Consider the following 222079-nt stretch of genomic DNA (forward strand, 5'->3'; position numbering starts at 1 on the left):
AACTTCCATTGGAGTCACTGGCAGTTAGGCTCCTAAGTACATTTGAGGATCTGGGCCTTAGTCTCTGTGGGCCTCAGTTCCCCCATTTGTACAATGGGGATAATAGCGCATCCCTCCTTCACAGGGGTAGTGTGGAGATAAATACGTTTAAAGATAGTGTCAATGACGGGGCCCTGCGTAAAATGCATCAGTAACTGGACTAAGATTCCATTCCACGTGGGTGCTTGCTAGGATGCCAGTTTGTACTTGACCTGTCACAAGTTTTAAAATCCGGGTCCCTAAAATTCTCTACAAAGAGAGACACTCGGCTGCTGTCAGGTGTATGAAAAGAATCTGTAAGAACTTCAGCCTAACACAAGAGGGGAAGGTGTGCGCGGCACTTCTACCAGGGCTGTTTTAGACTCAGACTTACAGACCAAGGCCAAAAGGGACCATGATCATCTAGTCCAGTGGTTTTCAGCCTTTTTTTTCCCCATAGGCAGACCCCTAAAACATTTCATATGAGATGCAGACCCCTTTGGAAATCTTCTACATAGTCTGCGGACACCCAGGGGCCCGTGGACCACAGGTTGAAAACCACTGATCCACTCTGACCTCCTGCACATCATAGGCCACAGAACCTCACCCGCCCACCCTCCCACTCCTGTTACAGACCCATAACCTCTGGCTGACTTTTGGAAGTCCTCAAATCATGGTTTGAACACTTCACATTACAGGGGACCCACCATTATCCTTCGTCGTTCAGCCGGCCAGAAGGCGTCAAGGGTGTTTGAAACAAGGACTGATCTCTCAGATCTGCCCAGTTTGCTCATGAGGAGCGAGACCCCCATTCACTCAGCATTAAAGGAACACTATTCGCTCGCTCTTGGGTGAAAAATTAGCCGCACATATTCCCAGACATTCTGCTTTTAAATTTAAGGTCAAATAAAGTGTCCCCACCGTTTTTAAGCCATGCCAAACAAATCCCTGCCTTGATTGTAACCCAGATCCTGCAGAGACAGGCTAGTGCACAAGCCCCTGACTTGTCTAGACTCGTGGTCCAAGCAATAACACAATAAGGCGACACAGTGAAAAGCAAGGCAGATTTACATGTCCCACTCATCTGCTGCATTGGAGTGACTTTGTGCTGCTTCACTGGACAGCTGCATTGCGAAAGCTGGTGCAGCCTGGCCTAGGTGCATCGCCCAGTATAAGGGGGTGGATCTTCTGGAGGCACAAAGCTGGCATATGATGCCAGTCCCACCACTGCAGTCAACATAAGAGGTGTGGCTGGGCTATCCCTGCTCCCCAGCTCTTTCCAGCTTCCACCTAAGCCCCTTGGACTCTTAACCAGAGCAAGGAAAAGGCTGCTATAATTCCTGCTGCAGGCGTGGAGAGAGGGAGTGCAACTCACCGCACACCCTTGGAGTGATGCTGAACGCCCCTCGGGAATCAGGGACTGGGGCTGCATTCCCCAGCGTTATGAAGCTCTGTGTCACCGGTGGCGCCGGTAAAGCTGGGTGATGGAAACACGCCGATGTTGCAGGCGAAAACTGATTCAGGCAAGTTTTCAGTGTCTCCTCCATGATGGAGAAGGATTTTGCTGCATATATGAGCGAGTCATTGAAAAAACAAACCAAGCAGAAGCGAGCGGATGAGAAACACCGAGTCTCTCATTCAGATCCGGCCTGTTTGGATTCCTAGGGTGTTTTCTGCCTGCCCAGCACCCCACACTGCACAAGTGAACCCCCGCCTTCACCTCCTCTGTGGTTTATCTGTTTGAGACGCTCCTCAGTCATGAGCAGACACCGCAGGATCTGCCCTGACGTTTATTTCTCATCCTATACATTACTATCCTGGTTACCAATCACACAGCTCCTGCAACGCCTGAGCTTTCCTTGGCCGGAGAAAGCACAGCTCGTTACTGGCTTACGCTACCAAAAATGTGGTTTAATTCAATTTCTGGTGTTCTTGGGAGGAGGAGGGCTGCCGTGTGTGTAAGTAATTCAGATCTGGCTCCATGCTCTGCTTGCCACAGGGCAGATTTTGATCTTAGCTGCAAAAGTACACCACTTTAGTTGGGGAGAGGGCAGGTATGGAAATCAGACAGACAGTCTTTAAACTTCACGTGTCCAGGGATGGATTAAAACTCAGCAGAACCAGTTACCAGCAAAAACACCGCCAGACACATCTTCCAACCTAGCCCTTTGCTTAACACAGGCTGCCTCTCTCACACTGACTATTCCTCCTCCTAGATAGATGCTTGACCCTCTTGCCTGCTTGAATCTTTGATCTTCCTCCTAAGCAAAGCAGCCCTGTCACACTCCAGCAGGCAAGGAGCCAGCGGCCATCAGCTGTACACAGTACAGACTCCTGCTGCTTGCTCTCCTATTTATATCTGAAGCAACAGAGCAAAAGATCATGACAATCCACCCCTTGGCATTTTAAATTTAAGATCCCAGGTTCTGTTGCTACACAATATCCTCGTCCTCACATGAGGTTCCTCCATTAATTGGCTTCTAGAACTGGGTGAAAATTTTTCATCAAAGCTTTTTCGTCTCCCTCCCCTTTTGGCAAAACCCATTTTCATTATTTTTGGGCAGTTTTCACTGCTTGGGGGCGGGGGGAGCCAAACAAAAGTTTCCATTTGCAAAAATGGAGAAAACAAATTTTCTGGACAAAATCAGCAAACATTCGGTTCCTTCATCCCTCTCCTTTCCCCCGGAAAACAAACTCTGCTCTGTTGGCTTCCCTTGGCATTTCTCTGTGGGGGGCTCACGACAAATCAAGCAAAGATCTGGTAGTTCTGAGGTCTTGCAGGTCTCCTCCTGGAGCTACTACATCAGCAGCAACGGGAAGCTCTGTGATTGAGCAGCTGCAGGAAAAATGTGATGCATGTGGGCCTGCAACTAGTGGAGCCAGCTAAGACCTGGCCCTGGAGCTAGTGCCAGGCACCAGGATTGCTAAAACCAAACGGTGGGGGGGGGGGTGTGTGTGTGTGTGTGTGTGGGGGGGGGGGGGGGGGGGAGGACGACGACGACACTGAAAAGCAGCAGCACGTACAAAACCAAATGCAAGGGCGGCTTGATGACTCTGCTCTAGACAGCATACTTCTGAGACTTGTTCTTTTGCACCATTGGAGTGGGAGAAATAGAAATTTAGGGCCTGATCCTGCAGTCCTTACTCAGGTCAGACTCCCACTGCAGTTCCAGAGATGGAGAAGAGTTACATTCTCTAGCCTTGTTGCACTGATACATGGACTGACATGGATTTCTGGGCGGAGAAGAAGTCACATCTCTACCCGCTGCACATTTTACCCCAGATTTGCTGTCACCTTGTGTTCTCTTATAAAGAAAGAGAAGAGAGCTGAACAATCCATTCCACCAGAACTGAGCCTACACAGTGCTCCTTACAAGGGAATATTTGGTGTCACGGCTCAGTTCTCCCTAATGACTTTACATAGTGAGTATTGCGGTAAAAGGAGAATTATTCTCCCCCTATGCACAGGAAAACAAGCATACAAAATTCTGTTTGGTTTACAAACAAAGCATTAAAACGTACATAGACTCTGATCTCAGAAAACTTCAAAATAATGCACTGTCTTCCCTGCATCACCTAGTACCACTAATGGCCTGATTGTCAAAGGGGCCCAACTTGATGCTCCTTAGAGCAGTGTTTCTCACCCTTTTTGATACCAGGGACTCGCTTCCTATACCGTGTCAGGGAGATCTCAGGGACCGGTGCCAGTCCACGGACTGGCCATTGAGACACACTGCCTTAGAGGGACCTCATTTTCAAAGACCACATTCTGAAAATCAGGGTCTTTTAAAGCGTCTCCAATGAATAACTCCAAAAGTTAAAGCATCCAAAAGTCACAAGGCACTTTTGAAAAATTTGGCCTAGATAAAAATCAACTTTTTTTGTTTGTTTTGATAACAAGTTCTCCACCCCTACTTCCCCCCATGGGACTTTTAAAAAATGGGATTGTTTTAAAACAAAAATGCAGAACATTTGTGCTGGAAGTTGCAAATGCATCTTTCTTGGCTGGCTCCTACCTCTCTTGGCTCCCACAGCCCAAGAAACACAGCTGAGGTCGAGAGAATTGTTTGAAGAGTTTGCAATGAGATCCGAGAGCAGAGAAGGAATTTAGATGGTTTTGGTGAGTAAACAAAAATCCCATGCCTTTCCCCCATCATAAATGGCGAGGAAACGCCTCGCCTGGGCAACTCTGATCTTTGCAGAGCTGCCTTGGGCTGTGAGTATTTAATGATCTAAAAGCTGCAATGCAAAGCCTTGCCCACCTAAAAGAAAATAAACGCCAATCAGCCTGACATCATCTCCATGCTACAATTTGGAACAGGCTCATCCAAACAATTCCATGTTCTGCAGGGAAGAGGTAGCCAGAGGTCACTGCAAAGCCCATGAGTGAAATCCTGGCCCTGGTGAGATCAGCGGCAAAACTCCCATTGACTTTAATGGGGCCGGGATTCATCTTTTTAGATGAAATTATTGGGGATGAAATGCTGGCTTCCCAGGTCTGGAGATCTAATTCCCTTGTACACCACAACACTGGTGCATTTCCTCCACTAGAGGGCGCCAGCCCTGAACTGACAGAGGAGAGGTTATTCAGTGTCTATGGTGTTCTCATCCAATAATTACTTTTTCCCTGTTCAAATCAAAGACATCACCAGTCCCCCGCACTAGCCACCCTGGGCAGGAGGAGAGCTTAGAGCGCTAGCCTGGGCTTCAGTCCCTGCTCCTCCACTTGGTGACCTTGGGCAAGTCTTTCTGTGTTATGTGCTTTTTAGGCCCAAATCCTCAAAAGCTTGTCTCTCTGTGCCTCAGTTTCCCCATCTATACAAGGGGGCTGATATTTCATTTCTGCTAGCTGTCATTGGGCTTGTTTATTTAGACTAAGTTCTCCAGGTTAGGGACTCGGGCTAGAAGCTGTGCAAATGCATAACAAAACGGGGCACAGATCCTAGTCTGGGCCCTCAGCGCTACCATTATACAAATAACCACCTGAGAAAGGCAGGTTAATCTAGTCCCAGTGGGTTAGTCGGAGAACACCAGGCGCTCACGGGATTTTAATGCTGTTTTAGCCGTTGTGTTTGATAAGGATTTTTAAGGCACTGTAGATTCCCCTGGAGCAGACTGGGAGGGTCATTTAGTCAAAACAAGAGAAGGCCCCTCTGTCTGCTTAGCCTCACTCAGTCACTGAGTCTGGGATTATATCGAGAACTCCGAAGCACCGACCGTTTCTGCTCCAGCGGAGCCCAGCAGGCCCCCAGACGTGCCTGGGAAACGGCAGGAGCTCCACCGCTCAAGTCACTGCAAACTAGACTGGAGGGACCACTCCTGCATCACCCCGCGAGGCGGCCAAGGGGACCTCAACTCTCCAATGCTGAGTTATGATATGCAAAACAAACCTTCCACAGAGGAAGGAAGCACCCCTGAAAAACCAACTGTTACTTTTCTGAGCTCCAAGTTCGACGTTTACCTGAGCGAGTTCCTCTCCGCTACCAAGATGTGTCATCGCATCAGACCACAAAACCCATGGCTAGGAAAAGGAACCTCTCCCCTGCCCCCCTCCCCAGCCATGGGACTAAAATCCACTTTTTAAAATTCAAAGCTGAGATTCTCACATAGTAACATGACCCCAGAAGCTGAGTCTTTAAGGAAATATCAAATATCATCAGAGTTGACAATGGTTATGTTCCCCCCCCCCGGCATACACAGTTGGGGGAAAAACATTTGCACCCTTCCAACAGAACACTGCTTTCTCTTTCCGCATTTAGAAGTTCACACACACCAGTTACAGAGAGGCACAAAGCAGGCTGCTGTCAAAGGCAGAAAGGTACAACTCAAGCCATCTCTGGCTCTGGACTGATCACACTTTTGAAGACCCGGATCACACACTTCCCTACAGAGCCCCTTTGCCTGCAAGCAGGACCAGGAAAACTCACACAACGCAAAGTAATAGCTTGTAATGTTAACACAATTTTCAATACACAGCACCCCAAGAGGTGCCCAACTTTGAGCTCAGAGCACTGCCAACAGCAAACAAGCTGTGACTCCTCTCTGCTCATGGGACAACACAGGCTCCATCAGGGAAATGTTTAGAAAGGGTTCAGCGGTCCCAGAATGAAAGGTTCTGTGCGGGCTCAGAGATCACCAACTCCTTGGCAGAAGCGATGGTGACAGACTTCGTTTCTAAAGCACGTTTCTGCTAGGCCTGTAGCTTAATCCTGCCCAGACTGATGGAGATAAGACGCCAGTGCGGTTTTCCAGTGTGAGTGGAAGGGAAATCTATTACACACGACGTATACGTCACCCTACCGGCGACCTCAGCTGTGTAAAGTCTGGCCCAGCCCAGCACTCCTCAAGGGTGCGGAAAGCTTCTGGCACCTGTGCAGCTCTAGGCTATTAATGTTTTTCCCCCACTTGCCAGAGCATAGGAAAGGGATTGTATTATTCTGCTCGCAAGTCTCAGTTCAAAGACTGAGTGGGAGCAACTAAAAGAAGTGAGAGAGAATTCCACTGGGCTGATCCCACAGTCATGCCATGGAAATATCCAATCCAAAAAGCCAGTGAAATCAATGGAAAAGCTTCCAGGTGGGTTGGATCTGCACTTTACTGCACAGATCTGGATTTCTTTGTCTGTCTTGTCTATTTAGATTGTAAACTCTACAGGGATATGCCTGACTCTTTAGATACGTCTACACTGCAGCTGAAGGAGTAATTTCTTCAGAATTGGATTAAGGTAAACTGCAAGCAGGCATTTTTTAGGGTCTACGTCTACACTGCACACTTCTTTCGGCAGTGTGTAGTGTGCACACACGGCTCTCCCCCCAGCACACACAAAGAACAGCGTAGATGGGGAGGCATGACTTAGGCAGGTAAAGACGCATCTCAAGGGCATGGGTACCTCCCCAGTACATACCTTACATGGTTCTCTCCTCACCTAAGCCATGCCACCGCGTCTACACTGTTATTTGGACCATGTAGTGTTCTCCGCCTCCACTCACCAGAGCCTTCCACTGACACACGTAGCTACCCACTGCAGTGGGTGGGCCCAGCTTACTTTTTACTATGGCATGTAGCTACAAATACTCTGCATGCCGCTGCCAGGGGCGCGTAGTGTAGACCCAACCTTGGATTACACACAGCTGCAGAGGGAAGATGCGGCCGATACTGAAGGAAGGGATTTCTCTTTCAGAAGAGGAACGCCACCTCCTGGAATGATGTTAGTTACATTGACAGAAGCACTCGTCCATCAACGGAGCTGTGTCTCACTGGGAAGTTTGTTGGCAGAGCTGTGTCAGTCAGGGGTGTGGTTCTTCCACGTGAATCAAGCCTTAGTGCAGAATAAGGCTATGTCTAGACTGCAGCATTAATTCGAATGAGCTTAATTCGACTTTCAGAAACCAATTTATAGAAATTGCAGCAGACTGTCCACACTACGGCGTTTGTACTGGTTTCTTGCGTCCCCACTGGCCAGCCTTAATTCGAATTACAAAGCAGTGCAATGTGGGTTGCCATCCCACAGTGCAACTAGCCACACGGTGGCTCTTGGGACGAGTGTCTTCGTCCCGTGATGCAACGCTGCTTCCCCTACCCTGTCCCCCCAAACAAACAGGAAAAGGATTTCCGCGCCGTTTTTTTACTCCCCCCGATCACCATTGCTGCAGAGACATGGAGCCAGCTGAACTCTGCTCTCCAATTGTGAGCGTGACAAATACATCGCGGCTTATCCTGGATTACTTTACAACTAGAGCAAGAATGCGAAGAAGATTGATCTAAGCCTCCACGGCTGCTGTGCTAGAAGACATGGAGCAGAACAATTCCAGATTGCTGCAGGTTGTAACGCGTCATCTGCAGTCCGTGGAGTGCAGGTTCTGGTGCAGGGGAACAAGCACAGACTGGTGGGACCGCATCGTTATGCAGCTGTGGGATGATGATCAGTGGTTGCAAAACTTTCATATGCAAAAGGCAACTTTCCTGGAACTGTGCTCGGAGCTGGCACCGTCCCTGAAGTGCATGAACATTCGCTTGAGAGAAGCTATGAAGGTGGAGAAGAGAGTCGCCATCGACCTCTGGAAGCTGGCAATCCCCGACTGTTACCGCTCAGTTGCGAATCAATTTGGAGTCGGTAAATCTACAGTGGGAGCTGCCGTGATTCAAGTGTGCACGGCCATCAATAGACTGCTGCTACGAAGGGTAGTGACTTTGGGAAATGTGCAGGACGTAGTGGAGGGGTTTGCCACGAGGGGCTTCCCAAAATGTGGGGGTACCATTGATGGGACGCACATCCCTATCTCAGCTCCTGCACACCTGGCGACCGAACACATAAACCGCAAGGGGTACTTTTCCATGGTCCTGCAGGGGCTTGTGGATCACAGGGGTCATTTCACAGACACCAGTGTGGGGAAGGTGCATGACGCTCCTGTATTTCATAACTCAGGGCTGTTCTCTAAGATGCAGGGGGACACTTTCTTCCCCGACCAAAAAATTCACGAGTGTGGAAATGGCCATAGTGATCCTGGGGGATCCTGCTTACCCCTTGCTCCCTTGGTTAATGAAGCCATACACCGGGCACCTTGACAGTGACAAGGAGTGTTTTAATAAGAGGTTAAGCAGTTACAGAATGGTTACGGAATGTGCCTTTGGGCGTTTAAAGGGTAGATGGAGAAGTCTCCTGACTAGGCTGGACCTCAGTGAGAAGAACGCCCCATCTGTGATATCTGCGTGCTGTGTTCTTCATGGGTGTGTGTGAAGCCAAGGGGAAAATGTTCCCCCAGGGTTGGGCTGCGGAGGCAGAAAGACTGGCCGCCAATTATGAGCAGCCAGATGCCAGCACTACGCGGAGAGCTAACCCCGGAGCGCTTTGCACTAGGGAAGCTTTGAAAACCCGGTTCTGCAATGAGATGCAGGACTGATTTCTGTTCCTGTATGTTGTTTGCCTTTCATGCTCCAATCCCCCTACTCCATATATTGCTTGTCTTTCATTTTTCCCTCCACCAAACCAATCCCCCCCATATGCTGTTTGCCTTTAATGATCATCCCACCCCCTGTATATTGCTTGCCTTTTATTATTCCCTCCACCAACCCCCCCACACTGTATGTTGTTTGCCTTTAGTAATCACTCCACCCTCCAACCCCCTTCGAGATCTGTGCCCGAGAATTCCCTCCTGACCTAGATATGATTTAATAAAGAAACGTTGTGGAATGATGCAAACCTTTATTTCTTAACATTCAAGTAATGGGGGAAGGGGAAGGGAGGGTTCATTCACTGTCTACAGGGGTAGGGTGGTAGCTTTCTGGCCAGCACTCAGCGTGGCTGCTGCGGCTTTCTGTTCACCTATTGGGGTCTGGGGAGGGGGAAGGCGGCATAGCCCTCTGTTGAGGAGCATTATTGAGGGGCTGCAGCAGGACTCTGTCCACGAGACGCCGTAGAATGTCTGCCTGGTCCCGCATGTCATCTCTGCTTCCCCCCCCCCCTTTTTCTAATCTGAGACAGTCTGTCAGCAGCACTTCGTAAGGGTCGGTCCACTGCCGAGGTGTCTGTAGAATGAAAGATAAATAACGAGAGACCCACAGTTAGCATATTAAGAAAGTGATCCAAATGTTTCCATTTCAGTGCTGAAAACCATGATAAAATGTATTCACTGTGCTGCATGTGGATAAACTCTTTAAAAAGTATCAATTTCCATAATTAGCCCATGATACAATGTAGCAAATTGTTTCCTCTCCCTGCTGGCATTTAAAACCCATTCACCATGTGGTGAGCCGGGGGGATGCTGGCTGGCTTGCTTTCAGAGAAGAATCCTGCCCTGGAGTGAGGGACAAGGCAGCCCTCCCCTGAAAACTTTTTTCAAGTGAGGGAGGGGTAACAGATTACATATATTAAATTTTCAATGTGATATCAACAGATGATAAACATACTGTTTTTCAAACACAGAAAAAAATAGAGCCCTGGGTAAGCACCCATGAGAGTCCCCTCGCCCATCTCCCAACCAATGTGCAAGGACAGAAATGCTTATAAGAAAGAACTCACCAGATGTGCCTTCCACGGGTTCATTTGTGCTGTCCTGTGCGCTGGTGGACTGATCTGGGGTCAGGAATAACTCCTGACTTTGTGGGAGAACGGACACCCCGCTGTCCTGCGCCCTACTATCCACAGCTCCCTCTTCCTCCTCCTCGTCCACGGAGTCTTCATCATAGATCATGGACTGTGAACTAGCGGAGGTATCAATGGTGCGTGGAGGTGCTGTGGTGCGATCACCACCTAGAATTGCATGCACCTCATCATAGAGCCTGCATGTTTTGGGAGAGGACCCAGATCGGCTGTTAGCATCCCTGGCTTTCTGATAACTCTGCCGAAGTTCCTTTATCTTCACTCTGCATTGCTGAGCATCCCTTTTGTGTCCCTTCTCCAGCATGTCCTGGGATATCTTCCCATAAATGTCCAGATTCCTTTTGCTGGATCTGAGCTGAGCAAGAACTGACTCCTCTTCCCACAGCCCGATGAAGTCTAAGACCTCATTTCGACTCCATGCTGGAGCACGTTTCGGCTTTGCAGTAGCCATGATGAGAACAGTGGGAAAGCTTTCTCCACACTGGCAGCAAACACAGGAAATGAAGATTCAGATCTTCCCAGGGCTGCTTGAGGGGAGGGGACTTTGAAATGGGGCATTATGGGATAGCTTTCGGAGGTCAATTAATTTGAATTCAGTCCTATTGCATCTACACTGGCACTAATTTGAATGAACAAATTTGAATTAGGCGCTACGCCACTTGCAGAGGTGGTCTTATTAATTTGATTTTACAGGTACCTTAATTCGAATTAACAGCAGCGTCAGTGTAGATGCGGGTGTAATTAATTCGAATTAAGGGTCCTTAAGTCGACCTAAGTCGCCAGTGTAGACCAGGCCTTATAAGAGTGTCCATGTTGGGAGCTAGTGCTGAATAGCTACTGCACTTTAAATACACACCCTAGCTTATTTTTCAATTGCTTCTCCATGGAAACAAGCCAAAACTGACCTAAGCTAAACTGAAGAAAGCCTGGTTTAGATGACAAATGTCCACACAGCCTTTTGCACCAATTTAATGAAATCAGCTTTAAAAAAATAAATAAATCACATCTTAAGTTAAACTGGTGCAGCTTTGCATTTAGACAACCCTTTTAATAATGCACTAATTTACTTGAGAAGACGGAAAATAAAGTGCAGTAAGGACGTATAGAATTCAATTTCAAGTGTGGAGCCCTACTAATAATACCTAGCTCTTGTATAGCATTTTCCACCCATAGATCTCAAAGCAAGGAGGTCAGTATTGTTATCTCCCAGATGGGGAAACTGAGGCAGAGAGGCAACATGATCAGCAGGCCTGTGACTGGACCAAGAATAGAACCCAGGTCTCCTGAGCCCCAGTCCAGTGCTCTATCCATTGGACCTCACTGCTGCTGCAGCTTCACTGTTTGGGACCTGAGTTAGCTAGATTAACGCTGTCAGGCATGTCTACGGAGCTGCAATCATACGCAGCAATTGGAATATGGATGCACCCTTTGAATCTCTGCAACTCGCAAGGCTTGATTCACACATATGCCAACATACGCAATTGTTTGTATCAAGATCATAATGGAGCAGGTCAAACCCCCTTTCTTCCCCCCGGTAAAGCGACTCACTCCCAGCAGTTCCGTTCGCTACCGCCACTTACAGAAGTTGGGAGATTTTCCTGCTGTGTTGGCAGTCGAGTGGGGTCAGTGTTTAGTTTTGTTGGCCTCTGTCTTCCTGGTGGTCCTGCTAACGGGTGGATGGGCAAGGAGCTAAAATGGGAACTGAGTTTGCCAGATTGCGGTTCTCCCTGTAAACGGAGATTAGTAACCTCTTGTTAACATTTCCTGTTAACTTGGACACATTAAAAGGTTCCCCAGGCTAACAACATCTCTGCCTACGGTTCTGATCAAACTCAGCGGTTAACCTATTGAGTCAAACTATTCTTCTCTGGCTAGTTTCCAGCAATTCAAACCTCCCTTTATGCTTTCCATATTCCAGCCTGTTTTCTATTTGTTGAATTTTGAGGTTGTGAGAACTAAGATGTGCCCAGTGGATTAGGCCATTCGTCTGGGTCAGCTTTGGCAGGGGCCTTTTAGTCAAGTGCTTTTGGTAAAACATGAATTCAAGAGAGAAACAAAGCAAAGGCCAAATCCTGCAGTCCTTACGCATGGACTTCAAACCCAGGAGCAGAAAGATGGTCCAGTGATTATTGCACTAGCACAGCATTCCAGAGACAGGAATTCATTTTTCTGCTCTGCCACGGGCCTCCTGCATGACTCTGGGGTAGAGGTTGACTAGTCTCTGTGCCTCAGTTCCCCCATCTGTGAAGTGGGATTCCAGCATTGCCCTATGTCACAGTGAGAATAAGGACATTGAAGATTGTGAGCTCCTCAGATACTACGGTAATGGGGCCATATCTCAGCTAGACAGAGAAATTAACTTCAGCGGGGGTTCTGGAGAGCACAGACTGCAGAATTTGGCTCTAGATTTATAAAATGTCTTTGTAGAGAATGACCGATTTTCATTTCGCCAAATTTGGCAAGGGCTCCTCTTTGCTTTCAGACACGTTAGCTCTTGTCAACATGCAGAGTAGCTATTCCAGGCTGTTTCCCCCACTAACTCCCCGTGTGAACACTTTCATTCCGCACCAAGTGCTTTTGCCCCGTTTAGCTTAAGCCAACTTCAGAAGCGGGTTGAGGCACTGCAAAAAGCTATTCAGGGCTTGTCTGCACATGCAAGGTAATCTAGACTCAATTTAAAGAAGATAAACTACTCCTGATTAGGAGTAAACTAATTCAGAATAAGGCACTCGTATTCCAAAATAAGAAAGTCCACACATGGAATTAATTAGGATTTCCCATTCTGGAATAACTTGTCATGTAGAGAAGCACGTTGTGCAATATAATAGGTGTGTCCACACGAGTAGTTGGTGCTGAATAGCTACTGAACTTCAAAATTCAAACCGTAGTTTATTTTACAATAACTTCCCCATGTAGACAAGTCATTTGTCTAATGCGTGCTCTGCCTGTGAACCCATATCAGTGTCTGGAACTGTTGAAGCCTGTTCTTCCCCCACATGAATCCCAGTAAGACAGAAGAGGCTCGTGTATCATTGATAAGATTCAGCCTAAGAGAAAACCAATCCAGCTCTTTCTGTTGGATGGCCCTGGGGCCTGTCTTTGTGAGTGCAAATATTTTGAGGGTCACTGTGGGATAATGGCTTTCAATCACCACTGGCATATTTAGTATTCCCTTGACATGGATGTTTATAGCATTTTGTTCAGATGCAGGGGTAACCATGAATGAATCTTCCTGTTCTAAAACCTTCTGGTGACAGAGGATACTGTGAACACGGACTGAAAAGGGAATTAAAATCAGCAAAGGGCCAAGCAGAGGTTTATTATTTGGGTCCAGTCTCTGACTCAGTAAGTCTGTAGGACTGGGCTGGGAACCACAAGAACGTGTTCTCTCCCAAAGACCCAGGTACTTCTGTTTCCTCTCTTGGCTAGGAAGGTTGAAAGAAGAGTCTCCTCTGGAGTATTTCGCACTGCTGATCCTACTCAAAACCCAGCAGTGCGACTTGCATGATGGGAAACCCCCGCTTAGCCAAACACTTCAGAGCCTCAGGGAAAGCTCCAGGTTTGTTTTTATTCAGCAAGCTGCAGACAGAGGCCTGAGCTGAGCAACAGGGAAAAGGGCTATTTCATCATCTACAGATGCTTGTAGGGAGCCCTAGTGGAAAAACAAAGCAAAAACACACACACACACACACACACACACACACACGAAAAGCTAACACATCCCTGAGATGGCCTTCATGACCAATATTCCCTCCTGCTACGGCCACTGTAAATACACAGTCTTGGTCCTCGCAGCTGATAATGAGAAACACATGGTACTGGCCCTTGAACCTATAAACATTTGCTGCAGAAAATCAGAGAGACTCATATTGTGTTGTTATGGCAGGGGTCACCAGATGGTCCTGGGACATCTAGTCCTACAAGTTCAAGAGAGAGAGATTGTGTCTTTCAAAGAATGCTGTTGGGATGGTGCTGAATTAGTATATATCACTGCGGTTGACAGAAATCCACTAGAGGATTCTGGGAGCAGTGCCTCTTAGTACTAGACGGATTGTATGAAAAAACCCACTGAGAATACCGAGCTTGCACTTGGTGCTGACTTGAGCCATGAATATTTGACCAGGAGCCCTGTACGTGTAGCTATGCCGATGTGGCAGACCAATGGTCATGGTCGGCCAACGGCCAATTCGCCTAGTGTGCACACGTGGAGGTGCGTGATGGTGAATCTGGGACTAAATGACCTGGGGGTCAACTGACCCTGTAGAACAGCAAGACATCAGGTGCCCGAGTGAATGTCTGACAAATGACCATGTCAGCTGATCCTCCCCCCCAAATTAGGAAATATTCATGATAGGCTAAATAAGTGCTAGCAAAGCATCTTTTGGGGACATGCGACTCTTTTGAAAAAAGGTGTAAGTACTGGAAAATATCACATGCCCCGGGCACCCCAACTAACATCTGAAAAGGGACTTTGGAAGCAGAGGGTTTCGGGGTAGCCCACACCCTGCAGTGACCAGACCATTAAGCAGACCTAGTACTTGGAAGAAGAAGAGTAGCAGTCTCCACCAAGAGCTGGGAGCTGTACCTGCTTTGTTCGCCAATCAGGATAATGTGTCGGTCCAGAATAGTTACTGAGGGTTTGTGCTTGTGGAACTGAGGCTTATTAAGAAGAGGCATTGTATAACCTTTTGCTGCTGGTCTGTGATGCCGGGCTTTAAATAAATCGCTTTGCATTGGACAAACTGAATCTGAGTTTTCACTGGCACTGACGTTGTATGTTGCACCCTAGCTGTGGGTGTGTGTAAATCTCTGGTCCTTCAGCTACGTTGTTAGCTGTGTGAGGCAGGTTCTTTCCAGGAGGAGAGGAAGCTGTGGCCAGCAGCAAGGGAGATTGGCTGCTTCAATCTCTCTAAGTAGAGACAATCTGTGGGGCAGAGCTGCTCTGGGAACTAGGCTTTGGACTGAGATCCCTGTGTGCTGTGTTCCAGGCCTGGTGTATATAATGTACAGCAAACAACTTACACTAAGAATATACCCAGTATCTGTGCCATCCATTTATCCTCCATGAGGAAACAGACCTGCCTGGCCCCAGTATCAGCTACTGCTCAGCAGAGGAGCCACTGTCACCACACATGCCCTGTTGTGTATTTCTGTATGTTTAGTTCAGGATCTTTTGGGGGCTTTGGTAAAAGAAAGTACCGTCTACTGACTGGAGCACATGACCCAAGGAGAAAGGGGCCAAGGTTTATCCTCTGTTCCTTCCCGGGACCACCTTGGGCCATTAAATTAACTTGACCCATCTTTAGAATGGCACAAATCCTCAACGGGAAGGCTTAATTGTTTGCAAAGCACCTCAAGACCCTTTGGTGAAAAGCATCATGCTGTGTCCTGGGCTTGAGAGAAGCACCCCATAATCATCTGCAAATGCCCCACCTTCTAAAACATTCACATTTTCCTTTCATTTGTTCCCATGAGCTAGACAGAGAAATCCCAGGGAATTTGTATTTCCAGTCTTCAGATGGAAACAGGACGGCGTTTTGTATCAGTAGAGCCAAAAATACCTCTAGTGATTAGCAGCCAGAGCAGAGCTTTTCTTGGTCATTATCTCTGATGCCTTCCATTTACAAAGGACACCCTTTCAAACCTTGCCAGTTTTGCCTCTGACAACGTGATAAAGTTACTTCCATATTTGGAGCATTACCAAGTTTCCTCCGCTCGCTATAGGGACTGTTGAGATATTTAAAGAACTAGCAAACTTTTAAAGGGGACTGATCACTGTATTTCTTTTTCAAATAAACTGCAATACTCTTGTGGTGGTGATCTCTTTCCAACCACCTATGCACACAGAAAGCTCCTCAGAGCAGTAATTGCAACCTGGATGGAGCCAAAGAGATTGACACCAGCTGAGCATCTGGTTCTGCATCCTTATTGTGTGTCTGTCGGGCACACAGCACACTTCGGGATGCCCAGTGAGAAAGGCACCCATTCTGTGGGAGACTTTGCTGCTCTGCCCGTGTTCCAGCTCTGCTCCAACTGACTGCAGTGGAAAGTTGTGACCCTGAGATTTAAAAGGGAGCCAGGGCAGGCTGTTGCATCCTAAAGGGTTTAGGTCCCACAATTGGATCCACATGGGTGCAGAAGGCTTCCCTCCACAGATCTGGGCATTAAACATGCCCTATTTGAGAGCTGCTCCATACTCAGCGTGACCTCTCTGGATCAAGTCATTCACCATAGGAGCTAAAGGAGGATCTCTAGAGGGTAGAGGGTTTTTGAGGATGCTAAGGGGGTGGCTCTCACACAGCATGGTTCACCTGATAGCTCACAGCCAGCCGCCACCTTCCCAGCCAGCCACCACCTTCCTTGAGCGCATCGCTCCTGGAGTGCTAGAATTCCGGCTGACCCCTGCGCACAGAGAAAGGGGTGGGTTGCCAGGACCCTGTCTCCCTCCCGACTAGTACCGGCCCACCGAATCCTGCTCTTGGACCCATGTCCTATTAGCGTGAAACCTTCCAAGCAGGTCACACTGCAGCTAAAAGCCTTGTAAGTTTTCTAACCACACATGGGCTGAGTTTTGAGCTCATAACTACGCTCCAAACTAGGCAAATCTCACCTGAGTCGCCCAAATGTTTTGCCCCATTTCAACAGCAATCGAAAGAAAGCACTGCCATTGATCTTAAATGGACTGGTCTTCCTGAGTGAGGCAAGCAGGATTTGATTGCATATGCTAGCATGCAGGTTCCTATTTGCATTACCAATAGCACCTAGCTGCCCCAGCTGAGGTCAGGGCTCCATTGTGCTAGTGCTGTACGTGTGTACGTACACGTACACACACACACACACACACACAAGTAAGAGGAATAGTCTCTGTCCCTGGCAACTTGGAAATTAAAGATACAAGACAGAGAGAGGAAAGATCACCCAAATTTTACAGATAGGGACACTGGGGCACAGAGAGGCTTGCTGAAGGACCCATAGAACATCTGCAGCAGATCTGAAAATGGAACCTGAGTCTCCTAAGTCCCAGCCCACTGCTTTACCCATAAGACATGTTTTCTCACCTGCACTTATAAGGTGAAATTTGCAGCGGATCAGCAAAATGCCTATACATGGGAATGGGATTTGAGTAACATACGGGCCATTTGCTGGCAGCAGTGGAAAAAGTGGCCAGTCAGACAGTGCTGGCTCCCTTCGCTTCCTGCTGCTACATAGCATTAGAGACACCTAAAAATACATTCAATACTTGGCTACTATTTTTCCACCTCAGCCATTGCTATAGCTACCGGAGAAACATTCCGCCACTGTGAACAGAGGGGTTAGGTAATTCACACGGCCGCGCAAGGGGCCACAAGATAGCACCCTTCTTAATTTGTTCGTCTTCTTTTGTTAATAAACTTGCTTTACTTTTTAAATCTAAACCCAACCAGTGTTGTGCTTAAACCGAACTGTTTGGTAACTCCAGTTACAGGAGCAAACTGTTGCATATTGACTCTGTACAGAAGCAATGCACCTTTAATATCTGAACTGTCGTGAGAGGGCTGGACGGCGCGGAACTCATATTCTTGGGCAAATGCAGGACTGGAAGTACGTGGGGGTCACTCGGCAAGTAGTAGCCAAGACTGGGGGAAGCAGAGGATGACTGGAGTGTTGCTGACAGGCTGCTGGGATGAGGGTTACTGAATCGGGGCTGTAGCTATACACTGGCACTCAGCATGCGACCTGCATGTTGGTGGTGAGCAACTCATGTTGGGAGCGACAACCGCAAAACACTGCAAGGCCCCCAAGGTTGTGGGGCAGGCAGTGACACAACCCCTCACTGGTCTGGATTGCACCCTGGAATGTCCAAGTACATGGGTAACCACAGGGCCAACGGCGATTGCCAGTAGCAAAAATCCCCAATGGCCGGAGACGGAACACTAGATGGGGCGGACGCTGAGTTACTACAGAGAATTTTTTCCCAGGGGTCTGCCTGGTGGGTGGTGCCCACAGGTTCAGGGTCTAACCGATCACCAGATTTGGCTTGGGAAGGAATTTCTCCGTGGGTCAGATTGGCAGAGACCCTGGCGTTATTTTTTTGCCTTCCTCTGCAGCACGGGGCACAGAACACTTGCAGCTTTAAACTACTGCAGGTGATGGATTCTCTGTCCCCTGACATCTTTAAACCATGATTTGAGGATTACAGGAGGGGCTGGGTGAAGTTCTGTGGCCTGCATTGTGCAGGAGGTCAGACTAGATGATCAGAATGGTTCCTTCTGACCTTAAAGTCTGAGTATCGGGGCCTAATTGCGCAGTCAGGAAGGATTCTTTTATTTATTTAGATATAAAATAATAAAAAGACACTTATTCAAGGCTCTATGAGCCTTAACACCTCATTAACACCACAGTAAATACAGCAAAACCCTGGCAGCATTAGAGAGAGAAGTTACTCTAATTAAAAGAGCCCACGGCTCATGACCACTGCGGGGAAATATACCAGCCCACTTTGCTGAGAAGCAGTTGGTTGCTGTTTGTCCTGAGCATGACAGCTCTTCAAAAGTTCGAATTCTAACTTACTAGAGGCACTTCTGGAGCCAAGAGGACACATCTTCTCAGAGCATTTCTCTCATTTTTAAAAATACTTGTTTAAATGTAAAGGTTTGTCCACATTGGGAAAACGAGTATCATAGCTAAAGCAGAAAAATTATTCCCCCAAAGTGATGATGCGTGTTTTCCCCATGTAGAGAAGCCCTTATACACAGCACAACTAGCAAGACATCTCAATTGATTCAGCAATCACAGTCACCGACATCAGGATAAAGGAATGCAAACATGCAAGTGTGTTGCTCTGTGCTTTTTGCTTTCCAAGAAAGTCTCCAACTAGGAGCCGAAATGTCATAACCAAAACCAGATCTCATGTTATTTCATCTCCCTGAAGTAATACGGAGACAACACAAATAAATAAATAAATAAAAACCACATAATGCATGCACTAAAAACTGTTGGGCCTGATCCTGCAAACTGCTGAACTGTTAAATGCCTTACACTCACACTGACAGAAAGGGTCAGGCCCTCAGAACAGAGATGTTATAGAGAGTCTGAATGTGTATAAATAGTGGAACATAAAATCCTTCTAGTCTATTAGGAGTTGAAGTTATGCCATGCGTTATGTTCCTTTCCCTGAACTTCTGTGTGCCGTATTGTCTCTATCTGTAGAATGGGTAAACGATACCCCAAAGCATCTGTGGGAGCTACAGTAAGTAAGTAATCTCTAAAAAGCACTGATAATTCCTGCTCAGGGTAGGACATGCTTAGTTTATGAGATCTTTTCAAATCACAGGCCAAGACAGCACCATATGTACTGCAGCTTCAGATCTACAATCATCATACAAACATCTTTAGAATTAACTGGAAATTATCAGCCTCACAGCAGAGTCTTGAATAAAGAGGATCCCGACCCCCTCTTTATGATTAAATTAATTTGGACAGCTGGCAGCATCAAGTTCTGATTAGATCAGACTTTGCTCTTCTTCAAGTTATATATACATACACACACAATATATATATATATACACACACACACACACAAATATATATAATAAAAATATCACACACTGCTGGGAAAAACTGCTTCCAATTTTCAGTCACAACAGAATTTCTTTAGCAGTGGGAACCTTTTCTAATTGTCATTACATTATCTTCCAGTGCAGTTTTTTGTTTCTTTAAAAAGGGCATTAGCACAACTTAAAACTCCTCAGTCTTAAACAAAAAACAAACAAACTCTGAACATATTTTGATTCCAACTACAGACTTTCATACTACAAGAGCTGTGAATATATAACTTAGCATGTCTCTCTCTTTGCAGACTGTGCACATGCTATATTAGAATTAGGAAAAATCATTGTTTGCTGCCCAGGGTAGAATTCATCAGTTCTTGAGGTCAGAGTCAAATATCCTGGAGGGTTTTTAAGAGGGGGAATAATATTAATGACCTGGGACAACTCTCATAACTATGCCTCCAAAGCAAAGACATGAAACCAAACATCCCTGATGTTAGAAGGTGGGGGTGTTCAAATGACATAGCTCAGGCTATCTCCAGACAATTCACATGCTAAGATACACGTAAACAGCTCTCAGGCTCCTGACTAGAAAGGCATTAGGAAGGAATGATTCCCCTTTGCACCCACATAGCAATCACTGTGCGGCTGTCCACGGGCCTCACCCTGCAGTCGTGGGCTATTAACCACAGTGGGCTTTAGTTCGTGCATGCACACTGACAGGGTGTGTGTGTGTGTGTGTGTGTGTGTGTGTGTGTGTGTGTGTGGGGGGGGGGGGATCGGGTCTGTGTTTTGCCTTTCTGCATGGCCCCTGCTAAAGGCAGAAGCTTGACTCAAAGAAGGGATGGTTTCAAGTGGAGAGCTACTAACACAAGAGGCAATGGCTCCATACTGTCCCCTCCTCTAGGATCTTGAAGAAACAGCCTCCTCAGACTGTAATCTCAGCTGCTCTGAGAAGTTAGGAAAGACACATTAGGCAACTAGGAAAGATACCGTATGAATGGGACTCACCGCTCACATGCCTTCCTTCAGACAGGCCTTCTGTCCTCGACATCAGCTCCAAGCAGGAGACCATCTCTTTCTCTGTGTTAGCGTCTTTGCACCTCCAGCTGTTGGGGGTTGGCAGGCTGACATTCCCAGCTGAAAGGCAAAACCCTGCACTGAACTACTCTGCCGATCCCTCACCCAGCCCAGAGCTGTTTAACCTGGAGAAAGACAGCCACTATCTGCTCTCCTGCAACTTTCAGGCTCACAGCGTAGCAGTAAGGCACAGCACCAGGCCTCGCTACTGGACAGAGCCAAGCCCAGCTGGGACTAATTGAGAGGCACAGGTGAGCAATCAGCACTGGTTACCAAGAAGCCAAGCTCACAAAGCACAGGAGCCTGCTCAAAGCTTTTAAAAGCAACTAGGGTGGGTGGTGTTTCAAAAGTATTGAGGCTCCTGACTTCCACTGAAATCCCAAACGTTTTGGGGAACCTGAGGTGAGGTATTTTTAAGAGGCCTGATTCATAGGCAGTTCTCTGAGAATCAGCCCCTCTTTTAAGGTGTTGCAGCTTTAAAACCCCCAAATTGCTAGTCACACAGGGTCCTGGGAATGAAGTTGCTTGGAGGCAGGTCAGGGCAGGACACAGCTCTAAGGCAGAGGAGGAGGGGGTGGAATTCACAGGAGACTGTGCAGTTTGTAATTTTGTTTCCTGCCCTCTTGTTTCTCGTGCACGCCCCAGCTATTGGCTGGATGCTCCGTGCAGAGAGCATAAAAGCCCTGAGTTACAGTCAGAGCTAAGCAAGTTTGAATAGTGTGCTAAACTTTGCTAAATTGGAGGCTGGGGCTAAGGTCTATCTTTGATAACCTTTTCTCCGAGACAAGGACATCTTGTAATGGTGCTGTCCTGTGTTGCAGGGGGGAAGGGTTATGACTGTCTATTGTCTTTCCCTGGACAAGCCACACAAAGAAGGATCTTTGCTCTGAGTCTGTAGAGCAAGACACCTCAAGCACGCTGACTCTCTTCCCATTTCCTTACCTTGCAGTCATTAGGGACAACATAAGTAAATCAACAGCATTGGTCCTAAGCCTGCAGTGTTTAATATGCTGCAGGGGGCTGGATTAGGCCATAGAAGACCAGCTAGGAAGCCATAGGGCCCACGTTTCCACAGATGGCTACTGATTTTTGGCTGGTCTGTTTTTGAGTCCCTAAGGCCTGATTTCTAGCATGGCTGATAATGGGTGTTGATTTCAGTGAGAGCAATAGGTCCTTAGCACCTGACCAAACCAGGTCTTCGGTGGCTCAGGTGGGGAACCCCAAACCAAAGGACCCCAGAAAGATGGGCTGTCGGATGCCAGTATCTTGGGGGTGTGTACTCGGCGCTGTACAGGACACAACATAGAGAGAATTCTTACCCTAAAGAATTGACCATCAGAAAGGCTAGCTGTATTGATAGAGGATGCACTGGTAAACTTGGAGGAGCTTTTAGTTCGTTGTTGTAGGCCCTGTGGAGAGAGTGAATCTTTTGGAGGATACGAATGGCAGGTGGGTTGGAAAGCTGGGTCAGGCAGATAGTCTGCAATGAGATGCAGCACACAATCTGGAGCATTACACCCTGCTGTGTGGATTAATGGCTGAGAGGAGAAGAACATTTGTATTTTCCCAGCAAATTCAATGCTGGCAACAAGATAGACTGAGAGACCGATCTGGCAAAGAACGTTGTGCCGTGTCAATTTGCAAGCTCCCCTTCACACACTGTGTGCAAGGGCTGCAATTCAGCAAAACACCTCAAACTATTGCTTAAGTGCCATTGGGTGGGTCTACAGGGCAAGTGGAGGTCTGAGTGTAGCACAGGTAAGCACACCTGTGCTAGCTTTCATCTAACTAGGGTGGGTGACATTTGTACCAGAGACCCAGTGTGAATGGGCTTTAGCACGTTAGTGGCCTGAACGCAAGCCCGCCAGAGACGCTGGGTATGTACATGGGTTGCCAGCCCATGCTGAAGTCTGTACTAGCATGTCTGCACTGCCATTGTTACCCATGCTATCTAGATTAAAGCTAGAATCATAGACGATGAGGGTTGGAAGGCCCCTCAGGAGGTCATCTAGTCTAGCTTCCTGCTCAAAGCGGGACCAACCCCAGCTAAATCATCCCAGCCAGAGCTTTGTCAAGTGGATAGGCAATCCTGACTTCATTTGCAGTGTAGATATACTCACTGAGGTCAACAGGACTACAGCACTTCCTTCAATTAAAACCTGTGCTTAAGTGCTTTGCTGACTTCGGGCCTTGGTCATGCTGCTCATGCTTCCATTTTCCTCAATCTCCCTTCATTTCCTCCATGGAAGGAATGATTCTGCCCATCTCCAAATCCATGTGGGTTAATGCTGGTGAAATGAGTAGAATGAACTCCAAAAGGAAGGAACAGTGATTAGCAAATGCAGTCTGACATGTTATTGTTGGGTTGGTATCTGCAGAGAAACCCCTGCATGGTTACACAACAGCTGCTCCACATAATAATCACTATTAGAAACCCACAATACTAGAACACAGGTATATTACACTAATGAAAGGGCAGTTTTACAGGGAGCATGTTCTCCTGCTTCTCCCCTCGTGTGTTTACTTTTCTCTAGTAAATAATAAATAAATGGTTTGCTCTTTTCTAGTAAATAAAACATACAGAAACAGGCCTGAATTAGTGTAGTTCTTTAATAATATCAAGATTAGCAAGAGTAATGACAGCATTTAGCAAATGACATGTGCAACAAACACAGGGAGTAAAACATCATCACTTAACCCTGGCTGAGCTGTCTTCTTCCAACCACTCCTGGGATATCAAAACTTAAGTCAATATCAAAATATAAAGCACATTTCCTTTCCACTGCTGTATCATCACCAGCTATTAGCAGCATTCGTGACTCAAACACTGCTACAGTTCTCAAAGAAACTAGTCATTCCCCCACTTCCCCTATCTAAATGACAGAACGTGCTTTGACACAACATGGACTAGTGAGAGAATTTGGAAGATCACAAGGCTAATTTGAACAAAGACTTCAAATTACAGCCAGCAGCGGCTTCTAACTTTTCAGTAGTGACAATTTTCTTGTCCAATGCTACTGCTTATTCCTTTCAGGCTGTTGGACACAGATTGCTATACAGCATTGAATATAAAAAAATGTACGTGACTAAAGAATAATATACGTCCATAGTCTGAGTGTCCAATTCAGAGCAAATCACTCAGAGCTGTTTGTTGCTATCAAGACCAATTCTATCACCGCATTTGTGCAAGTGGTAAAAATGATACAAAAATGAAACCCTTATTCCTGTAGAAACTGCAGAGCAGATGTATCACCATTCAGTTCCTTCCTTTCTTTTCTTTTGTTCTGTAATGAACATTCGCCTACATGTGGCTAGTTTGGAATGACAGCCTTGTAATGTATACAACAGGAAAGTTCTATAGAGAGAGAGGATACGTAGGGTACCATATCTCTGCATATAGCACACCAGCTAATTCAACCTCATTTGCATAGCATTAATTGTCAGTGGAAGGCAATGTAAAATTATGGCCAATGTTGTCAGACCTGGTTGCCTAAAGTCTCATAAGCCTGGTCAACACTAAAAAGTTAGGTGCCTTTCTCTGCTAGGCTCCTAACTCCATATTTAGGCATCTCAATAAAAGGAGTCTTTTTTTTTTTCCTTTCCAAAAGTCCTCAGCTCTTGCAGCTCCCCTTGATTTCAGTGAGGTTTGTGGGGGCTCAGCACCTTGGAAACTCAGCTCACGTCTATTGAGATGCCCAAATATAAACAGGGAAACCTAACTTCAGGCACACAAGTTCACTAGTTTTGGGGCCCAAGCCTCAGCTGCTGTCAATCACCATAGCTCCAATGAAGTCAGCTGGGGAGATGATTCACACTAGCTGAGGGTATGTCCTTTTGGTCTTAATTTCCATTCAGACTCTGGTTTTGGCAAAGGTTCCTTCACTGTCCCTCCCCTCTACTCTCTCTCAACCTCCTCCACCCCAGTTATTTTCTTCTCTCTCTTCATATTCATGCAATACAATGAAATTTAGAGAGGAGCACAACAGCCCCTGTGGTTCCGCACGTCCTGATCTTTTGTAGATTCATTGGTGCTAAAGCCAGAAGGGAGCTTTCAAATCATCTCGTCTGGCCTCCTACATAACATAGGCAACGGAATTTCACTCAATAACTTCTGCGTCAAGCCCATCATTTCTGGTGGAGCTAAAGACATCCCATCTTGCTTTAGAGAATTCTAGTGATGGAGAACACACCATATCCCTAAGTAAACTGTTCCGATGGTAAATTACCTTCACTGTTAAAAATATACACTTTATTTCTGGTCTGAATTGGTCTACTTTCAGCTTCCTGCCACTGGATCTTGCTATGCCTTTGTCTGCTAGATTATGTTTCATGTGCCACATGCCGGACAATATATAACAGGACTCCATGCTTGTAAAACTAAACTGGCCCTTTATTAAGAGAACTGTTCACAGAGATGCTGAAACTGCAGCTAGCGTTCCAGCCAGGTGCACACAGACTGACTTTCTGATGCCTTCTCTAAATGCTTCCTTCCCACGGCCTGTGCTCTGGCCTCAAAGTTCCAGGCAGGTTGCTACAGATTAAAGAGTCTGCTGCTATCAGAAATCTTCTCCCCTTTGGCAAAATTCATTACAGAACTTTGCGGTTTAGGACCATCTCTTTGGAAAGTTAGGGCCCCACATTTGAAGGAGCATGTGTCTGCAAAGAGAGTGCACCATGATGTTTCGCATCTGCCAAAAACCACTTCAGAACACACATGTAGGCATCTGCAGGCATGCACGTAGGTCAGGGTTTGCCCCATGCACTTTTTAATGCACCTACTGCATCCCCAGAAAATGTGGCTGTGATCCTGTCCTGTTGAAGTCAACTGCAGAACACCCATTGACTTCAGTGGGTTAGGATCAGGCCCCAAACCTGCACAATTATGCACGCATAGGTTGATTTGAAATACCACACTGGAGGCACATTCTGCTAGCCAACATCTGCTCTGGTTTTGCTGAATACATGTTAGATGGTCAGGGTCTAATAAAACAAGTAACTTAGATTACCTATGAGCACTCTGATTCTATGTCCAGTTAATAACCTGCATGTTCAATGTCTAGTAAATAGCTGGTCAATGATCAGTTAATGATTGTGTTCAGTTAGTAAAAAAATAGTCATTTGCTTATCACTACGTGTTTCTAGATATACCCTCTGCAGTATGGCCAAATGCTACCCTGGATCTATGTACATGATTCCTATGCAATGGAGCGAGGGGAGTAGATAGTCCATAGTGCCTGTGGTTCAATTAATGCTATGTAAAGCAGGTACTCGTCACTACAGGAAATATTTGTACATTTATAAAAAGCAATACACACATAAAGAACAAAAATACAACAAGCACAGCTTGATACAATAACATGCCATGAAATATCAGTGGCTTTATAATAATTTACTACAACTTGAAAAATGTTCTTTTATCCACACTGGATAGGAAATGCTTCCATCTAACACATGGTAAGCATGCAATAACAATATATACAACAACAATTTGGAGTTTGTTTTTTACTCATGAGAAGGGTTGGAGTACAGGGATATATTAAAGTTATTTTTTTTCAGGCCTGATTGCGCTTTTCTGTTATTCCTTTTAAGTTAGGATTGGGGTTTTTCCCCCTCTTAAATTGCAGTAAAGAATTTTTTTAATAGGAATCTCCAAACACTACTTTTGGTCCTAGAGTATGAAACTCATTTATTTTCCCCCAGCAGTTGTTCTGATTTACTGGTTGACCCTAAAAAAACATATTCTTAACATTGTTTGGTTAAAAAAATAATTTTCTTTCCAAACTTTTTCATAACGTTGAGGATCTGGTAAGAAATATACCTAGCAATCCTGCAGGACATTATTACACTATTCCCAGTTATTACACTTTCCATCGTCAGCGATTTAACTAGATGGCATCCATACAAGGGGAAGTCCACCCGAAACCTTTGTCAGGACTTTCAATGATTTCCAGTCCCACCTGACAATCATAAAGTCATCTTGTTGAACCGACCGCGACTTATACCTGCCACGGTTTGAGTAGCATCTGACCCAGTGAATGTCAAAAGTGTCGTGTCTGCTCTTAGACGGGGCTGCTCTGTGCTGCCTTCAGACAAAAGAGTTGTGATGGTGGAGCCAACAGCTCTTTAACAGAACAGCCTGCACATGGCTGCAGAATGAGACCTCAGAGCCATTGTGATCCCCGTAGGAAGTTGTTCATTCCATATAACATAAGACACGCTGGCCAAAGGGTGAGTGAGGTTGGTGAGTGCCAACTGGGCTGAATCTGAGCCTGATAGAAAAAGACTATTAAAAAAGGTCCCTGCCAAGAGATATATCCCAGTTCATTTCTTGACCAGGTCTTTAAATCTGCTCTGTTCCTCTTTCTTGTATAGCCTTTTCCCCTAGAAAAGCAACATTTTGAACAGCACTGGAGTAACTACTTGGCAAAGCATATCTCTATCTGGTCGAAACCAACTACTTTATATAAGTATGAAAACCCTTAGCTATTCATAGAACTGTAGCTACAAAGATGATTTTTCTTTATGACTTGGCAATTTCCAGGGAGATATTCATTTCATGAGAGCTGATTGTTAAAGTAAACTAGGGAGGCGGAGGTTTGACTTTAATGCTGAAAGATCTTGTCTATTTCTAGCACTGTGTTACAAAGGCAGGTGCTCAGGAAGTTTACTATAGGTTAAAACATGTACATACGCAGTGTTGTAAACTATGGCAGGGGTCCCACTGGAAAAAAAAAAAAAGAGAAAATATGGAGAAATGCAGCCAGTGCATTTCTTGGAAGACTGATTCCCACCTCAGGCAACTTCGTGCATGACTTTGCCTTGGCCAACAACTGATAATGGAAGTGACAAAAGGAAGATGTAGCCATACTGTGTCCTTTTGACAAAGTGTATGGAAGGCATCCGCTGCTTATTCAGGAAAGGAAAACAAAAATCAATGCAGAGAAGTTGGTAGTGCAGAAGAAGGCAATTTACAAAATAAAAAGAGCATCTGTGAGATGACATGAAACTGATAATTACAGAATTTAAGGAGTCTAAGGGGATTGCAATTTTTTAAAGAATTAATAGAACCAACCACTTGTTCATACTTCAGCTGTTTCAGAAACCTTTGTTTTAAAATTACACTGAATTTCACGGCTGTTCTGATCAGACAGGCACCATTAGCCTAAAAATAGTGTACTGACTCCTCTTTCAACCTTCTCTTCCACAGGTTCCTTTGCTCAGTGGTCTCCTGCCCCCTTCTGCCTGCTGGGAACTTTGAAGGCTGATCTTTCATTAACTCTTCTTCCTCTTCGGGTGTGGGGTTGGAGCCCTCCTGTGTCTTTTTTGGTTTTTATTTCAATTTTACATGTAATTCATTTTTCCAGTGGTGCTTCAGCCTCATTCACCCACACTTCCACATAACAACATACGCAAATCCATACATCAGACACCTATTCCAACACCCTTCTGGGAACTAAAGGATGATAGCCCCGTTCATTCTCCAAAACAAAGTCCATTGGGATGGCTGCTTTTTTTTTTTTTTCAGATTAAAAATCAAGGGTTTAACACTCATCATTATTATTCTGCTGTTTGCAGGTGAGTGAGAAATAATCAGCTTTCCATATTATTCTGAAGCCCTGCAACAAGAAGAGAACTCATGCAGCCGTTGCAAAGCAGCCAATTGTGATGTTCACATGCTCTGTAAGAAGCTTTGAGCTATGTCCTTCATCGTGGAGGATTGCCCTGCAGTCTCTGAATTTTGTAAGAGTTAGTTCTAATTTCCAATTTCTTCAGGATCACTTTGGTAAACCGCAGAGGATTGGAGGGGACAAGAACCTCACTTGAAGCGAACGTGAGTGATTTACATTTCTGCAGTCCCTCTGGATTTCCCCTCCTTGCTGGTTTGGTGACACTGATGCATTGTGGGATGATAGATAGATAGATAGATAGATAAAGTGGTTTGTTCTATTGTCACCCATTTCAGAATGTAGAGGCCTCCTAAAACGCCCCCTCCCCCCAAGACAGGTTGGTTACAGTACTACTGAAAGAGCCCTCCAAATGCTTGTGGAAGAGAGATGGACAGGACTGAGCCCCTAGACAGAAGGGCGAGGTGGGGGCCTGGAGGGGGGAGGGGCTCGGTTGGGGGCCGGAGCTTGCGGAGGTGGGGGCAGTGGAGGGAGCGTGGACGTCGGGGAGGGGGTGGGAGGTGTGGGTGAACTGGGGGGTGGTGGGGTATAGATCGGGGAAGGCGATGGAGGGTTGTAGATGGGGGCAGGAGGTGGAGAGGAGGGCAGGTAGCCATGGTTGAGTGGGTATTTTGGCAACGCCTCGGCATTCTTCACTCGGGTGAAATTGATACAGCGGCCCTAAAAGAGAAACAAAAAGGTGAATGAGCGTGGCAATGATGTCGCCGCCGAGGGCCACGCTGGCAGACGCAGCAGTATTCCTACTCAAAACCCGCCGTCTCACATTTATTTTCCTGGGTGCACAGTCAGCGTCAAGTCCCCTTTATGGGCTGGATTCTCAACCCAATCCTTGCGTGGCTGCTCTGAGAAACCGCCAAGCATTCGCTCCTGGAGTGAACCATGCAGTGACAAACGCAAGATGACTAATCCTGGGTGGACCAGCTCCGCTCCCGTGACTCAAACTCCCGTGGCGTTGTGGAAGTGCACACAGAGCCACGGCTCACTGATTCTACTGGAGCCAGCATGTGCCTGTGGCCAGCGATGTAAGATCCTGTGAAGTGACACGAATGTCAGCCGGGGCTAAGGCACCGGTGGTTAGAATGCCGAGATGGCGAAGGAGTACTACGGCTTTATATTGGAGGAGGATGAACTGTTCCTTCCCACAACACCCACCCCATGGCCACAGAGGTTGGCAAGACCAACCTGGATAGAGAGAGATGATTATGGCTGGATATCTAGATGAACATATCTCAAGGCGTATCTGCTAACCTGGAGGGGTGTCTGCAGGCTCCTTATAATCAGCTCAGTCCACTCATGGGACTTCTACTTCTGTGCTAACAATGGTGCATTCTAGCTGTCCAGGTGAGTGTACAGCCACGCTCATAGCATTTCACTGCCCTCCATGAACATGGATCCAGCCCTATTAAAATACTACACAGATGTCGCTATAGTTTCATCCCAGACATTTACTTATGAGTTCAGGCATGCTGTTTCCCAACACATCCAAAGGGTGGGAAATAATCAGCACAAGTTCTCAGCAGTGGACCAATAACTCCAGTAAGAATTCTCCTACAGTGTGATCCAGAGGGAAGACAGCTGTGAGAGTAAAAGCCAGATTCAATTGACAGACCTTGCTAGAAATGTATCCATCCCCCACCATGTCTGTAAATACAGCTGCTTCAGGCAATGAATGGCAAATCTCTGAGATTAGACTTTAATTAACAATCTGTGCCATCGTGTGATGAGATAGATTTTGCACATTCTCTCTCATTTTAGCAGAGTTAGGCAAAATTCTCCCCTCCAGGGTTTGTCTTTGGAGCATATTCTGCCTACAGATCTGCCACGGGTGACAATGGAACGTACTGACCCTGCTGCAGAATACAAGGGATACCCAGAGTGCACTGACCCCACAGAGACAGGTGCAGGAGAAGAAACGGGCCGAAAAACTAAATCACAGATGCAGCAATATGGCCTGACCCAGGCACGAGTCAGCTGCCCAAAAACAGGAGATAGCTTCAAAATCACGAGTGGGATACATTTGTGGGTGTTTTAATTTGTCTTCTGCTTTCTGAGCCTTCAGGATATGTTGAAGGGTCACAATTTTCAAGGTTTTATCCGCAGCCAGGAGGCTAGAAACCAACTTTTTCTAAATGAAAAGCGGAGATTCTCATGCCATCACCTGGCTCCAGCAGCTGGGACTTTAAGAAAAACACCAAATATCACAAGACTTATAATAAAATCTCAAGAGCTGGCAATAATGGTTCATGCCTGCCCTTTCCCCCTGGTGCCAGAATTCTGGGTGAAATTTCACCAATGTCCTCCCTACTTTTGGCTGATACAAAACTTCAGAGCCAAACCCCCACACGCTTGAAATCTGGATTTTGCATCTTGCCTCTATATCAAATATTCTTCACTCATGTCCTGCTTTTAGCCATTTACCAACTGGACAAGAGAGGGAGTTTTATTTACCCAAGCTAATTGCTTGTACCGTATCCGTCCTGAAAGAGACAAACTGTTAATTGGAATGTCTCCAGAGCCTGCGGCGCATGTGAAGCCAAAAACTGCTTTTTTAGCTCTTCTATAAAAACGGTGCTAAGTTACAGTTTGTTATGCATTTTAAACAAAACCTTTGCCCTCTAAACTGTTTAGCTTTTTCTAATAATTTCCACCTGTGAAAGATCCCACAATAAATTCTCTACTGTCACAATCCAACTTATTGTATTACAGGCTTATTCTTCCAAATATGAACTCAGACAAAGAGACATTGGAGGCTTTCTGAGCCCATAGTTTGTTTTCCGTTCTGGGTGTTGGTGTGTGGGAAGGGGGAGATCTGGGACATGAGGGGGCCATGGGGTGTTTTGCTTTTCTGTGTTTTTCTCTTTCCTTTTTAAAAGCAAATTTTAGTGCTGGTGAAAAAATGCCAAACAGAAGAACGACCCCTGGCAGATGGGTAAATTATTAGACGTCCTCAGGAGGCTGTAGAAGCTTCTTCACTGGAGGTTGTCAGAAGGAGGCTGGTTAGCCATCTGTTTTGGAGGGTTTAGACACAACAAATCCTGCATCTTGGCAGGAGGTTAGAATAGATGACCCTTGCGGTCCCTTCTAATCTTATGATTCTATGGGGGGTAGTTCTAATGCACAGGGATGTGGTGTGATTTCGGGCAACTACATTAGGAGCTTTGAGCCCTCTCGGTACCATGGGATAGTCTTATTGTGCCCATTTTATGGACGAGTAATCTGGAGAAGGATTATAAGAAACTGATAAAGTGAGATTAGAAAGATAAAGTGAGTCTATAAATCTATAGAAGAGGGATTATAAATCTCTAAACGCTGCATCCCAAAAACAAAATGCAAGAAAGCTATGTGGAAGTTTTGCATCAAACGTCCCCTCACCCCAGACACTTTGCATTCTGTAAATACTAATGGCCTATTTTTCCAAAGTGCTGAGCATCTGCAGCTGGGTCTCATATCCTGGTGCCCTGCGCCTTTTGCAGTCATTTACATAAGGGTTCAGTGGCTGTGAATGCTACCAAATGAGAATGGGGTATACCACCACACATGGTGCCAGGTTGCCACTGGGGATAGGCTGGTCCAATGGGAGGAGCGGGTGCTTAGCACCTTTGGAAATCAATCCAGCGCTTTTAATTCAGTGGTAATTGTTTGATTCATTGCACTGGCATAGGCAGCCAGACAGTGCGTCTTTATTTCAACTTCGGGGTTTGTCTAACTCTAATTTCGATGCCTTCTAATGGGTAGCTGGATACACATGTACAAACAATAAATCAGAAATAAAATGTTCCATCTCCTTTCTCCTCCTGCTCCAGTGGTGGTAGGGTGGAAAAACTCCGAGATAGGATTTGGTGACAGGTGGGGGCTGATGTGAAAATAGTTTCAGACCGCTTCTGTTCAAGTGCACTGCCAACGATATCATTCTGTGTGGATGTTAAGAAACCTCTGTCTGAACCTTAGATGTGCAGCAGAGGAAAGTGGATTCTGCTCTTAGATTATAAAATACACTGCACAGACTGCAGCTGAGGACATCCTGCTTTGTGTAAACAGAGGTCATCTGAGGAAAGCGGGGTTGCAGAAACACTGTCTTGCACATCTATAGTGCACACCTCAGGGCTGCTCTAAACTATATCCCAGGGTCCGTCTGCTGATTAGAGATTGGTGGAGCCTGAAAGGCTTTGGCAGAATCCCTAGTTTCCTGTTGCAGTCAACTATGTGGTCTCTGCTCCACTTGAACGGTGGGTCTGTGGACCGAGCCATCAAGACACAGTAAGTGTTTTAAACCAGTTCCCACTACCATGCCTGTATTAATGCCCGTTCTCAAATGCCGCCCTGTTTAGATTTGCTCTGCAGCATTATAGTATGCACGGAGCCCTCTTTTCCCACTGCCTTGCCCCATGCGTTGTCATTGAGGCTACATTTACGCTATGAGCTAGGGGGGCGATTCCCAGCTCACCTACACATGCTCGTGCTGGCACTCAGCGAGCTAGCAGGCTAAAAATAGTAGCTTAGCCCCGAGCCCAGACCCATCCGAGACACTAGACGCATTCTCAGAGGAGCTGGTCCCTCCCGCTGTCATGGGTAACGTTCTATTTTGAGCACGCTCGCTTGATCACAGCTAGGATGCGACCGTCTCCTCAGGCTGGAATTTATGCCCCCAGCTTGAAATGTAGCGATACCCTCACACCTGCGCCACAATGGTGTGAGACACTGATGTTCTGATCTCGTGGCGTTTGTACGGGGGCAAATGAGGGCGTGAGGTTTAGGGCAACGGAGAATCAGGCCCGATATTTATAAGAGCTGCCCAGGATATAAGTAAACCTGGGATATTACTTTGAAATATTGCACTCTCTTTTGCAAAGAGTGTGGCTGCATCTGTAACACTGGCCAACAAGGGGGCACCATATGATAAAACAGCAGAAGCATCTGAATTGAGGATGCCAAGCACGCCTGTCTTAACTCATAGTGCCCTTGGTTTTATTTTCTCTCTGTGGGTTGGTGTCTCAGCTGTAACACTGTTTTAATGCACTTTGCTGCAATTTTAAAGTAAATATTGTGGGGCAGGCCTGCTGAGTGGGTGAAAGTCAGAACCCAAGATTAACCAATTTTATTCAGGGAAAAATAACCCAACCCATAAGAATGTTTTCCTTGTGCTGTCTTCTGCAATGTAATGTTAGTGGCTTCAGACTATCATTGCGTGGTCTTTGTTTATTTTCTTTATTTATGTTGAAGTATTTATTTGAAAAAAATGAGAAACTGGGCCAGAAAATAACAGGTCATGATAATTTTGCCTGAGGAGTTGCCTAAGTCTGGCGAGGTTTCGTGGATCCGACCGGAACTCACATCACGGTCTGGATCAGGACACGCCTGGGATCAGATTTACGCTTTTGGATCAGTGGGGTCATGTCCAGACCCAGAGCTTGGGTCCAAAAAGCCCTTGTGTTTCTTTGCCAGCTCAGCACTAGATGGTCATTCTCTAGAGGTACTCCAAGGAATAATTCAAATACCTCACACCTCAGAGAAGCATGATTTCCTCCCTCATTCCTCCATGCTCTTGGAGGTGAGGGAAGTAAACTGACTCATGGCCTACATTAGTCAGAAATTACTTTCTCCTCTGTGCTATCTGGTGCCTTGGTTTGGTGGACTCATGGTTCCACCCACTCTCTGCTTGTATACTCTGGGGAACAGGAGGCCTCCAGCAGCTGCTTGAACCTAAGGTCTGGGGAGGCTGCCCAGAGACCCCGGGAAAGTTCTTACTTCCCCTTGGGTCCCATGTGGGTGTGTCCAAACAATAATTGAAGCCTGATTACCCTTGCAATTATAGCCGGCTGAAAAACAGATGAACATTTTCACACAAATTTCATCCTGGTTTTTTTCCCAGCTGAGAGTTTGAATTTTGAACACTTCCGCTCAGCTTTATTTGCATCGGAGTCTCCCATGAGAGGTGAGCAGCTCCTCTTGCTCCAAAACACGCGTTAGGAGGCCAAATTCACAGGCAACGTGGCATCAGTTGACTCTCTTATGTCCGCTTACTGATATGGGAGGAATAATTTAGTGTAACATGGTCCTTAAAAATCCACAGCGCTTTTCATAACTGTAGGGAAGCTAACCGCAACATGCTAGCAAAGTTCCAACAAGGTCCTGATATCTGGCCTAGTTAACGTCTCTCTGAAGTCTCAGTCAGGTGTGGGCTGCTTCTTCCTTTGTGTCCTAAACGACTGCCCTATACTGTTGCACAGATGACGCATGGAACTCCCCTGGGGTGCCTGCCATTCCTCGGAGAAGGAAGGCATCTCGACATTTTGCCCTTGCCTACCTCAGAAGCACTTAGTGGTTTGGAAGGTGCTTCAGGCTCTTCGAATGAAAGTTGCTAGAGCAGTACCAGGTATTATAATAGCAGCAGCAGCAAATTAGGACACAGTAAACGGGACTTTCAAAATCTTCCTGCGCTGGCCTAGGAGTTTTATTGACTTCATTTGGGAGCAGATAGGCCAATGGTGATCCCTTCTGAGCACCCCTGCCCCTGTGCCTTTCAGTGCAGAGTTTGCTCTGGGTAGCAATGCCACAGTACAAGGTCTAACTTCTCTTGAGTCATGATTTTGGGGCGGGGAGGGTTGGGGTGGCTCTCATGCCAGTTTCTGATTGGTTACCCCAGTGTAAATATGGAGTAACTCCAGTGACGTCCCTGGACTTACTCTGGATTTGCACTGGCATAAAGGAGATCAGAAGCTAACTTTCAGGCTGCCGCTGAGTGGGCTTTCATTTGGTGACACAGCACTGCAGCCATGTTCTCCATGTAGACTGATGCCTCCTGAATTCAGGAATGAAGGCAGAATGTGCTGTGTGAGCCTTCAGCTGTGTAAACAAAACAACAATAAATGCTTCGGCTTTGCAAAAATATATGAAAAGGAGCTAAGTCAGCAGAAACTGCCCCCTCCCCATGAGCATAGCAGGAGGTGGAAGGAAAACAGCAACAGACGCTGATGTCATTTATGCATCTGAATATAAGTGAGTCTGTAAGCTGCTGTTTCCTGTCTAACGGGCGTTTCTAAGTACGTACAAAAAGGAGGGGGACTTGCGGCTAGATCTGCTACTCACGTTGATATTCTATTCATGCAGGCATCAAAATTCATGAATGTTGAGATTGTTTTTAAAAGATGAGACTTTTCCTTATGCCAGAGTCACTTCATATTTCTAGATCTTATTTCTCATGCAGATTTGGAGCTTTTTATTCAGAGATAATCCCAACACAATGGATCAGATTAATCCCTGGTGTTATTCAACTGACTTCAGTGGAAGGGTTTGCGTGGGTGTCTGACCAATGTGACCCCACCTAGACTTTCAAAATGTAATTAAAATGCAAATTTAACCCCAGTGGAGATTATTTCAAGAAACGGACTCTGTTATTAATAATGTTCTGCATTTCTATTGCATTTTGGATTTACAGAGCAATGATAAAATGCAGTCATCTCTAGGGGGGAGGGCAGCAACCTGCCAGTCCACAACATGCTGAATGATAGCTAATGGATGGGGAAAGACAATTTCAACCAATGATCTCTGACAGAAAGTATCAGGGGGTATTTATGGCCTGATTTCAGAAGTTGGATGTGGGAACTCACCACCACTGAAGATCAGGCTATGCAAAGCTCAGTTGACTGCATCCATTTACACTGGGTGAAATGGACAACCTTATGCTGTCCTACTATTTCCTTTGCTACTTGAATCAGCAGTTCTCTGTGTAATTAATTGTGTGCTGACTGGCCACACTTACTGGTACCATATTGTGGATAATACTGTTCATGGAGGGCAGAAATAAATCCCAGGCTTTCTCCTTATCCAAAGTGAATTAACAGGCTGAGGGAGTTCTTGTGTTTGAGTTTTCATCCCAGAATGGACTTCGGCTATTTTGCTGCTACATAGAAGGTGGAGAAGTCAACATCTCCTAGGGAAGGAACTGTCCTAGGAGAAGTCTGGGAAGAATTACCATACTATTTCACAAGAGAGCTGGAGAATGTTTTAGCAGAGCTCTGAGCAAACAGGAAAAGCTGACAAGGGGGGAAAAGGCTGCTTTGACCACATGGCAGAATGTTAAAATAAACAGGGCTTTCACTTTGCATTTAACGATCTGATAACGGACACAGAAGCGCTGAGATTTGTGCTTGCCCAAGTGGGACCCTAACCAAAGCCAGGAGTTATTTAATCCTATAGCTCTGGAAGGCATGGCTGCCTCCAATGGAATGACAGGAGCAGCAACATACAAACACCCATTAGCACCTAGCACAGTGGGTCCTGGTCCGTGACTGGGTGCTGCCATAATACAAATAAATCAATAATGCCAATATTCAGTGAATTGTCCCTTAGTCATTTCAACTGGTAAATTGTTTGGATGAAGATCTATCGATCTATGTATTTACACTGGTGTCCATCACCATAATATCTGAGTGCCTCCCACAAGTGAAAACCACAATATGAGGCAGTACAATTCTACCATATTCATTATGGTTATTTATTTTCTGTATTACGATGGTGGGTCTCGCCCACGTGCTCAGGGTCTGATCACCATACTTGGGGTTGGGAAGGAATTTTCCCCCGGTCAGATTGGCAGACCCTGGGTTTTTTTAGCCTTCCTCCGTCGCATGGAGCACGAGTCACTTGCTGGTTTGAACTAGAGTAAACTGTGGATTCTCTGTAACTTGAAGTCTTTAAATAAAGATTTAAGGACTCCAGTAACTCAGCCAGAGGTTAAGGGCCTATTACAGGAGTGGGTGGGTGAGGTTCTGTGGCCTGGGATGTGCAGGATGATCATGATGGTCCCTTCTGGCCTTAAAGTCTATTAATCTTTGGTTTGAATATGAAATCAAACCCTATTTTCCCCTCCAGATATCTCCTTGACAGGCAGCTCCCCCACCCAGGGCAAAGCACAGCCCTCAGGAGGACCAGCCACTCTGTATTACCGAGTTCTTTATTTTTTTTTATTTGTACTGCAGTAGCATGTAGGAGTCTATAAGTCTATGCTGTCTAGAGGCACCCAACTGAAACCAGTGCCCCTTTGTGCTAGGCACTGTACATACACACAGTAAGCAACAGCCCCTGCCCTGAAGAGCATAAAATGTAAATAGAGTAGACACACAAAGGATGGGAGAAAGGGAGTATTATTATTCCCTTTTTACGAACGGCGGACAGAGGCACAGAGATTAAATGTTTGTACAGCACCTAGCACACTGGGGTCCTAGTCCGTTACTACGGCTCCTAGGCACTACGGTAATATAAATCATAAAAATAAGCGACTTGTTCAAGACTACAGTGGGAGTCTTTGGCAGAGACAGGAATTTAGCCCATATCTCCTGAGCCCCACACCAGGGCCTCAAACACAAGACTGCCTTTCATCACACCAGGAAAAACTCACAGCTACATCAGCAACATGGCTTTGAGTATAAGAGGAGCAAATTCTACCTGCATTTCTACCAGGGAAACAGTAGTTAGACTAGCATAGTTTATGAACCTAGATAACAAGCCTTGAGTTAAAGGGTTATACTTTTCAACTACTTTGCTATGTTTTATTTCCCTTCCTGCAGCCTCAATGCTTCAGGTGACAGAATCACAGCTGAACCTAAGAACAGACAAGTGAAACAATGGGGATACATTATTAGATGGGAAATTTAGTCAGGTCAGCAGAAATGGAGTTGGTAATTCACTCTAGTGTTTTATTGTTTTTCTAAACAGCATTGCTTTCAGGCACAGGGCAGAATGAATTCCTCTGCTTGCAGCATTCCTGCTCCTGTGCCTTTTTCTGCTCGGTGTTTTGGCATTGAACCAGCCAGCACTACACCAGAATAGCAAAGCACTCAGATGGTCCCGTAGAGACCTCGGAGGTCGCATTTTAAGAGACAGCTAACTGTGGGCCCCACCCCATAAACCCGCAGCATGCAGAATGCTTTGGTCAAAAGGTCTCAAAGCTCTGGGCAACTTTGGACACATCACTTGATCTCTCTGTTGCTCTGTTGACCCCTCCCCCCCCCCAGCCTATTTGGACTCTAAGCCTATGACCCCTCCCAGCCTATTTGGACTCTAAGTTTACGGGGTCAGCGACTGTCATTTATTCTGTGTATATACAGCAGCTGGCAGAATGGGACCCTGCTCCTTGTTGACCCTTCCAGGCACTCCTCTAATAAAAATAGTAATATTAGTTTCTACCTCCACACCCTTATCATAAATGCTACACTCTGCGGCCCTGATCTTGCAATCTAAGCTGCGTAGTCAGATTCTTACTCCCATGTGGTATCTCGTTGGATGGGGCTCTGCGTAGACATCTGTGTGAATTAGCATGGGGCCTTCTGGAATATTGACTTTAAACATCAGTGTTTACAACAGCATGGTTTGGGTCATTACTCTGGAATGCTGGAGTACTTTTCTCTCCTCTCTATCCTACCCTATTGGCTCCCATCACCAGAGCATCAGAGCACTTCCATTTGGGTTGTCACCTTTTTCTTTTTTAGTATCTGCCTTGCTATCTATTATTCCAGCTGGTTTGGGTGATGTTCATACAGCTGCACAAATAGAAAGTTAATTTGGGGAAGGGAAGTAGCCTGAAAGCATGTTAAGTTATATGCTTTCCATAGTAATAACCGAATAAGGTACAAGAGCAAGATAAAGAGAAAGATAAAATAAATTTTTCTTAAGTAGAGATTAAATGTGTTTCTCTATTTGTCCTGGTTTTATATCAACCTGGAAATAACACCTGGAAAAACATCAGGCTCTTAAAATCATAACATTCTGGGACTAGCGTCTGTTTCCTGAGTTTTTGAAGAGATATTTGAACAAATTTGACCATAATGCCATTTTGCAAGAGTTATTAGTTATTAAAACTTTTCATAAACAATGTTTCCTGTTACACTGTCATATGGATGAAAGAAAGAAAGAAAGAAAGAAAGATTTCAGAACTGTGATTTGATTTCTGGTTTCAAAGCCAAGCACAAAAAGTTGTTGCAACTACTGGTCATGCAATGAACACAGGCAGGCGTTAAATAGATGCAGCTCCTATTGCTGGTTTCTGGAAACAGATGATTGACTAGGATGTAGCTAACATTAATAGCTAGGCACAAACATAGGAAGGATGGGGGAATCCAAGACTAAATTCTATGGGCAAACTCTTTCCCTGGATCCACACTATGGATCTCTGTTGTTTGATTTGAACTCAGTCCACGTGTGGAACTTCCACACACATCTGTGGGAGTGATGCATGGGGACGGCACAGAACACAGTCGAGATTCGAGTGGATCCAAAGCAGCACAGGGTCTCCAGACCCTAGGGTGGCCAATAGGCATTTTGCTTGGCTACCAGACCTGTAAGGAGAAATCCTGCCACCTTCTCTGCAGCTGGAGAGGGCCTTACCTGCAGCAAATCTGTGCAATTCTGCTGCATAGGGATGGGAGTCACAAAGCTGGGAACCTTTGCAGACGGGGCTCAACGGAGCCCCTCTCTAAAGATGCACTGGAGTGGGCGTACTGGGCGTGGAGTGCAGTGGTGGCGGGGCTTACAGATCCACTAATGGACGGCTGCACTGGCCAGAGAGCACGACCACAGAGGATGCTGTTACAGCAGAGGCCACCACTCCGCAGCCCGGTGGGAGCCTGGAAGGAAGGATTGCTGAGGTTTTGGGTTCATGGAGTCTCTTTGCTCCAAGCCCCAGTGCCGCGGGCGACACCTAACTCTGTTCAGGAGCTAGCCTGGCTCCTGGCGCACGACCGGACTCCGAGTGCTCGAAACACGCCCAGTTCACTGATGTGCGCAGGCAGCGCTGCACTCCGAAATCACAGCAGGGCATCCGGAGACTGTTTTAGGAAACTAGCTTCTAGGACTTGTGAGCCAGCCTTTCAAAGTGAGTTCGATTTCTGTCCTGAGGGTGCTCGGTAATGCCAGCAAGTACAGTAATTACATGGCTACCTCCATGTCTCCTGGTCAGCAGGCAACTATTACAACTGTTTTATTTCATGATAAACTATCGCGGCTCTGAAACCACCTCCATCTGGCTCTCATTACAGCATACAGGGCCTTGTATTAAGAGTCATTTATAAGAACCTGGAACACATTTTCTGTGGCATTCCATTCACCTTGGGCATTCGATAAATGATATATTAAAAGTCTGATCCAAAGCACCTTTGAAGCAAAAGTTAAGATTTCCATCTCCGTTGGCTTGGGATCAGGTTCCAAATCAGGTTCAAATTACCTGCATTTCTAGCACTAGTAAAAGGTGCACTTCAAATTTGGGATGAGCCTGAAGCAAAACCCTCAATCAGAAAATCTCCAGACTTTTGGGATCCAAACTTTTCAGCTTAGGTTCATGCCTGCTTCAATACTGGGAGGACCAGGTGGGTGAGGTGGCATCTTTTATTGGACTAACTTCTGTTGGTGAAGAGACAAGTTTTGAGCTCCACAGACCTCTCCCTCTCCTTCAGGTCTGGGAAAGGTCATCAGAGTGTCACAGCTAAATACAAGGTGGGACAGGTCTTCAAGCTTAAGGAATTAACACCAGTTGCAAGAAACCATTCCAAATGAAGGGGGCAATTAACATTGCAGTCATAGGACAAAGGAGAGTTAGTGGGTTACTGATTGTTGTAATGAGGCATAAAACCAGGGCCTCTTCTGAGTTCATGATTTTTGGTACCTAATAGAGTTATGAATTTAAGCTCTCAGGCTTGTCTTTTGAAGGTGTTATGCCAGTTTTCTTTGAGGATGAGGAGTAAGAGGTCAGATGTGAAGTGATCATTTTGTGAAAAGTGTCTGCCCATGGATGATAGGGTATTTTTGTCTTTTATCATTTTTACATGCAAGCTCAAGACGTCAATAGGGGAAGGCGTGGTAGATCCAACTTGCTTCCTTCCATTGGGAAGAGTGGGCCTTCACCTGGTGTAAACTGACACACTTCCACTGCAGGCAATAGAGCTACATCAGTTTACCCCAGTGGAGGTGATAAGCACAGTATTCAACTCTGTGACAAGTGAACCTAAACGGGAAGATGATTAGTGCATTACAGATGGAGGGGAGAAGGGATCAGGGTAAGAGGTTTCCTCCATTGCTGATCAGCATCCATCTAAAATGTTGGCAGAAAAGAAGGAAAAAAGGATAAAAAGTTAACTAAACTTTTTGATGTCCCAGAAAAGGTTTGGTTTGGAGTCAGTTCAAATGCAAGGTAATGGTTTGGATTTGTACTTATTTTATCCTGCTTGGTTCAAGCAAACTTAAAACCAAGACAGCTAGGGGGAGAGAGTTTCCTCTATCGCTTTGCAATGGACGTTTTTGTTGACACAAGACACTTATGGAAAATAAATGGCCGATTTAAAATAACTACTTTTAAGTCATTAAAATAATGTGGTTTCTTAGACTTTTCATGGGCTTCTGAGAAAGCAAAAGGTTGTAAGGAAACTAGCTTAGTTACGTTGGTTTGCTGAACAGTGAGTCCAAGGATATACATAGTGGTAGTGTCTTTGTATACAGCACCTTTCACCCTGAGAGACCCCAGAGCACTTTGGTTTAGGCCCATCCAGTGTAAACTCCATGATACAAAAACTTTTTGTTGTGTTTGTACAACGCCTAGCGCTAGGGAGGTTCTGATCTCTAACTGGGGTTCCTAGCCGCTACCACAGTACAAATAATAAATACATAATGCTTTATGTATTAGAGATGGGTCTGAACCAAAACCCTTCATTCACACACTGCCAGACTCTGGAATGGTTGATATCTGGGTCTAAATTTTGCAGCTTTAACCCAGCTGGGAATATACCACTGTTAGCATGAAAAGAAAACATTGGCGAAGGACAGCAGAGCAAACTCCATTGCTTATGAAAAGTGAAACAGCATGTCACAGGCTGCCATGTAGCCAAATCCAAGCTTGGGAATAAATCCTGCTTCTCAGCTATTGGCCAGAGCCAGTATAATTGGGGTGAAATGGCTCATCTAGTGTGTAAACAGGCCTGATTGCTTTCACAGCACCGAGATTTGGCTGATCATCATAGCATCACTGGTGTCACTTCCAGGAAGATCTAGTCTTCGATTCCCACTGTCTTACTGGAAAGATGCAGCTACTCTTAGAGAAACACCAGAGGATGTAAAAAAGGAGCTTTCAGACTGGTGTGGGATGTTGAGTTTTAAACCACAGCGTGTGCAACAAAGCATAACAAACTCTACTGGTTGGAAGGTGAAGGTAGAAAAATTCAAACTGTAAATAAGTTGCAATTTTTAAAATGATGGTGATTAATTATTGGAGTAATTATGGGGTAAAGTAAATTCCCCCTTACTGGGAAGTTTTAAATCAAGCTGGATGTCTTTCTGAAAGATCCATTCTAATTTAACCATGAATTAGGGACTTGTTGCAGGAATTACTGGGTGAAATTCTATGACCTCTGTTATGCAAGAGATTGGACATCTCAGGGCCGGATGTCTCAATTGCATGGAAGTCAATGGTGATTGATTTGCTGATTTACACCAGCTGAGGATCTGGCCCTGAGAGCTGCGTTGATGGAGTCCAGTGGTATTACTGTATTTAAATACAAAGTGGGTGACTATGCAATAAGTCAAAGGGGTTTTAGTTGTCTTTTTGCTTGTGAATAGGCAGTCACCCCTTCTGGAGCAGGAGGAAATATTTTAAGATCAAGCTTCCTGCCACCAAAAATATTGTGGGTTTGGCCCCGCAGACTTGGAAGAAAATGTAAAAGTCCGTAGGAAATGACAGAGCATCAAATTGCTCCAGTCATGAAGGGCTTGGCGCTGCCTTTGGTCTCACGTGACTAAGGAACCATCTGAGAAAAGAGGCACAAATCTGCCTTTGGAAAAGATGAAAGCATTCGGAATCACCTACTGCAGGACTCGTTCAGCCAGGGCTGTTCTCCTTCTGCTCTCTTTGGGTGCAATTTGCCTCTGGCCAGAGGGTTACATACATCACTTAAGCCCTTTTTAGGACTTGTGCAATGCATAGGTCCTGTGCTGGCCCTCTGCCCGGGGATGAATTGCATCCTCTTTGCAATGCAGCTGCCGTTAATAGGGGCTACAGAGACACTGCTGAACGAGGTCTAGAATGGACCAACAGCTCTGATGGGTTTTATTTGGACAAAAAGGAGTACTTCCCTCCAGGTTAATGCTTGTTTAGCAAAGGAGGAGAAATTTGCTTCTAACACAGTAGATGAAATCCTGGGGATAGGACTGAGGTAGTCTTTTTGGTGCTTAGTATTTCATTACACTCCGTGACCAGCTCCTGTATAGACTGAAATGGGAGCATTCAGCACAAATAGACTCCTACATAAACATGCTGTGGGACGATAACTGCTGGATACCAAACGTAAATCTGTGTGTTTACATTCGGTTGATCCCTTGATGTTTGCATGGGATCGAAGCTCCTAAAAGGTCATGAACCTTTTTAATTAACGTTAATGCCAGGGGCATAAAAAGGCAGAACCTGCTTTGGTCTGTAGCCCCATTCAACCATTTCGTTACACTGCGGCTGCACAAGCAGAAGGAAGATTCAGATAATGACAAGAGGAAGTGGGCAGCTCATGGATCCAGATGTTTGCCAATAAACCAATTCAGGACGCCTCTGCTAGTCACACACACTTGACCTTTAGCTCATTACACTGTTCTAAAAACACTAAAGAAAGTGGCTCTTGTGTTAGGACATGGTCCAACAGACACAGGGAAAGAAGATACAGTTTGATGCTTGGGGAACTCCTGGCCCGATGATGATGAGGAGGAGAGGGCTTACTGTGGTTTTTACAGAAGTGACCATGTTTGCCTCTACTAGTCTAACTTGACTGATTTAGCTAAACCAGTTTATGAAATGGTCTTCTTTCAGTCTAATAATAGCTTATTCATCAGGAGATTTCAAGTCACTCTACAAAGGAGATGAGGATCATTATACCCATTTTGCAGATGGGGAAACTGAGGCAATGAGAAAGGAAGCGACTTGCGCAAGGCCGCTCAGCAACAGAGCTAGATCTCCTGAGTCCCAGTACAGTGCTCTAGCCACTAGGCCGCAAGGCTTGCAGATTTACCTTAAGTTTCATGCCCCTTTCTGCTACCAGAGTGGTGTAAAGGGGACATAATGTGAATGGGAGTCAGGCCCTTAAGGTTATTGCAGGATAGCTAATTTAGTCAGTCATTCCCACTCTCCTTCAATCTAAACCTGTTTAGGGTGTAAATTATACACTAGCCGTGCCAACTTCTCAGAGGGCCCTTGTCACAAAGCACCTTCTCCATCTCTGGAGAGAGCCCCTTAACTTTCTTCCACTGCTCCCCTGTTAAAGGAGTCACAGGTCCCAATCCCACAAGCCCTTTGTCTGCAGGACTCCCACTGGCTTTAAAGGGAGTTCAGTGCATCCAGAGCTTGAAGGAGCGAGCTCCTAGCTCTGTCTGGTTAGAATGGTCCCTAGGGCTGGGTTGGCATGTTTTATGAGCTGGCCATGCTTCCCTCTTCAGGGATATGGATCAAGCAGGGGAGGATTCAAGAACACAAGGCCAGCTCCGACAACTGTGTGGTGTAAGAGAATCCAACAGATCACGACTGAAGGAGAAAAAGACAGAGAGGTCGACCCAGGAAGGAATGGTGGGAAGTCATAAAGGAAGACATGTTAACATGTGGTGTGATCAAGGGTCTGGCCCTGAACAGAGCACTTTGCAGGGAACGGCCCTAGAGAGCAGACCCCATTTGACGGGATTTATGCAAGGAGGAAGAAAAGTGAAAGACTAATTCTTCATGCCTTTACGCCTTGCTGATTTCAATCGGACCACTCGAGGAGGAAGGTGTTACTCAGTGTAAGTGTGGCAGAATCTGTCCCTAAATCTTCTATACTACTAGCAAATAGTGCTTTCAGGATCTTTGTAATTGGATCCAGGCACTTCAGATAAAGGCTGCTGCTAACTGCTACATTCCTTCTGCATTTCTTGATGTAGCACTAATAATGTGTCCTCACAATGTAAAGAAGTACTCTGGTGTGCCGGCAATATTCAATGGGCTTTACGTTTCCTGGTGAACCCGCTAGAAACCAAGTTTGTGGCAAGTGAATAATGGCTGAAAACTAGTAGTGGGTGGTTCACGTTGAAACACATTGCTCTACATTCCCCAGAAAGACATTTCCCCCTTATTAAATCACAGATTATTAGTCACCTGGGAGGCCACCTTTCAGCAGAAAAGATATGCAGATGTGGATGGGGTGGAGGGCAGCTCTGAGGCAGGAACTCTTTGCACGTGGTAGCCCTATCCTGTTCCCAATGAGAGTTTTGCCATTGCTTACTTGCCTGCCTGCCTCTGTCGATGGGTTTTGTATCTGCTCAGGACCACAGTGTCTAAGTGTATGGAGGGAGATGGAGTTTTGTTCTGTATTTTTAGTTACATTGGAATAAGACAGAATGTGTGTGGATATACACTGTATATATGGGCAACTAGAGCACCTTGCGGCAGTAGTGTTACATGGTCATGCACAAAGCCAGGTGGAGTTATTCCAGCCACTCAAGAAGTGCAATAATTGCCCTGAAGGGCACGCTCTGCGCTGTCTTTATTGCTGCTATGAAACTCCATTTATATATAAGGAATTTGTAATGTATATTAAAAAAAATTGGAAAGCAGGCCCAGGCAATTACTGGGCATTGCAGACGTCTGTCGTCACTGACCACCAATCAGAAAAGTCCAGTTCGGTTTAATACTTCTGTTATATGACCAAAAATCCCATACCCTGGTATGATGTAAGTGGCCTGACTAGATTTGCATGGGCTTACAAGGTGCCCAGTGTGAAATGAAGCCTGTAAATGGATGCAGAGCAAATACGTTACCATTAACCACCTAACAATCTGACCTGCTCAACCCAAGCCTTTTCCTTGAAGTTGGGTTCTGGCACTAAGCAGCTCCCCTGAGTTTTCCTGCCAAGGGATACATGAGCTGCTAGTGAAACAGCTGGGCCCTCCTCAGGTATATGCAGAGTCAATGGAAGCTACTACCCATTTGCCTTTACTTGACTCATGGGAACATGATTCTTGTGGTTTGTTGTCTTTGGCTTTCAGGACTATTGATCAGATTATTTTCCTGTCTCAGCTTCGCAGGGACATTTACAAGAATTTATGTTATTTTATGCCACAGGTTCCATCCTAACCCAACAATCAGAAACAATTAATTCTTTGTGTGTAACACAAAGATTCCAACACAGAAAGGCCCAAACCAAAATCCCAAAGGCCAAACGCTTCATGAACTCTGTGGCAGAGGCTTAGAAAGTTTAGAAGCTGCATCCACACTTTCCAGTTTGGGCTCATGCGTATTTCTGGAAATGTGCACCAGTCCTACGGGAACCAATGGCCTCTCTTTCCCTGCATGGTAATGTAGGCAAGTTCCTCCTTTTCCCAGCTGCAGTAAAGATGTGTCATACAGCAGTCCTACCTGGGGTGAAATCCTGGCCTCAGTGAAGTCAATGAGAGTTTTGCCATTGACTCGAGTGGATCTAGGTCATATTTTGTCATGTCTGCAGTGCTGTAAATCATTTTTAGAATCTTTCCTAACAACAAAGGAAGGATGGCCAATAGTCAGGGCAGTAGCCTAGGACCCTGGATCCATTCTCTTACCCAGCTACCATCTTCCTGTGTAATCTCGAGCAGATCATTTAGTCTCTGTGTGCCGCTGTTCTCTGTCTGTAAAATAAGGATGCCCTACCACACAGGCTGTGGTGGGGATAAATGTGTTAAAGATTACGAGGCACTCAGATACTGTGGTAAGGGGAGGCAGATAAATAGCCATGACAGATGCACCCTAAAGTCACTGGGAGATTGTTCTGAATAAGTAGGGCAGGACTGGGACTATATGGCACATCCCTGAGGTAGAGCTGAACATAAATTTTCATTCAAACCATCACTGACAAAAACGGCCTTTTTCCAAAGGAAACTTTAAATTTATTTTGAAATTATCCAATTTGTTTGTTGTTGGTTTTGCTACAAAAAAAAAAGTTTCATTTCTGGAAAAGCTAAAAAATTGTCAGTGCCTGTTTTTTTCAATCAAAAAATCCAGAACGTTTTGTGGATTTTTCTTTTTTAAATGAACATTTAAAAAAAAAAGTTCCAAAAATTTGTCCCTGAAAATACTTCCTGTCTTCTGACTGGCTCCACCCTGAGAATTTACACCCAGCCTTTAGTCTATTCAGAAAGTTGCTGCAGAACTACTTACTCGACATGAAGGAAAGTTTGACCAGAACATTCCATTGGCTGGTTTTGCCTTCTGCACTTAAAAAAACCCAACCTTTTATACTTTTCAGTTTGTTTTATGAACCTGCTCCATTCCCTGGTGTTCAGAGACATCACTCCTTTCCCTGGGCTCCACTGAGAAATGTAGAAACCTTCCCAGACTAAGAAATTTGCCTAATAACTCACTACACTGGAAATTTCACCGTTAAATGCACAGATGGGGCAATTTCTTGCTTCAGTTAAAATCACACCTAAGTTAGCTGGTGTAATGATTTTGGTGCTGTAAAAAAATACCGTGGCTGGCCTTTATACGATGACTCAGACGTGCAAGCTGCAGGTTTGGGGCGGGAGTGGAAATGTATGTGCCTGCAGCCAGACTGAGGACATGTCTACACTGCAGTCCAGGGGTGTGACTGTAGCATGTGCAGAATATTAAAGCTAGCATGCCTCTACGTGCTGGATTGCAATGTAAACATACCCTGAGGGGGACATGTTAGAGAAGGCACAAGCCCATCATATCCTCCCCGTTGTGGCTGCTTCTATATATATCTGTTCATCTGATGACCCCAAAGCGCTCTACAGACTTTGCACACTAATTTACACACTCTGTGGACCACTCCTGTCTCACCTAGGAGGATTCCACACAGGGTAGGTTGTGTTAATGTAACCGTGTGTGTTACAGGTCCCCCTCTGTGCCTGATCCAGAGAGGATATGATTCTGTTACAGGGATCTGTAATGCACACTTATGGGTGGGTGACATTACATTCCAGCCAAGGCTCAGAACAAGCCCCACTGGCAGAAGCTGCATGGGAAAGGCAGTGAAGAGAGGTTGATGTAGACAGGAAGGATGTTCTTATAATTAAGGCATTGGATTGGGACTCAGGAGAGTTGGTTTCCATTTCACGTTCTGCCACAGACTTCCTGTCTGAGATTGGGTAAAACTCCTAGGAAAGGGAGGCACGGAGACACTATTTGTACAATGGGGATGCTGATATACAATGTTTTAGCATGTCTCTGGGGCTTGGCTGGTAAGTGGTGTGTAAATCCAAAAAGAAGTAGGATAGAGAGAAGGAATCTGTCCCAACTACCAAAAGCCACTGATACTTGTATCCTCTTCTGATTTCCTTCTGCCTCTACCATGATGGTAGGCACCTCAGAAATAACCATGACTCTTATATATTATTATTATTAACTTTATCTGTATTGGAGTCGTGCCTAGGAGATCCCATTGTACACACATAACAGATGGTCCCTGCTCCCCCAAAAGTGTACAATCTAAGGGTAGTGCTTTTTATCTGTGTATCTCAAAATGCTTTAAAAAGGAAGGGACAGATCATTAGCCCCATTTTGCTGATGGGGAAATGGAGATCCAGAGAGATGAAACAACTTGCCCAGGGTCACACAGGGACAAAGTCTACTGTCTCACAGCCTAGTGTTCTGCCCAACTGGACACACTATCTCCTTAAACACGTCAGAGAGGTGGATGGAATAGAGCCTGCTCTCATAGATGGTTGTCCCGCTGACTTCTGCTGTACTGCCCTAATAACCCTCGCACCTGATTCACATCCCACTGAGCTCAGTGCAAAGACTCCCATTGACAGTCACTGCCTGAAGCCACCCTTGGAACAAATTAAACGTTGGGGTAAAGCACCACAACTCCACTGAAGCCAGCTGTTAACAGCAATGGTAAAATTTGAACCCTGGCCTCTCAAAGCACAATTAGAAGTAAATCTGAAGTGGAGCATAGTGCAAGGCTATGGACCTTGGGTCCCATCCTGAAATTGCTCCTAGAGCAGGAATCAGTCCCCAAATCTGCTTACACTGCCTATATTTGAAATCTAGGTTCAACTCCACCTGGAGGCTCGAACACAAGGGGGGAAGGGGGGACTTGGAGATGGCACAGAGGCAGTGTGTGAAGAGTGCATTAGACTGATGGGTAGGGATTTAATTTATACTTCGCTCCAGCTCCTACTGACTTCAGCGGGCTTTGGGTCAAGCCCTTAATCTCCTATCAACATAACCATTCTGCCTTCCCCAGTCTTTTTTCCTCTTACAGGTTAGCTCCTACATACCCTTACGCACAAGTTCACTGAAGCCACAGAGATCAACTGCCCTCCTCCATTTGCTATTACATGGATGCATCTGCTTTGAATGCATCCCGCTGCATATTTTTCACCAAGCTATTAGAGGCTGAGCGCTTACTGAATGATTTATTTTTCTGGCAGGAATTGATCTAAGACTGTATTTATATAGTTGTTTGGACAGACTGACCTGTCATGTGTTGCACAGAGGCACTTTCACTGAATTATTATTATAAGGAGAGCTGGCAGTTTTTCAAGGAGACAATATTAAATGCACATCTGCCAACTATTCCGATGCGTAGGAAAGATAGGAAGAACAGTAAGAGGCCAAGTTGACTCCATCAGGAGCTCTTTAATAACCTGAAAATCAAAAAGTAATCCTACAAAAAGTGGAAATATGCACAAATTGCTAAGGAGGAGTACAAAAGAATAGCACAGAAATGTCGGACAAAATCAGAAAGGCTAAGGCACAAAATGAGTTACACTTAGCAAGGGACATGAAAGACAATAAGAAGAGGATTTTCAAATACATTAGGAGCAAGAGAAAGACACAAGAAAGTGTAGGTCTTCTGCTCAGCAGGGGAAGAGAGCAAATAACTAATGACATCATGAAGACTGAGGTGTTTAATGCCTATTTCACTTCAGTCTTCACTATAAAAGGTTAATGGTGACCAGATACTCAACACAATTAATATTAACAACAACAGGGAAGGAACGCAAGCTAAACTAGGGAAAGAACAGGTTAAAAATATTTAGATAAATTAGATGTATTAAAATTGGCAGGGTCTGATGAAATTAATCCTAGGGAATATAAAGAACTCAAAATCCTTCAAGAATTCATGGAGGATGGGTGAAGTCCCAGAGTCCTGGAGAAGGGCAAACACAGTACCTATTTTTAAAAAGGGGAACACAGAGGACCCAGGGAATTACAGACCAGTCAGCCTAACTTTGATACCTAGAAAGATATTGTAACAAATGATCAAACAATCCATTTGTAAGCACCAAGGTCACACAATGAGTCAGTCTCACTCAGAGCTGAGAGTCGAATGCAGGCCCCCAGATTCCCAGTCTAATTCCCTAACCAGTAGATCATGCCCCTGCCACATGAAAACAGTCTGCACAAATTAATTAGACATGTTCGAGATCTCTCGTTATAGTAGCTACAATGCAAATTAAAAGGACTATCAGTTCCTGGGCTTCAGGGCCTCAGCTGGTCACCAGAAGGGGGAATTTAGGCCCTGATTCAGTTAAACATGTAAGCATGTTCCTAAGTACCAGTTCATTCAATAAGACTTGAGCACATACATAAAGTTCAGCATGTTCAAGTGCTTTACAGAATCAGGGCCCTAAAAGGAATGCCCCATTGTTAGATGGACAGTGGATCTATTCCAGTGTGGCAAATCTTATTTCTGAGGCCGTATGAAACATTCAGAGTGAAACCTGAAATCATTCAACTTTGAGGTTTTGGCATTTCATTGTAACTTAAAGAAAGAACCTGATTGGGGGATGGGAAGGATTTTGCTGGAAAATGGGGCTTTTTGATAGTGAAAATTGGTGCATTTTGGCTCTAAACAGGGTACTATTTCACATTTTGGAAACTGTTCACATCCAGATCAATTTTGCATGTCCACACACACACAATCAATTTCTGCATGTTTCATTGTAAAATCATACTTGTGATTTTTTTTAAAGGAAAATTTTCCCCGTATTTCAGAGCCCCATCCTTGTCAGCTAATTAATCACAGTTTGTACCGTAGATGTTTTGTTGATATCTAACAAGATACTAGCCCAAGTGACTTCTCTGGAGAATTTGCAAACAGAGTGTTCATCTGAAAAATACTTCTCCCTGTATGTTTAGGGTAACTCATGTGGCCTCTTTATTTATACATAATTATGCATGGTCGTTATGCTTTTTCCTCCGCCTACATGCACAATTAATGTGAAAGTAATGCACATGAAATTACAAATAAAAATATAAACATAATTTGCTCCCAGCTTGAGACTTCACAGGCCACTTTTGAGCTTCAAACACATTTTTACAATCAACTTCTAAATTCCTGGAGAATAGTGTTTACCATGGAAACACAACTGGCAACTTTAGTCAGTGCCACTAGCGGGCGCCTGTCTAATTACTAGAGTCCTTTGCACTAATGAGAACTTGCCTCCAGAATGATAAAAGAGCTCAAGTTTAAAAAACAACCCATCTGATGATGTTTTGACTATAAAAATAACTTCATTAATACAGACAAAAATGCAAACCTAGTCTCTCTGGAATGTGAGAAGACCACAGGAATCCCACGTTATCCTGACTTCCTAGCCTTATGAGAAACAGCTGTGTCTGCTGGTAACCTCAGCCCATTTCCAGGTTTGATGCTGAGGAAAGAATTTCACAACCTCTTTGTGCATCTCAGCTTCTCTGAGTGATTTCAAAACAGGTCTTGCTTGACCCCCTCTTTTCCTTTTGCTTTGCAATGAAAAACACACTTTAAAAAGACCCCTGCTATTGTAAACAAGGGCTTGCTGTACATTTCCTTCTCACAGATACAAAGGGGGATGTGTGACCTGTCAAAGCAGAGGTAAACATGGATTGGATCCTCAATTGATGTCAATTGGCAGAGCCTCATTGGCCCCTAGACAAAAAGACAGTTTCTAGAAATACTGAGCTCTGATAATCACATGATATTTATGCACATCGTAGTAATGCTGAGCCCTTCCATAGTTCTCCAGTGCCTTCCATCGAACGTTAGCTCTTCAAAACCCCTGTACAGCTGCTGACTAGCCCTGTAGCGTGCCTAAAGTTCCTTGGCACCTACCTATCTGCCAGTGGGCATGACAAAGCCATCGGGAGGATTCACAAACTAGGTGTTTCCTCGCTTATCTTGGCTGCAGGGTCCATTCCGGTAGGTGCTCTCAGAGCACACCCAACCCATAAAAAGTAAGGAGCAAGTGGTCTCCCCATACCTCCTTTCACAATAGCCAGAGCACTCAAGTAGGCGGTAGAAGGTGTGGGCCCAAGTCCCTTCTCTGACTCAGACAAAGGGGGGTGTTTGAACCTAGGTCTCCCACATCTCCGTTGTCCGTGGGTATAAGGGTGGCATCTCCTTTTTATCAGAAAGGGCTGACGTGGCTGAGTTGCCTAACTCTAGGAAAGGGTCATGCTTGTCAATCCTGAGCAGAGACAGGCTCCTTCCTCCGGCCTGGAGTCAGGCACCTAACTCCCTTTGAGTGGTGGTGTTAGCACAGTCTAAAGAGAATGAATAAAATCTCCAGGGTGTTGAGCTGACAGTGGGAGGAGGCGGCTGGGTTTGGGTTAGACTGATAGTTTGACCAGAATTAAGATGCTTGCTTTGTATCTACGTTAACTGATAGATTGTTGTTAAGTTACTAGCAATGAATGATTGTTAAGGCTACTGAATTACTTGGCTATAAAACAGCACGTGGTCTCAGGATTGAAGGAAGTGATACAAAGAACTGGAAGAAATTTAAAAAAGGAACCTAGTGAAAAATAGTTTGAGTGGAATAAGATGGATCAGTTAGGAGTTCCGATGTTCCTGAAAACATAGAGAAATGCTGCAGAAAACTGGAAAAGGTTTAAAGCAGCATTTGATTCATTTGTGAGGGCATCAGGATCCACTCTTAAGGAAGATGAACAAAAGACGGCCATCTTTTTTAACATTGCTGAAGGCACTGAAGCAACTTCATGCTATAATCCATTTGAGCTTAATGTTAGAGAACTCGCCGCTCAGCATGCTGGCTTCTCAGAACGCCATTCTTAGGTGCCTAACTCTCCCCAGGCGTCGTATCCGGAGCCTGGGCACCTCATCTGGGGCAGCTGGCACCAGGGCGTCTCGATGGTAGGCATTGCAATGCTGAGCCTAAGTCCCCTCTGGGGTTCCAGGCATAAGTGACTCACTGCCTGACCTGATTTCCGTATGGACCTCTGTCACTTTGCTTCCAGGGGCCCTGACAGGGAGAGACAGGGCAGAACTGGGAGGAGAGCCCAGGTGCTCCTGTCTCCCAGCCCCCCAGGACACTTCCTTCACACTGTGTATCTACATGTTCCCTGGCCATATTTAAATCCCTCTACTGCCACGTTGCTTACGGTTCGCACAGAAGCCACTTTAACCAGCAGGATTTGTGGTTTGTATTACAGAAGCACTAGGAGACCTGAGCCAAGATGTGGGCTCTGTTGTGTAAGGCCGTGTACAAACACATATCCTAGGCTGGCATTGCCAAAGAAAGGTGGGGTTTTTACACTGAGATTGCTAACTGGAGACAGATCTCAGCATAAAATCCTGGTGGAGACAAAGCATAGGTAGTTTATGCCTAGATGTAGCTGGTCTAGGGAAACCCTAGATGGAGATATAAATTACCCGTGCCTTGTCTCCCGAAGGATTCTACTCTAAGATAGCCATCACTAGCCAGCTATCCCGATATACAAACCATACCTTTTCTGCAGTGAAGAAGCCATAGCCCTAGCATGAAACAGTCCCTGCCCCCAGTAGTTTATAATCTAAGTAGAAAAAGAATAGGGAAGGGAAAAAGAGGCACAGAGGGACTTGCCCACAGACACACAGAGCAGATCAGTAACAGAAGTAGGCATACAACCCAGGTCTCCAGTGGACTATATAGCCTCCCATTAATGGAGCTGACTTGCACACCTCTTGCCTACTTGTTCTCTTTCTTCTAACCTGTGTCTACTTGTCACAGCCGTATGCGGTGAGCTTCCTGGGGCAGGGACCAGTCCTTTCTGCATGTCTACCTGCCCCACTGCAGGAGCCACTGTACATAAACAGCCATAATGATGCGAATCAATGCTGAAGCAAGAGCCAGGAGGCACTCTGCTAAACAGCCCAGCTCACGGGCTGGCAGTACTTAAAGGAACTGATCTCTTCAAGGGATTGCTTTATGAAAGTGGTGTCATCCTGGGATCTAGTCCACTTCCTTTGCAGACTCCAAAGAAAACAGAGATTCCTTTCAGTTTCTTTGCATCTTGCTTTATTTGTTTAGCTTTATACTTTGACGCTGCCCAAGTGGGTATATTAATGTGCCCCTGTAGCTACACCGAGGGGTTGGACATCAACTCTTTTTTGGGAGGGGGAGAAAATGGAGAGAAATAAGATGTGAATTGCTTTCTCAACCGCCCCCTTGTAGCTCTTAGAAATAACACATGTTCAAGGGTTCCCGTCTGCAAATGTCAAGTGACACTTTACAAACCATTCCTTCTGCCTGCAAAGCTCCAAATACTTATCTAAGCCTTTCCTCAGAATACACAGTGCAGCATTTCTCCTGGTAGAGAGAAGACAGGGCTCAGTGGCAATGACTATAAAACGGATTCATTTTGAGGCTACTGACTGCAGAAGAGACCCTGGTTTCTCATTATTTCTGGTTATCTCACTCCCAGACAGACTGACTGAGCCTAAGCTGCCTAGGGTCATTGCACAGGGCCTGAACTGGACAGCAATGAAAGGGACTACTGACTCGTGGCGTGGCAGATGAAAATATGCAGCAGTGCTCTGAGAATCAGCCCGTGCAGAGGGGGGAGAGAGTGTGCCATTGCTATTGCTTTCATTTTGTGGTAGCAGGAGATTGCAGACCAATGAAAATAATTAGAGACGGGGCCAGTCTCAGATTTGTCTCAGCATTGGAATTCTTCCCACAACTGGGAGAGTTTGAATTTGGGGGATCTGCTCAGTTATGAGGATCAGACCTGGACCCCAGCATCCACACCCACTGTTCTGCTTGGCGTCCAGCTCTAGGAAGTAGTACAGTTACAGCGAAAGCTGCTGACGGGAACTTCGCGTCCGGGGGCACTCCGTCGATGGGGCTGCATGGGAATTGTGTCTACGCACTGCAACGTGCAAATCCCAGGTGTGGTTAGAGTGAGCTTCTGCCTGGAGACATGATGGACAAAGTAACTGCGCTGGAAAAGGGTGGCGCCATGCTCACCTACAGCCGCTCAGTTGATTACCTGTAATAGTGTGTGTGGGGAGCGGTGGGGGGGGGGGGTGTTGGAGGAGGGTTGGAGGGGCCAGGAGAGAATTTCTAAGCCAGCGACTGACCTGCCCCATGCAGCAATAACGTTTTAAGCTCTCAGAGTTTGACTGCCTGAAGTTTCTTGACTTCTGAAGCTGGGAAGGCCCAGCGTTCGCACATGGCTCCAGTGCATCCGGGCTGCTGTTTCAAAGCAGCTGTGACTCTGCTTTTAAAATCACAAGGATCCCCTGGAATTGTGGACACCAGCAGCCTGGGCCTGTTTACTGACCTGCTGGCGGGAGCATTCGGGTACCTGCCCCTTCTGTAAGCACTAAGGACAAAAACAGGATCAAAAACAAATCCATCATCTAGATCTCTGTGAAATACCGCATGATTGCAAATCACCACGCCATGCCAAAGATTTCATAACCCGGTCAGAAAAAACTCCTTGCTGCTGCCGGCTGCCACTGCATGGGCTGGTCCAAGTGTCTTATTCAGAATCACATGCCACAACCAAAGGTATTTACAGCCCAACTTGCTCATGCCAGGAAGAATCTCTCAACCGTGCCCTGCTGGCTAATACTGCTGGCAAACCCTGAGCAAGAAACAGGTGACTATGTGAGAGTGTGGGGGCGAATGTGGGCTGTCTGTGTGGGGAATTGTGTGGCGGGTGACTGCGTGGAGAAGTATACGGGGGTAGATGCATGCGCAGCCATGTGAGTGGCTCTGTGCTCACATATGGTGCCTGAAACAATGGCCTCGGCGGAAATGATGATTTCACGCAAAATGCCAAATAGAATATTAGACAGGATGTGCCATCTTCCCCGTCCACCTCTGAAGGGGAAGTATCCCTGATGTAACGACTGTGATTCAAAGGAAGAAAGCAGATCAAAGCTCTCCAGCCAGACTCCAGACCACAGAACTGTCCTGCCTTCCTGACCACGGGACTCTTGCTGGATGGTTTGTTTACATCGATGGAAACTTCACGTCATCGTGATGCAAGATGTGTTGCAAAGGAAACCCATCGTTAAAGGATTAACACTGACCCTGGGGTGTCTGTGTTTAGGTATCTGTGAGCCACAGACAGCTGCAGTCTGGATTGGTGGCTGTTTCCACACTGCCGTCCCAAGCACAATCCTTTGTGCTGGATTTCTCTTCAGTGTGGGGTGCCAATCACACCAAAGCGGGAATGTCTTTTACGAGCTAGTGTTTGATGAGCGCTGGCCCACGAAAAGAAGCTCACCCTTAAGGTAACCTAGACTATGCTGGGTTTATAACCTCAGCCTTGGCCATACGCTTCCACTTCCTCCACCGGAAATGTGACCCAGAGAACAACAGAGGGAGTTTAAGGAGCTCTCAAAAGATCATTTTATTCATTGGCCTTAATTAATTCGTTAGATATAGTTTTTAGTTACATGCATTTAAAATTTAATTTAACTGGCACCTCGTTGCGCTGTCTGAGCCCCTCACACACGAGTGCATTTAGCCTCACAGGGAGGGGTAGCGATCATCAATTCCACTTTACACGGGGAAGGCAAAGAGATGTTAAGGGATTTGCCCAAAGTCACACAGGAAGTCTCTGCCAGAAATACAAGGCTGGTTTTAAGACTCCCAGGTCAGTTCTTTAACCATCCTTTCTCCTAAGTTCAAAACATAACAATCCTTTCAGGACTTTTTGTCTGAGGATCTCATATTCACACCGTTCCTATAGGTAACTAAGTGTTATGGTCCTCCTAATTTTGCTGATGGAGGAAACTGAAGAGCAGAGAGGGTAAACAACTTGCTCTAGACCACTTAGTGAGTGTATGTGAAGGCCAAAAGTATAACTGGTTCAAAAAAGAATTAGATAAGTTCACAGGGTTCAATGGAGATAAGTTCAATGGCTATTAGCTAACATAGCCAGGGACATAACCCCATGCTGGGGTGTCCCTAAACCTCCATCTGCAAGAAGCTGAGACTGGATAACAGGGGATGGATCACTTGATAATTGCCCTGTTCTGTTCATTCCCTCTGAAGCACCTGCACTGGCCACTGTGGGAAGACAGGATACTGGGCTAGATGGACCACGGGTCTGACCCAGTCTAGCCGTTCTTATGATCATATGCACATGGAAGGCTAGACACTGCTCTCAATTATAATAATGTAGATTGCTACTAACTCCACTGCCTTCAGGGAAGTTACTCTGGATTTTCCCGGGTGTAATTAAGGACAGAATCTTTCAAATAGTGTATGCTTAGCTCATCAGCGTAAGAGATCAATCCATATAAGAAAAGAGCATCACTTGAACTCAGATCTCCTTGGGGAAAGTTCACACAAATTGCCTGGCATTAGCAATTTGTGGAGTGTGAACTCCTCCCAGAGATGGGTATCAGACAGCTAAGCCGTTTTTGCAAATTTTCCCCTTGAAGGCAGAAAGTATTTATATTTTTATTCACAAACCCCACTTTCATTGGTCAGCCAATGGAAAACTATACAGAAAGCCACATATTACAGAATTATGGATCTCTCCCCAAAATATTACATCGTTGTTAGCACTCTTTCTTGTCCAGCTCAGTTTCCTGAAATCTTCTGAATGCTACACACCAACATGAACAAACTAAGCCAAATATGTTCCTGATGTAACACTTCTGCACTCAGCTGATTTATACCACAGATAAATTTGGCCCTCTGTCTACTAACTGTGTACATAATTAGTACAATTCATAGATGACTCAATTCTGTCAATCTAACTATAAATAGACATATAATTATGTGGGTGTTTGTATACAAATACACATATAAGGATATACACATAAACTATGATAGTGCATTGATAATGTTGCACATTTGCATAATTAAAGTCACAAGAAGTCAGGAAATGCAAAACTTATGGTCCATACAGTTTTGTCACCTCACCCATGTCGCCTCCTCTTCTATGTACTCTGATATGTATTTTAGAACATAAACTACATATATTTATCTACATGTTAAAGAAGAAGAAAAATAGGAATATAAAACACTTTATAGGTGAAATGCAACAGTTAATATTGCTGTTGGTGTCTCAACTTGTACCATTCTTTCTTTCATCTCCACTTAGGAGACACACATCCATTGACTTTCATGGGTTCTACGATTCATTTCTCAGATGATGTGTGTAATCATAAGCACACCTGAATATATGCAGACATGCTATCTTTGCTTCTTCCTTCTACTCTGTGCTAATCATTATTCATGAAGCTGTGGGCCCAGGATCTACCGTAGACTGCACAAACATGAAAACAGATGCTTGACCTCACTGCATTTTACACCTATCCCCTTCTGTTATGGAGGGGGTTTTCACCTGCTAGAAATTAATACTGGAGACTCACCAGCTTTATAAAGTTCCAAATTAAGACACACAAAACACTCTGGATTTCAACCTGCAATCCCTGAACAGGAAAAACTCCAATCGACTAAAAATTACGGCGTGAAATCCTAGCCCCACTGCAGTCAATGGGAGTGAATGAGATCAGGATTTCACTCCAGGAGTGTAGGACAGAGCATTAGGACACTGAGCAATGAGAAATGCACGCGTATTTTTCTCACAAATCCAAGGCTCTCGCTAATTGAAAGTGACCATAAAATTGTAACAGCAAAACTGTATCAAGTTGATAGTTTCTGTGTAGATGGACAATTGCTATTGCGAGGTGATCTATGTATGTTTTGTTTCTGAGATGGCATGTTGGTATATGACAATAGGGACAGACATCTTCAGTCTACGCGACGATTCAGTCCCACTAGAGAAGGGACCTGGAAAGTTTGTGGGTTTGGGTGAGGTTTTTTTTAAGCACAATAAATGTTATAAAAGGACAGTACCTGGTCTCCAGGCTGGGGACGCATCACAGACACACGATCATAACCTTTCCGCAGAAGGACCCAGAGAGCATCCAACTTGCCCTGCAATTACAAGAAACACAGTGAATTATTTTCGATACAAACCACAACTGTTCAGTGAATAGCACTGTTCCAGGGTAACACAGCTTGGATCTCTATTTGATTAAATTGAATGCCATGCTTGTGAAAGGTGCTGGATCGTCAGTCATGGAGCGTGATGTCCTCTCTCCTCAAAAGCTCTATCAACACTTCCCGTAGATTCAAAAGGTGAGGTTTTCAAAAGCACCTGAGTCCTGTTGAAAATCAATGGAAGCTGGGTGCCTAATTTCTATTTATACATTTGAAAATCTCCCTCAAAGCTTACAGGCAACTTCAATACCTGAAAGGGTGTTTAAAGCATGAGCAGCTCTAGTGTACACTTCCCACACTGCCCCCAGCCTTAACTCTCAGCTAGATGGGCCCTACACTGGGTTGAGAAGGTCTCCATTGTCCATTCAGTCTCTGGAATATTGCTGAGGCTGCTGGTAAAAATGCTCTATACATACAAGAAACAGATTGGGTGCATTTATACATGATGTTCCCTGACAGTTCCTCTTTCTCTTCATTAACTGGGATGGAGTAATGGGTTTGTAAGTAGGATGGCTTTCCTATTAGTAGTACCAGCTTGGTCTTAACTGCTTTCACTCTGCTTACAAATCAGTCCGATGGCTGCATTTTTATATGTGTGAAAATCAGCTGCTTTGGATTCATTAATGGAGCAGAGAATGAAAAACTATCTGTCCAACCATCCATCCTCCCCAAGACAGCTTGGTCACGGCACTGTGCTACATAGAAACCCTTTTCATCTTTCATTTGAACAACACAGACTGATAACAGAATATGGCGTTACTGAACCTCACGTACTCGTGTCTCTCTAGCTCTGTCTCTTCTGCCAAGTAAGCGTCTGTGACTTCTCCCAATGCTCACCAACGCCCTTCAAAACTTTCTTTTCCTATGTGCTCAGTGTCAGTTTTCCTGCAGCTATCAGCCTCATGGTCCAGTCTTGTTTGTGCCAAGCAATTAACCTGAACGTGGGATCTTTCTTTGACCTTAGAGGAAAGGCTGACACACCCTCAGAAATCTTATGTGCCATTGTAATTTCACATCTAGCAGAAGGATTTCAACAAGGGAATGGTCTCTTGGCTTATATGTCATTAAAGAGAGAATAAAATATGTAATTAGTTAGGAATAGAGCTAGTTGGAAAATGGATTTTTTTTCCTGCAGAAAATGTCAAATTTTAATTGAAAAAACAGCTGAAAATGGAAAAGTTTTCAGACTTGGGTCTTTCAGTTTTCTGACAAAAAGTCAAAATTTTCCATGGAAAGCAGAGACTTTGTGCACAAAAAAATAAATAAAATAAAAATCATTTTGTCAAAAACCCAATTATCTGTCAAAAACAGTTTCAACAGACACTTTCGAGCAGTCCTCAGTTAAAAGCAACAGATTGACATGTGGGATCTCCTGCCTTTGTAGCACTTCTGTGCAATCCCAATAAAGGATTTCTTAATTTCTGACTGGAATTAGGCAGTGAGAAAATATGCAAATACTCTGGTTGTTTTCCACATGAGTTTAACTAGGTCAGAAAAAGTATACAGCTGTGCACTGCACCATGTGCTCAGAAACATATTCACTGCCCAGGGATTCCCTGCTCTGTTGTAATTTTTTTCCTGCCCCTTCTATAATGGGACACTCCATTGGCCACCTCCAAAAAGGAATCTGCTTCCCTGAGATCTGAAGAAGGGTTTTCTTGAGCACAGCATGTTGGAATTTTTCATTTCCGGCTGAATGGAAGAGCACAGATGTGTAACATGCTACATAGCATATTTATCAAACACTCTGCATTTCTGCCAATTGAACCTCTCTAGGCTGAATGCATGATACTCCGTTTTTTGAGGATGTTTGAAGACATTTCTAGTACAATTAGGATAAATCCTGAATGCTGCTTGGGATTTGACTGAAGAGCTGCTAGCAATACCACACCTTTACCAGTTATACCCAGTATGTTTTATCTCTACATCAGGCAATGTACTTCCAGGGGAACCAATTACCTCTGAGAATGATTAAAGCCATCCCAGTCTTTTTACCAGTTGCAAATGGACAAAGAATAAGAAGCATGGGAAAGGTTCTTATATTTTCCAGATTGGTTTGTCCATTTCCTTAATAGGTCTTGTCTATACAGGGAAGTTTTTTCAGTGTTATCTAAGATGTAAATTAAAACTGCTATAACTCCTGTGTAGCACCCCTATTCGAGTATAATAGAGCCTTGTTTCAGTTTAGCTTATATCACTTGGAAAAGGGTATAAACTAAACAGAAAAATGCCCTTATACCACAATAAGAGTGTCCTCACAGGGGGTTATACTGGTAGAATTATATCAGTATAACTTGTAAAACTTTCCCATGCAGACAAGGCCATAGAAACCTGCATCCTCTAGACCGGGTTCTCTTTTGCAATGCACATTGAGGCCTGAGTCTCATTTACACTAAGGCTAGTTTACACTACTCTGGTCTCTCGCTGATCAGCCATGCACACACAGAGAACTAGCATTCACCTCCATGTAGTGTACAAGGAATGCAACTTCAGGGCCTGATTCTCATTTACACCAAGGGCCTTTTACATAAGAACATAAGGACGGCCATACTGGTTCAGACAAATGGTCCAGCTAGCCCACTATCCTGTATTCTGACAATGGTCAATGCCAGGTGCTTCAGAGGGAATGAACAGAACAGGGCAATTATTGCATCCCCTGGCGCTCATTCCCAGCATCTGGCAAACAGAGGTTAGGGACACTTCAGAGCATGGTTTTGCTTCCCTGCCCATGCTGGCTAATAGCCATTGATGGATCTATCCTTAATGAATGTATCTAGTTCTTTTTTTAACCCTGTTAATGTCTTGGCCTTCACAACATCCTCTGACAAAGATTTCCACAGAATGAGTGTGTGTTGTGTAAAAAAATACTTTCTTTTGTTTGTTTTAAACCTGCTGCCTATTAATTTCATTTGGTGACCCCTAGTTCTTGTGTTATGAGAAGGAGTAAACAACACTTCTTTATTTATTATCTCCATCCAGTCCTGCTTTTATAGACTTCCATCATATGCCCCCTTATTTGTGTCTTTTCCAAGCTGAAAAGTCCCAGTCTTATTAATCTCTCTTCATATGGAAGATGTTTCATACCCCTAATCATTTTTGTTGCCGTTTTCTGAACCTTTTCCAATTCCAACATATCTTTTTTGAGATGGGGTGACCAGATCTGTATGCAGTATTCAAGATGTGAGCATACCATGGATTTATAAAGAGGCAATGTATTTTCTGTCTTATTATCTATTCCTTTCTTAATGATTCCCAACATTCTGTTAGCTTTTTTGACTACTGATGTTTTCAGATAACCATCCACAATGACTCCAAGATCTCTTTCCTGAGTGGTAACAGCTAATTTAGACCCCATCATTGTATAACATATTGTTGGGATTATGTTTTCCATTGTGCATTACTCTGTATTTATCAACACTGAATTTCATCTGCTATTTTGTTGCCCAGTCACCCACTTTTGTGAGAGCTGTTTGTCTTTGCGTCTGCTTTGAACTTAACTATCTTGAGTAGTTTTGTATCATCTGCAAATTTTGCCACCTCACTGTTTACCCCCTTTTCCAGATCATTCATGAATATGTTGAACATGTTCTTAATTATTTTCTGCACCAGGCTATTTATTAAGTAAGAGCAGGGGATAGGTTCTCCTCTCTCTCTGCACTTAGGGAATGGAAGATCAGCCTTCATAGACTTTTTGGGGGCTTCAGGCTGGTTAGGGGAGAAAGCACTTTCAAAGGGTTAGTTACACCACTGCAAGAGTCCAGGGCCCCATTCCTCAAGTGCCTTCTGGCTGCTCCACACCACTCCAAAGCACCCTTAAAGCCAGCTTAACCAGATGCTTGAGGATCTCCCCTGCGTAATGGAATACTTGGGCGGTGGAGAGATGCTGCAGTGGTTTCTACACTGAAGGTTGCATGGAGGGAGGAAAGAAGCATGGCTGGGTCTCCTTTACACCTAACAACCCCTTGAGGCCAGGGATATCCGGTGCAAGTTAGAAAAACCTTTGGATGGACTCACAGATCTGGTCTTGGAACTGGGAACTCAACCCAAAGTCACTCTCACTGCTGTAACCTTTGCACGTGAAAACTCTTCATCAGGCTGTATGAGTGTTTAACTAGGTATCAACTAGAACACACCATGTAACTGCATATGACCTACCTTGATGGGCGTGTACCACTTCCGGGGAGAAGAGGACCTGCGCATGCTGTTCCCAACATTTCTGGGTTCTGGAAATTCATATTCTTGCTCTGGCATCTTCACTCTGGCATTCTTGGCTTTCTCTAGCTTAGCCCCTTCTTCTGTGGAGCCCTTTTCTCCCCAGCGAACCTAAGAAGAAAAACATTGGTGGCATCATAAAGTAGCATCTGCTGTTGAAAGTAGAGCTGCAACATTTAGATCTGGATCTAGATTTCCCCATTATCCAGACTCACTGGTGAGAAAGGGACAAACTGTAAAGTCTGGGTCTAGACTGGGGCTTTAGGCGCTGGTATCTGGGGTTTTGGTTCAGTCCCATCTCTCCTGATCACAGCCGCAAGGAGTTCCCACTCTGAGCATTTTGGCATATGTAGATACTAGGTTTTCTAGAAATAGAGATGGTCACTTGCCAAAGAGAAGACAATTGTCGTACAGAATCTAGATGCCTTTCCTTACTTAAAACCTGATTCTGAAACCATCAATCAAGCAGAAAGTCCTCATTCATGCATGCAGTCCCATTGGAGTCAACAGGACCAGTCGCTTGAGGTGGGGTTGGTAGAAGCAGCAGAAAATGGCCTTTCAAAGGCTAGCTACACCCCTGCAAGAGTCCAAGTTCACACTCCTTAAGTATATTCTGTTTGGCCCTGCACTGCTCCAATGGAACAATGGTTACGAAACCATTGGAACACCTCACCATCTTTTGGTTGAAAAAATATCTTGCTGAAAATGGAAAGCCATTTTGGGCTGAAAAAGTTCTGACCACACCTAATGAACAGAAACTAGCCATTGGTAGAGTTAAGCAGCCAACAAAACCCAGCAGAACAAACCAAAGCATTCATAGAGCCCATTGAAGAAGACAAAAGGCTTAAAACCAACATTTTCAAACATGGGTGTCTAAAGTTAGGCACCTAACAGAAGCCTAACTCCTGCTGAATTTGAATGGGATTTAGATACTTAATTCCTAAATAAATGGCCTGGTTTTCAAAGGTTCTATGTACGCACATCGAGCTCAGTGAAGTTACTTCAAATTAACACTGGTCTATCTGAGAGAGGGATCACACCTACTCTTTGTTTCCCTCTGGGAGAATGGCAGAAGGGTCTTGTGGTTTAGTTTACAAGGGAGTTTTCCTGGTACATAAGAAAATGTTTATTTACCTCCATCCTTTTAATGCCACCGACGCCTCGCCCACCATAATAAGAAGCATCTACTGTTGGCCACTTCTTCTTAGGAAGGCCATCATCGTCTTCTTCCTATGAAACAGAAAGGAGATAGATACATTATAGGGTTGCACTGTCAGTGCGCACAAATAAAATGCACATGGAAATGGATGTCTAAGTAAAGTGCAACCATCGACTATAAGACCCCTTTACAGGTTATGGTGAGCTGGCAAAAGCTGTGCATGGTTTAGCTTATTGAAGCTAGCTTGAATCCAGCTAGCGCTGGTAGCAATAGCAGTGAAGACAGTGGAGCATGGGCTTCAGTGCAGGTAGTGTAAGGCCGGCATGGAGCCCCGGTATGTATTCGGCTCACTAGCCTGCACTATGTTGTTTTCACTGTTATGTTGCCTGCTAGCTGGACTCAAGCTAGCTCGGGTCGGCTAGTCCACGTTCACTTTTTGCCATGTAGATACGCCCTTAAAATGGTAGAGAGGTGTAAAGATCTTTTAGGCACTATTTTTCAGGGGGCTCCTGGTAAGAAGATATTGTCTGGACTATGAAATAACAGCACTTGAGAGAGGAAGTCCTGCCCCAGCAAAACAACTTGTTTTGTTTTGAAGTCAGAATCTATCTTTCATCATCACCGAATTCTGAGAAGTAAGATTGATCCCAAAATGTTTTCAAGTTGCAAAATCATTGCTTGAAATTTGGTTGAGAACTCCGTAAAACAGAAGAGGGGAAAATACTGAACCAGATCCTGAGCTATGACCAAAAAGCACTCAACACAGCTCAGGAAGGAAGCATGAAGGTGTCTTTCAAAAATCTTTGCACTCCCCCAATCCTGGGGTCTTCTGGGTGCTGCTCTGGGCCCCTATGCTGGCTCTTGCTGGCAACAAGAAGCCATTCGGGCAGCAGCAGATATGGGGGTCTTTATTTAAATTCTGGTGACATCTTTCTGCAGCCAGATAAGTTTGTTTAGGATTGGTTTGCATGGCTGGAACAGTGCAAAGGTATATATAGCAGAATGGCCCATTGTGCACATTCAATACCAGGAAAGTGTCAGCAAACTAAGGTTCTCAGAGAACACAGGGGATAAAAAACTCATTGATAGGCAAGAGGGATTCGCTCGTCTTGGGGATTCAAACAAATTGTTTGTCCAAACAAAAATAAAAGAGGCCCTGCTAACTACCGGAGTATAAATACCAAGGATGGAGAAGAATGCTCTAAAGTGGTTCAGGATGACATTACCAAGAAGAACAGGATGCAAGTGAGCAAAGGAAAATGTAGGCTGAATATTAGAAGACAGTCCTAACAATGACCTTCGACTTGTGTAATCTACTTGGGAGGCTGCCCTCTAAAGATAGATACAAACATTCTGCTGGTATGACCTCAATGACTTTTTACTGGATTTATGCCAGCAGAGAATTTGGCCCACTGGGTAAAAATGGAGATCCCGATCCGGCAAAAGCTAAGCATGTGTTTAGCTTTACACACAGTGAGTAGTTCCATTGAAATCACTGGGACTATTCCCTGTTCATAAAAGTGAAACACACACAGGATCAAGGTCTAAGTAAAGGCATAAGGATTTGGCCCAGTGTATTCTACTAAAGCATGGTATATTCCCCCTGAAGGTAACTGACTGAGACTCTGTTGCCTCAGTTATTTAAAACTGAACTGGAGAAAGCAGTAATGAAAATGCACGAGATGACAATTCTGCACTGGTCCCAGGGCAATGCACTATCTGACCCTCCTGGCTTATGATTTCCATGATTCTCAAATTGGGCTGTGAATTGGCAAAGCAGAAAAGCAGAGCTGGTTAGAAAAGGGGATATATTTTCCATGAAAAAATTTAGAAAGAAATATAATTTTTTCTTTCTTTTATTTCTAAATTGTGCACAGGAATTTTCCAGGTTTTTGATCAAAAAGCAAAAACTTTTCAGCTTTCGAAAATCAAAAACAACCAAAAACCATTTTTTTAACTAACCCCTCCCTCCCCTCACATTTTTAGTTTTTGGTTGAAAAACCTGAACATTTCAAAGAAAAATAATTTTTTCATTTCCAAACAAAGGCACTCTATTGTCATTTTTTTTTCCCACCTGGAAAATTTTGACCTGTTCTAAAGAAAAGTTAAAGATTAACAAATGTAAGTTTCTTCTTTGCTGAAACATAACTTAATATGAAGTTTTCCATGAGGGTTTTTTTTTTTTTTTTTTTTAAATTGGGATCAAAACCATCCAAATATTTTCCTTCGGCATTTTTTTTTTCTCTCTCTCTCTCTCCTCCTTTTGTTCGACACTGGACTTCTCACAACAGGAAATGCCAAGACTTAAGAAATCTTCCCCACAAGCCTTTGTAAACTCTGCGAGTCATTTCAGTCCTTAAAAGGAGGCGTGTCTGCCAAAGCAACAACAACAAAGACAGCACTGTCCTCACCCCAAAATGGCTACTGCACAGGCTTGGAAAGCAAGAAAGTCTCAAGCCCACAGCAGGACAGGGCTGTTTACATGATTTGTAGGCACAGGCGATTTTGCAAGAGAAACACGGAAAACATCCATGATGTGCTTCAGATTTGGCCGGACATTCAATAGGACATATGAGTAGCTAAAACAAAGGAAGCACAAATATATTGAGAAAGGCAGATGGGTCACTGGTCTGGGCCCATTAGTATCACTATCCCCACCTTACAATCTGAGACACAGAGGGGTAAAGTGACTTTCATAGAGCCACAGGTCAGAAATGGACCATTGTGATTATCTAGTCTGACCTCCTGTGTAACACAGGCCATAAACAAAGTCAGACAGCAAAGTCACAAACAGAACCCAACTCTCAGCAGTCCCAGTGTGGTGCTTTAGCTCCCAAACCATCCTTTCTCTCAGTTAATAATGTGAGGCCAAGCTCTGAAGTCCTTGCTCAATCATTGCTCAGTCAGTCTTTGCTCAGACCACCCTTCCATTGACGATAATGGGAATTTTTCTTGCATAAGAACTGAGTCAGAGCTGAGTAAGGACTTCAGGCCCAACAAAGGAAAAGAGGACCCTAAAAATCCCAGTGTGTTTCAGGAAGTTGGGAATTGACTGTATAAAAATTGGCATCTTTCTACCCAAAATATCTGCTTTAGATGGAACTACAGTTAAATTAAAAAAAAAAAAAAAAAAAAAAAAAAACCCAAACACGCCGACAGAGACATTTTTGGAGCCAGAGATCCAGCTTCATAAACTGCTGGCTGACAAAAAAACGAAGATCTTTGTTTATCTCATTTTGTACTGAGCTCCACCTTCTTCAACCCTGACCTGAGGGAACCTTATTTGTGGTTAACATGAGGATAATTCAAGATCCCCTAAGGGCATCTGAACCACTTAGGGTAAGAATTAAAACTGAATTTGAACAGATATGAAAGAGCTTGGACATCCTCCCCTTTTCTGCCTTAATAATTATTTTCACCGTTGCTTCTGCACTGCTGGAACCCCACCAGAATAACATTTATGCAGCTCTTTCCATGCTCAAAGCACTGTACAGCCACTGACAGCTTTTCACAGCACCCCTGAAGGCCGGGCATTATTATCCTCATTTTACAGCAGAGGAAACTGAGGCACGGAGTAGTGAAATATGATTAGCAGAAGGCCAATGGGGGAACCTGGATGAGCACTCACTATCTCCTCCCTTCCTAACGTCTCCCAGTCACGCTGCCTCTTTTCTGTCAAAGCACCAAAAGGCTTGAGAAAGGCTGCTGTCATGGGAGCGTTGATGTGACCAGAAGAGGGCAGCCGTACCAATCAGACAGTCTGTTCTCAAGAGACATTTTGCTCAATTGTGCAGTTGGCATAAGATTTTCATCAGACTGCAAGCCCTGTGTGGGTGGAGTTCCCACCGGTTTTGAGAGTAGTTCTGCAGGCAGAGGCTCCCATACTCTTGCATTACCTGGCCCTACAGTTCCTCCGCAAGTGCCCCACATAGAGGACATGGTAGAAGCCTTGTAGGGCAGAGGCACGTATGAGTATTCTCATGCACTGACTATTCCCCATTTGCCACAAGTCCCCTAGAAATGTTGCCTTAGCCCGTGTCAAACTGGAGTCCAGCTACCTCAAAGTGGGTAAAGCACAAGCCCAGCGCTGGGATGAATCTCCTGAGGTTCAAACCTCACTAGTATTCAGGTCTCGCTCTTTGCCATCCCTGCTCTGGTTGCTAAGAAGCCAGCCAGCTTATGTCACACAGATGGTGTCTTTCAACTCCATCACTTGCTGCCCACTGTAGTTTCCTGTGCATGACCATAATTGCTGTCTGGAAACAGAGAATTTCTCCTAAGCTAATTCTGCAAATTCAGAATTTTTTTTTTTACAGCAAATGAAACAAAAATCCTGAATTCCAGAATTAGCTCAGGAGAAGTTCTTTGTCGGCAATACTATATATTTCTCCTAGGCAGGCTGGTCGTGGACAAATAGATGTATGTTGCTGAGAACACAAAGAAGCATGCCTGTAACATGCGGTGCCTATTAACTGAGCTGGATACCTCATTTCTCAGCCACTTGCTGGACATTGCCCATACTGCTATTGTTATTCGATCTAGCTCGATCAAAGCCAGCTCAGGTACGTCTACGCATGCCTACGGTCACCCCTCTGATTGCAGGGTAGGCAGGCCCCTCATATTATTATTTGTATTTGCAGTGTTAGAGTAAAACCTAGAGACCCTGACTGAGATCAGGACCTCATGGTGCTAGGCGCTGCACAAACACACAGTAGGAAGAGACAGTACCTGATCTGAACAGATAACACAGGCATAGGAAATGCTATTATCCACATTTGACAGATGGTAGAGAGAGATTAAATGACTTGCCCAAGGTCATGTAGGTAATTCTGTGGCAGAGCCAGAAATTGAACCCAATCACCGCTCCACAATTCTGCCTATACATTTCAAATTCAAATTTGACTATTTAAATCCTCACCTTCCACACATCAAACCCACTTCTCCTGTGTTCCTAATGACAGCCAATCTATTTTCTTTTACATGTCTTTCTTCCTTCTCTCTCCTGGAAAGTTCCTTTCCCCCCACTCTGCAATCCTTGGCTACTAGAGAGGGGGCAGAGCGAAATATGCTGGCGCACAACCGCAAACTGGCTTTTTTCAGGAATACATTTCCTGCTTGGGTGTCTGCAATATATGGTCAGAGCAGACTTGCACCCTGGGGTTTATTTTACTATCTCCCAACAAGCCCTTTCAGGAAGAGAGAGGAAAACGCACTGATAAACGGCGGTGCTGACGGCTTTTCAAAGTGGATGAGCCGCTGCCAGCTATTCTCTGGCTCCATGAAGATGCAAGCGTATGCCTGGGGAAAAGAGGCTCTTGTGGCCTGGGGGAAGAGCAACGCGGTTCATAGTTGAGAGATGACCAGAAGCTTTCATCTGATGGCTCAACAGTCACCTCCATGTGGGGAGTTAAATTCCTCCAAGAAGAGGACATAGGAGTCTGTATGGTTTAGCAAGCAGACTTCCCTTGACAGTGATAATGATCACCTTCAGCCTGTCATAAATGTGCTGCTGAATGCTCCTTTCTTCCCAGGACTTTCTTGTGTGTGTTTGTTTTGGTGTATGCGGCTAAGAAAACAACAGACATAAGCATTATCCAATTACAGGCTGGCTGGTGGCTTGGCCCTGGTGCCATGCTGGGAACGACCTTACGGTTCGGGTGAAAAGGCTGATACAGTCTGGAGAGAACAGGTCGGAGTTCTCGGGAGAGAGTGTGCGCTCTGGCAGTCTGTCTGGATCTCTCTCCTGGATATTGTAATGAAAGTGCCAGGCCCTTGTGCCCCTGAATGTCTTGGGGAGAGAAGGTGTCACAGTGATGGAGAAAAGTTGGCTCCAAAATCAAATACCAGCAGTAAATCATAACACCTCCTTCCCCACCTCCAGCACAGATTTTGGCGGTGTCTAAGAGGCGCAATGTCTCTTGGGGTTACTGCTTACACTCCATCCCTTGCTCTGTGGCGGCAGACAGAATCGAGCCGTAGATGGATCGCAGCGCATTGGGTCTGGTAGTGAATGGAGACCCGCTGGGTGTTACAAAGCACCGGCAGGACACCTTCTCTTTGGTTTGTCCCATGTAGGAGACAGACTGCCATGCTGTGTGCCAGCGTCAACTCCTTGGTGAATTTCTTGTCCGGTCTGAATCAGGAGTTGCAGTAAGTCCAACATATAAACGATGGCAGCCAGGCGTTCATCCAACAGGAATAGCTGGAGCCGTGTTACCGGCTGGAGGTGGACGCCCGTGTGTTTTTGATCCACCTGGGCCAGTCTGCCTGTGTGAGTGCGTTCTGTCTTCACTGCTGAAGGGCACATACTCCAATCTGAGGGCAACCGGATGCTCACTAGCTCTTCAAGTCATTTACCTCTTCTGATTGGCATTACTTAGACCTTTTCTGGGTGTAATTTAAACCGTCTGTCCTTCACCCAGGCTCCCCTGTGCTCTGTGTTATCTGTGGGACAGCATTTGTGATCTGGAGGTTAATCAATCAGAAATCTTCAGCTAATAAAAGCCTTCCTTCGCCAACAGCGAGTATGTCTCCAACCTGTCTCAGACGTCCTTTCAAATAAAACCTTGGGCAGACTTCTGAAGGCAATGCTGCTAGTTCTTCATTGTCACAGAATAATGCATTCTCCTTGCAATGCTCAGCCATATGGCCTCAGCTTTTAAATCTGCTGATGCAAGAATTCCTCTTGTCTTATTTTTGCCAAGAGTTTGGGGGAAAAAATTCTTACTGTAAATGTCATGCTGCTGCTTAAGGGATTAGCACTGCTTCATGCTGGAGACGAGTGGTTACCTGGTTTTCTATAGGGGAGAGAGCTATCGACAGCATGCTAAAAGCACCAGATTTCAGTAGACTGAGTCCATCTTCCATTTATTTTTAGAAAAATGGAGAGAGTGGGGCCCAATCCTCTCTGTGTGCAATGTGTTGCTTCCCTTGGCAGTCCCCTTTCAGGGCTGGACTCTACAATGGGAACAGAGTCCAATGACATATACTTTGGCAGAACATCTGCCTTCTTTTCTGGGCCTGATCCTGAGCTTTAAAAGGTTTATGTCAATTATATCCCAAGATAAAAGCCACTGATTCTCTTTAACATTAAGGCAACGCCACACCACTCTGGCGGTGTCAAAGGGGCCCAAGGTGGGAGGAAATTATATGTAAGGCTGCTTTATGCTGCTCAAGTGATGTAAAGAGGCCTTAGGGTAAATGAGAAGCAGGTTTACAGAATTCTCAGTTCTGGAGGAAAGTGCTGTCAGATCAAAGGTGTTTTCCAACACAAGAGTGATGCTCACAATATTGACATTCCCTTCTAAATCCCAAAACCCCAGCACCTGAACATTTATGTCCCATGTGACTTGCCCTAGAGCCATAGAGTTTGGTTCTGTCTAGCACACGTCTGTCTATCCACGCTGGGAGGCATGCTCCCAGCTGCTGTGTGGGCATATTGGTTAAGGCCAGAAGGGATCACTAGATCATCCCAGGGTAAATTGTGGCAGAGCCAAGAATAAACCCTAGGAGTCAGATCCTCCATTTGTGTAGAGTAATGGAGCTGCTCCAGGTTACACCCGCTGAGGATCTGGCCCCTGGAGTCTTTGATTCCCAGAACGCTGCTGTAGACCGCAACTCAGATCAAATCTCCATCGTTCATCACAGCTCCCAGCACAACAGTGCCTCATGCACTTGCATAAATAAAATAAAAGGTATGGAAAACGCACTGTTTTCTGATACATCTCTTTGTCTCATGCACATACCCAGACAGTGTTTTCATTAACTGTATCTTTGCATTTAAGATGATTGCTGGATTTCAAACACCAACCCTCAGAATGTCTTTCTTCTTAATCTCAGCAGCTCTTTGAAGTCGCTGAGGAGTTGTGTTGCATGCTTCTCTGCCAGAGGACGTCAAGAGATGCTGTATGTACAATGGACATTATGTGCCCTTCAGAGCAGCAACCCAAAATTCACATTAGCAAAATTAAAACACATCCAACTCTCTCACTACCTGTTGGGTCCCACCAACAACTCAACCATGTGAGACTATACCCTCTCCATTGACAATGCACTGACTTGTGGGGAGAAATCAGGTTACTTTCCTCTGGACGATACTGATCTCAGGGTTTCAAATTCTGTAATTATGTCTCCTAGCCAGCTCTGTATTTTAACCAGAGAGCTACTGCTTTGAAAGCTTTGGCTGACACTGAAAGCATCCCTCGGGTTCTCTTCGATTTGGGATGGTTGAAAGCATGACGGATTGACGATATCCTGAACAAACCATATGAAATTAAGATAAACATTACCGAATGATGTTAAACCTTATTCAATTAGGATTAGCACCTTTGGTGTTCATCGTATTACAAATGCAAATGTTTATGAACTACTGTGAGATGGTATGGAACTGCGTTAGCAGAAAGACAAGATGAATGCAATCTCTGCAAGGTCAGAGGACGTTCAAAGGTCTTTTGGTGTGAAGTGGATTTCCTTCGGAAATACCTTGAAGTGAGGGGAACACAAATTCTCCCCCTCCAAAGCCAACGTTTTGGAGATACTCCCTGGGGAGAGAGATCCCTTGTATACTAACTACCTGGTTTGGGAAACTCCAGTTCGAAGACCCCTGAAAGGGAACAGAATGTGTTATGAGGGTGCTTGTTCAGAGCTGAACCTCTGAGGAACTTGTAATCACAAGGGTCCCCCTGAGGTGGAGCACTAATTGCACTTGCCAGAGCCCATGGGAGAGCTGGGATGAACCTCCGGTGGGTGTCATTAACGTGTGTGTGGGTTCCTTTGTTGTTTGCAATATTTGTTTCTCTGTCATGTTTTTTACCTTAAGTGTAAAGTAGGCTTGCTTAGAAGGAACTGTGTGGTAACTCCTATCTGTAGCCATCACAGTGTTGTTCGTCTCTGAAGAGAGAGAAAGCAAGCAGGCAAGCTGTCTGTGCTGGGAATGACAAAGTGAAGGCAGAGAACTCTTCTGCTCGGGAATACTACGGTCAGAAGGGAGAGAGATGTATGTCTCTGCTCAAGATGGGCAACAGCTGGGGAGCGGAAAGCCAAGCGTTGCAGAACCACTGAGGGGAAACACAGCCGCAGTTGGCCTGAACCGTGACAGAAAGTTCATTGGACACGTATCCTCCTCAATGATTCTCTTCCGTGGTGACAGCTGTTCATGCCTCTAGCTATGGACATAGTGTATGACTCCTGTTGTGTCAGTCGGAAAACAGATAAACTGCAGATACAGGTTTAGGTAACAACAGGAGCACATCAGGCACAAAGCAACGCCCTGCCCCTGACTGGGTTATCAGCAGTAGCCTGGGACCTCTGGAAGTAAAAGGATGAGACTTACTCCCGGTGCTAAAAGACCCTTCTCAACTAAGCAATGATGTAGCAAACTCATCAGCCTCTACAGTGTGTGTAGAGTTACAAGGATGTGTGTGAGTTACAGTGCAGTGTGTGTGAGTTACAAGTATGTGTGTGAGTTACAGTGCAGTGTGTTTGAGTTACAAGTATGCAGCGTACCTTGAAATATGCAGTTTACCTTGAATGGTCCCTTACAATAGGCGCTAATTATTTATGCTAAACAATCTGCATTGTGCTGTGACGCTGCGAGTTCCTTTCCCAGACCTGAAGAAGAGCTCTGTATGGCTCTGTGAAAGTTTGTCTCTCTCCCCAACACAAGTTGGTCCAATAAAAGATAGATTACCTCACCCTCCTGTCTTTCTGTGACTTACAAAGACAGTCACAATGGAAGAGACTCCAAGCCCAGGTCCTCAAAGGTATGAATAGGATCGAGGCACCTGAATGTCTTTGTGGATCTGGGCCTCCCGGAATAGAGCATGGTGACCCAGAAGAAACTGCCTGTGTAATCACAGAGCTGTTGTGAAGCACACCGGTAGGTGGCAGAGGGGCCAGGTTCCCAAAGAGACAGACACCCCACGTGCTATGAACAATTTCACTGCACCTCCCAAGGTGCTGACAGTTCCAGGCTGGCTTAACAGAAGTGAACAGCAAAAACATCACTAGAAGAAAAAAAAATCTCCAGTGCAAATAACAGCAGAATGAAAAACTCTCCTTCCAAAGGGCCTCAATCATGCAGGCCCTCCTCCATGTTTGCTCTGTGCATGGAGGGCCAGGAAAAATATGATCAGGGCTAAAGAAATATGTAACACAGAGGAAAAGCATGTTCACGACAGTTTAATTAAACTCTTGTTCTTTAATTTAGCTTCTGCCAAAACAGACTGGCCAATACAACCAAGCAGAACCTGAAGCAAATGCTGCTTTGTCCGCGAACACTGCCAGGATTACCAGAACGCCTCCTTGAGCGTGAGACATACATTCCCCCACAACACCAAGCCGTAACTTCCCTTCCCAGTCCTTGGACCATGAGCTAGCATTCCAGCCTGATGTATTTTAATTGATTTCAGCTATTGAATCCCTTGACTTGAAGGCATGTGCAGAGCAGAGCAGATCAGCCATGTGCAGTTTCAAGTTAATATGGTTTTCCTTTCCTTCTGAAGCTGGAAACTGACAACAGTGCTGGATTTATTGAGGGCCCAGCAATAGACATCGCTGATTAGGAAAGTATGTCAGATGGCTGCAGAGAGAGGCTCGGATTGAAAACATCGTTATTAGAGATGGGCGTTCTTATCTGGAGGCGGATCCAAATCCAAATTTTCCTGGACTTCGGGAGCATTACGAATTGGGTTTCTGCTTCCATGCTGTAATGTCTCGGGTTCCATTCCTGGCTTGGGCTCCGCTGATGGGAAGCTCACTGGCTTTACCATGGGTATGACACAGGCAGAAGCTGAGCAGGATTCCACTCTGCTAATGCGTCTCAGTCCTGAACTTCAACAGCCCTGCCTTAGAGCAGAGAGTGCTCTTTAGGCCAGACTTCCTGGGGAGTGGGGGAAGGCTCAGTCCAGCAAATGCATTTTCACTGGATGAGAGTCCAGAATGTGTCGCCGGTGGCAAACGGCAAGGGAACAAACCCACTGCACCACTCTGTTCCTGGGTGTGAGTCTCCTCTCACTTCCCCCGGTAAGGCTCCCACTGACTTCAGTGGGTGTGGGACAAGGCCCAGTAACGGAAGTGCAAAGCAGTAGAAGGGAGAGAAGAATCTCTCTCGTTGCTAGTCGAAAGCAGGAGTATGTGGGATATGGCTGTCACACTGTCTGAACGAGGGGGGCCCTTGGGGAGCTCCGATTGCTCCCGTCTACACCAGTCTCGCGTTGGGGGTGTCGTGCTGGTTCGACTGGGGGGGGCATTTAACATATGGGTTAACATCAATATGTCAAAGTCATAATAATTCATGTGAGATATGCCATGTCAGGTACTGTTAGAAAGGTTACAATATGCTAAGTCAGATGATAATACTTATGTTCATGTGAAATATGCAAAATGGAAGTTATAGATGTATTTGAGATATCTGTATTTCAAATTGTGCTGCCTCGGCAACACCCCAGACAGGATGGCGGCAGGACAATAGCCTGCTTAATGGCCCATTAAGACACTCACGGATGCAAGGGGCCCAGGAAGAAACTAAAGGCAGATCTGAAGAGTTACCAGGATTGGCCCATGTGACTCTGGACTCCAGTTTAGTTCTTGTAACATTCCACAAGACAGCCTGGCCAAGGCCAGACGGTACATAAGGCCAAGCCACAGAATCCATTTTGTCTTTGTTCCTGTCCAGCTGCAGATACACACCTGCCTCTGGATCAATTCATTGTGCAACTGAACCGAAGGACTTAGACCCATCCAGGTATTGGATGTGCACCAGAGGGACTGTACAAGCCTGCAACTCCACAATTCTTCTAGAGACCCGATATATATGGACTTTCAATCATTTGTATGTATCTGATTTGCTTTGACCCTTTAACATTTCTCTCATGGTTTCTTTCTTTCTTTTTACAATAAACCTTTAGTTTTAGTTTACAGGGAGGAATCTGTCCCAAGAAAGCAACAGTGACCCAGATATAATTATCACACATTATTGGATTTGTATAGAAGAATAAGTGGGGCGTAAGCTTAAGATTTTCCCATGTGAGTTTTCCTGTTGCTTTTCTGTCTCTTTGAATAAAACATCTGGGCTCAGTTCTTTGCCGGTTCTTTGAAGTCAATGGAATTGCACCAATTTACACCATCTTATAATTTGGCCTTTGGGCTTCAGACCTAATTTGCTAGAAAGAAACATTAAGGACTAGAGCAGCGGTTCTCAACCTTTCCAGACTACTGGACCCCTGTCAGGAGTCTGATTTGTCTTGTGTACCCCAAGTTTCACCTCACTTAAAAACGACTTGCTTACAAAGATCAGACACAAAAACACAAAAGTGTCACAGCACACTGTTACTGAAAAATTGCTTTTTTTCTCATTTTTACCATATAATTATAAAATAAATCAATTGGAATATAAATATTGTATTGTACTTACATTTCAAAGTATATAGAGGGGTATAAACAAGTCATTGTCTGTGTGAAATTTTAGTTTGTACTGACTTCACTGGTGCTTTTTGTGTAGCCCGTTGTAAAACTAGGTGAATATCTCAATGAGTTGATGGACCTCCCCCTGGAAGACCTCTGTGTACCCCAAGAGGTATGTGTACCCCTGGTTGAGAATCACCGGACTAGAGCACACAGCCTTTATTCACACTAGTGAAGTGGTGTGTTTTAGTGTTCCCTGACTGCCTGGGTGACATAGTCCAGTCCTAACTCGTTAAGGTCCCAGTTCAGGAAGGCAGCTAAGCATGTGTTTAAGTCCTACTGAGTTAAAAGTTAAGCATGTGCTGAATTGTTGTCCTGAACAGGGCTGATTTTCTACACTGCTCTTCTACTCGAAGCCGAGGACAGACTCTCTCCCTCCTTTCCTCTCCCCGTACGGGCCCAGCTCTGACTGGCTCAATCACTCTGTGGAAATAAAGTGGCTGATCCCGACCGGAATGAAACATGCACTGAAAACATTACCCAGAAAGCAGAGTGCGCCCAAAACCACGCATGTAGCTAAAAAGCCTCTGTTTGCCTGTTGGGTGCAAGAGCAGAGGAGGTGAATGCAAAATGCTAACTCCAATCTGCTGCCCTGTTCTCCATGCTATCTGCCCTGAAAGCCAGACACAGAGAAGAGCTGGAAATACCAATGGCACTTACCTCACTGTCCTCTTCAGGCGGTGGAGGGGGCTCTTTGATAATCTGGAAGGAACAAACAGAAACAGACAGCCTTAAATCCACACTTTGTTCTTCAACATGATGCAAAAGTCACTTTAATGAAGGATTTGTCCCTGCCAGATCCTCTGATCATGGCTGTGATGCGTGTAAGGTTACATGGCTCCTTCGTGTGCCAGTGCTGTCGGGATAACCAGGGGGATTCCTAATGAGTGACTGTACAACCTTCCCATGCAGTCGTTTCATAATGATAGTTCCCCATTTTATTTCATATCACCAATGGCTATTTATGTGATCTCTGCCACTTGTGACATCAAGGTGCACCCAGCCAGTCTTGTAAGTGACACTCCAGCTTTCTGATCTCGGAGCAATATTCAGCGCAGCTCAAAAAAAAAAACCCCAAAAAACTAGTTGCATAATAACGGGCCAGCCTAGAAAATTACATCGACCCAACGGTGTCGCTCAGGGATGTGAATAATCCCCACCTCTGAGCGACACAGGTAAATCGAGCTGAGCTCCTGTGTGGAGAGCGCTAGGTCGAGGGAGGAATTCATCCGTCAACCTACGTACCACCTCTTGGGGAGGTGGATTAACTGCAGCGATGGGAGAACCGCTCCCATCACTGTAGTAAATGTCTACACTGAAGCAGTGCAGCTGTGCCACTGTAGCATTTTAAGTGTAGACATAGCCAATACTACATATTATTGTATCACCTAAAGGCCTCAACTGAGATCAGCATCCCCATGCGCTAAGCACTATACATAGACAGTAAGAGACGTCCCTGCCCTCAAGAGCTCACAAGGCAGAGTGGAGAAACAGAGGCATAGAGAAATGACTTGTTTAGAGGTCACACGCCAGATGGGTGGCAGAAACAGAGTCCAGATGTCTGGCAGCCCAGTGCAATGCCCTGTCCACCAGCCCACGTTGCCTTCTCATGTTCTATGCAAACTAGACGGGAAGGGAAGCAGTTATGGCTTTTCATCCTTCATGTTGTTGGGCTAAGAAAGGAATCTCTCAGGAGTTTTTTAATAATTACATCATAATAATAATAAATAAAACACTATATAAATTGGAGGCTCTCCCAGCATTTCTAACTAATAAAGCAATCTGGATGAGGTTTTGGGCTGATTTGGTAAATTCTCAATAGAAACAATTGAAGTTTATGTCGGAGGGAGGCTATTATTTCATGCGTGAAGTCCGTATCTAGGACTCAACAAGTGTCTGGCTATTCTTATAGTTCTCCACTCCAAGTGCAACAGAAAGCCATCCAAAGGGACAGCTCTTACATGCAGGCATGTCAAATATATCTCCCTAGCTCCAAATTCATCCCTGGGGCCTGGCTATTGAAGCCAGTGGGCTAAATCCAACCTTGGGGTAAGCCCAGTGACGTCAATGCAATTACATCAGGGATTCATTTTGTCCCCTGGCCACACATTTATCTTTCTGTAAACTGCACTCAAAGGGCCACACGGTGCGGCTTGCCTCTTGCAAGGTGGCAAATGTTCCACTGACTTCAACACGTCGCATTGGGCCTGGGGGCGTGTCAGCTGCTTGAGGCTTGCTGCAGATATCCTTGGGCCCTGGACTTAGAATCATGTTTAAAAGTGAGGCTCAACGAACAACTCGACTGTTTAAACAGAAAGGGAGGGGAGAAACGGCTGCTGCCCGAGAGTCCTGAAGACACAAATATTTATGAAAATCCCTCTCGCTCCCTGTTTTTCTTCTCTGATGAGCTCACTGTTTTTATTGTCTTTTGCAAGCCCCAAGTCATGCAATGCGGCCGCTAATGAGCAGCATGTGCCCTTGTGGAAGGATGGTGAAAGGGCCTGGCTGGGGGCCAGGGTTATCCCCTTGTTTATGGCTTGACTCGGAGCCGGGGTGTCCCTGCGTCATGGTAGCTACCCGTCCCTGGGCAGAGTGGTGGCCATTTCTTTACTTTGCCATTGTAGGCTTCTCTGGAAGAGCTTGTGTGTGTGCACGGAAACAAACCAACCCTTTGTTTTTGTGTTGGGAAGCAAAAAGCACGTTTGGAAGGAAGCAATGCCATTTGAAGAGGATTAAAAGGAAGCACCTGCCACTCCTGGCAACACTCACGCTGACCCAGCAAACCCAAGGGCCGGGCTGAGAAGTTGCTGTCCACATTACAGGGGAGGGTGCATAAGGAGGACTCCCTGGAGGAATTTTGGCTGGCTTACAGGCTGGAGCAAGCAAAGATTGAAAGGGTGCAGCAGGTATAAGATGGTGGTTAGCACGTGTCATGGTGTCCCCGATCCAAGGAGGAACTTAATCTGTTATGGCCCCAGCTGGGGAGCCTTGTCTCTTTAGCTCACGCCTTCCGCTCTGGAGGTCTCCAATTCAATCTCTGGTGTAACAGCCAAGAAAGCAGCTGTCACACAAACCCAAGCTCAGGCACGTGCCGACATCACGTGGCATCAGTAGGGACTGAACCAAGGTCCCCCACCAAAAAATAGTGGATTCTGGTGGGCCAGCTAGAGAACAATCGTGGCAGTGACTGGCTCACGGTAGCGGGAACCATTGGTGCTCTTATGCCAGCAATCTCAGCCCACATCGGCACGGAGTGAGATCACTCAGATCTGATTGCTGAGCAGGGTTGAAAGGTTCAGGATTAGCAAGATTATAAATTCACTCAGTTATCCTGAACAACAAGGCAGATTTTTGTGAGCACAAGTACACATAAATCGTCAGGGTGTGCATGGAAGGCAACAAGAAAAAATCCTGGAAAATTTCTTGGAAGAGAACCTGATGAAATGATCTATTGGAACCAAATATGCAGTAAAGCTGTTGCTTGAAGCACCGTTTAGAATTGCCTGTGCTATGAATATAACTGGGCCGGGGAGCGAGGTTACAGCACTGAGTCTGTCACTGAGGCACAAGACTCCCCTGAATTCAGTCCCCTCCCTTCCCATCTTCCTAAGCCCCTTCTGTGCACAATAACATGCCTTCCTTCGACGCAGCCTCACACTCCGGCACTCCTCTGCTCCCATCTTGCCGATGGTTCTTCTTTCTCCCTGCAGCCCCTCATGCACGTTCCCCTTCTAGCAGCATTAGGAGTTAGGTTATGTAGGAAGTGGCGAGTCTTTCCAGGAATCCTGCCCTGTCCTGTGGCCAGGAACTTTCCCCTCAACCTCCCTGATCCCTGTAAGGAATGTCAATCAATGTGGCTCCATAGAAATTGAATGAAGAATGAGATCCCCTTTCTGTAGGTTTTTGTGAGCCATGTTGGAAAACCACTGAGGGCCAGATTTGTAAAGGTATTTGGGACCCTAACTCCAACTGAATTCCATGGGACTTAGGGGTGTAAATACTTTTACAAATCTGGGCCGTAGGTCCTGATTCTCATTTACACGGAGATCCCTTTGCACCACTCTGGCAACATGCAAAGGGGCCTCAAAGTAACCATAAATGAACCAGGCTCATTTGGCTTCCTGTATCTCAGTTTCCCCATTTGTAAAATGGGAGAGATAATGCTTCCCTACTTCACAAGGGCGTTGAGCATCAATCATGATGAGATACAGCAGTGATGGGAACCATGTGAGGAAATGGATCAATTTGTCAGTAAAAGTGCAAAGTGTGATCACGTATTATTGTTCTGTGTATCATGGTAGGACTTAGGTGTCATAGCCATGGTCAGGAACCCATTGTGCTAGCCTCTGTAAAAACACATAATGAGAGACTGTCCCTGCCATTCCGAAATTATAATCTAAATACAGAAGATGGGCAAAAGGTCAGAGGGAGAAAAAAAGACAAAAACATCTAACCTCACAACCTACCACTCCAGCTGCCAAGTGCACTCCTTAAATTTGCTTTCTCTAACAAACACACACACACACACACACTCCTCCAAAACAAAGCTCTAGCAAAACAAATCATTCCACTACACAAACAATTCTCCCCCTTGGGAGAGGATGAGAGAAAGAAAGAATGAACTGTCATAACATATGGAAATCACATCACTTAATGCACAACTGGAAGGTGCTCAGGTACTATGGTGATGAGGATGGTATAAGAACCTGTATAGATAAGACTAGAATAGGCGATTGTTTTCCCCCAGGGCAGTGACAGCTGGGAATATAGCTCAACTCCTCTGAGTACCTATCAACTGTCCAATCCACTTGACCCGATGACTTTTATTTGTATTTATTAATTTAGACTTGCTATTTTTATTAGAAGCCCAACTCAAGGAGAGTGGGTTCTTCCCTTTATTATTTCCCCTACTGCTCATAAAACACCCCCAGAGTGTAGGAATTTTCAGGCTTGCTAACTGCCTGAGGGAGGATGAAGAGAAAGAACAAACACACAGATTTCCAATCCCAGAAGGGATCCAAAGCACAAAGGCACAAGATCGCAGAGGAGATTGCTTGCGTAACCTGAGTGTATTTATCCTCTGGAATGTTTAGGGCCACAGGTTCCATTATTCAGCACTTTCTAATGCCTCAGACACACAGGCTTTGAGCATATCCCAGGGCACCGGCGTAGTCAGCTAAGGGGGTTAAATCAACATAGTGCCTTGGTGAAGGAGTCCAGCTTTGGGTGGGTGAGAAGGGCCCCACATCAAACAGAGCCTTGCTTTCTGGAGCTGAAATTATGGTTTAAGCAAGATGGTTTATTCAAAGTGGTGCTCTTTGTTTTAAGAACGTGGAGAAAACAAGACCACGGGAACATGGCTCTTAACACAACGAACGCTGACTGTGCACATAGAAATTCCAAAGTCCACAGCGTTGGCTTTTCTAGCCCTGTTATCAGAAATGTTTGGGGTTTCTGGCCACAGTGGTGAGTGAAGCACCAAAGCAGAGCCGTGCCTGACCCAAAACCCCAGATCCAACCTGTGGAAGTTCAGACCAGGATCCAAAATTTTCAGCTTTTCATGACCACTAAAGGATGCCTCATGGTTCTCTCACGCATTGTTTATACTGTATAAGCCCATTGAGTTCAGGGGAGTTTCTCTTGATTTGCACTAGTGTAAAGTGTGAGGACAATCAGGACCAGGAGGTTTGGTCCAGCTAAGTATCCAAATATTCATCTGCATAGCTGAAGTTATGGGAAATTGTTGGGACTTCAGATTGGGCTGGAAATCCAGAGAGATGGGTTTGAGCTATATGTGGTATCTCTCTCACTCTCACTCACTCACTCACTCACTCACTCACTCACTCACACACACACACACACACACACACACACACACACACACAGGGTTTAAAGTGGTACCAGATCAGAAGTGTGGTGTTTTACACCTGCTCACTTTGCACAAGCATAAAATGACTACATGGTACAAAGGAGAAACAGGGTTCAAGTGAAGTTGATGGCTGCGAATCCTGTGTTGGGACAGGAGGATCGAGCCTGCTGTGTTTTGTACAGGGCTGTGAAGTGTCGCTCCCTCTCTCTCTGTCAGGGGATGCTACATGGACCTGCAGAATGCAACCAGCTGGGAGAGTACATGGCCAACCAAAATGCTCAGCCAAGTTTAGCTTGGCACAGCTGAAGTGTTTGTTCATGTGTGTTGTAATTGTTTTTATAACCCCAGGCTATTTCTTCTTTCTTGGTGTCACTTGCTGCTATGGCTCTCTCTCTTGCCCCTGAGTCTAAAGGGGAGAAATGGCCATTGTTCATTGGCCCTATTAACTAGTTAGCTTGTGGCCACTTGAGGGCTTCTGCTTCATCATCATCTTATGAAAATGCTTCCTTACGGCTGTTTTGTTTTAAAGGTAGCAATGGCTGGTGGAGAGTGTGGTCATTGGCTTTTCTTGGCACAGGAAGAAACTTTGGGATTTGCTGTCAGCACTTTTGCACATTTAGCTGTGAAAATTGAGGACAATAAACTAATTCTTCGCATTTATACCACCTTTCACTAAAAGATCTCAACATGCTTGTAATTGACGGATGTAGGAAACTAGAATGATACTACCTGAGATAGAATGTGACCCTTATTCATATGAAAATTATAGAAAGAGTTATACATAGTCAGCAGTCTAAAAACCTTAATTTTTATTATTGTTTTTGCTGACACACCAGGATTTCAGGTGCTAGCACCATACACAGAGATGCAGTTATTTCTGCTGACCTACTATCTGTTAGAGCAGGCGAGCATGGTCAGTTACAACCTAGATGTATAAAAGAGCTTGAAGGCCTGATTCCCTCCTGCCGAGGGGGAGTGGGTGTAAAATCCTACTAAATCCACATTTTACACCAATTCTGCATAAGTGTAAATGGCCCCAACAAGATGGTGAATCAGGCCCTGAGTTTCTGAGGCAGAGAGAACCAGGACAAGGACAGAGGAGGTCCTGCAGGGAAAAAACACCCCACTACAATTAGCCAAGCTGCAGAAGAGATATCATTGTTATTTTGGTTAGCGATAAAGGCAACCTCCAGGAAGTGGGGGTAAATCTGAATCCTATTCAACATGTCTTCACAGTGTTAGAAGCTGAGGGGATGTCTACCTGCTTGCAGTGCTGTGCAAACATTAGCTCTTACAGCCCTGTGCGATAAATAAGTGAGATGGAGGCATCCCGTCATTTGCCAGCAAAGCACAGCTGCCTCTTGGGCAGAACACAACAGCTATTTCATAGTGAATGGCAACACTGCACAACAGTTCAAGGCAGGAAGTGGAGAATACTATCGAACTGAAAGCACAGGAGTAATTTAGGAACGGAGAATGATACTGTCCGAGATAGAATTTGACCCTTATTTATCTGAAAGTTATAGAACACTCATACATTGTTGCCACTGTAAAAACCCTAATTTGTATTATTATTTTCAAACTGGTGGAAACCCAGTGGTTTAAGTCTTTAGACAGGACAAAACACTAGAGAATAGACTCCAGGGATCAATCTGCACGGGTGGGTTAGAGGAGATGGATTGTGAGTCAGGACCTCGTTGGTGTGTTTCAGTTCTAATTTCTATGCTCAGATGTTTTCAGCATGGATGTTCCTTAATTTTTGGGCATCCAACCAAAGACATGTTAAGGGGCCTGACACTGGGTGCTGAGTTCTTTCTTTGAGATGTCTTAAATGGGAGACCCAAAAACTGGGGTACTAAGAATCACTACACACTTTTGAAAATCGGGGCTGTGGTTCTAAGGTTCCAATCAGAGCAGAAGCCGCCGGTTTAGAAATCTGCCCCACCCCCTTACCTTAACTAGAACCCCTTGTTCTCCAAACTCTCAGGGAGGGGAAAAAACAATTGTGCCTTACTGAGAATTAATCTCAGCCAGGAAGCCAGTTAGTCCACATTTAAATCTGACCAATTCCATGAGGATGGATGGCAGATCCAGGCATCTTAATCTGAAAGCATTTAAAATTTGGGATGGGAAGCAGTGGCTCTTTTCAGACGTGAGACTGAGTGTCTGGCTTTTATTTGCACGCTGAAGTGCAAAAATATACATGTGGCTAACTGTATTTAACATTAATTGTGGTTCATGCCAAACTCCTCCATGTGTTTATTGGAGACTAGACCCCACATATTAGAAACCAAACCCCTCCATTAATTAACCCCATCTTGGCTTGTGATGCAGTTGGCAGATGAATGCAGCTGACATGCAATTCCACAAGGAATGCACATGACATTCCAGCATCTGCAAAGGTCAGTCACTCCCTTTTCCTAGGCTGTTTCTCTGAGCAATTAGGCAGATAAATTGGGCCAGATTCAATGGGTGTTGCCCCCAAATGTCTAACCCATTTTCTTCAGAATGAATATCTAGAAGAAATCCATTTGCAAAAACTAACAAACAAAAAAAATTCATCTCTAGTAGTCAGATCCAGCAAGCCTTGCTATGATCCAGCTGCCTAAGGACCCACTTCTAAAGCAATATTTCTCCTTAGACTGGGAGAGCCAACATCCTCCTGTAGATGTGAGAGATGATGCAGTTGCAAAAAAGGCTGATATCATTCTGGGGTGTATTCACAAAAATGTCGTATGTAAGACACAGGAGATAATCGATCCACTCTACTCGGCCCTGGTGAGGCCTCAGCTGGAGTACTGTGTCCAGTTCTGGGTGCCGCACGTTAGGAAAGACGTGGACAAACTGGAGAGAATCCAGAGGACAGCAACAAAAAATGACTAAAGGTTTAGAAAACCAGTCCTATGAGGAAAAGTTTAAAAAACTGGGCAGGCTCAGTCTTGAGAAAAGAAGATGGGGGGAACCTGGTAACAGTCTTCAAAAATGTTCAGAACTCTTATAAAGATGACTGTGATCAATTGTTCTCCATGTCTAATGATGGTAGGACAAGAACTAAGGGTCTTAATCTGCAGTAAGGGAGATTTAGGTTAGATATTAGGAAAAGCTTTCATTAAGGGTAGTTAAGCTCTGCAGTAGGGTTCCAAGAGAACTTGTGGAATCTCAATCACTTGAGGTTTTAAGGACAGGTTGGACAAACACCTGTCAGGGATGGGCTAGGTTTACTTGGTCCTGCCTCAGTGCAGGGGGATGGACTTGATAACTTCTTGAGGTCCCTTCTAGCCCTACATTTGATGATTCTATGACCAAAGAAAAGATAAGGGGGGAGAATTTTTCAGTTTACCTGAGGCAAAAAAAGCATGATGCCTCCACTATTCAGTCAGTTACAGAGTGGTTGAGGGAACTGGGAGTCAGGACTCTGGGACCTAAATTTTCAGTGATTTAGGGCAATTCCATTTTTGGGTGCCCAACTGAAGGTAAGTCATAAGGGTCTGATTTTCAGAGGACACAGATGCTCAGCATTTTCTGAAAACCAGGCCCCCTATAAGGTGTGTCAAAATTGGACAGCCAAAAATGAACAGGCATATTTGATAATTTAGCCTTAGCCTCTCTGCGTGTTTGGTTAATGTCCGTAAAGTGCTGTGGGAGTCCTAGAGGAAAGGTGGCTGCTATATAAAATAACTTGGTTTAACTTCCCTCACCATTCAGTACATATTATTTTATATCCCCTAGCAGGAATGCAGAGACTGCAACAAGGAAACAAGCTGAAGGAATATGTTTTCTCTGGTTCTCACCACCTTTGCTCCCCCAGGGCCAGACTCCATTCTCATTTATATTGGTATAAATCTGGAGTAACTCCATTAACTCTAGTGGAATTACTCCAGACTCACTCTGGTATAACCAAGAACAGAATGTGGCCTACTTCAAACAGTGCATTATTCCTGGCTATTATTTCCATGACTAGCTGCCTGTTTGACTCAAACTGAAATGAGAAGGAAATTCCGCCAATTTAGGGATTGTGTATGTGCTGTGTGTTTCATTGCCTCAACACACACCCTTGCAGCCATCTCTGCTGCGCAAAGAATGTGTGTAATTTCATTGTCCCTGTCTTGACTAGGAAAAGAAGTGAAGTTTAGCTTGGGTTTAGCTAACATGATCTAAACGCCACCTTTTTCCACGTAGAGTTGCAAAGTTACATCTGTGGCTTGATATTAGCTGGTTGGGCTGTAGTCTAGGCTCCTGCCTAAGTGTTAGGACTAGTGAGGGTACAACTCAACCAGCTACGAAGTGTTACCCAGAACTCCTAGTAGAAAAGAGGAGATAGGTTGGATTTAGCAACCTTAAGTAAGCTTGATCTAATCTGGAGCACGTCTCCTAGTGAAGTCAAGGCTGGTTTTCCCCATGGAAGATTACAGTGCTTTGTAACTTTATTGTCCCTGAGGGAGAAGAAAAGCCTGAGATGCTGGAATCAGTCAAAGGAAGCAATTGTCATTATTGAGTCCTTTAAGATCTTCTACAGGGAAGCAAGGATGGAAACTTAGGGCCAGATCCTGCATTTCCTCCTCATTATTATGGTGTTTGGTCTTCTGAGCATGTTTTTGCGGAGTGGGAATGGTGGGCTCTGTTGGAAGTGACTGTGCCGTGCGCTCCATGTAATTTCCCGGTATGGATGTGTTTGTTGCCGTAGGTACGCTCGGGGACGTCTGTTGCCCAGGCTGTATCGGTGCCATACAACTTGTCGGCGCTGAGGTCTTAGTCGGTGCCGCTGTGCGGCCTGTTTCCTTAGACTGTACTGTGCTGCTTCTCGGTGCTGAGGTGCGAGTCGGTGCCACGGTTGAGGCGGTTACAGCCATTGTGCGGACCGTAGCTTTAGGTGGTACCGTCTCGGTACAGGGCTGTTTGTTTTTTCTCTCAGCTCCTTAGAGGAGCGATGAGAGTCTCTCCTTGTCGATGAGGTCATAGTACCAGAGGAACCTATAGCCTTTTTGATACCAAAATCTTTGTCCTTTTCGGGTGACCTCCTTTTCTTGGCATGCTCTGTTGTGGATGGAGTAGAATGCCTTTTTCTGATATTTTCTTGTGGGGAGACATCACTCTGCTCAGGGTCTGAGGTCTCAGTGACCGTTCCATGAGAGTTAGTTTCAGGCGGAGGTCCCTGTCACACAAGGCTCTGACTTTGAGGTTTGTTCAATGGATGCATTTCTGGGCAATGTGTCCTTCACCCAGGCATCTGAGGCACTCGGTCTGTCCATGTGAAGCGGGCATAGCATCTCTGCAAGAGGTGCTGCGTTTGAAGCCGGGGGAACCTGGCATAAAGCTATCTATAACTAAAGGGTAAGTCTGAGGGAATTTTGTTTTTTTTTAAATGGGGAAGGATTAAGGTAAGGTATGGTACAGTAAGGTATGGTAAGGTAAGGTACACTAAACTATGGGTAAACTAAGTTACTTTAGGAAAATAGAAAAGACTTATCGAAGATTTCTAGCAGCCTATGAAGAACAGCTGGGAGCTCCGTCTTGGACTGCGGACAGTTGAGAAGGAACTGAGGGGTCTGCATCCCGCGCGCCGAAAAGGGCACCAACAGCGCCGCGAGACGGGGATTGTACATGCACAACCCGGACGGGCACTGCTGGCAAAATCTCCGATCCAAGACGCGAGGACACGCCAACACCTGGCGTGGAGCACCCACAGGAACACTGCTCGACAAAGAAATGTCGATTCAGCAGCGCCCTCCTGAGCTAGTTTCATTCATCTCTGAACCTGCTCTTGAATACATTGCTTGAAATCCTTTCCTTTATTACTCACCATGTAGCCTTCACACACCCATAACTCCCACTGATGCCGAGGGGAGTTGTGCCTATACTGTAAATCCATGACCTATTTACTGTCCTGATGCACTGAGTGACCTTTGCATCCACTGTAAATAGAGTGATGAATTGCAGACTTCTTCCCATAATACTTTGGAGACCAATAAACATGGATACATTTGGAAACAATGTTGCTTTTATATGGCTGGATGCCAAAGGAGAATCTGGGCCAGATGAATCCCTGGAATAAATCCCCTGATTTCAGTGGCTGTACTCCAGGGATGAATTTGGCTTGACATGTTGCCTGGGTCATTCCTATTTAATTTAAAAATATGCCAAAATGAACTTTAGTGTTTAGAAAGGAGCTTGTCACTTAGAAAAACATTTATTCCTGGTAATAAAAAGCCTCCCCTCTCTGCCTCAGATGCACTCTAAATTATCACTGGGCTGGAATCCAATGCAGCGCCTCTTGGTTTGCAGTTTGATTATCAGAAGCTACTGCTTGTCAGCCTTCTATGTCTGTTGTACATGCCAGCGCCTATGCCGTGATTTCACTCCAAGCCCCTGTCAGCCCTGGAATCCTCGATGCACCGTTACCAACGGAACAGGTAAATGTTGGCCCCTTCCCAAAAAAACCAGTAAAAAAAGATACTCTGCTACAACTTCAGCTTTACTTTGACTTTCATGATTCCTTTGGTAAGCAGTGAGCGATCAGTCATCTTTTCCTGGTTACTATTTACCTAAATATATTGCACTGGTGCCTGGAGAAGTGATTGAGAGAGGATAAGGTATTGTATAGACTCCAGTGGCAAAATATTTCAGGCAAATCAGGGGATGTGTTTTACATTGGAAATACCAATTTTTTAATCCACACTCTGGGGGAGGAGGTAGCTGAATAGTTTGATATTTAGGTAAGAGAGGGGGGCAGTGGATAATGGAGGGGTAGCTTTGATCCAAATTGAAAGCTTTACGTGCATAAAGTTATATCTGGAAAATGTCAAGCTTTAAGTGTAATGTGTGTACAATCCCTGTTTTCCCGTCTTTGTTACACCTCACTTGGTCAGCTGAACTGTATTTCCTTATCCTTAAAGAAGCACCATTACATCACCACTACACACACATTGTTCCACCTGATCTCTGTTCAGGGCCCAGTTCAAAACGACCCTCCTCATTTTTAAAACTCTGTGTATCACTTGCTCCAGACCCTGCCTCTCGTTACACACACCCCTACTCACTCTCACCTCATCTCTGTCCCGTTACAGAATCTCCCTACAGTTGGCACAAGGGACTTCTTCTATGCAGCACCTGCAATCAGGAAGAACCTTCTTGTGTCTCAGTTGAAAACATATTATTCTGAATTCCCTATAAATTTCAGTGGAGTTACGCCAACAAAGAAGGTTGCTTTCAATTCTTGTTTCAAGTCTCAGTTGAAAACATCTTCTCCAGGTGTATCTCCACTGATCCTGGTCATCTTCTCCAGTAGTGGGTCAATAGGAAAAAAATAACCTTCCATCTTGTTTCAAGTCTCCGTTGAAAACATATTATTCTGAATTCCCTATTGGTGTATCTCCACTGACTATGCATCTCTCAATGTCAGACCTTACATTTTGTAACAGTACATTTGCACTGAATAAGGGATTTAAATAATGGTTTTGACCCAAAAAATTCAGCCAGTTTAGACAAGCATCCAAAATATCCACACCAAACCCAGACTCCAAAGCTGCTGGTGTATGTGTATCACTAATTACTAGTGTATATTTATATTAGATTGGTGTGTACAGGCCCCAGACTGAGATCAGGGCTCCATAGCACTAGATACTACATAAACACATGACAGATAAGCTGTCATGTTCTCAACAGAAAATTTAGGGGAAGACCAGTGGCAGGATCATACAGCAAGTCAGTGGCACACCAGGAATACAACCCTCTGTCTCTTGTCATCTCCCTTTCTTGCCTTTTCCTGTTAATTTATGTCTGCCTCTATTATTTATTAACCCTGCAGCTGCATTATTGAACTCTGCAAAGCATTTTGTGAAACAGAGAGTATGAAAGCTGTCACTCAAGATGATAATAATTACATTTATATCGGAACTTTCATCGGAGTATCTCCAAGTGTTTTATAGAGCTGGCTAATTAGCATTATCTCAGTTTTACAGATGGAGAAACTGAGGCACAGGGCAGTAAAGTGACATGCTTGAATGAGTGGCAGAGTCACCAGGAAACTCCACATCTCTTGATGCCCAGTCCTGTGCTTTACCCACTAGACAACATTGCCTTCTATCATTAATTTCTTTGTGGATGAAATTGAATTGCAGCACTGGGATGATTATTTCTGTTCCACATTTACAGAAAACAAAACAGCTATGTTAAAACCAAACCAAACCTCTGTGCAAGGGAATGACTAGGACCAAAACACTAGACAATGTGCTGCAGGGAGCAATCCATAGCTAACTGCCAGGAGAGGGACTGCAGGAGTTAACAGGCCTTTTCCCATCTCCAGGGTCTATGACTCTCTGCAGCCCATCTGTCAGAATGGCATCGTGAGGGATTCTCTTTCAGCGCGCAGTATGGTCCTTTCCAAACCGAGGGGACTATGTTACAATGCAGACAGATTGGGGTGCAGACTGGCGGGACTTACCACTGTACAGCAGAGAGGCCAGAACCACCAGAGCAGAGCCAGCATCAGGAGAAGGAAGAGGATCAGCAAGGCAATGGCCAGGATGGTCCCATCAGACTGCAAGGGGAGGCAAAGAGAATATGAGCTGCAGCAAATTCCTCCCTCCCCAGCACCTACAACGCACCTGCATTCGTGTGTGAGCACATGGTCCTTTGCACCCAGTAATTACCCTGATAGGCACTTGCACATTCGGTTTATTTTTACTTACAAGGCATAAATTCCCAGGCACCCATTCACACCTCCCTCACATCATCACTTAATCACCTCAGTGCTAGTGACAGCTGTCACTCTGCAGCACATCATGGCCACTGGGACTTCATTGGCAGGACTGGGAATAGAACTCAGATCCTCCTGCTCCAAAAGGTGATGCTAAAGGTGAAACTCACTCTCTCTTCTTTTCTGTTCCATATAGGTCCTTAGACAGTGCCCATCCGCACAGTATCTCAGCACCCTCCACTGCTATTAGCAGTGTGGGGACAAGGACACAGAGTGGGGCAGTTCTGATACCAATCAGTAGACGGCAATGATGCCGTACAATGATGTCATAATAGCCCCACTGGGTTTCCCATCTTTTCCATATCCGAACCCTATCTCCCCCATAAGGATTCCCCTCCCCTCTAGCTGGGACCCCTCTCATATTTAGCAGTATGGCAAGAACAGGGTAATTGCAGCCCCCGGACACCTGTTTGCAAATCCCACATTGAAAACTTCTGCACTAGCCAACTCACTGCTGTGATCGAAACTGAACATGAAATGTGTCTCATTGCTTCCAGATTTAACCTGAGGTATATGCTCTTAGCTTCCTGAGACAAGCCAGGGTTTCTATGCCATTCCTCACTGGTATTAGCTGGCTTTGGGATCAGCAAGCAGGCAATTAGCGTTGGCTGGGGTCCAGTTGAGATGTTTTTGGTCTAAGAGTCGGACAGTTTTTTAAAGAAGACCAAGATTACAAATTCTCCGCCTCTTGTGACATCAGATTGAACTGGAAGGTTCAGGAGGCTCTGTTATCCAGGTGTTTATTTAAGTAGCTGTCATTCACTGACTGGCTGATCTCTATGTTATTGGCAGCAATGTGAGCTCAACTAATGAAAAATCAGGTCAGGAAGGCTTCTCAAACCCATCTGGACTTCAGAAATAATTGTTAGAAAACGAGAATTGAGCCAACCCAATCCCTCAAACACAGAGAGATGGAGAGAGACAGCTCAGGCATAAAAATATTAATATAAGAACATAAGAATGGCCCTTCTGGGTCAGACCAATGGTCCATCTAGCCCAGTGTCCTATCTTCTGACAGTGGCCAATGCCAGGTGCTTCAGAGGGAATGAATAGAAAAGGTCATCATCAAATGATCCATCCCATCGGCCATTCCCAGCCCCCGGCAAACAGCAATCCCTGCCTGTCCTGGTTAATAGCCATTGACAGCCCTCTCCTCTATGAACTTATCTAGTTCTTTTTGAAATCTCGTTATAATTTTGGCCTTCACAACATCCTCTGGCAGGGAGTTCCACAGGTTGAGTGTGCGTTGCGTGAAGAAATACTTCCTTTTGTTCGTTTTAAATCTGCTGCCTTTTGATTTCATTGGCTGACCCTTAGTTTTTGTGTTATGAGAAGGAGTAAACAACACTTCCTTATTTACTTTCTCCACACCAGTCATCATTTTATACACCTCTATCATATCCCCCCTTAGTTGTCTCTTTTCCAAGCTGAAAAGTCCCAGTCTTATTAATGTCTCATATGGAAGCTTTTCCATATCCCTAATCATTTTAGTAGTCCTTTTCTGTAACTTTTCCAATTCTGGTACATCTTTTTTGAGATGAGGTGACCAGATCTGCATGCAAAAGATGAATCCTTCCAAAGCTTTCACTGAAACATAAACTGGACCCAAACCAAACTATCTAAGACAGGCTGGGGTTCTCCAGCCCCTGCAGGAGCCCAGGATCATAAGGGCACAAAGTTGGTTTAAAGCCACCATGTCGCCCCCCCTCCCCTCCACTTCCTAGCCTTCTCGTGTTCATCTCTAGAAGCATAGCATAGAATGTCACCCACTGTGCTCTTACTGGGAGCTGCTGGGTGATGAGCACCCCAGAAAATGTCACGCACCCCTCTCCCTATTGTATTTGTTATCACAGAAGCACGGAAAAACAGACTCAGGAAATCTTTAGGCTCTCTCTGCTCCATCTTTGCTGCCTGTAGCTCACAAAAAACATCTTTTCATTAACAATAGTCTAAAATCTGGTTGTTACAAAACAAAGAAAGATCAAAGAGCTTTTTATAATTGCCTGTTAACCACAAATTATTTTTAGATTTTTCTCTTGCAGTTGCCTGCAAATATCCTTCTACATGACTTGAACGCATCTGGTTTTGTGCTAGGCATCTTATATTGCCAGATGTTATACTGTATCTCAAAGCAATGAATCAGCCTGGCAGATTTGGAAGGATTCTGTATGCCAGATCCTTACTCAGGCAATTACTCTTACTGAAGTTCAGTTTTGTTTCAGGAAGGATTGCAGGATTTGACCGGATATATCCACCAAAAATGCTACCTTGAAAAATGTTTGTTTTAATTTTTACAGACGTCAAAAGATTTAATCTATACTTTGTGACTACAACTTTTAAAATATATAACGTTTTATTTTACCAATTTACTGATATTCTCAGCCTACATATACCATAGACGGTGTACTCCAACACAAAACGTATTAAAAATAAGAGTGATCCAGCTTGTGTCTCACACTGCATCAGACCTGAGTGATTGAACGAATCCAGACTGCTGAAACAGTGGTAAAAAACCTCTGCCAAACACTAGCCTAGGTGTAAAACTTGGATAATTTACTCCTTGACAACTGTTTAGATGCACAACTATGCCTTGAGTGGTCTTTTATTTTTAAATGGCTTGCTACGATACCAAATAATGTTAAAAAAAAAAATTAGCCTCTAATGTGCTGCAGATTTTTCATGGTAGGACTCTGACGTCCAGACTTTGAAACAAATATGTTGGTAGAGAGAGCAAGGCAGCTGTGGGATGAAACCTTATTTTCACTGCCAAAAAGTCCAGCAAAGCCAGAAAGCGCTGCAGTGTTGTTGGCAGTTGAAGGATAATGAAAACAAACACTGGAATATACTGTAAAACATAAATTTGCTCTCTTAATAGGAAATCTTATAGAAAACACATTGGAGGCATTTCCTAGTAGATTCCTTCCTTCCCCCCGCCCCTGAAAAGAAATCATAATAAAATCCAAGAATTCTTGGCTTAGCAACATCAGTACTTGAAAGAATGCACTTTACAGTAAAGCGCACACATGTTAAAAACATATGGCAGGATCCATAGATGCAGGGGAGCTGGGGGAACTTTTTCCATACGGGAAATTTTTCACTCAAGTTTCATTTTGGAATTCTATTCTGCACCAGCACGCCCATCTGGTGTTACTGGGAGCTGTGCCACTGGAGGTGTCCATCTGTCAGATGAGAAGTAAAACTGAGATCCCAACCACTTCTTAATATTTGTATTATCGTCATGCCTACCAGCCCCAGTCAGGGACCTGGACTCTATTGTGCTAGGTGCAGTACAAACAAAAAACAAAAAGATTGTCCCTGCACCAAAGAGCTTACAATCTAAGTACTTGTCCCGGGGCACTTAGGTGCGTTCTCAAGAGAGGAACCTTGGATCGCTTCACACTCAAATTTGGGTCTAAGAGTGGATTGAAAAATTCAGTTCCATATTCAGCTGTTGTGTCTCACCTCAAACTCTTCACAATACCTTAGAGAGATGAGCCTTAGCAGTGTTTTGGAGAGAGAGAGAAAACTGAGGTTACAGGAACAATAGCTGTGAAGCTGCAATAGCCTGGGGACGGCCACTCAAGGCCATACCTAAGTTCCCAAGTGGGGTTTGTACTGCCCATGCTTCTCTGATCCTGTTATTTAAGCTAGCTAGATCAAAGCTAGCACAGGTAAGTCCACATGTGCTTCAGTCACGCCTCTGACTGCAGCCCAGACATGCCCGTAGCCACCAAGGGGGATTTCCTCAAGCACTTGGCGTTGGTCTAACCCCTACACTCATCAAAGTCCATGGGAGTTTAACCCTCTGAGCAGAGTTAGGACAGTGTTTCTGAAAATCCCACTCACAGCTTTGAATGAGCATCCATAGTTTTCCTCTGGAGAAAAGGGAGAAACTTCTCTTGTTTAAATTTCCTTTTCTGATCTATAGGGGAAGGGGAAATAATGGGTGATCCTTCTTCTCACCACAGATTTGGACAGCTCTTAATGTGAAGCTCTATCTCTGTCTGATTCCACTGGGGACAGCTTTCATTATGGCAGTGAAAACTGATGTCCATCGTTCATCTTCTCACATATGTATTAACTTTTGTTTTTAATATAACTGAAACAATCTGGTCCAATAAAAAGGAAATGAAAACTCACTGAATGTGCTCTTTTTAGATTCCAGTTTGCTTTGATCACATGCTATGTGCATTTTCTTGAGTGGCAGCCAACTCCGGGGGTACATGACCATAAAATACCTGCTCTAGGCTCACCCAGTGTATGTAATCTAAAGGCCTTTTCTATCAAATTTACCTTGTTATGAAGTGATAAGCCCTATGGGGAAAAAAAAACCCAATTGAATTTCAAAGATGAGAACCTTTGTATGGGGCTTTTGGAGCAGCCTATGTTATTGGTATTATGGGAGTGATACAGGAACAGCTGAAATCAAGACCATGTTGTGCTAGGTGCTGTACAAAAATATAGTACGAGACAAATGGGGAACTGAGGTCAAAGAGGAGGATGCTCTAATCCTGCAAATACTTACACATGCTTAATTTTTACTTCAATGAGACTGCCCACAAGCTTCAAATTAATTGTGTGCTTAACCTTTTGCAAGATTGGGGCTTAAGTGATTTCCCAAGGGCATACAGGGAGTCTGTGGAAGAGTCAGGAGGTGCACCGGGGGGGGGGGGGGGGGGGGGACGACAAACAGGGACATGCCCCCCCCCCCCCAATGGTCGTTGTGGACACAGAACTCCTCCAGCCCCAGTGGCAGGGAGGAAGCTCCTGCTGGGGTGGTGGTGAGGAGTGAAGAGCAAGCGCCTTTGGGGCCATGGCCCTGGGGAGGAGGACAGCAAGCTCCTCCTGGAGCCAGGGGAGGCGAGGGGAGAAGAGTGAGTTCTTCCCGGGGCAAAGGAGGGGGGCACAGAAATGCCCCTCCAAAAGGGGTGAAAGTTAAATTTTTGGGCACACCGGTGGGAAGAGCTAAGGGTGGAATCCAGATCTACTGAGCCATGCGGAATCAGGACCAGAGCTGGTCAAAATACTTGTGACAGAAAATGCAGTTTTCTCAAAATTAAAACATTTTCTGGGACTGTGTCGATTGCAAGAAAAATGTAGATGGGGCGAAATTTCAAAACGAATCATTTCGACTTTCTTGTTTTGTTTTGATCATGTTGAAACATTTTATTTCCATCCGGTAACAAGGTTTTGTTTTGATTTGATCGTGTCCATTAATTTTGTTTTAACTTTTAAAAGTAATATTTTAATACCATGTAATAATAATACATTTAATATTATATGTATGTATTACATTTCATATTTTATGTTTCAACATTGTTGAAATGAAATTATTCAGCATCATGGAGACAAGATGTTTCAGTGTTTCTGGACCAATTTGGGAGAGGGGGGGAGGATATCTGTTCCAGGAAAAATCTGAACTTTTTATTCTGATTCAGACCAGCTCTAATCAGGACGTTCGCTTGTAAGTGCCTCAGGGCGTGAGCCTGCTATCTGTGGAGTACCTAGCACACTTAGAGGTGCTAATAAAATAATCCATCTAGCAATGTTAGTGTGCAGAACTATTTCTGCAATAGAACTGTATTAGTAGAGAAGTTCAATGTAAATTATATTTGCAGCATAAAGTCATCAAGAGCAATTTATTTTAAAAACAAATCTGAGAGCATATGCCCTGCACTTCCAACAAAGCACTCCTTCAACTAGTAATGTACAGGACAAAGGCCTAGGAAAATGCTCACTAACTGTAGCTTGCATTTCACAAGGCTTCTATTGATACAATAGTGCAGTGCATCTTGATAGCCTGTAAACCCAGGAACACCGATAATTGGCAAAGCCTTTGTTCTACACAACGGAACAGAGTCAGAATTGAAAAACTCATTTAGAAATGAACTGTCTTGAAGAAAATAATCCTGGAGTGAAAGGGGCCCATTGTTTTTATAACAGTCTGCAGTGCCTTTTAGATTCACATGGGGTTTTTTGTTTTGTTTTGTTTAAAGATCAAATCCACCCACTGTTGCTTAACATTTGAAAATGGTTTAAGTTTCTTCTGTCTACCAAATGACCACAAAACCTATTTGAATGATGAGGTGCATCAAAGAGTCCTTTTTCCTCCCAGTCTTACTTCTAAAATTGAGAGGAGATTAACAGGCCCATTCTCCCTTCCTGCAGATTTCAGTGGGAGGGGAGAACTGGAACTTAAGTGTGCTTCTCATGTTTTCTGAAGTGGTTGGCCCATCCCACATCTTAAATTGCCTGGGATGTTTGGTGAGATGTATTACGAGTCACCCGTCACCTCCAGTGCAGTGCGACGAATGCCTCATTCAAGGCAAGTGTCTAATCTAGAAGGTCTTCCATCTTCCCCAAGTTGGCATCAGCTGCAGTGACTCCCAGGCACCCATGTAAACCAAGACAGAGTTCCAAGGAGTCCTGAATTCCACAGCAAGGATTGACTTGGCTCAGCTGCTCCAACAATTCCTGTACTGCACAGTTTTCTGAATCTGAAACGCTGCCCAGGACTGTCAGCTGCTATGAAGGTGTTCGCTTGCTGGCTGCGCATTAGATTACTCCATGATTTTCCTCTCAAAGAGCCATTCGCACCTCCGGAGTCTCAAGCAGCGTAATGAGGAGGGGGTTGTTTTAGCTGTCTTAGAGTCTGCTGCTGGCATTCTCTCACATAATGCATACAGAGCTGCCTGCTGATATGCCATCTACAAAGCAGATCTTTCAAAACCTTTTCCATTTGGGAATGAGATATTTAACTATCAGCAACTGTTAAATATACGGTTGCAAAAGACCTCAATGCAAACAGCTGCAGTGCATGTTCTGCATTTATTCATGTTTTTCTGGGCATCTTGAACTTAAAGCAGCACTAAACCATATTCGTACCATTGACACTGTCACGTTGCATGCAATTGGCAAAGAGCTTCGATCCATATCAAAGGAGGGTAAAATGATCCCGTAAGGCCTGATCCTGAAATTTGGTGAGGTGCTCACTTTACATTATCTGGGCCACAAAGAAGGATTATTAAAGTGCTCCACAATGCCTAACTCTGCTCCCATTAAAGTCAATGATTAAACTCCCATTGGCTTCAACAGGAGCAGAATTAGGCCACTTTTGAAAACCACACTGTTAATTACTATCTGTCACAAGATGTAGCCTCTGGGCTGCCTGACTAAAGGTGGAGAATGTGGAGCAGTATGAGGATATTTGTAGCATAAATATCAGCTGTCAAGTTCCAGACTTCTGGGCCTGGAGGCTACATGGACACTTATTTTCCATCTCAAATAAAAGAATATACTTCTTATGCAGTCATGTTAAAATGCCCTGGGTAAGCTCAGTGTTAAATGCAGGAGGGAGGGAGTTGGTAATAGTCACAGGAATGGGAAATCACAGTTTTTCTTGGTCTATGAAAATACTCTAAGCCATTTGTATATTTAAAAGTTATCCCTAAGTATGTCCTGCTATCTCTTCAATCCAAATTGTAAATCCTTAGGGTTTGACTGAGCCAGAGGATACTTCGGTTTCTCTCAGCACAAAGACCTTGGTAGCAGAGAACAAAGGAATCTCCTAAAAGCAAAAAGACCCACCCTGGAAGACATGTGCCTTTCTAGGACACTGGAAAACAGACAGGCTGACAGCAGCTGACTGAGACTAGGAACAATTTTAATATGTCAGAATACTATTCATCGTCCAAATTATTAGACAGTCAGTTCTTTGGGGCAAAGACTGTCTTTTTGTTCTGTGTTAGTACAGTGCCTAGCACCAAGGGACATGGTCCATGCTTGGAGCTTCTAGGTGCTACTGCAATACAAAGAAATAATAATACATTCATAATAAATGCTGAAGAAAGCTGGAGGTTCCTTCCTACTCCCCTGGTCCCCCTGGGTCTGGGTTGAGACACATTCCAGGAGCAGTGTAGAAGACATTGGTTATTAAATAGTATTTATACGACAGAAGCGCCTACTGATCTATCAGAGATGAAGGCCCCAATGGGCTGTGCAGACATACGGCGAGAAGCAGTCCTTGCCCTAACAACTTATAGCGTAAATAGACAAGACGGACAAAAGGAAGGAGAAAGGAAGCTCTTTAGAGCAGGAATCATCCTTTTGCTCTTTGTTTGTTCAGTGCCTAGCGAAATGGGGCACTGGTCCATGACTAGAACTTCAAGGTGCTATGGTGGTAAAAATAATAATTATCCCCATTTTCCAGATAGAGAACTGAAGCAGAAAGAGATAAAGTGACTTGTCCACGGTCACACAGGGACCTGTGTAAGAGCTGGGATCGAGCCCAGATCTCCTGAGTCCAAGTTTAGTGCCCTAACCACAAGGATCTCCCTTCTTTTTACCCTGGCTCATGCTATTCCTGTTTTTTGTCTAAGCAGAGGATTTAATTCTCAGGGCTGTATGTTTGGCACCTTTCACCAGCACTAAATTCGCCCCATATTGGCTGTCTTTGTCCCTGTGTTATTGTGTTTCCTTTTCCTTCAGGTAATGCACTAAAAACACAGGTTCAGAATCAACCATAGAGATGGGGAAGATTCTTTCTCCTGCTCTCTATGTGGGGACAGGAAATTTTCAAATGAAAGAAAAACAGAGCTTTCTTTTTTAAAAGGTAAAAGTACAGAAAAGGCAACTTTAAAAAACTTCCAAGACAAACAAATTCATCAGATATTTCCAACCAGCTGAGCCTTGTCATACTTGAGATCCTGGCATCTTATCCCACAACTAAGTGTATAAACAGCACTCTGCCTCTGGGACCAGTGCTCTCACGCCAACCGTTCCCTTTTCTGATGGGGTAGCTGCCAATGATCATGCGGTCTGAGCCAAATGACACCCTCATCACTTAAACCCATACCCCACCCTACTCAACTTGAATGGGGTTGCATGACAGTAAGTGGGGGCAGAACTTGGCTCTTTGTCCATAACCCCCTGCTTTACGCAGTAACTTCTCTGTGCTACTGAAATAAAGCCAACTTTCTAATGCTTGTCATCACAAGCCAAAATGCAGCCAACCACAGCTTTGGCTTGAGGCTAGCAGAGCCTTGAAGGGAAAAAGAAATATGGGTTTGACCTGCGAAAATTGAGTAGAAACTTAATTATTTAAAAAGACAGAATCTTCCCCCAGCAGTCCCAGTGCCCTCTCACAACGGTGCCAGATTACTGCAAGACTGGGTACTGCAGTAACAGCGTATTGGAAACTGAAGGTTTTCATCTGCTTTCCTTAACTGGACTGGAAATCAGGAGTACATTTTTAACAGGGAGGGTAATTAACCATTGGAACATTTTACCAAGGGTGGGGGTGGATTCTCCATCACTGGCAATTTTTGAATCAAGACTGGACGTTTTTCTGAAAGCCTGCTCTAGTTCAAACAGGGATTAATCCAGGGAAGTCCTGTGGCCTGCATTATGCAAGAGGTCAGACTAGAGGATTGCAGCGGACCCTTCCGGTTTCATGGTCTATGAAAATGCCCGACTGCAATGTTTATGTTTGTATTGTATTTGATAGAGGAGCTGAGATGGAGATGTGGGCTGACCTCACAGCAGTAAAAACCTCTCTACACCCTGAAGTTACAGGGAGAAGTTGGTTGCTGGTCATGCTTTATAAAATCATGGAAATGTAGGCCTGGAAGGGACCTTGAGACATCATCTAGTCCATCCCCATACACTAAGGCAGGACCAAGCAGACCTAGACTATCCCTGACTCTGGACTTTGCCAGCTGCATTTGGCTCTTTGGTCCTGCGATGAGCACACCTGGAAGATGAGGAGATAGGAACAGAATACAGGCATTCCTGGAAAGTCTCATTTTCCCCAGCCAAATTCTGCCATCACTTCCCTCTGCTCTGCCCACCCGTGGGATCTGCCAGAATGTGCTCTCTCTCTAACCAGTTTAGGGTAGGTGTTGACTAGTTAATTAGGTCAGGCTCACTTTATAACCCGGCAAGCATTGGATACGATATTCCTGGCCCCTCTGCAGGACACGCTGATTTTCCGTTGCTGGCAGATGGAATTTTGTTCTTAGGTTTAATGATCTTGCAGGTGTGTGGCATGGCCCAGCCAGGTTTTCTCTTATAGACTTCAGCTTTCAAGTATTGGAATAGCAAGAAGATATTAAGACACAACACAAACCTAATCTGTGAAAGAGTAATATTGAGGATATAGGGTATTTAATTTAAAATCACTACAATAATGAGGTTCAGAGGGAAATCTCTCCTTAAATATCTCCAGTTCTAACTTGTTATTGCAAATTATGATCCTGAATTAGAGCTAGAGAGAGTTCAAGAGCTCTGAACCTTGGGAAAGTTTGGATCCAGATTTCACAGCTTGCCCTTAACTCTATTAAGGACCAAACTGAAATACTGTATCAGCTCTCTCTCTCACTCTAACTTTGTGGAAGTTCAGATCTCAACTTTGTAGGTTGGGCCCGTGTATCACTGGGACACATGCTGATCTGACACAGAGTATGTCAAAGATCGAGTTCTGCTCAGAGTGAGAGCAATGGTTCAGATAAAATACAGACAGACCCAAATCAATCTTCACTCAAAACTTGAACCTAAACATTTACTGGGGCTAAAACCTTCCCTTTGCACTGCTGCATTTCCTGCATCAGTCCAGAAATGAAAGTACTGAAATTCCACATGAAACACAACTCCTGCTTTACACCAGTATAAAATTTGGCCTACAACTTTTCCTTATATCTGATTTCTCTCTGTGCTAAAGTGAGACTTGATTCTGTAAAAGCGACCCATGGAATTCCATATAAATCTCCCATTGACTCCAGAAGGATATGCTCAAATGACAAATGAACTTCCCTGCTCAGGAGATCTGAAAGTCAAGCTGGGTTCTTCCTCACTCCTACATCCTCACCAGTCCTGCATTTGGAACTTGGTTTATTTTGCTAATGGATGTGCACATCTCTACTTAGCATGAGGCATTTAAAAGGGCTTCATGTATATAACTAACTTCTGTGTCTGTAAGAATTCCTTCAGAAAATCAATTCTGTGATTTAAGATGTAAGAAGGAAAAATAAAATCTTAAACCACAGATTCCTACAAATTTTTTCACATCTCAAGCTTGGAAATAGCCAATTGAAACCAATTTTATTTTTTTAATGTAGACTTCGTATGCCAAGACGCAGTCCAGATCACGTTTTTTTGTTTTGTTTCTAGGTTATTACGTTTTTTCCAAAAACATACTTTATTATGGAAACACTGACAGACCCTCAACTGCAAATGATTCTCTTTGGAAAAAAATACATTTTATTCATTTTTTAAATGTTTTACTAAGTAAGCCATGCTTATCCACTGATAGAAAATGCTATGTTAAGAACTGGGTATATTATTATCATCATTTCTTCTGAGAGACAGAGAGCATTCTTGTGGACTGTAAGCAAAGCATGGAAGTAAAATTTCCTAAGTGACTTAGGAGCCTTTGTTCCATTTTTTGTTGCTTTTGAAAATGGGATTTAGGCACTTTTTAAAATTTTGCCCTCAGTTTTGGTTTTGTTACTGACTTAGGTCCTCGTTCAGGAAAGCACTTCCATTCAGGAAGAGAGCTGAACTTCAAGCATATTTTAAGTCCCATTAAGTGCAGTCCTGAACTGAGGCCTAACTGTCTGACTGTGAGCAAGCCACTAAGGGCTTGTCTACATGGAGACATAGTGAATGGCAAACTGGGATGTGAATCTACAGCACTCAGGCCTGCCATACGCTCCGCGGCCACGTGGATCCTGCTAGCGTGCAGTAAATGTTCTGCAGGGTACGGAATGTTTAGTGCATAGGGTTCAGGAGGTCCATAGGTTTAGGTTTAGTGCATAGTCCATAGGTTCAGGAGGTCTGCACTACAATAGCTACAGTGGCACGGCTGGGGCACTGCAGTTATGTCGCCGTAGCCAAGCCCCTTACTCCATCTACGGAAGGGTTTTTTCCATTGCTGTAGTAAATCCACCCACAGTGTCTACGCTGGAGCTTAGGTAAGTATTGATTATCACTGTGGACAGGCCTCGACCTAAATCCCAGATTTGAGCATCCCTCCAGTTTTGCAACATTATCCCATCTCCGACACATAAGTGAGTAAGTTTGTACAATTTCTTGAGTGCTTTTGGAAAGCAGAATCAACAGAGTCAGTCCTGGTGACAAGATTCCACTGTATATGTTTGCACATGCATGTGCAGAGATCTTTTCCCCCCAGGTGCCTAGTTTTGAACACACAGCCTGCAGCTTTGGAGGTTGTTTCAGCTCTGTAATATAATGGCTCTCTGTTGTCATGATTTAAAAACAACCTGGTTATAACTGATCTGGGACTGACAGGTATTTGACAAGCACTGTTCCTCAATCCTGGAAATGAGATCTATTTTGGGCCTTCCTAAGGGGCTGGGAATTGGAAACAAGTTAGCCATCACATATGCTTCTTACTCCTCATCTTCAGAACATTTTCCTCATTTTCTACTCCCTGAAACGTTGCAGCAGATTTCACATTTCCAGTGGAAAAATGCAAGGGTGGCTGATGTTAGACTCTGTGCGCTCATATAAAATTCTGCCTATGCTCAGAGGTAGTCTGTGGAGCTGCAGCAGTTTACGCTAGCTGAGGATCTGGCCCTTTATTTCAATGATCACTGCACACCGAGCCTCAAAACCGCACGTACGCTGCTAGCCTGTCTCCCAAGGCCAAGAGAGAGTCGCACCATGCCAGAAGTCTGGTTCAAGTCCCTTTTACTGAGGACTTCAGCTTTGTATCTTCCACATCAAATTCATACAGCACATCCATCATCCTCTCCTCGCTAACCTGGGGATTTTGCAAGGGCTTGTCTGTTCCCGACGGGTTTCTACTCTACACAAAACACTTGCCTGAAAATCATGCTGTGTTCCTGAGCCTCCCACAGGAGCTGTTCTGCTTCCTGAAGCTCTCCCTCCTTGACCCACAGGCTTCTGGCTGCAGCCTCCCTGCTCCTACCAGCTCTTGCACTGTTCCTCCTACAGACCATCTGCTTGGGAGCCATCCAACCGAGCTACTGGGTGGCTTTTACAATCACCTGATCCCTAGCGGATCAGTCTCAGCTGGGAGGTAAAGGGTCAGCACCTCCCCCTACCCCCCCGGCCTTCCATGACACAGAGAAATTCCCAAATAAAAGACATACACAGAAGTAAAATCTCCACCTTGCAAGGACCCAGTGCATTCAACATTTCAATACCAAGGCAGGTCAGAACTGCCTCTAATTGGCATTCTCACGATGTTCTTTGCTTACCGAAGAGTCTTTCCTACCTTTGGAAGCACCAGGTGAGTCCTTGGTAAGGAGCAGGCTTTCCCCCTAGGCTACTTCAAACATTCCAGAAAGCACAGAAAAAAACCCAGATTATGAGCATTATTGCTACGCGAGTTCTTGCGATGCCGCCTTTGGTTCCAGCTGCCTATTTTGAATCCAAAAAGGATGTCTTTCATTTGTCATGCAGGGTTGTTACCACCTACTGCTAGAAACAGTGAGGGTGGGAAGGTCCCAGGCAATGGATGCCCATCCCTCCCCTGGAATTGCAGATAACGGATCAATCCTCACTATTGGACCTAATTCACCATTGCCCGGCATGAGTGAAAAGCACTATCAGATCCAAATGGTGGTGTTTTACACCCCTTTTGCTCTAGTATAAATAAACATTGGTTATGGTAAAGCCAGCTGTGAGTGCCTGCTCCTAAAGAACACAATGGGAGTTCTACCACGGACTTCAACCGGCGCCAGATCAGACGCTAACAACATGTCCTGGGTAGTAAACACGTTGGTGAGCAAAGGTAACATGAGAAAGGTATAACAAGAACCCATAGCAGGAAGTTGAAGCCAGACAAATTCAAAATAAGATTCAAATTTTTTAACAGTGCCAATGATTATCCATTGGAACAACCAACCAAGGGCAGTGGTGGATTCTCCATCTTTTGGAGTCTTTGGATGAGGACTCTGATACCTTTTTGGAAGATATGCTTTAGTCAAACACAGGTTGCTGGTAACCAGGTGAAAGGCTATATTCTGTGTTATACAGGAGGTTGGACTAGATGATTTAATGACCCCTTCTGGCCTTAAACATCAATTTTTTAACGTGATGTAACAAAGCAAATAAACAGAACTCCCTGCACCTCTGTGAGCTCCTGTGCAGTCATGCTGAATATGTTGCCTCAAGGGCTGCTGAGGTTTGGTTGTGCTGCCAACACTTCACTGGAAATTGGTTTGGCTTGGATTTTTCAACATCACTTACGACTCCTTACTAGGAATGTCAAAATTTTCCACTCTTGCAAAAACTGAGTCTGAGTCTATTACAAAAAGAGGGTTTTTTTCCTTTTGAACTAAGTATTTTAAGGATAAGTTTATTAGGGTTTCTGTTTTCTTTGTAGGATCAGATAAAATCAGAAAGGAAGCATTGGTTACATTTTTCTTTCCTTGAAGAGTGAAAGAATAGAACCAACTCAAACAAAAACGAGGCAAATTAATCTAAACCTATGCCATTATACTAGCTAGGCAAGGAGCTGGCAGGCTTTACGGATATAGTTGCTATCTTTTTATTGTTTATTTACATTTAAAGACACAATTCACACACACACACACACACACACACACACACACACACACTGTCACCATGGCAGCAAAGAGAATTTGAACTGAAATATCAAATCCAGCTGAAATAAAAGCCCCTCTCTCAAGGCATAAAGATGCCTTTGTCAGCTCCAGAGAAATAAGGCTTCATCTAAGCTCTGAAAGCTGATGTGTTAATGGTGTCAACAATGCTGGTATCTCCAGACAATCTTGTCACTGTTGAGAAAGATTAAATGAGATAGGAAATATTTTTCCCCGGAGCCTGTGCACCAACGGTCATGGACCACAACTAAATTGTCTTGGTATGTGGACATTACATAGCGTGGCCTTTCATTAGCTCCACATAGAAACATGATGCAATTTTGTTTGTGGATTTGAAGGAGGCAGCGCAGGACACCTGCCATAAAAGTCTTCAAGTCAAATCCTGCAGTCCTTCCTGCAGGGAAGTTTTGCCTAAATACTGACTGCAGGAGTTGGTCCTTTCTGTGAAATTTATAACAGTGCAGAAAGCCAGCACAAGACTTAAGCAGGGCATAGGCTTTGTGCTGCTCTCTCTGAACAGGGATGAAGTTCACCCTAGTGAAGAAAGCCAGATGTCAACACATCTTTGCATGAAGAATGAAGTTTTAAACAGCATCAGTACAGGTGTCGATAAGTGATGCCTGGAGATCCCCGGCTAGACCCCACAAGATTCTGAGTATCTCTTGCTAGGTGCTGAGGGTCACAACTCCCACAAGATCCCTTGTAGGATTGTGCCCTATTATTGACACCTTACCTCAATGAAGCAGCTTATTTCAAAGCAATAGTATTTAAAACAGAACCCTCTTTTTACTGACTTTATCCCACACAGGTCAGTCAAAAGGCTCGACGAAACAAATAAATCTCACATGCTATGTACATGGGTCCCAATCCCACATTCCCTATTCAGTCAGAACTCCCAGGTTCTTCTGAAATTCCTGGTATTTTCTGCTTCTGTTCAGGCTGGAAAGATCATGAACACAAAGGAAATAGTTCCCAAACCTCCTCCGTTATCCTCACTACTGTGAGCCCTCCCTTCCCAGTGGTCATACTTTAGCAGAGGTAAAATCCCCATCAAGACAATGATGTTATTAACTGTAAGCGGTTACTTTCCTTTACTCCGGCTGCTGCAAGAGGCTTATGAGAACAGTGACTGAGGCACTGCTAGCAAAGAAGCAGATGGGGTCAGTACAGGCTGTGGACTTCCATAGAGCAACCTAAAGTTCTAGGGCGATCTTATCAAAGGATCTGTTTGCCACTGCTATGCACCTTGTGTCATCAGCTGCACCTTTGCAAAGTGGGTATAAAGAGCTCCCACTGGTATGAGTGGACAGTTCTGATCAGCTGGTGCAATTTACATTCACTGTGCAAGGACCAAAGCGGTGGAGAACCAGGCCCTGACACCTCTGCTATATCTCAAAACCACTTCCACATCTCCCATGCATGCTGTATCTCAGACCAAGTATGAGTTGCTTGCTCCAAACCCATGTAAAGTGCACCCCCCCCGGGGAACAATAGTACATCAGGGCCATGCACAGGTACTCACCTTTAAGGCAGAGAGCTGGCGCCTTAGCATAACACACACCCAAGCCCGAAGCACCAGTACTAAAACAGCTTATACGTGGTCTGGAACCCTTGCGCTACTGAATGGTTTTATGCACATAAGTTGAAACTTACACAGTGTGTGCTAGAGATGATGACAGAGCTCGAGATGAAACTGAGGCCGTCATTCATGCTGACCTGAAGAGCTGCTTCCCTGGAAAAAAAAACAAAAAACAGGATAGCCATTTGCCATGCTGCATCAGACACGTAGCCCCCTTGAATGTGGGATCCTGCTGTCAGGCAGTGGTCAGTACCTGAGGTTTCAAACATAGGCTAGTTCCCATCCTCACTCCTCCATATTCCCATCTTGTAATGCACCTAACCAACTATGCAATGGTTTACATGGAAGAAAATTTGGCACTGCTGAGAAAAGGAGGGGGCAAAATGGCTTCATGCCACTTTTTAAGTCCCTTAGTCCTAGGCCCAGGCTAGCCCCAACACAATTTAGAGCAGCTCCAGGGCTGCTCTATATTTTCCTTTACTGCTTGTGTTATCTGCTGTCTCTATTATCTGCTTCCAGGTTTACTAGGATCCTACCTGCTACTGACAAGTCTGCCTTGTTCTCCTTAATCTCATCAGTCATTAAGTGTTTGCATCTTTGGGTTAACAATTGTCTGTTTCCCTGTCTTTATTAGGGTCAGAACATGCATATAAACTCCCTCTCCAGCATAATTACAGAGTATTGCCCCTGCCCCCTCATCAAGAACTGTTTTCCCTATATTACACAATTGGGAACAGCAAAACACCGACCCTCTCGTGTGAATAGAGCTCAGTTCATCTGGTGAGAGGAAGTCACGAATATGTCAAGCACTGCTGAGTACAGATCACAAAGCCCTAAATAAGGCACATGAGAGCTGGGGACAAAGCATTCTCTAGTGAAGGGCACCAGCTGTGGAATGAATTTCCATAGGAGTAAATCTAGAATCTTCCTGTCTTTAGGGAATGCTGCAAAAATCTTCCTCGGACACCATAACGCATTTCCACCATAACATAATGATGTTTACAGCACTGACCCCCCCCCCTGTTTTCTCCCCATCCAAAATGAAAAAAAAAAAAAAGCCTTCTCCAAGCAGAATTCCTATAACCCAAAAGGAAAAGGAATGAGAGACTCCATGAATTCCACTAGGGACCTTGCTATTGACAATCCAATGCATGTGAAAGGAGATCAGATACCTTGGTGACGGGCAGCAGTACAAAACCTTTGGATACAGTGAAAAGCTCGGAATGCACCTGCCTGCCTTATCACTATGGTGATGTTATTATGGGAGAGGCACTGGGAAGAGACAATGGGACAAAAAAGGCAACACACATTTTAAAAAATTTTTATGAGCTCTTAAACCTGCTAACAGGCAAGATTTACAGAGTCTGCAGATGATTACTGATTTCTCGCGGCTGCAGCTGCAATGCTTCACGATAGCGTTCTTCCGTATAACATCATGCGGGAGAACGGAGCAGCTGCAGCGACTGGTGTTAATTAATAAAGTTTTCTCTTAAAACTGAAGAATAATGACGCAATGCAGGACTTCTAGCGCTGTGCAGTATGGGCAGTGAGAGACAAACTAATTCAGCATTGTTTCCCATACCTTGAGCCTAAACATGTCCTTCCTCATGTAAGTGCGAGAAGAGTTAATGGTAACTGATTCAAAGCCCATTCAAATTAGTTGCCTTGAATGGCTCTGGAACAGACCCTAAGTGAGAAAAGGTTGCAGGATTGGGCCCTTCTGTCTTATGACCTGTTCTCTCTCTCTCTCTTTAACCATCTCCCAATTCCCCAAGATCAGCAAATTTTCAGAAACCTCTTCGTTAGGATCATATCTTGCGTCAGTACACCACTGTCCAGCTTAAGGTTACTGAGATAATTTCAGAGAGAGATGCTAAGGCTCCTGTTTTACAATTAAAACAAGATCTAGCCAGTTGTGATACAGATACAACAGCCATGTCCATACATGACCAGCAGACTGTGGTTCAGTTTTCTTGTGTGGAATTTCTGGGCTAGGAACTGTGGCCCAGTTTAATAGTGAATACAGGGATGTATGTTAGTCAAAAATCAGGCAAATCAATTCTTTTTCCCCAGGCAATAAGTGGGATCAGCCAATTTCCAATGCTGGTGTGTATCTCTAAGAACTTACATGCCAACTTCTTGTAATACAGGTGCTGGGCAGAGCAAATAGGTATCTTCTACTACGAAAGGTTTCTCATCTGGAAAAAGAAAGAGAGAAAGTGGTATGATGTGTGATGAGCTTGGTAATGCAGCATTTGCAAGTTAGGATTACCTTACCAGTTTAATTCTCTCTTATGTCATATAAATAGGTTTAGAAGGATTAGATTTTTATCTGAAAATGTCAGTAAATGTCTATTTCATTTTACACACACAAACTGATGAAAAAATACTTCCACTTATAACTGAAATGTAGATTAGACAAAGTAAGAAATATGGTGCTTGAGAACTTCTCAGAGTTTAATTTAAGGATATTTACTTTGTATAGTTTGGCATGTGATGTTGACAATTTGTGTTTGAATGGCTATCAAGCTTTAATTGTTTGAATCTCAGCATCAAACTGTCATTAAATAATTATTGCCTGACCCTCCTGTGGGATACTCCATTAATTTTCCACAACTGTGAAAATTTAAACAGATATAAATAAAGGAAAGATTAAAAATATGTCTGTCAAAATTATTTAAAAAAAAAAAAAAAAAAATCAAATTCCACCAAATCTACATATGAACACATGAGGATGGAGAGTGGGGGTGGAAATCTAACAGTCAGACTGCATCAAAGATCCTTGGGCTCTATTACTGGTTCCCTGCTGACTCTGTGAGGACATGAAGCAAATCTATTTACATCTCTGTGCTTCAGTTTATCTATCTGTGTAATGGGGATAATAATACTTACCCATCTTTGGGGTGTTGTAAGGCTTATTTTAATTAAGAGGAGCCCTATGCATACATGCCTATGTGCATTTCTTATGGTGCTCTCTCTGCTGCCACTGTTGTGTTATACAATTACTAGAACAGGGTGAAATTTTTCAACCAAAATTTTTTCAGCGAAAAATGTAGATATGGCAAAGCTGAAACATTTCATCAATTTGGGTCAGTTCCATTGAATTGGTTGTTTTGACCAACAAATCATTACATTCAGAAAAAGTCGATATTTTCAAAACATTTCAATCTTTCTGTTTGAAATTACTTTTTCTTTCGAAATTTATTTCAGTTTTCTTAAAAAGAATTCAAAAATGTTAAAAATGCTCAAACTTGAAATGAAATATTTCATAATTTTGGGTCAAACAAAACATTTTGTTCAAAACAATTTTTTTTTTTTAACTTTATGAGTAACTAAAAAATAGTTATTCTCTAGCTATAGAGGTTGCCGCCCATCGTGTATTGTCGGTCTTTAAACTGCACCATAATTAGAGACATGCAAACCTCAAAATGTTCAGAGGTGCTTATGCCAACCACTTTGGCTTGGAAAATCTCACCAAAACTAGGCTCGAAACCTTGACATTCCAGGTGCTTCCTTGGTTTTAGCTGGACCAGAAATACTGCAAGTGTAGGTCTTCTTGAAATACTGAATTAGATGTTTTAGTAAATGTTTAATCAATTGCTAGAGAATCCTAACGACACAATAGGTTGCTTATAACTAGAAGTGGTTGGAAAAGAAAACGTCCATTTCACAGGAAATTTCACTCAGCCTGACACCATTTATAGCCTGAATCCTACACAAGTGAATGCTCCTCTCATTGCTAGAACATGAAAATTATATTCACAGCCCAGGACTGGACAATATGGGCTACATTCCCTCCCCCTGTTCTGGCCACAGGCAGTGCAAAGTGATGGAATCTGTCCCTAGATGGCTAGTTGAGAATGCCCCAGTTCAGAATGCTCTCAATTAACATAAATATACATTGACAAAGACAGTCCTATGCTCACTACTCTATCCCGGCATAGAGGGGACATGATGAGGAAGGGACAGGGTGGATCTCAGCAAAGGTGAGAATCTGGGCCTCTCTCTCCGTGTGTTGCTGGTTTCTTCTCAGTCATGGCAATTTATCATTCAAAATTTACAACAAACTGGCTGGCTTTCTTTTACAACAAACTGCACATCAGAGAGCTCCTTTAAATGAAGTAGGAGGGCCACTAACTGAATGATTTAAGTGGCCTTTCCATTCCTTTAAGTGACGTTTGGACTGGAGATAGATGTTCTGCCCTCTTGTGTTATCTAATGAAAGGAAAGCAAAACAGCGAGATTCTGTAATCCAGGAGGGCTTCTCTTGATTACTCTTCAGTGCAGTTAATTTATTTCCCAGCACACATGTAATACTAATACTTGGGGGTCAGAGTCTAGCAAGCGGTTAGCATCTAACAGCTCCTATTAATAATACCTAGTGCTTTTCATCGGTAGAGCTTAAAGTGCTCTCCAAAGGAGATCAGTAACTTTATCCCCATCTGTAAGTAGGCCAGTGGCCAGCGACTTGTTCAAGGTCACCCCAGCAGGGATGGGAACTGAATCCAGGGCTCCTGAGGCCCAGTCCAGTGCTTTACCCTCTAGGCCACACCACCTCTCACAAAAAGAGCAACAGCAGATGTGGAACATCCCTTAAAAATATGTCGGATCTTAAGTAGAAGTTGAGCTCTTTTGAAAATCTGGCCCCTCTGTTTTTAGGGAATATTGGGCCAGCTGGAATTCCATATTAACTATCACTATTGGTTATTTGTAAGGCTGTAGCTCCTTGGAGCCCTAGTCATGGACCAGGACCCCCTCTCTTTTTCCCCATTACGCTAGGCGCTGCACAAACACAGTAGCAAAACATGGCTCCTACCCCAAAGAACTAGCGTGCCAGCATCAGAAAGAAGGAAACTTTGAAGCTGTACAAAGTGCTGTGAACTTCCAGGAAAGATTTTCTTCAGCAGCTTCTGACCTTGTTTAAACTTTCATTGGTCACTCTGCAGCTGTTTCCCCAGTGCAGGCCAACCCACAGCAACAGCAGAGCCCTCAGTAGAATCATGGCCTTTTCCTCAGCGGTAAGCTGAGCAGCGCTCACTTGGAAACGATGCAAAAGAGCATACTTTGCTGCAATCCCATGAGGTTCTGAGGAGGTGAGGCAGACACTGATCACAGGGTTTTTATGGCCCTGCAGATAGCAACAAAAAACACTCCAGGGGCTGGAAGCAAATAGCAGAAGAGACTTCTCTCCTTGACATTTCTATGGCAGCTTTTCTTATTGAAGATAAATACATATTATTTTGCATAGCAGTATTGTTCCATTGTACCCTCCCGGTACATATGACACGCTGGTGCTATGGCAGCAGTTTGAAAGAGGATTTTCCAAAGCCGGTTGGAAAATGGTTTTTTTTATTCCCATTGAAAATTTCAACAATAATGGGGGGGAAAAAGATTATTTTTCACCAACATTTTTCTTAAGAAGTTCTCATGTTTTCATTAAAAACAAACAAACAAACAAAAAACCCTCCCCCAAAAAAACAAAACAAAGGGGCGCGGGGAGGGGAGTCTGGCTTTCTACAACCCAAAACCAAAAAAAAAAAAAGTTGGGGGATTCTTTTTCTTTATAAAAATGTTTGTCAAAATTGGACATTTCCCACAAATTTCCTTTTTTTGTCAAAAAATAAGTTGTGAAAGAAAAATGTTTATTGGTCAGTCTTTTATTCTCTTTTATGTTCATTGGTCAGTCAGATCTTGGAATCTGGCTTTTGTGCACGTGGCTTAGCTGACGAGAATAGGTTTTAAGCCACTGTTACTCTCCCCTGATCCTGTGCCCACCGGCTATCACTCTTGCTCTGCCCATGGCCCCCAGGACATTGCCAGGGTTTAGGGAGATACATGGATAACTTCTTGCAGTAGGGGAGGCTGGCTTTACAGCACCAGGGATTCCTCAACACTAGCTACAGACCCTTTAAACCCTGCATAAAGCAAGAGGAGATCAGAGTTGAACCGCAGGCTGTATGCAGTCTATGGGTCTGAATCTCTATTGCCGTACATCTCACGTAGCCATTCACGTCATTGCACAGCGAGTGAGCGATGCTACCAAATCACAGCGGTGACCTTTCACATCCACCTCACACACAGACATAAAACGGGACCCACAAGATGCAATATCCTGGGGAGCCTGACTGTGTTCTCACTTATACTGGTGTAAATCAGGAGTAACTCCAGTGACGTTAATGAGTCACATCAATGCACGTGACAGCAGAATGTCCCATGTCTCAGTCAGATGGACCATTGCCTTCTTCTAGAACAGCAAGTTAAAAGGCAAAGAACACGCGCTTTCCAATACTGAAAACACTAAAAGCAGCTTTTGTTTTCCCAGGCCTTCGGCAGAGAATATTTCACAAGCATTTTGTTTCTCTCCTCCCGACTCCACTTCTTCTCCCCAAATTAAATCTACTTTCCTCTAGAAAGTTTATCGGTCTTGTAGTCCGCAGGGACTACTCTAGCTCGGAGTTGGCAGGTTAAGCTATGGAGAGGGATTGTTTTGTTTGGAGAATGTTTTTGTTTCACCACAGAAATGAATAGCTTTAACTCTCCCCCCACCACCCCCCCCCCCCAAACAAAAGAAGATCCATTTGGTTTGCATAACTCCAGTCATCTGACTCCTTCCTGGAAAACTGCATTGGGAAACAAAACAAGAATGCCTTTCATCTGCTGTTCAGTCTGTATTTGCAGGATGCATTTGAAACGATGCTGCTCCTCTCTGCAGCCTCTGCAGCAAGAGACCGGCCCAAACAGTCAGAAACTTTGAACTTTGTGGCTCGGACCCGTCTCAGTTCACAACATACAGGGAAGAACCGTTGATGGCAGAGTGGTCAGGTAGTCAGGGCACTGGATGGGCGACAAGAGACTTGAATTCTATGCCTGGCTCTGCCACTGACCAGCTGTGGGACCTTGGGAAAGTCACTTCACCTCTCTGAGCCTCCATCTCATTGATTTAGAATAGATCGCAAGCTCTTGTGGTCAGGAATGCTCTCTTATTACAGTACTGCCTAAGGCCCCACTGAGCTAGATGCTTTATATACATATAATAAGAGAGAGTTCCAGACCGTAAGAGCTTACAAATCTAAACAGGAATCAGTGCAATGGTTCACGATGTCCGTGTTGGCAGTCTCAGAAGAGAAAACAGGGTGAAATGGATATATGGGCATGAATTAACCGTTTAACTGAGGGGTACATTTTCAGGACAGTGTGGAAGCTTGACTTGCTGCAGCTCATACAAACCTGTTCTGTGCATAGAGGTCCTCATGCAATAAGGAACCTTCCACCAGTGCTAAAACTCATGCAATTTACACTTCTCTGGCTCAAAGAATATTTACAATCTGTAAAACTCACTGATCCCCACTCTAGACAATTACTTTCTGCTACTGACCGGGGTGAGCTTCTGCCAACTGACTTCCACTGAGCCAACCCTCTTCTCAATCTATAACCTTAGGATGAAAAAAACCCCAAACAGACTCTGGATTTCACAGGAAACTCAGAATGGATGTTTTGATGGAACATAAAAGAGCAACTGACCCAAGCAGCACCACCAAGAAAGGTAGAACTATTTTCATATAACCAGACAGTGCAAAAGCAGGCCAGCTTTTGACTAAAACTTAACTCCTTAAAGACAAGCGGAGGACAGACTGAATGGGGACTGCATGAAGACGTAGGTTATGTCTACACTGCAGAGCTTACAGCTGCTAGCACAGACACTGTACGCTGATGGGAGAGAGCTCGCCTGTCAACCTAATTACTCCAGCCCCCGCCAGGCGCTTAGGTTATTCTAACTTACGTCGCTAAGAGGAGTGGCTTATTCATACCCCTGAATGACATAATTTATACCGACAAACTATGTTGTGCACATAGCCTAAAACAAAGATTTTAAAAACTGACCAGTGATTATTACAATTTATTATTTGCATTGCAGTAGCGCCTAGGAGCCCCAGTCGCAGACCCGGACCCCATTGTGCTAGGTGCTGTACAATCATAGAACAAAAACACAATCCCTGCCTCAAAGAACGTATGCCCTCTAACGATTTGGGGTTTCTCTATTTCTGAGTGGTCCCAACTGAGACACAATTCAAAAGGGCCTATCTATCAGAAGCCGAGTGCTTAGCACTTCCTGAAAATCAGATCTCTTTACTGTGCCACAACTCCCAAATTACTCATTAGTGTTTTATCTTGGCCTTAGTGCTTGAGTCTTCGTTGATTTCATTTGCCTAAAGCGTATCTTCCAGAAAAGCTTCCAGTCTTGAGGTGACCCATTGTTTACTTGTTTGACAATTGGATTTTTTGGGGCAGGGATCATCTTTTTGTCATGTGTTTGCATTGTATTTGCACTATTTGTATAGTGGTATAGTGTATACTATTTGTATAGTGCCTCACACAATGGTGCCGGGGCTACCAAAATACAACGTCTAATAATAGTCATTGCAGTGACTCCTGAAGCAACGGGCTCCCCCAGGAACATCTACTGTATGCTGCATCCTAGATGCTTCTTCGGGAAGTGTTTTAGACTAGCCCATCTTGATCTTTTTAACTCTTCAGTTGTTCATTAGACACCAGGCAGAGACAAAAAAGGAGATCAAGAAAATACCTTGGAAATCTTCACACCATCTACCAAACAGTAATCTTTGTTTATCCTGGCTGATTTTTTCCTCCCACTCTAGTGCTTATGATATCCATCCCAGAAAAGATCCTTCTTTGACCTGAAACCCATTCGTGGGGAGGTAAGAATGCAGAAAGAGAGACACTGGTGTGTCTTGGAGCTAGAGAAATCGCCTTTTAAGAGACCCCATAAATAAGAAATGAATGTTTTGCTAATGCTGTAATGAAAACCAGGCTGAAATCATGCTATAATTTTCCTGCTTTGTGTAACAAGCCACGCTTTCTGAAAGCCAAAGCCATCTAGAGGAGATTTTGGGGATGTTTGTGGGGGGAATGGGTAAAGTATAGAGCTGTGATGTCACATTCAGAATGATTTGTAGCTAGAGTGAAAGGATCTGGCTGGAATCTGTTTTCTCTGACTGGTTCATCTTTTGTGCTTGGGATTTTATTTTAAATGACAACACATGTTTTAAGAAGGCTGCTAATGAAATTTGGCAGGCCTTGTATTACCACTGGGCTAATTTCTTTCACTAACGGCTGATGGCTAAGGAGAGCAGTACATGCCCGATATAAGAGAGTCATTCCTTAGAAGAAAGCTTTAAGGCATATCCAAACCCAGAACTCCAGAGTGCCACATTCCCATGATGGCACCTCCATATCTATTGCTGTTGTTATTAACATGGATACTGCACAAACACATAGTCTGAGACAGTTCCTGCCCTACAGAGCTTACACAGACAGAATAGAAACATAGAGAGAGGAACTAATTTGCCCAAAGTCACACTGCAGATTAACCAAAATGACTAGTCTTCACAAAGACTTAGGAGAGGAAGGATAATTTAACAACAATAAGATGCTAGATTGGGACTCTGGAACCCTGGGTTCTAGTCCCAGCTCTGCCAGTGGCCTGCTGGATGACCTTGGGCAAATCACTTAGTCTCTCTATGCCTCAGTTCCCCATCTGTGAAATGGGGATAAAAGCACTACCCTGTCTTAGAGAGGGTTGTGAGGACAAATATCACCTCACAGCCTCTGGATGGGCTCCTACCCCAGGGGATTTTTCCAGTAATAGGAACTATACAAGTATGACTGACAGATAGCTATGTAAGTAGACAAATGGGACATCTCCCAGGAACGGGCAAAGTGTTTAAGAAAACCAAAACACTAACTTCAAAAGAGACCACTGGCTAGGATAACAGACTATGAGTCAGGACACATGGGTTCTTTTCCTAGTTCTGCTACTGGCTCAGTTGAAGCAAGTCCTCGCTGTGCCTTAGTTTCCCCATCTCTAAAGTAGGGGTAGCGAAGCTTCTATGAGGTGTTTTGATCATTTTAGATGAAAAGTGCCAAAATGTTACCCGTATTTAAAAAAAAATTCAAGCCCAAACTACAAAATCACATCAAGATAGGGGCCATATTTTGAATTGCCCTGTAGTACTGATCCAGGGCTCTTGTTCTTGGTCCCAGCTCTTGAAGCAGAAGGTTACATCCAAACAGAAACTTACGAACTGAGGCCAAAAATTTTCTTTAAAAACCTGATGTCCCTTCAACCATCACACGAGTCAGGGAAAAAGAGAAGCAGGGACATACATGTCAACACTGTCTCACCTTCTCTCGATATACTGGATCTTCTTGTGGAAGCTAGATGGCGTGGAACGGGTAATGCTATAGCTAACTCAGGACAGCTGAACTGGCTCATATAAACTAGACAATATCTGGACTTTCATCCAAAACTTTTTGAGAGTTAAAAGTTCTCTCCCCCAACCACACACACTCTTCGGCCCATTATTATTCTGGATTTTCTTGGTCCTGGCCCTCACACTTACTGACTAATGATGGGATCAAGCCATAAAACTTGGAATTGGTCACAGGTTATGCACACTCCAAATTCTGGAGGCAGGGCTTGGATCCCTAGTTGTAGTTCAGACCCAGCACTGATAAGCGTTCAGAATCTACAACACATCAAGGATGCTGTCCCCTCCACCATGGAATGAGAGGGAAAAACAAGATTACAAAAACAGTCTCTTGCTCTTGCCAATACTCAAGTTCACAGTTTCCCTTACTAAACAGGTCTACTCAGGGCTGATCCAGAGCTCACTGAAGTCAATAGCAGAGCTATCTGGGAAACGGTTTTCCTGTCCTGCAAGAGATTTGAAAAGGTTTTGCAGTCCTGGATCATGACAAAAAATCAAAATCTCAAAAGGTTTTGTGAACCAATAACCCCAAAAATATTTCCGATAGGGACAATTGAAACATTTCATTTCGATACTTTTGAAACATTTTATTTCAGTGTCAACCTTTTAATTTTTTTAAAGTACAAATTAGCTAAAATTTCAAAACAATATGTTGTTTTGAACTGAAAAAAGAAAACCCTAAACTTTTCATTTTGAAAATATCAAACCAGGACATTCCAACAATTTCAAAACTTCCTTTTCTTTTTAAAAATGTTTTCGAATCAGGAGATTAGTTAAAACTGACCCATTTCTGTAAACAGTTCTGGCTTTGACAAATTAGCATTTTCAAAACCTTTTGTCAGAAAGTCCCCAACTGACTCTATGCTTTGGATCAGGTTCATAGTTTTGCATCTCTCCTTTCAAAACTCCATATTTTCTTCCTACTCTTCCCACAAAAACAACTCACCCACTCACCAACACAGAGAGGCTTTTTTAGCTTTTTTAGCTTTCAAGACAGAAGCTATGCATGAACTCATTGTAACACTATAACTTTTGCTGCTCTTCTGGCTCAGTTAAATACTTTCAAGGTTGGTCAAGGCCTACGGGTGGGAGTCAGATGACCAAGTCTGACCCTCAGCTCTTCCACAGATATTAGGGATGTCACTGAAGGACATAGATGGCTAATCCTCCACTGTGCCAGAGATGTACAATTAAAGTTGCAGTGTGTGCACTGTCTGCTTTGTTGTTTTAAAGGCTGTCCCATCTCCATTGACCACCATACTCAGAAGACTGCCCCTCCTCCTCCAACAACGAGCCTGGCTTGCAATTAGGAGACCAAATATAAATCAGGCCTCTTCCTGAGAGCCCCAGTTGCCTTCAGGTTTCTCAGCCAATTCTTTTTAGTCAACGCCGCTTCCATTCAGAACCATAGCTCTAGCACAGGACATGGTTTACAATGAAACAGCTGCATTGTAAGAAAATTGCTCCACTTGTTTCATCATATTTCATACAATTCCGTAGAGCCACAAATGGCACTAGGGTATAATTTAAAAGCCAGTCCAATCCTTAACCCACACACACACTTCGCGAATCCTCCCCTGTGGTCCCAAAATTAGAATGCTGCTGAACATGTTCACATGACTATTCCTCTAGAAGTCAAAGGGCGTTGAGGACTTGGGCCTCTCAAAAGGCTCGCAGGCCAGAAGGATGCTCTGGAATGGGACTCTATACTCCGTTTCTATACAAACAGAAAAACTGTAAAAGTGTAGAAAATTTTCATGTTTTCATTGAAAAGAAAACCCAGAAAACTGAAATAATTTTCAGTTTTCAGCAACCAAAACCTGATTTTCTTTGGCTTTATATTTACTTTTTAAAAAAATACTTTTTAATAAAAACCCAAACAAGACTCAAGGAAAATGTTCCACAAAATATGAAAGCAAAGATTTATTTTCCTTTAAATTAGAATGGGAAAAAGTAATTTACCTTCCCAGTTCTAGAATAGAGCTAAGTGACTCTTTATGACAGAGAGGGGCCCAAGTGAAACCCTTAATCTAAACTCCCCTGAGCTTTGGAGAATTTCAGATCTGGACAGGAAACTTTGTGGCTGAGTCCCATCATTTATGTAGAAGCCAGACAAAGCTCTGTACTTTAATGTGGCCATGATCCAGAGCCCCAGATTTTCAGAGAAGTGTCAGTTTTATTTTGGAGATTCATAAAGGAAAGCAAGCATCTGAGAGTGGGCTCTGCAGTTCTTCCTCTTGAAACCCACTTCTCCCCTGCGGCACCCAGTATGCAGCTGCAGCTTCCGTCGCTGACTGGTTGGCACAGCTCACGCTGATAACGGTGTGCTGACCAAGCCACCTCTTCAAGAAGCCCAACTCACCCTTTTTGCTTGCCTCTCCTTCCGCACCCTACTGTTCCAGCTTTCCACTGACCGTGCGCCCCGAGCCTTAATACTTCCCTGCCTACTATCTGAATACCCAGGGGAAAGAAATCCGGGCTGGAAAGGATGAACCTATGAGCAACTAAATATTCTGCTTATGACCAAGCGATAGAACACTGGAAAATCAGGAACTTTGCCTTCTATGAGCATCTGGCAGACCAGTACACACAAGTTACATTCCCTAAGCCTCAGACACACAAGCATACCTGTCTTGACCTCTTAGCTACAGTTTTTGAAAGGCAGACAGCCAAGGCAAGCTACTCTTGGGCTTTCACTAGCAAATTACACAGACATCCAAAGAGAGAAGTGGGATATTCAAGGGCAGCATGTTCCTAGATGAGATCTGCATGCAAGTGTTTGATGTTAATTTCCTCTGAATCGGCCAAGTAGCTGAACACCACTCAGCGCCATCATCAACACTCGGGTTATTACAAGGATCAGGAAACCTCAGCTGGAGGGAAAGCCATCCAGCTTGATGCAGCTTTGACAAACAGGAGTGAGCAAGTCCAGCGCTGGGCCATTTGACTTTGATGTACCGTAAGAATGTGTTTTTATTCTTTGAAGAGACAAGCCCTGTTCTCAAACTATCAGTTTTTGTGTTGGTTCCACACTTATAGAAGACGAATTGTCCCCTCCCTAATGGTGTTGGAGATGAGCTATGCTGTTTGGTTTTCAAACCCTGGTTGGCTCACAGGAATACCAGAGCAGACAGAAAATAAAAATATCTTACAGCTCAATAGCTTATTTCACCCAGGTGAAGCCCAAAGCACTGACTGCTTGTTACATACTGGGCTTAACTCTCTCTCCTAATAGCGTAAGGTAAGAGTCAACCACTGAGACCAATGGAGTTACACTGGTACAAGGCAGGTCTAGGATTGTAAACTCTTTGAGGCAGGGACTGTCTGTTTGTACAGCACCTCGCACAATGGGGCCCTAATCCATGACTAGGCCTTCTAGCCATACAAATAATAAAAAGCGAGAGGAGAAACAGATCTGCTCTATACTCACACTTCCCACGATATTTATGCACACGCTATTGACACAGGAACCCACATATACATACATAAGGGTATCTTTTCCCCTGCCATTCAAGTGTCTCCATTCAGATACTCACTGTCACAGGTCTAATACATGTTAAGTCCAGTGTTTTGCCTGTGATATGAATGTCATCTCTTAGTGATGGAACTTCTGAAAGTGGATCAAATCTTCCATGTGAGCTCAGGCATGGGTCAGGGTCCTATTTCCATTTTCCTGACTAATGTTGCTGCTTGGCATAATCTGTTTAACTTTTAAACCAATAGGCTGTCTTTGTCTTTTGCCCATATTGGACATGGCAGCACCACAAATGGTGCTGAACTATTCAGTGCATCTGGGGTCAGTTTATGCAGTTCTTTGCTGTTAGCTATAAAATCCACTTAGGGCCAGCTCTGTTCCACCCATGTGAGATGCAGCAAAGACTGCCCCAGTTGCAAAGAAAACTTAGATCTGTTTTTATTTGGGGTACAGCATTCTGCATTCACACCGTCTGTCCACCAAACCGTGTTAGGTCTCTAATTTGTGTGTACCTCGCTGCTTGTTAATACCTCACTAACCCATACGCATGGACTGGCTTTCCTTCCGTTCACTGCAGCACAGACACTAACCCTTAGCTGCGATATCCTACATGCAAGAGCTCTCCCTCTCAGGATTATCACCCCTCAGAGGAACTAAACCGTCAAAGTCTTTTGGAGGAAAAAGAGCCACCAGTGAAGGGATAAGAACAAACTACTCACTGACAGTAACCGTTTCATTAATCCTGAAGCTGCAGAGCACTTGATCCACATTCCGGGCGTGTCGGAAACCATTCCCTCTGACGACGACTTGGAACGACTCTGAAGCAAAGATGAAATGGGTTATTTGCCTTGCGTCAGTAGTAACGGGGGTCAATTAGAGCTCGTCAGGCAATGGACATTTTCCCCCTGGAAGAAATTTGTAATGGAAAGTCTTGGGTCACATCCACTCTACAGAGTTAGGTTGACCTAACGCGTGTCAGCACACAGCCACCGCATGTATTAAATTGCTGGTGTGCGTGCGCACGCTTGGCTCCTTGTGTTGGCGGTGCGCATCCTCATCAGGAGCACTTGCATCGATTGTACTGTCAGTGTGGGGCACCACTGCATCGACCTCACTTCATCGGCTGTGAATCTATACTGCTCGGAGAGGTGGTGTTACTAAATTGGCATAGAGAGGCGCTTATGGTGGCGGGAGCCAAATTTAAGTGAAGACACTTCCGCAGCTAGGTCAATGCAAGGCAGCTTACGTCAAGCTAAGCCTGAAGTGTTTGAAATTTTTCAGTCCAAAGTTTTAAGTTTTCTCCTGTTTCAAATTGATTTAAAAATGAAACAATGTTTTCCCGTTGAATCGACATTTCTAAATGGAGTGAACATTTTTGTTCTGTTTCAAATTAAAGTGGTTTTTTTTTTTTTTAAAAGAACTAAAAATCAGAAATGAAACGTTTTAAGTTGACTTGAGACACAAATTTTCATTTCAATATCTTCCGCAAGAAGAAATCAAAAAGTTTTCATCTGAGCCGACATTTTCCTGTGAAAAATTTGTTTTGATGAAACCACATTTTTCAGAGGAAGGAAAATTTTCCATGTGGCAACTTTTGAGCATTTTCCTAGAAATCTGCAAAACTATCCCAGTTTCCACAAGTATGGCGCACACGTTACAAGACTAGTGTGCAAGATGGACACAAATGCTTAGCTAGAGAAAGTCTCTACTCCTGCACCGATGGGGAATCACAAGCTGCCTTCCAGCTCTAGCGTGCCTGGACATGTACATTTTTCCATGTACATTACAGAAGTCACCGTATCTAATCATCTTGAGGGACTCCTGCACTGAAGCTGTCAGAATAGCATATTCGCTCTGGAATCTGGGCTGTGTTCCAGGTCTCATTTTCTTACAGCCAGGAAGGGGTAAGCTGCAGACAATCCCAGCACATCTATCCACGCAGGCTGCCTTTTAATGCCACTGTGTATTCATTCAGGAAGAACCGGGGGGCAGTGCTGAGCTCTGGAGGGATGTGAAATTCTTAGGCGCAATCATGGAAATGGTCTGGGATGGGATTCCATGTACGGTACTTCAGAGCACCGAGGCCTGTGTGATCACGTGTCCAGTCTGGAACGGTAATCAAACAGTCCCAGTGATGACCATCCCATTTCTAGATTGATGCAAAACAAACAAGTATGGAGACTAACTTTGCAGAATGGGGAGCTGCTCCTGATCACTGCCCCAGGCTAGGGTGTGTGGTATTAGAGACTGTGCCTTGAAGAGCTGGACCGCCCAGAATGAATGTCTGGGCGTGGCGCTGCGAAGTCCTTGGAAGTGGACACAGAATAAAGCATCACTCTTGCAAGCCCCGTGAGCACCGAGTGGTCACTGAACGCCACAAGGCAGGCCACTCACACCCCAGTGCTTGGAGCCAGCGGGCCAGCCTCAGGCTATGTCTGCAGTGCAGTCAGAGAGGGGACTACGGCACGCATAGACATCACTAGATCCAACTAGCTGGAGTAGTAATGACAGTGGAGCCGAGGCAGCATGGGCAGAGGCCTCTCCAACCTGTTCCCAGGCCGGTGGGGCAAAGCCATTGCAGCCGTCCAGGCTGCTGCAGCGTCACGGCTATTATTCCTTGAGCTAGCCTTCATCTAACGAGCTCGGTGCAGACCTGCCCTAAAACAGAATGCCTCCAGGGCCCCCGAGAGAGGGTAAGAAGGTGTAGCCAGCCCTCCTCACGGTGAAGCTATCCTGACACATACAGGGTCTGGGCATCCTGGCCCCATCTAGTCTAGACCCTTTCTTGGCCCCCACCTGGCACTCCCCAGGCCTGTAGCCAAATTACAGCCACTTCCTACATAAGCACTCTAGGGAAATAGTGCCGCCTCCTCACACAGCCCATCAGAGCTTCAGATGCCATAATTTGTCCCTTGGTAGAATCATAGAATATTAGAGTTGGCAGGGACCTCAGGAGGTCATCTAGTCCAACCCCCAGCTCAAAGCAGGACTAACCTCAACTAAATCATCCCAGCCAGGGCTTTGTCAAACCTCTAAAGATGGAGATAAACACCACCTTCCTGGGTAACCCATTCCAGTGCTTCACCACCCTCCTCGTGAAAAACTTTTTCCTAATTCTCAGAGGAACTAGTTCAATTATGATTTATACATTTTTTTGTATTTTTACTAGCTATGGGCTCATCCTTGAAATCCTCATTCCGGGGAAAACTCCCACTGCACTTTAAACTCAACGGAGTTTTTGTCTGAACACAGGCTTCAGGCTTTGGGTCCCATTTCACCCACCAAGCAGTAATGACTTGCTGCTCAAATTAGCGATGCTGGCACATGGTTTTATTACTGAGTCAGTACCTAGCATGCAAGAGGTACCATACTGTGTAAGATGCTATCTTTCCAATAAGAAATAACACTGTGGTCTTGGGTGAGTAACCGTGGTCAGTAAAACGTCTCTTGGCAGTTTTCAGGGTTAACGTCACTCAACTTGTGGCATTCTGGCCAAATTCTAACTTGGGTGATTACATAATGTCTTCCTATATTTTCCCTCTGTTGTTTCAGTTGGACACAGTATTCAGTCACATTAAGGCTGCTCCATTTATAAATGGTTTGCCTATGGTTAATAGATGTTACAAGCATGTTAGTGACATGATTTATACATATAGTGCTATAGATACTTCTAAGCACATAAAAGGTGTTATAGATGATTATAAGCCATGAATATAAGTACTTGTACTTACTATAAGTAATTGTAGACTTGTGGAACTCTATAACCACCTATTGCAATTGATGAACCAGTTAATAAATTGTCTGTTAAGTATTTATTAACCTTTTATAATCTATGTATAAATGCAATATAAAATGAGACCTAGTACTCTTCCTCATTTCTTTCCCAAAACTTTTATGCATTATTACTGTGCTCTGCCAAGGCTTCTATCGTGTCCAGCCCAGAATCAACTGCATTTCAGTGGTGGATAGAGAGTTTCCTATATTTCATTTGTACAGCATTTTTAAAATTGCTCTGTTGTCCTTTTGGATGAATGGTTCTCTGTAAATGCAAGAGGTCATGACTGATGTAGTCCAGATTTTCAGCAAGAATGCTTTAAATGGACAGAAGAGGGAAAGAGGAATGGTTGATCTGAGTTTTTTTGTCTAATGCTTATTATTTTACTAAGTCTCGACATAAACGAATACCAAAAACTATAGCAAGGATAACGGAATGTGAACGTTATCTGCATTTTTTTTTCAGTGCTTTGGCTTTGCTATTAAAACACGACTGGTTTATTAAATTCGACCTATGGCCAATTTGTTGCTAGCAATGCAGATGCACAGTCACTCCAACAGTGGGAAACTCACAAAGGATGATTCAAACAAATGCTTCTGAACTGAAAACACAAAGAACTAGTTATAACTTACTTCCCTATTTGGGCCACAGAACTATGAAATGCAATGTTTTTGGCAGAGCTCACCATTGAATCGTTGCGTGCTCTGCTCACTTTGGCTTTGGTCCTGGTCCCTTTATTTAGTGGACCTTTCTGCATTAAACAAACAATTGGGATCCACTTTGCAAAATTAGCAAAATTCATGGGAAGAGGCTGGATCTGGAATCATATGGAAAGCAGCTGGAAAATGCTAAGAGCATCTCTCAAGTTCCAGTCTGAGAGGGTTGAATTTTGGATGCAGTGTCGTAGCTGTGTCGATCCCACAATATTTGAGAGACAAGAGGGGTGAAGTAACCCCTCACCTTTATTGGACCAACTTCTATTGGTGAGAGAGAGAAGCTTTCAAGCTTACAGAGAGCTCTTCTTCAGGTCTGGGAGACTTAGAGTGTCACAGCTAAATACAAGATGGAACAGATTGGGGTTGGATTTTGCTGAACACAGAAATACTTCCCAGGGACTTTTAATCCACAAAATAAATGGCGTAATTGTATTAGAATGAGCATTGCAAAAGGGATCAGCACAATTCAATGTCACTCAAGTGTATGGTGTCTTCACTGGCCACTTAAAATCATTCTCAGGAGTCCAACAAATTTTTGTACAACCTTTAATTCAAGGCCCACCCCTGCTAGGGAGTCTTAACATTCACATTAATGGGAGCAGGGTTAGACTAACCCTGAGTGCTTTGGAAGAATGATTTATATTCTTGACAATGTATGAAGCTAGGCTAACCTAGAGGGGTATGCTGCTTGCCAGTGTGTATTGTTTATAATAAGGCAGACGGTAAGAAATATTCACAATGAAATCTGAAAACCTCTGAATTGGTCTCCGCACAAAGATGATCTGATTTTGCGATTTGACTTAGAAATTGCACAGCATTGTTGCTTAAAGGTTAGCACCGTTTGGTGAAAATGGGCTGCTTTGAGTTAAAGTCACAGTTTAGATCAACCAAAGATTAGTTTTCAGAACTTAGCATGATTGTTCCAAAATTTTCAATTTCTTTCATTTTGAGGGGGGGAAAAAAAAACTCTCACTTTGTGAAAATTTCACAAAAGTAACAAAATATTTTAGAAATTAACTCCAGTTAACGCAATTGTTCTGGGCTCCTTAGGGATCGGGGATGGGTGGACAGAGGCAATTGCATGGGTAAACATTGATGCTTGGGACATCCCATTTTAAACTTACCTCCCGCACATATACTGGAAGGCTCTGCTGCAAGAATCTCAATGCATGATTTCTTCAAAATCTAAAAGCCAAGAAAGAAAGAAAGAAAGAAAAGTGTGATAAAATATCCCAGAGGCCATTTAATGTAGGAATTCTACTTCCTTGAGAAACGGTAGCCAAGTCAATGGAAGCATTCTTCTGTCAACCTGTCCATGTCTACACCGGGGATTAAGTCTGCATAGCTACAGCACTAAAGGGGTGCAATTTTTCACCCCCCCACAAGCGACATGGCTTTGCTGATCTAACTTTTAAGTGTAGGCCAGGCATAACTCTTGGCTCAAAGGGCCTTTGTTCTCATTTACCTTAATGTCCCTTTACGCTGAAAATCACACCCATTTACACTGCCAGAATGGTGCAAATGAGAATCTAGCCCCCTAAGATTACAGTCTAAGGCCTGGTCCTCACTTAAAATTCAATCAACCTAGTTACGTTGCTCACAGCTGTGAAAAATGTTGCACCCTGAGCGCCTTAGTTAGGTCAACCTAACATCCAGCATAGAGATGGATAGATTGAAGGAAGAATTCTTCCGTCAACCTAACTACCGCCTCTCAGAGAGGTAGATTGACTGTATTATTGGGAAACCCCTTTCTGTCTGTGGAGGAAACGACTACGCTACAGGGGCACAGTGGCAGCGCCGTTGCTGTGCCGCTGTTGCAGATGCAGTGTAGACCTACCTTGAATCTAATGGCTTGTCCACATGCAGATTTGCATCGATTTGACATAAGACTTGGTTTTAAACCAATGGATCTGTGGGTGCTCTTATTTCAGTTTAGCTTCAGTTTGTGTGTAGACAGTCCCTACACTGCAATGAGAAAACCATGGCTGGCCAAAGCCAGCTGACTGTGGCTCCTGGGGCTGTTTAATTGCAATGTAGACACTCGGTCAGGGGCTGCAGCCCAAGCTCTGGGACGCTCCCACCTCGCAGAGTCCTAGAGCCTGGCTCCAGCCTGAGCCCAAATATCTATACTGCAATTAAACATCCCCGCAAGCCTGAGTCAGCTGGCATGGGCCAGCTGTGAGTTTTTAACTGCAGTGCAGACATACTCCGTAAGGCCACAGGTTCAGTTTCAAGCCATGCATACCTTTGGAAAGTTGGGCTGAGCACATCTTCAGCCAGGCACTGGGTTGGGAGTCTGACTATTCCAATACCGTGTTAGAGCCGATCCAGCTGGTCTTTGCAAAGGACTGCCCTGAGGCCGCAAAGCCTAATATGCATGCTTCACTGGATGCACGGCGAGTAGTCCCACAATCACATGTGCAAGTCTTTGCAGGACTGGGGGCCGTAACAAGGATTTGTGAGTGCTCAGTCCCATTCTGGAACGGAACCGCAGAGAGGCAGCACATAAGATGATCAAATTTTAGCCAGCTCTGATAGGCCAGAAAATGTCAGCCAAGCACCACAACTCCATCCAGCAGCAAAAAATTTTCCCAACCCTAAACTGAAACATCTGTAAGAAACAAACTACAGCTAATATGACAAATTACATTAAGAAAATAGACAATCCAGGATTTCACTGTAATTAAGGCTCCATGCGTCAGAAATACCTGCTTGCAAAAGTTGCAGATATAGTTATGGGTTTGTTTGGGTTTATTTGAAGGGCTTATTAGTCACTCAGAATCAGTGATGCCAGAATCTTCTGGGATACCAGGGACCGAAGAGAACCAGATCCTTCTGAGCTGCTGACAGATTGACAGTGCATGAAGAAAAGGAGAAGCTTTGGAGGAACAACAAGGCCAGTGAGATGGAACTGCCAGGAAGAAACAAAGCGAGAAAGAGAGAGAAACAGCAGTTATACAGTCGAGAGCATAAGCAACAAGCAAAAGAAGGATTTGAAAGCAAAATCAGAGGAAGGACCCTTAAGATTAGAGATAGATAAGTGTTGTCATATGCCGCCTGCTAGATACCTTGCAGGTCCTGTTTAGCCATACCTAAAACCAGATCTTGATGCCTTTTATTGGTACCAGCTCACTCCACAAGTGGCCACACCGACCATTCGTGGGGGAAATACTAGTCAATGTAACAGAGCTGGTTGACATTTTTCAGAGGAAAAAAATTCTTTTTATTGACAAATGGCTTGATTTCAAAAAGGGAAACTTTTCACACACTTTTTCCTAATCTTCTTAAGTTTTGCCTTTTTTTTCAATGGAACCCCAAACCAAAATTCTTTTGATTTTTATTCTCTTTGGTTTTCAATTTTTCCTTTCCCTACCTCACCTTTTTAGCAGCAAAACGGAAACATGGGTTGTGGGGAAGGAGAGGAGGAGAAGAGGTGAAAAAGGAGGGGGGGGGGGGGAGAAAAAAACCTAATAACTTGGTAAACACTTTAACCACAACATTTAAATTAAAAAAAAAAATTGCTCCCTTTGGAAACCTGCAGAATAAATATTATTTTGTACTCTGTAGTATCCATTATTTGCCAAATTTCATGTTTTAGCCACCTCTGATCTGGTCTTTAGGGCTTTATGGAATACCTATGATAATATTTGTTTGCATTTATTTAGATTTAAAAATAATAAAAAGTCAAGGATTTGTGACTCTATGCACCCTAATGTCATTAATAAAGACAATGAAGTCCCAGCAGCAGTAACTAATCATTTCAACGGGAACCTTGTCCGACCCTTCCATCATTATGAGAAGCAATGGTATCAAAGGACGTCACATGGAAATAACTTACTGACTCCTGACTTATGACGAGAGGCTGAGGGAACTAGGCTTGTTTAGTCTGCAAAAGAGAAGAATGAGGGGGGATTTGATAGCGGCCTTTAACTACCTGAAAGGGGGCTCCAGGCAGGATGGAGCGAGGCTGTTCTCAGTGGTGGCAGATGGCAGAACAAGGAGCAATGGTCTCAAGTTGCAGTGGGGAAGGCCTAGGTTGGATATTAGGAAAAAGTTTTTCACGAGGAGGGTGGTGAAGCACTGGAATGGGTTACCTAGGGAGGTGGTGGAATCTCCATCTTTAGAGGTTTTTAAGCTGAGGCTTGACAAAGCCCCGGCTGGGATGATTTAGGTTGATGACGTTAGTCCTGCTTTGAGCAGGGGGTTGGACTAGATGACCTCCTGAGGGTCCCTGCCAACTCTAATATTCTATGATAATAGGCTTCATGAGGTCTATTGCTTTCCTCCCTTCCAGGGTGATGGAAGGCGCTTGCTCGGATTGTATGTACACTGCCAGTTGGATTAGGTAAACTGGCTCAACCAAGCAAATGAAATAGTGTGGGACAGCGTTCAATCAGTAGCCGGGCAGAAGGCCTATAAATCACTCTTACTGTGTGCTCAGTACCACTGACCTAGTACTGAATCCTAGCCTAGGATCTGATTGGCGAAACCCTGAGCTCCAGTCCTGGCTCATTCAATCATGACTTGCTGTGTGGCCTTCGGGAGAGTTGCCGAGGCCTCCGTTTAGGGAAGCCCATGCTTAAGTTCGTCCCTCCTCAGGAAAAAGATGTGCTTACTGACTTCAATGGCATGTGCTAAGAATTAAACACGCGCTTAAGTGCTTTACTGAATAAGGAAGCTTAGCCATCACGGCCTCACTTTCCCAGTGTATTCCATGGGGATAATAAGCACGTCTCTACCTCCCAGAGGTTCTTTAGTTAACGGTTGTCAAGAACTTTGAAAATGCAAATGCTAAGTATAGTGTGTTCTCGTGGAAGATTGATACTGAAGTACTTTTCATGGTTTGCTCATATCACAGGGTAGAATGACCCTTTAAGGGACACGGGCTTAGCCCTATCTGTGACTAATCCACAGCCTCCCAGGTGATGGGTCAGAGGCAGGGATCAGATGATAGCCTGTCCTGGTCCTTAGACCAAAGCCAACAAACAACTCAGTCGGGAGGGAGATTTGAAGGAGACCCTGGTTCAGGGAAAAGGAACTGGCTGACTTGTGTTGGACTGTTTTGTTTTGTGGAATAAACCAATCCCTGAAGAAAGGGACTGAGATTCAGATGCTGTTGGGAGCTTTATTTGATGCACTGGCTGGTGTGTTGGCCCAGCACTTTATACCTAGGCTTCTTCAATGCAGCAGCTGGAGGCCGTTTTCTATTACTGGGGTTTTTAATTGAATTTGGGCTTTTAATGAGCAAACAGGATGTGGAAGTTTAGAAGAAGGCTACTGAATATCTGTGTTAGTGTGACTAACCTGTAGTCTGAGTCTAGGTACCGATTACCCAAGCTTTGGTGAATCATCGCAAAACAAAGTCTGTTGCCAATTACAAAACAGTCATTTAATTTTACTTATACAGTACTTCCTTTCCAGCATCGCTAGCATTTGCTACATCAAAAAACAACATGCTTCAGAGATGATTTGGGGGAAGAAGTGACAGCTGTGACCGCACATCATGCTGAAAATCAACTGTAAACATTAAACGTCTCATAATGCACAATATACACATTTGGTCCAAATTTTCATACTGGCTTCTAAATCGTGCACACCCCAAATTTTACATGTTCAGAACATGTGAGTTGCAAACTAGGTAACTGTCTTTCACTACCATTATGTGTGCATGCTCACCTGACTTGTAGATGCTGGTGAATGCACAAGAAACATTTGCATGTATAGTTTTAGAGGCCCATTTGAAAAGCTGGCCATAAAAGCACATTCGGACCCCATAAAAGATAATGGTGATTTGGCAAAGGACAAACAATTTGGCAAAGGACAAACAATTTGGCTCTTCAGATACACGTGAGATTCTCACTGAACTCAATGGATTCTGGGATAATATTTCTCCTTTTGAGTATACCGATTTTCATACAGGAGCTCAGACATCTGTGTAACACACAGCACTTGGAGATGCAATTTTCCATGTTACAACTTTTTATGACAAATGTATATAAAACACTCACAGAACAAACTTAAGGGTTAAGATACAAAAAGAGATTGTGAATGCAGTAGAAAGCAATAAATCCGATGCTGGTATAAAGCCGAAATGTAATGAACAAGCAAGGTATTAAGTTAAACCGGGGGAATAAATTATACTAGGGAACCAATCAATTAGGAATATGGATGATTGGATTCTCCTCTAGATACAATGAAAGATAAAAGCAAGTCTAATATAATTCTGCCTCTACTTTTTTTTTTTTTTTTTTGGTGTGTGCAGTCATGAATGGTTAGTTCTTTGAATAACAATATTTCATCCTAATTTGAGATAGACTAGAAAACAAACCCAACCTTGGAAGCTACTGAGCACCTTCAGCTCCCTTTGACTTCGATGGCAAGTGAGGACAGGTGTCATGACTGAGCCCTGGTCTCCACAGACAGAGTCAGAATGGCATAAGGCAGCTTACGTTGACCTAACCCTGTAAGCGTCCATCTTAAAACGTAGTTCTCCCCGATGCAACTTGCCCATTATGCCGACTTAATAACTCCACCGTCGTGAGACGCATAGTGCTTAGGTCGATGGAGTTAGGTCAACGCAGTGCCAGTGCAGACACTGCATTGCTTATGTTGACTAATGCTGCCTTTCAGAAGCCGTCCCACTCAGACAGTTAAAATCAGTGCAATTGCTCCTGGTGAGGACGCACGCCGCCAACACAACGAGCATAGTGTGGAGTTGCAAAAGCGATTTCATTTCTGTGGTGGCTGTGTGTCAACGTAACTTAGGCCATTTCTACACTAGCGAGCTTCCAGTGGGATGGCTGTACTGATGCAGCTGCTCTGCTGTAAGATCTCTCATGTTGCCGCTCTATGTCAACAGGAGAGAGCTCTCCTGGTGACATAATTAAACCACCCCCAAGGAGCCGCAGTAGCTATGGCAGTGACAGAATCTCTCCCACTGACATAGCACTGTTCACACCACTGCTTATGTCAGTGTAACTTATGTCGCTCAGGGGTGTGTTTTTCACACCCCTGAGCACTGTACATTATGCCGACATAAGTGGCAGTGTAGACTTGGCCTTAATTTTAGAGGGCAGAGTTGCCCTGAGCTTATACTGAGGGCTGGTCTACACTGAAAACTTACATCAGCATGGCTACATCTCTCAGGGGCGTGAAAAATCCACTGTTAGTTAAGCTGACCTAAGCCCCTGTGTAGAAAGCCCTGGGCCGATGGAAGAACTCTCCCATGGCCTAGCTACCGCCTCTTGGGGAAGTGGATTCACTACAGTGATGGCAGAACGCCCCCCCCCCCCATCGCTCTGAAGCACTACAGCTTCAGTGTGTATCTGAATTTGCAGCATGTGTCAAAGTGGATCCCAAAGCCCAGCCTGAATAGATTTGCAGTGCTCTGGGGAGCAACGCAGGGGATGGGTCAATAATCTTCCCCAAAATGTCACTGGGCAGCAACAGAGACTTCTTCACAGATACCATCACAGCCTCAGGGCCGCATTAACTCCCATGCATGGCTGCTGCAGGCTAGCTCCATGGAGGACAAAGGTACAGAGTGTCACCCTCAAATCCTGGCCCACCCACTCAACCCTCCCCACCCCCAGACAGGGGCCACCCTAATTCCACTGCATCTAGGGATCAGTGTGTGTGTGTGCAGGAAAGGGAAAAGTTTCTCTCCGCAGTGCAGAAAGAAGCATGCGTGCAGAGTTCTTAGGAAAGACTCTGTGTAAACTCCTCCCAGCAACGCTTCTAACAAATCCCTTGGTGAGTGACACATAAAGGGGAAGGGTTGAAAGACGGTTCATGAGACACTACCGGCCCAAAGCGTCACTTGAGATTTGAAGACACACTGAAACCCACTTCTGAGGTTTGGGAAAAAAAACAAAAAAAATTCTGATGCATTGTCCCTCCCCAGCCACAGTTTTTCATTTGTCTCTGTTGTTCAGAGCTGGCCCCTGAACCAATCCCTCTGGGCAGTGCTAGGTGTCCCGGCTGGGGTGCCAGAGGTACACCCTTTCGGCTGTGAGCAAAGCCAAGTTTCAGCCCACCTATCAAAAATGCCAAAAGTCTCACATATTCACAGATGCCTTATTTGCTTGATTTACCCTGAAGCATTCTGCTCTGCAATGGAAAAGCCTTTATGTTCTACACAGCAGTAAGAATCCAAAGCTAGTCTTCAAACTATCAGTCGTCTCATTGCTTTGTAGGGATGTAACCCTTCTGTTTGAATTTTTCCAGGCTCTAAAATTCTTATGCTGCTACTTCCCCCTCTCCACCTTCCATGCTGCTGCTGTTCTGTTGCTGCCCCATTAAAAGTGATGAATAACCAGGGTATTCGGTGTACTTGGAAGCATTTGTGGTGCGTTCTGGTTACACTGTAGGAGTCACCAGAAAGAAAAATCACCTGGCAGTAGGGTGACCATGATGATGTCATGATTTTATAGGGTCAGTCCCGATATTCAGGGCTTTGTCTTATACAGGCACCTATTCCCCCTCCCCATCCCGATTTTTCACACTTGCTGTCTGATCACCGTACCTGGCAAGAAATTTCCCATGGTATTGTATACAGACCGTCATTGTCGGTTCACAGTCCCACACAAACTTGCTGCAGCAGTTCTACTTTCTGGTGTAGCTGGTAAATGGAGCAGCAGTTAACTAAATTAGCTCTGAATTAGGCTCCCAAGGCTGAAATCTTGTTTTATCACAGACAGCCATAGCGAGACAGACAGAGAGAGAGACAGAGAGACAGAGAGCCACCTCTGGATTTCATTAAAGACAGCTGCAAAGGGAATGCCAGGCAGAGAACCAAGACTTTAAGAAGACACACAACACCTGATCGTCCAAAGGAAAATTTGGGGAAGCAGCTCCACGTTTGCAAAATGTCAGGAAAACCAGTAATAGCTATGGGATCATATTCCTTCAGCAAGACCAATAGCTGGGGAAACAGAGCTTGTCTTGGAAGGAAAATTTTTTGCTTGATACCATGTGGTCAGGATAGCATGTAACTACTGTAAACACAGAATCCTAGATCCCTTTTATGAAGCTGACTTTCCTGGCTTGGAGCAGAACACAGCCTATTTGCTCTGGGTTTTATCAACAAATGGACAGTATACCTAATGGACACACACTTAAAAGGATTTCCTTCTCCCCACCCCCACCCCCAGCACTGTAGCCGTGGGAAACTCAATATAGTTAGAATAGGGTGTTTTTTGACCAGCTCAGATGAGAAAATACCAGATACTTGCAAAATGGTAATATTAGTGCAAACAATAGAATCAGGTTTGCCCTCCAGCTAAACCAGAGAAAGCTTAACAAAGTAATATAATAGCGATTACCTGCCACTAGAGTATGGCAGAAAGGTTCCCCCAGACGTTGCACTCATGCATTACACATTCAGCCAAGATTAATACTCACAGAGTCTATGATCCCCTGCAAGGCTTCAAAGCCGTCATTCACAGGAAAGACGTGATCCTTGCTGTCAGCGATTCGAGCCAGCTGACAGAACAGCAAATAAATAAATAAATGAGGAAAGCAAACAATGGGATAAATTAGCCAGGTGCCAGAAAATTAAAAGGAGTTCTTCAAATGCATCCACTTACAAATAAAAATAAATACTTTCAATACTCAATGGAGTGTGGATTGCTAATATGCTGTAGCTCTTTGGAAATTAGCTAAGAGTTGACACCATGGGCCTGGTTCATTTTAAGGGCACTGTGCTGGGAATCAGAGAAGGGTTCCTGAAGTTATGAGGCAGGACGGGACAGGGCTCCTGCTAGGAGTTAGCGCCCATTGCTGGAAACCATCCCCTTGCCATGTAAGCTTCTTGGGGCAGGGACTGACAATTGGGAGGGAGAAAGGGGCCAACTGTATCAGGGTTCCAAGACCAGGGAGGCCCCCAGAACATCTGTAACTGGGGTAAAATGGGAGGGGATGGGGCCCCAGCAAACATGAGGTACCAGGGCCCCAAATTTCTCTCGACAGGCCTGCACCTAGCACAATGATGTCCTGATTTAGTTGAACCCACTGCATGCTCCTGTTATAAAGCACTGATTCAGCAAAGCACTGAAGCTGATGCATAACTTTAAGAATGTGAGTAATCCCCTTGCAGTCAAAGGGACGTGCACGTGTTCAAAGTTCTATGCATGTGTCTGTGCTTTTCTGTGCTGAAGTCTACAAACAATAAATCCCCCTCAGGAGATCCAGGCTTAACCCAACTCAGTCATCAGGACTGGATCCAGTTTACAGATTATAGCTGGATCCAAGCAATTCTACATATAATCAGAATTAAAATACCCACTTATAGATGACTCTTAAAAACAAACACAAACACACACGGCCTCCAGGTTTGTGCCCACAGGGAACAACCCAGGCCATTTACTCCCACCCACTATGAAGCAGAGTAATTAAGTTGTTTACCGATCATAGCAGTTTTAGTCAATGGGTGGATGTTTATAGTTTCCTGAGTTCATTCTCTATGGTCTTTCTTGCTGGAAGCTTCTAGGGTTTCAAATAACAGTGGAGCTTTATCATCAAGCTTGAGTTAACCTCTCCAAGGCCTTGATGACATCAAGCTGTGCCCATCTTGATGGCTGGTCCTCTTTCCTCCCTTTGCCTTTTTGTAGAGCTGGTCTATACTGGATATTTTTGCACCCATAGTAAGTGGGTTCTTCACTTGTGTAAAAAGTGTCATGTACCACTGCAGCTCTACCCTGCCGTGGGGCACAATACACTGGTGCAAAAATCCTCAGTGTAGACAAGACCATAGAGAGGGAATCTAATCTCTCTCCACTTCCCCCATACCACAATGCTCTTGTTTTCTTGCCTCATCTTATATCAGGGATGAGACCTGAACCACAGCCCTGGACCCAAATACAACCACAGCCACATTTTAAGTTCGGATTTCAATCTTCATTGCATACCAGACCATCTCTGGATTTTGCTCACAGGAGTTTTCTTTGTTTTTCTTTTGTGCAAGGGTGATATGAGGTTTAAACCCCCTTGAAGGGAACCTCATTTGAGGTTCAAATGAACTGCCAAAGACTCAGACTTGAAAGCTGCAATAACCAGCATGTTTTTCCTTGTCTATAACAAAACAATGAAGCCCTCACTTATCCCCCATTAACTCAATCCTGAGCCCAGGTTCACGGGAAACAATCAGGCTCTCCACTGAGCCTTCCAGCAAGTCTAGCCTGAGTCTGTAGCTAAATCCAAGATCAGATGCATTTGATAAGTTTCTCTTTCTTCATTAGTGAGATTCATTTTTATTGTTCAGGAGAGACAGAGTGCGGGTGTTTTGGATTGGGGACTATGTGAAGTCCTAAAGGAAGCAGAACTCTAGAAAGACTCATGGTAACTAGGGGGCGTCAAGGTTATCTGAGTTTAAAACATGTTAATAATTCAATTAAGATCCCAGAAGGGATATTTATGGGCCAGATCTCAGCTGGCATAAATAGGAATAGTTTCGTTGTCTCCTATGGCATTATGTCAATGTATGCTAGTTGAAGGTCTGACTCTAGTATGGACAAGCACCTGAAGTTACCCTAGGCAGGCTCAAATGAACGGTCCATTCACAGCTGCTGTATGTGAACTGACAGCGTATAGTCCATCTTCACCAACATGCTAAATGAATGGAAAGAATGACCCATTTACCTGCGTTTCATTGAAATCTTTCACCCCAACACAGTACACTGTGGCTCCCAGGTCACGAGATCGGTTAGCCTGGAACCAGAGTGCAAACACTTTTCAATAAAGATGTACATGTTACAGATTCAGATTTCTGTACATTTGTAAATGTATTTTTAGCATCTCCGTCCTGCTGTTATTCTGAGAGTGGAACGCTCCTCAAAATCAAGGATTTGGGGCATGATAAGAAATAGAATTAGAACTCCGAGAGTTAAAATTCTGCTCTCAGATCTGGATTCGACTCTACCATTCTGCTCTCCTGCAGATGCAGAAGTTTGTCTCTTCCTGTAGGAGCTACTTGCATGGTAAACAAAAACATTTATCCATTCATTTACCCAATAAATCCAATTTGTAGCCGTTTCAACTTAACAATATTTGCCCATTGAAAGTTTGCCATATAAAACAAATGGAAGATTCAGCCCTCAAAGTTTACATAATTTCCAAAGATAATGGAAGAGCCCTGAAAAATTTGGTATGTACTGCTCCTGGAATCTATGATAACCATGGTATCTCCTTATACTTAGTACAGGAGGTATATCAGTGCAAAAGCTATTGCAGAGCTGTAGCACTTGGTTATGTACAGTATCATTAAAAGGCAAGGTGAAGAATTTGCACCAAAACCATTCTTTTCTTTTGAATTTTCTTTTTAAACTATTTATTTATAAGTATTCTGGTATTCAAAGTCCATTAGGAATTAGTCCTTCTCTTGCAAGCCCTTGTTACTGAATTGGTGACTTTTGGGGCCAGCTCTTCAAAAAAGCTCAGAGCCAGATTTTCAAGTACGGAGCAGCAAAAATTGGGGCCAAATTTTCCAAAAGAGCCCCGCTTCCGTTTAGGCACCTACATAACATGACCACGTTTTCCAAAGTGCTCAGCACTCAGCAGCTCCCACTGTGACACTTGCAGACAGATTTTCAGAAGCGATCAGCACTCAAAGTATATTTTTTAAAACTTTTAAACTTTTAAAACTTGGGGTCTAAAAGCCTTGCAGAGATCTTGCTTCCATTAGCAGTTCTCCCTACAAGCACATACATCCTTAGTATAAATATCTTGTTTGGGCAGCAATGACCGAAACTCTGGTACTGCTGTCCCAAGAGCTTGGACCATAAGGATCTGTCAACACTGCAATCACAGGGTGAGATTGAAGCACAGATGTATCCAATCTAGCTTTAATCTAGCTAGTTCAGATACTGACAGCAGTGAAGCTGTAGCATCCCAGACTTTGGCACAGGCTGCATAACCCTGGGTAAATCGCTCGGGCGGCTATCCCATGGTGAAAGACGTGCTGCTACAGCTTCTTTCCTCCAGCACCCGAGCGAGCTCGATTAAAACTAGCTTGTCTATGTCTGCACAATGCTCAACGACACCCTGTGATTGCGGGACAGACCATATCCTAAATCTCTCACCTCTCGCTCAGCGTAAAAGAAGAGGTCCTCGTGGAGCTCGCCATCTGTCAGCGCAATTATGACACTTGCAGTTCTGTAACCTAGATACATTAAACAAAACGTCTTTCACAAAAAGGGTTCATAGGACAAAAGCGGTGCACCAAACCCAGAGCCAGTCAGCCGTTCGTGGGCTGAACGGGTCAGAAGCGATATACTTCAAGCTTGATATCTTTCACCTCTCCTTACCACCCTAGACAGACAAAGCCCCAAGTTTCAATGGAATTTTTTGACCACTTTTAACAAAAACAACATCTGAATACTATATCTATCGGTCTTCTAGGGATTTATATCATGCTCCTCACAGTTTAAATCACTCTAAACGGACGGCTCAGTTCACAAATATTTCTATATTTCAGACAGATTTGCCATTTGCAAATTTCTTCAAAATATTTCCAGTTATTTCCTGGTTTTATGCATGCCGTCTATCAATCCTCTAAACCCACAGAGCTTTCCAGTTTTTTGTTATGTCTTCTATAGCTGAACTAGGCTTTAATGAGACTTTGAAAGGAAAATGATTAAAAAGCTTGATTCATCTTCATCCTTTCAACCATATTTATTGACAATGGAGTTGTAACAAGAAATCTGCAATCTTTCTTTCTAACATTGATTGTAGCCCAGGTTTTTATGGGCTTCTTTCTGTATAAATTTACAGCAACACTGAATTTCTGGCAACAGACACTTGGAATAAATCCAAAGGAGCTCTGAAGTCATGTACTACACGTGAACATGGATATTTTACTTTAGTAAAAGCTAAATATAAATTTCATGGCTTGTGTCTGAAAAAGTGAAAATCTGGCTAATTAACAGCGTTTTTAAAGATCCTAAGTCATCAGGAGGATTTTCCTGCAGTTATGAACAGCTATGTATTTAATGATCTGTACTGATGAAGAGAAAAAAAAAAAAAACAAAAAAAAAACCACTTTTGCTCGGACTATCTGGTTTGTGTCCATTTGCTTTTGCAAACAGGCACAAACTTTCCTTCTGCTTCTGGGACCACACTATCACAGCCTGTGCCAGAGTTCCTGATCTTGGGGAATTATAAATATAGAAGGAAGAGCCTGGGCCCATGGGACATTGAATGTCCTTGTAGAAATGAATGAGGATGTCATTTGGCAGGGCTGTGAATTTCAAAGGGACTTGCAGGAAATCAAATACCCAACTCCTGCTGAAATTCAATGGGATTTGGGCACATATCACCCTTATTCTCCTTTTAAAATCCCAGTCTCGATAATCAAAAGGTTATTTCACAAAATCATCCAGCAGTAAAAGAGAAATGACTTGATGAAAAACAATGGACAATACAATAAGTGCAGTGAAAACAGAATGCCAGGTTGCATGAAAATACAAAATGCACTGGATTATATTTGCAGAATGGTGGGTCTGAGTCTCCACTGCTTTGCACCCTGTGTTGTCATTTGTATCTCTGTAGAGAGTTAGGTGTGTGAAAGAGCAAGCGAATGAGAAACACATTGCCAAACTGGAATGGTATAGTGGGAGGTGGGGGGGAAGAAGGAAGAGGGAGAGAAATTAATGGGATTGCTCACATGCATAAAGTTAAGCATGGGCATGAGTCTTTGCAGGATCAGGACCTTACTTTGCACTGAAAAAGGTGCAAGGCATTGGAGAACCAGGGTCTGTTTACCAAAGCTGCACGTAATTGGTCTGTGGTAACCTTAGACCCATGTGTCTTATGTAGCAACTAAGGAGCTTGTGTTTTAAAGAGGACTGCCTACACCTCAGCCCAGATCAACACTCAGATCCTAAAATCTCCCAGACTGGGATTGCTAGAAAGGTGGATCTTGATCTGAATTGTGTGGCTTGAATTTATCATCTACCCTACACTGCCCCCACTCAGGGTATGTATGTCTATGCTTTGAGCTGCAGATGTCAATTGAACTAATGTGTTAAAAATAGCGTGTAGCCACAGAGATGCAAGTGGCGTGAGGGGCTAGCCGCCATGAAGGCATGCCTAGTGCCTCAGACAGGATCATACTTGGGGTAGCTGGCCCCTCTCACTAGTGCAGCTACCCTTCTGTCTTTAGCCCACTAACTCAAATTTGCACGCCAACTTGAAGTATAGATATACCCTCAGCATGCGGGCCCAGGGTACGACCCTTGACTCTCTATGTGATTCCACAGGTCTATGGAAAAGTTTGTATTTCCTAATTACTTAGAGCGGGTTGAAATATTTTCTACCAAAACATTATTTTCCCCCAAATGAAAAATGACTTGAGACCACAACAATTTTTCAATGTTTAGTTAGTTTTCCATTAGGAAAAAAAAAAAAAAAAAACCAATTGGAAAAGGGAATTTGGGGGGGAAGGGGAGGAGAAATTAAAATGTTTCAAAGCTGTTTATGAAAAATAATAGGCAATTTTTGACCAGCTGAACTAATGTCTCTTGGCTTCCTGATTCCTGTGTGTACATGGAGGGGGAGAAGCTCATCAGGGGCCTCACAAACAAGGGGAGATAAATAGAGTCAGGCACCTGTTTGCTTTTAAAAATCTCACTGGGTGTGTCTGGTATTCGGGGACTGTGCCTATAAGGACTGAGCTTCCCAGACAGAGTCTGAGAGTGGTGTGGTGAAGTTTTGTTGTTATGCACAGACACTTGGAACCAGACACCAAATCAAGCACCTCAAGCATGAGGGATCACCAAACACCACACCACCTGTCTACCTCTTTACACAACTGGCCCTCAATCCTCACTATGAAATCTATTCAAAGTCCTTTACTGCTCTTCAGTGCAAACTGCACTGAATAATACTGTATTCCTGCAAAAAGGAACAGGCAGACCTTTGTCCTGGAGTAAGTTTAGGCTCCAGGACTGAAGTCAACCACACAGACAAAAAGTGAAGGGAGCAGGGAAAACACTTGGTGAATACACAAATTCTCTCTTACCTTGAACATTTTCATAGTAAATCTGTTCACTTGCCTGAAATTAAATCCAAACAGCAGCATTAGCGATAATTGAATCATACTTAATGATTGCTCCGAACATGCACAGACTGACCTGCTAACAACTTGTAAGTGGCAACAAAGATATCAAATTTGGAGACTGCATTTTATCACTGGTGACATTCATTCTGAAATTAATGTCCCTTTTAAATTCTGTAACCTCAGGCAAAAAACTTTTGCTGTACAATTTTGTTTTCAATTTTACATTTCCCTCTGCTTAGGCTCAGTTCTAAGAGCCAGGGGTTCACGCTGCATGTATCCTGCCATGGTTTTGTACCTGTGTTCCCTGTGACAACCAGTGAGATTATACATTATAGCATACTTCATCATTTACTTAGAGTGTCACACTCAAATTCATCCCAGGTTCATCACCATTGACTGTAATGAATTCAGGAGCCCCCAGCCTAGTGCCGGGGTTAATTCTAGTGTGCCCTTAATATTATGTCTATTGCTGTAGCACATAAAAGACCGGGGCCCCATTGTGCTAGGTGCTGTACACATAAAGAACAACCCTGCCCCCGAAGAGCTTACAGTCTAAGGATAACACAAGAGGCGGAGGGAGACACACAGCCAGACAGGGGAGCACAAGGAAACCATGTGTGCCCTACACTTTAATTCAGCTCGTCCAAACAGGGTGAGCTAGTAGGAGCTGTGTTAAACTTATCTCAGGTGAAAATTCCTCTGTCTGTATCTTATGCTTTACAGATGAAAAAGCAGATTTTGCAAGACAGAGGTGAAATATTTCTGTGTGTATCAGAGACTGGAATTAGGAGATGGATCTGAAGCTGGGCTTTGAATTGCTCTTTCAAACTGGGATTCTGGTTGCTGAATTTGGATACGGCTTTGGATTTGAGCACCCATTGCAAGGTTTGGGGGTGTTTGGGTTTTGGAGTTTTATTCAGGCTTGTCTCTGGCTAGAACTGAGTCTCAAATCTTGGCCAGCTCTCCTTGCAGCCTGGAATGCACTGTAATATTCCCATGTGCTGGATTACAGGAATGCAATTCATCTCCATCAGGAGGGCATAATCACTTCCACAAACCTCTAAAATACATGTTTAGAGGAGGTGGGAGACAGGGAAAAAGAAATCCTGTGCGGTTTATGTGCCAATGTCTGAGCTAATCAAGTCTGCAGCAGGGCAGGCCAAGACCCAGGGGACTGTAAATTGGTGTGGCTTGATAATCCCATGGAACGGCTGGGCGGCCAGCCCTCAAACCTAGCAGACCACCTGCAGAATTCACTCAAAGTGAAGGCCACCCACACAAGGGCCCCTGATGGCTTCAGAATGTCCTGCAGCTTGCCCCTCCCCCAGTTAGCAGCACGGTTCCAAATGAAGCTGCGTGGACAGGGTATAGACGTCCCTTCCATCTCTCTCCTGAAAAGGACACTCCCAACACTGAAGGCAGGGACACAGAAAGATAAGATAGCCAGAGGCTATACTATTCCAGCCTAAACTCTGCAGGGTGAGTGATGTATGGCCCCCCCATCCCTCACATAGCCCAGTTCCTCAATCTTTCTGCCTTCAGGGGCCCATCTGTTAAGACATGGATAATACCACTTACCTCCCCAGGGGCTGTTCTATGGCTTCACTAATTAATTAGTGTTTGCAAAGCACTCTGAGCCCCCCTGTTGAAAGACATTGTAGAAGCACTTCAAGATTTGTTTATTCACCCTTTCAAATCCTTCGTGCATGTACGTGTCACCTCCTGGCAGAACTTTCTGCAGCTCTTCCAGGCCCTGACGTATCTGATCCCTGAAACATTAAGACACACACTTGCTTAGATCTGTTACCAACTGTCAGGATCTCACATGCAGGTGGACAGGTGGAAGGGAATGGGTACATGCAGGAAGGAAAGTTAGGTTATAGTCTACACTACCGTCTATATCGGTAAAACTTATGTCGCTCTGGGGTGTGAATATTCCACCACCCCAGTGACGTAAGTTACACCGACATAAGTGCCGGTTTGCACAGCATTATGTCGGCAGGAGAGCTTCTCCTGCCAACATGGCTTATGCTGCTCATGGGGGTGGTTTTTCTATGCTAGTGGGAGAGCTCTAGATATGTGTAGACATGGCCTAGCCAGTTCAGGTCCTGCAATGGATTGCAGCACCCAGCCTCTCAGGAAGCTCTATTGACTTCAGAGCGCATCCCACTTCTAACAAGACATTTAAGGCTGGAATGGTCAAAGGAACCTAAGGAAGCTGAATTTGGGCATCTAAGCCCCTGCCTTAAAGGCAGGTATTCGAGAAAGAAAACTGCTATGTTCAGGAATGCTCCTAGTTCCCATCTCTCTGCTGTGTATGCTACTGTAAAGAAAGAGCAAAGAAAGTGCTAACGTTTTCTTCCATTGGCTACATAATGGCAGGTCAGGCAGTACAAACTTTGGCCTAAATCTTGGTAATCTAAGAATTAAAGGGTTTCATTTTTAAGAGGTAAGAGGGGAACACTTGGCTGCCTCTCTCTCGAGGGGTGTGAAAACTAGACCAGATTCGATTTTCATTGCTATTCCCACAGCCTGGAGAAAGCATCATAACAGAAACATCTTCTCTCATCTGATATGCTGGCACACGTACTCCTCCACACTCATACTCCCTTTACAACCCAGTGTATCTTGTGGCTAGACAAGCGGAGCTGCTGATTTACATCTGGCCTGGTGATGACACAAGCTGAATCAAACAGCCATGAATGTGATATCGATCATCTAAAACCATCCTGCAGGCTCCAGTACATTTGGATATGACAATTTACACACCCAGCCAAACCCAGCTTCAAGATTAATGAGCTAATGGAAAAGTCTTTAAGATCCAGGGTGTCCTGTTTAATCTTTTGGAAACACAGGAATGCTGATTGATCAATCAGAAGCAAAGCAGGGTGGGCCCCATGTTTCCCTGAATGTGTAGAAGCCGAGTTCAGTTCAGAAGTTTTTATAAAGCCAAGATGAAGCCTTAGTGTGTAGGGTCTCTCTGAATGAACTAATGCTATCTTTATGGGAACTAGATAAATCAATTTGTATGTAGGACCACACTAACTGTGCAGGCCTGAATGCCAGAGATTTTTACCCACATGGCTCTCAATCTCTTTTGCCATATGGGTCCAGGATTCTTCCAGGAACGGAAGAACCAAAAAAGGATTTAGGGATGAAATTTCCATGCTTATCCAAACTGTAATATCTGAGCCTTCAAATCTGAGCAGCAATTCTCTGGGAAACGAGCTCACTGCTGGAAATACAGACTTTTTCATGAGTTTTAGTGTATAGTGAATTGCTCAAATAGGATAAAGTGAGGCTGGCAATTTCAAAAAACAAACAGTCTCAGAATACTTGGACCCTTTTACTGCTGGATCTCAAAAGGAACAAAATATAGAAAAATGAAAAACAAGATCTACTAAATACACTAAAAAACTAAGTTTGGCTTTAGATATACTGGGCCAAATCTCTCTCTTGTAACTCCATTTATTTCAAAGGAGTTAGTTCAAGGATGAGCTTGTCTCAACATTGATAGGCACTTTAGAAATAGGATAGGATGAGATGGAATATTCCAGGATGTCAGGTTTTATTCTATCTGAACTGGATTCCCCATCCTTTAATAAACAAACAAGTTTTCCTAAAGGAAAATTTTCAGAATGATTCTTGCAAGCACCAGGTATTCATGTTTTCATCTACAAAGTTTTTTTGTTTTTTGGTGATAACATACTGTGGTTGATAAACCCCATGTAATTAAGGCGTCTTTGATTTGTAATATACATTGCATTGCCTGGCCCTGATCCTGCAATTAGATCTACACTGGCTAACCTATGCAGAGCACCAGTGGGGTGGTACAGGGAATCTGCCCTTGTGGAACAGATTGCAGGACTGGAGCCAGAATGAGTGACTGCCACCTGTGACACTGAAGGCAAAGGTACACATGGCATTATAGAATGCGGCTGGGTGAGGATGGAGCAGGGGGAGATTTTCTCATTGAAACTAACAACAAAACCAAGGGATAGCATGCTGATCAAAATATTTTCTGCATTAATACCATCAGCAATTTTTCAGTTTGGAATGACAATACTGAAATCCATAGGCCAAGGTTCCTCTGACCTGGCGTGTACTGTCGGTTCATGCTCTTTGTTAACAGCTCACTCCTACAAGAGGCTGAATGCCTCCCAAAAGTGCCGGTCACCTCCAGATGCCTTCGGACACTGATGAGGCCGAGCACTCAGCAGGAAGCTGAGCATGTGCTTTAGAGGTGTCCTGAATCAGAACCTGAGCACTTTGCAAACGGAGCTTCAATGCTGCATCCTCTTTTTCTGCTGGAGAGCTCTCCTACACTGGCAGCTTCCCTTTTTCAAACTGGCTCAACCAAACTATCATCCAAAGATGCTTTTTTAAAGAATCCAAATAAAAGAAAAGGCCATTCTCTAATTAAATCCTTTGCACACAACTATACATCGGGAAGGCCGAATTAATAGCACGAAGCATGCCAACAAATCCACATCATACCTGTTAGTCCTCCAGTTGAAACAGAAGACCTACAATTGCCAGTGTGCTGGATTTGGGTGAGTGCCACACAACTATCCTACCTGAAATCAACAACATTTCTAGGTCTGTGGGGAAAGTTTATATATTCCCATACGGAAACAAAGGTTTCATGTACATACGTAGCAGGCCTTCTTATGTATGTAACATGCAGCCTTGCTAGGATGACAAGATGTCCCGATTTTATAGGGACAGTCCCAATATTTGGGGCTTTTTCTTATACAGGCGCCATTACCCGCAACCCACTGTCCTGATTTTTCTCACCTGCTATCTGGTTGCCCTACGCCTTGCAAAAGTCTCCTTGCTCAGTCAGTAGGGGCTTGGGTTTTTGTCTGATAATTGAGTTAAATACCATTCATTTTCTCATTGTCCTCCATTGTTATGGTAGGTAGCAGAGGGGTAGATTTTATGCCTCGACTGGCCAATTTTAATAGCATTTTTAGGTTGGTATGCATGTAGACTATACTATAGAAAAATGGCCAGTTTCCTATTAGTTGGTAAACAGGAGCTATGCCGGTATGCAATCTCGAGAAGTCCAATATGTAAAACATATGCTACTCATATAGCATTCACATGTGTTACACATATTTTTTTTCCACGTGGCAATGAAGTTAACAGAGGAAACTATACTGATTAAGGGAGCTTGATCCAACTTCCATTGCAGTAATGAAGAGACTGTCATTGATTTTATAAGAGGGAACAATAGGAATACTTTCCAAAAGTGTTATGCTTATAAACTGGCCCAGTCAAAAAACACCCAACCCACCTAGATTGTCTGCTTGCCTGCTTTATAGCTCCTTGTTCCTTTCAAAAGCTTCTCATTAATCTTAACATTCATCACAAATAGCTCTGAGTAATTACACAGAACAGTCAATTTCAACCCCTCATCCACTTCAAGGCACTTCCCATAATAGTATAGGAACCCTAAACAAAGTGACTGGAAAGAGGTGAACTGGAGATCGAAAAAATAATGTTCAGAAAAGCACTGGGCTACTCTGCAGTGGCGGTAAACGCAACCTCTCTCCTGCCCTTCCAGCATGGAGAAAAGGCAAAGAAATCAAAGGATAGGCCTAAAAAGCGGGAGCAACGTCTTGTTCTGGTTTCTCTCTTCCCCAAACAACCAGCATGTGTACTTCAGACAGATCAGAACTGGCACATATTCAGCTGTACAAATCTAGCACACAGGTGCTTCTCTAGTTTTAGGTAGTTGTGAAACCTGCTGCCAGGGTGTTTTGGTTAATGGCAGGGGGAGAGAGATTATTTGGGGGGAGCGAGGGGATGTTCCTTTTCTTTGAATGGCAATTATTAAAAATCAGTTATGCAGTGCTGAAAGTTTACACAATGCTTTATAAAACTGGAGTGAGACCTCTTCTCTGCTCTGAAGACTCTGCAGTCTCAGATAGACGGGAAAAGCAGGGACAAGACAAGATTTAAGAAGCATCCCCCTCTACTAACTGGTCCCCATAAAAGAGAATAGCCTACTACTGCTGCCAGCTAATGGAGTTACTCCTTTTTACTCAAGTGGCAGAGGTCTGTGCTTTGGTGCTCAATGTCCTAGGTGCTGAGAAGCCATGGCAGGGATCATTACAAAGACATGGGAGAACAGTTCAAGTAAAGGAAGGTGTGGGGAGGATAGTCAATGAGGCAACCCAAGTACTGCGGTTTCCTAGAAGAAGTAGATTTAAGGAGGGGGACTTCACTAGGTTGCCAAGTAGAGGGGAAACAGTTTCAAGAGCCAGTAGCAGCATAATTAATGGTGCAAAGCTGAGGGTAGGAGCAAGAGAGGAACAAAATGGTAGGAATTGGGAACAAGGCGGGGAACAGGGGAAAATTAAAGCAGAAGGGTAGATTATGGGGAGACAATACAAGACTTTGAAGAAGAGGACAAAGAGCATGAATTTGATGCAGCAAGAGAAAGGAAAGGATTCACTGGGACTCAATGGCAGGGGTGGGAGGATTACTGGGTTCCCCTTCTTCACCAGGCATCCATCTCCATGGCCCATTGAAACCTTTGCCTCTGTACTGAAACACTAAGGAAAGACCAGGTTTTATGACACAGAGCTGGACAGAAAACGAGTGTAGGGGAAGAGTGTTTCCACAGAAAATTTCAAGTTTCTGTCAAAACAAACCAACAACTTCTTCAGGTTTCAACTGAAAATTCTGAGGTTTCAATTTTCTTTTCTGATGAAAAGAATTAAGAATTTTCAAGGAAAGCAGACGCTATCTTGGGAAAAATTTGTTTAGTCAACCCAATGTTCCACCAAAAAACAGTGTTGATGAAAATTTTCAACCAGTCCTTTCTTTAAGAAGCTTCAGAATTGCAGCCTAACATGCATATCAGACGTTAAGTGCAGCCAGGTGATTTAAAGTTATTGAGGCATTTGATATGAAGCCAGAATGCACTAGCCGGAAAAAAAGTTGAGAAATTGCAAAAGGAAGGACAGCTTTGTGCTACTGTCCCGAATTTTTCTTACCTGTCTTCAGTTAATCTCATTAGAGTTGAGCCTCTAGTTGAGAACACAATGAATGACATCCTCAGCTGGGGGCTGGAGAAGGAGAATACATAGAAATGAGAGTGAATGATTTGCAATCCATTTCTACATTCATCCACCCAGTCAATATTTCTCGCTTTGCCCTTCAGCTCCTCGCAGTGATTCCTATTTGGGCCACTGTTCCCCTCCCATTCTCTCTCTGTCTTGTTTCCTTGTAAGATCTAACACAATGGGGGCCCGATTATAGTTGGGGCCTGTGACTGAAACCATAATAATAATGTAATTATAAGAAGATGAAGGCCTAAATAGAGACGGTTGGAACCAACAGATGGGAGCTTTATGAAGTATCATTCCCCCCTTGCAAAACCATGGAAATTCCTAGGCAGTTCCCTCTAGAAGTGAGAGCTATTCCTGTTTGTATAATTTCCACAATGAGGTTGTGCCACAGAAACGAGTTTGTACCCTTCAGTGTCCCCTTACCACCATGTGGAGCTGTGAGGAAACTAGCTTGTGTCTTTTCACTTCTCACACTGGACTCATGACCCACAGGCTCTCCCAACAGGCACTGGAATATGCAAGGGGTTTGGAAAGATATTGCTCCTGGCCATCCCCTGAAGAGGCAAATTCCACATCCCCTTTTCCTCTGCATGGCCGCTGACATGCCCTGCCATGGGTCCTTCCACAGGACGGCATAATCTGGTTCATAGAAATTAGACGTAGAAATGATTTATTTGGCCCAACTTCTGGGGATGAGTGCATTTGCGACAATCTCTGCTCACCTTTGGTGAATAACCCCATTGAAATCAATGGGGCATCTTGCATAAGAAAAAGGGAACAAGACTCAATCCCTGCAAGAGACATAGGGTCTGACTGTCAGCTGGCGTGACTCAGCAAACATCCTTATGCACCACATGGGATCTAACCCCTGGTTCCCAGCTCACATCCTCCAGCTGGGTTATCTGCAAACCAGCATTTCTTACCTTATGAACTTGTGGGCAAGATGTTCCACAAAAAAGTAGATTTCATTCCAGTGGTGCAGGACACTTCCTGATCTGCAAAAACAATCATAGCAGGAAATATTAGTTTAATTTCATAGAGTTATGCTGCTGCTTTATTATTTCCCAGCCTAATGTATTGTTATACATCTGTTCACCTCATCATTTCTTTTTTTTAGTCAATCTACAACAAAAGCTTCTTTTTTGTGTTTCCTTCAAGTGGGGTTGGGGAAGGGGGGTGAAAATCAAATCATATCTCAGACACAACTTTGAGCTGAGCATTTGAGACTGCATCTTGACAAGAATATATGGCAGCTCTGTTAGACCTTTAACTTGGCATTAAGCAAATAACCCAGGGTTAGTGCTGATCTATGTCACTGTCAAATATTTTGGGTGCATTCCATTGGCTTACTCACCATGTCATTGTGCATAACTTTCAGCTTGAATGCATTTGGGGAATATAATGTATTTGGAAGGAGAGAAAGATTCCTAAATCTAAACCACTGTTTCCATTGTGCTGGTGACAATGAGAGAGAAAATATCTTAGACCTATAATTCAGCCTGAACTAGTTTATTCTCTAGCAATGTGGTAAAAGACTGCAACACGCTTCTGAGATACTCAGAGCTGCGAGCCACTATGTTACCTATTTACCTCAGCAAGAGGGTAGTTTTGCTGGAGATAAGACTGTGTGTCAGCTTCCCGCCATATCAATCCCTCTTCCTCACCAGCAAACTCCTCAATGCTCTCCCGGCCCAAGCCGGGTGAGAGTCAGTGAATGTCAACTTCCGAGCTCCTCAGAGATATTTCTCTGCAATGCACAGTCCCTGCTGCTGTACACTGACAGAAGAGAAATGCGCTGTTAAAGAGCCCGTACATCACAGCTTGTTAGTTTAACTGGGGTAAATACACCTTCCCTTCAAACACTGCACCGAATTGGTTTATAGGAAAATTACATTGGGTTTCTTAACAAAAGAGCATGGATTAAGGGATACCCAGTAAAAGATGAACGTAGAGATGGCCACAAGCAAATGAAAATGAAAACACGGATCTAAAAGTCTAAAACTTAATCTAACAAGATACAGTCTTTGCTCACAATAGTTTCTTTCACACACACTCTCCCCTCCAGATTTTATACTGGCCAGGAGCCACCACAGATCAAATTGCTTGGTTTCTTTCTCTCCGAAGGTGAATTATAAAGATGGAGTATCTCCCAAAGGGATTGCCATTTGTTTTACAAGTCAGGAAGGCCTCCTGAGGATTCAGTCTTTTATCTGTCTCTGGAGTGCAGGAGCTATGTTAATTCTCTCTCTCTCTCTCAAGTGCATGAACAGGATAACCCACAGTGGTTTAGCTTGATAGCTTTGATTACAGCTAATAGGTAAATTGAGGTAAAACCACATTCCTTTGTTTAGGACAGACCTGTTTATCATCTTTACCTACACCAGGCTGTCTTGTCCTAAGCACCTCCTATAACATTATACAGAGGGAATTCACAACTTAACATTAATACATGCATTTTACAATGATATTAATAGCCAGGGTTTTACTAGCTTTCATAGGATACCGCACAGAGCCACTTTTGTCAAGATATTATTGCAGTAGTGGATAGGGTGTGAATATTGGGGTGCTTAAAGTCACACAGACAAAACACCAATTGGGCCTTATCCCTGCTCCCATTGAGTTCACAGGGTGATTTGTCATTCATTTTAATTGGACTGGAACTGGGCCATGATTTTTCCTCTTTACAGCAAAAAAGCGAGGTTAACTAGACAATCTATGAAGCAAATCGGTTTATCAGTCTATGCGGAGATTGTGCAACACTTAGTAACGGGTACACACAAGTACTCCCGTTGAGTTTACATTGTTTCAATCCACTCAGTTGGGTTTTTCTGAATTCTGCCATTACAGAGCCTTAGAACTGAAAAAGCAACAATATTCCTGCTAAAGGTGGAGATGAATATGTTGAAGAAACTAGAAACGTGGAGGTTTGGGGCTGGATGTGGAAAAACTTTAGAAAAAAAAAAAAGAAAAAGCATCTAACATTTCTCTGTTATGTCTCCTCCCTGGGAAACCAAACTGAGAGCCATAAATGAAATCATCACAACACTGCAGAAGCTGGGGCATACAACTCTTGCCTGGCTGTTAATGATGTGACATCACTTCCCTGACTAAATGCAGTGCAAAGCCAAGCCACAGTGTATGGATTATTCATGGATTTGTTTCATTTTTGTTCACAGCAACTCAGTAAAAGCCTGATTTACTTTCTTGTTCTGAGACCCCGAACCATAGCTCTGTTGCATGGCTTTGTGTGCTCTTCAGTTTAGTCAATGACACTGCAGGGCTTTCATTCTCGCATGCAAATTCTTATTTTCAGCTCAAACTTGATCAGGGGTAAAAGGTATCAGTTACAGGGCCATCTCTCTGCTCCAAATGAAGTTAGTGGTGTTTTCCCATTGACTTCCAGGAGATCAGGATTTGGACCCTAATAATAATATCTAGCTCTTATACAACAGTAGATCTCAAAGCACTTTAGAAAAAAAAAGGTCATTTACAGATGGGGCAACTGAGGCACAGACAGTTGAAGTCACTTGTCCAAGGTCATACAATAAGCCAGTGGCAGACCCAGGAATCGAAGCCAGGTCTCCTGAGTCCCAGTTCAGTGCATTTTCCACGAGGCAACATTCCCTGTCTACCAGAATCATCGGCTACTGGCCACTGGTGCAATCTGGTGTTCCTACATTCCTATTAGAAGCCTCTTAACTAAGCTGGTCTTCACCATTTTTTTCTTAAACACAGTGAGGCAGCTGATAATGAGAAACAGCCACAGAACCAACATGGTATGTAGGTCGTTATATAAAACGGTGCCATTTTCCATGGCTCAGATAAGTTGTGCATTTTTTTTAAGCGCAGCATTAGCCAGAACTGAGCTTAAAACCCAGTTGCTTGAGTCAGTTGTATGCCAGTTGCCAGCAAACTACATTCTCTGTTTAAATGTTTGCCTTTCTGATTGTTGTTCCACTGGACTTAGGTTTTAAGTGGTTTTGGAAAAGGCAGTTTTCTCAGTTACACATTGCTTTTTAATTCCCCACATAAACTGCAGTTTCAATTCCACCTTCCCCCCCTACCCATTTGGAACAAGAATCCAAACATCTAAAATTACAGCTCTTCTTTTTCCATGAAACCTTCCCACACATATATTCACACACAGGGGTAGAACAGCACAAGGTCCAAGATGGGCAGAGATTTCATATGTGGTTTAAGGAGAGTTTCTTATCCTTCTCACTATGAGGATATTTATAAAAACAACTCACTGGCCTCCTGCAAAAAGGGCCAGAACTTGGATCTCAGGTAGGGAGGCATTAATCCAGAGTAATTCCATTCTCTTTAGCAGAGTTACACCACTGTGAGGTCAGACTTGGTTCCCAAAATGAAATCTTTTGTATATAATTGACCATATGCCATTGCATCTAGTACAGGGCTTCTCAATCTGTAGGGTTTTGCCCCCTGTCCTACCGGAATAACTCACATATATTAGGGAGTTACTGCTGAAAGGGAGAGGGGTCCCTGCTAGATGAGAAAGGGGTGGGGTGTGTGTGTTGTGTCACTATATGGAAAATGTTGAGAATGCCTGTTTTACTCCATGGTAAGAATACTTCGTCCTTCTTATTATACAGTCATTTCTCTTTTCAAAACACTTTACAAGCCCAAGTAACTAATGGTCACAACACCTCATGTCTGATAGGTCAGGATTATTACGCTCATTTTTATAGATGTGGGAAAGACACGAGGGTGTTAAGTAACTTCCTTGAGGCCTAAGCGCGTAGGTATCAGATTGGATTGGGATTGGAGGCCAGTAGCTGCAGGTTTCCCACCCTGTTCTGAGACATTTGACTGGTTAAAAAGCGCTTTAGCTAATAGTAGTAGCAGATCTCCAACCCTCCCTCCGGGCCCTCATTTGCTTACACACACAAAGCCAGTACTTTACACTGTGCTTGCAAAATCCAGTCAAGAGCTATCCTACTGCGCGTGCATGGAAGGGCTTGCTGATGTTGAACCCACTCCCAGCCATTAGTACCAAATACTGTAGTCCCACCTTCAAACATGATTGAGTAGCACGGCTTTTGTGATTGTGGGTTGCCCACATGACCCAGTGGAACGGTTTGCTATTGGTATGCTCTCTTCAGCCGGGCAAATTGGCATCACAACCATGTCTATAGACGCAATTCTCCTCCCTGTACATAGTGTAATGTTGATCTGTTCTCATTTCTGAGCTGTGGTTAGAGCCAGAGACTCAGAGCCAGGTGTCCCAGTTCTAGTCCAGGTTCCTACAGAGACCCACTGAGCAACCTTGGGAAGTTGCTTAGCCCTAGAGCTCAGGGCCAGGTTTGAATGGTGTGGAGAAAATGAATAAGGAAAGGTTATTTACTCCTTCAAGTAAGACAAGAACCAGTTGCCACCCAATGAAATTAATAGGCAGCTGGTTTACAATAAACAAAAGGAATGAACAGTCGACTTGTGGAACTAATTGCCAGGGATATTGTGAAGGCCAAAACTATAACAGAGTTAAAAGAAGAAGTAAGTAAGTTAATGGAGGGTAAGACCATCAATAGCTATTAGCCACAATGGTCAGGGATGCAACCCCATGCTCTGAGTGTCCCTAGACTCTGAGCGCCAGAAGCTGGGAGTGGATGAATCACTTGATGATCGCCTGTTCTGTTCATTCCCTCCAAAGCACCTGGCATTGGCCACTGTAAGAAGACAGGATACTGGGCTAGTCTGACCCAGTATGGCCATTCTTATGTTACACCTATCCATAGAACAGATACAGAGACAGCAGAACTACAAACCTCTCCACCAGGTCCTGAAAACACACCTTACACCTGGTGTTAAAGAAACATCTAATGAGGAGCAGGAAGCTCAGCCTCTATCCCCATTTAATCCTTGGTCAACCTAGCAAGACAACCAACAACTGTGCCAACTGTGTGTGGTAGACTCTGGGCCATTACAAACTGGATTGAGACCCACTCTTTCATAGTGGCCACCAAACAGTCATCAGCTAGGAAAAAGCTTTGGTCTCAAGTGACCTGGGACAGATTTGAACTGGTTCCTTAGAGACAGAGTGTCTTCATGCCACAGAGCCTGTATTTCTGGTGACTAAAGCAGCTAGAATAATACTCTCTTCCAGAAAGTTTCGTGGCTAGTTTTGCTAGAACTTTCGTTTCTCCCATGGGAAGAATCACCCCCACAGGAAGTGGTTCCTGGAGGACAGTCTTGTCTCCGTGTGATGTCAAATGCTTCTTTTCTTTTCTCTTTTGCTTCCCATCACTCGGGGAGCTCAATTTCCCTCTTATTTATACGGGTGCAAATGAGGAGTTAAGTCAACAGAGTTACACCAAGTAAAGCTAGTATAAAAGAAAGAGCAAGCCTGAATTTGTTAAATGTTCTTTTAATAGTGGGAGTTCATTTCAATGAGGTTTGCTAAAAATAGACCAACTGGCTGGTTGGACAATGAAAGGATCACAGGAAATGGCTCGGATTACTTGCCTCCCTTCATTGTTGCTCTCTTACTGCCAGATTTTTCATCTGGCTCACGCAAATTTTTGCATGCGCACACCTGTTTGCACGCATTCACACTCAAATCAGTTTCATGTATTTGTCCATGTGGGTATAAAATGCCTGATATTCTGAGAAGTGCCTCTGAAAATATGGCCTTTCACCTTGTGCTTGTAAATGACACAGAGAATATTAGTGCAAGGTTTTATTATTCACTTCTCTCTAACTGCACATCTATTGTTCCTTGAGCCCCCCCAGCAGGTGTTCCAAGTAGCTGGTGCCAAGTTAGTATGGTGATAGACATATTGTAAATGGGATGGATAGATGCAGTAGTCAATTATATGTTCTGAAACTTTCCTAGGTTTGTAAAATAACAGTGAATGGAACAAACTGAAAGAATGGTCTGCCTATCATGCTGACCGGTATCGTCTCATTGTTTCCTTCTGCTACTCCCTCTGCCTGTAGCCTCCTGTTGTCTCTTATCTTAGACTGAGATTATGAACTCTTGGGAGCAGTGACCCTCTTTTTGTTGTGTTTGTACAGCACCTAGCACAATAGGGTCCTGGTCCATGACTGAGTCTCCTAGGCATTACTGCACTTCAAATCATAAAAGGTGATGCGCCACTAGAATTCAGCTCTCCCAACAACTAAGTCACACAAACATCCATAACTGCACCCAGCCAATGTAATTAGATACCAGGAGAAATTTCTTCAGGAGTTCCCCTATAGCATGATCTAATTAATTAATCCAAAAGTAAATACAGTAATCTACAAACACCAGTGTTAAGGAACATTAGCCCCCTCTAATGGCACTGAGCAGCAACGCAACTTATGCTGCATGACCAAAAATACAGTATCTGCCTCCGGGTACATTTTGCCAATAACCCATAAAACCAGGGATGCAAAGAAATTCCTGTTACTTGCACACATCTGTGGAAAATGTCCTGCAGTTGGAGAAGTCTCTTATTGCTTCAGCACGTTACTAAACAGTACACCAGACAGTCCAGAAATTCCCCCTTTTTCTATCCAAATAGTTGTTCTCACTTATGGAACCAGTTGGAATGAGCACTGCACACAATATGGTGCTAATATGTACTTGGAAAGCTGGGATAACTTCATATTTTTTGCCTAGGAAACCCCTCTCAGCAAGGAAACCAGAAGGAAAGGTATAGACTGAGATTTTCAAAAACGTTTAAGTCATTTAAATCCAGATCCTGCATTAAAACTAATGGAAGATCTGGGCCTACATACTCTAAGGCAGCTCCGAAAACCTCAGCCAACGTGATTACAGGGCTCAGACCCCACTGGCAACAAAAGTCTCACATAATATTTAAAGTCCTAAATTCAGCTGTTTATTTTTTTCCACTGCAGAAGTACAAATATCAGGATTAAAATAAACCACTGAAGAAAGTCACTCTTTTCCCTCACTACACCAAAGCTTGAGTTCCTAATGCAAAATGCCTACTCCAAAGGCTAGCCTCCTTTCTCAGGCAGTCTTATGAAGGGCTAAATCCTGAGTGGTTCTCACTACCCAGACCTCCCATTGATGGCTCAAGAGCATGCCCTTTGAAATCAACAGGAGTTTTGATTTAGAGTGATTTAGAACCCAACACTCAAATCTGTAACATAGGGGCATCTTTGACTCCTCTCTTGCTCTGTACATCCAAGCCGTATCCAGGTCTTGCTGCTTCTTCCTCTATAACATTTCTAACAGCAGTTCTTTGCTTGCTGTGCAGACAGCCAAAACTCTTAACCAAACCTTCCCTCATCTCCCGTTTTGATCATCATAACCTCCTCTTCTCTGGCATACCTGACATCCTGTTATACCCCTTCGGTCCACACAAAACCCAGCTGCTAAGGTTGTCTTCTTTCCCGGTCATTTGGACCTCCTCCGAGAGCCTATCCCAAAGCCCACTGATGGCACTGGGAATCTTTCCATTGACTTCAAGGCTCTGAATCTCTCCATTGTCTCCCTCTCTTCTCAACACAAACTCATGCTTGACCTTGGTTCCTTGTTCAAGTGTCATTCATCTTCAAGGCCCTTCACAACTCTGCTTTCTGTCTCATTTCCCCTATTTCATCCTGTGTCCTCCTCTCCATTAGCAGTGCTAACCTTAGTCCACCTGTTTGTCAGCTTCAGGACCCTCTCCCACACTGTCTCTTGTGCATGGACTGCCATCCCTGGTCGGTTCTGTCCTACTCTCTTCACCTTCGTATCTCTTCTTGAGACCTGTGTCTGCAAGATGCCAAGAAGATATCGAGCACTGGCAATTGATAAGTTTCACGATATTTGGTGTTTTACTTAGAGACATGTGAATACAGGAGCACCTCGTGGGGATGGGTGTGTGGGAGTGTATAATAACTTTCTAGCCCTCCTGGTTACAGAAAAAATTGATAGGACATTTATATAGGGAACATGAATATTCTGTGTGTCCATAATGAACAACATTTTTTAAAGGGATATTAAACTTCAGGTCATCACTCTGTCTATCTATCTATTAGAGATCAGGATTAGACCTAAAGCGGGGAGCTGGGGGGGGCAGATTCTCTCACATCTGATACCACTGGGTTCTCACTCATAGTTTACAGCATCTGTTGCTAGCCACTGTCAGAGGCAGGACACTAGGTCTACCGATTCTTATGTTCTTAACTCTTCCAGGCCAGAAGCTTGTTTTCATGTGGGTTTGTACAACGTGCAGAACAATGGGGAACAGTTCCTGATGCACCTCTGAATGCACCATGATGTAAATAGCAATGAGATCAGGATCTGTTTCACTGTCTTTATCTGGATCCGCCTTAAAAAGAATTAAAGCCCCAGTAATAAAGGACCCTTTAACAGGAACAGGGAAGTTTCGTTCCAAGACATGGAATGTTAATTTGGATGATGAAAGAGATCCATTAAAATAGTAAGCAATTCCTACTTTCAGGGAGGAAAGAAATAATATTTTAAAAAAATAAACACCACCCTGGAAATCAAGCAATGCTGGAGCGCTCTCCCAACTCCTCTGCCTCAGTGCCTAATTAGATTTAGCATCCATTTAAATCCATGTCATGCCCTGTAACCATGCTACTTGTACAACATTGCATGGCTGTTGTTGGTACTGCATGCAGAATCTCATTTCAGAAACTCCGACTGTCCCTCAGAGCTTCCCTCTGGCTACAGCAAAAAGGGCATTTAAAATGAGCTTGTAATCGGTCACTGAAAAAAAAAAAGAGACTTGCAGGCTATGCGGAGTATCTGTGCCATCATTCCCTGTCCTTGCCAGAATGGTCTGCATTATCACTATGGGTTCCCGGAGAGTCACTTGATATGCTGTTAACATGGACATGTTCCTCCAGACAGGTATAGTAGAGAATGGTCCAAAATCCTGCTTGCAAATCGACCATTTCACATGGCGACCAGAGGGGGGGACAGACCCAATCGTTCAACCCATCAAAAATAATCCCATTACTCCCCTTCTGTCTTTATGCCCCAGAACCATAACATGAGAGTAGCAAACTCATTAACAGTGTAAGACAGGCGGGGTACACCAATCACTGAGGCCAGTTGTTATTCCCCCGTGCCTCCTAAGAGTATGTGTAATGGTTTCCTATAATTTTGGCAGCGATGGATACTTGGTGAAAGCCCATCCTTCCGGGTCCACTCACCACAGGGCCACATGACTTTGCATTGCTAAAACCTGTCCTGAAGCTGAACAAGAATGACCCAGCGATCAGCAGGACGAAGAAAAGAGGCAGTTTTAACTGTGCCCTGGCCACTCCAAACAAGACACCACCATCAGTGCAATGTATTAACTGAGGAATAATCTGAGGTTCACCTGGTACACTGCAGACCACTGCTCAGTCACTATAACCTCATAAGATGACAACAGAGTGCACGAACATGGGGCCAAGCTCAGGCTCATTGTGCGTGACAGCAACTCCCCAGAAGTTGATGGTATTGCATCCACTTACATCAGGGCTGATTGGGACCAGATACCCTCCCCACTTCCCTTTTTTTTGGTGGGGGCAATGCAAGACATTTACTATAAAGGGGACCATTAACAATAGGACTATAAAGAACATTTGAGATACTGCTGTGGACGTGGTAGCTTTTCCCATTTCTTGCTACTCTTTAAGGTATTTGGATGATCCCATCCAGCAGGATGCTGAGCACCCTTTGTGAGGTGCTGATTACACCCATCTCCCCAGAGGCACTCAGTTCATTGCAAGATCAGGTCCAAGACCATCCAACATTAGTACCTAAGCACTGTGGACCTGCGCCAAAGCCAATAGAAATTTTTCAATGGGTTTTGAAACAGGCGCCATGTGACCCTCTCTACATTAAAGAATTCTGCATCAGTGAAAAACCCAAATGTAGCAAAGCTGCACCAATGCAAAATGAGGCTTACAGAAGTATAACGTGAACCGGTGATATACATGTTCTCATGCAGCATTTCTAGTTAGGATTTATCCTGGCTGAGCAAATTTTCACTTTTCCATCCAAGTTCATGCTCCTCTGAGCAAGTCAAACAGGTTACACATTTTGTGTCGTAAGAGGACACCTTAGATTTATAGCAGAATGCCTATGAAAACTAAGCTAACTCAAAGGTATAATAAAGCATATCTATGCGCTGGGAGGGATGGGGTGCGGGGAACCAGTCACCTCAACTTTAACCTTAGGGGAAACTTAATGTATGTAAGTAATCTGCAATAGAAATCATACTCAACTTTGTTTTTTTAAAGCATTGCTATGAAATCTGGTGATAAAAGAAACTATTCCAAATGACAGAATAGAATAATCAAAACAATAAGAAGCTGTAGGTGACAGGAACTTTTTCATTGGACTAAGTAAAATGAAAATTAAATCACTTTTCCCTGGAGTATTTAACATTCTGGTTTTCCTAAAAACCCAATGTATTATCTCACATTTTATCCAGTTTCTTGCTGTATAATGAATTGTAATTCAGAACAGCTTTTATACTAATGGAATCTGGAAGTCACTGCAAAATATAGATAGGGTTAGCTTGTTTCTTTCGCACACTATTTTGACAACTCCAAAATATCTTCCTGTCTACACAATTTATGGTCAATAATCTCAATATCAGGACTGTGTAAGGAACCTTTTGCAACATTTCCTAGTCTTTTTTGTTTTGTTAAAATAGCAGTTTAATTGTATTATTAATTATTATTATTATTATTACATGCAGAAAGTCACTTTAGTTGATGCTTTTTGCACCTTCAGTTAAAATTATTGTTGAATAGGTTTCGGTTAAGTTTCAGAGAGCTTCCTATCTTTTCAACTTGTATCCAGTGCAATTTGAAGGCCTTTAAATTACAGCAAGAAGCCAACAATGCGAAAACAATGACATTGTATCATATGAGTAGTAAATTACATGAGTAAGCATTTATCTTCACTGAATACTATTGGTTAGTTAAGCAGTGAAAATATGCATTTGATTAACAAGAAACAAAGAAAATCTGACTCAGAACTGAGAAAACAAACTGACTAACTTTAAAAAAATGCTTTAAGAAAGTCTATATATTTTCCATCACAATGTCCAAAATCAGATTTTCTTTCAGACAGAGCTTAAAGAGCCCTTAAAGAGCTGTTTCTATCAGCAAGTTTCTTACACTGGATTTGGATCTAATTTGGAAAATGGACATTTGACTCTAATAGGGAAAATGGTTTAACAGTAGCACTTCAGGCAGACTGGCATTGCCTCTGAAAGCCTTCAGCTAAAAATTAATGCCTTTGGTAACATTACACAACCATCTCCTTTTAAAGGTGACCCTGCAGGTCAGAGGAAAAGCAGATATAACCAGGTATTTCTCCCTCCCGACATCACTCCCCACTACCAATTTTAGGCCACTGTAAAGGATGCAGTATAGCGTCTATACTGGTCACAGTAACAAAACATTTCAGTTCACAAAGCTAGGCAAATCTACTGTATTCGTCATTGCAGAATGACACGCTGTAGCTACTGTAGAAGTTACCAAAAGAAAAATAAAGTCATCGGAGTAGGATATTTTTCAGGTCCCTTGGGGGCATGATGTCTTTTACATACTCTAAGTTGAGCCTCTTTTAAGTGCCAATTGATAAAAATTTCCATGCCTTGCGGAAGGATTCTTCTAAAAGAACAAAACCAAACCAACTTACTTGTCTAAAATGAAGTACAAATCAAATCCTCCATAACAAGCAGGACCTCCCTTCTCTCTGTTTCCACCTTGTCCATCACAGGCTAACACAAATGTTGCAAAGAAGAGAAATTTGAAGCCGAATCTCAAGGCTCTTTTCTTTGTAATGGCCATTATATCCAGAAAGAAGGAGAAAAAGTTCTCTTCTTCCAAAGCTCCCTTATTTTACAGCCTTCTCCAAAAAAGCCATTCAACATATATTTTACTCCTGAAATACCACTTGCAGCAATTGTCCTCCGAAATTGCAAGACTTTTCCCCCTTGTTTCTCCGGCAGTTCTGTTTCTTGGTTTCAGATTTCAAGATGCACAATACTGTATTGCACCGTGTGTTTTTTTTTTTAAAGGGACTTCTCCTTCATTCTCCCATGCAGCTCTCTGAAAGCAGCATCATTGTTTTGCAACAGGAGAAACTATTTCCTGAGTCTTCCTGCTTTGCCCCAGATTTCAGATAATATGAGGAGGGCTTGGAGTGTTTCCTCTTAATTAGCACTGTTATTATTATTGTGGGTGGTGGGTTTTGTTTTTTTTCTGACAAAAGAAAGTTCAGAGCATGCCACCTTGTGGTGAAGTCCTGACAAAACAGACTGGAGTCTCTGAAATGACGTTAATTAGAACAAAAGTGCAAACTGCAGCAATTTTGGTTGCATACGTGTGACCCATCTTGAATACACTCAACCACAGGCATAAACGGGACTGTGCACGTACAGAACAGAACACACAGGCATGTTTACCATCCATTTAGAGAAGGGGCCTGAATTCTGCTCTCAGACACCTAGGTGTAAATCCAGAGCAACTTCACTGGAGTCAGCAGGGTTACTCCAGATTTACAGCAACAATAAACAAGCAGGGAATCTGACACAGTGCACTTGTCTCGTCATTAAACGTGCAGGTATTTATTCAACACGCTTATCTCCCTACCTCATCAAGAAGGCGCCTTCCCAGAACTTCGCTTAATGAGCTCATTTCAGCCACCTGAGGCTACAGCGTCTCTCCTGCCTAGCTAATTAGCCAAGAACGCTCAGCTAGGTTCTGGGGCCCCCGCCGACACATTCTTTGCTACCAAATGGTTTCTTGAAATCTGCCAGGGTAGACTGGGGGTTTAGACAGGTGAATCCTGTCTGAGCCAGTCTGGGTTCTTGTACACGAGGGGGGAATCTCTCTGTCAGAGCACAGCATGCTGAGCTGCCACTGGGAGTAGGGGCTGAATTGAAGAGCACAGCAAGATAACTTAGGAAGCCCCCTTTTACCTGGTCACTCAGTGTGAACGCTTCTCCAGAGTCAGCAAGGCAGCAGGCATGCAGCTGGACCTGGGGGCAGCAGCACAGGTGTCTGTAATGAGCTCATTCAGGAGTGACACAAGCTGTTAAGTTTGCCCCGTTTTAAATAAAGGGGGGGAAGTAAGACAGAACCAAGCTAGCCTGTAGGGTCATTAAGATCGTGTGTGATGCTATTATTTATACCAGGGACAGTACACCTCATTAATAATAGTGCCAACCCCCAGCATTCAAAAATCAGGGTGTTTTTGGCGGGGGTCTTTGAATGATACGTCGTGGGTCCTTTTTATTTCACCTTGACTTGTGAGCCTTTTAGCTGCGCAGGGGCTGGGTTTGAAGCTGTTTCCCTGCAGCCTGAGGGCCAGACACCCACTTATTTTTAAATGAATGCTGAGATTCTCTCTGAGTAATCTCTTGTCTCTAGGGGCTGGGGCTGGCAGAAAAACCACACACAAGCAATCAAATGGCAAGAGCTTACAACACTGGAGTGAGAGTGAGCCAACAGGCACATGTCTGTGGTTCCTAATAGTCACAGGCGGTGTCATCCCTTCAGTCTGGATAGTCTCCCAATTAAGTTACTACCCTGCATGCTTCTAGAACCTACTCCCAACAGGCTGTAGGCCTGCACTCACCTTGACCTGAGGGAGCACCCAGTACTTGCTGGGAGGCTAACAAGGAAGCTCTAATGCCCTCCAGTCCCTGAGAAATAACCCTGCATATGCCTGGGATTCTGCAATGCTAGGGGAGACTGACTTTTTTCCTCTCCTGCTGCTGTGTCTGTGGCTGCTGGATTGAGCCTGGGCGATGCCTCAGATGGTACTACTTGTGGTAGTTAGGCAAATCTCTTCTGGGAAGTGGGGTGCTCATCTAGGTGTGGTCTAGTAGAACGAAGTCCCATGCTGGGAACCAGGAGAGCAGAGGTTTATACCTGACTGCACCAATGACTTATCACCTGATAACAGATCAACCTACTGGCTAGGGCAGCCACCTGGGATTCAGGGGACTTGAGTTCTCTTCCGAGCTCTGGCAGTGAGCTGCTGGGTGGCTTTGGCCATGTCACTGCCCCGCTCTCTGCCTCAGTTTCCCTATCTGTGAAATGGGAGTAATGATACGGTTCTCCTTTGTAAAAGCTCTTAGAGATCTAGAAATAAAAAAAGCTAGGATTATTAAGATTGGGCTTTTGAATCCACATCTAAGCAGATAAATAAATGCCCTCACCCACCTTGTCTCTAATATCCTGGGACCGACATGGCTTCAGCAACACTGGTTTCTAGAGGTGTTGAGCTCCCAACACCTCCTTATTTAAGCTCATTATTATTTTTTCACTAATCTGCATCTGAATCCTTCTGGTGCCATCAGGCATTGTGTAGGGCATGTACAAGGCTACACCATCTCTGTCTATCCTGGGTCACTCTGCATGTCCTCTGTGTTGTTCAGCCCCATGGGTTTTTCTTTTCTACGTACAGTTCAGTGTAAGGATTCTTTCTTTTGGTCCCTTTTACAGGTTCCAACAGCTACCCAGTGACACACCTGCCATGGCAGATGCTTTGGCTTCATTCTTAACACATGTCCCATACACATCCATCTTCTCTTCAAGAGAACTTTAGAAATACGGAATTGCTGAACTCTTTGACAAAACTCAGAATTTGTTATAAATTCAGTCCATTGGGTGCTTAGTATTTTCCTCAGGCATTTACTTTTGAAGACTGTCTGCCTGTAACTTTGGTGGATTTCCAGGTTTCACATCAGTGTGTTAAGGCATAAATAACATTTGAGTTGAAAATTCAAAGATTGAGCTTTCAACTATAGATTTTCAATGATCAAATTTTGTTTAAACCAGCAATTGTAACTGCTGCCTTGCCAATTGGTGGCATTATTTCCTTCCATATATCCTCACTGGCTTGCACATTACTGCCAAGGTGTGTGAATGGACTCTTGTATTCCTTGCCTTCTAACATAATGCCTGTGTTGGGAGTGGCTGGGTTTCTCGTTAGATTTGTTTTTTCCATAACTGATTATTAACCCAGCCTTTTTTGTGATGCTGGACAATTATTTGGTCTCTATTTGCATGTTGGTTGACCTGTCACTTAGAAGAGCTATGTTCTCAAACAGATTTAGATCCATTAATGACCGCTGTTGAGTTATACAAGGCCTGCGTTGCTCCGGCTATATTTTTTCTCATAATGAAGTCAATGGCGATGCCAAAAAGGAGAGGAGAGAGAAGCTCACTAAAAAGATAACAATGTTTTGCATTACTGTAGCAACTTGATTCCTAATGTTTTTCACAAATGCAATACACACAGCGCTTTTCAAATGCAGCTACCACTGGGGAGGACTGTAGCAACCAGATGGCACACAGAACACTGCCAAAAAAAAAAAAAAAAAAAAAAGAGAGCGAGAGACATAAAGGGAGAAGTACAAAAGAGAGGAAGGATGTTCCAGGGTTCTGCTGCTTGCTTGGGATTCAGGGGACCTCAGTTCAATTCTTCTTCCTCCACGGGTTTTTCTTAATGATCTTGGGCAAATAACTTAGGACCAGATTTTCAAAGGTATGTAGGTGTCTAAAGATGCAGACTTTTGAAAACACCTAGGTGCCTAATTCTCACTTGTTTCAGTAGAAGTTAGGCACCTGAAGTTCTTTTGAAAAAACCTATTTGCACCTTTAGACACAAAAATCCCTTTAAAAATTTGACCCATGGTCTCCTTCTATCTTAGTTCTCCATGTGTAAAATGGGGGAAATAGCACTTCCCTGCCTCATGGGTATATAGTGAGGATAAATACATTATGAGGTGCTCAAACACTGTAGTAAAGGGGGCCAGATAAGTACCATGGATAGACAGAAAACAGACTTTCGCCATGGATCGTTACCTGTCAGTTCTGTGTTCTTGGGGAACCAGGGCGCAAAACCCCTTCTGTCTGATTCACTTGAACCCTTCCTCCACGCCCCACTATCCCCCAACCTCAGCTTGAACCAGAACCGATCAGAGATGGATTTCCCAAAAGCAATGAAAAGGCAGTGGAGACACACCTAAACCCCTCTGGACAAGGGTGACAGGATTAAGGCAACTCCCCTAGCCTCATCTATATCGAAGATGTAAGAAAGAAGCATCTCGGTCAGCACACTGAATGCAAAACAGAAAGCCTCAGTTTTATCAAAGATGGAACAAGGAAACATCTCTATTAGCATGTCGAATGAAGAACCAAGGCAGGAACCGACTGAATTCTGGGATCAGTGAAGCAGGGAAGGACAGCATGATGGGAGATCTCTGCTCCAGATGTTAAGGAACCCACACCTGCACACACCCAGCTCAGCAGTTATCAGACCAATTCTAGTCCTAGATCCTTTATTGATATCCAAAACATTGCATCTGCCTGATTGCTTTGTGAGCTCCCTCCAAGGAACACTGCCCGTAGCCAGGAATGATCAGTTCTCATTGTCCAGCCTGAACAAAACAACTCTGGTATACTCCCTTGAGTCATCGTTTACCCATAAACAAACTTAGTGTTCTCCCTTGAACCATTGGTTCTTCCCTACAAAAACCCCTACCCAAGTTCAAAACTCTGTTCTGATGCCTGGATCCAAAAGCTGCATCAGTTCCACTGGGACTTCACCTTTTCCTGACTGATCATGTTGGGGGCTCTGCTTGTCTCAAGCACTCTGGACCCTAAGCTGAATGGCCTGTCTTCTGGGAACCTTCAACCGGTTCAAGCTACGCTGGGTGGTGAGACCCCAATTCTCTCTTTTTCTCTCTTCCCCTCCACCCCACTCTGGTTAAGCCAACTTTTTCTCCTCAGACCTAATTTGATCTCTCTCTCAGTCCAGGTATAACTTCCTAAACCTGACTTTGTAATCAAACTTGGGCTAAATTTCCCCAATACCCCAACTGAAATCGTGTAATGTTGTAACTGTTTGGTTCTTTTTTCTCTCCTTGTATGGCTATTACTATGAGTACCATAAATTTAATATATGTGGCAATAAAATATCTTTTATAATCAAGCTGGTTGCCAGACTCTTTCCAAACTTTGTTTACTCTTGCGTGTTCTTGGCTTCCCTATCTTGCTCTGCAGCAATGCTTCTCTTACCCAAGATAAAGATCCCCATAGTGCCCAAAAATCCTGTGGGGTTTGCTCATCAAGGGGGTTACTGCTAGAACCATTGTAGAGTGAGATTGGGGACAGCGACGTGCTAAACCTGTGACGTATAAGGGAGGCAGCTTGGCAGTGCTGCTCTGCCCAGCCTGTGAAGTCCAAGGGCATATAAGGGTGGCAGCTGGAAAGTGCTGTTTTGACCCAGCCTGCTCACACCTGCTCTGTTAATCTGTAAATGTGGGTGTTTATTTGAGTCTGGGGCTGGGGGAAGCCAGCCTTGGGAAACGTAGGCTCTACGGGGTAGCTCCATTGGGGAGGGGACTTGCAGAGAGGAGAAGTAAAGCTCCATATGAAAACGCAAGTGACACAAGCAGTACACAAATAGAATTACAGACCCCCACCCCCAGGAAAGTAACCCTAATAAATGAGCATACCCCAAGGTGACGGGCAAATAGGACAGTGAGGCAAAGTCATGCATTTAGGAGAAAATAGTATGGGAGCTGTAGGCCCAGATTATGCCTCCTTCTGAGAGGACTCTGTGCAAGGAGACAGCCAGAGCCCATTGTCCCACCCATTGGAAAGGGAGCCCTGGCTCGTGCATGAATTTAGACATTTGTTGAAGAAAATGATCTGAATACAGGAACCAGAACTTGCTCTAAGTGGGAAGGGTGAAAAAATAATCCCGTCTGGAGATCCACAGTCTGTATTTGAGGAGGTTTGGCAAAGCTGCGTATGGCCAGATTCTGATCTCAGTGACACCACACTAACTTCACCAAAGTCAGAAGAATAGCTCCGAACTTGCACCACCAGGACTGCAATTGGAATCCAGCCCTCAGCCTGTAACTTGCATCCGCCTAAAAGTGAAAAACAAAACTGAAAAAAACACTTGGATTCGTTTCCAGTTGGCCCCTGAGATGAGAAAAAGCAAAGAATAAAAATCCGGAAAGAGCCCCAGGAAAACAAGTTTTGCCAGAAGCTCTAAGGTAGCAGAAGAAAAGGAGGGGAAAGGTGGGGAATCATATTCCCTATATGCAGCTATGGATTCAGGCTGACCGACGGTCCAGTAAGACTTGGGGAAGAGCCAGTGAATAAGGCATCTGAGAAAGCTTGGAGCAGCGACTGAGATGAGGAGAGCAGCTGATAAAGTGAAAAGCAGTCGTACTGTGCATTGGCTTCGGGTTTTCTTCCTTTAGGGCTATTTCTCATCTATTTGTTCCTCTCTACAGCCCTGCTTTTTTTTTTTTTTTGTGGGCTGGTGACAGTGGCAAGATGATTGTGCCTACAAAGAGAAGGTCTGGCTCTTATACAGATTCTGGCAACACTGGGATGTCAGAATTTCCACCTCTCTCAGTCCCTTACTCACTAAAAATGCTAGACACAAAATGTTATAGAAAAACACAGCGGAGCTTTGTGTTAAAGAGCTAACAATTTTTGGAGAGTGGATTCATTGGCTGCAGTGTGTGTGTGTGAGAGAGACAGAGAGGGAATTAGCACATATTAACTGTTGAACTGCTGCATGTAATTATGCTACAGTTGGTGCCACTTGTGTTTGAAGATACTTTCTACGTGTAAATGATGACAAGGAGAGGGAAAAGTGTTGAAGGCTGCCAGCCTGCCCCTTCTTGGTTTTATTATCTTCCCCATTGTACTGGTCAGCAGATCCTCTGAAATTTAGAGCTCTAACGTCATTGGTTCTGCCCATCTTTCATCATAAATGTTTTGTTTTATGAAGTGAGCTGTGCAGAGGATATAGTTGTCATACATAACATTGTGGGAAGCTTATGAGTGCATAGCACACTAAACGGCCATGCACTAAGTTGCCATATGGACGCTGCTGATGGGCACTGAAAAGTTCCACGGTGTGCTTTGACTTGCTGCCGCTATGAAACTTTTAGTGCATGGAAGCAGAGTCCACACAGTGAGTTAGTGCATGGCCATCCACAGCACCGTAGATTTACATCCCAGTTTGCCACGCATGCAATTTCCATATGGACAAGCCCTTAGACAAGAGACAACAGGTGCACATAGACAGAGGAGCACGAGGAAACAATGTGAATTCTCATCAAAGGGTTGTTGGTGTGTGTCCAAATACATACAGTATTTATAGAACAAAATTTCCAAAAGCATCTAATTGACTTAGGACCCTACGTCCCATTGACTTTGAATAAAACTCGGGCATGTTTGAAATTTTTGCCCCAATATACACATGATACATGAAACCCTAATAAGTAACAGAAGCTGAATCAAGCAGAGATGCAAAATAGGGTCATTTTTGGACACAATTATTGATATTCTTAATTTTTTTATTCACCCCTCTCATAGCATGGTGAACAGCACATTAAAAGTGAGCAGATATATAGATTAGATTGGGTTTGTCACAATAGATGTTAGCCATAGTAGCAGAAAACATTTAACAAAGCCTTATTAGTTACTTGAAATACCAATCCTCAAAAAACTGTGTTCAGCATGCTTGACTGTAAGCTTCAGTCTATTCTTTGTCATTAAATTAATATTATTCATTTTATTTATAAAGGACCTAACGCATGCTGAGCTAACGAGACCAGGTGAAATCCTGTCTCCATGAAAGTCCATGTCAAATCTCCCATTGACTTCAGTGGGGCCAAGATTACATCCACATTCCCCACCTCAAGGAACTTACGCTTGACACGGACTGCATGGAAACCATGAAATTAGCTAAATGCCACAATGTTTCAGTTCCTTCAGTCCACCATTTTAGATTGGGCCTCCGCACATGCCGGAAAAGACCACAGTTGCACAATCTTGACACCTTCCTTCCGTACGCATTCTTTCCATAGCCTGCAGCAGCAGTGTCATGTCAGAGTAGCAATTCAGGGGGACTCAGTGGCCAACTTTATGAACAGGAAAGCGGCAGTGCCCTTCTGCTGACTGTATTCCATGCTTATTCCATGAAATTCAATACTTTATCCATGATTCTGCCATGAATTTGGCATGTTTAGGCGTAATGCAACGAGTCAGAGCAACAAAAAGAAGTGGAGAAGGAGAGGATGGATGAGGGTTACAGTAATAGCATTAAGTGGGTATTTAGGTTCGTTTCAGCTGGTGGAAACCAGCTTAGCTTCATTGATACCAGTGAAGCCACATCAGTTTATAGCAGCTGAGGTTCTGGACTATTATATGCATGTCATGACGGGGCTGCTGTTTAATTTTTTTTACATCATATTCAAATAAAATATGGTTCAAGACTGGCACCCAGTGGCCAAGAGGATTTATTTCCCTCTAGGTCGTTCCTGTGTTCCAATAGGTTGGATTAATTCTTCCTCTTGGTTTCTTCTGATGTTGTTTCTGCAATATTTGGCCTCTCTGCTATAACATGCTGGCACGCTGCTCAAGTACCTTGCTATCGATTAGAGCTCTGTCTAATGACTCCTTGTCAAATAATACCACTAATTCACTGCATGTATATTTAGTGTCTTCTTGACAGTGAGATGTATTATGCTATGGTATAATCACCCAAGAGATGTAGAGAAAGCTACATTGCTTGAGAAATTTAATACTAGACTGGCCAAAACACTAGAAAATATGCCATAGGACAGGGACTAATCCTGCTCTGGACAGGAAATGAACTGGGTGGTCTCGTAGGTCTTTTCTAACAGCTCCGTTTCAACAATTTTGAAGCACTTTCCCTGCATTAATGCATTGTCACAACACCACAGCAATATTGGGAAGCAATTTTTATAAACTAGATAAGCAGAGGTGAAGGCCAATATTATAATTCTGGGTGCCTCTGATTTTGCATGTCCTAGCTGAGGTCACTGGGGTCAGGCTGATTCCCATGGGTTTCTAGCTCTTCACATTTGAGTTGAAATTAATGGGAACTGCGGGTGCCCGGTACTTCTGAAAATCAGGCATCTAAAGTTGGTCACTCAGAAAAACAGAGACACTCAAAATTGGAAACAGTTTTTGAAACTTTGGTTGTAGGACTGTCGTCCTGTTTCCTCCAGCCCTGGAAGGACTAACACCCCATCCAAGTCTCTTTCAGGTCCTTCACTCGGTACACAATTTATTAATTTATGCACAAAATTCTCAAAGTAACACAAACAAAGCTCTTCCCTTGACCAACATAGGCTGCAGGGGCCCATAGGCGCTTCTATCTCTGCTCCAGGGCCAGTCGCAGAGAGATCGGAAGGAAGGAATCAACCAATTCCATGCCATTCCCCTTCCAGTTGAGCCTTCTCAGCCCTTTACAGGCATCAAGGGACCTCTTCTCGTTCCTTCCAGCCCTACATTTTTATAATTCTATGATCATCTGACCCCTTCCCAGCTGGGTCTTATAATCAAACAGGGCTGGCTGGCCCCAGGCCACTGATCCTTAAAGGGGCAGACCACCTTGTGACATTGGGCTTGAATTATTTGCTCAAATTTACCCAGATTCACAAAGGGCTTTAGGCTCCTAAGTCCCAGTTTTAGGCACCACTGCAATCCACAAAACCCCACTCGGCTGCCGCCAAACCCCCTAGGCACTTGAGCTCACTCAGCATCTAAATTTCTGCTGTAAAAATTCCATTGGCGCCTAAGTTCTGGGCATGCGCGCGGCTGCCTTATTCTATGTGTCCCGTCATCTATGTCTCACCTAAGCCCCTGAGCGCAAGCCTCAAATCCAGGGGAGGGCAGGATCCAGGTCCACGTGACAGAGCCAAGAACAGAATCCAGGAGTCCTAACTCTCGGTTCTCCTATCAATTATTCACCCACACAACTCACTACTGGGTTAACTGCAGTATTCATAGTCATTATAAGTGATTAAGTTAATTTGTATGGCATTAGATATCCCCTGTTTGGTACGTGGCGATATTGCTGACATAGTATGAACCCTGTAATGCTGAAGTCTAAATAAGGCATTAGCATTTAACTAGGCAACTTACATATAATATCAGTCTATGGGTGAGTATGCAAACAGCACTGTTTGTTCGAACGAGCGTTAGATCCTTTGTATGCAGCTTGATGTTCCAAAGGATTTAAAGTAAAAGGCTAATCACACGGGCTCAGCAAGAGGGAGCAAACCTGCACAGAATAAAACATTCATATTGACAGGCTTCTTTTTGCATAATCCTAAAAGGATTTTAAAAAATCCTACTGTATTTTATTTTAACAGCAAAAAATAAGCTGCAGTGTTTGAAGTGTGTTCCCAGCTTGTGAGGAGTCACAGCATTTCTGTTAGCAATGTGTGACCGAACAGCACTTCCACCAGCATGGGAGAACTGAAGAATACAACCCCCGCTCTTCTGAGATGACATTTCAGACTTAATTTCTACCTTGTTCTCATTCTGCTTAAAGCCCCACATTCAAACAGTCTTCAGTGTCTGACTCATCCCTTCCAAACTGCATTGTAAAAATAGACTTGGAGAGAACCTGATCCACATGTTATAAGGAAAGAATAATTACTTGGTATATATTTTGTAAAGAATAATTACTCCATAGGCATTAGCTCACTTTAAGACTATACGCTCTTTGGAATAGGAACTGACATTTATTATATGTTTGTACAGCACCCAGAGGTTGTTCTGGTTGATCTGGTTGTTCTGGTTGTAAATATGAAATAATAAAACCAATAAGTAGGAAGAATCATGGCCTAATAGTTAAAGTGCAAGATCTATGTTCTATTTCTGTCACTGACTCTTACCTAACAGTGGAGCTGCAGCTGTGTTGGTCCCAGGATATTAGCGAGACAAGTAGAGTGTGGCAATATCTTTTATTGGACCAACTTCTTTTGGTGAAAGAGACAAATTTTGGAGCTACACAGAGCTTTGCTTCTTCTTCTTCTTCTTGCAACCTGAAGAAGTAATCTGAGTAGCCCAAAAGCTTGTCTCTTTCCCAACAGAAGTTGGTCCAACAGAAGATATTACCTCGCCCACCTTGTCTCTCTCGTATCTAAAAATTCATCTGTACTGTGCAGAATGCTGCCATATCTGAGCATCTAACAAAATAATCATCACCACAGTATAAAAGCACTCACATGATCTGCTTGCCTCTCACCTACCTTGGAGGGATCTGGAAGATATTTGTCTCCTCCTACTCCTTCCGAGGGGAGACAAAACTAACATCATTTATATGAACACCCCACTCCAGAAATTGGGTGAGTAAGATAAAATGAGCCCTGGATCCTAACCACTCTTGGGTTTTGGTTTGGTTTTGTAAAGTCACAATCCAACTGATGAAATTTTGCAAAGCCCAGAACAAAATATGACCTCTTCACCCCTTTTCTAAGCAAAATCCAGTATGGGATTTCACTCCTTCTCTGATGGGTACCTTTTAAGTCTCATCTTTGATGTTCAAGAAGTGTATTCATATTTCTGTAAGAGTGCAGTCATTATTTGTTCTTATGGTTTTCAAATGCAATAGCATTAATCTTGATGAAGTCTTTGGTTACTGATGTGGAAATGTGTCATTTTGAAGCAATTCCCTTGTAACTGTGTTTCCATAGTAACAGGCTTGATGACACAAAATGACAGCACTGGGCGAGGAAAACTAAAAATAGATTTATTTTAATAACTCAGGGCATCCCATCCTGCAATCTCGGCTCAGGCAAAATTCTTGTTGATTTCAGTGCAATGGGAGTCAGACTACAGAATAATTTAGGCATGAGTAAAGAGCTTAGACAGCATGCTGCTGAGCACTTTATAAGTCCCTGGATAAATAGATACAGATAAACTTGCTGGCAGGCTGGCTGGCTGGCTGACTAACTGAAGATCAGTTAAAGGAATCTTTACTGCAAACCACATTTGTAGAAATTAACACTAGAGTTATCAGACTTTTCTTCCTTCCTTTCTGAGACATGTAAACACACGTCATTTCAACTAGAGACAGGCCCAAGTCACAAAATTCAGATCCAGATTTCAAATTCTTCAAAAGCCTGGTGTATTCAGATTGGGGTGTGTTGGGGCAGGTGAAGAGTGTTGGCTGGTTCAGTTCCTTACAGAGAAGGGGACAGATGTGAAACGTGATATCTGATGTGGGTCCTTTGTTAACCGTGAGCATTTGCAATTAAAGCTGTCTTTGTTCCAAATATTGATGCTGTCAGAAATGTATTGGCCATGGTCCATATGTTTTTCTAATCATAACTTTATTTTTATTCTGATTCACAGATGGAGTGTTTGCTGTGGATACATGTCAGCACAGGCTTTTCAAGGAAGAACCAGAGATCAGCCATTCTCCAGAATGAGACTGCGTAAAAAAAGTGTGAGTTGTGGGGCTGAAATACTATAAGCTTCTGCTGTGCCACTTGGTTAGAAGAGCTTGAGGCCTCCACACAGGTTCACATCCAGAATGAGGAGTTTAACACCTACACAGCCAGTACCACTAAGTAATCTTTGTGGTCCTGTAAAATAAGGGCAGTATAATTCATCCAAGCAACAACAAAGAAATCCACAAAACTCTTCGCAGTCATAAAAACATCTGAAATTCATTGTTAGAATAAATGCACTTCTAGTCAAAACTGCTAATTAACCTCTTAAAAATTAATCTCCTAAAATGCCAGCCACCTTTATTCCTGATCTTCTGGAATAACTGGTTGTGCAACCAGCAAAAACAGGTGTCCCTCAAGGTCTTTGCTGGGGCTGTATGAACTCAAAATTCTAGATTCAGAGTGAATCTTCGGGTCATGAAGTCACTAAATTTCCATTGTATATGGACTCTCGGCTACGGAGTGAATCATGTCTGAGCGACCACTTTCCTGACATGGCTGCCTGTCTTAAGAGATCACCTCAAAATATCCTCATGTGTAATGTTTACATTTCTTCTCAGGTGGTCCTTTGAATATTGGAAAAGCTGTATGTTGAAAGGTTTCACTTCCGCCTCTTTTACATTACAGTGTGATGTCACTGGAAATACTCCTGATTTATATCCATCTGCATGAGTGGAAAATCAGGCCTTCTGTGTACATATTAGTACTTATGAAATACTAGGATAATGTACCCCTCATTAATAGAAAAATAGGCCCTGATGAAGCATCATTCAAGTCCAACTTTACATTGGTGTAACTTGAGCTGGTCAATTTTTTTTTTTTTTAATTGCAATTAATTAGAGTCACAGAGTTGAAAGCAAGAAGGGACCGGGAGAACATCTAATCTGACCTCCTGTATACCACAGACCACCAAAACCAAAAAGCAACTGCACAGTAACCCAACAACCTAAATTAGACCAAAGTATTACAGCCTACAGGAGACCAGACTATTATGTGCCACAGTTTCCAAAAACTGACAAACAACAAGTTTCTCTAGTGGTTTCCATAAAGGTTTTGATAACAATCTCCTGACAAAACTTTGCAAAGAATGAAACATTTTTAAAGCCAAAAGACTTTTTCAAATATTTTTGTTTGAAAAAGAAAAAAGTGTTGGGGAGGCAGTTTTTCAACGAAAAAAATATTCTGTTGGAAAAATTACAGCCTGATGGAGGTATAACTCCGCAGGTGAATCCTCGGAAGTTTTGACCACTAGTCCTTTGAATGTAATCAGTAAATTGTTTCAGATGCTGAGCGTATTCTTTTGGCCAATTTAAAAAATCATACACTTTTCAAGGCTACTTTCAGTAAACGTATTTAGTTGCAAGCTCCTTGGCCAGGGACTGTCTTTTTGTTCTGTGTTTCTAGTACTTGGCACAATGGGCTCCTAGGCACTACTACAATAATCATTGTAATAATTAATAAATACATTTCTCATTAAATTCAGGCTGAACTCACGCTCATACTCTGTAGCCCAGTAGGTGGAAAGTCCTCCACAAATTGCCTGGATGGGTGCCCCAAGTCCAGCTACATTTTGGACATAGTTGCTGGATATCCCATAGCTTCTGTAGAGGGAATTTAGGTCCTGAAAAAAAAGATGGAAGATTAACCACTTACTTTGGTCAAGATCATGAATCAGCCCTGACAATTAGCTGGCTTCCTGGCTTCTTTTGTAGTATTAACAATACTTATGATGGTAATAATGCATGTTTTCAGCATCTATTGTCCTGATGGATTCCCTAAACCACTTCACAGACTAGAGGCCCATTTATCTCTGCAGAGGACACGGTGCAGGTCCCAATGACAGTTGTGTGCATTCACCTCTGAGCATGATGGGAACCTACCAGCCTGATTCGCCTCTCACTTACACCAGTGTAAATTAGGAGGAATTCCTTGAAGTCAATAGAGTTACACTGGTTTAAAACCAGGATACCTGAGAGGAAAACCAGACCCGAAACTATACATATAGCAGGATCCTTTCACCAGTCTCTAAAATGTAGCCGCTTATGTCTTGGAATGTGGCATCTTCTCAGTCTCATGGCACAATAGTTCAGAACAGGAAGTGAAGAACACCACATCTGATTGAAAATGCAGGGGAGAATTTATACAAGTTGAAAGTTGGTTAGGACACCAGGATTAATACCTGTACAAAAAGTGCCAAACATACTTTAATAACCACCAGTGATTTGGAGCCCAGTTTTACAACTCATTTGAAGACGGTATATTGATGCAGTGGCTGCCAACCCTTGTGCGTGTGTGTAAAAATATAATATATACAATTAAAGTGAGATTAATGTGTCAGGAAACAATGTCTTAGGGCCAAATTCTGTTCCTATTGAATTCATTAGTAGTTTTGCCATTGACTTCAGTAAAGCCAGGATTTGGCCAAGAGAAGTGTAAAAGCACATACCACATATAACTCTTATTTGTCATAATTACCCTTTGATTATGGACCATGTCCTCAAGTTGGTTTAAAGTTGGAAAGGTTGCCCTGTTCATCCTGGAAACAACACATATCTTCTTGTAGGGCATGTGGTAAGCAATTAAGCCCTGTAAAACACAAACCACAAGTTTCAGCAAACCTCTTTTCCTTTCATGTCCACTTAATTTATCCGATTTTAAAGATTGTTGCCAATCAGGGTACTTGAGATATTTACAAGCAGCCTCACACTTGCTCTTTGCTTCTTGTTTGGCAAAAATCAGAGTTCAATGCACGGTGTGAAATTCATCCCTTGTGTAACTCTATTGATTTCAATGCAACTACACCATAGATACATTTGTTCAAATGCGTTTTGCTTCTAAAAATACACCCATGCATCCTCCAAACAGCCTTAAGGATTCTGCAGCAAATGATGGTCTGCCCGGTTCAGCTGGTAGATTCAGCAAGAGATACAAAGCAACTGGGCTAAAATCTACTTACATTTACACTGGTGAAAAGCTGCAATGATGTCAGAATGTGACTCCAGCTGGCCTTTGTATGATTTTACAATCTAGTATCTCCACTATAAATTAACTTTGAACATATATCAAATAGATGAAGTCTAAAGCAGTGGTGGTAGGGAACACCAGCTAAGTTAGAGATATTTTGGTTTTCACTTCTTGGAATTTGATGTAAAGACCTAATTGCTCAGAAATCTGGTTGGAAAATGTGAATACCATATAAAAGGCATTTATTTATTTAAAGTTTCGTCAGCTTGCACTCATTGCTGGGGACATCTGTTGCATAAGTCTGTAGGAGAGTGAAATATGCACTTTACTCAAATGCTAGCCAGCTCTGTTGACCATCAGGGACTACACTGCCTCTTCCCTATCTGCTTTGGGGTGGCTAGCACACTAAAGAATGCTAGCAAAGAGCAATCCTTGCACTGAGATCAGAACACTTCTTTACATGAAGAACATCAGAGCAGAAAGCTCCTGACACCACCTTATACACTTGTATAGAGGTCAAGCAAAATCTAGCATTACAGTCAACATGGTCACACTTAATATTAAGGTTACATTTAAAAATGATTTACAAAGGGTTAATAAATGATTAATAGATACTATAAGCATGTTACAGACTTTAGCATGTGTTATGGAAGGTTGTAGGCACATCATCAGAAGGTGTTATAGTTATAAGTAGCCTAATGACCTATTGGACTCTATAATAATCTTCATCGATTTATTAATCATTTTCTGAAACTTCTACTAATAATTTAACGCTTTATAAACTATTTCTAAATGGAATGTTAATATTAAGTGTAACCATTAACATGTATAAATTAAACAGTAGTTTGTCTTTTGCTCTATTCATAATGGAATTTTGTATTTTTTAACACATGCAGCTTTCACACCTACCTCTTCATTTATTAAGAAATAATATTCACTGTGCGAGTTGACAAAAATGATCTTAAGAATTTAACCAGAGGGCTAACTTCTTTCCATATGACCTAAAAAGATGCTAAATTACTTAATCTTCCAATAGTGGATGGATTATACATTTGTTTTCATGTCTAATGTCATTCCTATCCAGTGAGCACTTTCAGAGGAATAAAGCACATCTTTCAACCTGCTGAAGGTACATATTTATATTCTATTTTCAGCAAACAATAGGTAAGCTGAACAAAGCAACAAGATCACCTCTTTTGAAACTTACGCGGTCGTAGTCAAAGATTGCATTGGAGGAATGTGCTCCGGAATAAATGTTGAATGTAGCAATGTTTACATCATGATTGATGTTCACTGTCTGGTAGACAGTTCCCCCATCATTTCCCTTATTTATGAGCTGGATAGACTAAAAAGAAAGATTTATTGTCAGACAACATTGTATCTCAACCTAAACATGTCTCTCTCAAACAGTTGCATCTAACAGAGAAGAATGGTGACACATGAATAATAGGGAGACAAAACTGATACAAAGAAGTCTAACTCAGAGTCAGATTACTCAGTAGCAGGGAAAGGTATAATTTAGATATACATCCTCCTCAAGAGAAACCCACTCTAAACAACTTTCACTGCTCACCCCACGGTTATGATTACTGTTAGAGATTGGTCTACTGCTTTCTCCAGGATTAAGGTTAGTTCAAGGCTATTCCTTGTCTGAATGATAAGGTTAGGATTCATTGACTTATTGGTCACATGATGCTGACTCCTTTTCCTTATTTCCACATGATAATTGCATTAGATGAAAGTAAAAATAATTAAAAGCAATTAACATTTTTTAATATAAGCAAATACTGCAGTTGCCTTCAGGATGGGTGGTGATTTTTGTAGTGATGAAGGAAAGCAGGCTTCCACAAGACAATCCAATGATATGTGACCAACGTTATGAAAATGTTGGTGACTCTTCGCTTTAACTCCCCCTAGCAAAAGAACTGAGGGTTGTGAAAATGTAGGAAGTCTAACCCATTTGTTACTAGTGCTATCTTTTCCACTAGGTTCTAAGGAATGGTGCCTTAGATTTCCCATCATCATTTCAAGATCATCTCAGGCCATTGCAGAAATAAAATGCATGAACCTTTGAGGATGGTTATAAAGGAAGCTGTTCCCTCCAGAAAACTTACAGAGGTTTCCCACCTGTTAGTCTCTCCCTACCCACATAGAAGGCGTTCAGCCACCTGCATGAGATTTCAGTGTTATAGTGTCATAATTATTAATTAACACAATAACTTACAGAACCACAGATAAGTACTTTAAAGCAAGCAAGCTCATTGCCTGCTATTGTCGCTAATGAGCCAAGGTATAATGAAGAAAACTACTGGGAGAGTTCAACTTCAATTTATTCGATTATAACCTGGCAATGCTACGTTTTTCAAATAAAATATGAGCAAATGTTTTTTGCTTTTGGATACTGATTTTTACAAGCTAAGCAATAGCAGGAGGGTGGAGAATTTAATGGAAACGTTGCCATATTAGCAAAGAATGACTCATAAAGAAAGATTCATATTTTTAGGGTTTGATTTAATAAGGATGGTAATCTCATAAAGGGTATGGCAAAAGAGATGCATGAAAGAAGAATTGTAAAACTTGATACATGATCCTATACTTACATTATTCGCAAATGCTGGATTTATGAAAATACCCAGAAAGACAAGTAGCAGAATCTGTAATACAGCATGGAAAATATTAAGGGAGAATCCTATACACTCTCTTCAGATCCTTTTTAACTGCCAAATGCAACTAAAATCAGATGATAATAAGCAGCTTCCCCATCTTTCTGAATTTCAAAAAAACACAGTTAAGTTATGGGGTGAGATTTTATCATTCATTTATTTTTATCTTTTCTATTGACAAAGATTACAGAGTACAACTGTAGTTAGGAAGATCATTCTAGTTAACTAATGAAACATCTGTAAGGCTAATTTCTGATCTCAGTCACCTTAAGGAAATTCCAGAGTAATTCTAATGTGGAGTTACTCTGGATTTGTACTAATGTAATTGAGATTGGAATCTGGTCTATAAAGTAGAAGGGGGTGCTTTTAACATAACTGAATAGCTATTTTCCTACTTACAGAACTATGGGATTTTTTCCTCAATTAAGTGTCATAACTGTCTCCCAAAATAGTTAAAGTCTGTTTTAATTGCTTGACATGCTAACACTCTCCACACCGCATTCTTGATTATTTAGAGAACATTTAAAAAAAAACCTGGAATCAAATCCTGCAGTCCTCACTCAGGTCATGTTCCTGCCAACACTTCGTGCATGTGCTTAAGTTTATTCATGTGTTTAGTCCCATGGATTTGCAGGATCATGGCATCAGTCATTACTCAACAAGGAAAGAGTTAAAACTGAGTAAGGGCTTCAGGATATGGAGTGACATCCTGGCCCCATCAAAAGCAAATCAGAGTTTTGCCAATGCTGATGCATCGTTGCAGGATTGAAGCCTTCACAAAAGGGCCTGAGATAGGCACCTAACTCCCGTTGACTTTCATTGGAAGTTAGCTACCTATCCTGCTTAGGTGCCTTTGTGACATCCATTAGGTGCCCATCTTAATCTTTAGGTGCTGAAATACCTTTGTAAATCTGGGCCTCATGGACTCAATTTGAGTGTAGGTTCTTGGCACTTCTGAAAATCAGGCCCTCAAGGTCTCAAGTTGGACTCCAAAAATTGGGGCACCCCATATTAGTGGTCACTAATAGTGAAAAATTAGGCATAAGGGCCCAGTCTAGTGATGCGCTGAGCCCCTTCCCGGTCCTATTTCTCATTTTCTTATATCTTATCTATCCCATTGACTTCAATGGAAACTGTGGAGTCTTAGCACTGCCCAGAATTTGGCCCTAAATGTACTAAAACATAAACTATTTAACAGAAAAAGTAGGTTGTCAAAAGTACTTACAAGTGTCTTCATTTTGAATCCAAGCTGGATTTGATGACAGACACACAAAATGCTGAAGAAAATGAATTTGTATGTCTTGTACTGGCCTTATATATTTTTTCAAGGTAGGATCGGAACAAAAGCCCCTGGATAAAATATTTGTTTTTCTCACTACGAACAGAAGTGAAACACTGGAGCAAACTAAATATTTTGTGCATTACATATTTATCTATGAGGCTGGGTAACACATATTCCCTGCCACCAGTCTTCATCTAAACTTTTTGATTGAAATGAACAATGGTACAAACATGAGCATTAAATAGACCAAGGGTTTGGTTTGTTATGTTAAATCCTTGGAAAGCACTTGTATTCAGAGAAAAAAACGAGAGTCCTGTAGCACTTTAAAGACTAACAAATTGAATTTCTGTAGGCATAAACTTTCGTTGGCCGCACCCCACTTCGTCAGATGCAAAAAATAGAAATCAGATAGGGGTATAAATATACACCTAAGCGTAAGGAACAACAGTGGGGCGGGTAGATGTTAGCAAAGTCCATTCAGTTAGAGTAGATGAGGCCTATTCACAACCATTGATTAGAAAGTGAGAATGTGTGAACAGTGACAATTACTTCTTGTAATGAGAGAACCATTCCAAGTCCCTGTTGAGACCCAGTTTGATTGTGTCAGAGCAGGCCCTAGGTTTTAGGGAATAAAATACAAAATAACATGTATATAGGCCTGGTAGCTTTCAATTTTTAATTTATTTTTTTTAGAATTTCAGGGAATAATGTAAACATATTTTTATGCATTTTATTCTATTTTTATCCATCTGAATTTTCACACTTGTGCAAAATTATGATTTTTAAGCTTTTTTTTTCTGTTTTCCTCTATTTAAATATTGGCAGTTGCTGAAAATTGGGGAAGGGGTCAGACAATAATTATTTAATGACAGTAGACATCGAGATTAAAAAAGTTAAAGCTTTATAACTGGGAAAACACCAATTGTCAACATCACTTATCAAAACATTCAAAGAAAATATCCTTAAATCAGATTCTAATAAGTTCTCAAGCAATGATTGTCTTAATGTGCCCTCTTTGTAAATTTCAGTTATTACCACAGCAATATTTTTTCATTGGTTTGTGTGTGTACAGTGAAAGAGACACTTACTGGCACTTACCAGCAACTATCTAATCTTCTCAAGTCTTCATATACAGGGCCCTACTATGACTCCCCCACTTTCCATCAATGCCTCAGAGTCTTATTCAAGAAAGCAATTTCTGTGCATGCGGGCTTTCCAGTTAAGCATGTGCTGAAGCACTTTCCTGAATATTTCAATAGGAGTTAGACACCCGGGCCTTTTTAAAGATCTCATTAGATGCCTGTCTGCATGTTTAGGCACCTAAACACCTTTAAACATTTGCCCCTTTTGAAAATTTTAAACACAGCCTGGCACTGACCTTGTTCAGTTCTACCTGTCAAGCTCACCTGGCTGTAAAGGACATTTTGCAGTAACGGCATCAAGGCAGATTCAGTTTAGAAACTAAAGATTAGATGGACGTGTTACGAACTCCTGTTTACTCCTAGAGTGGTTCCTCAAGTTAAGGCTGGCAGCAGATTAATGGAGGGTGGGTGATTGGTGTGTTGGAAGTTTACATTGTCACTTTTCATGCTGTATCTATTCTCTAGGAGGGTCATCTTCCGATCAGGACTGGAAATAGCAAGATGCACATTTGTACATATGTTAAGGGGGTATGTGCATTGTGGTACACAAACTTTGGGAAGGGACAAAGTGACACGAGAGCTTTGCTTCAGGAACGGATAGAAAATGGAATAAAGGACCTATGGATGGATTAAATTTATTTAAATATTGGACAGGGTTTCTTCAGATATTTGGGGATTTGGGCCTTCCTTCTCAGGGAGCTGAATGACAGATGGTTGATGGGTTGGGTTTTTTTATTTGTTTTGTTGTTGCTGAGCAGCATTTCTTTGGAGCTGGGGTTTAATAAGTGACTGAAACCTTCCCTTCTTCCAGCTTGTGCAAACTTGGCTTGAAAAATAAATACTTCTAAAACACTTCATTCTAGTCCCTGCTAGAGGAGAGAGTTATGCAGAGAAATGCCAGTAACAGAGCAAAGTAGGTCATGGCATAAGCTTCAAGATTCCTTAGGATGCTGTAAAATTCCTCCAAAAATAAATGAAAAATCCTCCTGAACTATGATTTTTGCCTCTTTTTGTCATTTTTTGCATCACAGCATTCTGTGTGAGAAGAGAATTGTATATAGGGATTAAAAAAAAGAAAGTCTAGTGAAATAGCCAAAAGAAAAAAGCAGTAAAAGAGAAAAAAGGAAGGTCACTCTCCAACTAGAGTTAATTTTGTGGTAATATGGATTATATGGACACTTTTCTTGAAATGAAGGCTGGTATATCCAAGCAAACTCAGTGTGCTTTCAAACTCGTGGCAGAATAAAGCCCAAAGGGATTAGTAAAAATCTTAAATGTGCTGGGAATGGAGGAATTGTCGGTGGCTGACAGTTTTCTCCTGGAATTCATAGCGTCACAGATTATAAAGTTCATAAAGCAAGTTTTACAGTCTATGAATTATGCAGTACATGTATGCGCTGGGAATCTGTACTGTATCATATATGAATCATGTGGATAGAAGAGTTCACGTCTCTGGACTGACAACCTGGGCCCTTTCACGGACTTTAAATTTATATGAAAAATGTAATTATAAGCCCCTTCCCCTAAAAAAATCCCCTCAAATCCCAAATCAGGAATTTTTCATTTAAGACCAACCATGCCAATCTTGACTTTGTTTTCTGTACACCTTAATTCTACCCTCAATACACCCACCCTCCTTAAAGGAATCAAAGAGCTGTTCTTCCATGTACCGGAACCTCCTTCCACATACAGACCCTTTACAGACATGCACTGTATGAATCATTGTATAAAGCTTGCCTCAAGAACGATGGACATAGATGGGGTATATCTGTATTTAAGACTTGAAGAGCTCTGTATAGCTCAAAAACTTGCCTCTTTTACCAACAGAAGTTGATCCAATATTAGATATTCCCTCACTCACCTTGTCTCTCTTGTATTTATCAAAGCTTTTACAAGGAGCAAAGTGCAACCATTAGTTGTGTGACTTGATTTTTTAAAATTTGTGACCTCGTGCTTACAGTTTGTGAGGCCAAATTAAATAGAAGAAATAAACTAAATAAGAAATAACCCTATATCAAGAGCATGGTTTATTCAATACCAGGGTTACTTTCTGAAACAAGGTCAATGTCTTCAAAAGACTGAGCAGAGGCATAGAGCCATTGGGTGCCCATCTAGGGCCCCAGGTGGGATTAGAGCACCCCAAACCTGAAATTGACAGCTACTGATCCAGCCGTTGGGTCACTAAACCAGTTATTTTGATGTCTCTGGCTTGGCTTCCCCCTCTTTCAGTTTTCAGCGGAAATTATTCTCTTCTCTGTCAGCTTTAAACCAGCTGTCCACAGTTTTCCCTCAGGTACAACACACTACATTAGGCTGAATAAGCAATATCACATTCATCATGCAAAATAATGATATTCTAATCCTGGGCAAGAAGTGAAGCTCCTTAATATTTCAGTACATTTTTAAAGCTTGGAAAAGATGAATGATGTGCTTTAACTAAAAATAATTCCACTGCTCAAGAGTTCAATTGTCCACGTGCATCACCTACTGCATCAGTAATCTTATTTCCTGCAGCTCGTTGGTTTTTTTTTTAATATCTCCCACCCACATATTGACCAGGCCAAGCTTTGACTTGTTTGTCAGATGACATCCTGCCTTGTATGATTGAGGATATAAAATATTGTTAGCCGGGGTTTTCAGAACCCAAAGCTGTGGTAACTTTACTGTTTCACTCCAGGCAGTTTCAGGAATAAATCAGTGGGAACACAGCCCTTCCAGCTGATTAAGATTAATACAAGCGAGTGTGCTCTTGTCTAAAACTACTATTTATTAGATCTGAGCACACACAAACATAAGCAATAGGTTTAGGACATTCCAGATATAATTATCCAGTCTGAGATTTTTTCGAGTTATAACCAGCCCGGGCTTTCAGGAGCCCTCTTTCCCTCCAGCTGATGAGGAGTTTAGGTGTCAACTCCTTAGCCTAAGAAAAGCTCCCTCAGACTGCTCCAAAGTACACTCTAGTCTTTTTATACTAACTATCACAAAACACATAAATCATAATGGCCCCCTGCTAGGTCATCATTTCTCCTAACTTCAATAACCACTTATTAACAGCACATTCCCAGCAACCTTAGTCATAATAAGTTTCTGTATCAAAGGTGCCTAAATTCAAGGGTCCTGTCCACTTCTTTCCTTTCAGCCTCAAATTATTGACTTTCTTCTCCCATCCTCATTTTCAGAAACTGCCAGCCTGCAGCTGGCCTCTGAGCTTGCCTCTAGACACCCTGCTTGTTCAAATTAACCCTTAACGATGTGGTGTTCTATTTTATGAATTCATGGTGGCTGAATACAGACAATACAGTTGCAATTAGCTTAATTCACTTTTGGGGTAAAACGCCTTTCAGATCCAGGGCCAGCAAGATGAGAAACAAGACACAGCTGATTCTAATGCTAAATGTATTTAATTGACAGACGTTGCAACAGAGTAGGTGTTTTCACACACAAAGCATAAAGGGAAGACAAAACATCTGGACAATGCAGTGTCCTTGGAAGAAAAACGACAGAACTGGTTTTATCCAATCAGTGGGCACATTGTCAGACCAGTTCCAAGCAGTGAAAAATTTACTACTTCCATGCCATGTTACCACAGAAGCCAATATTAAAAAGCCACAGGATGTTAGCATCAAAACATGATCCAGAATAGAAGAAGTTTGCTCCTTTCCCTCCTTAATGAAAAGAAAAACAAAAGATATTGTCAGATGGTGCGGATGTTAGGAGAACTGTATAAGAGTATGAAAAAAAACCCAATCAACAAAGCCAATTGGATTTTTGCCTCAAAAATAACTTACCAAAAATTTGTGCTAATTAGTATTCTTCAAAGAACCCTAGCTATTTAATCCTCTCAGCAAACATGTGGTAGATGAGTAATAGCTGTTATTCCCCTCAAGAACCTGCAAGGTGCTAAGAAATGTGGTCTGATCCAGCAAAGTACTTAAACACATAAGTAGTCCCAATGTAGGACACAGATCTCGGCAGTTCTTCCATGGCCACACAGCAAGTCAACAGCTGTGAATAGGTTAGAAGGTAGTAGTTCCTGAATCCCAGCACCAAGTTAACACCACTAAACCACACCACTGCCTCTCTTCCTTAGCTTAGAGATAGATCCCAGATACAAAATTCTGTACCAGACTTTGAACAACCCAATGTTTGGGAATGTTGAAATCTAAGCCTTTACCATTATAGAGGTATATAGACTGACTGCAAAAACTTCAGCTCCAGAGTCTGATACCCTTCTGAAGCACACCAAGTTCTTGGTTCTGATCCACCTCTACTTAGGACAGTAACATTCAGTCCATGCAGAAAATTCAACAGGTTGTTTTGCTGCATGAATAGATATTTTAACTTGCACTCACCTTCAACCTCACGAGCCACATAGGTAGGAAGTCCTCTGCACAAAGCCTCAATGTTCTTTCCATAAGGGGTCAGATCAGGGATTGTGGTCTTTGAGACAACGTATCTCAGTTCCCCTGGAGGAGGGCCTTGAGCTCCGGACTTCTAAACATCCAGAAAGCAAACTCAGAAGAATGTCATTCAATAAAACCAATGGTTAGATTAATTTATTACAATGTGTGTTCCTGGAGCTGACATTTCTGACACTGCACAGCGTGTGCCAGCCTGAATAGGACCCTAGAGAGCAGGAACTCTTCAGCTCAGACTCACACAGGGGTACAAGGTGGAGTTGAGGACTGAAGATACAACCATGCGGTAAGAGAAGAGCACTGGAAGTTCAATAAAGCCGACTGGGGAAAAGAGAAAAGTAGTCTATATTTTACCTGGGCCCTCTCTCTAAAATATTCCCTTAACCCTATGCTAAATCTTATACCCTAGGTGTACATGTGCTTGTAGATAGGAGAAGTGAAGGGCTGGGAATCTATTAATTTATTTTTTCCCCCATAACCATAAGAAAGGAGAAGGCAGGAACATATATATTAAACACATTTGCTGGAAATGTTTACAACTTGTTCTTGAGAACTCTAATGAATCTATTGATAGCATGGCACATTGTTTGGTAGAACTAAGTGACTATTGGAATTTCCATCTCACAGGAAAGCCTGAGATTTCAACATTTGTTTTCATCTTGAATTGGAACAAAAAGCTGAAATACTGAAATTTTTCACGGAACAAAAATTTTGGAAATGTAAATATTTCCTTTTTGACATTTTTGGTCAAAATGAAACATTTTGATTTTCCTGAATCAAATTGTTTTGCTTCAGTTTCTTGAACTGACCCAAACTGCTGTCTTTTGTGTCAGTTCAGCATAAAACTGCACTTTCCTATTCTGGCTCATTGCCTCATGGGAGCTGTAGATCAGGTTGCCTCATGCCCCTATTCTCCCCCTGGGCCAGGCTCACTGACTTGGTACATGTCCCATGAGGCACCTGCAATGATGTGACTACCAGGACATGTAATGCCACTCAGTCAGAAGAAAAACAGTTTAATCTAAATGGGAATTTCTGACAGAAAACTTTTTTGATGAACATTTTCCAACCTTCAACAGCTCTACTGCCAGCGTCTTAAGATGATTCGTTTTCACAATTAACTTTATACTACGATAGCCTGTCTACATGGGGACACTCAGGGAAATTAATATGAATTAATTAAAGGTGTGAAGTTAATGTGCATAAATTAAAGTGTATTAACCCCTGACCTCCATGTGGACACTCTCAGAAAGTGACCCAAATTTGTGGAGGATTAAGATAGAGTGAACCAAAGCCACTTTACTCCCGATTGAGCGCATGTGTGCAGACAAGCCCTTAGAAAAAAGTAGTCTTGCTTCCACCTTCCCCTTCCAGCTTACCTTCTTTTCTTTAATCACTTTGGGAATCACTACAATATCAGGCAGAACCTTTCTGTTCATTTTAGAAATGATGCAAACTTTCTTGGAAAATATCCGGGTTGCCATGAAGCCCTGTAAAATAAAATTATGGAGAGCTGGGCATTTTGTTTGAGCAGCACCACAATAAATGAGGTCCCCTCAAATCAGGTCTGTTTCATTTTTGAAGCTAAATAACATTTAATAAAGATTTTCCCCCCAACACTTAGAGCAATTTTCATACATGATAAATTATTAATTTGTATGAGTTATGACTAATCATTTAGGCGCTACTTCAGGGAGCGACACTGTACACTTCCCAAAAATGCATCTTTGTCACTTACATATTTGTAGTCCCACACACTGTTCCATGAGTGCCAGCCATCGTTTGTGTCAATGTTGGCCACATGCTGATCGTTGTTGATGCTCACAGTCTGGTGTGAATTTCCACCAACATTTCCCTGATTGTTTTCATTCACATTCTGGATTTAAAAAGAAAAAAGTGACAAACGTTTAGGGTTTCCGGTTTCTCTCAGCCAACTCTCACATAACTACAAGTGTTTTGGAAAATCACTGCTCTTAAAATTATGTTAGAGGAGTATTTCCACCCCTTTCTCCCGAGAGGCTATTAAAGCTGTCATGCCAAACCCTGAAATACCTTATGCTATCTCATGTAGTCAGCAAAATGCCTATCTAGAGGTCGAGTTTTGCCCATGTGAGAACTCAGTAAGAACTTGTCCAATTGACTTCAGTTAAAATACAGCCAGATCACTCAAGCAAAGATCTTCCCTAACAGTTTTCCCCCTCCTGCACGGACGTAAGGGGTCATCTGTCTACACAGGACTGACCCTCACTTCTCCAGATCCCACTGATGGGATGAGAGAACTGACAAGAGAACACAACCGCCATCACTACCAATAATAATAATAATGAAAATGGAAATGACTTGTTTGTATTATTGTAGCATGTAGGAGCCCCAGTCATGAATCAGGACAATCAAGTTTGAAAGCTGGTTTGGAGTTAGATTTGTTGTTTTCAGTCACATTTGTAGCATAATGAATTAAGTATCTGCAATGGACAAGAGCTGTTGTGAGGTTACCATTGGGTTACATACATTTGTCAACATTCTACCCTATTGTTGTGGTGCAGGCAGAAACCTTTGATCTTTGTGATCAAATTTCCAGCATTATTAGTATACACAGTGGTTTCCTAAGGTCTGATTCTCATTTACACTAAGGCACTTTTTCACCAATCCAGCGGTATGAAAGGAACTCAAATTGGGTGTAAAATTACATATATCCTCTTTGCAAGGACCATTTATATGACCAGAGCAGCATAAAGGGGGCTTAGTGTAAATGAGAATCAGACCTAATATTTACAATGGTACCACAATGGAATTTTATCCACTGATGGAACAAATATTCATTTTTCTACTGGGAAATCCACCAATAACCACAACCTTTTGACAATGGCAGAACAATATTAATGCATTGTAAAAGACATTACACAATTTTTCCTTTCATGTTTGATCTGACACGCAATAAAGTTAAACAGCAAAATCCTTCTCTGAGTAGATTAGCTGAATGATCATTTCCTTTAGTGCACAAACCCAGTCTAGTGATATTGCAATTTTATGTGCTAAGGATATTTTAGATTTTTCTTCAAAAACATCTTTCAGAGAGGTGAAAATTCATGAAGCGTAAGAGAAACTAAATGACATGAGAAGTATTATGCAAGATACTTGATCATTATACTCACGTCAGTAGCAAGAGATGAAGTTAGGAAGACTCCAAGAAGAGCGGCAATCACAATCTAAAATAAATATTGAAAGCAGAACAGTGTAAAGGCTGATATGGCTAAAAATATGGTAAGAAGAACCATGACCCACACCTTTCCTCCAAATTGATGTAAAATAAATGATCTGGACCTGATTTTGCTCTCACTCTGGATGCATACTACTTCAGTGGAGTTACACCATATCGACACTAGTGTGAGATCAGATTCAGCGCCTTTGCTTTCATTTTTAACAGCCAGTAATTTAAGACTATTTAAAGGGCCAAATCCTTCAGTCCTCGCTGAGGAAATATTCATATTAGCTTCAGAAAGATTTTTGTTTGAGTAAGGAGAGCAGGATTATGTTCACACTGTTTAAGGTTACAGAAAGTGGGTTTGATCTATCACTGTGTTACACCAGTTTTCTGATGGTGTAACTCTATTGACATTAGTGGGTGTTGGGCCAGGCCCCATGCCCTCCGCATACAATACAATATGCATCGAAGCCTCATGTAAAAATTCTTACACATTCAGCTCTGTAGCTTAATGTGGTCTGATAAATTGCATTTCCTGATGGAGTGAAATCTCTAATGATCCCACAACCCTTATACATATGCAGCTCCCACTGAAATCCTTGGCAGTTCTGCATGTGTAACAATACCATTTCAGACCAAATAGAGTGCTAATGCTATATGGTTTTATAGGAAGCAAATGGTAAATATACTCACTGAGAGCTTCATTTCGACAGCAGAGGAGATGAAAGATCTGCTGAAGGAAGGGACACAAACCCTTCCATTTTATATGCACTAGTTCCCAAAATTAGGTGTGGAAAGGTTAGATAGTGAAATAAATGTATCATACCAGTATGTACCCATTGATAGATCACATTGCAAATTATCTCCTGTGCAAACAAAGGGGTTTGAAACTGATCTGATAGAGTCAGGCACCTGTAGCAGATAAGGGTCAATATATATTGGTAAATTCAATACCCTTTCTGATAACTTTCTGTCATGTAGGCTTTATGAGCAATACATTTTCTTTTGAAAATACAAATTATACTTAATCAAGGTCAGGCATTCAATCCCTAAAGTCAAACAAGATTCCTAGTGCAAAATAGTGCCTGCATGCCACATGCCTCGGCCTAGCTAACATTTTTCTCTCTATCAGTCATAGTACTGATAAAGTATGATGTCACCTGGGTGTGTGAGGGACCCTCTGGGTCCAGCTGACCCTGCACGAAAAGGGGAGTTAGCTGCCTTTATGGCTATGCGTCAGCTCCTCTGGCCCTGTAAAGGGTGATCTCTATGTGTTTGGGGTCTGCACTGGGGGAAGTGGCAGGTCCAAGGCATGCTGGGTGCAGGAATAGGTGGAACAGGAACAGTGCTGGGGAGACCACATACTCCTCCTTCCAGCTTTGTGGAACACAGGCAGACAAAAAAAATATCCTAAGACTGCATTATCTTTTCCACTAAGCTGCCAAGGCCAGGATCCTGGGGTGAAATGTGGCCTGGCAGTATCCCTGGTTACTGCCCAGAAACTGACAGGCCTACCACGGCTCAGAGCCATGGCAGATCCACCAGATTTGGCTCCTGTTCTCCCAGCCTAACCCCACTTTCCAAACCGTCTAATTTTCTGCAGCAAGTTAATTTTTTTAACGTTTACCAGTTCCCATGAGAAGGGCATCAAGAAACTGAACGAAGCAACAGGATGTAGCTGATCCCTGTGGGGCAGTGACCAAGAATGCTTCAACAACCATAACTCTTTCAACCGCCACAGACAACCTGTGTCTCTTAGAAATTTGAGTCTCCAGTCCCCCTTAGACTACTATCTGTCAGACGTGGATTGCTGGGACTCTTGTGTCTGTGACAAGCTTTGGAAACTAATTAGATTAACAGAAATCAGAGATGGAAAATACTCTGATGCACCATGTCCAATCCCGTGACCAATGCAGGGTTGTTCCCTATGGCGTGGGCTTTATTGCTTTGCCAAAAATGTTCTCTTATGGTGTGTAGTGGGTTTCTAGGGCAGGCAAACGAACATGGATGAGAACAGTTTAATAGATTGTAAAACTAGGAGGGATCATTGGGATCATCTAGTCTGACCTTTTATATAACACAGGCAATAGGAATTCCCTGGATTAATTCCTGTTTCAACTAGAGAATATCTTTTAGGAAAACATCCAATCATAATTTAAAAATTGATGGAGAATTCACAAAAGCCCTTGGTAAATTGCTCCGATGGTTAATTACTCTAATAAAAGACTTTATTTCTAGTCTAAATCTGTCCAGCCTCAACTTCCAGCCATTGGATCTTGTGAAAACTATGTTATCTAGACTGAAAAGCTCTCTATTATTAAATTTCTCTTTCCCATGTAGGTATTTAGAGATTGTGATCAAGTCAACCCTTAACTCTCTCTAGGATGAGCTAAATAGATTGAGCTCCTTGAGTCTTCCTCTATAAGGTATGTTTTCCAATATTTAATCATTTTTATGGCTCTTCTCTGAACCAGTTTTTCGAAATCCTTGAATTTTGGACAGCAGAACTGGACACAGCATTCTAGTAGCAGTCACACCAGTGCCAAATACAGAGGTAATATATAACCTTTCTATTCCTACTTGCCTGTGGTCCATCATGGAAAAAGTAGCCTTACCAGGGGGGTCTAACTCATAAACAAGAATGGGAGCATGAAGCCCTATGGTAGCATTTCCAAATCAAAATATTTCTGTTTTAGATTTTTTGCTGAAAGTCAAAATTTCTGTTTGCGGGGCGGGGGGAGGAACCCCAACGTTTCCCTCACCAGTTCTGCTATTCATCTCCACACGGGTCCTGGCAGAATGGACACGACGTGGTCAGAGAGAACATGGCTACAGAACCCCTGCACTTCAGCAGTCTCCAGATGGCAGCTTAGGTGCCAAAATACTTTAGGGCAGTGAGCTGGGAGGCAGTGTAGAACTGGCCCCAGCATCAGGGATCCACAATCTGATCTTTTGTGTCCCTCATCTCCCACTGTGCTGCACTCCAATTCCACTGAGCCTGCCAAAGAATCTGGCCCCAAACACTGAACTGAGAACTACATTTTGTCTGCTGCTCATTATTTGCTTTAAGTGGAAGAGAAAGTTCAGCAGAATCATAATAACTCAATGCAAAGGTCAGTGTGGCATATTTTGTTAGTTTTTTAGGTGGTAGAAAACAACTCTATTGCCCTCTCCAGTTTATCTCTTGTGGGTGAAGTCAATACTTATCAGAAGCACCTCAAGAAATGTTGATTCACCAGGGGAAATTTCTGAATCAATGTTTGGTTTTTCCCCCCCATCTTAGTTTGTTTGACCTGATTTTTTGTGTTTTATTAGCCTGCTTCTGCATGGTTGAAATGAAAGAATTTTGCAGTTTAAAAAAAACTCTAACTACAATTTTACAAATTTCTCTTTTCAAAAATCCGAATCTCTTTTATTTAAATGATTGACCTCAGGTCCGGGGAATAAAATAATGAATCAACTTCTGCTCTTGGTTTCATCAATGTGATTTGTGTTAAATCCATTGCCTGCAATGGTATTGAAGTCATTGCAGTTGCACTTGTATAAGCTACAGGAGGAATTGGACCCATGAAATTAATTAGGAAAGAGGAAATTTCCTGCAACTTTTTCTCTATGTTTACGAGCATTTACAGAACATTTTTTTCCATTCCAACCTTAGTCAAGCTCCATTCTCTCCTCCTGTCTTCTCTGTTCTGATGTTACCTGTCTGACCTTGAGCATAATAGCCCAGTAGAATAGTAGTGACAGATTTTGCAGCCACTGGATGGAAAAGTTTGAAATCCTCTGCCCTTGACCAAAAACAGCTGATGCAAAAAGGTGGCTTTCGGAAATGCAAATAATCAGCTGAAAGTTAAGGTTTGCTAAGTGATTTCCAAGCCTGCCATCTTTAGTTTATGCTTCTTTTGTTCTACACAAGGATTGACATTAGTGGAAGCTCTGCATGTGGAGTGAAGGCAATTTTATGGCTTTTGGCATTTAACCATTTGCCTAATTTTAGTGAACATAGCATGTATTTCAGCTACACAATCAAAGGAGGTTTGCGTGGCTTTCCCTCATTGAAAGTTCTCCCAGGGATGTTTTTGGGTTGCATTATCCCCCAATAAATGGGGAATATATTCCCCAAAGTAGCAATGTTATTTGTGCTGGGAAGGATATGCATCCTGGTATGAATTATAAGGCGGAGATAGGCAGAAAACTGAGCCTGTGAAGTGACTGAGAAGTGGGAAAGGGAAGCCATGAACCCCAGCCAGTAGCCAGAGAGGCCAGCAGAAATTTATATTAACCAATAGAGAGCCTGAGCTCTGACAGAAAAATGGCGGGAAAACTCTGAGGCGGGAAAACACCCATGCCCTGAGAGAAAAACGTAGCCCTTTTAGAACCAATAGAATCTTGCTCCCTGAACTAGGACAAGAAAATGGCGGGAAAACTCTGAGGCGGGAAAACACCCATGCCCTGAGAGAAAAATGTAGCCCTTTTAGAACCAATAGAATCTTGCTACCTGAGCCAGGACAGGAAAATGGCGGGAAAACTCTGAGGCGGGAAAACACCCATGCCCTGAGAGAAAAACGTAGCCCTTTTAGAACCAATAGAATCTTGCTACCTGAGCCAGGACAGGAAAATGGCGGGAAAACTCTGAGGCGGGAAAACACCCATGCCCTGAGAGAAAAACGTAGCCCTTTTAGAACCAATAGAATCTTGCTACCTGAGCCAGGACAGGAAAATGGCGGGAAAACTCTGAGGCGGGAAAACACCCATGCCCTGAGAGAAAAACGTAGCCCTTTTAGAACCAATAGAATCTTGCTCCCTGAACTAGGACAAGAAAATGGCGGGAAAACTCTGAGGCGGGAAAACACCCATGCCCTGAGAGAAAAACGTAGCCCTTTTAGAACCAATAGAATCTTGCTACCTGAGCCAGGACAGGAAAATGGCGGGAAAACTCTGAGGCGGGAAAACACCCATGCCCTGAGAGAAAAACATAGCCCTTTTAGAACCAATAGAATCTTGCTACCTGAGCCAGGACAAGAAAATGGCGGGAAAACTCTGAGGCGGGAAAACACCCATGCCCTGAGAGAAAAACGTAGCCCTATTAGAACCAATAGAATCTTGCTCCCTGAACTAGGACAAGAAAATGGCGGGAAAACTCTGAGGTGGGAAAACATCCATGCCCTGAGAGAAAAACGTAGCCCTTTTGAACCAACAGAATCTTGCTTCCTGAGCCAGGACAGGAAAATGGAGGGAAAACTGTTCTTGAGCAGAAGGGGAGAGAGGAGCCTCACCCAGTGGCTGAGCATACCACCGAAATTCCTGTTAAACAACAGAGAACGTGAGCAAGAGTGGAAAAAGGGAGGGAAAATCTGAGACAGCAGAGCATGAGATGAACCTCACCCAGTGACTGACAGAAACAGAGAAACTCTTATTGACCCAATATAGAGTTTGAGCTAGGGCAAGAAAAACCTGACACTGAGGAGCAGGAGATGAACCCTTTACAGAGACTGAGCAAAACAGAGAAATTCCCATTAAACCAACAGGGAACATGAACTAGGTTAGGAAATGGAGGGAAAACATGACATTGAAGAGAGGGGACGTGAGTCCCACCCAGTGACTGAGAAATAAACATGAAGTCCTGGCATTCAGGCTCCATACTCTTTGGTGAGGAAGGCAGACACCTCAGTTCAAGGGTCCAGCATTTACAATGTGTTGCCACCATCTTGCTGTTCTCTTCTGATTACCCTCTGAGGTAGATACCTCAGACACCTCTCTTATAGATAGCTAAGGGATACTCATTTAACCAGGGAGGCCAGCAATATCATGGAGCTGCCATTTTGCTGTCTGGGATGAGTATCTGACTAGCTAACAGTGGCATTTCTAGTTGTGTCCTTACTCATATTGGCCCTATGCTCATTTGCTGGTCAATTCAGAGATACGTTGACCTGTAAAAAAGCAATATACTTTCCTTCCAAAGGGAGTTAGGCGCCTATATACTTCTGAAAATCCCCCTAGGCATTTTTTGACATCTTTAGGTGATTAAATACCTTTTGAAAATCTGACCCAAAGTGATTTAGGAGTGTAAATCCTACTGAAAGTCAGTAGAACCTAGGCTTGGCAATCACATGAGTGCTTTTGAAAATTTTATCCTTAATCTTTATTTAGTGGAACCTGTCTCCTGACATGGCTCAGGGTTATGGAAAGTTATAACTAAAGCTATGAGTATAACTGCTATTTTGGTGCAGTGGCCCACCCAAAAAATAGAAAAAAAAATGTTTTCAGGTTGACCCCTAATTGAAAATTCTTTATAATTTTTCAGGGAACCCAAAAAGGTGAAAATATTTTGTTTCTGGATCAAATGAAACTTTTTATTTTGATTTGGAGATGGGGTTACCTGTTAAAAAATTAATAAAATCAAAGTAAAATTCTAAACAAAATGAAACATTTCAGCATTTTCGGAATGTTTTGGTTTTGGGGTTTTCTTGACCAAAACAGTTTGGTGAATTCAATATGAATTTGCAGAATGTTTTGATGGACCCAAATCAGCGTTTTTCACCAAAAAAAAAAATGATTAAGAACATTTCATCCAGTTCTACTTTTAACTCCTATTACATAGCAAGAGTCAGAAACCACAACCACAACTCTCTCTCATTGATTAGCATGCTTTGAACATGGAAGATTGCCCTCTGCTAGGAAGAATGTCGTATCTGCTCGTGTGTTTGTGAGGGACACAGCAGTACTGGCAAACCCATATGTTCAAAAAGCATAAGTCAAAACCGAGAAATCATGAGACTGCCTTTAAAACCACGAGTTTTTAAATGCATACGTATCCATTTAGGGGTCTTTTATTTATCATCACACTTAAGGCACATTATTATTTTTTTCTCTGCAACCATAATGGCTAGAATCTTTTTTATGTTTACAAAAACTGAGGTTCTTACACATTCACGTAACTGCACAAGCTGAGGTTTAAGAAATACACTAAATATCAAAAGATTCATGATAAAATAGTGAGAGTTGGCAACACCAAGCTGCTAGAGGGTTGCCCACACCACAGAGAATAAAAGTACTACAAATAATGGAGCTTTTCCCTTAGCAAAAAACAAACCCATGCTTTGCTGAGAAGGGTCATTTTTTTCTGCTGATTTGCAATTATGAATTCCTTTGTTAAATTCAAAAGGTAAATATCTATATGCATTCTTGAAAAAAGCAAGTATAATTTTATTGAATTCACAGCTATTGAAATCTCTTTTGAGCAAACAATTTGTCTCGGTGCAGCTGGATTGCTCTAGTCTTTGTTTCACAGGGAATAAATAGTTCTCTACTTTAATATAATGATTTTCCTTATTTCTCCAAATGTGAAACATGACTCAGTCTTTATCAGTTACTGAAGCCATGTTCAGCACAAAAAAGCAAACGTCAATGATGGAAAATGAATGCTTTAGCAATTTCCACAGACAGGTCCATTTTTCCCCCATCATTGTTTCAAAGAATAAAGGAAGTTTATCACAAAAATCTGGGCCATACAAATGCTATGAAAGAAGCAATATCTTAACATTCCATGATTTGATGTTAATTTTGCATACCTTAATTACTTTAAGTTTCTATGAAAAATTCCATTATCTATCATCAAAATGATTCTGCTCCCCATTGACGTAAATAGGAGTTTTGTTATGGGAAATAGAATGAAGCATTTAATGCTCTCACAATCTTCCTCAGATTTTTAGCATTCTGTCTATAGGGAAAGATTTTGAGGCCATCAAATCTCATTTAAGAGTCAAATTGATTGGCAGGAGATTGCAATGCTTGAGAGCAGACAAAATTGCTTTGTGTGATATACTAGAACAGTGTTTCTCAATGACCGGTCCATGGACCGGCACCAGTCCCTGAGATCTCCCTGACACATTATAGGAAGCTGGTCCCTGATATCAAAAAGATTGAGAAACACTGTGCTAGAAGATGAGGGAATAGAATGGACAGTGAACAAGTTACATGCAGCTCTAACAGCCTCTAACCCTGGCTGAAGGAGATTGCAAGGATGATGATGGAATAAAGGCATCCTTGCATTTCTCCATCACTTTGGGGAGTTAAAAGAAAGATGTGTGTTTCTTTTCTGAATTTTGAACCCCAAAAACCCAGAGTGTTGGGATCTGAACTTTGGATTGAGCCCATTATAGAGATCACTTGCAGTGTTCTGATCCTGATGACTTCCTGTCCTCTGTATATCTACAGAGCAGACAACAGCAGTGCAAGCTACCTTCACACTGCTCTGCCTCAACCCTGATCTATAGGAGTCACCAATGAAATAATATTGTAGCCTCGTCTCCATTGGTCATTCAGTCCTTGATCTCTCTGCTGAGATCGCAAAGAAAGAATAGCTGAAAGGAAAAGAGATGATACATAAAAGATATAAAAATAAAATATAATGGATTATTTTAAAGAAGTAGGATTTAAACTCTTTCTCTGAATATTGTTTTAGACACTAGACCAAAATTGCAGATTATTATTTTTGAGATACAGTATATGTCCTTTGTGTAGGATCTGCTCCATTGCCCACTGAAGTTATATGAAGATTCCAGTGGAAAGTGGTTTAGGTCCAGTGGAACCCCTGGCATTTTTCCATTGACTTCAGTGTGCTAGTACTATGCCCTTGTAGCATAATGAAGTTCTGTGTAAAGAATCAACCTGCTGGACTTAAAATGAATTCTGTTAAAACACATACAATTAGTTGGTCAAATTGATTCTGCAATAAATGGAAAAACTACTTTCTTTTCTTCCTCTCTCTCTCTTTTGCATCTTCATAAAACCAGCACATTTATGACCTGATGCAGCACTTACCAGAAATATAGTTTAGGCCTGTCTCTACTCCAATGTCCAAAAGTTTCGCCCTTTTCTTCTCCCACACCCACCCACAAGCACACAGGGCTTCTCCCTTTGAACTAATATACTATTGTCAATGGTAGGCATGTGTGTTTACTTAGGGAGTTGTCAGCAGCTGCTAGTGCCTGAAGGCAAAGAAAAAGTAATAATCCTATTTTCACCCATGCTAGCTGATATGGAACCATTAAGAGGCCATACATGGAACTTCACCGTTTTCAGAGAATACATTTTCACAATATGACCACACGGTAAGGGAGGTCTAGCTGAAATAAACAGTCCTAACTAGGAACCAGGAGACTTGGATTCTATTCCCCACTCCTCCGGTGATCCACTTTGTGACTTTTGGCAATTCACACATCCTCTCTCTGCTTCAGTTTCCCCACCCATCTTTATATCAGGGAGACTGAAACTTACCCAGATTAGGCATTCAAAGCATTAATTATTACTATTATTATTGATTATTACTAGTATAATAGTTCAATCATTTTAATTAAAGTCATGTTTTAAGAGGTGAATGGGCTATTTTGTAGGCAGTAGCTGGAAAACTGTGAGGTGCAATAGCTGAGTAATTAAGGTACTCAACTACATTCCTTCAGTATGTGGGTTTGTGGCTCACTCAGTCTCACTCTGAAAGGCCACTTTCAGTTTAGCCAGCTGCAAAATGGGTACCTGATCTATCAGGTTAGGACAGTCAAAGATGTGATTCTTGCCACATAATGCCTTTGTGACTGTTGGCTATGAAACTGATATGCATTAATTGTGCCAACCTGATGAGCCATTGGCTTTGGGAATCCATGACTTTGACCTAAAAAGTTCATTGATATTTAGCCAGTATTTGTGGATTGCCATGATATGGATATTTCTGTCCAGGTTCATCTGGCTGTTTGGGGATAGAGGTACAGAAAGGAAAATGTAAAGATTATGAAAGAATAGTAAAGCCTTTCCCTCTATCCACTTTTGCTAATAAAGAAAGCTTGAGAAGTTAAAATTATGTCTGTGTATTAAAAATTAGAACTAGTGGGTGTGTACTCTAGAGAGTTAATTAGTAAATAATAGGTATTTGCAAAGTGAGCAATTTTTTCTTTTCAGGGTGGACTAAAGTGCTTACAACTTATCAGGATCAAGTTATCTGCACAGGCCCAAAACTCAGATAGAGCAGTTTGCCATGGTGTGGCATGTAGATACAGAATTGCTCGAGTCACACAGCATATTTCTGTCAAGTGTTTCCCACACCTATCGTGAGATATAAAAGTTACAGGTCTCTACCATTGTTTCCATTTCATCCACAACTTCTTGTTCTCATCTGAAAGAAAAATGAACACACTTGTGAGTATATTTGTCCTTTATTGCTCTTGTAATTATTTTTGAAAGTTACTACGGTATTTATATAAAACTGTGAATTCCTTTTGACTAGAAGCAAGAGTCTTAAGTGAAGTGAGCACTGTTTTGAGAATAATTATATGTTTCATGTTTCATTTGGCTGTACAATAAGACAGTACTGCCTTGCATTCCTTGTGCATTCATAAGCAAGAGATGCAGGATTGAGTCCAAATTTAAGCTTGATTTCATTGCAAATTTTTGTTCTGATTTCTTAGAGGAATCGAGTATTTTTGGCAGCAATCAATGTAATTTTTGAATGGCAAGAAAAAATTAACTTTTCAAAAGGAAAAGTATTGCCTGTTATTTTCTGAATTAAATAATTACAAAAACTGAAATTACAAAATTGTTACACAGACAAAAATGTGAGAAATGTCTCAGACAAAAAGTGATGAAATGGACATGAACATTACTATCTGGTAGAAAATATTTAGCAAGTTTCATTTTTTAAATTTTTTAAATTTAGAATGGACTTTGTAATACTTTATCTAATGAAGTACACCTCAACCAAATATGGGAATCTAGGAAATGCCGTACCAGATCTGACCTGTGATCATTATAGTTGTACCATGTCTCTGACAGTGACCAGTACCAGATTCTTCAAAGGAAGGTACAAGAAACTGTGCAGTGGACAATTAAGGAACCATCAACCCACAGATACAAACATCCCAAATTTTGTGGGGGATCAAAATCTGGATCTGCTTATAGTTCCAGTGGAAAGGGGAAGGGATTTTTAGTCTGACCATCTAAAAGTTTTTGCTTGTTTTTATTAATGTCAATGACTGACTTACACTTGGAGGAAGCAAGTGTTTGTTAAATATCTCCCTCCCTTCAGCTGAGGTGTGAGAGCTGACGTACTTTGAGACCCCACCAACAGGTTCTCCAACAAAACTAGGGAAGATTAGGTTTGGCATTCCTAATATTTCTAAGGCAAAAACACAAATACCAAAAAAAATCAGATAGATAGATAAATAAATAAATAGATCTTTATACAAACATAACGAAGTAAACAAGTCCACAAATAGGAATATTTTAAAATTCCTTTTCATGTTCCCTTTAAGATTAAGTGGTCTTTATAAAGTTTCACAGTGATATAAGCAAAATGAAACATAATCAGGAGAAACTTACAACTGGGAAATGTAATTATTTTCAGATAATCCACATGGAGTGCAAAGTGGATAATTTTTCAAGTCTTGAGAATAAAACAGCCTCCCTTGATGCATTAATTATGCAGGCTCCGAGTTCTAGCCTGAACTCTGTCCATATGTCATGGTGGGATGTTAGTGTTTCAGTTGCATATGAATGTTGTTATTTCTTTTTCAGGCTACAGCAATTGTTGTACTGGGAGTCTTCTGGACTCAGGCTTTTTCATATGAAGTAAGTAGCCTGGCAATGCTTTGTACTGCCTAGTGTTCATCTGCAATGCATTAGGTTCCTAGAGAAATGGAATAACCAAGAAGAAAAGCACAGAGGAAGCTAATAAAATACTTATTGCTGAGCACAAAGGAAAAGGTTTTCTTTAACAAACCAGACAGTCCTATAAATTAAGGAGCCAATTCTGCAGTCATTACTCAGGAAGAACTCCCACTGACTCTTGCCCGAGTAAGGACTGATAGATAAGGCCCCGAAGAAAGAAAAGACCTGTGAGATCACCTTCTTCCATTCCATTAAATCAATCCAGGATTATTTCCTACAATATAATTATTTGTGAGTCCATCACTTCCTATGCATGCACAATCCACAGTCCAATAGACCTTGCCATTAAGAAATGATTGCTGATATACATCTTAAATAATTGTTTTCACTTTCTAGACCATTGTTCTTGGTTACCACCCTTCTAAAAAACATCTCCCCTTTCTTAATATCTCACCATGTCATATATACTTAGATAGTATGTCTCTCCTAAATCATCCTTTAGTGAAGCTAGATGTAGTGGGCCTGATTCTTATTTACACCAAGGCCTCTTTACACCCTGGTAGTGTAAGGGGGCCTTCTACTGCCAAAGCGATGCAAAAGGGTCCTAGTGTAAATAAGAATCAGACTCATTTTAGCTGTTTGATTTCATTAGCTCTGGAATCATAAGAGATAAAACACTGTCTTTTGTGCTGCACTTTTCAGATGAGTGAAACAGGTGACTACCATCAAATATTTTGTATTTTATACTCAGATCTATAGCCTCCCAGGAGCAAACGGTGATTATGTCCAGCAAACCGTGACTATTAGCAATGAACATAATATTGCTGATATCCATGTCCGTGCTGGGATGTGTTCCTCTGACACCATTTTTGACTACAAACATGTAAGTAAAACCAAGAATCTGTCTTGACTCAAAATCATCCCCATGATTTTTTCCTTTTTAAACTAAGTAAAACTAGCTTAATACATCGTCTTCCACCTTGTGAATAATCTTTAAACTATGTCTATTTTAGACACCTGTCTCTTTGGTTTGTTCATATATCTATGCAGCACAACAGAAATCCATAATGCAGACGAGAAAAGATCATTTTGTCCTTTGAACTGTATATAGACATAAACACAGAGACGCAAATTCTGTTCCTAGTCACAATGGTGTGAATGCAGAGTAACTCCACTGAAGTCCATGGAGCCATTCTGCATTTACACCATTGTAGCTGAGAGCAGAATTTGGCCCAGCATATAAAGAGAATTAACAACTGGGTGGCAGTAACTATTTTCAAACTATTAACCTGCTTTTGTGTATCTCAGGGATACATTGCAACTAGGGTGTTTTCCCGGAGGGCCTGCTTTATTTTAAAAATGGAGAAAGGATATATCCCAGAGCTGCAAGAAATTGGACGACTTGCTTACGAGAAACAGGTAATTCTCTGGAGTATTATGTACTGTATACAAGCAACATGTACACGCTGACAGCAGCGATCTTTCTGGATCAATTGAGTGGTCAGTAAAGATCCACTCAATCGATCAGGAAGTCAATGCACTAAAACCACCCCCTCAAGTGGCGCAGCGCAGTGAAGACGCTGCACACAACAGAAGTTAAGAAGTCGATGGGAGTTAAGCAAGCTACGCAGAGTAACTTGCGTAACTCCCATCAACTGCCGCCGAATTCTCAGGTAAGTGTAGGCCTGACCCAAGTCACATTAGAGGGGTGGCGTGGTGGAAGTAAAGGGTACTGCATGTGGAAAACTGTTCTTAGGAATCTTTCCTATTAGACTGGTGATAACAAAACAGATACAGGACAAGTTAAGATTTCAAGGGAGGCATATCTACACTGCAAAGAAAGATGTATTTTTAATTTAGGTTAGCTAACTCAGATTAAAATAACAGTGAAGATATGGCATCTCAAGCTACTTCACTACTGTGCTATCCTAAAATAACTAATGTGGGTCAGCGATCTCTAGTTAAGAACACACTTTTTTTTTTTTTTGCAGTGTAGGCATACTCAAAGAATAGTGAACACCTATGGTTCAGTCTGCAGCTTTCAGGATATGGAAGAAAATTACAGCTAGAACCTTTAGATCCAACTTGTAGGAAGCTGATGTTATTCATAATATTGAAAAGTTCCAGAGGGGTAGCCATGTTAGTCTGTATACAGCAAAAACAACGAGAGTTCTGTAGCACTTTAAAGACTAACAAATTTAATTTCTGCAAGCATAAGCTTTCGTGGGCTGCAACCCACTTTGTCAGATATAAGGAACAGAAATCACATAGGAGGCATATATATACATATCCAAGGGAAGTAACAACAATGGGGAAGGTGGATGAAAGCAAAGTCCATTCAGTTAGAGTATTTGAGGCCTATTCACAACCGTTGATTAGGAAGTGAGAATGTGTGATCAGCGGCAATTACCTCTTGTAATGCGATAACCATTCCAAGTCTTGATTCAGACCCAGTTTGATTGTGTCAAGTTTGCAGATGATTTCAAGCTCAGTAGTTTCTCTTTGAAGTCTGTTTTTGAAGTTCTTTTGTAGGAGTATAGCAACTTTCAAGTCAGTGACAGAGTGTCCTGGGAGATTGAAGTGTTATCCGACTGGTTTATGGATGTTATTATTTTTTATGTCTGATTTGTGTCCATTTTTTCGTTTGCATAGTGACAGTCCAGTTTGGCCAATGTACATGGCAGAGGGGCATTGCTGGCACATGCTGGCATATATTACATGAGTAGATGTGCAGGTGAATGAGCTTCTTATGGTGTGGCTGATGTGGTTAGGACTAGTGATGGTGTCACTAGAGTCGATGTGTGGGCAGAGCTGGCAATGGGGTTTGTTGCAGAGATAGGTTCCTGGATTGGCCTTCTTGTAGGGTGTATGGTTGAGTATTTGCTTCAGGTTGGGGGGCTGTCTGTAAGCAAGGGTAGGTCTGCCTCTCGCTCAAGCTGTGGGAGGGTTAATTAAATTTGTTAGTCTTTAAAGTGCTACAGAACTCTCGTTATTCATAATATTGTTTGCATGCTGGCATTATGACATGCATATAGTCTTTGTCATTTTTCGTTGTCACCTAGATACTTCAGTGATGCAAAACTGAACATCTGGCCATCAATTTACTTGGGCCAACACAGGAAGGTCCTATATAGGCAAAACTTCCACTGAAATCAATAAGAATTGGCTTGAGTAGATTTCAGAATTCAGCCTGTCTTATGTTCGTAGCAATATTATTTAACATACTTATAATATCTATACAGATTGGGAGGGTGAACATGGAAAACAAAGCGCAAGCTGCAAAATGTAAAACTATATAGTTCTATATTATTATTATTATTATTATTAATAATCATCAAGTATTTTATTAATGCAGTTCATTTTTGCTATGTGTATAGAATTACTCTTTAGTGAACTTTGATTGTGACTCTTTCCTTCTTTGTAATTAACAATCTGTAACCGCTTTAGATGATGCTTTGTACATGGCTAGAGAAAATTTGTTAGAGATGGGGGTTTTCTAACAAGGATGTTACAGAAGATTAAGAAATGAGATGTATTGCTCACTATATTTTAATATTTTCTCCTTTTAGATGATGAACAAGATGTATTCTCAAAACAACCTGTGGGTGGAATATGAACCCAGTGATTCTATAGTGGCTGAAATCAAGGAGTGGATTCTCTTTGGTAAACACATTGAGAAACTCTGCAAAGGTGTACCTATCTACAGGGTTCACAAGGTTGAAAGTGAGTAACAAGAATGAAACCAAATTCTTTAGAGGGAGCTGTGTCTTAAAGGAGCTGCTTTTTCTAGTTCCATCTATGGTTCTCAGATGAGCCATAGTACCCAAACACTTCACAGTCTTTAGCATATTTCCTCGGGAGCTAGGGAAATGTTATTATCCCCCATTGTATCGATGGGTAACCAAGGCAGAGAGAGGCTACGGGCAGAATTCTCAAAAGGAGTTAGGATAATTCCTTTTGAGCATTCTACCCCAAGTGACTTGACCAAGGTCACACAGGAAGTCTCTGGCAGAGCAAGGAATTAAACCAGGTCTCCCAAGTCCAAGGCTAATACCCTAATCACTGTACTGTCTTCCCTCTCTTGCTGAATATACAATGACAGCGTGGGCTCATTTGTATTAAAGCAACTGTGCAGACCACAATTTAGTAAATCGATGGATTTGCTGAAGTGGTGGCCCAGGATTTGTCTTGCAAGGCAGACAAAGGTAGCACTTCCTGGAACTCCTACATTATGCCCTGCTGCTGGCATTGAGAGTGTGGCCATGGAAAGGGGGAAAAAATCCAAGACTCCCTTGTCCTAATGATCCCCTGCCCTTGTAACAGCTCTGGTAGGTCTAACTTATGCCAGAGCACTGGCTTGACACAGGGCTGGCCCAGGACCAGAAGAGTGGAAAGGTGGCTTAAAGCCTCATTTGCATCTCTTTCATTTGGGTTGCACCATGAGAGTCTGATCCAACTCCCACGCAAATCAATGGGAGTCTGAAATGTGTGTTGGACTGGACCCTAACTCACAATCAAGTCCTGTACTTGTACTTTTTTTTGGTTTGGTTTTGGAGAATTGTCACTGAAAATATATTTGTGTATTTGTTTCCTGTTTAGAACCGAAAAAAGTTGGTGGGTGTGCTAAGGCTGGACTCCTAGGCATTCTGGGCATTACAATCTGCGGAAAGATCAGCATTTAGACATGATGACAGCAGTGCCATTGCTTGGAATGGGCTTATTATTTCCCAGGTGGCTTTCATTCATTTTAAGTCACAAGGAACATTATTAATTTGGGATAGATCTCATCTTTCCACGTAATCAGCCTCTCCCGATTTCGCTGCAAACTACGTTCTGCTAATAAAAGAATGCATCACTCCAACTGCCTTGCTTTTCTTTTACCAAACAAGCCACACACGACTAATTGGATCCCCTCTCCTCTTATTTTTGTGCTTTTATGCTTCCCTCCAAAGCAAAATAAAGATGTCTGTGGTACATTCATCTGTTCAGTGGGCAATGTGACATATACAATGTGGGCTTAGTCTTGCAGGGCTTTTTATAGACAAAACTCCCCAGGAAAGTCAGCACCTCCTAGAGACTTCAGTCACTGGCACTCCTTAAATGTGATGGCTAGATAGATAGGTAGATATCCAAATTAGCAGCTGCATATTTAATACTTCAGAATTCCTTTTAGAGTGTTTTATTTAAGCATTACTTTTAGAAATGGGTGTGAACCAAAACCCCAAACCTTAACATCCTCAAACTTTGAGAAAGTTTAGCTCCAGAAGTTTCCATTCAGCCCCTATTCTTATAGTGAGATGAATCTGAACACCCTCTCCTCCCAACCTAGGGAAAGTTGACTCTTTGTTTTGCAGAACATTCCAGGTTCCTCACTGACTCAGGTTGCAATTTTCAAAGGGGCTGAAGTCAATTGGAACTGGCTACCTATCTTCCTTATGGACTCTGAAATCTAACCATAATTTATTATTATTATTATACAATAATAAATAATTGTTTGTATTGTAGTAGCAACTAGGGACCTTAGTCATGGATCAGGACCCCCTGGTGCTGAGTGCTGTACAAAGACAGAATAAAAAGATACATGCACCAAACAGCTTATTTCCCTGATTATAATGAATCCTTTCCTCAGCACCAATTATAAAAGCTGTGCCTATTCCTAAGTGCACTTTGCATGCTTTCCCAGCGGGCAGCTTGCAAGGCAGCAGAACTACAGGTTGTAGGCCTGTCTCATAAATTTCAATGCAGGATTTAATACTTGCATGCCCCCTCTCATGAGCGTTTGGGAGGAACGTATATTTTAGAGTTGGAAAGTGAATGTTTGCTGCCTACTGAGCCTTGAAAGGTTGCCAGTGAGCAACACATACTTAGGAGTCCGGAGAACTGGCCAATTTCCTAAACTCCTTATTTTAAAATCTGGCTGCTTATCTAACCATCTGTCACTTATTAAAGGAGCGTTTTGTCATTTTCTGATGCAACTGTTCTGTGAGACAAATTAATCCTATTCACAACAGGCTGCAGGTCTTTGGTGATCCAGAAAAATGTATCTAGAGAGTTCAGGTCTGCAAATTAAGTCCAGGAATATTTGTGTATGTGTCTCCAAGAGACAGGATTTTTTATTTAATAATATTTTACAGTGAGCCCAATGCTGGTGAAAAGTGTAAGGTACACAGAAGAGGTACAGCCTGAGAAAACTTCCCCGTCTTGTCCTGCCAATGTGCCTCAGTATTGCTTTAAATGTACCACCTGCAAGAGAATGGGATGCTACCATTCTTTACTCACTTTTTGGGTTCTTTACTGAGGTTGCCATCAGGAGGCGCAATTAAATTGTTGGGATTTGTAGTGTGGACAGCTGTCCTTTAGAAACTGGCCTGTGACTAGCGTTGGGTTGGAAATGGTCTTCCTGACTTACAAAAATTTTCAAGATTTTGACATTTTTTTCCCATCCCAAATCAGGGCAAAATCTTGAAAATTTTCATGAACTTGACAAACAAACAAACAAAAAAATTTAGTTCAGGTCAATTCAAACATTTTTCTTAGATAATTTCTAAATGTTTTGTTTCCATTTTGAACTTTTTAACCCTTTTTTGTCTACATTTACTAAAATTGGTAAATGAAAAGTCATTTCAACTAAAAAAACCGGAAACTTTTCATTTCAAAAGTACAACTTTTTGCTTTGACAATTTTGAAACTCTTTTTTTGCCAAAAAAAATTTTCAAATTGGGAAATTCATCAAAACTCGCCCTGTTTTGCAAACAGTTTTGTTAAGGACCAATTGGTATTTTTCAGCAAAACAAAATATTTCAGTGGAAAATTCCCATCCATCTCTAACTGGAATCTTCCACTTATTTTACATAGGCCATGAAACAGCCTCCATGTGTTAATTATATGTGGTTATCACCACTGAGACAAACTGCCTTTGAACTGATAATGTAGATGTGAAAGTATGTCTATATATTCCCAATTCCCTGAGCCATCCACTCATCTAAGGACACAGAAACGGATTGCCTCTATTAATTCAGACTTTATTACACTGCATCTTTGGTCTATAAGTCTCTGGTTATGTTTCTCAAGGGATGCTGGCTTAATATCTGTTAATGGTGCCATGTTAATTTTGAGTGCTAAGACTGAAAAAAAGCCCTAGGGAACTATCCTGCACAGTCACCTAAGAGATGGGTTGGATCCACATAAAGAGCTTATTATATATATATATATATATATATATATTAGTCTATTATTATTATTTAATAAAAAAGTGTTTTAAATAATTAATTTGCATTTATATGATCAGCTTAGTGTGAATTTGACTGTATAATTGGGTGGGTATTTTTACTGCCTGTGCACTCCCTTTGAGACTCCCATGCTGCTATGACTGGAGAACACGCTCCTTCTGCAAGGCTGGTGTTGGGGAAGTTAAAGGAGCCTGGGCTGCTGCCGTTCTCCTAACAAAACAACATCAAAACCTGTGTCTAGAGCTGTCCTACAGCAACAGGTCTACAGCAATACATGGGTCCTCTCTCATTGTACTTCATAACCAATATTTCTGCAATGAAGCAGAGAATGAAAAGCAAAATAAAGCAGCACTGTGGGTCATGACAGTGTCTTGGTGTTTTAACTTCCAGCCAATATCCTTTTTATTAAACGCTGAGGGGGAGAAAGAAAATCAGGCATAGTCCCTTTCATGAAAGCACTTTATTTAAGAGTTGGAGCCAGACTGGAAATCAAAGAATGGAAAGTGTATTTCTAAAAACAGCACTAAGGAGACTGAGAAGATGAACAGAGAATAACACCCCCAACACACAAACAACGGGGCTTTGAATGACCGACAACTGAGCTTAGCATCCTGAAATGTTACCACAGAGGTAGATGCCAAACAAACCCAGGATTCCAGCATTAGCACAGCCTTGAGTCTCAAAAAACAGGGCTTCTCCTTTAAGGGAAAAAGAAAAGATGATAGATGGTTAGGAAAGAAGAAGCCAACATAACGAGATATTTCAGAGATAAATTCATTATACTGCTTGGTGGCTTCCGACAGTGGTTGAACAATGCCTTAGCCCATTATCAATCCCATCTAGTTCCCATTCGATGCAATAATCTACATTCCCCTTTTTCATGTATTATCATGTTCTAAACACTTAGACAAAAGCTTTGCTCACCCTGATACTCTCGTGCATAGTATGTAGGGACTCCATTACAGAGCTTGTCAATGGGCCTTCCGAACTGGGCCACATTTCTGACACGGGTCTTGCTGATAGAGAATCTCAGGGAAGGTGGTGGAGGCGTACCCTTGGCTGGCTATACCATAGCAGAATGAGAAGAATACAATCAATACGCATCCTTAAGATATGTGTGAAGGTTCTTCATTTGTGTAACCTGGATGTCTGGTAACCTGTTTGTGTAACCTTGACCCAGGAAAGCATCTGTACTACAGATGGTTGAAAATGTTTGATCAAAACTGCTTTTCGACTGAAAATTGAGTTTTGGACGAAACATTTTTTTTTCATGAAAAGCATCTGCCTTCTGCTGAAAATCTTGGGTTTTTGTCCAAAAATATCTTACCCCAAAACCAAAAGTTTTTGGACAAAAATTTTCTGTTCTGGTTCAAAAAAAGAAAGAAAAAAAAGTTGAAATTTTCCACAAAAAATAAAGCAATTTTCCAACCAGCTCTAATCTTTGTGCATGTCAGCATTTATGGATGCCATTAATTTTAAGCACTTTTATGTCTCTTTGGAGTCAATTTACCAATACTTTGGTGACTTCTGAATAGAATTTTGCATGATTTTGCTCACAACTGTTCTTATTCCTTTTTGTGGACAATTGAGTAAGTGGAAATTTTGCCACGGGGTGACTAGCCCCTTTAAAGGGAAATGAAGTCAGCCCCATCTGTACTGTAATTAACTGCATCCCAGCCTGAGCAGGCAGGACTAATGGGGCCAACACTTGGGCCTCATAAAGAAAAGGCTTAGGAGAACATAGTCAGGGGCTGGCTGTGAAGAAATTCACTGCCAGCCCATGGAGGAGCTGGGCAAAGGGGTTTTGAAGAGGCCATCTGAGCACAGCTAGCATGGGGGCCTGACCAATTACACCTGGACTTCTGTTACCTCAAAAGGGGACTGAACTTTAAGTGTGACCTGGCCAGAGGGCTGAGTCACCCAGAAAAAGACTGCGGAACTAGACTGGCTGATAAAAGGGTACACTCGAGTGGGAAGATTCCCTGCAAAGCCACGTCATGACCTGACGGGACGATCTGGTAGTGCATGTGCCCCATGACACAAAGACCTTGAAACAGAATACATTTGGTGAGGAAACAACATTGATTTTGGATACTTGCAGAAGTAAATTATCAAGAGATCCTCAGCTGGTGTAAGTTTGCATAGCTCTCTTAAAGTCGGTGAAGCTGTGTTGATATACACCAGCTGAGCAGCTGGTCTTAGGTCAGCTCATTAGGGAAGAGTATCAATACCATGTGACTGTATCCAGCTTGTTTATCAAATACAATACTCTCAATGGGTAGTTGTGTAATAATCAATAGGCTGCAAATGTGTTCATGCAGGGTGAAATTTACCCTTGTGTTGAGAGGCAGCACCAGGCTTAGAAGCCATTTATGATCCATATAACTCTTTCAAATAGCGTTCACATGGTGTTTAGGCCTCAGACTAGTCCTCTGCACAGGGGTGAATTTCACCAAGAAGGCATTAATCAAATCATTTGTGGATAGTGAATAAATTCATGAAAATTACAGCGCATTCATGGATATTTCATGAATAAAGATCCCATTCAAATAACGGCTTATTGGAAGTTGAGAATCTGGCCCATGAAAAAGAGAGAGATTGAAAATTTATTATGATGAAATACATGCCCAACTTAAGAGCATTCTATGTCTATCTGAGTTAGATAAGAGTGTGCTATGTAACTGAAGAACAGTCTAACATGATGTACGTAGAGGTATTTGAATAAGACTTTAGAATTTATGCAAACAGCCATGCTAATCTGTCCCATTGATCATTTTTGAGAGTGTGGATGTGATTCTCTCCTCTTTTACACCAGTTTTAAACTAATGCGACTGCTCTGAAATTAAGAGCTACGGGCCCAACCCTTCTCCCAGAGATCACAGTGACAAAGCTCCCATTGACGTCAGTAAAAGCTGGATTGTGCCCTGTTTCTGAAAGGGTTTGTTTTGACTAACATTTCCTCCTATGTATTGACCTCTTACCTTCTGGTCTTTGAACTTGCTGAGCTTCTCCAGACTTGGGAATGCCTCTTTATTCATCTTTGCAACTATGCAAGCCCTCTTACTGAACAGCCTTGTAGCAAAAAGTTCCTTTAAAACAAAGAAAGAAACTGCTGACATACCCAGCCTTTTGTATTACATAACATAGATGTAAGCTGATTACTTGTCTGATTCTGTGTTGCACCTTTTAACTAAAACATTGCTCCAATGACGATAGTGCTGTATCTTTTTGCCTTAATCTCTTTCTATCTTACTCTGTGCTCTTTTATGACCATATGTGAACCAAATTTCATGGAGCCAAAAAATTCCAAAGCACTTTCCAAATTGATATGCCAGCTATATAGAAATTATTTCACTTGCCATTGAAATGTAGCCATCGCTAGGATAAAATAAAACAGCGAATAGCAACACAACAATAGCAGTTGAGGACAGGAAACAAATAAGAACTGAATTAAGAAAAAGGGAATTATCCCACTTGGAATTGTAATATAAAAACAAATAAAAACAAATGCTTTGGGATCTTGAATAACTCCACTTGCTCAGAACCTCAGTTTTATAGCTGATCTGAAAATTGCAAATAATTCTCCAGGAATTCATTGTGATGAATTATATTATTGCAGATTTTTTATTTATTGTTAAAGACTTGTCAACACTAGAAAGTTGTACTGCTTTAGCTATACCAATACAGTTAACAGGATAAAATCATAGTGTGGACATATTTATATTGGTATAAAGGTGCTTTATCCCAGTACAGTTGTCCGTGTACAGGAAGAGGAATAAGCTATAACAGTATATGGCACCTTTATACTGGTATAGCTGTTTCCACGCAGGGATGGTAGTGACATAACTATTTGGTTGAAAAAAATCACACCGCTACAGAAATATATACTGGTACAAAAAGAGCATGTTGTGTTCAGACATGACTTGCATTTGTGCAACTTGCTGTCAGCCACAGACTGTAAACTACTGGACTGCGAACCTTTGGATTAGAGCGAGCAATTGACACAAAACCTGAGCATGTCAATGCAAAGGCTGATCAACATCTGGTCCTGAGGACAGAAAGTACAGATGTGTAAAATAAGGGGTGAAACACTGTTTCAGGACAAGCTTCATCCTTACATTTCAGGAGCCTGATCCAAAGCCCACTGATGTCAATGAGAGTGTTTACATGGACTTATGTGGACTTTGGATGAGGCCCCAGAACAATAACTGATTAATAGCTGAGGTCAGGAATAAATTTCTCTTTGGTATGTAGTAATTTACAAGAGGCTCCTATAGGTGGAGGAGAAGTGGGGGATAAACCTTTGTCCTTTCCAATTTGTCAGTTGTGATACATTGAGAGCAGCACGATACAGTGGATATGACAATGCGCTGGGAGTCAGGAGTCCCAGGTCCCATTGAAGTAGATGGGAGTTTTACCAAATGCTTGAATAGAGCCAGGGTTTCACTCCTAGGTTCCATCCTGGCTCTGCTACTGATTTGCTTTGTGACTTTGAGCGAGTCACTTCCCCTTTCTGTGCCTCAGTTTCCCCATAAGTAAATCAGGTATAATGACATTTCCCTTCCATTTGCAGATCACGTTGGATGACAAGTGATATAAGCACTCAATGTAATTATTAATCCCCATGTTCTTACTGTATCCTGACCATGCTGTAGTCCCAGACTGCATCCCAACCATTCCAGCTGTTGTAGTTGTGAATATTGGCAATGTGTTCTTGGTTGTTGATGTTCACGTTCTGGTGGCTGTTTCCACCATCGTTTCCTTGGTTGTTTTCATTGACGGACTAAATGAAACAAAATTGCATGAATAAGAATGATGGACTTTCGCTGCAGTCTTACCTAGGGCAAAACCTTGATTTCAATGGGAATTTGATCTGAGGAAGGATTTTGCAACCTCATTAACAGAGTAAATATTGGGTCCAATGCTCCTATATCACAAATTTAAATGAATGGATCTTGCCAGAGTAACTGGGTGAAGAATTTGGCCAGCCATGCATAAAATCCTTTGCTCAAGCTGTATGTATCCCCCATTAATACTAATGGGAATTTGACCATGCACAAAGGGTCAAATCCTCAGCCATGTCTGCATTGCTGGAGAGGGCAGTGGGAAAGAAGCCTCTTCCCAAGCCACGAAGTAGCTGGGAGACCCAATGTATCAACCCCTTTCCCCCATGCCCCACCATGCAAGAGTAACCACTACAGAAACCTCAGTCTTTGTGCATTCTTTCTGCTCTGTCCCCTGCATTCTGCTGAGCAGGAGACTGTGCCATGCCGGTACCTAGTGCCTCATCTCTCTGGTGTGAGAGGACCAGGACAGTGATGCTCTGGAAAAGGGAGCAGGATTTACCTCCCCTGCCAAATAATAGGTCTATGTGTCTCGGACAAGTCACATAGTAATGTTAGGAGGGGAAAGTCAAGCAATAAATGAATACAAAGTACTTCAGATAACAGTGGGAAACCTTCAGAGTCTCTAGGGGGCTGCCTATCAATTTGAATGCTTCTGCACTGACTAAATCCTGTTGCACAAGCTGAGTAAAGTAGGCCAGGTTCTAATCTCACTTATACCAGTGTGAATCAGGAGTGACTCCACTTCAGTTTACACTGACTTACACAAGTATAACTGTGAGCAAAATTTGACCATTTACTCTCCATGGTATCTTATCTAAATCAGAAGTACATTGTGGACTTTTCTCATTTCACGATTTTTTGGTTGTTTAAATATTGATTTTATTGCTTGTTTCAATAAGCCCTGCACACAGAAAAGTACTTGCATCCACTTACATCATCCGCCAGGGCCTGAGTCAGGCAGACTCCCAGGAGAGCACCAATGAGTATCTGAAACAGAGACAAGTCATCAAAGTAAGCCATGGAATACTTTATGCAGCATCTCACAGGCTATCATGAATCTTGGAGTTCTTTCAGAATGACTCTCAGATTACTCTAATGTTAGAATCATAGAAGATTAGGATTGGAAGGGACCTCAGGAGATCATCTAATCCAACCCCCTGCTCAGAGCAGGACCAAGCCAAACTAAATCATCTCAGCCAGGGCTTTGTCAAGCCAGACCTTAAAAACCACTAAGGATGGCGATTCCACCAGCTCCCTAAGTAACCCATTCCAGTGCTTCACCATCCACCTAGTGACAAAGTTTTTCCTAATATCCAAGCTAGCATGTTGGAAGTGTTTGAGGCTGCTCTAAGTTGGAGTGGGCTGTTGGGGACTAAACTGGTTCCAGCCAATATTGCAAGCTGTATAATGCAGCCTTTACTCCCCACCACTCACCCTTCTTTGGTCCTGACATGAGTAGAGGATCAAGTGCTATTTCCATGTTTTTTCTTTTCTGTTTCTCTCCTTTCTTTTTAACATAGACTCAAATATAAATTAATGTAATAATTATAATAGAATTAACATTTCTTGCAACTCAAGCACAAAATATACGTTTTACTTGCTGTATATGTATATATGCATATTCAATACAATATATAATAGAAACATAATATTATAACATTCATAACATTGCAATAATGTTGCAATACAGAATATACTGTATTTGTATAACTGATATATTCACTTCATTCTCAGTGTATATCCCATTGTTGTTTGTTATTTATTACAGTGTGGTTATTCTATGTGGGCATCCAGGGATGAATAAGGGCCAAGTCTACCTTCCACTGAAACAGATGGGAAAAACTCTTGACTCTTGTAGAACCAGGGCGTGGCCCATAACAGAATCCATGTCCAACTAAAAGCTGACTCTGCTCTCACACCAGTTTTATACTGATATGGTTCCACTGCCTCCAGTATAGTTACTCCTGATTTTCACTGATACATGAATCATGTTGAGGAATTTTTGGGGGGACATTCTCTGGCCTTGTGTTATGCACAAAGTCAGACCAGATGATCACCGTGGTCCCTTGTGACCTTGGAATCTATGACCAATGAAGCCATGAGGACACCAGTGACATTCAGTTTGTGAAGGAGATCAGTCAGACACACAGAGTCTTAGGGGAGGAGGGTTGGATGGCTCAGGTGATTGGTAACGGGACACAGAACCCTTCATCTCAAAGGGCCTGATCCTTCACAGCTTCACTCAGGCCAGTCCTTACGCATGAGAATAATGCCATTGACTTTGAGTGAGGATTACTCATGAGACTAAATCTTGCAGGACGTGCTATTACGAGTTCTAATCCAGTCCTGCTTCAGTTTTCTGTGTGAAATCAGCTGACAGTCCTGTTCGAGAGGACAGGCATCCATACCACATACATAACCACCATAGCAGCTATTGGCTATCACAGGCACCTTTGATGGAAGTGCCAGCATAGCACCTAAGTACTGAGTGGCCCAGGGGGGCTGAACTATTTGACCTTGAGGGTTCAGAGACACTAACTACTCATCTCAGAGGATCATTCCTAGTTACATTTGAGGCACATTGGGAGGACAATGGTGGGGAAGTTGCATTGCTTCTGCATGTGCTCTGGAGATAAACAGATGACTTCAATCTCTTCTAGTGTTCTCAAGGCTGCACCTTTTAAATGCACTATAAATATACTTCAATAAAATAGACTTGCAAATCCCTCTGGCTGATTTGAGCTAGGTGCCCAGCATTGTAATGCTGTAAAAAAAGCAGAGCAATTCCTTTACAATAATAATTTAATAGCCATCATACTGAAGGTAAAAAGAACTCACAGGTAACCTAATACCTATCACACTAACACTAGAAAATATACTTACCAGGGTCTTCATTTTGTTCTCGGGGCGCTGCTCAAAGAAACAGCCAGAAAATGCCTCAAGCTCTCTGCATGTGAATATATATATATATATATATGCTTTTCTTATCAGCAACCAAGAGGTTCATGGAGATAGGAAATCTTCAGCACCCTAGAGTGATTGAAGTTCTCTCCTTATCTTGGTCAGAATTCCAGATGTACAATCTAATCTTTTGTCTTAAATGGACTAATTAATTAATCATTTATAAAGTCAGCCTTCTCCATCTCTAGGTCCCCCCCCAAAAAAACGACTCAGATTAATATAATGTGGATTATTTGCCTATGGTGCAGTGCTCTAGAATAACTACATCGGATCTGTTTAAAACACAAATAGACCTTGGAATGTGACCGTGCCAAAACTACTCTCGTTTTGGCTGAAATTCATATATTTGAAGGTAGCTCAGAGTCACTAGGTGTTATAGGGTCTGGTCTTTTGCATCACCCTTGATTCCCACTTGGCCAAATCTTGAAGTCCCTTACGTAGGCAAAGCTTTTATAGAAATTAGTGGCCTGAGTACGGTGAGTAAGGACATGGCCTATTGACTTCAATGGTAGCAGAGGGCATTCAGCGCATCTTGCAGGAGTCAGTCAGCACTTTGCAAGATCAAGCCTAGATAGCGTTCTTTTATCGTCAGACTACTTCCCAAATGGTGTTGATGACGATCATAATTTATTACGACAGTGGCTAAGGATCAGTCAAGGCCCTCTGGGTTAGGCATTGCACACCTGGTCCCTGCCCCAAAGAGCTTACCATCTAAATAGACAGGATGGCCACAGTGTGGGGCAAGGGGATATAACACACAAGCAGAGTGAACAGTATGATGGCAGCAAATCTCATGTTAGTTCTACCTTTTGGGGAAGGGAGTTTACTTAGGAAGGGATAAGCTTTAACTCAGTCCTCACAGCATTGAGGGGATGCATGTAAGTGCATACTGTTATTTCCAGCTAAGCAATGGGGAAACTGAGGCAGGGAGATTAAGTAATTTCATCAGGTCTTCAGAGGAAATTGGTGTTAGAGCTGGGATTAAAACTCAGGATTTCCTAGTTCTATTTTCAGCTGATCACACCACACCTCTCCCTCTCTCTCTCTGTCTCAAATTTCTCCATCTAATCATACTGCAGAGAAAAGGGGAAAATGTTCACGGTGGGAGGGAGACAGCACTACAGACCCTACCTTTTTAGAAGTGCCCTTCACAAAATCATGATTGGGCGAGGCAGACTAATAGCTTCTGATTATACATAAAACAGTGCAGTGTGGTGCAAGGAAATGCAGGCAATGCAGTGCAGCATCGTTCATATACATTGAGTCCTGAGATGCTTTGCTGGATGGATGAGCTGTAGGCTGCGGGGTGAACTTTTTGTTCTCACACAGGGAGGCACGATTTTGTCGTGCTCAGGAAGAATGTCTAGAGATGAGTGGTGCTGAAAGCCCTGAGAGCAATGGGCTGTCCTGGGGAATGTCAGGGTGGAAATGGAATGACCGAAAGAGTGTTTCCCTTCAGCATATCTCCGCTGGATCAGAAGAGACGTGAAGGAACAAGGTGGGGAGATCATTAATGAGCACTATCGCCTGGTTCTGGAGCACTGTAGTCAGAGAAGAGCCTGACCTCTGCTCCCCAGTTATCACGCTTGTGTCAATTACCCTGCCCCCGAAGTGTGGCTTTGTTCATTACTCTTTCGATTTTTCTTTTCTGAGCTTTATAATTACAGCAGGCAGTGTCATTGGCATTGCTTTTAAAGGCGCAAGGACAAATGCACATTGGCTATGTTGCAAGCAGAATGACTGAAGTGAACGGGGCCCAAATCACTGCTGGCCTGGGCGGTTACAGCTCGGATGAAGACAGTGTCGCCAAATTTAGTGAGTGAGGCCCAGATCCTCAAAAGTATTTATGCTCCTAACTTGGTGGCAGCTCTTGATCAGTGGAGGCTTGACATCTTCTGACACTAGGGCTGAATTTGGTTCAACTGAGTTGTGCTTGGATACCCCAGGGTTGAATTTGACCCATCACAGCTGTTAATTACTGGTCAGACACTAGACTGAACTCTGTCTATCTGTGTTTTAACAGAGCACTCATCACCATACAGTCTGAATGTGTTGGCTATTTTGTATCTTGCCTAATTGCTAAGGTTGCCTTAGCAATAGAGTTAGACTATTAGGGGATAGCTCAGCCAGTCTTGGCTGGTTTTAGGGTTAGTCCAATAAAGACGCTCCCTGTATTGCATCTCTCTGTGATCTGGTGCTGATTTCTGTCTCTGAATACAAGCAATTAAAAGGGATTCAGCATAACAGAAAGCCTTTCAGGGTCTTTCATGGAGCAGTCAGAATTGCTGCGCATTCTGCAGATTGTCTCTGGGTGGCATCTCTGCGGCTGCAGATCCCTGGTGCAGGAACAGAGTTCAAGACAGCAAGAGCTGTGCTAATCTCACTGCAGTCGATGGCTGCTCTTTTCCTATCATCTTGGAGGAGACAATGCAAGTGACAGTGGGATTATGAGGGGCAGAACAAGACACTGAAATGGTACAAACCACTTGTCATGATTTTAACATGAAATGTTATTGCTTTTATCTAAAAAAACGGATTTACAGCACAGCATATAATGTGTGCACAATCACACTGCACATCTGGATAACTGACCTCTATACCATGTGTCGCAATTCACCAATGTCCGTCAGATAGCAGATACGTATTCCCTAAGGGCGTGGTCCTGCTTTCCTTTCCCCTGCAAATGGGAGTTTTGCTTGAGTAAGGAGGTCAGGAGTGGGTCCTAAATCAGCCCATGGCTTAGATATTGGTGTCGCTGGCAATATAGGACCAGGCCTTCCATTATAGCCAAGGAACAGACAGAGCCTGTCAGAGCACAGATACAAAAATGGCATAAACATTTACCTTTGCACTCCTGTGATCCCGGGGAACTAAACTAAATAGAAGGAAGCATTAGCATCCCAATTTTATAGATGGGGAACTTTGGCACTGATTCTCGAAGGTAGTTAAGTGCCTAGCTCCCATTGAAACCAAAATCCTTTGAGGATCTGGGTCACTGAGATTGAGCAAGTTACCACGTGAGTCTGTGACTGAGCCAGAATCTGAACCTAGATCTGCTACTCCCTCATCCAGTGCCTTTCTAAATTAAATGTACTTTTCTTCATAAAAATGGCCAACTCAAAAGTAGGGGGGGTTGTCCTCTGAGAAAACCATATTCCTCGATTAAATATTAACAAGCCTTTAGTGTACATTGTCTATTAGTTTTAAAGGCAGTGCTATATATGCAGTAGATTTGTGTTTGGAACTCATGCAAATGGTGAAACAAAGAGCTTCAGTGAAAAGCTCCTATATTATCATGCTACTATTTGGTTTGGCTAGAGAGAGGGGGGATAAAATGTTCTGCCCCTTATGTACTCAAACTGAAGGAATATGATCCAACTTTTCTTGATCTCTTATTTTAAGCTTAAATAACACCTATCCAGCCAGGTTATTGTCTGAAAAGTGATGTTGCGGAGTCATACTTATCTCTATCAGCCACTTCCAAATTGAATTTGCTGGGGTTACTGGTCAGAAGATGATTTTTCTAATAACCAGTGCTGCAAACTTCACCAGGAAGCTCAGGGGCAGGTACTCAGCGGGGGGAAAATCAGTGTAGTTCTATTGAAGTCAGTGGAGTAACACAGATTTACACCCATTTAGATTCTGGCTTTGAAACTCCAGCTGGGCTGTTTCTGCCTCTTACCCCATAGCAGTCAGAGAGATTCTGCTCTCAGAACTTAGCTGACAATTTGCTGATAATGCACGAGCCAGGATAGACTCCATCTCCCTCTCCCATAGCTGAATTGTGTCTGAGGAGTTAAAACTCACTTATCCCTAGCGAGGCATTTAGCCAGAGCCCTGAATAATGTATAGAGCAGAACTGCATCTCCCCAGCAGGCCTGGATTTAGGGGCAGGTGACCCAGGCAATCGCCTGGGGTGCCATGCTTTGGAGATGCCGGGTTTGTGGTGCTGTTGTTGTTAGTGACAAAAGGGAAAATAGAAGTAAAATGTTTCGGCTATTCCATATGTGGATTAATTTTTCACTAACTTCCTAGAATGTTCTGCACCTTTGTAGTAACTCGTGGAACCTTCCAGACTTTCTGTAACACTATTTAATGCAGGTCCTCCCAGTGTTGGGACACAGTTCAATTTCTTGTTGTTAGTACATTTCAGTTATTCTTAACATCAAGAAGTTTCTATAAGCTTAAAGGAAACTAATTGTTTTTATTTTCTTATATGTGGCATGAATACATACAGATTTACAGATCCTAGTGTGCAAATTTATCATCGTCTATGACAGGAATAAATCACGCATGCAAATCATGCATCAAAGTCGTGAAACGGGCTACAAATGCAATAAAAATAAGATACAAAAAAGTTTAACAAATGGAAGGGGGGCGCCATTTGGTCTAGGGCCAGCCCTGCTGCCAAAGGTAAAACTAAGCATGTTAGGTATTTATCTGAGACAAAGAATGACTGTGAATCCATTTCAGCATCATACATCATCGATAGCAATGGCTCTGAACCTTTCCCATGCCAGGTCCCGCCAAATCCCTCTTCCACAGAGATAGGACTCCCCACCCATGGCCATGATCCCGTGGCATATCTCCCAGAGCCCCAGGGTGAGAACTCCCAGGTAACAGGCACTCCCACCCTTCATACAAACTTTGGGCCTGATCCTGTTGTCATTAGCAGAATTCCCATTGACTTCAAAGGGGAGCCAGGATGAGGCCTGCACAGCAAATCTGGGGAGAAATGTATTCTGATTAGACCAAAATAACCACAACAGCTAG

The 222079-nt window shown here is 43.2% G+C and overlaps 6 protein-coding genes and 1 long non-coding RNA gene across 7 annotated transcripts; 2 read left to right on the top strand and 5 right to left on the bottom strand.

Annotated features, from left to right (window-relative positions):
- Positions 1 to 9893: 9893 nt before the first annotated feature.
- LOC137151578 (zinc finger and SCAN domain-containing protein 29-like) lies at positions 9894 to 10568 on the bottom strand. Its single transcript, XM_067545851.1, has one exon. The coding sequence runs from the start codon at positions 10566 to 10568 to the stop codon at positions 9894 to 9896; it is 675 nt and encodes a 224-aa protein (XP_067401952.1).
- A 10528-nt stretch (positions 10569 to 21096) lies between these two features.
- Positions 21097 to 29282, top strand: LOC137151583 (uncharacterized). The gene is made up of 3 exons (XR_010919313.1): positions 21097 to 21129; positions 28303 to 28558; positions 29198 to 29282. It is a non-coding gene; the product is annotated as an uncharacterized lncRNA (long non-coding RNA).
- Positions 28800 to 163264, bottom strand: ANTXR1 (ANTXR cell adhesion molecule 1). The gene is made up of 18 exons (XM_067545854.1): positions 162316 to 163264; positions 150608 to 150679; positions 149610 to 149681; positions 144290 to 144371; positions 142564 to 142597; positions 139625 to 139704; positions 138186 to 138254; positions 135951 to 136031; positions 127673 to 127733; positions 122777 to 122875; positions 110422 to 110491; positions 108368 to 108446; positions 91788 to 91883; positions 78139 to 78180; positions 64992 to 65087; positions 63801 to 63968; positions 59499 to 59579; positions 28800 to 29072 (listed from the first exon to the last, which is right to left on the bottom strand). The coding sequence occupies exons 1-18, from the start codon at positions 162465 to 162467 to the stop codon at positions 28800 to 28802; spliced, it is 1707 nt and encodes a 568-aa protein (XP_067401955.1). The 5' UTR covers positions 162468 to 163264.
- Positions 163265 to 174980: 11716 nt separating this feature from the next.
- Positions 174981 to 181801, bottom strand: LOC137151584 (gastrokine-1-like). Its single transcript, XM_067545855.1, has 6 exons — positions 181790 to 181801; positions 180502 to 180555; positions 179109 to 179246; positions 177413 to 177523; positions 176432 to 176558; positions 174981 to 175072 (listed from the first exon to the last, which is right to left on the bottom strand). Exons 1-6 carry the CDS (start codon positions 181799 to 181801, stop codon positions 174981 to 174983), a joined length of 534 nt encoding a protein of 177 aa, XP_067401956.1.
- A 4754-nt stretch (positions 181802 to 186555) lies between these two features.
- On the bottom strand, positions 186556 to 191316 carry LOC137151585 (gastrokine-1-like). The gene is made up of 6 exons (XM_067545856.1): positions 191305 to 191316; positions 190562 to 190615; positions 189148 to 189285; positions 188789 to 188899; positions 187344 to 187485; positions 186556 to 186656 (listed from the first exon to the last, which is right to left on the bottom strand). Exons 1-6 carry the CDS (start codon positions 191314 to 191316, stop codon positions 186556 to 186558), a joined length of 558 nt encoding a protein of 185 aa, XP_067401957.1.
- A 9474-nt stretch (positions 191317 to 200790) lies between these two features.
- On the top strand, positions 200791 to 206951 carry GKN2 (gastrokine 2). The gene is made up of 6 exons (XM_067545857.1): positions 200791 to 200802; positions 202177 to 202230; positions 203021 to 203152; positions 203578 to 203688; positions 205839 to 205992; positions 206869 to 206951. Exons 1-6 carry the CDS (start codon positions 200791 to 200793, stop codon positions 206949 to 206951), a joined length of 546 nt encoding a protein of 181 aa, XP_067401958.1.
- A 3150-nt stretch (positions 206952 to 210101) lies between these two features.
- Positions 210102 to 217240, bottom strand: LOC137151579 (gastrokine-1-like). The gene is made up of 6 exons (XM_067545852.1): positions 217229 to 217240; positions 215279 to 215332; positions 214144 to 214281; positions 212480 to 212587; positions 210423 to 210561; positions 210102 to 210196 (listed from the first exon to the last, which is right to left on the bottom strand). Exons 1-6 carry the CDS (start codon positions 217238 to 217240, stop codon positions 210102 to 210104), a joined length of 546 nt encoding a protein of 181 aa, XP_067401953.1.
- Between the last annotated feature and the right edge of the window lie 4839 nt (positions 217241 to 222079).

This window comes from Emydura macquarii, unplaced genomic scaffold (assembly GCF_026122565.2).
Source record: "Emydura macquarii macquarii isolate MOO-44397 ecotype Brisbane River unplaced genomic scaffold, CSIRO-AGI_Emac_v2 contig_1110, whole genome shotgun sequence".
Lineage (NCBI taxonomy): Eukaryota > Metazoa > Chordata > Testudines > Chelidae > Emydura > Emydura macquarii.

Bases quoted from the DNA above. Each gene is read 5' to 3' on its own strand.
- LOC137151578 (XM_067545851.1), bottom strand. From the start codon at position 10,568: ATGGCTACTGCAAAGCCGAAACGTGCTCCAGCATGGAGTCGAAATGAG.
- ANTXR1 (XM_067545854.1), bottom strand. From the start codon at position 162,467: ATGGCCATTACAAAGAAAAGAGCCTTGAGATTCGGCTTCAAATTTCTC. The intron at 144,372-149,609 runs GTAAGAAAAATT...TTAATGTTTCAG, and splicing joins ATGAGATTAACTGAAGACAG to GGATCAGATACGTCAGGGCC. The intron at 122,876-127,672 runs GTAAGTTTAAAA...TCTTTGCTTCAG, and splicing joins TTCCAGTATATGTGCGGGAG to AGTCGTTCCAAGTCGTCGTC.
- LOC137151584 (XM_067545855.1), bottom strand. The intron at 177,524-179,108 runs GTAAGTTTCAAA...TGTGTTTTACAG, and splicing joins CAATCTTTGACTACGACCGC to GGCTTAATTGCTTACCACAT. The intron at 175,073-176,431 runs GTGAGTTCAGCC...CTTATTTTACAG, and splicing joins CTGGGCTACAGAGTATGAGC to GACCACAAAGATTACTTAGT.
- LOC137151585 (XM_067545856.1), bottom strand. The intron at 188,900-189,147 runs GTAAGTGACAAA...TTTATTTTACAG, and splicing joins GTGTGTGGGACTACAAATAT to GGCTTCATGGCAACCCGGAT. The intron at 186,657-187,343 runs GTGAGTGCAAGT...CTTTTCATTAAG, and splicing joins TGTGGCTCGTGAGGTTGAAG to GAGGGAAAGGAGCAAACTTC.
- GKN2 (XM_067545857.1), top strand. The intron at 202,231-203,020 runs GTAAGTAGCCTG...TTTTATACTCAG, and splicing joins CTCAGGCTTTTTCATATGAA to ATCTATAGCCTCCCAGGAGC. The intron at 203,689-205,838 runs GTAATTCTCTGG...TTCTCCTTTTAG, and splicing joins GACTTGCTTACGAGAAACAG to ATGATGAACAAGATGTATTC.
- LOC137151579 (XM_067545852.1), bottom strand. The intron at 214,282-215,278 runs GTAAGTGGATGC...TGTTTCATTTAG, and splicing joins CTCAGGCCCTGGCGGATGAT to TCCGTCAATGAAAACAACCA. The intron at 212,588-214,143 runs GTCAGGATACAG...TTTGTTTTAAAG, and splicing joins CAGTCTGGGACTACAGCATG to GAACTTTTTGCTACAAGGCT.